The 288,358-nt window shown below is 38.3% G+C and overlaps 2 protein-coding genes across 2 annotated transcripts; one reads left to right on the plus strand and one right to left on the minus strand.

Annotated features, from left to right (window-relative positions):
- Positions 1–12,943: 12,943 nt before the first annotated feature.
- GLRB (glycine receptor beta) lies at positions 12,944–63,292 on the minus strand. Its single transcript, XM_050896174.1, has 9 exons — positions 63,171–63,292; positions 51,288–51,394; positions 47,430–47,497; positions 40,308–40,537; positions 37,276–37,358; positions 34,431–34,571; positions 30,825–30,977; positions 23,606–23,898; positions 12,944–13,240 (listed from the first exon to the last, which is right to left on the minus strand). The coding sequence occupies exons 1-9, from the start codon at positions 63,290–63,292 to the stop codon at positions 12,944–12,946; spliced, it is 1,494 nt and encodes a 497-aa protein (XP_050752131.1).
- A 44,020-nt stretch (positions 63,293–107,312) lies between these two features.
- On the plus strand, positions 107,313–242,992 carry PDGFC (platelet derived growth factor C). The gene is made up of 6 exons (XM_050895888.1): positions 107,313–107,529; positions 186,734–186,929; positions 205,025–205,205; positions 234,527–234,734; positions 240,335–240,552; positions 241,236–242,992. Exons 1-6 carry the CDS (start codon positions 107,412–107,414, stop codon positions 241,350–241,352), a joined length of 1,038 nt encoding a protein of 345 aa, XP_050751845.1. The 5' UTR covers positions 107,313–107,411; the 3' UTR covers positions 241,353–242,992.
- Positions 242,993–288,358: the final 45,366 nt, after the last annotated feature.

The following is a 288,358-nucleotide window of genomic DNA, read 5'->3' on the forward strand; positions in this document are numbered from 1 at the left end:
TCTCATAATATTCCACAGTGCAGGAGTGAATCTCTCCTACTCAGCTTCTTGTCTGAAACAACATCTGTACAATCTCGTTCACATCCTTTGCACAAGTCTTCGAGGCCAAGAGCTCTTTGAACAAGCAGGAAAGTGGCAATGCCAACGCTAGCATTAACCCTGCTTTTGGCCTGGAGACCAAACTGGTCAGGAGCCAACCCAGGGGAGGGGGAAAGGGCGGTGTGTCACCTCCGTCCCTTGGGGCTGGGATGCCCCCCAGTTCCAGGCTGCTCAGGAGAGCCCCGGCAATTTGGCTGGCTGTCAACGTCGTGAGATATATGATGGTAACGGACTGCTTTTCTGCTCCCTCCACAGTAAAGTAGAACAAAATTCACTGCGGTCACCAAGGGAGTAAATGAAACCTCCATTTTTCTTCTTCTGTAGGAGTGCTTCCCTTTTGAACCTTACAGAAGTATCAGAAGGTACACGGGCATCAGTTTCCATTTATACCAACACCACTGGTAACAGTCATAACCACTTTGCACTGAACTGGCAGCATAACATGGTTTCCTGTGTCCGCAGGTAACAGAGAATTAGGTCATAGATTCATTTATAAGCAAATTGTGTAAAGCTGCAGTTTTTATTTATTTATTTTTTATTTTTAAAAGTAAAAAAACCAAACAACTCTTCTTTTAAAAAGAGAGATGTTCATGTTATCGATTTAGTTTAAAAAAATGGTTATGTCATTACTGTGCATTTTATTTAGAACACTTTTATAGTTTTGCAATTTTGTCAGGGCTTCTGTCACTAGGAAAATAAAGGGAAATTTAAGCTGTAGTGAGTAAGAGATTAAACACCGATCAGTCAAACGTTCCCTGTTATGTTTTTCATAAAAAATAATAGAAAAATGATACGAATCATACAAAAACACTTGAGCAAATGTTAAAATAATGTATTTTGTGACACAAATAAGTAAGAGACATATTGTGCTGTTGCAGAAATTATACTATGGAGCTCAAGCACTTAGCAACGTTAAAAAAAAATTAAGTTGGAGGAATAGATAGAATTGCATGAGACAAGATAATAATTCCTTTCTTCAGGAAATATCCAAAAGATGTAAAGTTTTTGTTTTGTTTTGTTCAATTACCCACTGCAGACATTTTGCACTATTCTTTGAAAAATCCCATCAAAAATAGGATATAAGATTAAAAGGACTGTTGTGGTTTGAAACATCAGCTCTCATCCTTATCATTACGATCTTTCAGCAACAGAAATATCTTTTGGGTTCACCGTTTACTTGTTTGGCATCAATAATTTTTGTTTTGAGAAAATCATCTTGTCAAGAAACAGCTCCCTCGAGTTACCACGGAAATGTACAGAGTTGTGCTCAACAGAAGTTTATTTTTAGTTCTGAAAAACCACTTCAGTGGTTCAGTCCCAGAACTAGTTCACAGCACAGATAAGAGATATTTTTACTTTTACCTCTGCATAGGCATATCTTCCCAGAGATTAATTGTGATAGTGTGGTGTTAATGGCAAGCTTTTACAGAAGGAAAAAAAAAACAAACCAGAAATGTAAGAAAAAAAAACTCAGTTCTTATGAGGCACTTAATTACATACTTTGGACTAGAAATACATCTACATCATAGTAAATGTGCAGAAAATAACATTCTTCTAATTGCATAATTGCTTTAAATACAGGGTTTAATAGCAGAGCTTATAGTAGAAAAATTTCTGCTTATAATATTTGTGGCATTACAGACAACCTAAATGATGCTGCTTGTCTTTACTGAAACTTCATTTGTGGTACAATGGAAAGTTATCTTATACAGATTAACTGCAAGCCATTATTAGAGTCTATGTAGTTGCCAATTAACCTGAGACTTGGCATATTCCTTGCTAATTCCGTTGCCCCAATAAGACGCACGCACAGAGATGATGTGCGCGGGTAGCTGGGTTCTGAACAATTTTAAATTTACCGTTTCCTTTCACTACAGGTCAACATACACAGCACAATGAATGCATCAAGGGCTTAAAAAGAAAGAGACAAGCTGATGGGGTTTCAAGGGCAGTTCAAAGACGGTGGTTAAGAGTACACAACAACCACCTAACCTTGAACTTAGAAACATCACTGTCCTGAGTCTAAACCAGCTACAAAGAAAAACAACCTATGGACAGAGAAAGGATTTATGCTACACCTAGGAATATGTGGACCAACGACAGGCACACTCCTACAGGGATCCATCCTCTCTCCCAAATCCTGGTTGTACCCAATCTGTCAGTACCAGCTGTAGCTACTGCGAATACAGCATTTATGCCTTTCTGTTAAATCAAACAGATCTGCTAATGCGATCTAATGAACTCACTTTCTAGAACTAAAACTATAAGAAGTCTTCGCTGATGGTATCTGAAGTAAATATCAGTACTGAAAGGCATTTTCTGGAGGAGAACCCTCACCAACCTTTGTCTGTATTGTGCTGGGCTCCCTGTGGTTTTAGTAGTACTAACAAAACAGGACCTTAATTTTAGAGGTTGGTCAGTTGTAGCAAATAAATGTCACAGGCAATGAAATGAGCTTACCTAAAGCACACAAGGCCTCTTTCAGAAAAAGCAAGGGAAACATAAAGAGATCAGAAACTTCTAGCCTCAAATATGTATCCAGAATCATCCAGTTCTTACTGATGTTTTCATGACAGAATAGTAGCAATAGTTCAGATTTTCTGTACAGCGAGAAGAGTTCAGTTATTTGAGGCAGTTAGGGAAAATCACAAATCTCACCAGCACTCTGAGCGCTACTGCTGAACAAGATAGCAGAATGCAATATCACTTCTTCGCAGCTATTGCAGGCTGCACACAAAAAAATGTCTGTAGTATAAATGTGATGCTTCGGAGTGGAATTTTCTCCATTCATCATCTGATTATTTTATCATTTTATTAATTATAACTCATCTCAATACAGTGCCTCATTAGAAGAACAGACAATTTGGTGTTTTTGACAAACAATCGTGTGATACATATGGATAATCCATTACAGCAATATCCCCTGAAATGACAGTGAAGTTAAATGGATTGAAAATATCACCCTTCATGGGCTCCCGCAATCTTTTGCTTTTGAATGTCAACCATGAAAGAAAACCCTGCTTTCTGACAAGAGCAGTGCTGGGCTTCCACTCCATCCTGGAGAAGGCAGTAAGCAATCCGCAAGTCAGACAGATGTATGACATTCACTTTTAACTTCCTGTATATAAACCAGTCCCCAGGTGATTATATCTACCTGCTGTTGGATTATTGTCCTATAAATGAAAGACTGTATCACCTAATGTGAGCTTCCCACCTCAAGGATTTAGCTAACAAACCCCAGGAAACATATCCATATTTTTCAGTATCCCTTTTATTAATTTATTTACTAGTAATTAACTTAACATACTGATTAATTACTATTAATTAATAATTAACTAAAAATTAAATAATAAATGTTAACAATCTAGTAAAATACTGGTTACCAACTAATCACAGTTTTTCTTTAAAAAAGAGTACTTATTGACTACATTATATGTGACAACACTTGTTCTGAACTTGCAATTGAAGGACCTACTCCAGTTTGTGATTTAATATCCCGTGACCCACATAGCTCACTCTGTGCCATGGCAGGGGATGATTTATTTTACAGGGAACTGGAAAAGTACATGGTATGATATGGATGTACTTTGAAAATACTTGCCAAACAAAATAATAATAATGGAAAGGGAAAATACTGGTAAGTTATTAAACCCTGACAAGCTGTTGTCATGAAGGCTTAGTCCCAAGAATGCCATTATATTAAATATGGATATTTATGCATATGTACATTAAATTACAAATGAATAAATGTGCTGTTTTAAGAGATACAACTTCTTCCTTTGTTATTCTGCAGATTCTTCTGTGGAATTTGGATCTGAGGAAGGAACTGTGAGGTTATTTTAAGAATCCTTTTTAGAGATCAGAAAGGAGGAATATTAAAGGGAAGAATGTATACATGCAGTGGATTTGATCCTCCTTTTAGAGTAAATCAGAGTGTAAAGCCAATGTAAATGAGTGGGAATATCAGGCACTTGAAATCAGAGCCAGACTACTTCCAGAAATGTTAAGACCAGGAGAAGACAAATACAGATATCACTACTGTATACCACTGAATCTATTATTAATAATGACTGAAATAATTTTTATTATTATTTGTGTGCATTACAGTCATGCCTTAAGGCAGCGTACAACGTATAGCAACAGATTATTTTTTGTCCCAGCCACATCCAATCTAAACAAAAGGCCCTTGGCGCAACGGAAAGCAGCCTTGTTATCATCTATCATTTGATGCAGAGGAACGTAAGAAAATAGAGGAAATAGTCTGCCAAACTTGACAGGCGATCTGGGGAAGGGACATCTGGCTCTCTTTAGTTACTGGATCCTGTGTTTAGCTACAGACCGTCACTTACGTATGATGTTCAAACTTACGCTGTATACAGAGCCATGCCTGCAGTCATGCACCGTGCGCCAGTCAGCTAACAGCAGTCCTTTTACTGCTTGGTCAGAGAAGAAATAATTTCATCGATTGAATTCTTGCAGCATGAACTGGCAGAAAGACCATATTACAGGAAACCATGCTGCTCAGGCACAGATATGAGGTCAGTATAGACAAGACTACCTGGTCTTTTCTGTAAAGCTGTATTTTTCTTTTCAGCTGAGAAAGGAAAACTGTTGAAAGATTCAATGTTGTCCTGTCTTTAAAGGCTGGAATCTCCTTTCAGCCAAAATAATTTATTCCAATTGTCAAAGCTCATCAGACTCTCAGCGTGAGTCTTGCATAAATGGATTTATTCCTGGCTGTTTCATTTGCACACTCCATGAAATTTTTTTCCACCTATTTAATTTCATCAAGACTTTCTTCAAGAGACTAGTAAACTTGCTGCAAGAGCACTGTAATGTAAAATACACTTTGTCTTTCTTATATTCCTGTGGAAAAAAATAAGAGTAAACCACAATATGCTTTAATAATTCATATACTTAGAAAAACTCCCATTTTAAAATGCTGTTCCTGAAATGGGAACAATATGGAAGCATATGATAAATAAAGCAATAAAGCCATGCTTATGGGTAACAGATAATAAAGTGCTGCCAACTTGGATATGCATTTTCTGTTTAAAATGTCCCATGGTGAAATTCATAATATTCAGTATTCTACAGCAGTGGTGTAAAATATTCCCATGAAACTGCAGTGTCTGGGAATATTACTATGGCATCGTTGTTGTTATTTTTCTAAATAAAGTGCCTCTCTGTTGCAAGAAAACTCATCAAGTGGAGAATGTGATGAACACGTTATTGCAAAGGCACAGGGTTTGGGAAACCTAGCTGTGTTTTCCTTTGGCTAGTTGGCATTGAATGCAGCCGTATAGGGCCGGTCCTATGCAGGGAGGGGGTCTTGTCTTTCTTTGTCCATGCTTCTGCAGGGCAGCCATAATGACTTAAGCAGCAGTAGATCCTCCAAAGCCTTCTTGGCTTTAAGACCACAGCAAGGGAAGAGCTTTAAGTCCAGAGAAAACAAGCAGGGCCAAGGCGATCCTCTCCTGCTGTTATGCACATTTGTTTATTCATTTAAGAAATTTATTTATTCAAGAAGTTTTCACCTCGGGGAAACAACCAACTAGAAAACATGAAGAATTAATAAATAAAGACTAAAGTTTAATTCCACAAAGTAGATTATAGCTCACGGTGGATGCTGTATATCATTTGTATTTGCTTGAAAAACAAAGATTGTTTCTGTAACAGCCTGATCCTGAAGCACATCCAGAAGGGGAATGGAAGCAGAGCTGCCTCAGAAGCTGACACAATCAGACAGATATTTTAAAAAGCCTACGAAGATTTTACACCCTCCAGTAGGCTGAGGCTAAACAGGATTTGTCAGAAGCGGGAGCAGGTAGCAAGATAGGCTTTGTCAAAAACAGAAACTGATGCCGGAGTGGTATTGGTCAAAAACATTAGTCTTTACAGTCAGTTTCTGTCAGTATTATGCCTTTGAAATAGCCAGTCTTCAAATCAATGTTTTCCAATGAGCTGGCCTTTGGGAGTCAAGGAAACAAACAAATTAATCTGAAAGAACAAGCCTGTCTGGGACACTGATAAATCTGTTATGACAAATGTAAGGCTTATTAAACACTGAGAAATGTATTTCCCTAGCCTCTGGGACAAACGCAAGTTTTAAAGTTAATAGAGGAAATCAACATTTAAAAAAATGTCACATGGGCTACTTTTTTTTGTATTCTGCTTTTGACAAGAAATTCATGATTCAATACACTTAACTCAAAAATATAATGCATGTAGTGAGATGTTATCCAAATAATACAATATTCTGACTTACAGGGACATAACTGAAATGGGATAACATAGATGATGTTAAAATTTGAGAAACAAGGGAGTCCCACGTCTTCTCATATATTACCGTTCATCTGTTCTTGAACATCAGCACTGGCTTGCCTTCATGAACTCCGTCAGAGTCACACACACGATCTTTGCTCTGACTGTACAGAGATGAAAGGTAGGCTAGCTGAAGTGTATTGCTGAGGAAATAACAGTCTTGATAGAAGGAGTGCTTTGCAGAATGGAAAAGCTAAACAGTGCTATTGATTATCATGATGTATGCTACAGTGAAAGAAGGTGGAAGCACAGGGGCTGCCTACACACAGCTTTTCCTCTCAGCAGCAGTCGCAGTTTCAGCAGGGATTTTTCTTGCAATTTATGGCACTAGAGAAGGATTCCTCTGAGTTGAAAGGTTTTTGCAGGGAGCAATGGTGCAACAACTTGACCTGCTGTACTCAGGAGGGTTTCTTGGGCCCAAAGCCCTCTTGAGTTTGCTTCCTCAAGTGAAAAATTACTCCCACTGTGGATATTCATAGAAAGAAACAGACAGACACAGATATATATGAAAAAACCCACGCTATCCACTGCCACAGCCTGAAGAACTCATCAGGTGGAAAACAGTTATCCAAAACCTTATCCTTTCTACTCCACAGTCCCCATACTTCTTCCTTTCAAAGCACGTTACGTGGCTTAAGCAACTGCCTGGTGGGATAGAAACTCTTGGTAACCCGTGTTGTCTTACTAGTTGGTTTCCGTCACTGTAAACCATACTTTCAGGCAATAAGGGGAAAGACTGTTAATTTTCTTGTACTGAAAGACATGTGCTTGATGTGCTGTCTCTGTGTGATAGCTAATGGTGCCAGGCAGACTTCAGATTTACCTCAATACTCCAGAGTTGACAAGGCCCTTCAAATACCTTCCCTGTTTGGAGGGAGTCAGTCAATGCCGTTCTCCAGAACCCTGATAGGCACTGGCATGTTGAGAAACACCATACTGAAAAGCAATCAGTGCCCCTCAAAACCAGGGCTGACCTCCATGGACAACGTGGAAACCAAAAAAGACTATTACAGTCTTAGTCTTATTAGTCTCACTAGTTTCTTTAGTCTCATTATGCATTTAAAAGGTTACGATCTAATATGCACTATTAGAGTTAGGGACTTTAAACAGAATGGCTCTTTTTATGTGTAAAAGGGATAGTCTTATGACCTAGACTCAGGAGACAACCTCATTCATGCCCAGGTGGGCGAATCCAACTCATTCTTTTACACGTGCATTGGTTCGGGAAAATGAGTTTCATTTTTGGCACTACTGGTGAACACTCTTGTCAGTACACAAAATTAAATATGGCAGAAATCCTGTATGTCATCAAGACCCAGAGAGAGAGTATTTTACAGTGGCATCTTTCACATCACCAGTGGGAAGAAATAATTCAGTTCTAGCACACAGTGCGTCATACAGCATACATCTACATTTCGCAGGCTGATAAACACCCACACGAGCTAACTTTAAACCAACTGTTTGAGCGCAATAGCCAAGGCAGCATAAAGCTTTGTGGGGGTTAACACCAAAGTATATTTTTTCATTTCCTACGCCAGCAGGTAGGCTTCCCAGCCGGAGCTCGCCGTTACCATGGCTACGTTGCCAGCCATCCCCAAGTCAGCTAGTTTAAAGCTAATTTGGATAAGCCTGCATTAGCTGCAGACATTTTAGTGACTGCAGTGTAGACATATCCATAGCAATGAAGGGTTTTCAGAAAGATTTCAAAATAGCCGTGCGATCTTTTTTTTAAATGTCTGCTGACACTATTACCACTGATGGAATAAGGACAGGTGCTGGGAGGTAGAGGGGCAGGCGACTTTCCTGAGTAAGTCAAAATGCAAGGGAGTGCTGCAAGCAGCCCAGATTGTTTGTGATTGATTTGATCCAATGGTATAGACAAAACCACAACAATGAGAATTTTATGTCTTTAAAACTGCATTTTGTTTTCTGTATATTCCACTGTTTATTTAAGTGTAGAGCTTCGTATGAAAAGAAATAGTTTCTGTATCTTTCTGGCACCACAGATGAGCTTAGTTTTCCTTTTTTTTAATTAATTCTTTATATTTACATAATAAGAAGGTAACTGTTATATCATTATTATACAGAGCAATTAAATTTTTAGACACAATTAAATTGTAGACACGAATGAAACTATTATTCAGTCTCTCTGTATCTGAATTTCTTTTTCTTTCCACGTTATCTTCTCTAATCCCAGAATTAGTATACCAAAGCATCAAGTAACAGTGTCCTATCATTCCCTTATCTGCTACACACCGCATTTGTACTCATTTCAGCACTAAGCTATCTCTATAGCCTGAAAAATCACTTGACATTGCATATATTCAGGTTGCATTCCCTTGGAAATAAATAATTTATTGTTACCTATTCTATAAATATCCTCAGCCCAAGTCATCCAATAACCATAACGGTAAGCTGCTTTAATTGAAGAAGAGACCAATGGTCTCAACTGTATTATAACGTCTCTTAATAGATTACCTTAACAGCTATGACAGACTGCTTAAGTAAGTTATTGTCTCTCTTCAGAGTGAAACATTTTCAAATAAAGATACTTGTAAGTGCATTTCCTTCAAAATGATTATACAGCCAGATCAATCTCTGTGGTCATGCTCATTGAAACTACCCCAAAAGGCAGTGTTCCTACTTTCTCTTTGATGGGCAATAGGGCACTGAAGACGCTCTCCCTTTACCCATACATTTCCTGTTACCAAGTCCAAATTAATTTGAAGACTTTGAAGACTGAAAGCTGCTTGGGAATGTTTCCAAGTGGTCAATCTTCTGTACACTGCACTTACAGAAATAAACTCCCTTCCTCACTCAAAACAGACTGCTCACATACACCACCTCAGCTAGAATTAATGCAAGACTGAAAAAAAGAGGAGATGCCAAAACCCACTACAGAGCTGCTCCTAAAACTGGGTGTCAAACATGAGTTGAACCAGCACGAGAAAGTAAGGTGTGGATTACTCCACACAGTACATTTCACACATCCTAACAGGGAATTAACGCATAGCAGCTGATATACTTTTCAAGTCACATCCTGACTTAGTGTATAGCTTAAATTTGTGGATGCAGTTACGAAATGAATTAATTCATCTCCATGGAAATTCCTGATGCAGTGTCTGAATGTGTTCTAAAATCCTGAAATAGAAAGATATCTAAAGAGCCATAACACCATGAAAGAAAGGAATGAACTATTTGGACGCTACCCCTCGATGCTCAAGAGCCAAGAAAATACTGAGGTTTATGTTAAGGGTAAAACAAAAATTTGTTACTCTCCTACCAGTAAACAGAACAACTTAAAGTAAATGTCAGCTGAAACACAGATGGTCTCTCCCTCAGAAAAAGATTTTGCTGTCATGCAGTTTGTTCAGACATCATGACCAGTTAATCTAGTTACTAATGTGTACTTCATGACCCTCACCTTTGCTACTACCTGAATGTCTTAATTTCTGCAATTTTAAATTCATACTGCATGGCAAGTTTCTATAGCTGTCCATTGATTTTATGTCCATTCATTTTTAATTTATTAATTTTTTTTCGCTTCATATTATCAATACCAAGTAACATCCTACACTGCCTATACAGTTTTATATTTGCACCTCGTTCTGGAAATCAGTCAACAGGCAGAATTTTACAACTAGAGGGTGCTGGAGGACCACAATGTGATATGGTATGCAAAACTCTCAATGACCTTTAGTGGAAAGAAGAAAAATAAAATCAATCAATTATTACTGCTCAGTAGGACAAGTTAATATATTCCGAGGTAATACAAATACTGCAATATTATCTAGTGTAAGTAAAAAGAAAATTAATACTTTATAGTTGATACTGTTTTATTTTAAATTTTGTTTCAAATTTGGTGTTAAACTTTGCTTCTGTCCTTAGTTTTTGTGCTGTAATGAACGAAAAGCCTTTATCTTAACAATACACATTCCTTTTGCTTCCTTTTGTGTGAGCTGGAAAGCAATTACAGTGTATTATTGATTAAATGTTTTATGATAAAACACAAAAGCCATCAAGTAAGCAGGAAAGCAAGAAGGAACAAAGATTAATTTAACAATAAAATCTATAATTGAGATTATACAGATAGAATGTGGACATTAATTACAGATAAATAATTTAATAAGAGTTCTAACAAGAAAATTATCTTCCAAAATTAATACAATTTCCAACACAGGGTAATTATTTTCTTGCCTTCCAGTACTGTAAGAAAAAATACAAGTATGAGAATAATTGTCTATAAATATAGCACTCTGATTGTACGTACAAAAATTACCCCTCCCTTCCTTCCTCTCTTTGACTTATCCTTATTGCTTCTTAGAGTCTCTGATAATTCTGTAAATATCTTCAACAGACAGAAATATTGAAACTTTGAACTAGACCTTAAAGGTATCACTCCCCCCCCCCCGCCCCAGTTCAACACGGCTCAGTAACGTCTGCGATTTCCCTTTCACTTCCTCGGATCAGAAAGAAATCCGAAGGACAAACTGTGGCCAGCTGGTAAAGTGGCTCCCTGAAATCTCCACGAGAAAGTGGCCAGGAAGCTGGTGGAAGGTGCATGACCATGTTCTGAAGAGCAGATCTCTTCAACCCAAACACGAATCGTTGCAATCAGGCTGACGATCACAAAGTGTCAGTGGTCAGGAAAAACTCTGGGCAGGTGCAGATCCACCAGATGCCCAGTGAAGCCAGCGTGGCATGCTTCGCTCTCTTTATATTCCCGCTTTTGACCTTCCGGTTGTGCAGGCTCGCCACATGTGGACAACATTCCTATGGTGGGCAATACCCAAGTGATCCAACAGTCCACTTGTCGCCTGCATTGCCTCAACACATCCTGGATGAGCTAGAAATGTAGCACAACAGGTGGGATTGTGTCTGTTTCAGCACTATGGAAGATTTCACATATTTAATTCAGTCCCTTCCTAGCCTACGAGGAGCCAAAAATCCATATTTTCTTTTATGAATTGCCAGTTAGTGAGAACTGTCTTATTTTCATATTTTAATTAACTGTGGTGCCCCAGCTTTACAAGCAGAGACATGTTTCTCTACGGCACACTCTTAAGGGCTGAGGCCCAGTCCCTATGCGTTCCCAGGGAACACACGCTACTCGGATGCCTACATACATGTAAGCAGCTTTCTTTTGGCTGCGTTTCACCTCATGACTTGCCCTTATGAAGGGATGTACCCTGGCACCCACAGGAGACCAGTCCTGCCCTCCACACCCCAAGGAGATCATGTTTAGGTAGTCTCCATGTCATAGGGTTTCCTCTGGAAAATGGAGAGCAATCTCCTATCAATCAGAACTGTTTCACGCATAGGACGTTACTCTCCAAAAAGTAGCAGCTAAATCAATGAGTTGGTGAGGGCAGCCATTAATTAACACATAGGCACAAGGGCTCATGATATATTTAAGAGTCTCAGCCCCTTAGATCTCTGGACACATCTTCACCTCTACTGGTGGCTAGGCGTTAGCTTTGGTCATCTGTGCTACAACAGGCGAACAAAAAAAGTATAACTAGTGGTAAAAATGGCATTTCATCTTGACAACAACTGGTTTGTTTAAAATGAAAGCTTTCAAGGGGATAAATAAAACAAATTGAGTAAGATGTATCCGATGCCATAACAAAAAAATTGTGACTGATATACTGCAGGCTTGCCAGATGCTACAGAAGATGAGCCAGAGGACAGAGTAATGTAAAAAAGTATAACATAACCTGATACTGAACTGCATCTTGTGATGTTTCTCCAAAGCTCCTGATCCCTTTAGTCTAGAAAGGGGCCTGTTTGTTTTTGACATATTGTATCTAGTTTGTGCCTAAGGAAACAGCAGTCAAAATTTGGCCCAATGTTTTATTGTCAGCATATTCTCACACACTTAAGTGTGCCTGCTTGATGGATACAATTGTTGTTTTTTTTCCTAAATGAGCTGATTTTACAAAATTAGTAATTCTCTGATCTTTATTTTTCCACATAGACAAGATCAGCTTATTCAATGCTGCCTTCACTTACAAGGTCTAAATAATATTAATTACATCTTAGCTTTTTCTTCAACAGTGCCATCTAAAATTATACAAGAACAAGATGTTTGGTGTCTTTTTCCCTCTGGAAGTCAGCAGAAAAGCTGTTAAATACTACATATACTAGAATACTGATTTTAATAATACTCAACGTGCACATCAGTTTCATTGTCAGAAACACTTTAAATCTCTGTATGTTGCTAATAACTGAAGAGCGTTATTCAGCTTTATAATGTAGTATGCATTGTCCTTCATATATATTCCTAAAGCAGGATGTATGCTGTACATTTATATACAATGTTGGTTGGAGCACAGACATTGCAGTGTCATGCTTTCATTCAAATTTCAGATGCCATATGTTCAGTACAATCGCATGGCATCAAAATACAACATATTGCTTTGCAAATGCAAATAATTTCACACATTGGCCTTCATGACTGGGAAGGGGTAATGAAATGGGATATATTTTACACATATGAAAAAGACAAATAAAAGATTTATCATAAATATATGGACCAATATATGACATTGAAGAACAAGAAGCAAAAAGGGAACAGTGCTCTTGCATAAAGATCGATTCTTTTTGCTGCTGATGGAATGACAGGCTTGGGAGGAGGAGGCTTCTTGTTGTTCTTGGCTTGAGATTTCCCGAGCCCATTGTTGACTTCAATGGGCTTCCCATAACAGTCATAATTCGATAATTCAAAATCCCTTGGCAAGCTTCCAACGATGCTGAAATCATTGGATCTCAGATCAGATTTCGAAGTGCAAACTTTTTTGCATCTGGTCTCACCAACCTATGAAATAAAGAGTGAGGGGAATCATGATCTACTCACCATATTTCATTAACAAACTTAATGTAGCTGCTAGAGAACACTGCAAACAAACATATAGGAAATTACTTGTTGATAGGGATACATTACATCAGCCTAATTTGCTGAACGGTTGCGTTATAAAGTACTTAAGGATGATCAGTCAATCATATAAACTAATCCAAACATTCATAATTGTGTAATTTTTCATGCACAAGGTGCCTCATGCTGTGCAACCTGCTATAGTTAGACTCCTTCATTTTAAGATGATAGAAGCGGAGAGAATATTTCTGTAGAGAGTATTTTTGGAAATCGGTTCTGTGCCGATGAACCTGCAGGACAGATACTATTCAATACTTACATTTTTCTGAGGCCTGGAAGCTATAGTCAGAATTAACCCTAAAATTCAGTGTTTGATGCAACAATTAAAGTCTATTCTGGTTCTACATAGTAGCCAGCTCAAGATTCTGTATCTCATCCTAGGGTGACCACCTTGCATGGTGAGAAGGCACTTTCTTTGTACCAGCAGTCCTTGGTGCCTCTCTAAAGGTAACAAAGGTGCGACACCGTTCTCAGCATTTCCCATCTGTACACTGGAGAACTGTGTAACTGGGAAATCTAAATCCAGCAACTGAATACCTGTCTTTCCTACAGCTCCATCAGTACTCCTGGGGATCAAGTACTACTGTGCTATGGGGTAATCCCAGGGGAATCATTCTCTTTTACAGACCAGACAATCATACTGGCACAGACAATGAACATTTAAAAGAAAAAAAGTATTTGGTGCCCTTCATACTGAAGTGTTTTGGAGAAAAAAAAAAAGTTCCTATATTCCCTTCCTTGGATTTTATAAAGTTTATATTGTGGGTACAACAAATCTCTAGGAGGACCACCCCCACACTGTTCAGGGAGCTTGAAGGGATTTGGAGACTACTTGCAAGGCATTGTGCTTTGTGACTTGGGTAAATCTCTCCCAAAGTTTCATTTCAATTGGACTATACAGTAAAGCAGAAAACAAAAAAAAAAAAAGAAAAAATAAGAAAAAAGAATACAGGTTATGAAACTTAACTGCATTATTAATAATGCCATTTGTTCACATATATAGCCTGAGAGTTAGTTGGACAAAATGCTGGTTCACAAATCAAGTTACACACATGGGCAACTGACATTAACACAAGTTTCACTAGGGCTTCCTGGAGCCACCGATCCACCAAAACTTGGTTCTTCCAAAAGCTGCCTGTTCCTCCTTCCCAGTAGCCTATCTCTCCTCCACAATGCCTTCAGGCATTTTACTCTCAGCTCTCTTCACCTCTGGTTTTCTGCAGTCTTAGGCTGATAGTTCGGGATATTTGCATCATCACATTTTGTAACCAAAATAATAATAGTGAAATACAGTACCAGACTTACGGATGAATAAAAAACATTGTGGAGAATATTATTAGCTTCTTTATGACAACTGACAAGGTATCCTGGATGAAAAGAACTGAGGCAGTCAGGAAGAGACGTAAACTTTGACTGGGGCTTTTACTCCCATTATTGACAATGCTGATTCTGGCACCAGGTGGAAGAGAAGCACGGCACTATTCCCTCAGCAAAGAGTGGATACACCTCCCCAGATTTGCCAGACTTGTATTTCTCAGGAAAACAGTAAATTTTGAAACGAATGCACTAAAACTGAGGTGCAGGCTACACAACAAAATCAAGATTACAGGTTATAAAAAAGAAAAACAAGATAAGTGTTCCATGATGGTAAGATAAAACTATACATACAAATTTCCTGCAGCTGCTTCCCAGTCATCAAAGAGCTGACAGCCTGGGACAGTGTTCAATATTGGAGCAGCAGGGGCAAACTGCCTAGTAAGGTGGTGACTGAGACTCATATGAACGCGATTATGTGACCCTGGGTGACTGGGGGCTGTCACCCAGGGTCACATGGGGGCTGTCAGTCAGTGATCCGAGAGGTTCCTTCCAATCAGATCATACCCAATGATATGGATAATAAAAATATAAAGCAGACCCTTGTGCAATGAAAGGGTAACTTGCAGGACTGGGGTGCATGTTAACTGAAGAGTCACAGGAATATTACATTTTTTCCGTGATCAAAACTAGTAAGATTTAGTAAGGCCATTACAAGAAATAGAACCATGTATGAAATCATAAGCCTCCTTTTGGATTTGCAAACTTGTAGTCCATTCCTCATACTACCAGTGATATATTGTAAAATTCAGTGACACTAATTGTAGCCTAAGTGCTCTCCTTTACAATACAGAATATACCTGTTCCAACTGCAGTATCTAGAGAGTGCTCCCCTAAAGGCTGTTGCAAGTTGGTTCTCATTCACTTGCGGGACAGAGAACTGAGGGAATGGCTTGTAGGTCACCTCTGCCTTATAAGCAGAGGACTGTTCGCAGCATGTTCACACAGAGCTCTGCTTAGTTTAGTGTCAGCTGGAGTACTGATTTATCAGGGTGACACAATTTCTCTCGTAAGAGCAATCTGGCCCAAATTTTTCTTTAATAAGTATATGTTACTTTTAAAAATAATTTCTTTCATTTCCCTGGGCTTACAAATCTAATGTGCTTCTATTTTCTATATTCAGTCGCTGCCTAGACATATTTTCAAATTTCTTCTCATACACCTCTTCAACTCTCCAATATTTCTGTTGTTTTAATCTAAATTTGCTTCAGTTGACCTACAGCTTTCCCTAAACAAAGTGAGCTGATATATATTAAAAGTAGTTTATCTGCTTTCTGTTCATCCTGTCTTGGTTTGTGCTAGAAGCGTAACGATATTCCTGACACTTACCAAAGGCTACAGGAACCATTTCTGTGGAAAATGATCTGCAGGACTTGATTTTAGAGTACTATACTGTAGACTTGTAAAGAAAGTAAAATGCTGTTAAATGTTATATCCTTTTGACTTCATCCTGACACAGAACTTGGCCCTGGAAAATATTTGATATCATTTGCCTTATCCTGCCCCAGCATCATGACCTGCGGGTGAGACCCAGCCCGCAGGATGCTTCCACCAGATCTATGGCTTTTCCCCTGCAGGGGATGGGGAGCAGCTGTTTGGGAAGGGAAGGCTGCTGGAATAGTGCAGGGCCTCCCCACATCCCCGATGGAACCGGGCAGCTGCTCCTCATCCCTCTGGCACAGAGGTGGGGGGGGCTGAGGAGAGCACGAGAAGGCAACGTGGCTCTCGGGGCTTGGCCCAAAACACAGACCTAGTTCCTGTTTCTCCCAGGACTGGGCCACCTTGTCCAGGTTTGGTATGTTGGACAGGACACCCGCCTTTTGACAAACAGCTCAGAAACACCTAAAAATGACTCCTAGAAGCCAGAAGGCCCCTTGCGATGATCCTTTCTCACCTTTTACAAAATTCAGGCTGACTGGTGCTCGCTGCCAAGCTCAGCACCTGCTGAGTGTGCGTGCCACTGCAGCGGGGCCAAACCCGGCTCAGAAAGCCTTTGTTTGCAGAGTTAGGGGAATAATGTGATAAGAAAATGGGGAAAGAGGAGAAGAAAGAAGTACTGCCTGCGCATGCAGAATGGCAGGGAGGGGGAACTAACTCCCCATCGCCGCCTCTGCTGCTTCTGGTGCTCCTCATCACTCTCCACATTTACTGCCCAAACTAGTTACACTAGATTTTCCTTTAAAAACATCCAGGATGGAGAATTTTTTCCATGACCTTGTTCCCCACAAACATATGTACCTTATTTCTAACCTGAATTTATTTGGCTTCAATTTTCAGTCACGAGGCATGACTATAGTTAGTCTGATTAACTGCTGGTACTTACAGATGGTAACAAATCTAACCTTGATTTTGCATAATTCAGATGACGTAACCAGGCCGACATATGAAGCCAAGCCAAATGTTCTTAAGAGTTTCTTACCTGCACATCATTACCTCTCTCCACCTAATTGATAATATTTTAAAAAATTATATTCAGTTTGATCAAATCAATAAAACATAGATCAGCTTTAATTTCACTGACCCATTTAAATTTATTAGCTAACATGGGGCTGAATTATGAATAATATTAATGATAACTAATACTTATGAATAATAATTACTAATGAGTCCACTGTTAGCTATGCAATATTTTCCACTGATTGATGTCAGGCTTATAATTATTCATGTTATGCCACTTAGCCTTTAAAAGTACTGGCACAAAGTTAGCTTCTTGCTGTCTTTTGGAACCCTCCCAGTTTTAAAGGATTTATTAAAAAATCAACATTAATGTTCCACAGCACTCATGGACCAGCTCTTTAAAAAATCCTAGATGCAACTTAAGCTGAAATCTCGATTGTAAAATGTCTAACTTTAATAGCTACTGTTTAACATCCTCATTAGCTACTGTCATTGAAAGCTGTTTCATCATCTGATCGAGTATATCTGGCTTTTCCCCAAACACAGAGCAGAATATTTTCAACACTTTTGCCTTTTCTGCTAATTCTTGGTACTTACAGAATCTCTATCTAGTATTGGACCAATACTCTTGTTACTGGTTTTTCTATTCTTGCTATACATGCAAAGTAACTTCCTATTGCCCTCAATTATGCTAACCATATAAACTTTTTGTTACCTACACCTATTATCTACACCTATTTTCTGGATTTCAACTTACGTTAATTGCTATCAACTTCTCCATTTGCCAGTGAGATGAAAAGAGAAATGCTGGAAGCTGAGTTAGTTTTCAGTCTTTGGGGAGCTTGTTTTCAATTGTGCTCTTTGTTTTCAATTGTGCTGTTTGTTGGTTTTTTTAAAATTAGTATAGTTTCCATTCTGGTCTTTAGCTGTTTTGAACATTGTTAGATAGCTCACCAGCATCATCCATATTTTTTGTTTAAATTCTTCCACCCAGATGAGAAAAAATAGTTTTCAAATTTGTGAAATCTGTCCTTTCATAGCACCAAAAATACCAGGACTCAACTAAACTTGTTTTGTGCAAATAGAATAAAGATCCTTTTCAATTGACTGTTCATCCTGTGATCAAGTCCTCTTTATCCGTCAGGATGAAGTGTAATATAAAATGCCATCATTCCAGACTCAATAATTTTTGAGAGCAGAAATGTATTGTCCATAATTTCTAGCAAAGCTTCAAACATGCTATAGCACTGGCAGCCTCTCAAGCTCAGCATGCGTCCCTCAGGCTGAAGTGCCTCCCTACTGTAATGCAGCATTCTCTGCCCTACACAGCACATCTTCTCTGCCATAAAATCATCTCTTCTGTTGCACCCAACCTCTTTTTGACATGCAGATCTGTCACTAGTGTTGCCAGTTGTGTAAGTCTTCCATACAAGATGAAGGAGGATTTTTCTAACAAACTCTGCCATCAATCTTTCTTGCACTTGTTTTGTGCTCTTCTCTTGCTCTTGCCATAATGATAGATGTAGATCATCAATAAAATAATGATTGTTTAGCATTAGTGTGTATTCAGACCAAGTATATTTTCTGGTGCAGCTCAGCAGGAATTTGCTATCACATTCCAAATATTCCTTGCAAAGTACAGCACAAAAAATATTTATGCATAAAATATCACGGAATCACAGCATAGCTGAGGTTGACAGGGACCTCTGGAGATCATCTAGTCCATTCCCCTGCTCAAAACAGATTGCTCAGGGCCTCTACAGTCATGTTCTGAATTATCTCCAAGGATGGATACGTGAGTCACTAGAGCAGAAAGTACCTACTCTGTACCTGAAATGCTGTCAGGAACTATTAAAATAGACTGCAGCCTGTGGTTTTGTGCACAAGGTAAAATGTAAACTGGGTTTCTGGTGGCTCTACAAGAAAAATCGGAGTCTGGAGTGCCACTCGAGGGGAAAAGACAATATGGAAAGATCAGGTCACCACAGGTCACCACCAGTGGTCAGGTATATTATAAATCAGTAGAGATGAACATAACCCATATCAGGTTTCAGAGCCTAGATGTGGCTCTGACAAGATAAGGCAAGCAATAGCACAACTTCTTTTTAAAAATAACTGGGTTTAGAGCTATTACTACCACTTGCATAGCACTATTCATCATCTGCCAGAGCCATTCTTTCAGCAAATGTTCTCTCCAGTCATCAGCACATTATCTGTGGGGGACAGCTTCTATAAATGGGCTTGATGAAAATGTGAATTTTCAAATCGAGGGGTGTTGTTACAGTTAATAGTGCAATCTCTCCCTGTAATCACACCACCAGTGAAAGCAAAAAGAAACTGATTCATCTTCAAAACATTTCCATTTTTGCTTGTTTTTCTCACTGTATGATGTTGCATTGCTAGGAAACACACACAAACTCCTACTGAGGATTCCCAATAAAAAGCCAGTGCCAGCAGTTACCACCGTTGCATAATTTTCTCCTCTGCTTAGAACAGCATCCACTTGCAGCCACTAGGAGCTAAGGGAGCCAAACTGTACTTTCTCATGGCTTCTTGCCTGTAAATGCATAGCCACTGCCACTCCTAGAAAAACACATCAGAAGTGCTTATGTTGAATTGTCTCTTTTTTCCTACAGATTCAGGGTGATCTTGCCAGATGGACCACTTGACTTTAATCAGACAGTCATATCGATAAACCCCGGGGCTTAAAATGGCACTGACATTTCAAGGGGTTTTGCTGGAGGGGGCGTGAGTCATAAAGCATGGACTTGGGGGTTTGGCGTATGCTGGCAACATACAGCTTTTACGTCAGCCAGTACCCAGGATTTGGTGGAGAAGAGAAGTAGCTATGCATCCATGGAAGCCTTTCTCTGTCTTTGGGTGATTGGCAAATTGTGAGCACTGTTTTCATCCTGCCATCTTCACTGTTGCTGGTGGTGACTATCGGTCACGATCACTGACTCTACTGACACAGTGCCAGAAGTGCTTTCTGCTGAAAACTTCCAGGTGGACCTTTATAGGTTCTGTTACCGGGGATGTCTTCTCCTCACCTTCAATTATGAATGGCATCAAGCTTTTAATGGTTAGGATATACTGAAAAGTTTATCCCTTTACCTAATTTCTTGTCATAAAAAAGGAACAACAGCTGCTTGTATTTTTATGTATGCTCACGTGTTTTTGTTATGGCTTGTTTTTTACTAATATCAAACATGCCAAGTCTCCAGACCAGATGCCATTTTTATCTTTCACAAATGGAGCAAGCACATGAAAACAAGTTCTTCCATGAGGGCTGGAACCAGGAAAGCCTGACTGCCCCACTTGCTTCCCTGCACTCCCTCTGATCCTTCCCACACCTGGGACCTTCCCACCCCAGCAACCCCTCTGTACCTTACATACCGGCCCCTTCCTCAAATCTCCTGCAGAGACATCACTGCTGCAACGCTGCATGGCTGCAAGAGGCAGCAAGAGTGCAACTTGCTGCTCAGAGGACGCTGGCAAACTGGCCTGGCATTGGGATCAGGGGCATTTTAAAGTGAAATAAAGTAACTTCTCTTTTTAAACTTGATTCCTCTCTAATAACTTACAGATATGTATCAGCACCATTCGGTTAATGTCTCATAATAAATAAGTGCTTCATTTAAGCTGGAGAAACACTTAAAATGCAATTATTCATGCTCTCTGTTTTTCCCCACTTGGAGTTTTCTCCTTCCAGGTCTTTCCTGTTGGCTTTACCTTTGAGTCCCATCTGGTCTATCCACTGTTTCAAGCCTAGCTATGGTGAGATTTCCAGCTACACCCTCAGTCACTTTTGCCTTAGTATCACCTCCTATGTGGAAAGAGAACATCCTCGAACATTTCTACAGGATGCACATTCGTTTCAGGGATGCAGTTCTAAGTTGTCGTTTTCTCCTGAAGCTATACATTGGTTTGCCTAAGTCTTTCCAGACATTTAGCACAGTATTTGCTCTCTCCTCACACACAATCCTACATGACCCTGATGAGAAACAGCTCCTGAAGTTCTGGGACAGCACTCTGGCCTCTTTTTGTTTCATATTCTTTATGCCTTTCAACATACAGTTTTTTTCCATTACCTGTTTCTTTAATTTTTTCCCTCCCTCACATATTTGCCATATGACAAATGTATTCTCTACTTGATCATTACTAGGTCTGTATGGGAGCAATCCAAATTTTGTGGAGGAGGCCTGGTTTTGGATTAGGAGTCAGAGCTACTGAAAGATTTAGACCTGTTCTGATTTAGGAGTTCAGTACAAGCTTCTCCAGGGCTGAGAACTTTCAAAGTACTCCCATGCGGTAGCTGGTTCAGAGAGGGAGTTTTCAGCTAGGCAGATTTATAGCATTCAAATATATAAAATCTAGCATTACTGTCCTACCACATCCTGATATCAAATGATTCATTGGTCTGGGACCTTCTTCTATCTCAGCCTGGTGATCTTCACAGAAATTACCAGCCCAGGACTCCCTTCCTCAGGTAGGCTATATTTCAAAGCAGCCGGCTAGATACAAGCTGGGTCACTAGCCATGAGGGGAGGAGACCACTCAGCCACATGACCAGCTTTTACAGCAATGAATACGTATTTCCAGTACGTCTTGTTAAACAAATGTTTTGTAATTCTCTCTATAAAGACCATCAGAAGCTACACATGCCCAGAACTCCATATGAATCCAACACAGATTATGGTTGCAGAGATTATAGGTATTGCAATGTCAAAGGTCTCTGACAACAAATTGGGAAGACTCTGAAAAGTGCAGGTCAAACACGAGATGCTGGAGCTGACACTGCAATATCATGGAGGGGAGACACTGCAAGATCTTGGAGGGCAGACTGAGGTCTGAATCCTAAAAACCTTCAGCCTACTGCTAGACACCATTCATGGGGAATGTTGCTTAATTTTTATGGACTCCCCTTCCTCTAAGTCTTAAAATGCACTGTACACCCGAACTTGCCTTCTTGAAAAAAATTACTAAAATGTGAAAGGATAGCATAGGTGATAAAAGTTATCATTTTATTCTCCTTATGGCTATGAGAACAGCAAGCATCTTAAAGGGTGTACACACCGAGGAGAGTCAGTAATGCAGCAATTTGGTTTTGTTCACACTACTGAAAAACTGTAGTTTTTTGTTAAACTTGTCATTGATCAAGCTGAAGAGTTACACTTGTTAAGTACTTGAAATAGGAATAAACAGATTTTATGCTGCTCTGCTGGACTGTTGCAACTATTTTGTCACAAGAAACAGCTGAATTTGGGACCTGCAAATTGCTGAACACAAAAATATCACATTCAGTTCAGGGGAAGCAAAACTGTGGCGGAGCCATCTTTCTTTCTACTCAGTTCCCATGTTGCCTGGGCTTGGGGAATTACGTGTGACACAAGTCAAAGCAGTCATGGGGTTGCTCTAAGCTGAGCCTGGTTGCCTGCCAAAACAGTTCCCAGGAGACTCTTCTATCAGATGAGAATTATGGTAGTTAAGTGCACTGCTCTGCGATATCTACAGCTCCTCTGGACTGGGCACAATTAGTTATGGGGCAATGCCAGCTTGATACTAGGACAGGGTTTCCACCATTCTGGCATAAACTACTCCCTCCTTAAAGAAACGTTAAAGTCACATTGTACACTACCAATTTTATCACTTGGATCTGGCCTAATAGCTTTATTTTATACATCAAAATTGCTGAATCACTGGAAACTATAAGCCAAATTCATATTCCACATATTGTAGTGTAATGTATTTTCTTCTGTAGAGTAAATGTCAATTAAATATCACTCAGGACTGAGGGCAGTTGGCCTGGGATGTCTGATAACTCTTGGAGCACAAACGGGGGGGTTGACAACACCAGAAATTTAGCAACATGATGGAAAACTTTGGCCTGAGCGAAGATGTACATCTCATCTTTATCCACATAAGGAGATCTGACCGATCTACCCACAGCTCTATCTGGCAGCACAAGAAATGCAGGAACTGTTTGACAGACAGACAGACCTGTCTTTTGTTTACAAATGCCAAGACTTCTGGATCCCTGGCTTCAGAGATGCTTGACATGCAATGCGGTGCAGCTGTGGCCATCCCGGGGAAAGCAATGGGATGGGTGTTATTTGAGCACGCTCTCAGCAAATACTGGCTGAGAGTCCTGGCCTCTGAATAGTTACAGTTTGACAGCTGCTATTTATTATGAGAAAAATAGCAACTGTAAAGCTGCTTGCTACTTTATTTACCTGAAGCTCAGCAGCAACCATGGTGCTAGGATATTAAAAGACAAATTTTTCATTTAGTACCTCTGACCCCAAATCACTAGGGACCAATTGGTCAGATTGCTAGCCATTAATTACCAGCATGTTTTTAATGTCTTGGCCACTTCTAAGATTAAGCACTATCCAAAACTATTATGACAGTATATTCCTGGAATTGTGTTAATAGAGGATAATGCTGATTTTGCGTACACAGCTTCACAGCTCCTACCTGTAAAGTGCTGATGTGGACAGGAGTCCCTGTGCCATTCACAGTGTTCTTCTTGGCAGCATTTCCACCCTTCCCTTCCGCTTGCTCTGCCTTGGCAATCTTCGCTTTTTCGGCTTCAATTCTCTTTGGATTGTTTAGCATTACCTGAACCACCGCATACTCCACCAGGGATGCAAACCCAAAGAGAAGGCAAACAATCAGCCAGACATCTAAGGCCTTCACGTAAGACACTTTGGGAAGTTCAGCGGCAAGAGTGGTACATTCAGATGCCAAGCTGAGCACTGAGAAAATACCTATGAAAAGAAAAACAATATATTGACTAAAGAAAACTTACCCTTACTGACACTGGCTGTGCTCTTCCTCTGAAACAGACAATACTGAATGATGTTTTGTAACAGTGAATGGGACTTCACAATGTGGTCGGTGCAGCAGGTATACAAAGTGCACATGCCTTCAGTTAATGAACAAGTTAGGTAGGATACTGCAGTTAATGACGAATTATTAATAATGAGTACCTTCATTTTATAAACAGAGAAACAAATAAGTGAGGCTAAACTGGTTGCTGTGGTTTTCCTGCCCCACCACACATCACACAGTTGGGAAACAGGCTTTCCAAAGGCTTATCTTACAGTGTGCGTCTAAGTCTGGGAAGATGGAAGAGAAATATATGATACTTAAACCAAAAGACTCCAAGTGCTTTAAATTAGACTACTGTTGTCCCAGAAATCTGAACTGTGCTACAGCAGGAGCAATTCTCTGAATGACCTGTCCACAAGTGTGATACGCAAACCTTTGCTGAACAGCAAAGCTGTACCAGCACATTAAAAAGTTTGTGTTCCTGATTCACTGTGAAGATGAAAACACTGAGGTGACTGAGGGTCTACGATCATTCTCTATTTGAGCTTCCAGGATCTAGAGGAAACTTTCCAGATAAAGGGCATTTCAGGAAGCCCTTATCATGAAAAAAACCCCACATCTGCAAAGGCTGTTGAAAGGTCACACTCATCGTCAAACTGGGTTTCAACAAGCATTTCTCCTAACAAGGCTTCCAAATGTCACCATCAACACAGGGCTCACATCACAAGAGACAAAATGCAAGCCTGATCTCAAAGAAAGATTTCCCACAGGCTCCTATGAAACAGAAACAGTGGCATGAAGAGCTACATTTGGAAAAAGCTAACTTTAGAAATGGCTGTCACGTGGGGAAAACTTAGTTCAACCTCCCAGTTCAGAACGTCCCATTTTGTTTTTGTGAATGCTAATGATAAAAACCTTTAGTTATGAGTGGGCGGCTTCATGAAATGTAATTGATGTCTACAGAAAATGTTGGCCAAAAGGAGATAGTCTCAACTATGTTTCTTATATTGGTCACATGTGCTATCCAAAGCATGAAAAATTTTGTAATTCATAGAGAGATCATTTTCTTCAGATTCATTTTAAGTAACTGAGGATGTGAAAATATTAATAAAACTGAAAGTATCTGTATTGGCCTATGAAAGTATTCAATTCTAGTTGATCATAAATAACACATCATTCTTTTGCTGCTGTTCCCATTTGGATTTTAATAAGATTGATATGATACTTTATTTGGTATTAATCTCAAATGGGCAATTTACTAGCTGCTAAAACACTGAAGAGAAAGTATAAAGAAATTATTACAGTCATACGATTTTAAAATACAACATTTCATGATGTTTTATTTAGAAATGTGTAATATCAACATATCATTGCAAAGCTGGATTTTTTTGTCCACGGGGATAATACAGAATGGCCAGATGTGCTATCTCAGATCAGAATGACATGGCAAATACTGAACAGACAATCCTCAGTGTCCACTCTGGCTTATTTTCCATCTCCTGTATCTCAAGCATTCAAGTACAAACATTCCCATAAGGATAGAAAGTGAGCATAGAACAGTCCCCTTTTTAAAAAATTTATTTTCACTGACCAACACCAGCTGTCTGGGTGTCCTGGTGTCCAGCAAGCAGGTGCACAAGAAGCTGGAAGGGAGCACAGCCAGGACAGCTGACCCGAACTAGCCAAAGGGATATTCCATACCACAGAACATCATGCTCAGTATATAAACTGGGGGAAGCTGGCCAGGAGGGGCGGATCGCTGCTCGGGCATTGGTCAGTGGGTGGTGAGCAATTGCATTGTGCATCACTTGTCTTTTCTTGGGTTTTATTTCTTTCTCTTTTTGTTATATTCCTTTTTAATTATTATTATTATTATATTTTATTATTATTGTTGTTATTATTATATTTTATTTCACTTTATTTATTAAACTGCTTTTATTTCAACCCACGAGTTTTACTTTTTTTCCTATTCTCCTCCCCATCCCACTGGGAGCAGGGAGGAATGAGCAAGCGGCTGCGTGGTGCTTCGTTGCTGGCTGGGGTTAAACCACGACACTGCGGATGAACGCTAATTATGGATCATAAGGAACTGCAGTAACAAGTACAAATAAGGCTGTACTGCCTCTTAACATATGTAGGACACCTCTGCCTATGCCCAGCTTGCTGTTCGTTCTCTAACAGTGTACTGTATCAAGTACCATGCATGTCTATGCCAGACTTCTGAAAGGCAGCCTCTACCCTTACCCTGAATAACCAAATTAGCCAATGATATGGACTGGCTCAACATCTTGGATATTGTAATTTTTTTCCTACTAACTTTAAAAGTGTTTACTATGTTAATATGCGAGTATTATTATCATGCCTGGTGCTGAAAACATTTGTACCACCACTTTGTAGAGCTTAAAATACTACATCTTAGAATCTTGGATTTAATTCTACAAAACTAACTTACAAATTCTACTAGCTGAAAAGATTTTAGTGGAGCTTTCATCAATTTGTTCAGTAGAGCAACTGAGGTCACAGTGACCTGCCGCCAATTTCCATTTGTCTGGATTCCTAGGATGAAAAGTTCATTCTCAGAGTCTGAGAAACTTCTAGGTTTTCAAGGTAACAATAACATGAGATAGAAGCACAGAAATATTCCATTAAGCAACGATTTGCTGCCAGATCAGAGTTGGCATGGCCTTGGAGACCCTAGTACCAGAGTTGTAAGTTGCACCTCTGGCAGCAGCTGCACTAGGTACCTACCTAACACAGTCTGAAGCTCAAGGCTCAAACGTGAGTGAGGAGAATGAACAAATAAACTGCAAGATTACTTATTTAAAAAAAAAAAGAAACAAAAAAATCCCCCTTTTATTCTCAGGAAGCACTAAAGAGAAGGGACAGAGCTCCTTCCTCCACACTTGCAAAGTAAAGGGAAAGTTGGCCTTTCGAGGAAATACCTCTGCATTTTTGCCCCTAGTGTGGCATGCCTCTTGATGGCAAAGTTTAGCTTATTAGTAAGGTTAGTTAGCTCCCAGCCTAAAGCATGATTGTACAGAGCCACTTTTTAAAAAATACTACCTAAGGTTACATGTGGATAATATCTGAAAGTGCCAGTCCAGCAAAGCACTTCAGCACATGCTGCCAGATAAATAAATCTCCCTTTTTTGAATCCATCAAACTTACTGGCCTCAGCACTATCTCCTGGCAGTGAATTCCACAGGTTAATTATGTGCCATATAAAATAGTATTTTCTGGTTTATATTACTGCTTTAAAAATGTCTGGCTTCATCTCACTAATGTTATTGAAAAAGGTAATATTCTGTCTTGCTTTCCTTATAATTTGATATCTCTAATACATTCTCTTCTCTCATTAAACTTTGTAAACTAAAAGACATAATCTTGCCAATCCTTCTTCATGCTACAGTTTTAACATATATCTTTATGTCTTTCCTTTGAGACCCTACATTTGTTACAATTTTATCAAATGAAATGACTAGAACTAAGACAGATCTGAGGACAGGAGTGACGGGGAGGGGAATGCCTGGCTGCAGACCTAGCTGACCTTTGTATGTGGTGAATATATCATTGATCACTACTCCAAGCTTTTAGTTACCCTGTTGTACCCCTGCCTGCACTCTGGACTAATGCTCCATGCTGTCAGGCCGCTGTGGGTGGACAGAAGACCAATGTCCCTCAGATCCCTGCAGCTCCAGAGAAGATCTTACTCCCTTTGGGGATCACATGGCAGTGAAGGAAAGAAAGGAATTTTTTAAACTGATGCTGGCACACTTTCCACCTGTAAAGAACTGGAGAGTCCTCTGTCGGGCTCATTAAAAGATGAAACACCAGCATCTAATTAGACAGAACATTCAGTGATATCAGCCTTTACGTTGCTTAGCCACAGCTGTCCAGATACCAGTCCTTTGTGGACTTCCCTACCACCAGATGATCTTGTGCGGTGAAATGATACAGGTATAAATAGGGCTTGCAACTTATTTAGCTCCTACATGGACACAGGCTTTTTCTTCAAACAAACATACCTCTTTTCCCAGAACATTAATCAGTCTACAAAAACATATTCTGCTTACTGGCTTGCAAAATGTCTTGTATTCCTACATCACCTGGAAACTTCTGAGATGCCTTACCTTGGAGAGCAGTAGCCCACTATACTTAATTCTAGGGATGACTGCATTAAGATATTCGTAAGTAAATCTGAAGTAGCTTCTCATCTGATGAGATCTGTATCTAGCCATTGAGAGTGTAGTGGCTATTGGTAACGCTTTCTTGGGATTAGGTATCATTCACTTGACACAAAAATGTTAATCTTGTCAGATTTCAAGGTCAACTATCTTCCAGGATGTAGCTAGAAGAGTTAGTTTGTTGCCCTCCTGCAAACTGGAGAAACATAAATCTTACCCCCGTGACAGTGTTAACAACTTCTGTTACTAAATACTGACTCACGACTAAAGGATGGTCAGATTTAGAGTTTTTTTGCTTCTCTGGGGATTCAGGAAAAGTCACATAACCAGGCCAATGGTTAGTGTCTTTGAAAATGCATTATTTCAGAAATGCTAATACATAAAAGGAGCCAATAAACACTTATAATAAATGAAACAAATAAACAATAAATAAGCATGCATGTTTAGTCACAAAGACATCCATGTTACATAAATCAGCACTATGCCTCTTATAAATCTAATATATAATTAATAAGCCTATCTGGTTGGCTATTTGAAGTGCAGGATTATAAAAGTGGAAATCCAGCTCAGGTTTTGATTGTATTGGAGCCCACTATGTGAAAAATATTTCCAGTTCTTGTTTCTATCTTTTTAATTTAATGCATGCTACATTTTCACCACACTTTTTTTCTTAAAATGTCTTATTTTTCGCATTATGGAATGCATGCTTGCTACTTTTCAAGGTAAGAGATTGTATTTGTTACTTGCTATCAAACTAATACAGATTGTGACTCCTCCCCAAGTAACTATTAATATTTTTAAAGGTCAAAAGAAAAAAAGTTGGATTTGTATTCTGAAATAGACTCCTAGGAAAAAAGATACAATAAATATAATGAAATAGTGGGTTTGTTACATTTATTTAGAGCAAGGTAGCCAACTGTGGCTCACAAGCCAAAGTAGCACTCCAGTCACGGTTCTCCAGATTTTAGAACAGAACAGACTATTTCAGTTGGAAGGGACCTACAACAATCATCTAGTCCAACTGCCTGACCAATTCAGGGCTGACCAAAAGTTAGAGCATGTTGTCAAGGGCATTGTCCAAATGCCTCTGAAACACTGACAGGCTTGGGGCATCGACCACCTCTCTAGGAAGCCTGTTCCAGTGCTTGACCACCCTCTCGGTAAAGAAATTCTTCCTGATGTCCAGTCTAAACCTCCCCTGGAGCAGCTTTGAACCACTCCTATGCGTCCTATCACTGGATACCAGGGAGAAGAGATGAGCACCTCCTTCTCCACTTCCCCTCCTCAGGAGGCTGTAGAGAGCAATGAGGTCGCCCCTCAGCCTCCTTTTCTCCAAACTAGACAAGCCCAAAGTCCTTAGCTGCTCCTCATAGGACATGCTTTCCAGCCCTTTCACCACCCTTGTTGCCCTCCTCTGGATGCATTCAAGGACCTTCACATTCTTCTTAAATTGTGGGGTTTTTGCAGCTCCTCATATCACTGGAGGAGGAAGCGGCATGGTAGACGACCTGAGACGGGAGCAATGGGGCTCAGGCCAGGGGGTATATGTATGCTTTTCCACCTAACAAAACTCAGCACCGTTCCTGCTCCAGCTGGCTCTTAACACAGGGATTTCAGCTACCCACTCCTGCAAGACTCTGCAGATCACAGACACAGACTGGTAAGGTGATGTGGCGGGTCCTGACTCCAAGGGTCTCCAGTGCTTATCGACACACGTTCATGCAGGTGAGGCTGCAGAGGAGTCATGTCCTGTGGGGGTGTGGAGGTTCAAGTGTGGGCGAGAGGTTTCTGGGGAAGGCAGGCGGCTGGAGGGATTCTGCAACTGCACCCCTGGGGTCTTGAAAACAGGTGCACTGAACCTCCTGGGACATGGAAAAGATTTGGAAAGTATGGACTTGGGGAGGTGGGAGTGCCAGGGAAAAGGGGAGCACGGGGAGGCCAGAGGATGGGGAAGAAGAGGTCATGGCATGGGGAAGGGAATCCAAATAGGAGAAGTGTCAGGATGCAAGAGCCTGGCTCTGCATTTCATTGAGCTCCTGGGGTCAGCAGGTTTGGCCACCCCAGAGCTGGAGTCCCATGTACAATCCAATTAGTCAAGATAATATTGTTTTGATTAACTCTGTGTCCTACTATTTCATAATAAATGAAGGGCCTGCCTACTGCGTTGTGCTGAGCAGCATGAACGCACGAGCCTGAAGTACTCTCATGAATCAAATCTCTAATGAAATAAAGCCAATCAGGTAACAAGGACGCTAATGCTCTTCCAGACATCATTCTGCTTCTATTACTCTTCAGAAAAACTGCTCCAAGAGGTAGCTATTTAGAGCCTTACTCATCATCCTGCTTCTTACTGGTTATTCAAATCTTCAAATTCCTATAAACCACATATTGACACAGTGTCTGCAGCATCACCTGTACATGGATAAGATCAGATTTGTCTGGGTTGAGAGGAGCAGAGACAGTGTGCTTATCACAGAAATGCTGGAACCATTATCAAGCGAAGTCTTAATGTGGAGGTGGATTTTACAGGACTAGGAATGAGTAGGTTTCAGTGAAAATGATGAGCGGATAATGGAAGTGAAGTTGCTTTCAGTGTCCAGTGTCATGTTGTCAAAGCAACTGAGAATGGCTCAATGGCGTTAAAGTGGATTGTGACGGTATGCGTAAACGCAGGTTACCCAGTGGGACTCTTGCAGCACTTGCATCAGGATTGATCCAAAATGACAGCCAGGATAGAACAACAATTAGCAGTGTAGGAGCATAAACACCCATCATGTAAAATCCAACTTGTCTTCTTAAAGTGAAGATTACTTCTACACAAGTGTAATAACCTTTAAAGAAATAAATGCATTAATGTTTAATGTGCTTTGCAGGTCAACCTCTTCCAATCCGTATCTTCCAGGGCTTTTTCTATTTAAGTTAAGAGCAAAAGTTCAATGATTTGATTTTCTTTATAAAGGCAAAGAGTTCAATTTGAAAAAAAAATATGTTCAAACCACAGATCTATATAACCACCAAGTGTGGTCAAGCATGTGGTACTCTCTGTGCTCTATAAGGCACCCTCCATCTTTTCACAGCGCATCAGTGACAGGCAGTTAAAGTGACTCTCATCTTGATGCTGGCTTCAAGATGCAGTCCAGATAAAACCAATGGGGTCTAGCAGTCATACTAGCTTAAGCTCATCTGAAAATCCTACTTAGCATTAATTTGTGCAAAAGATGGAATTAAGAAATATTAGTGTAGAAAGTTTAGAATGGAAAGAGGTGACCTGAATGTGACTCTAAGCAGAGATTCCCCCAGTACTGAAAGCTGGTACAGGTGACTTCTAAAATCTGTACAGACTTTTTAAAAAAGACTCTAAAAACACTGTAAATTTTGAGAACAAGGAATATTGCCTCAAATCTTTTAAAATGAGGATCTAAAGCACACAAACATTTCAGAAGTTATCTGTGAGGATGAATTCAATAAAAAATAAAGCTGCAGATACTAGAGGTTTTGCTGGAGATAACAGATGGATCAGGAAGTCCAATAACCAGAAAACAAATGCTGTTCGTATTTTCACTCAATTAGCAGAACTAGCATTTCTATGTTAATATTAACACAATAGCATTGTAAAAACAACTTCATAAACTATTCTATCACAAGGAAAAGGCATTCCTATGTTATATTACAATTTCAAAATTCAGATCAGTCTATATCTATCAATCAAGTTGGTGCAAAGCTGATTTAGAAGATAGAATCTGTCAAAAATATATCTATTTATCATCTATATTTTATCAATTAAGTGCCGCAGAATGATAAGTCATCTTAAAAGTGCTGTTTGGGCATACAATAACCAAAACAACAAAACAATAAAACATTAATGAAAAATTTCCTCGTGTAAAAGACACTATACGGTATTTTATATGGTATTTTATACGGTATTTTATAGTTCATTCTATCCTCTTCAATGATCTGTTGTCTGACTAATTTCCCCTGTATAATTTCTGAATAGTTTCCAGATACTTTTAGGTTTTATTTTCAAATGAGAGATGACCTTGAAAATCATTATTTGTTTGCTTTATGCCACAAATGCATTCTGTATGCCTTTGAATCATCTTTCGTCAGACAGAGAATAGTATCTATTGCCCTCACCATTCAGCTCGTGAGGACCTATTTGGATCTGTCATACATATTGATAAACAAAGAACAGGCAATTTGCAAATTTAAATATTCAATTTATTGCCACGAAAAGTCACCCCAAATTTGTTGACCCTCTTTCTACTTAGGTAGGTATGATAAAATGTCAGTTGACGTAAATAGGCAGTAAAGATTAAGTTCTTTGCAATTGGCAAGAATCTCCTACATAAGCCATAATTTTGAAAATTTGCTTCTACATGCAACACTGCCGCTTGAGTACGTGACAAAATCCTTAATTGAATTAATTTTAACTATGTGTGCAAAATCTGCGTTTTAAAATACCTTCAATATAAGAATTTAAAGTAAATCAAGCAACTACTGATTACTGAAAACACCCTTTAAAAATACTTCAGAGTACTAAAATATTCCATTCACATTAATGAAATATTAGCTCCAGTCTTGATTATGAGATTAACATGGATGTTCTTAATTATTAAACAAAAAGGATTGGCAATAAAAGAATTAGGAAAATTTTAAAAAATGTCATGTTGTCATTCCACCCACTCTGATGGTTCTCTCATGTTCTTTCTTTAATGTTCATATTACATACACACACACACTAAAAGTGACCATTTTACTGAGCATTTTGCACAGTGTCATTTCAACTTGTGGTCACAAGGTGCTGAAACTTGAGAGAACACTACTGATTTTCTTTTCTGTTTAATAGTAAAGTGTACAATTCTCAGATTTTTTCTTTAAGGTTCCTAAAAATACCTAAAATATCTAAATATTTTTTACATGTTTAATTTTAGATTTAGGGCAAAACTCAAAACGTGCATGATAACTTCAATAACAAGATAGCAATCTTGAGTATTTCCTTTTTCCCTCAAACAGAATGTAAGTTTTCCAGTTTTCCCATTTGTATGAATTTTATTTGGGAATTGCAAGATCCATTCCTTTAATTTTTCACTACTTTATAGCCTATTTTTTTCAGTAAATTGTTTAATTAAGAATAAAATATTTTTCTCACTGCTAAGTAAGCTTCTACCATATCCCAACTTAGATTTGAATGCAATCACTGCCAGTTGTTGGTCGTGCTTTCACAAATGCAGAATTTTCCTGAGGAGAGCTAATTTCATATTATTTACAAATGCTAAATCACCTGAGATGCTGAATTATGTAGTTAGGCTAAGAACTCAGTCATTTTGCAGTTAAAAAACAAACCCCATTTCAATTTTCATTATCTTTTTCAAGTTAAATTCCTTAACTCTGAGATCTACTAAGGTTACTTGAGCTCTCTTCAGACTTGGGATCTAGCTCAGGAGCAACTGCAAGTAACAGACCCTCGACTTCAGCTGAATAGTCAATGAGAAACTTGCAGAGAATCCTTGGAAGCTGCAGCACCACAGCCATCCTCATTAAGTTTTAATGGGAAATTTACTCATACAATGCAAGAGCACTGACTAAAATACACCCTGCTGACTTCTGTTGTAGAAAGTCTTGCGGTTGCCACAGTATGTGAGTAGTTTGGATATAATTATAGGCAGGAATCAATCAAGGTAGAAAAGATAAATCATTAGAAGCCAGAGTACAGAAACCTTTGGATAAATTTGTGCCCACACTCAGAAAATAATCACAGGATTAAATAAATACAGGGCTGAGGATTGTAAGCAGCTTCCTATAATGACAGACTTTCCAGAACACTTAGAGAAAGGAAGAACCTGCAGGGCAAAGCATTTGAAGTTACACTCTAATGCTACCCACTTCTGGAACAAAAGTTGAACCAGAAAACCAAAATTATCCTACTTTGCTGCAACTAGCATAATTCTACGTGAACATCCTTTCAGAAAAGTTAGACACTTAGAAGCATAAATGGGTATCAGGACTATAGAAACAAAATGGCGACAGTAAGACCACAAGACATGTCAGCAAAACCAAGACAAACATTTAATCTCATCTTCAACCTAGATGTTTCTATATTTGAGTTAGTTTGCAGTAATCACATATGATAGTTACTATTATATGAACTACTTGTTAGTTAAAAGGAATCTATTTTATCCCATGAAATGTAAGAAGACATGAATTGGAATATTAACCATTAACTATAAACAGTAATTGAAGGAAGCTTATAGTTTTTTACCAAGGAAATCACTTATATTACCTACCTGTGCCTTTATAATACTTGGTACAGTTACCATATTCGATATCCTCCTTTTTAATATCAAACTGAGGCAGAGCAATTTTCTCTAGCTGTACAGGATCTCCAGACTGCCAGATAAACCGTAAGTCATCAGTTGTGTAACCAACTACAAGAACAAAATAATAATAATAGTTTAAAGAACCATCTCAATCAGAGTAAACTCTGCAAGAAAATCCAGCATATATGTATTGTATTTCTTTCACTCTTTTTCTTTCTATTTCCTGTTCAAAGAATTAAATACAAAACCGAAATAATCCACAACTGAATTTTTATGTAGGCCTAAATTAGGACTTGGTGGGTGGAACATTACATTATCAGCAATATTACATTGATTAAGAGGTGTTTGTTACAGTGCTTACTGTTTAAACAAAGCAAGCAAAGCTCTATTCTCCACAGCTTTGAAGTCTCCATATTCATTCATACTCTACTTCAGCAAAGCATGAAACATATACTGAACTTTAACAGCACTCACAAGTCCTAGTAACTTCAAAAGAATTTAACAACTCAATTACTGTGATGAATCCTGGTTTTTGTGCAAAACAACCTTTCTGCTTAGTTGTTCCGATTAAAGGCCCTGATTCATGAAAGCATTGCCATTCAGGAAATACTTGACCAGGAATTTAGATGCGTAGGCCTACTGAAATCAATTCAGTGCCTTCGTGATGTCCCGAGTATGGACAGACGTCAGCATACATCTGAGTGTCTAAATCATGATATATACAACACCACCAAGTGAGAGGCAGTGAAAGTTAGGCTCACAATATTCAAGCATAAAGCAATATTGATTACATATGCATTACCGTAATCTTGATTTTACATGCCATTTTTCTGCTACCTTCTGTTTATTAAGGATTAACTTAATTCAAACAGAGATAATGTGTGTTAAATGGGAACAGAGATGGGAAACATAAAAAAGAGGGAGCTGGAATGCAGCGTTTTGCAATTCAAAGCCTCTGAAAAATGTTTAAAGAACCATTCTTTTTCTGGAGGCATTAGACAGATTTTTTTTTTATCTTTGAAAAACAGCTGTGATTAAAAAAGGTAAATTGTTCATAAGCTAACTTCTCTAAGATTCACAGCTTAATAAAAATCACAATGCTTCAAAGCTCCATGATGGAAGATAATATAAAAAAAAAATAGTTGTTTTAATGCTTCATTCATAAAATCAGTCTCATCCCCTTACAACATACACCAAATCACAAAACTGCCAAGATCCTTTATGATAACAATTACTGGACAGTGAAAATTTTGTCTATAGGGAATGTGTAGAACTGGGGACCATAACTGCAGATACGAGAACAGCTTAGTAAAAACTGGTGGCCTTTTTTGTTTTGGAAATCTAGCAACTAGAAACAAAATACTGATTTCAAAATAACTTAAGTAGAATAAAACTGCCAATGGCTAACAGGGAAAGCAAGCCCACTGTTGGAACTGGAGGGACAGACAGGAGGTCATGAGTACCATTCTTACTTTTGACAACTGAATTAAAAGTTAGACGAAAGTTTAGTGCACTGTCTTTCCAAAGGAGAAAATTCCTCCTGAATTTGAATATATCAACTTAGCATGGAGAGAGGCAATAACGTTGTTTAAATAAAGTTATTGAGAATTTTTTTATGAGTAGTTCTTCCTTGAATAACTATACCTTGCAATGCTTGTAAAGCAATCCAGACTGAGAAAGCTTGAGCGAACTTCCATTAATATTACTGTCTAATTCCAGTTTAACCCCAAACTGATTTGGGTTTACCATAAGAGTTTACTTCAGCTAATCTATATACATATTAGTGATGGGCAAAACTACTACGGACATACTACAATTCTAAAGGTAAATGCTGGCAATCAAATACTAAATTGTAAAGCTCTGATATCATTATTACTATTACCCTTGTCCCCACTGGGATGCCCTGCTCAGCTTTGATTAACCTTGCTCTTTCTTCGCTTTTGTCTTCCCTTCCCTAACCTCACCTTCCCCCCCAGACCTGGGGGAGTAACAACTGAACAAAGTTTCTGTATTATAGCAGGAACAGGCTGGAGCAAGCCACCTTCCTCCTCTCTGCTTCACACTTGTCCTTACTCAGGAAAACAGAATTACCATGAAAGTGGAATCACCAGGGATCGGAGTGTTGGAAAAAGGCTGTACTTGAGTAGGCACCCTTGTACTTGGGGCACAGAGAAGAAGGTGGGTTTCAGAAACATTTTGGCTGCAACTTCCAGCATGGCATGAAGCCCTTCAGAGATGAGACCTGGCTGCCCCTTCATAAGATCAAATCACCTAGAGACCAGGGAAGGATTGGTAAGGGAGAGATGCCTGACTACATCCACAACACATCTTGAAACCACTTTCAAAAGGTTTCATACTAACTGCTCTCAATGTATTGGCATAAAATACTTTTCCTTTGGTACCGTATCAAAAGTTTCAAACAATACTGTGCATCATCAGTGCAAGGGGATAAATTGGACCCCAACAACCTACAAAGCAGCACAGGTTGTGGAAGTTAAAGCTACCTGGGGAAACCATGGATTCTTTTTTCCAAATGATATGTGTTTCTACTTTACTAAGTTTATTGTAAATGTTTTTGTAAAACTCATCAGTTGTCATTATGTTTGACAGCAAAAGCTAAAAAGAGTGCATGGTGCCATAACCATAAGAAACATTTTTGATAGGGAAATGTACATTGGTAGGAACCAGTGAATATTAATTTCAAGATTCATTAAAAATGTTGACAGGAACAATACAGAATTGATCGGGTTTTGTTTGATTCTCAGGCACGCCTAGAAGGCAACTGTTTTTATGCACAGACGGATTTACATACAGCTTTCCAATTGCATCTTGCAGCGCTGGGTATCCATAGGAAACAAAGTCAAGTCCAAAGGGCATGACAGAGTAATAGACAATCTGAAAATACAAAAATGAAATTTAAAAACACTGTGAGCTGCCATGGAAGTAGTAGACGGCAATAAGAAAAAAAAATCACAGATATTTGATTTTCAGCTTCTAAAATAGCAGAAAAATTTAGTTATAATAAGCAGCAGTTTGAAATTGAGCTCTCTCTAGTAGTCGGAGAATAAAATTCTACAGAGAATTTTAAGCATATAATAGTACACAAATTAGAGACCTACTAATACATGATGAAATACATATAAGTCATAAGAATAACCAAACCAAAGGTCCATAAAGGACAGAGTCCTGTCTCCAGCAGTGGCCAACGGCAGACTCCTGAAGAAGAATATGAGACTACAGCAATCAGGAAATGATATTTCCCCAGATATCCAGCAGCCTCCCAAAAGTTGCACCTCAAGGACTTCCTAAACCAGAAGTGATGCTTTAGTATTTAAGGGACCTTGACAGATTTTTTTCCCTCCAAGAAGCTGCTTTGCTTCCAGTTGCTTTCTGGAATCTGTGTAAACTTTAATCATGCACAGCATCCTGCAGCAAGGAATGCCATAGCTAAGCTGCACACACTCTAATCATCTCCTTTTATCTATCTGGAGCCTGTCTCATAGTTCTTTTACTGGAAAAGAAGGTGAAAAATCAATGCCCACCCATTCTCTCTGTGCCATTCATGATTTAGAGACCTCTGTGCCACCACCTCAATTATCTTGTTTTTTCCAATGTGAAAAGTTCTGCTTTGCTTAGCTGTTCTTTATAAAGGATGCTGTTCCACACCTTTGACCATCCTTGCCTGCTTTCTTGCAGTGGGAAGACCAGAACTGCACGTTGTAGTCAAGATGTGGGTATAGCATGAATTTATACAGTGGCATGACGTTCTCTTTAATCCCTAATACTTCCTAGAACTCAAGTCACTTTCTCAACCAGTACTGAGCCGTTAGCTGACATTTTCAGAGAACTAGCCATTATTACCCAAAGGTCGTTTTCCTAGCTGGTAATAACCACCTCAAAACCAATCAGTTTTTATGTAAAGTTAAAATAAGTTTTTCCCACGTGCATGATTTTCAGTTATTTACATTGAATTTTATCTCATACTTTGTTGCTTAGTCATTAGATTAATTTGTAATTCTCACTGTTGTCTCTTATCTTCACTATCCTGAATATTTTGGCATCATCAAAAGCGCCTGCCAATTCACAGCTTTCCAGATGATTTATGTTGAACAGCACAGGACCTAGAAGAGATTTTTGTGTGGGACTCCACTGCTTACTTCCCCTCATGTGAGCACTAGCTGTTTATTCCTACATTCAGTTTCCTAATTCTTAACTATTTATGCAGGCAAGAGCTTTCTCTCACATGCATTTTGTCATTCACGTATTTTGATAAATGGAGATTCTTTCATTTTTATGTGATAATATCGGTGTAAACTAAAAATGCAAGGCATAGCAATTATATATGTTAAAAAATGAAAATCTTAGTAGCATGTCACCAAACCACAGTGCCTCAAAAAATTAATCTTACCTGCATACATATAATTTATGAACATAGTGTATAATTAAAATCAACAGAATATTTTTAGAGGATGACATCAATTTCAAATTTTATTGAATTTGGTTTTGTTATTTGGAATTTTTCAGAGAAGAATTTTTCCATCAGAAACACTTCTGTTAGTATTCACTCAATATTCACTATTTGCTAACCTAACCTATTGACTGAAATAAGCTCATTTATGAATAGCTGCAATCTGGAAAAATATTTGAAAAAAGTTTCAATGTTTCATTGAACATTTGCTATTTCAAACAAGAAGTTTCTTTTATAGCTGAAAGTTATTTTCTATTTTGAAATATTGATTTCTAGACTTCAAAACCTGCTACAGAAACATCTGAAATCAGAATCAGGACCTTCAGAATGAGCCAAATGAAATGCTTTGATTGCCTAATGTATTTTCTTTTCTGATCACTGTTGGCAAAAGTCTTGAGATTGAGTTTTCCCATCCTGATTTGGAATGGGCAAAAAAGAACCCAGACTCTTCCATCTTCTTTCTTTTTCTAGCCACTTCTACTCCAGGAAGAAATAGCTCATGTGACCATAATTTCAGAAGTGGTTCCCTCTTCACGGTAAAATTGCAGTATATTTGGATAATAATTTCTTCTTCTATCAGGGCAATATGTTCCAGTTCACACCAGAAGAAAATTCACTCATTGTTAGGAAATTGAGCCTAATCTCTACAAATCATTGTGTCTATAAATTCTCCAGATGTGTAATTCACTATAAGATCCTTTTAAATCAACCAATTTGCTATTTTCAGTGGATGATTACTTTCATGGCATGGTGTATACCTTCGATAAACCAAGTCACACCACAAAAAAAAAAGCGTTAATTGCAACAAAATTAAACAATATTTTTGGGTCTTCTGAAAAAATCTATATCCAGTAAGGCATAGAACTCAACCAGGATTATGTCCCAGTACTTTTACAAAACATTTATATTCACAAATTTTGCAATTTCTGCCTTTCCTTATATCATTAGTAAGTAATCATCATCTTCTTTAGTTGATGTAGAAATTCAAGTGGTGTACAAATTACATTGTTTTGCTGAAGGCTTTACTTCAGATATCTTATCCATTTCATTATGCTTCCAGGAAACTAAGCAATTATGAAAAGGGTTTAAATTTTGTTTCCAATAATACTAGTTTACTTAATGTGTTCGCTTCACAGGACATACAAACGTACATACACTTCAAATTTCTCGTACCTGCTGTGCTATCAACTGACATGCTTTAAAACATCTTAATCTGATTTCTTTACACACATTTAATTTATTGTAGCACTGTTTACAAACTGTCATATAAATTTAAATATTAGTCCTAAACTGTATTATGTTACTAAATCTAACACAGCACATATATCTCATATCAAGTAATTTTTAAAAAGAGTAGAAATATATCAATAAAATACCTCATGCTGACTAGGACATCTCCATCCCGAAATATAAAAAGAAGTATATTTTCTTGTGTGACATCATGGAAGTTAGCATTTTTTTCATTTGCAAAGAATAAGTCCGGCTTCCAAAGACATTTAAACATGGTTGGGTCCACTGTCAGCGTATCTGAACCTCTCCAATCATTGGGCAGTTTGAGTCTGGGGTCATTCCACTTCTGTCTTAGAAAGATGTTGACTCTATAATCCTGATGGGAAGAATACATAAATATTAGAGTAGCCAAAAGTCTAGCCAAAAACCCATGGAGAAAGAAAACAATCCTATCAGACTCTGAAGAGAAGAACAATTTATGCCCTGCTTTCTCTATCACAAAGATAGTAAACACTGTTCAAATGACATTAATAAGTGTTAAGTTTAATAGACTTTACTACAAATAGGCAGATTATGTCTGTCTCATGTTTTGAATACAGTAACTTTCTTTAAAAAAAGGACTAAATTGTCCACCCCAGAATAATTTGTGCATCTCCTTGATAGTAGCCCCCTGTTACCTAGGCATAGAGAAAAGCATGCAGCAGGGCAGAGGGAGGCCATAGCTTGACTACACTACATTGCTGCAGGCAGCAGGCACGATATCACTTCTATTGGGATGTCTTGTGAGTGTAAACTCCAGCTTGTTCTCCATTTGGTTAAGTAAGTGGCACACTGATGACAAAATATCACACTATAAAAGCAGAAAACAGGCCAGGTAGATAATAGATTTTACACTACACACCCAGAATACAGCCTCAGACCTTGTAACAGTGATTTGGGACTATTTTGGTACCTGAGGAAAACTGATGCCAGCTTGCAACACAAGTACTGAGGTAGCATGTATGAAAGCAGAGACAGAATAGGTCTCAAAGAGACAAAATCAAGGCTTTACACAGAGGAAACTTCCTTCTGGATTCAGCAGGACTTTTGCTCAAGGATGGACAGTAGTAGAGCCATGCTCAATGAGAACCTAATTTTGCCTTCGGGAATTGGAGTAGCATGTGTCTCAGGGCAAAATGATACCCGCACGCGTTCTGTCCTTAGTGAAAGCTGTGTGCATCCAAACGAAAAATATGACCCAGTATGTCAGTTACAATTTTTCAGTCTTACCTCTAAGTCTTTTTGCTTTTTGTACTTACATTAAACCAGTGCCTCTTTTTTATGTATATGTAAACTAGGCAGATCACATACAGAAAAATAATAAAGGTATTGTTGAAGTAAAGTAAAAAAAAAAAACAAATAAACCAAAATTCTATATGTAAGATAACTTCTATCTCCAGTCTTCCTAGTTGTCATCTATGGTGTGTTTTGTTTTTTCACAATTGTCTATTAGGTACAAAGCATCCTGAGATAAGGGCTGTGTCTTTTAGAGCAGTGAAAACACTGCTACTGCTTTATGATTATAGCAAAATGCTAGCAATCTGTGAGTGAAGGTTCTCAACATATTTTTTGTTTGTCAATGTATTCTGCATAATAAACTAATTTTATAAAGTTGTTTATTTTATGCATTTATGCCCTCTTACATATTTTTCTGTTGATACAATGTGAGTTCTCTTCTGTTGTTCTTACTACAATGTATACATGTACAGTCCAAAGCAAGTGCCATGTTGAGACAGTCATGCCAACCCCAACAGGAAGGAGTTCACTTGGCTAAGACCTCATGCAGAATAATTTACCCTGTTAATTGGAATACGGTGCCCACTTTCCCATGTCCAGTCCACCAGTCAGATCAGCCCAGGTATTTCTTCATTACGCTATACTGTGTAATATTTTTCCTTACTGCATTGTAAGGAAAAGCAAAGCATCAAAACTAAGTAGAAAGAACTGAGGCAATATTTATTAATATGCATAGTTCTGAGAGATACGTTACTTGTTGGCAGTCCGTTTTTGAAATAATATATGTAGTCTGACTCTTATTTATACAAAGACCTATATTATGTTGTCAAAGTAAAGAAGAAGTATAAAATAATATGAAGTGACTTTGTACTGGAAGGCTCTCATAGAGAAGCTTCAGAACAGGAGGAAATTCAGGTCATTATCTCAGAAAGCATCTTTTCAATTATATGTATATAATCGAAAATTTACTTTACTTGCTTCTTGCTGAAGTTCCCATTCAATATGCACTTCTTGTCTCAGTGAAAACAATTACTTTAAACCATGAGATAAATACTGTATGCCGTTCATGCTCACAACCATTACACTATTCATTACACCAAAATTAATTTCCCCATAAACAAGTGCATTACCCTAATTTTAACAAAACAAGATGCCTTCTCAAAGCCATGGGCAAATGATAAGCAGTGTCCAACACTTGCCTTCAGCTTACTCATTCAGAAGAAGGAGATGTTTACATCACTGAAAAGCAGAATGCACTGGCAAAATAAGAATTGGAAGTAAGATCAGGTGGATGCTATTTTATTTCCTTCCTTGCTCTATTACAAATGAAATTAAATATACCAAACAACGGGATGTTGTGACATTTTAAGAACTTGATTCTGTTCCCATTTAAGTCAATGGAAGAAAAATCCCATTAATTTAAAATAGCAGGTTCAGACCTACCTAAATGACTAGAAACTTGTGACAGAGGGTACTTGGAGAGGAAGGCCACCACATACTTGAGGCAATACAGAAAATGTAAAAGGAAGCAAAGAGATGTCAGGATACAAAACTGTCGCTAGCCAGACAATGATGTGCGGAAGGGTTTCTTCTTAGAAGAATATGAACTATTACAGCATCTGGCAGCAGTATAGACTATGATCTGGTATAAATCTACTTTGAAAGAAGTCTCCAACCAGTCCTCTCAAATTTGGGCAATGAATTTTAAGATTCAGTATGTGCACTACAATTAGGTTCAACAGGGGCTGAAGAAGTGGTCTGCATGAAGCACATGGTCTTTCTCCTATACATTTTACAAACATTCTTTGAATATTGCAGAATGATCGGCATTTTATAATAAAGGAGAGTCAAACAGCAATTAAAAAGCCTGAAACTAGGGGCGGGGGGTAGAAGAGATATCCATCAGCATTAGAGCTAGGCAGACCTGGCAGGTAAAAAGAATCACGAAAGTATTCTACAGGGCTTTGTTTTCCCATGAAAGTCCAACAGAAGGCAAGTTGTTTTCAATGAGGTTGAAAGGGGAGGCATTCTAGGAAATATTTCAAATGCAACCTACTAAACAGTGGGCATGTGGCCAGAAAAACTCCTCAGGCCAGAAACCAGGCATAGCCAATACATCTCTCTCTGCAAACTGGAGCACACAGAAGATCATGAAAGGCTTTTTCTACACGAAGTGCACTCATACAAAGAAAGGAAGCATAATAGCACTGTCTTTTAATAAAGTAGAAAATGGCATTTTTAAGGTTAAAATAAGGAAACCGAATTTTCCTTTATATACATAAATATTAAAAAGACCTTTCTGCAAGGTTTTAAAGTAAAGGAGAAGGAGGAAGTGGTGTTTTGCCATTTGACTCAGTGAAGAAAGGTTACACTGCAAGTACAAACCTTGAATATAGATTCTGCAGACAGAGGGTCAGATCATCAGCACAGCTAAAATATTATAGCCCTATGGGTATTTATACCAGAAAGGATCTATCCCTAGGAATCCTTGACTGGTCATCCAGTCTATAACAGTTTCTAAATGTGACATAATCACCCTATTATCCCACAAATGTGCAGTCTAAAAAAACATCTGCAAAATCAGAAGTAGAGTTAGCATGGGGATGGGTCCTAGACAAGTAGTCTAATGAGCTAGAAGGAAACAAGTTACAGGATTCAAGATAAAGGGAGCTTACTGGAAGGCAGCAGCTCTGGCATAAGCTCTTCTCTATTTTAGCTGTACAAACTCTTATTCTCTCTGTAGTTAACTAATTTTTTGTTTAGTTTTTCCAGGTAACTTGTTTGATACGTGTGTGAAAACGTCACAATTCTCTCAAGTATTCAACAACACAAAACGAACACTACCCTTTCTAGACACAGAGCAAACATATGCCCTTCAATTTCTTCACAAGGACTTGATTAAAGCAATACAGGCTTCTGGGCATAGGATCCATACTATGGGTCCTATCTTGCTTCAAACCAATATTACTTCAAACCTGCCAATGCTTTTCTATAAAGAAATTCTCTTTTCTCTTAAAACTAAGTAGACTCTACCTCAATGGGAAGTAATCTCTACTCTTTTTTGCTGATAAGCCAACTGCATAGCTAAGAATGCAATCGTCATGGGACCAGAAGGACAGAAAGCAAAAAATAATTGAAAATAATTTTGTGGGATTCCTGAAATACATGAGGAACCATCAGAACCAGCCAACATGATGTCAAGGCGAGGGACACTGTGGGAGCCTGTTGACTAGTTAGAAGTTCCAGACATTAAGCCCAGAGCTGGAAATTTCAGAGAGGGGTCTAAGAGTGGGATACAGGACATTCTGTTGAAGATATTTCCTTCTGCATCTCTTTTAACATCCTTCTGAACAAAAGGAGATCAGCATGCCGAATGGCCTTTTCTCACTGGCACTCTACACATTTGTTTGTTGGGCCTTCTACCACCATCTCACTTCCAATCACCTGTCACCCATGGTTATTTTTCCCCACCCTTCCATCATCCAAAAGAAGGAATCGTCCCTTTAGCATGGCTAAAACAAGATGCTTTACCCCCACATAGATTTTGCGAAAACCCATAAATTCAGCTATTACAGCCAGAAGTGGCTACAGAGCCAAGAATCATCATGGTACTTCATTGACTGAAATACTTAGAAATATATTATTTCACAGATTTTGGTATAAAGTCATGATATCACTCCAACCAGTTTAGTAGCTTCTGGTAACTTTAGAGACAGTCAAGAAATCAATATTCCTCGTGATTCAGACCAACGCCTGAGACAGTACAGATGCAGACAGCCACTCTCTTCTCCAACCGTGAGGAACCTTTTTCAGCAGTTCTGTTACTGCCTGCAAATGTCTCTCCTTTCTGAATGCAAGAGGCCCCTCTGGTCCTTCACAGACTTGGTGCCTCAGCTCCAGGAAACACTTTTCCTGTCATTCTGGAGGTACAAGTTTTTTCCTAGTCTAAGGGACTTGCTTCTACTGTCTGGTGCATTACCTAGACCATCTGAAGACAAGTACCAGCCTATCCCCAAGAGAACAGTGGTTCCTGAATGTCCACAGGACACAATGCCCACTGCAGCAGGAAGAGTTTCGCAACTGACACGTGGAAGAACAGATTGACCGTTTCTTTTGTCAGTGCTTCCTGTGATACATTAAGGCAACCAAGAAGTAATCCAAACTTCACATAAACATGCTTAGCTATCATGGTGATCGGCTGGACATAGAAATCTATATAAAAGCATAAATTAAAGTAAGGATGGTGTCTGAAGTTCTGAAATATGGTGGAGAGCATGACTTATCTTACAGAACATCCTAGTACATTTGTGAGTGACCATATCAGGAATTCACAGACAGGCATACACACATTGCTGTAGAGAGCATACTTAATTTGGCGGGGTGGGGGGAGCACACCCCTTACGTTCATGTTTTGTTACTATTTGGATCTGGGTGAATTGTAAAAAAGCCTCTGTAAAAGTCACATTTTAAAGCATGCAATAAATTTCAGAAACCTGAAAGGGCCATCTGGCCTAATATACCTGCCATCTTAGACACTTATCTCACTCCTACTTTCCTGCTCTTCCTCCCTGCCCCTCTTTAAACTTCAGTCTCCTTTTCGTTTTCAGAAATAAATCTCAGGGTATCTTTGGCATACTTACATTCTTTGTTTTAATATCATTTCCCACTAATGCCATTAGTTGACTTACTATCATTTGCAATCAAATCTAAATCTTTATTCACTCCTAGTTAAAGAAACAGAAATTTCTGGCCAAGCTGTTCAAAAGCTGTTTCAGCCATCACATATGTTTAACTTTGAGCGGCTCTGCAGTCCTAGTGAAATGTCATTAGGGTATCATGTAAGCTGGTTCTGAATTTTAAGCGGGTACTTACTTCCACCGACAACAAAAGGTGTTTTATTATTTATTAGCCATATTATGGTTTATTGCTTCTGTGCCATTATGAGTAGGAACGCTGCCTTAGTCACAGCATTAAAAAAAGCAGCCTGATTTTGGGAACTGCCTCAAGGCTTTGGATGCAGCAGATCACCAAAGTTATTTCTAAATGGGATGCTCAGGGAGCGCCTCAGAACTCCCACTCTGAGTGCATGCCCTGGCTGCGGCTTCCCACGTACTGGCAAGACATGGTGTACTCCCCTCTTTTTTACACAAAAGAAAAACCCCGATCAGGTCAGAACATCTTCAACAATTAAATCTAATTTTTTTGGCAATATTTTTGACAGTATTTATTGGAAATACCATTGCAAAAAAGATCTTCAAGTCCCAAAATATTGGCAAGGGCTTTGCTGAAATGACTTCTTATTTTGAAATAGGTTTTATTTCCTAAAGAAACAAAAAAAAGTCAAAATTGTAATGAGGCTTATTTGGTGCTGTTACTGACATGTTGAAATTTTCTGACTGAACTGGAAACACATTTTTAGAAACTTCACTCCTCAGTTTATCTCTCACAGTAAATAAACAGGAGTAAGAGTATGGTCATTGATGGTCTACTCCTTTACTCCTCCTTCTATTCCTCCACAATTTACTTCTATCCTCAGATCTACATAAAAAGAGAACCTGTATGCTTCAGCCTTATGCATGTATGTTCTTTTTCTCTCATATACAGGCCTAGTATTTTCTTTAGCAATACACCAAGCAACCTATATATTAATTCTCAGGAAGATTACTTAATCTATACTACCAAATGTGTTCTTCCCTTGAACTTAATAACTTATGGAAATAAGTGTATTTCTTGCATCTTAGAAACCATGGATTTCCTTCCATGTACATCAGATTCTAAAAGCTATAACAATCTGTGGACAAATATGGAGTGAAATAGATTAATAGGTTTATGGCATAAAGCACAGTCAGTCCATCACTAACCCCATTAACTCAATTCTCAGTGTCTACATTCATAACAATCATGTCTACTTTATAGTTCATAATCCTCAGCCTGAAATTTAATTTAATAAAAAAATCTCCATGTGTGCTATATTAATTTCATTTCAGTCTTACCATAGTTGTCTCTTGAATTGACCCAAAGCTGTTAATGAAGATGTTGACTGCAACATCGACTGGAATTCCTTTAAAAAAAAAAAGATTTCTAGTGAATTGCACAATCCAGTAAAGGTACGTTATCCTCCATTTAAAGCTCCTTTATACTGGTATTACAATGTGAAATTTTTTTTTATAGGGTCATACAACTTTATCTTTTCAAGTTAGTATATACACAGTTTTCAAAAGCTGTGGTTTAATCTATTTCCATTGAAAGCCAATAGAAATCACAAAAAATCTTTTCAACCTAGTGATAAGAAAACAGGAAAAAAAAATCCTTAGTCCAGAGTGCTAAGCTTAAAGCATTTCACAGATCATAAATTTGAATAATTTTCGAATTCCATGATTTTCTGTTATCACAGAATGCACAATCCAGTATTACTTTTGCACACAGTCTAGGGGATAGAGGCAATTCACATTTCTAGCGGCGGACACTTTTAACTGTCAATGTTGTAATGATGATCTATCATCCCAAATTACCTGTTCATAATTTATGATGCGACATTTACTTATATTGTAAGAGGATACTTCTTTCTGCAAGTCAAGTACATAACTGTAAAGTATGAATACAAGCAGATAAAAATTGTTGCATGCAGCTTTCACAGCTATCTAGCCTTGGTGTAAGAGAGTTGGAAAGCTGCTCCATTTTACAATGGCTACCAATTTGCCAAGAAAAATTTCTAGAAGCCAGCAGCTGTGAAGATATTAAGATGGCCTGGATTTTTTTCCTCTTTTCCACAGCCAGGATTCCTGTAGTTGAAGAGGGATGGTGTGACAGCTGCTACATCTGCCCTCTGTCACCCTGCGGGAACTGATTGGCAGTCATTTAATCTGGTGTTAACACAGAGTTATCATGAAGCAAGAAGTGGCCTGATGGTTGTGAGAACTAATTATGGTCCACTAGTTTTATTTAGCACCTATATGTTGAGAGTGTCAGTATGTACACTAGATGCATGTATCTGATCTCATTTACACTGTTACAAATACTTAATTCAGTGGGTTTCTTCCTATTTTCAGCAACAAAAGAGATATAAGAATATATGAAGACTATTTTGACAGAGTAAGCAAATACAGTGCAAAGTAATATATGCCTCATCTAATAGTTTGCTTGTCTGCATAAAATATTTCAGTGTACATTTAATACATAAATTCAAACTCATTCTCTTGGTTCACCAGAAAATCACTAAGATAAAATTTCACTTTTTTCAGTTAAACCAGTTCATGGCGTTTTTTTTTTTAAATCAGACCAGTTAAGTGTGATGCTTTTGGTTATGCAATAAGCACAATACTTTGTTTAATGCCTGATGCGTGTGACATAGCACCCACCACATCACTAGTAGCCAAGAGTGTACTATCTCTTCCAGATTTGAATAGGAAGTGCCGTCCAAGAAAATCACTTGTGTGAGGAATGTTTTAACATGGGCAAACCACTTGTCAGAAAATGTTCTTTTTCTTCCACCTCCCTGTGAGTTAACATTACATGTCCTCCTTTTTCCTTCCATCTTGATTCTTACCAGACTGCCAGCAGGGTTATCAAAAATATACAGAAATCTGCAACATGCTTTGTGATTACAAGCTGATCATGCTGAAGAACAGGTAGAGCAGAGGCTGGACATTTATTCTTTGTGACAAGGCTCAATGCTGAAAACATATAAATATGATTCTACAGAGAATAAGAAAGAAGGAGGACACTTGCTAAGAACTGAGTCTAATACATTTATAAAACTTAGTTAAACAGAACATCTGAAAATGGTCTTTTCAAAAGCACAATAAAGATTATAGATCTCCAAATTTCTCATGCTATTGATATGCATGTTAAAATCTCTCTTAATGTACATATGATTAAATGTGAGTTTTAAAATGAAAGAACTGATTCATGTAAACTGTAGTGTCTGTAATGTAATAAATTGTCTATGTCTTTTTCCAGCAGGGAAATAATCTAATTCCTGGAACGTGTAACTTACAGCTGTATGAGTTATTAGAGGTTTTGCAGAGAATATGTATTCCAACCTTTTCTGCATATGTAAGGAAATCACATTTGCCTACATGGAAGATTCCTACAACATTTGACTACCAGGGAGATGTTTTAAAGTCAGAGAATATGTTTAAATTTTTTAACTATTTGAAATCCCAAAGTGTGTAAGCTGTATTACTAACATATCTTTAAAGGATTTAATAACTGTATGGTTTCCGGAAAGTGATACTGCTGATTCCAATTTTTATAAAGTCATCTGTGGTGGGTTAACCCTGGCTGGATGCCAGGTGCCCACCAAAGCCGCTCTATCACTCCCCTCCTCAGCTGGACAGGGGAGAGAAAATAAAACGAAAGGCTCGTGGGTCGAGATAAGGACAGGGAGATCACTCAGCAATTACCGTCACAGGCAAAACAGACTCGACTTGGGGAAAAATTAATTTAATTTATTACTAGTCAAATTGAGCAGGATAATGAGAAATAAAACCAAATCTTAAAACACCTTCCCCTCACCCCTCCCTTCTTCCCGGGCCTAACTTTACTACCAAATTTCTCTACCTCCTCCCGCCCCGAGCGGCGCAGGGGGATGGGGAAGGGGTTTTTTTGGTTCAGTTCATCACACATTGTTTCTGCCGCTCCTTACTCCTCAGGGGGAGGAGGACTCCCACTCTTCCCCTGCTCCAGCGTGGGGTCCCTCCCACAACAGACAGTCCTCCACAAACTTCTCCAACATGTGTCCTTCCCACGGGCTGCAGTTCTTCATGAACTGCTCCAGCATGGGTCCCTTCCACGGGGTGCAGTCCTTCAGGAACAGACTGCTCCAGCGTGGGTCCCCCGCGGGATCACAAGTCCTGCCAGCAAACCTGCTCCAGCGTGGGCTCCTCTCTCCACGGGGCCACAGGTCCTGCCAGGAACCTGCTCCAGCGCGGGCTTCCCACGGGGTCACAGCCTCCTTCAGGCATCTACTTGCTCCAGCGTGGGGTCCTCCACGGGCTGCAGGTGGATATCTGCTCCACCGTGGACCTCCATGGGCTGCAGGGGGACAGCCTGCCTTGCCATGGTCTTCACCACGGGCTGCAGGGGAATCTCTGCTCCGGCACCTGGAGCACCTCCTCCCCCTCCTTCTTCACTGACCTTGGTGTCTGCAGAGTTGTTCCTCTCACATCTTCTCTCTCTCGCTGCAACTGCTACTCCCCTGTAACTTCTTTTCCCTTTCTTAAATATGTTATCCCAGAGGTGCTACCACTGTTGCTGATGGGCTGGGCCTTGGCCAGCGGCGGGTCCGTCTTGGAACCCGCTGGCATTAACTTTATTGGACATAGGGAAAGCTTCTAGCAGCTTCTCACAGAAGCCACCCCTGTAGCCCCCCCGCTACCAAAACCTTGCCACGCAAACCCAATACATCATCTTAAAGGATGTCTATAGAGAATTTTGATGTTTTAAAATACTGTAAAGCGGAGATACTACTAAAGTCTAACTAAAATGTACGGATAAAAAGATATTTTAAAAACTTATTCTATAAAATCTAATTCTACTTTAAAATCTAATTCTACTTTTCTACTTTAAAAAATCTTTTATAAAATAATAGTAATAATAATAATAATATAATAATTATAATAATAAAGCATCACATACTATTATGATCATGAAATCCTAACATATTACCTTTCCGCTCAAAAGGGTAAAGATCTTCTGCAGTTTCACACTATCTAGGGAAATTTCCATTTAAAAAAAACAAAACCAGAAATTTAGGTTGTGAATATCATCTCTATATAAATTTTCTATGTGTGAAAAGAGCAAAAGTTAAATTCCAAAGATGAAAAAAAAGGCTGAAATATCTGACAAACCTTTGAAATTAGGCCTTATCCTGGGATCATAACTGAGCAATAGCCTATTCAAGATATTGCTGGTAGAATTAACAGGTACTCTTGCAAGGTCTTCAGCTGATTGCTGGCTGTAAAAAAAAGTGTATTAGTTACTATGAAGACAGAAACAACTGTGTGCTTAAACTTAAGTCATTTTAAAGTCATGCCATACATGCCATTTCATGAGCAAAATATGTTCAGTATTTTCAGGTTCCACACTGTATAGTCTTCCTTTCCTTGTGACGTTTCAGTATTTTTCAAGAAACTGTAACAAACACGAAAGCTCTCCTATCTACTCTTAACTGTAAACTTGGAATAAACCGCAATTCACTAATTGTTCCCTTCCCTCCTAACACAAATATCCAGAGGGACATGATTTCTTCATCAGTAGAAAGCAGCCACCTGAACTATTTTTAGTGACTGTCAGATTAGGAACGTACGTAAACTGACAGGCACTTCGTAGGTGCCAAACCATGCAGAGGCTTTTGGCAGTCTCCTGCTCTTGCATGCCAGCGCCAGCTATTCCACCAAGAGCTGGAGCCATTGCATAATCTCCTTGTCAAGTGCTAATAAAAGCTTTGTTATGGAAAATGAGGCCTTGGACCCTCCTGGGTTTGCAGGGGGAATTTAAACATCTCCATTTACCTTGCTGTTATTGTGCTGGGTGTTAAATTAAAACCCTCGCTAAAATTAAAAAGAACCTGTGACAGGTAAAAGTAGCTACAACAGTTACATGAAACTGAGGGTAACAGAAAGCAATAAGGGTGCATCAGTCCCCATCCCATGTACTATAAGCACCTAGCAGGCTGATAATGTAATGTAAATGAATTTGTATGTTGTGTGTAGAACCTGTTCAGTGATGTTTTCCAACTTTGAATCCTGTCTTGTAATTGCTTTTCCATCCATTTTATGATGACTACTCTGCTGACTTTCTGTCATTATAATTTAGTAACCAAGATGTCATGTAAAAATAAGACAAACAGCCTACAGAAGCATGTCATATGCATCAACACTATTACTTCTAGCAAACAAATGTATGAACATATTTTAAAAAATGATCCAGTTTATTTCCTAAATGTTTTCCATAATCAGTATCAGCTGCCGTTGCCTCCTTTACCCTGCTTGATTTCTTTTTTTTCATTATTCTTCCCCATATCAATGTCAGCTTGACAGATCTACGAGTTATTCGTTATAACATCTCGGTTCACTGCTAGTTTTCTTCTCATCCTTCAGTTTCCTTCATGTCCTCTGGGACTTCTGCATTATCCAAACATTTATTGAAGAAAATATTAACTCTCCAAAAGGCTTTTGGCCAGTTTAAAAAAAAAAGTTGTATGAATGTATCAGACCTCCTGATTTTAAGACGTCCAGTTATAGTAGCTCCTGTTCAGCATCTTCCTTATTGACTACTGGGAAATTAATTGATTAATAAATAACTGTAACAATTGCATGATATCACTATTTGATTGAAAACTAGAGATGAGACCAGATCCCAGCCCTTGCAAAGCTTTTCATGAATAACCCCACCTTTAAAATCAACTGTTCTAACTCAAACCATAAAGGAAACAACAGGAGTAAATGAACAAGATGTGCTGACTTGGTAGCACTTACTATGCCTTCACAATGAGATTTAATCTCCTCAGTTAACATTTAACAGCTAAAACGTTTATAAATAAAACTATGAAGGAGCTCCCCATTATTAAAAACATGTCAACCATTTATGATAACGTAACTGCATTTTATTCTATCATAGTCTCCTTGTTATCCTCTGAGCATTTTATGCTTCAGAAACAAAACAATCAGATTTCTGTTTTCCCTATTGTATTCAGGGTATTTCTGAAACCTAAAACTGCATACCTGTTTAACTATTTGCTTGTATTTGCTTGACGCTACACATGAGGGAGAAAAGTATGTCTAAACTCAGCTACGACAGTAAATAACCACTCAACCCTCCTTGAAATTTCAGACTACTCATCAGTCATTAGCAGGATTAGTATGAATTTTGAAGGCTACCCAAAGATGTAGCCACCAAAAAGTGTGTATCTGTGAGTATGGTTTAAACTATAACATACAGGACAAGAAAAAATTGTGGAGCAGCATTAAGTGGCTGCAGTACATAATACCCCACCCATCTCTTGCAAATGCACTAAAACCTCTGTGACATTTAATAACCACATATGTGAACTACTTGTTCTATCAGAACTTATCCAGAGATAAATGGTCCACTAATAAAACAAGGAATTTTTTACTTTTAGTAATATATGTTAACTTCCACTAGTATGTCCTTATTGTGTGTACAATAAACCTCTGCTAATTTAATATTAGAGTGATTAAATAGCAATAGGTGTTCTAGCCCCTTCGAATAATTGATAAATTCACCTTCAAACAATTCTCCCAGGGTTGTGTTCGTAGCTTTTTATATTTGACTTTGATTTGGATCATTATGCAAAAGAACTAATTTATTTCCTGAATTGGTCAGGCAGTTGGACTAGATGATCATTGTAGGTCCCTTTCAACTGAAATATTCTATTCTATTCTATTCTATCCTATTCTATTCCTGTAATTTTGACATTTGTGTTCAGTTTTCAGTGATGACCTTTACCAATGAACAGGTTGCTACAGAAATATCATAAACCAGCTTTGTAAGCTTTTTTTGCAGTTACCACTAATTGGACAATAGGAAAACATAAAGTTAAATGTTAAGATTATTTTCCATTTTGTAGCAGGAACAAGACAGAAAAGAATGTTCATTTAACTATTAAAAAGGCAGGCAAACGCTCTGTACACTGTATTATATTTGATACAAAATGTTTCATGGCATTGCTTCCTTGCAAGTCACACATCTTAACATCTAAAACATCTATATCAGATGCCTACAGAAATTATATTTATAAAAGGAGGGTCTCCTTAACACAGGCAATAGGATTTCTTTCTAAATCATATATGTCCAGTATTAATGAAATATCAAAACAAAACCAAACAACAACTAATGAACAAACTTAAATCCTATTTTTCTTTAATTTCTGCTGTGGATTATACAAAGAAATTCATTAAATAGTGATGATGGTAATCTGAACCACACGGGATAACATGGACACACAAATTAAATACAGATGCTTGTAAAATGCAATGAGGAAAAGGGGAAAAAGTCTGAGAAATTAAATGAGTGAGCATCAAACAGCAAAAGGAAGCCAAATACAGCTGACAGGTTTATTTGTCTCTTCAAGTAAGAGGAATAAGGTGGTAGTCTTGTGAGATCTGAGTTGCACTGCAGAAGTATGTTAATACAAATATCTGTTCAGGCTGTTTGCTCAAAGGTCATCCATGAATTAGGCAAAGGAGATTTACTGCACTGCGAAGACAATGATGAGAAGAATGGGTGGCAGCACTGCTTTCTGGTAAAGAACATAATGATCACATCTTCCACAAGTTGTTGGGTAGTGTTTTGAACTTATACAAGTGTAATGCGCACACATTTATCCTCATTTATATAAGAGCCAAGTGAAATACAACAGCATTGGCTGTTTTGAGTTGGCAGAAGCAGCACAGCGAGTCGGTAATTGCTACTTTTTAAAGGTGACTTTGAATGAAGTGGTTGGAATAGCTACTGGGAAAAAAGCTCTGCTGAGTATCAGTTATATTGTCACTGTGGTCTTTTACAGCATGCTGTCATTGAACTACCATCATTGAATAGCATTCATGTGACTAAACATCATCACAAGGACTGGATTTCCTTCCGAGATCCTGGCTGATCAAAATGCCTAAATTTCACCTGCAAATCAATAAATCATATGTGTAGCTTTTGGTGAGTTAAGAGGTTATGCCACTTTCGGAGTGACAGATGAGCAGAATGACTTAATGAAACAGTGAATGGGATGAGGAGTTATGTGCTTGGAGAAACAGGCTGGGACTATTCATGCCACTAAGATATTTACCTAAAGCCACTACCACCCCTGTTTAATTGGCCATTCTGGAATGAATTAATGACAGGCAAATGTGTAGACTACATAAGAGAAAAAGAATTTGAGCTGAGATCTCCCTTCCTAGAAGAAGCAGTACTTCAGTTTGCTAAAGGCTGTCTGATTCCCATATAAGACCACTCACACCAACTGAGAAGTTACCTACCACTTCTTATTCAACCTACAATTTTCACACTTGTGAAAAGCTGATAACTAGCCTAAGATTTCCCCTAGATTTCCACCAGTTGCAGCATGCGTTGTAATTTTAATACATTTATTTCAACTTGCATTGAATGTATGCAGAGCTGCTGGAAAGCATTAGGATATGGAAATGCAGCAGCATTCTTCACAGTAATTGATGAGTTCTAAGCAAGATACGGTGAATACCAAAGGCTAAGGCAACAGAAGTCTCACAGTTGCTATGAAGGGAATTTAAAAGCAAGTAATAGTAAAGCAAAAGTAATAGTAAATAGTAAAGCAATAGTAAAGAGTAAAGCAAGTAATAGTTTCTGCAAAAAAGAGAAAGCAAACTATTCTCAAAAGTGTTCTCACTTCTACAGACAGTGTTCTTAAAAGCCAGAAAGAAAACAAAGTACAGCTAGTCTTTCGGCAGGACATCTCTGTGGAATATGACTGGCCTCTCTCTGGTCTTTGGGAAGTTACTTCTGGTATCATTGATGAATAACAGCCTGACTTTAAATACTGTATTTCACAGGATATGCAGTAAGATGTCCATCTCCTCTTCCACTGCAGCTGTACACATTTTATCACTGCCTTTGAAGAACATAGTTAACATTTTAAATTGATGGCACAGATAATTATTTTCATAATTCATTAATCAAAATCAAGAAGTATAGATAAGCAGATATGCATGGCAAAAAGAAGCATATATTACACTGTTTAAAATTTATACAGCTTCCTTATGTTTGTGTTAAGCAAATGTGTCAGAAGACATTATATCTCTCTCTGGGTTATCATGACATTTAGTCTCTCAGTGCTCACTGAAGGTACAAGGAGTCCTTATCACATGCAGTGCTACACAAGGAGGATTGGAGAAAGGAATATAAACAATATTCTACAAAAGTGGGAAGGGGACACTTTGCTGTTGTTTTAATTCACCTACTGCCCTGATCCCAATTCCTCAGATCCCATTATGCTGAAGTCCTTTTAACTTACAGCATGATAATCAGGGGGAAAAAAAAAAAAAGGCATGTCACAGGGAAGTATTCACACACTATCTTACACTGCAGTCCAGACAGTCATGCAGCATACTTATTCTATTATTGGTGTTTGCTTAGAGCTCGTAGCTTGGATAATCTAGCATCAAGCTTTGCCTTTGCATAGTTCTAGATGACTGTCTGACAGATAAAATTATATATTCCAACTCACACTGTTCAGTTATCTCCAACAAAATTTCCTATATAGTGCTGAAACAATAGATTTTAGTACAGTTTATCTAATCTATGTGATGGAAACTGACATCTTAGTCATATAACATGGCAATATATATCTGAGAATGATAAAAATAAGTTTTGGGAAACACAGCATCTGTCATGTCACCACATATTGTAAGTACTATTTCCCTGATATAAACAATCAGTGTTCTGATTTGCTGGCATTTGATTTTCTGAGTGCAATAACTCAAAGCATAAAACCAGGTTAATACAAATCAAAGAGATACTATATAACTCTCCTGAGTGATGTCTATGATCTCTACTATGCTTAATAGCTACATTTTCAAACTGTACCAGGTGACATTTCTATTACTAGGGAGGATAATTACGACGCCTCCAATGCAAAGTAGTATCACTCAAATTACATTAAAACTATGGAACTCTGAATAACTGTTTATGTGTCCTCACAAATGCAGTTGACAGCTAAACGCCTAAAATTAGATACGTAACTTCAGTACCTGAATTTGGAGGTAATGCAGTGTGGTGAACAAAGAGAAAGGTTCCTTCATAGCAGAATTTGAAACAGAAACCCAGACTGGGCACCCCAAATTGTGAACCCTGAATTGTGGGGATGAAATAGCTTATCTTTCACCTCCCATTGCAGATAGACCAAAGAACACAGCCTCCTAATGTGGGCATGTAAGCAACCTTCCTGAAGTTGGGTGGTGTGAATAGCTCAGGTAGTGTCACTACTTCAAGTCCTTGCCTATCAGAAACCTCTAAGTCCAGCTTTGGTTTCACGCTCAACGTTGCCAGGGTTGGACATCTTAAGGAGTGTTTATATAGTATTATGACGTGCCTTGTTATTCCCTAAGCTTGAGAAAAGCAAGCTGATTCATCTGCCTGCCACAGAGACGACAGTCCTCAAACCAGTAGAACCAGGTTAGTATGGTACTTCATCCACCTGACTAGTACTGCTCACAGCAAGCTCACAGCAATGCTTCCATTTCTTAAAATTAGCTTTTTCCTCCTAGCTTAGGCATCTCTGCATCCTACCAAAGTCACCACCTATGTGACCCTTGTGCATAATGGGTGTCCTGTTGTGTCCTGATATCGCACGCAGACATGAAACATGATCACCATGCAGATGTTTAAGCGGAACTACAGACATTTTAAAAATAATTTATCCACATCAGTTCCTTGTCCCAGTCTTTTTTCCAAATGCATTAAGTACAGAGATGATACATGGATCTTGGTAAAATCTAACCACCTGTATGGTGGTGTAAGTGAAGATATAAGTGGAAAGTATAAGTGGAGATACATTCTATATGAGAGATCTATATTAGATTCTATATAAAGATCCATTTAGTAGAGCTGAGAACAGAATTTAGTCCTATGGTTTTCCTTGCGCTTAGGTTTAGGGGGGGTGTAATTTAACCAGCAGATCCAACTATTTCCTCAGTCTGGAGATTGTGTATGAAATACAAAGTCTGTAACTTTACAGTGCTTAGAATGGAGTAAACACTGCTCACTGAGAGGGAGAATTACTGAACAAGAACCAGCCTACCACACTTAATTACTGTTTTACAAGCAAACTTAGGTTTTGCTTATATAGCTTTATCTTTTACTCCCCAGCGCGTTTATCCACTGTGAATACAAATTCCCAAACCTCCTGGAATGTGGCCCTATCTGTCCAGGATCACGGCTTTCCATGAGAGTTACATCCTACAGAATAATTAAACCATTGACCAACTGCTGTTACTATGGGGCAAAAGAATTTTTATAGGAACCAGACCGAGGCTTTGCAATGTACTTATCTTCAGAATGACTATGAGGTGTAACTGCCTCCACAACCAAATTCAGGCTTTTCTTTCAACTTCAATCCATCTTCTCCCACAAACTGTATCAACCCTCCCATCATACCTACAAATGAAAATGTTCACAAACTCTCAACAGTGTCTTCTATAAGATGGGAATGAAGACAGAGATAATTCCACTTCCCCACCACGGACATTTTGGGGATGATCACATACTACAGATAGAGAGGCCATGTATACCCAGACGCTTGATATAATTAAAAGAAGTCCTTGTCCATGGGAAGGTGGAGAGGATCCAAGATACAAGATACTCTTTGAACTTCTTTAGTCCTTATGGGAAGAGTGTGTCAGAAGCTGACAGTTAACCAAGAGAAATTTTAGGACAGACTTTCATACAACTCTATGTTTTAAACACATCAAAGGCTTTTTTCCCCAGTTCCACTGTCTTTTGTTGTTATTTTTTAAAAGAAGCTGTTTATTGAACCTTGGCATCTGTGACCTTTCTAAGCTTCTGCCCTGGCAGATGGCACAAGCCACGTTTTCTGGAGGGCTTAGAGGGCCATTTCACAGTTTCTGAAGTAGCTGATATGCTTTATTGAATACAAGCCAAAATATGATTTCTACTCCCGCTTTGTGGGTAAAAAAGTCTCTACAGATATCATACAGTATTTAGTTAATCATCTACATGGATACAAACCTCCACATGGAAAAATGCATAAAGGTGAAGAGGGATACTATTTTAAAAGCACAGTCCTGATATCCAGACAAAAGAATGAGATTTAGTGATTGAGGTTATACTCTTAGCATTGCTGTAGCATTGGAGACGCTGTGGGATCGTCAGAAATGAACATTGTGCAAGTGAACAGCTGAGTCATACTAAAGCTATAATTAACAGGGATAGTTGTGATTATGAGCACAGTCGTAACTGATTTTGTTAGCTGCTATTTGACACTCTATGCCTTCTATAACACTGTAATAACCAAACTTCCCTTCCCTTATAATTTCATTTGTCTAGAGATCTTGCAAATAGTTTTGAGGAGAGATCTGGGCTACTAAGGATTGTGGGGATAACAGCAGCAGCTCAAACATCATAAAATAACTGAAGTATTTATTATGACTTAACAAAAGGAAAAATATTTTTCAGCAGTGCTCTTAGAAAAAGTCACAGCTAAGTGTCCAACATGTTTACCAGAAACACGTATTACGAGGAATTATGAAGAAATTAGTAAGAAGTAAGTAACCGAGGTAATACAGCTGATGGGTAGTCTACGATCAAGAAAGAGATCAAGTGACTAAATCCATCCGTAGCTGTATCGAAATCATCTGTATTCAGTATAGTGAATTTCAAAATAAGCTTTGTAAACAGAAGACTGTAACCCACAAAATTCTTAATTTTTTTCTTGAAGAGGTGGACCTGTTTCTTTTTTTTTTTAATATTTTCCACACAGACAAAAGGCAAGAGTTTTGTTACACAAAAGCTTTATATTTTAGTGCACTATGCATCTGTGGAAACCAGCTTCTCAGATTTATGCTGCAAAACTCCGTTACAGGATTTTAGGCCTAATATATCAATGTCTTTGTTAATCAATGAACATTCAGGAATCAGACACAAGTATAATTACTCTATGTTGCATTTGGAAAGCCTGAGGAAAGAAGGAAAATGATCTAACTGTAAGATGTAAAAACTTACAGCTGTTCCAAGCAAGCGTTAAATCAAAATAAGAACCAAGTGATTAAGCATCAGCTTCATGAAACCCCTCGATAAAAAAACTGGGAAAAACAGTTTCAGAAATAAATGAAAGTAAGATGGCCAATCAAGCCACTATCACACAATGCATTGAGAAGTACAGCATTATAAATAATCACATGTAAGAGGTTTTGCTTGAAGATACAAAATAGAATTTTCCTAATTGAAGGAAGCAAATATCTGCTTATGAGACAATAATGAACTTTTTATGGGGTTTCTAATCAGCTTGTTTTCAGCTTATTCTAATAGTAGTTAATTTCACGCCAGAGGGGCGCATTTGGCGAAAGGCTTGTATTCTGGAGAGCCATAAAAGGAAAAGTTCAAGTATGCTCAGTTTTCATACAAAGTCATGCTAAAGTCCCAAACCAGTCTTATAACCATCCATTTCTTAACATCAAACTAAGGAACTCAAGCAGTAACATCAGATTCAGCATATATCTTTCCTGGAAAATTATTTGCATACATTTGAATTTCATTATAAAGTTTGTAAAGAGAAGACTGTTCCTTATATAATTACTAGTGTGGTTTTTTGTTCTCTTGAGGAGGTAAAACTTAGCTTTTCACATGGTGTAAGAAAACAAAAGGCAATAATTTGTTACAATTAAGCTTTAAATTTTATTGCACCAGTAACCAATGCAAATTAAAGGTAGATTAGGATTTTAACTTATAAATGTATGTTTTCATTAAGAATTTGTACCATTCAATCTTATAAATGACACAAAATTTTCTTTAAAAAAGCTACAATGCATTCTTCTAAAAGATTTCTTTCATGCTTTACTATTAAATTTTTCATTCAACCACTTCCTTTGAGACTATTTTTGGTCTTCCCACCCCACTGCATTGTGTTTTGATTTGTTTCGGAGGAAAGATCCGTTACTTTTTTTCCACAGGAAAAAAATTATTAAGAGTAGGCAGCCTTTTTTATAATGCAGAGTGTCACCAAGTCAAGAAGGTTTGTGAAAGATTATTAAAAAAATGCTGATGATTGAAAGTTTGCCATCAGTAGCCTGAGTTAAGAGAGCATTAGATAATTTCTCTGCAAGACAGAACTGACTTTCATTGCTCCTTCACATGAGAGATCTTCTAGATGCCAGCCACAAAAACAGCAGTCCTGCAACCCTGCTATTACAAGTGGTCGTCTCTCAAGCTGTGAACTTCAGCCAAGTCAGATACAGACAACTTGTTCGTTATTCTGAAAATCCAACAGGGCTTATTGCTACGGCAATTAATTCTAGCTAGCAACACTGCACACGTGATACATCAGACAAATACTGGATTCCGCTAGTATTTTCACAGAAAGCTTCAAATTGCTGGAATGTAAAAGTATCACTTTGAAAATTATAGCATTTATTCAATGCTTTTCAAGTGTATTGGTGACAAACGACATCATATTTAATGGTTGTAACGTCAGCTGGTATCAAAAAGAACAGGGTACCAAGAAATACTGTGCTTAAGAGAAAAACGAACAAAAATCCACCCACTTATGAAGATAAAATGACATCAATGTTTTGAATTCTAGTTAAGACCAAGTCAAAAACAGGGGGAAATGCTGGCTGCTTCAACAAGACCATGGAAGATCTGGATTCAGTTCCCAGCTGTGTAACTCACTTTCTGAGGACTACCGTGCTGATGCCTGTCCTGGAAACTATGACATTCCTCTCCTTGCTACAAATCCTCACGGTAGCTCAGACCAAAAGCTCCATTCAGAGCTCAACTACTCAAAGGGGATAGAATGGGTAGGGGTCATTTCAGATGAGTCATGATCACATTTGAGACTTGTATCTTAATGTATTCAAATCCAAAGATACATCTCATTTTTTAGGCTTGATATAAAAAAAGAATGAAAACACTCACCATATGCAGAAACTTTCTAAAAATTTGGGGTTACAAATAAACATCACTGTCAATATTTAAAAGAGTGGGAACTTTAAAAAGTATGATCCAAACATTGTTTCTGTCTGGTTATTCTACTTTTTTTTTTTTTTTTTTTTTAGTTTGGAAAAAGTCTATTAACATTAAATAGCCAGTCTCATCTTCCAGTCTTCTTCTTTTACGGTCAAAGAAGAAATGTGCTTTAAATTTGTCTAAACAATTTTATAATTTCAGGCATAGTGCTTTTCTACGCTTATTGGCAAGTTATTATATTCCATCAATCTTTTCCTCAGATATTTACACCATAACACTAAAAAGATGAGCAAGGCTGGCCAAGAAAATGACAAAAAAGGCACTCACAAATAAAACTTTTGCATTGTCCTATGGATCACAACCTAAAACGTGGTAGGCATTAGAAGGAGGGAGTATTTTTAACATCAAGTAATCATAGGTGTCCAGAATACATTCTCTATTCAGCTGGGCAATCACAGATTTTAATTTCTGTATTTTTACAGAGAGATTACTCCATAAGGGCATGCTTTATAGCAACAATTAACCCACCTCCATAGAAGTTACAGTACTGTAAATCATTGATGGAAGATGCTGAAGACCCTAGTTCTATTCAACATGCAATAAGAATATGCATAGGACAAGCCTTTTCTCACAGAACTAAGCTAACCAGAAACTGAATTTCAGTACAACAGTTTTGCATTCTCCTTGCTTTTCTCAGTATACCTGCAACACAATGCTAGACAGCACAGCACTACGGGACTACATTACTGCATCCCCATAAATAGCAAGACACTGGGTTGGAATCCCCCACAACGAAAGAAACAATTTACTATGGCTTAGATTTTTCCTTTCATTAAAACAGAAGACCTGCTGCAGAAGAAACACACTCATTGACAGAACTTAGCTATGATGCTGGTCAAACCCTCTTCCTCCCTTTCCCACCCCAAACCCCATTCTTTCAGCAGAAAGCATCACCTTCTACTTCAGTTGCCACGTAATTTCCACTGTTAAAAATATGGCAGTATCGCCATCATACAAAAGCATAAAAGAAACAAGGAACATACGATGGACATAGATACTGCTTCTTTTTCCCCTTTCCTTTCTTTGAAGACTTCTCTTTGGAATAGACTTCTTCAACCCATAAGGAGAACGAGACGAAAAAGAAAACCGCTAGTAAGAACTTCATCTTGAAGATTAAGCTTCAGAGAAACCTTCAGCCTGTGGCAAAAGAAAAGAAAGAGCTTTATGTTAGTAGGGGTAGATATGGCAAATGGGAACACATACCTACAAAAAGTAAACAAATGTTTTTGGTTTTTTTTCTTTAAAGTTTGATCTTAGTTGCCTTGGGAGGGAGAGTCTGTTGAGGTATACCTCTGATACGAAACCAACTTGGGCAATTTTCTGAGAGTCAAGTAGCTTCCCAAAGTTAAGAGACTGACAGTGAGGAACAGATTTAAGTGCAAGTTTGCTCCAGTGTGTTTAAGAAATAAATGTGATGTCCTTCAAAGGCTGCCTAACTCAAAACCTGCAGAAACTTGGAAACAGAATTTCTCACCAAAAATGTCGTGTATCGACTGCATTAAACATGGTTAAATGTGACCAACCAGTCATCTAGCAAGGCAGAGAACTGCAAGCCCTCTATGACCCTGCACAGCTAAAACAGCAACCATTTCCATGCTAGTTATGAGAAAGGGTTTCAAATTTAATTTTAGGTACAGAATTTAAACACTAATTACTATTTTGCATGAAGTATTCTCACTGCGGAGCCAGCACTGAAAGGGCCTTGCAAAGATGACTAAACACAACCCGTAATACTGTGCTTTATTATTTGATCTCTCACATGCAAAAGCGCGTACCCCAAAGGCCAGGAGCTGAGCTTGTGTTCGGCCAGAGATCGCCGCACCTGCCCCTGGTCGCAGCCACACGACACCCCGGGCATTTTCCATTTCTCTCCCATCCACCAGACAATTCCCAGGCACTTCCTTGGGCCAGCGGAAACCTCGCAGATGCCTCAGCACCACCTGCATTTTCCACTTTTATTTTATTTTTTTTTTAAATTCTTTTTAAGGAGCAGTGACTGCCTCTCTCTCCCTCCCTTCACCTCCGGGAGGCACCGGGATGCTTCAGTCCCCCCCAGGGAGCCGCAGCCTCCCCCACCCCCCGGCCGGTAAGGGTGGCGGAGCTGCCCCCGCCGCCCCCTACCCCTCGCCCGGCCTCCTCGCCTCCCCGGCCCGGCCCCAGACCTCCCACCGGCCCCAGCACCGCGGAGGGAGCGGCTTCGGTGCTGCCGAGCGCTTCCGGCGCACCGGCAGGAGAGCGGGAGGAGGAAACGAGCGGGGGTCCCCGCACGGCCCGCTTCTCCCCCCCCCCCCCCGCAGCGGCGGGACGGGCCCGGCGCTGCCCTCGAGGCAGCAGCCCCGAGCCCCGCCGCCGCCCGCCCCGGCCCCACCGCCACCGGCGCTGGCCGAGGTGCTGACGGGGCCTCGGGGGCTACCGCCCGGCGGGAACGGGGCTTTCGGGCCGGACCCTTGCTCCTCCGCGGCCCCTTCCCCCCTCCCCGACCGCACCACGCACACGCAGCCCCGCCACCGCCATAGCCCGCACCGCCGATGCCCAGCGCTCACCGCCTGACGCTCCGCCGCGGGCACCCCCCCGCCCCGGGGATTAGGGGCGGTGGAGACCGGGGAACCGGCGGCGAGCCATGTCGCGGCCCGGTCGGAGGGGAAAACGCGCTTTCTCTCGGGAGCGAGCCCTTACCTCCGACGGTGCTCTTCCGCGGCCACTGAGCATGTGCGGTAAGCGCGGCGCGGCGGTCTCCCAGTGAGCATGTCCCGCCCGCCCGCACATGGGCACTGGGCGAGCGGCGTCGCCGGCGGCGGGAGGGCCGGGGGGGGGGGGGGGGAGCGGGGGAGGGAGGGGGGGTCCGCCCGACCGGGCGGACCCCCCCCTCCCTCCCCCCGCTCCCCCCCCCCCCCCCGGCCCTCCCGCCGCCGTAGACAGGGCACCGACGGCGCGGCGGGAGATGCGGAGGAGAGGCGGGGGGGAAAGCATCCTCCGGTCTGTGGCGGGAGGAGGATGCGTTCAATGGTGTCGTCGAAAGGTATCTTAATAGAGTTGGCAGGGAATATTGGCGGAGAGGGGCTGAGTAGGATGGGAGGAAGACGGGGTGCGATGCTGCATAGTCTTTACGTATATATATACACACACATATTTAGTCAATAGTTACGGTCGCTTCATTTAAAATGGGAGACTTGCCCTGTGAAAAAGCAAGAAGGTTTGTTTTGGAGATAGATGCGTGTCCTTGGGACAAAGGATGTTGGTTTTCCAATTGCTATAGGCTTTAACTGCGTTATAAATAGAGACCTAATGGAATGGAAATTTCATACGTAAAATTCTTTCTGGAGCTCCTTGTATCTCACACTTACGGAAATACAGGTACATGCTGAATTTCTTGCTTACATCAGCTATTTGGCTTAAATTTTGGAAATGGACAGACATCATTACACAGCCGAGTAGTCTCAGATGTCCACCCTCCCATTATAGTTCAAAGGCATCATCTCCCATATGTCTCGTATTCTTTTTAGTGACCAAGTCACTGAAAATCATGACCATTTCCAAGTCTTCTTTATCTTCCAGCCTTATTTCTTATCACTCCTAGTATACACTGCCAGAGCTTCAGTCTGCAGTAAGATAAAAGAGCAGTATCACCTGAAGAATACTTTTTATTCTTCAGAATGGATCCAATGATTAAGTGTAATACATCAATGGACTGTCCTGTAATCCTCATCATGCTTCTTTGTGAAGCTCTGTTGGGGTTTGGACTATAATATAATGGCAGATAAAAAGTGAAGAAAGTCACCTCTTTGGCAAATGAGAAGTAAGTGGGCACGTGACCTGGTGCATATGCCATGGCAGGCAGCAAGCAGTGTGTTGATTCCGTAATACCCAAATGTTGGGTACCCTCAGCTCCACCTTCTGAGCAACGTTCCTGTCCTAACTGAATTATAGACACACTCTGAAAATAATTCCATGCCCTTCAGAATTTGCTGCCATATGGTATATGTATACTGCCATATACATATATACATGGGGGGGGGGGGTGTGTGTACACATACATGCATGCAGATGCAAAAATCTACTGCCATGGGTCAGTTTAAGGCCACAGGTCTCCCAAGACACAGTTTTCCAGCTCAAACACAGGAACTTGCAAATTAAACAAAGTGAAGTTGTTTCCTGAAACAGAAAGCAAAGGCCAGAGGCTTCCCATAACACTGTCTCCATGAAGAAAAAAAGGTAAGCTTATTTTTTTAAAACCCTTCTGTACTTTATCTCAGGAATAGAAACCAGGATGCTGTAGTTGTTCTAGGATTGGCATAAACATGTTTGAGACCAGGTACTCACTGATTACCATTTCCGTCTTTCTGCATTTTTGTTGTGGTGTTGGGGATAGGGGCATTAAAAATAAGACAGCAATACGCTTAAGACGTGAGGACAGATGTGTGTCCTGTTTATGTTAGGAAAGCCTTAACACAGTAGAGCAAAACAAGCATCTACAACGTGCCGTAGTAGCGGCAGGAGAGGAACAAATGACTGTCAGCACCAGCAGCCTGAGCTACTGCAGCCACAGCAGGCTCCGCTTTCTGCACCCTGCTTCCTGCAGCCACCGAGCCCGGCTGCTTGTTACCTCCTCTTGTACACAGAGCACCCAGTTCCCTCCTTTGGGCTGTCTGCAAATCCACTGGCATTTGCAAGTGCTTCTTGATGCAGCTATGGTTGTAAACACCTACAGATAGATGAATATTTGTGGTAACTCAACAGGACAATGCGTAAAATAGAAATGAATACCATCCACCCCTCAGGTTCACATTAAATAAGAGCATACAGCTAATACCTTTCTATAGCTAATAAAAGTGAGATGTGTGTGACAAAGACAAGAAAAGGAAGCTGCTTCGCTAAGATATCTATGTGGTATCTTTAGGTGTCTTACACCTCACAAATAATATCAAATATTACAAGAAATATTGCAATAACCCTGGATTTTTTTTAATGCACTGAAATGGAATAGGTGTCAGCTCTCAAGCAGGTGCTGGCAGTGAAGAGTCTGTGGGAAAAGGCCTCTTCTCCCGCCTCTCACCATGTAAAAGCTGGCCAAGGTCACAGACAGCTGCTTTCTTACCTGGCAGCACCTCCTTGGCAGGCCCGCAGGGACAGAATAATCACACTGCTCACGCCACCCCCTTGCTCGGCACTTGCCAGAAGAAGCCAGAGCTGTCACGCATGCAGGACTTTGAAGGACAGCCCGCACGCCATTCAGATGTCCTATTGCAGTGCCAGCTGACCTAGCAATGCCCAAATGGGAAGGACTGGGGAAAAAAGCCTCCTGTAAAAGCCTTGTACCAGCAAGCTGGTTGATCATGAGTAATGGGCCAGGTTCTGCTGATTCGTTTTGGTGGTGTTTTGTATTTCAGAGATCCTGTTGAAGAGGAATAAGTAAATAAAATAGAAGTTTTACTAGTAAATGAGTGTATAAGGGCAGACCCTCCTCTGTCTCAGCATTCATTGTATTTCAGAGTGCAGAGTGGACTTAGCTATCTTTCCGCTGCTTGTGTCCACTGTTGGGAATATCTAACCATGTTCATTTCTCTGATTCAGGAATAATTCCCAGGAATTCCTGATTTTAGACGTTATCCTGATCACTAGAAAACAGTTGTGTAAACCATATGCAAAATATAACAAGACCTTTCCTAGTGATCAGCCCAGGGATATTAGTCCTTTATTTAGTTTGCAGTAGTGGAATATGGGGATCTGAAGATCCAGCAGTCCAGCTCTGCTGTTCAATCACACAAAAGATAACTTCGTAGCTGTATAAGATAGAATTTCTTTGGTTTTATTGCTCTTTTTAGGCTACTTTCTTAAGGTAATGAGTTTTGTGTAATAACACTCTGTATGTGTGCATGTTTCAAACAGCTTGTTGCAAACTTTTGATTTTTTCCAACTGATTGATATCACATTTAAAAAAAAAAAAAAGCAGAGAGCTCAGAGGTATTAAGTCCTGCATGTTTTGTAAAGACAGCTGGCTGGGAACACAGATGGAGCTAATGTTCCTGCAGAAGGAAAAAAAAAAAATGAGAAAGAAAGCAGACTGGCATGAGTATTTACTAGACATCAGAAAATCCACCTGGGAGAAAGCTATTATAAATTCTTTGAACACAAACATATTTAATTCATAAAGTATCTGCTTTACTAGAGGAGGAATTATGACTGAAAACCAGAACTTCTAATGTCAAATAGCTGACAAAACTTTATTAAAGACTTTACCAAGCTTTTTTCAGGAAAGCAAATATGTATTTTTAAATTTGTGTTAACAGAGGAACCCATGCCTTAGCTTTCAGATTAATTCAGTTAAAAAGCCAGGCAGTCACAAGACCCACATCGACTGGAAATCAGATTTCATTAGTTTCAATGCTCACCAAACTAGTTTTTCCTTATAAATTGAGTTGATTTAATTCATACAATTAGAAAAAATAATTTTAAAAAGGATTTCATGTTCTGCAACCTTTGTAATTACAGATGCTCTTGATTTCAGTCGCCTGTCACATCTTGATGGCTTTGGTGATCATCCAGAAGGTGTAGAGGTTTACAGGGCTCCTAAGAAAGACTGATTTCTAAAGGGTGCTGAAAGCTCTTTGTTCTTCTTTCCTTTTCTACTATAGTAAAGAGATATATATCCTCAGGTCATTGTAGGAAATAGGGACAGAATAGGTATTTGGTATAAAAGGTTTCTCCCTTCTGGGACCAATGACCAGAACTGTGGAAGGTACCTGATTTCCTTCCTTCTGAAAAGACTACTGATTTTCATTCTATTTTAAATACAGAAACTTAAAGTAGCAAACCCAGCAGCGAACAAAATAACAAACAGATGAACCATCAGATGAAGAAAATTATAGTCTGTCCTCCTTAATATTCCAGTTCCCTCATCTCTCTCTCCTTTACGGATACTGAGTGTGGCAGATGATCCTTACAAGGTCAATCTGGATGCTGGAAAATTCAAACTATTAAGCCTCTGTGGAGGCTCTAAAATGAAGACTTTTGAGAGCGCTGCATGCACAATGAAGTGTCTCATTTATTAAAATTAAATGAGAAAATGATTAGAAATATGTGCCCCTTCAAACATGGTATTGCTGGTAAGTGTAATAAGCCTGGGCTATATTAGGCTTTATGTATCTGATAGATAAATAGCTTGTCAAAACAGCAATGGCATATACTGATCGTAATAGACATAATCATATTAATAATGCCTGTACTTCATAGGAAGCAGCCACATGTCTTATCGCTGTCATGGATATACAGAAAAATGGGATAGTAAAAGATGCCCAAAACATATGTTCCTTGCAGGCTTATGCATTTTATTCCTTGCATTTTCTATGTAGCTATGCCTTTGCTGACAGATCACCACGTGCAAAGCACTGTCGAGCTGTGTGTATGACTTCAAGATTTTTTTCCCCTGCTCTTTTATTGCTAAAATGAAAGTACTCTAGCAATGACCCCAAAGCTGAGGAAAAAAAAAACATAACAGAGTACATGTCCTGTAATCCTTGAAAGGACTGATCAATATGGAAAACAGGGGTATCCATATTAGAATACAGATATCCATATGTTGTATGGAAAGACCAAAGATGGAGGTGTATGTGAATAGTAGTTGATTCTACAGTTCTCTAATACCATTGCCAAAGAGTTTAAAGTTTAATCCCAGGTCACCAAAGCCAATAAGATTTGCATTGCTGATATCAGTGGGTGAAAAACTCTTATAGAGGCTTTAACCTAAAAAACAGTCTCCAAAGTAATTAAATTCATAGTTCCTGTTGTTACGCAAATAAGCCTAGGACCTAGTATTAATAATATTGCTATATGAAGTTCTGCATGTTCCTAAAAGACAACTTAATCAGCCTGAGAAATGTATTAACTGTCAAAAAAAGTGTTCTTTCATCTGAAACACCTCTCCTTGTGTTGGAGTATTTTACTAGTGACATTGAAGTAACTTTAAACTCTTGCTGCACCTTATAACACCCACAGTCAGCGTAGTACCTTAAAAAAAAGTTTTGCACACAATCATATACTTATAATAGTGTTAAAAGACCAACTAAACCTCTCTTTAAAATTACTCAGGCTTGTTTTCTACCTGTAAAATAATCCTTTGGGAAGTTCAGAAAGATTGTCACACCAGTTTTAGCGAAGAAAAAAAAAAAATTAAAAGATGCCTATTTGTATGCATCCATATTTAACCCCTATGCTCACATTTAACATCTGTGTTTCAATAAAACTGTATGACTGTATAATTAATTGGCTGAACACATTTAGTGCCAGCATCATTGCTTTGTGGATTATACTGTCATTTAAGAATTGAGATACAAGTCGGTGAAAAGGATTAGCCTGTCAGCTTCAAAGTTCTTAGAGGCAGTGTTTGTTCATGCATAAATGGTAGATGTAAATGATTTGTGAAAAGTTAATGCACGATTAGTAATTGTTATCAACATGCTACAGGCATGAACTGCATGCCTCATGAATAACTGTACCCCAGCTATATCTATACAAATCAATAAAGAATATAGCTGTACCTTGAAAAGAACCAAGAAGGGAAGACAGTTATTATTGAATTGTCATTCAACAACACGTTCTATAGTTTCTGCAAAGTAAACACTTTCTAAAGGCACTTATTGCATGCAAAGTGCTACACAGGATTAAGTACCTGTCTTCATTTCCTCTACTTACATAATAAAAAGAAAAGAAGAGACAGATGCCTTGTTGTGCAAGTCAAGGCAATTCCGGCTAATAAGAGTTTTAAGTATGATTCGGGATTCCTCCTACCTGACTATGTTGGAAAGATACCTAGATGTTCCTGAGGACAGAAGTGAGGACGGCCTGTAGTGTCATATTCAAATTTCCTTTTTGCCCACCATAGTGTATGCATTCTGCCTAAATTACACTGCTGATGTGCTTTACTGTAGTAGCTGCTCTTTACTTAAATTCTTCGTGATTTGCACTCAGTCTGAACAGCTGTCAGCTACCTGCTAGACATATGGTGCCAAAGGCCCACAGGGCAAATTCCTTACAACCCACAAGATGCTCAGTCGCAGTCTTTGGAACACTTCTAGCACACTGTCATGGTGTTATAAGGAATTACGCCTGTCCCGGGCTCCAACTCCAAACTGGACATGAGCCCCAAAATTCATCATGCTACTTAAAGAAAACAGATCCTTTTTGCCTTTCAGACAGCTGTTTCAGCAGAATCTCGGTATAAGGGCTTAGTTTGGTTCTTAGTCTAAAAAATTGATATTCTCTACACTTGTGCTAAGTCATAACTAAGTCATAACTTTAGGATCTGTTTCCTCATCCAGATTTAGCAATTCAGAAAAGGGACACGGTCATAATAAATGCAGTTTCCAGGAGAATGTCTGGGTTTTCACACTTAACACCAGTGTGAAGGATCCATGCAGGTTAAAGGATCTGCCTTAGAATATCCTAAAAGGCACTATTAAATTTACCTTGAAATTAAAGTTCTGCTACTTTTCTTTCAGAAGAGCTGAAGAACTGGTGATGCCTGACTGCTGATTCTTTGGGTAAGGAGCGAAATGAAGACTGCAAAGTGTAGAAGAATCATTATCTATACAGCAGTGGAAGTCCTGGAGAATGAACGCACTTAGCAAGAAGAACAGGTGCCTGAGGCACAAATGCAGGTATGTGACACACTATTTAAGGAGATATTTTTCAAGAATAGGCAATGTTGGAGAAAATTAGGGGTTGGAGCAATCACTGTTATATGAACCCTCTTGACTGAACATACTTCTGAGAGGTTTGAATACAGTTAAGCATGCAAGAAAGGCCATGTCCTCCTAGTTTGAAAAACACACTTCAGAGTAATCATAATTATATACTTGATGCCTAGTTATTACACTATGTGGTTTCTCAGAAATTATAATAGCAATTAATAATTTCCAAAATAGAAACTTCCAAAAATATGTTACCCAGAAATCCCTGTAGAAATCCTATTCATCCTACAATGACAGCTTGTTATGGAAACAAGTATTTTACACATTATGCCTGAAATGTACAGTGTAAATTACGTACCTTACATCAACATTAAAAATAAATCTAGCGCTGAAAGTTCAAGAAGCTGTGGTGAAAGCTCTTGTGCTGCCAATTCTTTTTTTTATGTCTAACTGTAAACAGAGATGCCAGAGGTTTTAGCATTTGTGGTCATTCGGTATTAAAGAACATACTGACCTTTAACTGCATCCTTAGCATAATTTTCTCTCCTCTAAGACATTACTCTTCCTGTCTTGATCTAGGAGAGACTCATACATGCTAATGGATCTGACGTCAGTGCTGCGAGATAGAACTAGTTTTATGCTGGAAACAACCTGGTTGTTGAAAAAATACATTCTCCTTTTCAGGTTATATCTCATTATTGTTATATTTTTGACTTTACATAGGTTAACTATGATATCAACTTAGGCCAGAGCCATTGCCTTTAGTAGAACTATTTATGTCCTTAAGTCTGATTTGAAATACTTTGTTTGATTAAGGATCTGTATTTTATGTTAGTGCTTATCTTGAATGTAGTAGTTAAAATCATAGATCCTGCAGTCACTCTGAATGCAGAACTCAATGGAAATATTCCATTTTGAATATCTGAAGGACTAGGACTGGGGTTGCCTGCCCAGACAGATATATTGTGTCAAAGTGCCATTCTGTTGTTCTGTATGCAATATAATTCCAGTACTGTTCATATGAAGACCATGCAGTCATTAAATATTTGATGAAGATTGTCAAATGACTGCATAAAAGCAGCCATGCTACTTCAGACCACTGGACCCCATAGCACAACATTCTGTCTGCAACAGTGGCCACAGGCAGATGCCGAGGGAAGAGTACGAACAGGACCAGCAGATGTTATACTTTACCCAAATACCATTCCAAACTCCAACCATTTTCAACTCAGGGGATTTCTTAATACCGTTGTGAAAGTATATAGACGTTACTATATCAGAACAAGGCACATATCAAGGGCACTGCTGCCCTGCCCCTCCAAGATTAGAAAAAGAAGAACATGGGGCAGCCTGGGTGCACAGAGGAACTGTCAGACTGCAGAGAAATAGTCTGAGACTGGCTGTCGCAGCTGTCAAGTCTAGCATTATGGCTCAGCTCCAAGGACCAAATTCCTGCTGCTGTAGGGCAGAAGAACTGGGTAAATAAGAGCCAGAAACCCCAGGCTCTTTATGTCATTGTTTTCCTTTGGCTAGCAGTATACGTGCATAAGTATTTGCCCCAGTGTGCACAGGAGTACAGTTTTTCCATTTTTACCCCATTTTCCTTGTTTCATAAACCCAAAAATCACTCAGGCTCACAAGTAGAAGCAATTTTCCAATCCTTATCTTAATCCTTCCCTGCTTCACCGCTGGTCTGCCCAATAACAGTTTGTGAAGAATGGTCTTAGGTTTGTGTGCCAGTGTCTGGATCCAAACATATAGGCTTCCAGTGAAGATCTGTCTGAAGACAGACCAGACAGTGACTATTTCTGGTTTCCAGTCCAATGTCTAGGAGAATGTGACTGTGAAGCTGTCCTGAGTACCTCTCAGAGACCAGCCTCCAGAAGCTATTTTCTGTCTCAATAGAGTCGCTTGCTGCTGGAAGTGCAGCTGACCAGTGAAAGGCCACAGAGACTGCTGAGACTACAGTTAAAAAGAACCTGGCTAATCTCTTTGTGGCTGGCATGTGAACCAGAAGCTGAGACCAAGTCATGGTATCATATACCAACATAACGAACTGGGTAAAGGTGTCAGCAAACTGTACAGTGACATTAGGGACAGCCACCATAGTCTTTATATATATCTGCTGGCAGCAATGATGGCAGAAGTGTATCTCTAATGGGCTTTACAGCATTTATAAGTCCCATCAACTTCCCCTGACATCCAGGGAGGCCTCTTTTCTGGTGGCTCATCTAGTCTAGCTCCTTACAGTCAGTGAGAATCTGGAGGCTCTGAATTACTGACATCATTCACTGGCCACTTAATGGCCTAGATGCTGAAGGTGATGTTTCCTGCTGGAAAAGTGATAGCATAGATAAAATGCATCGGAGACAACTGGTCTCAAAATCACACGAGGAATACGTACTACCAGTGTTGCAGTTACACTCCTCGATTTATATGTCAGCTATGAAACTCAGGAAGACAGATCACAGGAGACATTTTGCTGCCATTCTGCCTCCTCTCAAATGTTTTGCCATGGTTCTTCACTGCAGCAGCATGCTGCAGTATGGTGTGACACAAATACAGCAGCTTGCTGTCCAGAGCTGTTTCCAGCCTTTACATCTCCACATCTCAGACACACATCCCTAGCTAGACCCTGGTCTGCCTGACCCCAGATTGCCTGGACCTTGTCTACTACACGAACTGTCCTTACTTTAGTCCCTGCTTCAGTCACTATGGTCTCACTATATTCCTCACTCAATTCCTATTATGGATTTTCCCAGTGCAGTCTCTCAGCACCCACTCTAATCTAATCTTAACGACTACTGTCAGCCAGTCCAATCCCACTCTCCGATTCTTGCATGAGAGCCTGGATGCTAACACAGAGCATGTGGGAGGTATCAGGGCTCTCTCACCCATTGCCAGCATGGGGGACTCGGTTCCAAACTGCCTGAGTGGGCGCATCAGTGAAGCCTCGGTTGGAATTAAGGACCTCTAGATGAAACAGTTTTAGACAACTGGCATAAAAGAGATGAGTAACACCGCTTAGGTTAGATGTTTAGGCTGGCAGTCACAAGCTAGAGACCTTCCCAGTTGAATGGTGACTGAAGTGCACTGGGCATCAGGAATGCTGCCTAAGGAGAGGGTGTTATGTTGAGCTAAAAGCTGATGATAAGGAGGTTAAATTAGCACTAATAAGGTTCAAACTAGACCACATTTCCTTTTTTGCTTATGCTGAGCTAGATAAAAAAGCCCAGCCTTACTAAAGTCGAATTATTTCACACCTACTTTATTCACTTATGGAGCAGGCTAGCTGCACTGTCAAAGAATGGTTGACTTCGTGTGTTTTGACAAGTCCATACTGTATGCTTCTTAGCACCTCATCTTTTAGGTGTATACAATTTGATGAAACAAATATGTTATGCTCTTTCCCTTTCTAGAATTTCACATTCCTCCTTTCCTCTCTTTTCATGATAGTTTAATAAAATTGAACCGGCATCAGGTTCACAGTTCCAGCATTGTATTTAGGCCTCTTCTCTCCTTTCCTGTCTCTAAATTTGTGGCTAACTTCCACAAATACTAATAATCAGGGGATTCTCTTAATTTTCAGATCAGTAGCTAGATTGGTCACTCCAAAAATGAAGTCACGTCCTTTTTTTATGGTCTTCTTAAACCTACTTCAGGTACTGGGCCTTTTGCATAAAATGGATTTAAGACCACTGTAACAATGCTTAACTCTGCTGTTTATTAAAGACATTAAAATTAACTTAACATTTCCCTTTAATAAGTACCTTGGCTTGGAGCTTTACAGAGATACAGATCACAGCAAAACAGAAATCTTGAGATGCTCATTGTGATTTACTCAGAATGAAAAAGCCACATATGACTGATATTTCTGTATGTGACATGTTACCATTATCCCTGAAATGCTCCAGTGAACTTACCTAACAAACCAAATGAAAAAAGAGACCTGCTGACTAGTTCAAAAGCATGGACAGTCCTTGCTTAGTCACAGTTAACAAAAAAATTCCCTTTTAGTTCATGTGAACCAGGATTTTGAGCTCTAGTTATGGAATATCATTAGCAGTGTAGATTAAAGGATTTTTTATTGTTGTTTTTCTTGTCTTTCAAAACAAGTTTGTTGCCAGTCAGCTATCTACAACACAAGTTCAGAGCAGCAGTTTTGTTATTAAAGTGGTGCAAAATAAACAAATGCAAACATAGAAGTGTAAAGAAGTGTAGCCAAAACCTTTTATTAGATTAACCAGAAAATAGGCCACATAAAAGATCTTTATTTTAAAAATGTATTTTTTTCCGTAAAAATAGCCACTGATGTTTACTGGTTCAGTCCAAATATGAGATGCATTTGAACTTTGATTGACAAAACACCCAAACCTAGACCACAACTTGGCCTGCTCTGACCTCATGGCAATCGTGTGGAAGGAGATCCAGCCATCCAAAGCAGCTCCAGCTCTTTCCACCCAGGCGTCTCCCATCCAGATCTGCTGGGAGACAGTGTTGCTGGCCACTGATTTTTAGCAAAAGATGATTCCTAGCTCTGAAAGCACTGCTTCCTTCCTCTGTCCCAGGGAAAGCCACACAAAGCTAAGCTGTTTGACTTTGCCTTGGGACAGAGTTGCAACACCCATATATCCCAGCAGTGAATTCAGCTCAGAGGTGAGGTCAGGTTTTGTCATCTCCTGAATGAATCTGAACCCTGGCTGGGATCTGATTTAGACAGTAAAGAAAAAAAGAAAAAAAAAAAAACCAACCCCCCAAAAAAAGAAACTACAGGGGGAAAAAAACACATTAAAAAAAAAGAACAGAAAAAAAGGAGAAAAAAGGAAAAGAAAGGAAAAAAAGAAAAGGAAAAGGAAAAGGAAAAGGAAAAGGAAAAGGAAGAGGAAGAGGAAGAGGAAGAGGAAGAGGAAAAGGAAAAAACCAGTCTTCCCAGAAAGGACGCTGGAATATAAATGGAGCCCTTATACTTGCCCTTTTTCCCCTTGACTTGACAGCTATGGCTATCCACATCAATGGGGAGAGAGGCTCGGGCCCCTGCCAAGCCTGTTTGTGGGTTTTTTTCTGAGATGAGCTTAGCAGTGAAGTTAGTATTAGCATTTTCTCTACTAAAATCTCCTCAGCACTTTCATGAGACTCACCTTGCTTTCACTGCCTCAGTGAGCATAAATTCTTCAAAAGCTATTAAACTCAGTGCGTCATAAGAACATTGTGTTGCTGGGGAAAAAAGTTAAAATCTTACCTTTCCTGTGATATATCTGCCCATAGACTCTTGCTCTCTTTAAGGAACTGAGGCATTTCCTTAAATCTGACAAAGTATAGATCTGCATTCATGGTCATGGACTGGGCTGAGATTTGGGCTTTGCTGTTAGGCTGATGCAAATTGGAGACATTCTTTAGACATGTTGTTCCTTTCTGGTGGCTGAAGAGATAATCCTATTTTAAAGGGCACTAGGGTTGCATTGACATTACTAAGTGGTGCAGAGCAAAACAGAAGGAACAAGGGTTTGATGTGTTGTAATTCTGTATGGTCCTAGGACTGTATATGCACATGGTGTCTTTACCAAAACTTATATTTGTGCAAATATCTGACTGTAGGCACGCACCACACATACATGAAGAGGTAATGTTGCAAGGGAGGTGAGTCAGGGACACTCCAGTGAGTGGCTTCAACCTTGGTTCCACCAAGAGGGAAACCATTTCCCAGCACGGCAGTCACACACTCTGGCACATCCTGCAAGACTCCAGCTGTAAGTGCAAGGCAAATTCAACCACTCTGGTACTCTAAAATCACAAATGTGCAGCTATTCCTCCCCCAGAGCAAAACAGTCATTTTGAGTTAACTTCATATTAGCCATTTAGTGTCAGTAAAAGAAAATATCAGTTCTCTATCTGTTTCTTCCTAGACTGTGGGATAGGAGTAATCTATTAGAAGTCTACCACAGCTAATGGTTTTCCGTTTAAAGTTAGTGCAGCCACAGTGACCAATATGTTGGGAATATAATCCTAGTCTTTGTGAATACTTTTCCTCTTGATGGATAACCAAGAGACACATTACACTCCTCCAGCAGTGTTGTTCAGTAAGAAAAACATGACTATGCACAGGCATTAGCTTAATTTTGAATTAATTTTCAACAAATTTGTTTGTTTGGAATTCATATTAAAGTTGTGAAAATATGTTCTTTTGGTCTACAAATGATTACATGCTTTCCAGTTTACACAGAAACTGTCACTACCCTGACACTGAACTCATTTTTCTTAATGGGCTCAATCCACTGTCAGTGAAATCAATGAAGTGCATTTTTCATCAGTCTTAATGGGATCTGGACAAGGGCCTGTGTTTCTAAATAAAGCCAAATGCTGGGCTGATTCTGTATTCAGTTATACCCATGTAAACTGGAAATCAGCCAGCTGGCAACTTCTTTTTTCTTTCCTTCTCTTTTGGGTTTTGCAGCAGAAAAAAATCCCGCTTTATTAGGGTGGAAAGGGTAGAAGAGCAAGATTACAAGGATGAAACTGCAATTCTCTTTTCAAGTAATATTACACTTGATTGGTATGCCTCAACTCAGAAGATTTGTAAATTACCCTGAGTTCAGCATCTTGAATAATTTGCAGCAACCTTAGGGTTGATATGACTTAAATTCAGCTGTCCACATACTAAAAGAGACTTTTCTATTGCTGACTATTGGCTAAGTATAACAACACTCAAACTATACCTCTTACATGGCACCTATGTATGAGGCAGAGCGAATGTGAAGGAAAGCTATCACATCTGTTCCATTCACCCCTTACCCTCGGGGGTTTCCCTTCATTTATTTGCTTTGGCAAAGTAAAGAGATTTTTGCACAGTCCCTGGCATCTTCATGTATCTAAAGATATTATAACGCAATCCCTGAATTTGACATACAGGTGGATTATGACAATGGCTTACACAGCAGACAGCTTTAAAAGCAAGAATGACAATCTGTTTAGTTTTCAAATAATGGCAGTTTTCTACACAATTCCTCACACATAAAAATGACAGAAAAAACCCTGTGGTTGAGAACATGGTGAGCATTGCCAATGACCTCACTCCAGCTACCTCAAAAAAAGGGAAAAGACAGTCCAGTGCCTCGTAAAATTTCCTTTCTCCTCTATTCTCTGCCAAAATTGCTTCTCATCTTTAGGAAATGTTTAGTTCTCATGTTTTGCATCTAGAAAGCTTGATAATAAGTTTTCCTACTTTATAAACTTTATGAGATTAAATCATTAGCAGCAGACTGATAAAGTGTAGTTTCATTCCCGCTCCTTCATTCTCTGAGTTCCTCTTTGAAAAATTATGATTGCTATAAAAAAATCTGATGTCTCACAGGAAAATAATGGCACTTATGTAGTCTGTATTGTTAAGTGTCTCCCATATATGAAGATACAGAGATCAGTTTTGACTGTCTTTTGCATAACGTGCAACTTGTAGATGAGGAATGGTAGAGAGTTTAAAGAAATGACCACTTACAGGAAAGAGGATATGATAGAAATCACATGTAAAATGGAAACTGGTGTGGCAGATGAGCAGACAGAGAAGAGGAGGCCTCTGAGGCGGGCAGGCACTGATTAATCCTGTAATCCTTTCACTTGGCAAAGAGGCACAAGCAAATACTTTCTTCCATCCTTAAGAACGTATCTCCACTGACAGATTGTATTGTTCTGCATTTATCTGTTAAAGTGTTCTCAAAACACAATGTGATAAGGGCCTGTTTTCAAGCAGGGATAAATGAAATAAGATAAAAATAAGCCCCTAACTCTTTCCTCACAGCTCTGTTCCCTGCTCCTGAGCTAACAGGCAACTCCTGTTGGTTTCCATGGGAGTTGTAAGCATTGGTAGAGCAACCAGAAAGAGTATACACAGAGGAGATGACCTTTTCTTCACCACCTTTCATGGCCTCAAAAGTCCTTTTGTGTGAACAAGAATGGATTTTGTTAAAGAAAGCCATGCCTGCTCACAACGCCGTTCACCTAACTCCACCAACGATGCCTGACACTGCCGTATGGCCAGTGCACAGTGCCCAGCCTCTGGATGGGTTCAGTTCAAACCTTCCAGGCTCCAGCGGATCCAGTCATGACATTGCGGAGACAAACACAGCCACATTTTAATAATTTTGAAAATGGGACTGCGCAAGAGGCTCTGCTGGAATGCTTACTAGTGACTTATAGGGGTCAGAGCATGTTTGACAAGGCTCCTGGAAATTTTTTTTTAGTTGTGTTTCAAAGGATTTTAATAATTAAATAAGTGACAGAAACAGCAGTATGAAATATCAGTTGTGGGATTATTTTTTTTCCCATTGGGTATTAATCACTAGTTAGATAAACCCTAAGGAATAAAGAATACATACCTTTCCCAGGAAGAGAATGAGAAACAGTTTTGACAGAAGCACAGTTTAGAAATACTTTTCAGAATACCTACCTACAGAACTGCAGGCTGAGAAATACATTTTCAGGCAGTTGTCATGATGGTGATAAGATATGTCATTGACCTCCAAAATGGGAGTTTACCAGTTCAAGTTACCAAATTGTCTGACTTCTGTCTTGAATGGAATTCAAGAGAAACTAGACCCCAATTAGAGATAAGTCCTACTCAGGCAGAAAGCATTATTGTTTGGGCTGTCATCCTCACTGATGGATTTTCTCACTTGCAAGAATTGTGTTTCATGAGCTAGTTTAATTCTTCCAGTGATAATTCACTTTTTAATGGTGTAATATTTTCTTTTGAGTCACTAACTGTTTCTCCTTGATTTCTAACCTATTATTTTTGCTTAAAATTAAAAACATTTTGCTTGCTGCTAGGACTGAGTTTGGCTGCACATGTTTAATAGACATTACATATTAAATAGACAGTACGTATTATATATGTCCCACCTCTTTCTTATTTGGGGCATTACACTTATCCTTTCCTCCTATTCAGACCAATCAGCCCTCCTTACCTCTTCTTGTTTTCCGCAGAAAAAAAGAAAGTGATGAATGATGCAAGGCCCCACCAGTGACAGAACTTTTCCATATGGAAATACTATCTCATTCCAGTGCTTTCTGAGCTACGAGGTAACATTTTCAAAGCCACACAGAGAATTTAGCCACACATTTTCCGTGTTTTATAAGCTGAAAGATTTTTTGAAAGATCATAGTGATGGACATATCACTTACGAAGTCTAATTTTTCATTTAACATGACTTGATTTTCTTTATTCAAAAGCTTACAAATTCTGAAGAACAGCTTCTACTGATATGGGAATTTAAGGTATATTTTTGTCTATATCTTCCTGATTATCCTTAGTTGAGACCACATCCACAAATAATAAAATAATTATTCAGTGCTTAAATTCTATTAGAATTAGTTCTTTTTAAACAAAAAAAACAAGGTCACTTTTACCACGCATGCATTTTAGAGATCCTCATTGGCATAAATCTTTGAATTTAAATTATTTGAAATAGCGGTGTGTACTGAGCAGTCCATCCTAGTATTCATTATTGGTCTTGGACTCGGTGCCAAGCATAATCTTTAATCTGAACTGAAATGTTGTGAGGGACTTCAGGGAAATTTTGCTTGGAGTTCTTTATGAGCAAGTCCCAAAGGTACATCATGAAAGGAAAAGGATGTGAGAAAAATGAAAAGTGTTTGCCAAATTCCCATCACTACTGACTAAAATTGCATATATACCTGATATCCATGTACACAAATACTCTGCACTTCCCTACTTTTAGTAATGAACTCCTGCGTCATTGTGCTTACACAAGTAATTATTACTTACTTTCTGGTCCCAAAAGAAGAAAGGATTTTAAAAACGAAAATAAATCTCTCAGCCAGGTTTTGCCCCTACACAAGAAACACCGGCCACATGAAGCCTCATGAAAGGTTACCATAAAAGCTAAAAACAAACAAGGATTACTCAAAAATGCAATTGCTCAATATACCCAGAACTGCCAGCAGCAGTTTCCTGTTTAGGCTATTGACTTCATAACCTTACCCAACCCTTCAGAAATTTCCTGGTCAACAAGACTTTTTGGAAGCTTTGTGGAAAAAAAAAAACCAACCCAACAAAAATTTAAAAAAACCCATTGGTTTTAATCAGTTTTCTTAAAACTGAATCACTTCATAAGAACTCAGACTAAACAATTGTAAAAGTTACTAAAAGTAAACCAGTTTATCCCTGTAGAGCAATAAAGTCAAACAAGCAGACAGGAAAGCTTGTTGGAAACAACCTCTTTAGACTACCAACTTGAAGGACTATTCAGATATCTACTGAATATCTATTTTTCTGTATTAGAAGAAAAGGTATTGCAATGCTTTTTCTTTTTTTTTTCTTTTTATTTTAAGTAAAGGTTTCAGACACACTCACCGGTATAAAGTAGGTGAAAGATTTCATGCTGAAAGGGTTAATTCTTCATGAAAGTTTGGGTCATGGTTATTCCTTTTCTAATTGAATACTATAATTACAATTGTGAATATTTAAACTTGGAAAAGTGATTCTCCATGTAAAAGCATAAAGTGCATTTTTTAAAGGAAGCTATTTTGTGAGAATACATTGGCTCTGCATTTACTGCTGCTAGCATATTCCTGTCCTCGGTGATGACCTTGGTGGGATTACTTACATGAACAAGTTCAGACACACATGTCAATATTAGTACTACTGGACTATATGTCTGTAACAAACAGAGCCCCATCTCACTCCTAGTTATAGTTAGTGATTAATATTTCAAGGAGAGACAGAAATTAACAAAGAAGTGTCCAGAGGACTGTTAAGGATGAGATGAGAAAGTTGGGCTCCCGTCTAAGTAAGGATGCTGTTTTATTTTTGTTTACATAGAAACTTGGACAGCTGGCCTGGCTGCAATTTATTTTAGAGCTTTAAGGCACATAATACAAATCCTATCCATAATTTCAGACCTAGGTCTTATGAGGTTAGTCTTATGAGGTATGATGAACAGGTCTATATGGAACAAGACACAGGAGTTACCTTCTGTTTAAAATGTTTAAGGTGCTTTTAGAAGTTTTCCCATTCTGTAATGAAAACTGGCAGCTCTCATTTAAATAACTCCCAGGTTCTTCTTTCCAGGTTTCAAAACTGTAAACTCAAACAACTGAAATTTGACTTTTAAAAAAAAGTTTATCACATAAAATTTGCCATTAGAAATGCTCGTAACCCAAAATGTCTATGAGAGCATTATTTTCTTTCAGCAGAGGCTTACAGACCTTTGGTCGTGGAAGAGGCCTCCACCGTGCTGCATAGGCATGCGATAGAAAATGCACCATCATACGGTACTTAAAGTCTAATGAAGACTAAGTTTCTTTTTTGGTCTTTTCCTATTTTAGTAGGCTTTTGGAGGGATTGCAGAAGAGCCAGTAACTCACTAGTGTGCTTCATGAAGAGCTGAGAGAGCAGATGATGCAGAACTTCGTTTTCCTCCAGAGGGTTATCTGTGAGGATGGTGATGTAGAACAGCATCAAGCCAGGCCTTGGCTCCCTGCTCAAAGTCAGATATGAGCACATGCAGAAACATTCACTTTCAACCAAGTGTTCCCAATTGGCTTTTTTTTTTTTTATTTTTCGTTTCAGTACTGGAGTTTACTACCTCCTACTTCGCTTGAGAGAAAAGTTAGGATGTTTCTAAGGAAAGAGAGTAGTAACTAAGATAAATATAAGGCAAGACCCTACCAGCAACTTTCAAACAGAACTGAAGTTAAATTTGTGCAATTCTATTAAAAGTGCATGTCCTATTCTGACTCACGCTGGGTTTAACCGTTACAAACTGTTAGGTATGCTTAGAAGACTTTAAAGTAGATCACTTAAGAGAGTCAATTCCTGTACTCACTTTTTCTAGGATTTTCATTTTAACAAGTATTTGACATTGTGGTTTGAGATCACAAAGCAATTTCTTCCTGGTATTTCATATGACAGACACAGCTGAACTCTCTTTTTCACTTCTCATTCCTCTCCCGACAGCGGGGATGGCTGCAGAGCCATCAATCCCGACAGTGCTGATTGAGCTACAATAGGTGCTGCTCCTTAAAACACACTTTGAAAAAGTTTTGTTTTTCTTGAAACTTTAAGGTCTTTTTCTTGCTGTTTCTGCTTTGATAGCCTATTGCAAACTTCCTGTCTACCTGCCACAGGCATTTGATTATAGCTTTTCCACCCATCCAAAGTATAATGAAATTCCTGCCCTGAAAGCCGGGGGTTGTGAGATGAAGGAAGAAAACAAGCTATTGTTTTCCTGCCTGGAAGTGGCTGCAGCCAAGAACAACACAGATTCCTCTGGTGCCACATCTGTCACCAGCAGTCACGCTCCTTCCTACGCCGCGCCAGCCGCCTTTGCGCTTTTATTTGGAAGAGGGGGCTCCTCAACAAATAAATGAGCAGATAAAGTCAGAGGGGCAGCACCGGCTGCAGGAGGTCGGGGAGGGCTCTCCTGGCAGACCAGACTGGACACGAACAAACAGGAGCAAGCAGATGTTACATAAGCACAATTTTTCTGCAGTCATTTTAGCAACACAGGGGAACCTTGGAAGTCCTAAGGCATTTAATCAGTCAACGTTTCTGTAAACAAATATGTAATTTAATTTTAAATGTCATTTCATTCCAGGGTTCAGTTTCAGGTTGCTATCACACGGGCCTCTTCCTCGGGGAGATTTGCTCAAGGATGATTTCTGAATACACAAGAAGCAAAAGAGGACAAAAAGTTCACTCGATCCCAAAAAGTACAGTCCTGTTTTGAATTGCAAACCATGAACGAGGGGAGAACCAGGACTTTCTTTTAACAGTGATGGATTGAATGGCAAACCTTGTTCTATAACTAGGTAAAACATTCCTTGCAAAACTTTTAATTAGCCAGGAAATTTGTTTTCTGTAGTCTTACAATTCTCCATTGCAGACCCAAGAACCTTTGAGGATTTGAATTACAAAACCTGGCAGAGTACAATAAAACACTGCAACTAGAATAAAATATCTTCAAATATGGAAGAGCAAATGCTGGTATGGAAGCTGAGGAGTCATAATCCTTCTCTCACTTATATGAAACAAACCTGTTCCTGCTGAGAGAATTTCAGCTCATAGGCCCAGTGTTAGAAATGCAAGGCTTCGTACTGATACATACCCTTCTCCTTTTTTCTTCCAGTTCAAGGGCGTCACAAAGACTGAACGGGATCGGTTTCCTCAGCCAGGAATTCCTACAACATACGCTATTATCTGCTGAGTCACGAGCATCCTTGTTTTTCCTTTACTTGCCTTTTGGAATGGAATCTCCTTTTGGGCAACTAGAAACAGGGCACTGAAGCTGAGATCTGATACCAAACCCCTTAGGGTCAGCAGGCAGTTTGTCTCCATATGTGGCACCTGGCTGCAACTGTCCCCAGAAGCATTCATTCTGCATAGGTTAAATTATCCTATAATGCAAAGTGACTTTTTGCCAGGCACAGTTAGAAAATAAGAAACAGATTACAAATACAACTAGATTAAAACAGCATGAAAAGGCATCATGGAGATCGCTTATAAATTTACACTCAAATTAGGTGAACTATCTGAAGATTGTCACATCCCAGCAAAGTTTCTCTTTCCCAGTACAACTGGTTTTCAGGCACAATTCAGGCATGTTCCAAAGAGGAGCAAATGCATTTTCTAGTCATTTGAACATCTTGATCCAAGAAGGGGAAAAAAAAATCTGACTGCCACCTCTGTTTCTGTTAGTGCTTTGTTTTTAAGTTTTGATACCATTTATATGTTATATATGACCTCATTCTTTCACCAGGGGGTCAGCACATAATTGCAATTATATTTTACAGTTTCCCTAGATATACAGCGTGACTCAATATTGCTTCATAATCAGTTCTTTTGGCAAAGTTAGCAGAGATTCAGACAGGATTTAAGGACACTATAATCAGGTCCATAGCTGTGGGTGGAAAGGAAGGAAGTCTGAAGATACTTTTAATGTATCATGCTAACTTCAAGTCGTTGTGAGTGCAATAATCCCACTGTAGTTATGTTTGACTTGGAGCGGAGCAGATTAAAAGTCATTTCCCTGGATATTGGTCAGTGCAATTAATACTCTCAAATAGGGGATCATGTAGTATTAGTTTCCAAGATATTTTTTTTCTAGGCAATTCTAAGGAGGTTTGAAGTTTAAATTTAATTTGAAAAAGTGGGCTTATTTGAAGTTTACTTGAATTAGTCAAAGGTTGTGCAAATTAATGTGGGCTAGAAACCTGTGGGAACACCCTTTCATTATCTCTCCAGCATTTATGCTACATTTCTCTGCCACAATTACAGTATGTCTTTCTTAAGGTTTTTCAGGGTAAGAAAAAATCATATTCTCAATCTAAGGATGGAAATGAAACAAGGTACAAAGAATATGTTTAAAAAAACAGATTTGAAACCCAAATTATGCCCATCCATAATCTCAAAGGGCATTTGCAGTCATATAAAATTGGCACCATCTAGTATAAAGATGTATCCCCAGGTGTAATCAGAATTAAAACATACATTTACTTTTCTGTCTGCCTGTTAATCTGGTTAGTATAACAGACCAATTTGAGAGAGTAAATTAGATTTTCCTCTGACATCTATTCCATCCACAGAATTAGTTTAACAGTATAATCATGCTTACCAACACTTTAAACTTGGAGATGTTTCTGTTTCATGCGCTAATGATGATGTCTGAGCCAAAAATAACCACTCGACTTCAGTCCTTGTAGGATTTGGTGAGAGGTTGAATGGGGAAATTCCCATATTAGCAAACAGTTTGGACGTGAAGCCACTGACATAGCACTTCACTGCCATATTTTGGAATCCATTCAGGTGTCCAGTTGTACAGAATCCCCAAAATGTCAGAGCCATTCCCCTTGAGGGTGTTGCCCTATAGTGGACGTACTAGAAACTTCCTGAGCTAGCAATATGAGCTCAGTCTGAAACGATGATTTGTTCTCAATGTAGGAAGGAACTTATAGACATTCAACAGTGCATTATAAAGTATCTCTTATATATCCTATATGTATCAGTCCAGTCTACAGTAAATCTAAGGAAGTAATTTATTTTGTGTACATAGAAAAGAATCTTTATGCATGCATTTAAAATTTCCCAGGTGTTTTCAATTTCAGAACGTCAAAGAAAGATGCATCTAAAACAAGAGCTTTTTTTTTTTTTTTTTTTGGTAAAGGAGCTGGTGGCGTCTTTTCTGTCCAAAATGAATTCCTAGTTCTTAGGAAATTCGTAGGAAACCTCTGATGGAAAAAGAAGGAGACAGATTTCTGCTACTTTGAGACAGCAGCGGGTTTGCTAAAGAATAAAGTACCAGAACGTCAGACTGAGTATGCTTTTGGAAAGGACATTTCTAGCTTAGAAAGAGGTCATGTTAAAAACAACAACAAAAAAATTTACACATTTTTTAAAGCCATTAATACTCATTTTACTCTCAGTCTTGCTCCTTTTTTTTTTTTTTTTTTAAATTCTGAATAGGCATGTACATAATTGTTGCAGATCAGGATGCAATTAATGCTAATACTTTTCTTGTTACATCTCTAAAGACTGAGTATCAGACTCCTTTTAATGCATAAATGTGAGAAGGCCCTTTTCCCTAGAGGAGCAAAAAGCAGAGCCAGTTCATATTAGTTATGAATCCATTCTGGCAAGAAGTTAGACCATTTCACTCTGGACGTCTCTTTCTAGCTCAAGTAATAAGGACAGGTCTGGAAATCCAATTACCGTCTCTTGTCTGAAATCTTTTAAAGAACTTAGAAAAGGTCTCAATGAGAGAGAGAGACCCATAAAACATATTTTAAAAGTTTTATATTTAAAGATTATGCTTGTATCCTTACTGTTTAGAGTTCAGAGTTTAAGTAAGTGATGTGATTACCAACATAAATGCACTATATGTTATGACTGTTAAGTCAATTACTGATTTATTTATTTTTTCTGGCTACAATACCAGCAAAACAACATATAGGTTTTCTGCCTTCTGTTTGCAGCTCTGGTACGGACTTGCATCGCCGTCCAAAAGGCAATGGAAACATAATTATGTTTACCAAGTGGCAGGGGGGGGAAGGTTGTTAAGAACAGGGAGAGATAAGCATTATTTCACAAAATTAGTTTTGGCCATACATATATCTCTTTTGCTTTTATTCCTTCTAAAATGAGCGTGAAGGTGTGTGGCAAGAACAGGTGTAGAAATGCAGGTTTTTAAAATGGGTATGGAAGGCCAGTTTCAAATCACAGCAGGGAAAAACATCAAGATTGAAGTGCTTGTTCAGTCAAAACAAATAGGCACATTTTAAACACAGACTATTTGCAGGAGCCATTTCATACACGACCTGGAGAAAAGGTCACTAGACAAATAAATTCAAAGAAATACGCTATACGCAGAAAATGTAGGAAGAGCAAATGAAGGAAAATTCACCGCATAAGTAAACCTCTCTGACTGATGTTTGTTAAACATCTGAAGGTGCTTTGGTAAAACATTCTGTGCTGGTGAAAATCATTTATGATTCTTTAATTTAGACTTAGATTTTGTGATGAGGAGATGCAATATGACTCAAATGCAAGTATGCAAGTTAGTTCACATAAGCTACCCACAGCCATGGCTCTAGTGGTTAGACAATTTACATGTGAATGTTACTAGCTGGCCCCACATGATCCACTGTTCAGTGCTGCCATCATCTGTGCTTTGTCAATTAAGGACTTATCACTCAGGTATTTTCTTATTAGTTTTCTTTTTAGGGGCACTGAATTTCAAACCAGAGACTTCCTAAATGACTCACATTTACTTTTCAAAATGAAACGGGAACAGTGTCAGTGCTTCTTCTCCCAAACTGTAGAAGTCATTACACCTTCATCTCAAATCAGTGATCACAGGCAGAGCCAGTTTAGACTATTCTGTCATCAAACTTTATCAGGAGAGCACCAGTTATAGCAAGATTTATGAAGAAGGAAATCTCAGAAGAGAATGTGCATTTTTGCCATGGGAAACTCCAAGTCCAGGCCACTCTGCTGGGAAGGAAGGCATACAAGTTCAAGTATCAGGTCTGTTGAGCTGCAGCAGAGGACCATGTCTCTGAGATCACAAGGAAGTGTCCAGATCCTTAGGTTATGGAATCCTGCAAAATCTGTTGTTTCATAAAGTCTCCAGAAAACCCAGGCTTAGGACAGGAGACTTGCAGATTTGTGAGACAAGAACAAAGACAAATAGAAACAGACACACCAAGAAGGACAAGTCCAACGGGTCACCTTCAACTCACTTGTATACCTAGGGTTACTCACATAGATGCTTGAGTAATAATCATAGACAGACGTTAATCAGGCAAAGGAGCCTGTACTGTGTCAGAAAGAGATAACTGTTAGTATTTGCACAAAACAGCTCAGTTTTAGAGAATTTTGGCTTTTAAGAAAAAGCTACTCTGTCAGAAGACTCCTGATGACCTATAGGCATAACAAGGTTATTTGCAGCAGTCCCTAGCGCCAGCATTCCCATAACCAGCCTTCCTCACTAGAGAGGTTCATTGCAGGATGCATTTTATACAAAGTATTTCATCTCACAATTCTTAATCTCGAGGATTCTCAAAGGGTTGAGAAGGTATTAGAAAAATACCAGAAAATGCTTGCAAAGTTGTTTAACATAAAAATTAAGAATTAAAAATAAAGAAAAACTTATTCTGATTTATTTTTAAATCATATTACACAATAGACAGGATCTTGAGCTCCTACCTATCTTTTTGGCCCATATGAAAGGAAATGAACCAAAAAGAAAATCCTCTATAAACGTATCCAAGAGTTGCCTACTTTTATGGCCCCAAGAGGCTTAGTGCTGAATCCTGCCATATGGCCACTCAACCTGTTCTCCCTGTTTTGAATGGTGTTCAGGCTGGCACACATGTAACATGGTAATATCTTCAAAGAGGTTACCTCACAACATTGTCAAACAACCTAGGGTTTTTTACTTTTATATTATTTCTAAACATTAATATTAAATTACATATTCTGTCATGTTATGTTTTCCACATTATCCTAACAACAACAAAAAAATACACTTTTGGTTTAGAGAAATAAACATTAAAAACATCAAGAGAGGGGTGTCCAGGAAAGAAGGAACGGAGATTGATCTTGTATAAGAGTGACTGAATCTGAAGGTTGACGTTATTAAATTGAACATCTTAAAAAAGAACAAAGGTGTGAGAAAGTGGCAGCAGGACTGATGTTATGTGACTACAGAACTAGAGAATAAGAGAGCCAGGACTGCTGAGAAGTAGGTGGTCTACCAGTAATCTAGTATCTGGCCATAAGGGAATGCCATTTCCAGGCTGAGCTTGGTCAAAAGACACCATGTAGATGCTAATGTGAGGCCCTAACTCTCACTAATCTTTCAGCTCCAGGTCTCTGTGTAGCATTTTTATTTATTGGCATTCTGGGGGCGGGGGAAGTCATCTTTACTAACAAATACTGCAAAAGAGGTTTCCTTCTAATTGCAAATTACTTTTGGGATCTGCTTTTGACTCATACTGTGAGTAAAACTGGGGAACTCCAATATTTTGTAACTTTAATTTTATTCCAGTGGCCTGCAACCAGAAATTCCAGGAAAGTTCCCTATTGGAAACTGTGTTTGTGGTATTTGAGAACACCGTGCATGGTGAGCCAGCTGCACTCCATCAATTTTTTGTTCTCTGACTGAGCCTGTGTGTGGGTTTGGGCTTTCAGAATGGTTGCTCACAGGCAGAGGTGACAGAGTCTCTTTCTCCTCCTGTGTCCACCTACTCCTCATTTCCACAACAAGCAGAGAGGCTGAACCTTAATGCAGAGCTACTTCTGATCTGCTGCAGATTACAACTGAAGATGAACCCAAGCTGGCACCAGTTTGCAATGTAACCTGCCTGCACTGGTGAGACACAGCTTTCCGATTCCCTCTTTGAAGCTAAGATATTAACAGCTGTGGTCAGGTTTTACGGCTCTACAGCACTTGAACACAGCCTGGCCAGATCTGCTTCAGACCTCTGGGCCATGGAAACCCAAACCCCTTGTGACAACATCAGGGATACGTATTGCTGTTGCCAATCTGCCTGCCTGGCGAGCCCTGTAGGAACTCAATTAACTCTACATACTTGATTAAAGTTCAGTAAAGTGTATATAGTTTCTTCAAGAATAAGTTAGGAAAATGGCTTCGTTTTGGTAAGAAAATATCAATCCATCTTAAATGAAAGTTCAGTATCTAAATCACGTTTGCGCCTCTCTTCAAAATAGTGGATAAAAGAAAATCTGGTCTCTCAGAAGCATTCCCTCAGCTTCTTTCAGTTCTCCCTGAAACACCTTTTCAGTAGCATAAGTAGTGAGTTGATAGGCAGATGAGTTCATTATTGGCTTGGTTTTTTATGAATGACTGTATCATGCGGTAGTTATGACACTACTTTTCCAGACTTTCATCTAACCCAGTTTTGCTTCTTATTAAATTGCGAGCACTTTAGGCCAACAATTTTTTCTTCTTCTGTATTTGTAGTTATATGTGGTTTTTACCATAATAGTAATCTGGTATATGCTGTTGTATTTGGTTTTGGTTTTTTTTTTCCCAAACAAGAAGCATTCAAATATACCCTCCTGAACAGCAGTGTGGAGCTCCTGGAATATTAATTATGTGTAGCTTATTTCAAGATTCCAAGATATGGTTGTAAGCATCCTGATTAAATCCATCCCACAAGTGGAACATAATCTGGTGAGTGGCAAGAGGTTAAAGAGATAATTATTTATCCTACACTGTCTTAAACTAACTTTGGAGATGTGCTTCAATCAGATTTTTAATTAATATTTCCCTTAAGTGATCTCTGTTTCTTTAATGACTTTGGCTATGTTAGCAAAATTTTCTGATGGTGGAGCTGGGGGGAATTATGAAGAAAGGAGAGAATAGCTTATTATACATGAAGAATGATTGTGAGGCTTAGAAAAATAATAGTGAAATGGAAAATAGTATGGAACTTAAACTCAGAGAAAAAGATATTAATAAGAATTTCTGCTATGAGCCTATTAGTATTAGGCCTGTTAGGATTTGCAACACAGAAGAGATCTGAATACATTAGTGGCATTGAGGACTAGCAGTTTATAAGGTTTCCAACTAGATTTAGTATTTCAAGCAGTGATGGAGAAGTATTAAAGCAAGTGAAAATCTCATCTGGAATACTGTGGGCAATGTTCCAGAGAAATAATTCTAAATACAGCCTTCAGGTAAGGGAGGTCTCTATGATGTAGGAAGTCTCTTCTAGGTGTGCATTTCTATGCCTCTTGGCAAACTTCACTGTATAATTTCATTATTTAATCTTCACTAAAAGCCTGTCCACAAAAGCAGGGAAAAATACATTTGGTCTTCTGACTTGAGCAGGGAACACTGATATTAAAATAACTCCTTATTTTCCTTATGCATCAGTTTCCCCATCTGAGAAACAACAAAGTTATTTTCCCAGTTTTGTAAACATAATTAAGCTAATTAAATACTCATCAGTCTGAATGGTGAATTAAGCACACTTTGCTCTGCCTCTGTCTGGTATCATGACTCATGACTCTGCCTGATACTACAGCTGAAGAAAACAAAAACTTTTAGCATTAACCTAGGCACTGGCAGCACCTAAACTTACTATTGTCTCCTTTTGTGAGCCTTGAAGTGCTTCAGATGCCCAGGGCACTGTTTCTGTCCAGAACCGCTCTGAACTGGGCAGATTGCTGGGCTCCCAGGAGAACACTCAGGAGACTATTTCTCCAGAAAAACTGGAAGGGGCCCAGTACATAGGATGGTTTCAGGGAATTCCCAGTCTACACGTACAATATGAGTCCTTTCCAATATGAAACTACAGAAATACCCAAAGCCTTTCCTGTTGAATACATGTCACTGTGCAAAGGATGCAAGATTACATGAGAGAAAAAAACAGGAACGTGATTCTACTACCTACTTGTTAGGGCACTGAAGAGAGAAAACAGAGTTGGGAAATCCTAGTTTGATGTTCGTAGTTTCCACTAAACTCTAGCAAGAAATACGCAAGTAGGAGTTTAGTATTCCCTTGTCCACACTGAGCAATGTTAACTAGACTGAGAGAGCCAATGCTTTCTTCCTCTCATCCAGTGAAACTGGGATTTGCTACTAAACACTAATATCACTTTAATAGGTCATGTAGAGAACGTCTGTTCCTCATAGCCTCTCAGAGGAGGAGATGTGATTAGGCCACCATCAGCTTGAGAAGATAATTAAACCCAGATTTTCTAAGTACTCAAACCGCTAAGCCAGCAGTGGAGAGAGCTCCCTACGGGACAGGCGGGGCAGGCAGGGCAGGCACATCCTTTATGGGTGATTCACAGGGTAGGAGGACACCTCCTGATGTACCAGGGAGGGATCTAATATATGGAGACAAAGAGCCTGAAAGTTGAATGATGCAGTGCCTGTTTCCTTCAGCCCTCAGCTAGAAAGTATGGTAGGATAATCTCCTGAATGAATGGCCAATTCATGAATCATACGACTTTTTTTGCAATTTTCCAGACATCCTTTTGGAAATTTTCCAGTCATTGGAGCGTCTTTTTATCTCCAAATACCACAAAAGATTAAGGTGATTGAGAAATCCTCTCTGCAAAGTGGGAGCTTATTTTTAGAAAAACCTTCAGATGTCAGCTTTAATAAGTACATGATGCCTGATCTCCACGGTCACATTGTGATGTAACTTAAAATGACCTGCTAATCAGACAAAGTATTGTTTTTAGGAGAAGATTCATAACAGAATTGAGTATTGCAGCACCTTATTAAATGTTCTGTCATTTGGTGGTCTTTACAGCCCTGAGTTAAGTGCAAAGGCTCCCCTGCATGATACATAAGAAGAACTGCTACATAAAATTTGGATTCTCAACAGTGCATGTTCTGAGAAATAAATTGCCATAGATAGCTAGGAGGTAAATCCAGAGAGTCACGTTAGATTTCCTCTCTGCCTGTATATAGCATGTCAGATAGGTGTGTTTACAGCTGAAAATATTTTCATAAGAAGAAAGTCTTCTTAGGGCCTAGAATCTCTTTGTTTAACTGCACATACATTTAAATGATAGATGGAAGAGCAGCTGCTCCTACTTTCTGCTCAGTAACTCAGTGACTACTGCCACCATACACTGCACAAAGACCCAGGTTCACCATGTTTCTCAGCCTTACTGAGTTTTGATCTATGCCTCCTACTACACAGCTTTAAATACTAGGCAAGGCTTTTTTGGCAAAGCAGTATTTTTTCTCATGAATGTGCTCTTGAGAAGTGGGTTCAAGTCCATATTCTGGACGAAAGGGCTTTCTAGGTATTGTGAGAAAGGGGCCACCAGGGCACCAATTTTTTAAATTGTCCACTCACTGAGTGCAAACCAGCAAGATTCACAGCACCACAGTCAGTCATACAGCCAAAGTCAGGTCTGAAGGATTTCACTGAGAGTGTAGGATAACAGAGGTGATTCATCATAATAAACCTTCTATTTGCTGGTGAGGCAGCTGTCCCTTTGGGCACTCTTTTGACGAGTAGACATTTAGTAGGAAACCTTGCTCTCCTGATTTGCAGAGAACCAATGCATTTTAATATTATCCTAATTTGGAGGGCTAATGTGATTCCAATTAATTAACATTTGCCAGCTGGTTGGATATGAGCCCTTCTCACTGCACGTTCATATTATATTCTGTTTGTAAATGTGCACTGGGACACATACTGTCCTCATTTCACAGCTGTAAATAAATCGATTCTAGCTTTTTAGTAGTGTCAGTGAAAGCAAGGTTCCTCACCTACTCTTTCAAGGGTTGGATTTTAAATGGCATCATGTAGTATTGCTCCTCTAAGTTCCTACACATCTGCTGAATCATGAAGCTGAGCACTTGCTCTAAGATGTTCTTGCCTTCAGCCCCTAAGGCTCCAAACAGCTCTACCTTCCATTCCTTGTTGATTTTACATTCCAGTCTTTTAATCAACGTGCTATGTTGTACCACATCATACACTCAAATTTCTATGAGGCGTTTTACATCAACACTATCACTTTTAGCAACTAAGTGTGTAATCTCATTAAAAAAAAAAGTAAAGTTCTATCTGCCATAAACAGTGCTGAATGATTTCAGTTAATGGATGGAAATATAATCACCTTTAGTTCTCTATTAATTTATCAAGGTCAAGCTAACGCATGTCTTCTGACCTGGATCCTTCAAATCCCCCTTTTTAAGTAACTGGGAATTTACTGACAAGAACTTCAAATTTAATTTGCCACAGGACGTGATGTGGCAATGACTATGTTATATCCCACTCCCATTAAGGTGGAGCTATAATCACTTGCTTTTCCCAGTTTTACAAAACTCCTCTACTAGTCCAAGCTTTACCAAGAATTAACACAAATATTGAAATTCCCTTGAGACAAGTTTCTTGGGTTGGGTGCAAGTCAGTAAGACCTGCTTCCTTAGATGGTTATTTTTAGTAGCTGCTGCTTACCAGCCTCCTTGGTTACTTTTGGAATAGAAAGTATATAATCTCCATAGGAGACGCTGTATTAACACAGACTTTTCCATAACTGCAGAAGCATGTCTTTTTCAGCTGATGTGAATATCAGGAGAATTTAGGAGGCTGGAATATAAGCATTTTGCACCATAATTTAGATGACGGTAAACTAAACTTACATCGAATGGACAAAATGTATGATTCTAAAATCCTGTTAACAGAGCACCATGTAGGAAAGCATAAACTAGAGCCAAACAAGTCAGCTACACAGACTAGCAGGTACAGCCCTAAGAGCACAACACTCTTCCCTGGTGAACTATCTCAGTGGATGAATGGTTTCCATCTCAAGCAAAGTGCTGGGTTGACCCAATTCTATTGTTCCCAGAATTTTAGATAATATCTTAGCATAATGCTTCAAAATCCCATATTGATCAAGTTTGTTCCAAATAAGCTGGTACCTCCCCACACAGTGCTGCCATGGACCACGTGGGACTGTGGACTGGCCCACAATGGTGCTATCGTTGTAATCTTCAAACTGAGGATCCAGAGAAATCCGTTGCAGGGAGGCACATGATTAGGTTGGATTTAAGTTGAGCTGGACCAGATGAAAAAACTCTGGCTGTCTGAGAGGACTGATACCTCCTGAAGGCAGAATGCAGCACTGCAAAGATATACAAGCTGACATCCTAAAAGTAGCATGGCCATGTTAGCACAACTTTGCATGCAAATCGGTTAGCCCTTGGTTAATCCCTACAGTGGTTTCTTTGGAGTGAAATTTTCCATTCTGCTTTCATTTTTGCAGCTGTTTCAGCAGTTCTTAGTGAATATATGTCAGATGTCACTTGGTGGTTCTTATACTTCACTCACTTCACTTTCTGTCCCTGATATACCAGGGATGAGTGATGAGTGACTACAGAAAAGGGAATGTGTTGCTGGAAGGTTTTTTGTTTTTTTCTTTTTTCCTTCTGGATGTTGCAACCTGCTATATATTAATATGAACAAGTTCACATCTGCAAAGTGAGGCGTGAATGTTTATTTTATACACTGAATACTTGACAGATTCTCAAGCTTATTAATTTCCAAAATATCATATAGTTTATTATATTGCTTATTTTATTTGTATGGTGTCATTACAAGTTAGAACCTGATTTAATAACCTTGAAAACCAAAATGGTAATATTTAGCAGCTGTAAACATTGTTCTATGAGCAGATTTACCTAAAATAACTCATAATACTGCCCTAAGCTATTAATGCACTTTGTCCTGCAAAAAAAATCCACTCAGTATTAGATAAAAAACTACAAATCAAAGCTAACAACCTTGGAAAAAGAAAGGGAACAGGTTTGCAAAAAGCATTTAGAATTTTCCACTGTTTCAACATGAAGCAGCTATTCTTAATACCATAATATTCACATAAGAATTAACTGACACAACAAATCTGACTTCAGTCTGATAACTGCATGAGCCGTTTTGAATTAGTCTGTGTAATGAATAATATTCTTCTCATCTATTCAATTAGCATTAATCTCTCTAAGTTACTTAAAGCCATATATTAGTCTCAACTAAAACTGCAGATGTTAAAAGTACATTTACAATAACTGGGTACTTATAGTACAAGGACGTTTGACTGCCCGTGGTTTGCAGGAAGAAAAAGCATGGTGACTGAATGATCTTCTTTCAGTGGCTAGAGTAGTCCTAATTTGATTGAATTGCCCTCACAAACAGCTCTCCCATAAATATGAGGATCTAATAGTGCTGGAAGAATAAATATGGTCCATGATTATAAAGCTGGTAGAAGAGATTGAGAATGACCTTAAAATAATAATTAGTCTGCACTACAAAATCAGCAGTGATTTCTCTTTCCATCAGCGGAATTCTGCTGCAGCACAGCATTTACACCGGGATAAAAAGGATAGTCTGCTGGCTGTCCTCTGCTGTCTTTACCAAAGTAAAATTCCTACTGCTTTCATAAGGTATAAGACACTCATGGAAAAGCTATTACTATAATCACTTGTTAAAACTTACCGCACACAAAACTTTTCGTCTCGAAATATACGAAACATAACAAATACGTTTATATGAGAAAATATTTTTGTAGGTAGTAATAAATACACAAGCATGCAGGTAATAAGAAGATGGGTGAAAAAGAATAGAAATGTGTGAGTCCTGAACACTGAGGAGAGAGATACAAATTGGACAACAAAAAAGGCAATAACTCAGCTTCTGTAGCTTTACCCAGCTCTCAGAATGATTCTGCTTCAGTATGACTTAGTTGGTCATCACCAGGTGTGGCACTGAAAATAGAGCTTTCATTATTTCCTTCATCAAAAAAGATCAAAATCCATTCATCAGGCTGTAAACAGGACAGTTGAATTGAATGCAGAGAACCCACTGTTGAACTATCTTTCTCATTAATTTCCAATTACATGAAGGACTGAACACTCTTTCTTAGCTTTGTTTTTGATTTTTTTAATGAATATAATGGAATTAACATTACTCAGTTCAGTGGTTCACAGGATTGAGCAGAAATGTGCTGAGCTACAGTGGATCAAGTCATATTTGCTTTATTTAGGCATGAACAGGCTTAGTCATTCTATGTGTGATAGGACTTCTCGTGCAGAAGAGTTTTTAGGCTCTCATCCAATAGTGTAGTGGGCAGGATTAGGAATCTGATCCTACAAATCCATTTAGCTTAGCACCCTTTGTGTAGATTAAGAACTATCATCTCAAAGCTGGTTTACACTTTCAAAATATGTCCTTGTAATAACATTCATATTTTGCATTGATTAAGGTCTTCTTCAGGTCCACCCCTATTCACACAATTCATTCTGGGCATTGCTGATGTGCTTTCTGAATGGGAGCCTAATCCTGTGAGGTACTGAGTTCCACTCAAAAAGATGCTGACAACTTCAGCATCTTCAGCACCTTCAGCTCCTGGTTAAATTGCAGGCTATCAACAGTAACCAGCATGCTGAGAGAGCACTAGGGAATGACAATATCTCTGTTTATGTCTACAAATCCACTCTAAACACCTAACTAGACATAGATTATTGTCTAAGGAAAAAACAGTATTTTTTATAAATTTGAGCATTAACGGAGTGGTATTCTTTTCAAAATGGATTGTGATAGGGCACAACATATAACAGTATCAGAAACATAATATGAAATAAGGACTTCAAAGACCTACTGTCAACCTGAACACATTTTATGGGATGATCTGTGATCCAGATGGTAGTGAAGCTGAAGTTCTTATTTTTTTCACAGTGCCGTGGGAATGAGATACTGTGATTTGATGCCAGCGTTTGATCAATAAAGAAAAATGTTGGCAATACTTTGGAATATTGTGCATTCTTAACTGGATGACGTGAACTCCAGTGATTAATAGTGGGATAGCTTTGAAAAATTACTGGAAAAAGCTTTAAAATTATTTTCCTTTGTAGTATATTTCCATTCAGTGGATTGGCAAGGAAATAACAATGAGAATTTGCTGGTATGAATAATGTGTCATTCGTACATTCTTTATACTCTTGTCCAACTGGCAGTTCTTGATTCCCTTAAGTTTGCTGCAGCATTACCTGGATTTCCAGATATAAAAACTGATGTATGATTTGAAATATTAATACTAAAGTAGGCTTTTGTCTATGTTCTTCTGCAGTGTATCTAAGTAAAAATTTAACTGCTCTTCAGTATCTCAGATTATCCTAATATATTTATAATCTGCAGAAATTCTACCTATGTTTATGTCGGAAGGGGTGGAAAGAATTTGGTAGAATTAAGCTCCTAAGCCCTTGGCAATAATATTTTTTTCTCATGAAAAAAAATTGCTGTAGAATCTATACCTGCTTTTAAAACTTATTAATGAATGAAGGGATTAAATGAGATCTGTTTAAGAATTCTAAAATTACATAAATTACTCAAATTTAAGAAACTTGGAAAATTACAATTTGCACATGATCAGTAAAGTCTTAAATTTTACAGATCAGTTCCTTGGAAGCTCTTCATGTCTTCTCTGGGAAAGATCCAGATGGCCTGAATAAAACTCTGGTGTGCTTCTGTAGATGATGCCAAGCCTAGATTGGGCCGAATCGTTAGCATACGTTCTCTCCAGTTGACTCCATGCAATGTGGAACAGGGAAGCTGCCTCATTCAGAGGTAGACAGATTTTGTCAATAAGGAGATGTACGTACCGTAGATTAAAATGAGAGATCTGGAAAAATGTCATAACTGATGGGGCGAACAAGATAGTGAGTGTGTTTACATTAGGGTTTTAGTTTGGATAAGAAAGACACCTTTTGAAGCACATCTCTTACCATTGATTATCATCTCCTAGTTGTCTTGCAGAATTTGAACTTTGTTATGGAAGTATACTGAAAGATCTCCTCCAACATATCCATAGTGTGGATGCTGCATCTGTAGCACCAACTTATTCACTCCTCTAACCGATGTCGAACAAATCAGTGCAATGAAAGCCTGAGAAAGTCGTGGGAAAGTCTCATTCCGTGACATGATAATGGGAAAAAAGTTTTGCCATGGTAAGCAAATCTGGACTGGAGACTGACAGGAAATAAGACAGGGCAAAGTACAAAGAGGAGACAAATCTGAGTGCTAGGGAGTATCAGAGGACCAGTTATGAAGGCAAGGAGGTGGATTAGGAAAGCTAGTACTTCAGTGTGGAGAGATAAGATTAGGAGGCCAAGACTTTAATTAAGTAATTAGTGCAGTAGAAGTGGTAACTAGTTAATTGAGAAGGGCGAAAGGGAAGCGGTGAAAGAGAGGAAGACTAGGAAAGAGAAAGGACAAGAACAAAAAAGAGGAAATGTAATGTGGTGAGTCAGGGTTAGGGAGGACAGATACTCTATACCTAGTAGAAGCACATTTGCTCCAGTGCCTCATCATTCCTGGGTGGCTGTGTCTGCTCTTCAGTTCCCGCTTGCCCCTCTACTCCTGTTAGATTTTTGACGTTCCTCTAACCTATGAACTTGCTTGCAATATCTTCTTAGTTGTATTTCATTAACCAATTAAACTGTAATCTCAGTTTAGCCTGAAGACAATACTCTTTGGAGGCTGGTGCTGTCAATACGATTCCTGTTCTCTTCTGCTGAATTTGAACTTAAACGAAGGCTCATAGCTATGTAATTGTCTCAGCATTACTCCTGCTCTGTGTGGAGAGGAGTACCAGAAGACTGAAGCTGAAGTGCCACAGGTATGTAAAAAAATCTAGTTCAATTAAACATATTAATGAGCCAAAGTTCTTAGTATCAATAATATTCTTCAGTAAACATAAAATACCTATGACATCCAAGTAAATCAAGAAATGTTATTTTTCTACTCCAATCTCAATAAATGTAAATATTCCACTCGAATAGCTAATGTGACTGATCTTAGCATCTCTATTTGATAGACAGTCTGCATTCAGACTGTTAACTGCTGGGTACTTTGCAAATATTGGTAGTGAAATTATGCTGCCGTCCCATAAATACCTTCAGCTGAGCTTCATTTCTCTGAAGAGCAGTTTCAAAGCCATAGAATATTCATATATAAATAGCTTAGAAATATTTCAGTATGAAAATTAAAAAAAAATCTTGTAATGCTATAAGTGGTTTTTATCAGTGTAGGAAATAATCTGTTTATATCTATATGTGTTTTGAATAATACAGTTTACCCTTAATTTTACTGAATCTGGATACAACTATCCAGCTTTATAACTATGTGATACATACTATTTTTTGGAATAGCAGTGGTTAGCAATGCTTGGAAATGCTAACCAAAATTTGTATTCTGATTGCAAACCTGTATCTTGCACTGCTCAGTGAAAGGGAGACAGGCAGGAAGACCAAATTCAATAGTTATTCAGAATTCAATAGTTATTTAGAGCTGACATAGAGATATGCCATCTTCAGTTGTGATCATGACAGGATTTCATGCATGCTGATAGAACCTAAGACATTATTGATCAATAATTGATGTCATCTGATTAAAAAGCATCCAGAAAGCTTATCTGGCTTCTGACATAAGCAAAGTCATTGCACACATAGTCATAAATAAGCAAACATTCACGTGTACCTGAGCAAGCCTGTCATCTGGGCACAGTTCTTCATGCACCTACTCAAGTATGTTCTTAAGAGCATATGGCGTTTGAATAGAGGGGCATCTGAATTGGGGTGTAAGTCCTAGAGATCATAGGAGCGTTCTACTCTGAAAGCATACAGAAGAAAGTGAATATCTTGAGAGAGTACCCTCGTACCCAGAACACTCCTACGTACCCCATGGGAAAACGCCGACTTCAAGACTGCCAACTGCTGCCCTTTCAGGCCACAGCGTAGTCCATGCTTAAGTTCAGCAAACATGTTAAAAGGCCTAAGTGACTTAGCTACGTTCCACTTTTTACATGTTGACTTTGGAAGCCCATCAAGACCCAAATGAGCTACCAGGTGCCAGAAGTGGGCAGCATTCATTTAAATAGTTTGAGAGACCTCTAGTGGGCCTCCTTTCTTGTCTGCTGTTGTAGCTCCCACAGCCTACGTAAAGCAAAGTTGCATTGGCATGTAGCTTGGACTATGTACGTGTATGTAGTTGATAAAATAATTGGAATTATTAAATGTGACTGCTCTAAAGCAATGCTTATAAGTGGAAATCACACAAAAGTACAATAAGGACTTTTGTTCTCAAATGTTTGAGTCAATTTGAAAAATGATTGTTTAAGCTATGCAATGTTGAGCAGAACAACATCGATATACTTAGAAGTCTGTGCTCAAATGTTTATCTTTAGGTGTATTTATAAGTCCCAAGTCTCATTTTAGGATTTGCAAAATAGAAACGGCACTTTATTTAGAGTTGTTATTCAAGTGGCCAAAGTACGTTCGGAGCTCCTTCTTGTCTGAGCAGTCCACACTGTACCAGCATCAACATAATTGAAGCCTCTTTGGACTTCACTCTTTTTCTTCATTATATTTTTAAATGTAACATAGAAATGGGACCACAAATCTTCAACTTGTTTACAAATTCAGTAGGAACGGACAATAAGGCTGAAATACTAAAATTTAGCGCTACCTCATTTACAGGAGTACTTTCTAATGCAGGAATTATTTTCTGTTCAATTCCATATGCAGCCTCTTCACCTCACATTAGTAAGATTACAAGAGTCATGTTTATTTGTACTCTTTTTCTATTGCTCAGTGATCATGAGAGCAGAATATCGTATTGTTGCTTTTCTAAAAGACAATTAGTGTTTCTACTGCAATTTCTGTTTTCATATTTATCATTCATCCATAGAAGATTTTGTACAAACATAGTATTCAATAACTGTTTAAGACTTCTTTGCAGAATTAAAAATAACTCCATAATGTGAACATAAGTATTTAAACCTCAACCGTGTTATACCAGCAGCTAATTCATATGTAACTACACCGAAATCAAGAGCACCTTGCACAAAAGCAGACATTTGCCTGTGTGCCTGGATGAGCAGATATTTATTAGTTTTAAATTACATGTTAAGCTTTGCAAAATACTTTTCTCTTCAGTATGATCTCACAAGGATTATACAGGTACATTCAGAATATATGGGAATATAAAAGTACATATGTATTAATTCCTTTTTCCCCCCCATTCATAATAGGAAGTGAAACAAGCCGTGCGGAGAGAAGGGAATCAATCTTCTTTTCCTAACAGTGGGTCCTAATCTTGGAAAGTTACGTAAATGCCTAGCTCTAACTCTTGTGAGACATGATTTTGATAGAAGTAATTGCATTTGTGGAGCTACACATCTCCAGAAGCACTTCCTTTTGGTTGTACATCATGCCTAAAAATGGGTTTATGTCTCAGCCTTTTCCTATTTTCCCCCAAAATATTGTATTCCTCACCCTATTCCTCCTCAGGAAAGAAATGCGTATCTTGTTGCATACCTTATCGGGGGGGGGGGGGGGGGGGGGGGGGGGGGAAGTCTTTCTGAAGACGGCATATAGGAAAAGGAAATAGTATGCTTCCTTGCAGAACTTGCTTGGGATATCTAGAGCCCCCTGAATTTGGTTGAGATCTCTTGGTATCAGTTCAAATCATAAAGGGCAGTCTGTGAACACCTGTGCATCTTGCCAATTCCAGCCCACTTCCACAAGTAACTGTGGGGAATCTTTGTTGTTGTAAAGTGGTGAAGGGAGAAGGGGTGGAGCATGTGTAAACCGTCCACCTCTGCCGGTGCCGCGATGATGTTATTTTGACTTCGGTGCAGGGAATTCTTTTTGTTGACATAATTGAAGTTTGTGTGATGAATGTACATTTTAATGATAACTTTTTAAGTTAATAATAATCACAGAGAAAGCCTTTTCATTTCAAGGGTATTCATAGTTCAGGAGTACAAATGCTATACACCATCACAGCAAGTCTCTGGAGTGCTAACAGGCCAAATTTCCATTGCTTTCTCTGGTGGCGAGGTCTCAATAACTTTATTTCTAGAACTGGTGCAAAATAAATTCCTGTGCGATAATCCAGATAATTCAGATTTTATTCAAGTACAAGAAAAACTGCTTCAAAAAGTTCTACATAAGGATGATTAAAAAAACAGTCATAAAACAATCTGAAAATATGTCAAATCAGCATGGCTATTCTACAGAGCAAAGTCTGCATCTCAAACTGTTTGAAGACGGCAATTAATGGAGAAATGTCTGTTGCAATATTTAAATTAAAAAATACTTTATACACAATTTTATAGACTATATTACAAAACCTTTGGAAAAAATAAGTCTTTGATACACCTTCAAAAAGACTACATAGTGTAAACTAAGTAGCTGTGAGATATGTTGTGGTGACTGATAGAAAAGACAAAGACTACAGTGCAATTCTCAGCATGGAGAAAAGGTAGGAATACAAAGCTTTGTGTAGTTTAAAGTATTCATTATGGATGTAGAAAAGAATGTGAACATTGTGGTAGCAAAATACAGATGAGTCTTAATGATATCCAGAGAAATCTGTCCTGGGCACTGGAGTCACCATAACTCTTAGATGCTTCGGCATTGTGGTCCCAAGTGAAATTCAGTATTGGCAATGCAATGTGCCCTGGCAGGAATGATCTGAACGACACACACATTAGTTTGTTGTGATTATCTAACCATTCAGAATATTTTTTTAATGTCAATACTTCTGTGGATCATTGCATGAGTAGATCCAATAAAAAGGTAAAAGGCATGCATAAGAAATACTATATACAATAAAATGTTTTATCTTCAGTATATATGTTAAGATTAGGCCTTCACTTGAAATGTCATGTTCTGGTTGTCCTACCCCAAATAAAACACAACAGAAGTAGATGGGACTCTGAAAAGCTTAGAGGTATAGAGACATTCAGATAAAAAATGCAGTAAAAATGTCTAGCTGGGAAAGGATATAATAGGGCTGTAACACAGTAAATGAACAGGGTAGAGGTTAAATAATTTATATTTACCTATTTTCATAATTCAAACACATACATATACCTGATGCAACTGGAGAGCAGTAACATTAAAAATAAACATAGATAGCTGGTGATAAATGCTTAGCATCAATTTCAGACAAGACTGGACATCTATAAGGATAGGGATTACCACACACAATATTTTGGATGAGATTAACAAAAAAAGCATTTTTGAAAAGAAGTAGAGCCTTAATGATCAAAAATATACCCTGATCTTTAATTACAGGAGGTTTAGAATGAAAGCTTCCTCCCCAGGCAGTGTTATTCCATATTCATCCACTATGCGGGTTCTTGCATTTTCCTTTGAAAAGCCAGAGCCAGGATGCCAGATGAAACAGTGGTCTGATGCAGCCTAGATTCTCAAAGCTATGGGAGACAGCGGATGCTTTACTTTTCATGTACACAGTGTGAGACACTAGGTCCGTGTTTTTCAGAGGGAACTTGTCATCAGTTCCCCAAAATACAAAGAATCCCACAAAATCCTCAGGCAATGAAGGTTAAGTTACAGTGCAATACTTCATTTATTTGATTAAAAAACCCCACTGCTTGTAATCATCAAGGTAGAAGACCTGGAAAGCAGCACATTGTATTTTTATTTGCATTTAAAAATAACAAGTGAAACCCAAAAAATAATAATTAATAATGGTAACAATAATAAAAGTAACTACGTAGTCTGCTTTGTGCAGTACATTTCTTTCTTCGTGCCCTGTAAGGGAAGGGTTGCTATTTACGGTATGCTCCAAGCCTGCCTTTCAGAAGACAGCCCAGCTTGGCTGGACAGCTTTCAGTTGCTACTAGAAATATGTCACTTATTAGGAACAGAGGGGATGTTTATCACTGTCTCAAGGGTTACTTTGGCTGAGGCGAAGAAACTGCTCAGTTATATAAGGAAAGAGCTGGGTCAAAGGATAAGAAATTTATATAGCGTGTGTTCAAGACTCCAGCAGTGCAGACTCAGTTTCTCTCTTGTGTGTCTTGCACAGACGGTGAGACCGCGGCTATACAGGTGTTCCCATCCATCCCCAAACCCACCTCAGAGCTATGGGGGCTGAAGTCACCATTAAAAAACTCCCCCAAAACTTCTCAGTCGAGAGAAAAAGATTTGTCCTTCCTACTGCTTCTTTTGCCCTCCCGGTATCTAGTTAGCGTTCAGTCTTGTTACCCAGACCCATCAAGTAGTCATGGTTCAAACCCTCTCCCAAGCAAACTAGAAACGCCAGCTCTAGCAGAGAAGTTTGAACACAGCATGATCTGAACGGGTGCTGAACATCATCAGCCCTTTTAGTCCTCACCAGTGTTAACGGGGGGATACTCCTTGCCATAAATTCAGTTCTGATTTCTGGTGGAACAGCAAAAAGAAATCCAAGCCTGTCTGCTTTACGGATACCACCTCACCGAGTACCGCACAGCGTTTCAGCAGGAGAGGGACAGTTATAAAAAGTTGAACCTGCGTTCCCATCTATTTATGTAAATGCTAGAGGTCTCATTTCAGAGTAGCCAAACCAGCAAGTTCTGTCACAAGAAAAACAATCTGCATCCGGAGCCTTTTTAAAGCCTCCTCCCCGTGTTTTAGTTCCCAGTGTCAAGGGCACGCTTCAGATGAAACGTTTAGCTAAGCATCAGATTTTCAAGCACGAACCCCATTACCGTGATAACAACCCAGTAAACAAAATACTGGTAAGTCAGCACAACGTCTACACCCCAATTACCAGAAACTGGGCCCGGGCCACGGTGACCTCGGTTCCTCACCCGGGGCAGAGGGGGGGGGGGAAGCCCCCTTCGTGAGTCAACCGGGGGCTGGGGCGGCGGGACGCGGGCTGCCTCTGCCCCACGCGGGGAGGTCCCCTCCCCGCGTGGGGCAGAGGCAGCCCGCGTCCCGCCGCCCCAGCACCTGTTGCGCCGCCATTTGGCCGCGAGAGAGGGGGCAGCGGCGGAGGCCGCCCCGCTCGCCTCCTTCTTCCCCACCGACGCTTCCCGGACGCGTAAGCGGCCGCGCCAGGTGCCGCCCTCGCCGTGAGGTGGACGGCGGGCTGGAAGCCGAGAGCCACGGCCTGAGTTGGCAGCGCGGCCGCTGAGTTGAGGGCGCGGAAGGTATTTCTGTGGGAGTGCGGCTCACCCGCCCGCCCGCCGGCCTCCTTGCCCGCCCCGCCGGCCCGCCCCCCTCCGCCCCGCCGCTGGTTGCCGGCTGACAGGTGCGCGCTCCTCCGCGGCAGCAGCGGCCCCGCTCGCCCCCGCCTCTCCCGGCCCCTCTGCGTGCCCCGCGCCCTCACCAGCCCCGGCTCCTCCGGCCCCCGCCCGGCACGGCCCTGGATTGTTTAGTCCTTGGGAAGCTGGTCTGGGTCCAGATTTTGCTTTGATCCTTTTTTTTTTTTTTTTTTTAAGAGAGGGGGAAAAAAAAAAAGCCAAAGAAAAACAAAACCTGGAGACGCAGAAAAGGGCTCTAGGAAAAAGTTTTGGATGGGATTATGTGGAAACTACCCTGCAATTCTCTGCTGCCAGAGCAGGCTCAGTGCTGCCTTCTCCCCAGCGGCGCAGCCCGCGCCGGGCGCTGCTGAGAGACGCCCGGGCCTCGGTGCCGCGCCGCCAGTGCCTGCTGTGCCGGAGCCCCTCGCCCCGCCGGCCCAATGCTCCTCCTCGGGCTGCTCCTGCTGACATCTGCCCTGGCCGGCCGGAGGCAGGGGGCCGCCGCCGAGTCCGACCTCAGCAGCAAGTTCGCCTTCTCCGGCGCCAAGGAGCAGAACGGTAAGGAGCGGCAGCTCCCGCCGCCGCCGCGCAGCCCGGGGCAGGGGCAGGGCGGGGGCGGGCGCCCGGCCGGCGCGGAACGGAGCGGAGCTCTCTCGCCTGCGGGGCTGCCCGGCGCCGCGGAGGGAGCGCGGCCCCGCGCGGGGTGGCGGCCGCCGGGGTGTGTGTGTGTGTGGGGAGGGGGGGGGAAGCTCCGTGGCCGGGCCGGGATGAGCGGGGCTCGGCAGCTGGGTGTTTGCCCGCCGCGTTCAGGGGAGCGCTGTGGGTAAAAGGGCAGCGGTTAGGCGGCCGGGAGGGAGCCCAGCGCCGGCTCGGAGACTCCCTCCTCTGCGGTCGGAGGTGCAAAATGTTGTGCCCCCCCCAAAAAAAAAAGCAACGGCCCGCGCACCTTTGTACGCTAAATGCTTAGCTCTCGGGGGGGGTGGGGGGGGTGGGGGGGGGAGTGGGTTTTTTTGTCTGCGTGAATGAGTGGTATTTTGTACGGGCTGGAAACGAGCTAATCCTGCATAGGAAATGAGAATTACTTTCAACTTTCAAGTGTACCTGAAATGTTTAGAAAACTCTCAAATGCAAGTTCCCTTGGGCTGGGGCTGCGCAGAGCTGGAGAAAGACTCCTTTCATACAGCAAGGGCAGCTTCGGGGTGTGTAATTTGCTTAGCCTCTGAACTCCATATGATTTACATTATTCAGATTTTTAAGCGCCTTTCCTCTTGATCTGCTATTATGAAGTCATTTTAAAGAATATTTTACAAACTGAAACGTTATATACTGCATGAAACCACACTTTGTGTAGAATATCTAAAATTAAGGCTGTTAGCATACATTCATGGAAACCCTGGTGCTTAATGTATGGGGGGGTGAAAAATTTAGTACTTTGCATGTCAGCTAGAACGAGCTTTCTCCCTGGGCACAAACCAACACAAAAGGCCAAGCTGGGAGCTCTCAAAACTCTCTGAACTGTAATGAAATAAAGCAGAAACGCAGATTCGAGGCTAATTCAATTCTCTCAACTTTGAACTTGGGACTCCCCAGATAAAAGTACTCTACGTCATATCTTTTAATAGAAAGCAAAGTTTCAGAGACCTCTGCAAGTGCTCTGTGAATGGGTAGAATATGCAGTGCACTAGCAAATTTAGCAGGGGGAGATTAATACTGCTGCGGCCTGCTAATGTGATGATATATGGCACCTGCAGACTGCCGGAGCTGCTGATCAAAGAGCAGCACAAGGATCAATCTCTAATCAGAGCAACTGTGAAGGGCCAGAGGAAAGTGATCAAAAGACTCAGAGACCCGGCTATTCTGACAGGAAACCAATCAGACTTTGTGCACAGTACAGGAAATTATCTGCTCTATGTGAGAAAAGAAATCACTCGCTTTCTACCCCTTCCCAGCTTACCTGGCATTTAGAGGCTTTAGGGCACCAGTTTGGGACAAATAATGGCACCAATATACTAAAGTCTCATGCTGTTATGCTGCTGTCTGTTAAATTTGCATGGTGTATATATGAAACATATTGACACACAGAGAATTACCATTGCTTTGCTTTAACTTTGTCAGGACTGGAAAGAAACCTGCTATGCTGTCAGTCTGCCCTAAGAGGTTTGTTACAGGATAATGCAGCTGAGCCCTGAAGGGCCACCAGGGTCCAACAGTGGGAGCACAACAGTGTAAAAGGTAGATCATACGGCACAGAAGCAAAACTGATGTAAATGGGTATAAGTATACATGACAACACGAACTAGATTCTGTTCACATGTATCAGAAATGTAGCTGCCTTAGGTCAGGCTTCAACTGGTTTGCAATGCAATTTGGCATGCTCTAAGATACAGTCACTACATCTTAGAACAAATGCAAAGCCAGGAGAATGTTTGGGTTTTTTCAAAAGTGGCCTGAAACTGTATTCTGTGGTAGTTTATACTTGCAACAGTCCAGGTTCTTCTTGTAGCTTATTTGAAGTTTGCTTTCTAGTTGTTCAATTGCAAAACTTATTTTAAAAATTAGCACAAGTTTAGGTACAGCTAAGTACCAACCCCTGACTTTTCTTAACTTATTTTAATTATTTGGGGGATCAGTAACACTGGTCAAACCAGTTCTTACTTGATTTAATTAGAGTGATTTTTACACTCTGCTGCAATCTAAAGATTGTATAGCTTTTAGCTAGAGGCAGGTTAAAACTCCCTGGAGTATGAGAATGAGATATTGCTGTTCGCATGCCAAATAATCTTTGGTCAGGAGAGAGGGAGATTTTTCACTCACGCACTCTACAAATAAAAATTCTGTCCTCTACTTGTAAAACTGCTAAATGGCCAAGAAGTTTTGCAGTAGAATGGATTACAGTGTTACTCAGCTGCACACGTGGTTGCTGTCGGTATTGCTTCGAGGTGATACTGAAGATGTCTCTGACCAGTTATTAAATCAGTGGGACTACTTGTGTTACAAAGGGTAAGCAAGTGCTTAAGGATTTATTTTTTCATAATTGGTATTTATTTATTTATTAGCTAAATTATTATTAACTTCAAAATTACAATTGGACTAGATTTATTTACTAAATGTAGACATAAGGAGTTCTCTTGTTTCCACTGCACAGTGAGTGTCATTTTAGGTGGCAACTTCCTAGTGTAAATATTTCTTTGTAATTGTGAATTAGATATTCTTAGATCACAGTATTTTGCTGCTACCTCTTAGGAATTCAGTGTGATGGTTGTTGTGGGGCCTATGTAGCTCCATTTGCAACCACTTAAAACTACCTCCTTGTTTTTATTGGCCCTCTGTTATAGTCAGATTTTCTTTAAGAACAGGTTTTATTTGTAACTCTGCTTGACAGTAAGGGGTTTTATGTGATTTCCTTGAAAAATTCATATTTATCTTTAATGTTTTGATTTTATTCAACTGCATAAATATTCATCAGGAGGATCAAAGAAGTTTATGCAACAATTTTCTGGAAACTGAAGTAGCAGTAAATGGTGCGTGTAGTGATGGCTCCCATTTATCTGGATGGATTTCATTTCCACAATTCCTTGTCATGTTGAAAAACAGATTATGCTTTGAGGGGTCTTTCATACTTAGGTGGCTTTATCCGTTCTCTTATGGCTGTCTGATGTATTTATTACCATTTCTCCATATTGAAGTAGAGAGTCAAGAAAAATTAATCGCTCAGTTTCTTTTGAGGAACAAAGCTGAATCTCTTGCATATTGAATTTGATTACTTGGATGGTTTACTTATTGCTTCTTTCTGTTACAGTTCTTGCTACTTTTCCATCTACTTCTGACTGGTGTTTTTATGTAGTATCTTCATCCTGTTTCTGTAGTTTCAGCAATGTCTGAGGGAGCTATTGGTGCATTGAGTAATGTGAATGACAATTCTAATGACTTAACTCTGGTGGTCTGAGTGCACCTGCTTATGTGATATTATTAGTTTAATCTAGATTTGATTACAACATGAGATGGCAGGAGAATCTAAGTTCTGTTTTCTTGGCTGTCTTAGGACAAATTGTGATAAATGTTTAAAGTAATTTTGCTAAGCTATCAGCTGTTATGATTTCTATGAGAAATATGAGAATGTCTTTATAGAAGATAATGTAAAAACTACTATTGAGTGCCATAAGCAATGAAGTGTATAGCTTATGTGGCACGTACACTTAAAATGTAGTAATGAATGACTTCAGAAGGCCAAGAAACTGATGTCAGTTAGCAACTCACCAGGACCAACTAGTTAGAAATATTAATTTTCCTGCAGTCAGTTTCAAGTGTGAATGAACAGCAGTAAATAGAGTTGCTGAAGTAAATCTGAGAAAATCAAATCACTTATTTGATTTCTGTCAATCCTGCAACACAGGTAATGTACCAGTGATGATCTATCTTTTGATAGGTCTTAATTTCTTTTAGTTTTTTTTTCTTCCCCTGAATGAATAGAAACTCTTAATAATAAGTGTCGCTAATTGGTCACTGCATAATGTATTTCTTAAATCTTCTGAAACGAGCAAGATTTGTGTCGCTTAAAAAACCCCAACCAAACAGAAGCCCTTGAGCAGGAGTTTGAGACTCACGTATCTCAGGCCATCCTTGGGAAAAGTTGGTGGATGCAGCTGGAACTGAGCGAGTAGCTGAAGTGCCAGAGGGAGCTTCTCTCATCACCTCGGCGTGTGCGTGGCCTCACACACCTCCTCACAACCACCTAGAGGATTCCCCAGTTCGTGTATCTCCAAAGGGAGCTTCCCGCTTATTCAGGGACAGGGACAGCATCACAACGTAGACTTTCTGATTAAGTTCATTTAACTTGGGCTGAACACCTGAAAGAATGTGTGGATGTCCACGTGATGCAGCGCATCGAATCCTTGCAGATAGGAATGTCAGTGCTTTTGCATGACTGCAGTCATTTGACTGCAAAATTATCTCTTATAAAACAACATACTTTAAAGCAGTGGGAATTGGTGCCACCTCCACTGACTCATGCTGAATTGATGAGTGCCAGTATAGTCTGACTACTGCTGGGTAGCAGAAATTTTCTTTATTTTGGGAAGATAAGGAAGTATAAAATATGAGCACGTGTCATCTAAAGGGAAATTTGATAGTGATGCAATCTTTCTCAAGTTTAATCTATTTCTGTTTAGTCCAAGACTCTTTCTGAAATGTTTTAAAGCCCTTTTCCTGGAGAGTGAAGAATTGCACCACATCCTCTTTTGACTTTAAGCAAAAGATTATGGCAAATTAGAGAACTTCTTCAATACTGCAACAAATTGCAGTGGAAGAAAGTTTTAAAAACTGGTTTTTGTGTTCGTAGTTGACTTCTGGCGTAGTGTCTGCCATTTCGCAGAGTGCTGCTTGGGACTTCTCCTTAGTCCTGCTGCTTCTCTCAGTTTCTCCTGTTAGGTAAGAGTTTTAAAAGCACAGACCATTTGCTACTTGTCCCAAATATGTAGGCATTCCAGCCTTCCTGTATCTTTGTTAAATATCTTGAATGGAATTTAAGGGAGAAACACATAAAATCTTATTTTTGCAGCAACTAGTTCTTATTAGGCTTTCAGATCAGACTTTAAAGCTTTATGTCATGTTGTTTGGGGGTTTTTAGTTTGTCTTTCAGTCAGATACAGAGTTTTATAATGGAGAAGAAACACAGGGCATACCTTGAGATGCTGACAGCTATACTACCAAAGGGCTTATGTTGAACTTTGTCTTCACATAAACGTGATGTCTTTTATATTTTATAACTTTATCCAAACCCTTTCAATCTAATTATTACATAGTCAACATGTAATAGCAGAGTACTGGTTTGCATCCTACAGCAGTGGTTGTGCATTATAGCAGAGTGGTTTTGGGGGTTTTTGTTACTGTTGGGTGGTTGCTGCTTTTGGTTTTTCCTGCGTCTGACAGTTCCTGATTACTAGAAAGAGGATGCGCTGTGCAAGCCCACTTCCCTTAGCTGGAAATGAGCCTCTTCAATTGCTTTATAGATAGCTCTTGGCTTTACCAGAGAGCAATGCCTTTGCCTTTTAGTCACAAAGTGTGTGCCATGGAAAATACACTTCCGGGTGTGTAAGCGTCTTAGGAATTGGCCTGTATGTAAGTAGCCTTTTAGCGGAAACCCATGGGACTTAGAAAAAGTTACGCAACAGAAAATGAATAGAGCTGACATGTAGAAATGCAGTTATTTTAGTAGCACTTAGGTATCTGTATGAGTGCTTAGTTGTTTCAGAGTTTCTGAGAAATTAATTGTACGTTAAAACTTATTCAGCCCTGTCATTCCCTTTTGAGGAAAACTTTTGCAGCTTGTGTTTGAGTGTGAAATGCTTTTATTCAGGTAGGTGAGTGAAAATTCATAATGTGCTATTGTGAAGCTAAAATATAAATTTGTGTTTTCTAGAGGCTTCGTGAAATTGTAGGATGTTATGTTAAAGTGGCAATGCCAGGAAAATTTATTCATGGCTCTACCTGTAGACATCCTAGCCTTAGGGTTCATCTGTCTTCTGATCTTCTCTTCTTGACATCCTTCTGCTGAGATTTTGTAAACATATCCCTAGTGTTACATTGGGTTATTTGTGCTTAATTTCAGGATCCTACAGCATACTAAGCAGTTTTCTTTTATGTGAGGATACCCCATCTTACAAAGCATGTGTACAATAGCACCTCTACATGTTTTCATAACCTAATCAGTTTCTACAGATGTTGGTCAGCTGGGTGAGACAAGGCAGGACTCTAGACCCTCATGGAGAAAGTCTTATACACAGGGAGTATAAGAACTATTAAAAAATTAATGTAAACGAAAGGAGAGAGCCCAGCTAATTCCTTGGTCTCCTCCAGGCCTTCTGCATTAGGGTTAGCAAGGGATGTCTTTCGTCTGAGTTTAATTAGTTCTATTCCAAATACTCCATCTTTGTTAAGCATGCCCACAATTTTGGACTTTGACATTCACCTTGCATAGGCGTGACCGTAGATTTGCACTGGGCTCGTAGGCTGCTTGGTTTATTGTTGCTGTGGATTCCTCTGAAGTCCTGCGAGTGTGTGCCACCCCTCAAAGCGTGCCAATGTGCTTTTACCTTTGCTGACTAGACCATCAGGTGAGCTGTCTGCAACTCAAGTTAAAAGAACTCATCAGCTGTTTAGTTAAGTCTCTTCGAGCTGCTGGATTATTATTTCACTGTGTGGCTGTTCTCATTCAAGCTGGGCTAATTTGAGGCTATGCAGGTTAACTCTGCAGTGAAGACGTTCACAGTGTTAGTTGCTGCTTTTTTTTTTTTTTTTTTTCTTTCTTACTGCCATTTTCATATGCAGGCGTTTGGGGCTGGGGAAAAAGAATATCAATTAGCCTCCCATGTACTGCAGTCCAACATGATACAGGCAGAAACAGCATTTGCACATGAAATAAGAAAATGTTCAAAGGTTATTTACCATGTAGTGGCACCCTTTTATAGTAGTGAGAATGGGAGAGTTGCAAGGGAGTAACCAGTAACACCTTTTTTCAGTGGCAACATGCCTTTTTGTGAATTAATCCTCATAAATTATTCATTAATCTTGCGCTTTATGGTAAATTCATTTAAGGTATCATTATAAACACAGATGTTTTAAGGAGATTCTTCTAGGGTGAAGAGCACCTCTGTTCCTCTACTCCCTGAAAGCCCAAAACACTGAAATTTCTCCTTGAGTTTGTTAAAACTGATTGTTAACTGTATTAAAATAGTATGCAGGCATGGCTCAGTTTGATCACTGTTGTACTGATTGCTTTACATGAAGTGCAAGATATACACTGGTTCTGAACAAAGCCAGGTGAAGGACCAGGCAGCGGCAGGGAGGTCAAGGCTTTCCTCTGGTCATGCACCTTGCCTGCACTATGTGGTGGAGGTAGAAATCTTTGGTTTGAATTTTTCAGTACTCTGTCTTCTAGATGAACAGTGGTGTTAGTTGAGTAGCTATCCTTTTACGTTCCATATGATACTACATTTCTACTAAAGGAAAGCGAGGGAGGTCTTCCACGCTTTCAGCAAATGTCTGGCGTAGCCGGTGATAACTTTGAGAGCTGGATTTAAGCTCCCTTATCGCCCTTATGCGGCTTTTCTTGAAATGTTGTCTGTCTGTCTCGGAAAAAGCAAAGAATGTCTTGGGAAAAGGAAACAATGCTGCTCGTGTTTCCTGTACATTTAATTCCTTTTTGTATTGCTTCTGCTGTAATATTCGTATTATGAATTGGCAATAAATTATGTAAGAAGGTGGGGGGGCAGAAGGTTAGACGCTGCAGTTAATTGGGAATTGGTCCTGTAATCTGATAAATGGGCTTCAAACTAGGTTCAGGCAGTAAAAGGTAAAGGAGTGGTGCCCTTTTTGTAGTTTTGATATTCTACATCTTTAAACCACTACTCAGTTTGGCACATATCAGCAAAGTTGTAATTTTCTGTGAAGGAAAAGTCCAGGTGTAAAATGCCAGGGAGTGTCATATTTGAAGAGTAGCTTACATTGGAAAAATGGTTTTGGAGACGCTCTTAGCACACCTTCCATGTCAAGCCGTAGCTGCTAATCTCTCTATGCCACTTTTTAAGCATCATTTGTTTAAAAGCACGTGAAGTGGGAAAATGACTTTGCTGGAGGAGGTACTGATTTGTGAAATAATGCATAATATTGCTTGGTTTAATTGTTATCTATAGCTATAGTCTTTTCCACAAAATTCAGTTGTCCAGTCTTTTATTAAACTGTTATTTGGGGAGCTTCGTTGGATGAGCCATTGCATGATAGCAACTAGAATATCTAAGAAGTTTGATTCTATTTTTTAAATTTTTTTTTTCCCCCAGTGTGCTTCACTGTGTAACCATCTGACTGCCTTCACCCTTGTTCAAAACAATCAGAGGCATGAGTCCTAGGGGCTTCACGTTCCTCCTCAGGTTGACAGGAAACCAGCACTCATTTTATACAATAGTTAAACATTAAAAAAGACATATGGCACAGGAAATTCTTTTGCTGTGTGTGAAGGTATGGCATTTCCAAACTGAAAGTGTTGTTCTGACTATTTCACCGGTAGTGGTGAGTTATACAAGGCCACTTCCATCTGCAGAGAGTCTGTTTCACTTGCTTGTGGTTCTGGGGCTCATTCAAATGCTCTAAAACAAAATAAAAGGAATGGATGTAATAACTTCTTTATGGAAAAGTCATAAAAAGCTACAGGGCCGTGTAAACAAATTGGGTCATTTACAAGATGTTTAAGTGATGGATATTCAGTCCAAATTCAAAGGTGTGGATTAGGTTTTACAGTCATCCTGACTGAATTTTGCCCTCAACAAGACTTTCTTTTTCTGCCAGGAATGCCTTTGACACTACAGATGACAAATTCTCAGAAACAGTGTTTTCAAACATTTCAGTGCATTCAGAGTAAAGCCGAGAAACAGGAGAACAATTTAATAGTATAATTTGATCTTTTTCTAGGTGAATGAGGGGCCTTTCTTGATCTGCATGGTTACACTGTAAAGCTGTAGTGGAACTTTGTAGCGTTCCTGGGGAAAATAAACTAAAAGAGTTTCCCTTCTGGATTCAAACATGCCTGAACTAATTACAAAGCAACCGTTTTGGCTCTCTGCTCTGTTCGTATAAATAGGTTTGCACAGAACAGCAGCGACCGTGATCCAAGTTAAACTGCACCAGTCACAGAAACTTATGTCGGATCTAATTGAAGCATTAAACATTATATCTATAGTGCATCAACTCACAAGACCCTTATGACTTGTTTCATCATTTGTCGGAGAGCACAGAAAAAGTGGAATGGAAAAGAGGATAACTAATACTTTTGCATGTTAAAATACATTCTGCAGGGTTATTTATATGCTTCAATGTAAATGTAAGCTTATGTATGGACAATTTTCTCAAGTCTGGGGAAGGGGCATTGGTGTTAGCTGCTATGAGGTGCTTTCCTTCTCATGAGATGTGGTTGCTCAGCTCTGCTATTACCAATGCAACTTCAACTATCTTTCATAACTCTTCATGCACTAAAATCTGCAGATCATTTCAGAATGAAAATAATTTTACTCAGCGCAAGTTTGGAGTTAATTACAACTAACTGTACATGGGTGAAGCTACCTATTTGTATGTACAGCACTAAATAACGAGCTGTTGGCTCATCTTTTAGGTGCTTGATACTGTGCCTGTGAAAATAATAGTTGTTACTTGGGAAGCGTATCTGTGTTGTTATACACTATTTGAAGAAGTCCTTCAGAAAGTGATTCAAATGAATGTTGCATTGTACAGTGTCAATTGTAAAAGGTTTGTATTTATATTATTGGTAATTTGTGTTTTAAAAATACGGTTTTGGGAAGTGGTCTATCTTAATATCTCAAGGCTTCAGCGTCTTGCTACTTAGTGTGTCTGTTGTTACACAGGGAGATCCATACCTCCAAATATTTCTGTTGCTTGTGTAACTACAGTGGACCTGAAAGTGAAGTAAAGCCTCGTAGCCGAGAGCTAACAAGTAATGGCTCCAAAACAAACATGACTTCTAGACAAGGAGATGAAACTGTTGTATATGACCTTACCTAAATGCTACTTTTTAAAATACGGCTAAGGATTCTTGTTGGGCCTGCTTTCTTTTCTTTGTGTCATTCAAAAATACCCAGCCCCCGGGATCACTCCATATCTATAGTCAGACTAGAGTCTAAAACTTGAAATACTCTAAAAACCTCTGCTAAGCACTCGCTGTATTTCTCATAGTACTTGCTGGTATAGGAATTCACAAAAGACTTATCTCTAGTGCTAATGCAGCCTCGTAGTTATTCCTTCTGAAGTGGAGATTGAATTTGTGATGAACAGTATCATTACCTCCAAGGGTCTTTGCCAGTAGAGTCTTTCAGCAATCTTTACCTATTCTTAGAAGATCCTTTATAAAGATTGGCATAAGATGTTGAGAACAGCCATCTTTTTGGTTTCTTCATTGGGGATCTTTATTTTATACCTGTTTTCAGTACCTGCAAGTAGTAGTATGTGTGGGGGGAAGTGGGTGTCCCAGGCTGAGTCCAAACAGGACTGGCAGAGAGTTTTTGAGCTCATTAACTTTCAGCTCAAGAGAGACCATTGAGATTGTCCTCGATCTTACCTAACACCTCAAGAGTGCCACACCTTGATAAAGTGAGTGTACCAGTAAAGAGAGCTCTTACTTAAATATCTGCCCGATTTTCAAAATTATCTTGCTGCTCGTGGGGGAAAAGACAGTTTTGTATAGTTGTGAAGTAGAAATATAAACATGTTTCTAAAGCATGTGCTTGCCTTATCAGCAAGAATCTTATAAAACTCCAATTGGCCTCATTAATCAAGATGCATGTGAAGATACTGTGTAGTGATAATACCTAATGAAATAGTCGTGATATGTTTCCATATTGTTACTGCTTTTAACGTAATTACATTACCAAAATTTGGACCTGGTTAGTTCTTTGCGTTAGGGAAAGAAACCAATGATGTACCTGTAGTATAGCTAACATTGTCCGTTAGTTTTACAGGATCTGTAGCTTCTCTTTGAGATTAAGTTTGAGAATCTACAATGTTATCGTTAAGAATACTGTTTCAAAGTTGGATCAATGCTCTTGCATAAAGCTGATTTTGCTTGCTCATTATTGAAAAAAACCCAAATCTTGTTAACAGTTCTGATTAATCTGAAACAGTTTAAAATATTTCGCCATAGAATGGAGGCTTCATTTTCTTATGGATAATTTTAACAGCACAACATTTATTTCTAGCAGCAGTTGCTTAATAGATGGTCTTTAATTACTCAAATTTATAGTTGTGTGCACTTGTATGTGGTTTATTCTGACATTTTTATATATGTGGATGCTTAATGTATGTTCTAATTCTGTTTATTGAGGTATATTCTTGGGCTAGATTGACTTGTCAGATTTTTTTCACTTTTGGGAAGGACTTGGTAAACATTATGTTCAGTATTTGCATTTCAGATGAGAATATGTTCTCTGTAGTTTTTTAAAAAACAAGGATGTCTTGTTTTGAGTTGGCTTGGGCAAACAATGGTGAATATTGGAGCTAAAACTATTTTGAATTAAAAGTGGGTTAGCAGTATGTTAAACAGGTACCCAAACGTTCAATAAATGAAATAATGTAAAATTAAAATAGTAATCTTGTATGTATATATGAAGATCAACTAATGCTAGGTAACATGACAAATAATATTTACATTTCACTTTCGTTTTGTCGGGTTTGGGAAGAAAGAAGTCTTCCCTGCTCTTCCACATGTCAACTGTTCTTACAGTCCTTTAGTTCCAGGCAATAGGGGCTGTTGAACATGTGGATCGTAGCCCAACATGCAGCTTGGATGTGGCCGATACGCTCCGCAGAGGTATAATGTCTCATCTGTGTGGCTGCAGCTGGTTCACGCCATCTGGTTTTGGAATGTGCATGTGCACCCAGATGTTGCTACTGAATACAGAATAGAGTAGCTATTGATTTCTGAGTCCTGTCACCCCTGCCCTTCTTCAGGATCTTAGAAGACAACTCTGGAATGTGTTTTTGGTTTTGATTTTTTTAAGTGAATGGTTTAATAAATGAGTTGCAGCACCCTTTTTGTTTTGTTTTTTTTTTTTTAAACTTATTGCCTCTACTGCATTCCCTTGGCTGGCTTAAGACTTCAGGGACAGCTGCAATATAATGATGTTAATTTTTAGTCACAAGTAGCTGTTTTTTCAGTTATATTCGCTCCTTTCCATCATCATTTTGCAGGATATTCATTGCTTTGAAGCTTGAAGTCTACCCTAAAAGACATTTTGTAAAGTACTTAATATTTGTGGTAATAGATTACATTTAGTTAACTCCTGCCCCTGCTTTAGTTGTTAACTCCTGCCCCTGCTTTAGTCAAATCCTTAATATAAAGGCAGTTCTAAACTTGCTGCTTGCTATAATGCATGCTATTCTATGTACTAGCAATTTATTGTATTTACTGTTCCCTTAAGTATGAATACTTCCTTATAAATAGTGTGTTACTAGCTGGCTAGTTCTAATCCCTAAACTTCCCCACTGACAGTACTTTGGATAGGTGTGAAAGATGCAAAGATATGAGGAGCTGTTCACTCAGGTACCCAAAAAGTTTTCACCGTGTATGAGGAATTCCACTGAAGTTGAGAAGTGATTGGATCTAGTTACTAGGAAAAAATTACATGATGCACATTTGCAAGATCAAGCCATTGTCATGAATTCAAAGCTAGGAAAAAGGAAACATCTAGCAAGATGACTTCTTTTTCAGACTTTTGATTATGTCCATAAAATGTGAAATTAAGTTCAGCAACTGTATTCATGTTTACTATGGTGGTTGTGCCTGTCTAGCTATAAAAATCATTTACTGCATGTGAATTGCTTTCTTATCTGAAAAAAAAAAAAAAGAAATCAATAATGGTTGAAGTGTAATAAAGTTTATTTATGGAAAGTAGTATTTGAAAGATAAAAGCTAATCATACTTTCATATTTCAAGCATTATTTTCTTTTATAATTCTCTTTCATTCAGTGCCTTTTCTAAGCTAGGGAATCCAAGCTGTATGTGGAACAACAGGACTTCTACCCCATTTACAGTAAAATATTGATGGACAGATATGGAAATCTGTGCTGTTGATAAGAATTTAAAAATAATTTGATAAGAACTGTAACCAAAAAAATGCTTCTGCCTTTATGCTAAGGGAGAAGTTGTCCTTTCCACAGTTCGCAGAATAGTTGAACAACGTTGGATGTATTATAACATAGAGAAGTGGTATACGTTGAGAGGTAAAGACAGAAATGTGAAAAGGAAATCAGTGTTGAAAGCCATCTATAGAAAAAAAAAAAAAAATGTTAACAGTGAACCACACTGCATAGAAACTGTCTTTCTGTGTATCGTTTTTTCTTTCTGTAGTGGAAGGCTGAATAAAAGGGCTCCAGCACAGTAACTCTTCTTTGATGACTACCAAATACGGTTAAATTTTTTTTCATACTGTTGTGCATGAGTATCTTATTTTATAAGTCTGCTAGGTGGATATCACCTGATTTTTACATCACGTAAATGTATTGAAAAGGGGGGGTTTGGAAGATTTTTCACTGTAACAATCAGGACATGAAGCTGTAAACAGCAAGGACTGCAATCTATTTTTCATAAACACTGCAATATACTGGCTTGGTTTGTCCTTCTACAGCATGACAGAGAGCTCTTTTTGAGGTGCTGTTCCTCAAAATACAGGATGTGTGTGGTGGTGGTTGTTTGAACAGGTAGGTCTTTATTGTCATTCAACTAAACTTCTGGCAGGCAAGCTTCTAATGCTTCATTAACTGTGTCCTGAGGCTAGCTTGTTACAAAGCAATATTGGTAAGTCATTGGCTTTGTATTTATGTTATTAGCCCATTATGATCAATGTGTGTGGAGGTTTACTTTTGCAGAGAAAGACATGAACACTGCTATTTTCTCTCTCACTTCATGTTAGTCAGAGTTTATATCCAGGGAGTGAAAAGAGAAACCAATGCTTTCAGCTGTGATAGTTTTTCATGCTAAAACATTCTTCAATGTCATGTGAGCATTTATATGTCTGATGAAGTACAGATAAAAGTAGCAGATTCTTAGGCTTTTTATCAGTATTGGATTCTCAAGATAAGCAATCTCTATTTTTCTCTGTTTTCTCCTTGTGCACCAAAATCTAAATGTCAGACATGGCCTTTTGAATTGCTTGTCTTTTGTGTGGCTAGTAAGTGTGGTTTTAACAGACAGCTTTGTACCAATATTTTTCATTACTTTAAACGAGAGCAGATGATAATGCTTTTAAAAATCAAGATCAAAGTATTTAAAAAATTAAACTTAATGGCAATGGAAAAATCATATGTGTCTCAAAATTCTCAATATACTTTCTTTTCTGGCACACGCTTATGTTGCCACTAGGAACTTGATCCTTAAAGCAAGAGGAGAGAACGTAACAAACTGTGCAATGGCACCTTGGTGCCAAGATAGATTCAGTGCAACCATATTTTTTTTTTGTTATTCCTGGCACTTTTGGAAAGAATGATTTCATAATGCCTGAAATGTTTCTGAGGAGAAACAAGATTGCCACCAAGACCTGTTTCTTTCTTTCCCTTAACTTTTAATTATTTGTATGGGTTGAGGAGCTCTGCTTAGAACTTGTGTTATACATCGTACTGGTAAGCAGTAAATTTCTTTTTCTGTGTGTACTTAAAAAACCCCGAAATAGGAGGAACATAATGTTATGCCCTCTTACAAGACTTGTGTTTACAGTTAAGAGTGCCTATGTTTATAAACCATGGGGAGGCATTCTTCATGGAAATAAATAATTGCTATTTGTAGGGCACAGAGAAGCTCATGAGAAGGTAAACCAAACTAATTACGTACTGAAAACATTAACAGTAGCTGTTTTGTCAAAGTGAGCATTGAATGTCCATTGCATTGGTATCTTGATAGGCAGAGTACACTAGAGTTTCTAGATACATAGGCAGCCAGTTTGTCTAACTCCCTGTATTGCATCTTAAAAGTGGCTTTTTTTAAAAGTAACAACAGTATCTAATAGAAAGTTTTAAATTATGATCTCTCAAAAGAAGGGCCAATTTGAGCCTGCCTTCATTTGTGATTGAAAACTGTCTCCTGGTTGTGATGTACCAAATGGCTATAAAAGTCAGTGGGTGGTTTGGTTAAAGTGGGAGTAGTGGAAAACAAGTGCATTCCTGTGGTAAGATGATGGGAGAAGGAAAATGAATAAAAGAAATTCAAGGGGAACCATTTTGCGCCTGTTGAAAAAACAGTGGCTTTAGCTTTAATGAATTCTGCGTTTTTGAGTTTTTTTGCATGTGGGGGTTTTGGTTTTTTTAAATAAACTGAGCCCTAAGGGAAAAGGGTGTGATCCAGACAGTGGTTACAGTGCTGATTTTTGAGTAGAAAGGTCAGCAGCTTGCACCTGCCAAAAATATTTTGGTCAGAAATGGTTAGATGTGTATTTACATATGGATGGGGAAAGCAGGAGGAAGAGGAGCTTTGGTAATTTCTCTGTCTGTGAAGAGCCCTGGAGCCCTGGAATCACCTTTTGCAGAAATAAAAGTTACAATGGTCAACATGAGGCTTTTAGTGCTCAGCTAGCATCTGCTTTCTGTCACAGTTAGAGAAGGGCTAGAGGGAATGATCTTGCATGTAGCTGGAGTGGTCTGTGATTCAGCTCCTGAAAACTGAACAAAAAAAACCCCAATCCCAACCAAAACCAAATCAGTCCTTCTCTTCAAGATCACTTGATTACAAAGAACACACGGTAAACATAATGGGATCATTTGCTCAAGGGACCAACTGTTCATGTTACTGTTACCTTTTGTAGCAAACAGTAGAGAAACTCCACAGGAAAGCTTGTTAAAAAAGAATTACAATGATGAGAGCAAAACTAGAACATAGTCTTTAAAAAAAAAAAAAAAAAGAGATGTCCAATCAAATGTTTGCCTTGTTCATTAAATAATTTTTCTCTGTATCTTTTCCATGAAAGATATTGATGCTTTTCACCTAGGTAATGTAAATAGGTACTTTCTCTGCAGTGTAGGAAGAGATGCTACTGAGATGCTGTCTTCTGCAGTTCCATAAATACTGTCTTGAAATAGAAGTGACAGAAGCAAGGCAAAAGTAATAATATTATACAAAATTTAAGAATGTCTTTAAGCAAGCAAGATCCAACTCGAAGAATCTGCTTTCGTTGTCTGACAATTATGTTTGTGTTTTGCTTTTAAGATGGGTACACTTGTCTTAAAATTCTTACTGCTCTGGAATTTCCTTCTCTTCTAGAACTGAAGTCTTCTATATGTAATTCGGCTTTCCTGAATTTTCTTCCTTTATAAAAAGAGTACCTGGTTCATTGGTTCTGGGCAGATTTTTTTTCCTTCCTTCTTCAAATGTCTATTTACAAATACCAGTTCAAATAAGCCATATTACTTTCAAAGAGATTGTGTCCAGAAAATAACTCTCTAAATAGCTTCAGATACCTCATCATCTTTCTTACAGTGAAAAAATATTTCTATGTTGTTAATTTCTCAGGCTTGGTATGATTCTGTTTTCTTTCCATAGCTTTCTCATAAACACATGAATTACTTAAAGACCTCACTTTAAAATTTTAACATCTTAATCTAACTGCAGAGGGTTACCTAATGTTGATAATGCCACCTCCAACAATGGGTTTACAACTCTTCAAGCTGTAGCTATATATTAGGCTTTAGACAGTGTTAATAACTTCCTTGAAGTACCTGCAGAAATCTTCCAGGATCATGAAGACCTTTTTATTGCTTTCTTGATGCAAAAATATTGCCAGGGACTTCACTTAATGGTAGTCTGTCAGTGTAATACTTCAGTTATATTTCTTAATATCATGGCATCATTCAGGTAGTAATAAAGCACGAGCAATTGAAGGCACAAGGTCTAGCTATTTATCCTGTTCTGTTCTTGTAATTTACTTGAAATTAGGTTTAGCCACTGCTTGAGTAGGCTTACAAAGAAATATAAAGTGTTAGATGAAGAGGGTTTGGAGACAGTGCGGTAGTCTTCCATCTGTATTGGTACTGAATGTGACATGATGGTGCTCCTGTAACTGTTTGTGGGTTTTTTTCTGTTTGTTTTGTTCTGGTTTTTTCTTCCTCTCCCCCTATTCATGCTGGAGGGTTGAGGTGGTGACCAAGATTGCCTATCACTTGCTGCAGAAATAGCACACTGCTTTGACCAAATTCAAATTGGAGAATTGCTCTTGGTCCCCATAAATTCCTTCCTTAATTTTCTTGCTCTACAATAATGCCTTCGGTTTAGAGCAGCCACTAATTAACTACTTTTTGAATTGTTTATCCCCCATTTGGATCTGTAAGAATGTAATTGCCATTCTGTTGCCCAGTCTTACACAACTTTGGATATATTTTAGTATTGTTTGGGATCTTTACATGAAAGATGTGACTAAATGTCTGTTTATCATCTTTCATTTTTAACTTGTGGAAACTGTAGGAAGAGAAGCTGTAGCAGTTGTGGCACTGGGGTTTGAAAGCACAGCTGAAATCTTTAAGAAAGAGAAGGGAAACAGAACAGAGTTATAAGCAGAACAATTACAAAGCTCACTCAGACATGACTCCTGTTTCCAACAAAAAAACAGTTCAGGATTACCAAATTACCTTCTAAATCTGGAAATTTTTAAAGATGTAAAACTTAAGGTTAATTAGCTTATTAAATATTAGGCTGAGGAGAATTCAAGAAAAATATTCTTGATTGTACTCAAAAAGAACTGCTTTGTATTTGAGATGAAACAATTTTATTAAAGGTAGGCAAGGAGAGGTAATTAAAGATATGGAATAATATGTGCATTTTGAATATCATCAATGGTAATGAGGCCAAAAGGAAGAGATAAGGTTAAGTATAATGCTATGATCTACAATACTGTAGATTAAAAGAAAGCACTAGTAATGTAGCCTGTGTGCCAAGGCAACTCCCTGAGAAATATCTAGAAGGTAATAGCAGCCATTCCAGGCCAAATGAAAGGTCTAGTTAGCTCAATGTGTTGTGTCTGACTGTACCCATTAAGGAACGTAATGATGATTCCCCGATCTATTCTACTGCTTTCTAGCATTTTAGTAGTCAGAAATTTTTTTAAGGTGCAGGCATAATTTTGGGGTTTGGTAGCCCAACAGCTTTTTGAAACCTTGTAAACTTTTGCTATCTACAGTTTCTAGTGGTGAGAAAGTTTAACCGCGTAACAGAGAAATACCTTCTTTTGGTTGCTTCACGTGCACTAATGGATCATTTTATTCAATATCATCTAGTTCTTTGGTTTTGCCTATGGTTTTTAGATTTGACCTGCTATTGTGGAGCCCCACTTGAGAGCTGCTCCAGGCTTTGGATCTGCCACGTTGTTCTCCTGTATAGCGTTTATGTCTATAGTAAATACGCACATATGTATGTGTGTGGGTATAGGAGATATGAAGAAAAATGCATGTAAAGTATGTATCTTCTGGTATTCCAAGTATCAAAAAGTATTGGCAAGCAGTATTCGAGATATGAGTACACCATGAATTTATACAGTGATAGTGTTTTCTCTGGTTCTCTGTGCTTTTGTCGCAGGTTCTTAATATCCAGGTTTTCCTCTTAGCAGTGTAATCCTGTCTCAGTAGGACACACAGCAGCTCTGCACATGGGAAAGACGCTGAGAAATTGCTTTGTGTTGTGCTCAGGTCTGTGAGTGATGGGAACCGCAGTGAGATGAAGCCATAAATTTCACAGGAGCAAGCCGTTTCCATGTTCCACTTCAAGTATATAATTGTTAATATGGGTAAAAGGTGTTGTCATTCAGGTGGTGACTGTAAAAATGGGAAGTAAACTTTCTTAAGTGTTCTTTCCTGAGCATTAGGTTGTGGTGTCAAGTGGTGTTCTGTTTGTTTTGGCCTTGGTTTTCTTCCCATAGACTTTTTTTTTTTGGTTTGTAAACCTTCAGGACCAGAATCTACTTCTCCACTAGGCCTCTGCCTAAGAGGAGTGGAGACTTTTTCTTCTACCTTACCAGCCTGCAAAAGGAACAGATCTAGTTACTGAGTTTATATGAAGAGCCCTTTTAAGTACTGTCACTGGCACATCGCAGCTTTCTGAAGGCAGCATGGAGGCTGTGAAAACTGTGATCCATTTGCCATTCATGTGAGGGAAGGACATGTACATGTAGGAAAGTTTGTTTTGCATTACATCTAGACATCTTTGAGCATCATAATAACAGTAAATTGTCCTTGCCAATTATTTTAGCTCCCCAGTGGAAGGGGAATCTGCCCTAGAAGTAAGCAGGTTCTTCAGTGAAGCCAATGATATTTAGATCTTGCAAAGGAGTTGCTAGTCTCCCATCCTTTTCCTTGCCCTCTTTCTGACTTGAATTTTATTTGTAAGAAAGTTTACCATTGAGTTTCACAGGTAACTCCGTATCTTTGTCTACCTTGTGTATGATAGTGATTGATTTCCCCTCCCCCCTCCTTTTTAAACAGAATATTTTCTAGTTTCTTGGTTATTTTTAAATGAAGAAAAACATATCCTTCAGAGTATCAGATGCTTCACCTGACTGTATCTTTCTAGTTTCTCTTGAGTTAGCATTTGGATGCCATTCCGCATTTAGGAATGTGGGGTTTGACTGCAACCAAAATAAATGTTTGTTCTTAGAAAAGTATATTAAAGAGACAACTTGTGTACATCTGACGGCCTCTGTGCTCTGAAGTTCTGGTTGTTATGCACACAATAAATAACACCTACTTAGTCGATAATCCTCATTAACCTCATCAGGTAGAGGTGACAATATAAGCACTAGGTAGTAGCAGCTACTTGTTTTCTGGTAGTATTTTTAGATTCTGCAGTTCTAGAGCTAATGTTGATGACATGGCACTATTATGTTTAAATTGTAGAATTGAAAGTCAGCTTTAAATTTACCCTGGAAAGTTCTTTGGTAAGCATTTTTGTGTTTGAGATGACTTACAAGAAATAATTTTCAAGATTGCCTTCTATGTTTAAAGATAGCCTAGCAATTGAACTATTAGTTGTCTTGTTTTGGGTTTGGTTGTTTTGTTTTTGTTTTTGTTTTTTTTTTCTTTAATGGATTCTGAGAGGAGGAATGAATTCTGCAGTCATGAACAGCCTAATGCATGCTTTGCTGAAATTTTTTCTTTGTCTTCAGTAGTATTGGATGACCCTGTTCAGTAAAGCCTGTAGTGATCCAAGCCTAATTCTTCGTGGGCAGTGTTAACAGCAGGGACTGGTGTCCCTGAGGATGGTGTCAGTGGCACGCTGCTCGCCAGCAGCTCTCATCTGCGGGAAACCCTTTCAGAGGGAAAAGGTGCTTGCTGTGAGATGTGTTTCTTGGTTGCTGCTGGATCCAATGCTGATCACCTGGGCCTTTTTCCCTAGTCTCCTGTCTCTGCCTTAGGAGGGGCTAAAGATATTGGGAGAGGAAAGAAGAGAAATGGATGTTTGGTGCACAAACTGAAAAATGCTTATAAATACGATTGGTATTTTCCTTTATTTGGAGAATATTATGTGGCTTTATTCAACAAGATAATTAGACTTTTATGAAAATATAGGCTGAAGTGATACCATGCTAGGTGAAATGTAATAGAAATCTCAGATCAAGTTGCTAGTACTTCCTTTTTTGGCTCGCTTTCAACTGTGCCTGTGAGCGCAAAGGAAAGGCATGTATTTATACATTTGTAAATAAGATCCCGCACATTTTCCGCTTGAGAACATGCACTCAGACCTTTTATGGTCAGGAAGGGGTGTTTCCCTCTGTCTGTGAGCTACCCAGAGAACTACACATTTCCAAGTATGCAGTTCAGAAACTTAGAGATAGTACTTTGTAAACTTGAGTTTAAATAAAGAAGTTTGGGGGATTAAAGGAAAAAAAAGTAATTTTTCTCTTTTTTCCAGTAGAAATATACTTTAGGATAAACAAACAGGTTTTGAAGTTGATGTTCTTGCTAAGCTGAATTGCCTCATTCTGCTTTACTTCTAAAAATAACACTTAGATCAAGCTCTCATGACTATGTTTCTTCTTTTCAAAATGTCTGTTTGTCAAGAGAGATTCAGTTGATAATGGCTTATTAGGATATCCAGAACTTATCCAGAACTCTTTCTGTATATTCAGTGTCAGCTGATCATAATGGATCAACATACTCTAGCAATAATATTCTTAGAATAATTGATTTTGTGGTTTTTTTTTTTTAAAAAAAACAAAAAAAACGAAACCAAAAACCCACGTAGGTGACGTGAAAATATTTCAAAAATAGTAGCTACTCGCAGGTCTATTTCACTTATCAAAGAAATTTCAGATTCAATTTGACTGATCTCCAACGCCATAAGATGGATGCAGAATACTTAAATTTCACTGCTATTAAAAAGTACCGTTGTATTGAGTAATATAGAAGGCACAAATGCAATAGTTTACTTATGAAGCAATTTAGCTGCAGAGAGCATAAATCTGTTATCTATCTTTTATGTGAAATGATGAACTGTTTTAGGAAAACTGTAGTGTGCAGTACAAAGTATGTGTCCAGGTGGGGTTTAATTTTCCACCGACTGTATCACTTCTGATCATCAGAGCTTTGAAGACTGCAAATAATCTGAAGTTGGGCAATTTGAAACGCTTGAAATACACTACAAGAGCTACAGCTTTTTTAGCTATTAAAAAAATGTTTTCAGTACTTATGCCATGAGGCACACAGTACTCCACTCTGGCTTTTATACTAAAAAGTTTTAAATAGCTTTTCTTTAAACTAGTTGCTTGCTGTCTTCAGATTAAGCAGAAAAAACTTTAATACTTACTGAAAAAGAAGAATGCCTACAGGAAGAAGAATAATCACTTGCTGATTACTAAAAAGGATAGGTTTCAAAATTTTCACTTAGTTTCCCAAACTTTGAGATTTGCCATTGAAATTTTTTTCAATTTCTGGACTGTTTAATTAGGTCAAAATAAAATCAGAGCAAGCTGAACATTATAATAACAGTAAGTGTCATTATAAGTGACAAGAATATATTTTGATTTATAGTGCTTTTATGTGTTTTACATATTCAGTTACAATTCAAAATAAGCTTAAAGTGTTTGGGAAGCTTGCTTTTTTCTAGTCGGAAAAGATGAATTATATGTGATAGCCAGTTCCCTTTTGCTTAGGCTGCAAAGGCAGAATTGGTGCATTCTTCAGTCTAAAGTCTAAATTTGCAGTCAGTGGAAATGTCCATAAAAGATTTGGTTTAAAATTTTATGGGGGGATGTAAGTTCTCTGAATCAGTCCATACAAGTAGGAATTCAGACGAGAATTAAGATTACCTTGCAGATGCCTTCATAATAATAGGAGGCTTTCTCTCCAAGGTCATGTTCTTGCATTACCCAGTGTTTATGTAATCTTTGAAAATATGTAGTAAAACAATTCTCCAGAGTTAGGTAATAGTTGTAGTTATTAGTTCTTGCACAGGCAAAACTCTTAAGTTTTGTGGTACTGTAGGTTTTTTTCTTAATAAAGCATAAAGAATTGGCTGTAAAATTAACTTTTTTGGGTAACGTCACTAGAGTTTTATTGAACAGGGAAAAAGAAGGTGGGGGGGCAGAGAAGTGATGATATGACACACAAGAAGAATGAATTTACCAAATCTATGCTATTGATGGTTTACTTTCAGGTGAACTTTCACCTGCCACTTGCCATATCTTGTTTATGAAGGAGTTGGTAACTCATATTCTTGCCTCACTTACAGGTGTGGAAGTCAGGAAAGTTTTATGAGTGAGAAAACAGTTATGTGATCATCTCCTGCCTTAAGATGAGCCAAGAAAGTAATTCCTGTTCCAAAGAAGTAAAAGTCAGTGGCATAATAGACTTTCTAGGGCACTTTCTCAACTTAACTCTTCATTACTTTGTGTAGGCCTGGAAATCCCAGTGCCACTAGTTAATTAGTGGAGTAATCCTGAACTTTGCTCAGCCAGAGGCAAGCAAAGCTATTACTTAAGTGGAAATAAGTAAGCAGGATTAAAACAGAGAAAATTGAGCCTCAAGGGGATCAAGTGTATTCTTAGAACTCAGTTGTTGTCACTTAATGTGTTTAATTATCTCTTGATTCACAGGGCATGCCACGTGCAATTATCTGGAGTTACAAATAACTAATCTGCAAATTTTTGAGTTAAAGCTGCCTTTTTATTGATGTTAGACTAAAATATGTCTTCTGTGAAGTCTCACTCTACAAACCAGGACACCATTTTGCTACTTTTTTCTTTAGTTTTTTTCTCCTGCCTCCTCATATCAGATTAATTACCTTTTGGACTGTTTTTCCATTTCTAACCTTTTAAAATTGTTATTGGTAGCCCATTATATGAGTTATTTTCCCTTCTGTGTGATTTTATAGTTGATGTTGGTTAATGATGTCATTGCTGAGGGCAGGAGGATGACCTAGGTGACTTCTCAAAGGTCTTATTGATCTCTCTTTCCTGTGATTGCATATTAAACTTGCTCCCCAGTTAGCCATATACAGTATCATGGAGCTAATTAATGTTTTAGGTGAGAATCACATCCATGACTTACTAGATAGGAGGTGATTCTCTTGTGTTAGGTATAGTGAGCACCTTGATCCTGACCAGGAAGCTCTTCAGAGGGACTCTGTGCTAAAAGTTCAGCTGCTGCTCAGGTGCTTTGCTAGGTCACGGTCAAAGTGTCAAGTATCTTGTAGGTTCAGATCTATTTCTTCTGACCCAGTGAGTAGTGACGTTTAAAATGTAAAGGTTTGTTACAATAAGGTGTTTTGAAATAGAAACATGTGCATTATACCTGCATAGTAAAATACATCACAAATTGAGGCTACAAAAGAGTAATTTGAACCTGACTACCTGTGCAAAGTATCGGATTGCTTATTAAACTGGAGAGCTCTGTTGTTTTTGCATCTTATCTGTGCTTTTTTTATGGTCTGTCTGCATGTAACATCAGTTGTTGCTCTGAACCACACAAAAGTGTGTTTGGTTACTTAAAGGCCACCTCTTGCTTTGAATGATAATGAAGCAGATGGCATCCTCTATTACCACTGAAGCTGAAAATGTGGTGTATAGAGAATAAAGGAACAAAACTCTGGAGTTGTGGAATCATCAATGAAAACCTCCAAAGACAAAACCTTTCTGTGATTCAAAGCCTTGTTAAAAATTCCGGTGGCTCTTTCTAACCTAAGCTGATAGGAAGGCTATATTTGTAAGCCTGGGATATTTGTGGGAGCTGTGGTTGTGGTGGCACCAAAGGGTTAAAGTTCAGCCTTTATTTTCAGATCTCTTCACCTTTAAAGCAGCAGGTCATTAGTTTTTATGTTCCATGGTTGTTGTTTTTTACCTGAAATTAGGAGAGGAATAATTCTTAGCTGTCAGAGCCTTGAAAGTGTTTGCACCATCAAAAAGCTTAATGCAATTTTTGTGATGACCATGTGTGCAATTTTATTGTTCTTTCCAACAGCAATGTGATCTGCTTTTTAGTACAGCTTAGGATAGCCTTAACAGTCTTTTTATTGTCATTGTGGTTAGTTATCAGAAGTCTTGCATTTGAGTGAGGAGAAGGTAATCCAAAACCTTCCTTAATAACAGGAAATATTTGCCATTTCACCTCCAATACAAAAGAATTCATGTTTGCTGAAAAGCTGGGTCCCTCTAAAGGTCAGAACTGTGGAGCTCTTGCATCCTTTGCTTTCACAACTCCTTTCAGTTTTGTCTGTTTAGAGTCAACCTGTCTTGCATTCCCAGCAGATAGTGATTGGGTTTGGGTTTTGTGGTGTGGGTGGGCTTTTTTGGTGTGTTTGGGTTTTTTAATAGGATACAGAAAAACGGTGTGAAAATAGGATTTCTAAGCTTTTGGACAAGAAAATTGAAGTACTGTTTTTAAACTGATGAGATGGGGAATGTGACACTGAGTTTAGGTATTAGTAAGTTAGACTCAACTAAAGTAGATTTTATTGCCAATTTTATATTTGTAATAGTATCCTCAGTTACTGCTCAAGTTGAGGGCTAAGGCTATTAATTTATTAAAATTGTAATGAAACAGAAGAATATTTTTGAACTGACATAATTCAAAGTTGAAGTAATTGATGGAGGCATTTTCTTTTGTCTTTCTTTTGTTAAAGTGCATACAGTGCACAGAATGGGCATGAGGAAAGGTGAGGTTTTGTTGTATTTAAGGCATTTGACCTTGGTTTGGAAGTCTACTGCAATCTCTAGGTTTCCCAGGGTTTTTCTCCTGTGATTCTGGGTTAGGTACTTATGGTCATTTTCGAATATCCCCTTCACCATCATAAAACCACTGTCCTACGTTTGCCTGCAGAGATATAATCTAACCTTGGAAAGAGCTAAGATCTCTTGATACTCTTCCTATTAGTAGTTGCTGACTACCTAAAAAGCTCGGCTCTTGTGTACATCCAGAAATGCTCTGCTCCTAGCAAGCTGAGGTGATGCTTTGTCACCATGTGAGCTGTCTCCAAATGCAGATGTCATTCTTCTGCTGAACGTCCCAGCTGGGCTTTAATAGGGAATCAGACTGTACTTTACGCACGTTTACATAAATAAGCTCCCCACAAAACACAGTGGCAATGCCTTTTGCTTGCGGTAAAGAAATCTGCTGTTCTTTCCTCAAGCTTAACTCGTGATGGGAGAGGCACAGGATTTTTGTTTTTTTCTGAGGGATTTCAAACCTTGTGTCTGACATTCCTGGAGAAAAACTGTAGCATGGCATTTAAGGATCCCTCCAGGAGTATGTCATTTGATGAATTTGCACACATCTCTGAGTGGAATTGAACCAAGGCTTAAATAGTCCTGGTGTTTGTTAAGTTACGAGGCTGTGGCTTAAGAAGCAGAGTAGCAGAATTGCCTGTTTCTTTTCCTTTCTGTTTGTTTTTAAAAGAAATGAGCACCTTAGGACTTTCAGAAGAAGACTGACTTACGGATCTGAGTAGATCAGCTTTGAGTGGGGCACTGAGGCCTTTGAAAGAAGAAGGACTTCTTTCAAACCCACACCCCCCCCGCCCCCCCGTCTATCGTATATTCATGTTCACTGCATATTGTGAAAATATACAGTAGGGCTTATTGTATTTAAAATTTTAGACTTCGATAATTCACATTTCAGTATCAATAGATAGATAGTAAGTATTGCTGTTGATGGGCTGCATTTTTGATCATCTTACTCCACTTGATAAATACAAACTTAAGAAAATAGCTGTACTATAGTCAGAGATGGTCAGTCAATTCAGTTTCTTGAATTCCTCATTTCGCCATTATTTCTCTTCCCCCAGCCCTCTTTTTTCTTTTTTTTTTTTTTTCCCTCTTGTTTGAATAAAGCCTACAGTGGACTGTAACCTGAGGCCCATTGACTGGGAGATTTCCAGAGATCTGTTTTACAGCTGATCCTTTATGCTTTATTAAGAACAAAGCTAAAGTACAAACTTAGAGAATTTTGTCTGTGCAACAGGTAGTAAATATAAACACTACTTAGCGCTTAAAGTTTTTTACTATCTTCAGAGACTCAGTATTTGTCTGAAGAATTCGTCAAATTTGCAAGCGAATTTGATACAGCTTTGGTTTCTAGAAACACACAAGCAAAATAAATCTATGAAGTACAGTAAGTGTATTTATAACAGTTTGGCTGCTACTATGAGAGTATGAAATAATAATTCCGTACTTAACATTAGGATGCATATGATACCTTTTTAAGAGGTATTATAAATTGGATTGTAAAATAATGAAGTTCTCCTCTTGTTTAGATATCTAGTGGAGATAAAGCAGCAAATGTAGTCTTGTTTTTCTGTTGTATGAACATATTGTAATATAATGTGTGAGTCCTGTAAACTCACAAATGTAAATGTGGATAAACAGCATTATACCTTAGCAACTTCAATATGCATACCAACTGGAGGACAGACCTATAAAAAGGATGTTCTGGAAGCTGTGTCTTGATGGCTTTTCTGGTGATCTATTTTCATTCTGCAAAAAAGCATTTTTGGCCTTGCCTAAGCGGAAGGAATGTAAACTGAGACAGTTCTGATCGGGGCTTTCGAGATTTTGATTTTGTAGTCTATGTGAAGTTAGAAACACCCAGTCAGTTGAACTCAGGGTTGGGGTTGACTGTCATAGTGTTACCCCAATTTAAAGCTGAAATTAGTTGCCAGAAATTTTGAAAGCTCAGTGTATATATAAATAAGAGAGTTGCAACTTCTGGTAAAGGTGATGTGTAACTCCGGTTTCCAGTTGTTGCTTTCAAATTGTCCAGTTCGCCTTGATGTAAATATCACTGACTTCTAAGATACTTCTACAAGTTTTTTTTTCTCCTTTTTTCCACATACAAGGCTGTACCAATATTGTTGCTTGTTTGGTCTATTTTGTAAGTAGAAAAGTGTACTGTTAGTATGGTGGTCCTATTAAGAATTGGAGTGTGGATAAACATGTAGATCTTCAGTGACCACAAAACTTTGATTGCATGACAAGTCTATGAAAAATCGGATTTTCATGTAAGCAACTTGTTATAGGCCATTATAGCCAAGTTCTCATGGAAGCCATCTATTACATAAACCAATTGTATCATACCATAAAAGGAGAGTTCTCTTGCTTTAAATTGAGGAGATATTAAACCAGAGAGATAAAGAGAGACATGTAAAATTGAAAAGCCTTTTAGTTTATCATCAAAGACGTGCTGTCAGCGCTAAAATATTGCGTTGACACGAGAGAAGGTGGAACGTTGTCCCTTGCATGTGAAGCAGTGAAGCACTGTTCCATTCAACCTTTGTTCTCCTCTATAATAAAACAGGAATGAGAACCTGATGGGCATGCATATTTAGGCAGAACCAGCCTCTGATCTTTTGCATGCAGCTTTACACAAGTAGTGGGATTGTTCACAGCCTATGAAGTCAATCCCAATGAAATGTTGGGCTAAGAGCTTATAGGATCAGTCTTAACATCTAATTGCTAAACTGGTAAATTGTGATCATGTTCTATATCCGTGTATCTAGAAGATATCTCACGTGTGCTGTGCTCTGTAAGATCATGTCTACCTACAAATTTAGGCAGTGAGTGAAGAAACAGTTCAGAACGCCTGCAGATCTTAAAAAGTCTGATGTTATGTATGAGATGAGTTTCTTTTTCTCTGCAGTAAGGTGAATACACTGAACTATTATGTTTAGTGCTTCTTGTTGACATTATTATTAACTGTTCTAAGTCAGTAGGCTTTACAGTATGACCAGGGTCCTGAAACTCTATTCTTTGCTGGTGAGAAACCATTGAATAATTAAGGCTCATTACAAATTGGACGATGTTTTTGCATCTACAAAGTTAATCGTAGGACTCTCATCTTCCCTTCTGTGTCTGTCCCGTCCCCCCTCCATGTTTCCTATCTTTCTTTCCCTGTATTATTTAATGCTAGTTTTATTACTAAAAGTTAAGCTCACACAGGTGGTCCTGTCAGGCTAGAAAAGTGGTTGCTCGAGCAATATGAGGAGACTGCCTGAATAATGCTGGTTTTTACATTTAGGGCTGATCTTGCTTAGAAACCCTCAAATAGGATGTATGCAAGAGAGCAATAAATTATATGTAACTTGTAAAACATTCTGGGATACACACGGGATACAAGATCAGTCGGCAGCACAAATTTTCCCGTGAGGGGTATTTTTCTAAGGTATCTGGCAAATTGCTTCATCAATCTTTGCTGTTTACCCTTTAATAATGGTGATAGTTTACTTTACATATTATTTCTTTGGGTAAAGCTTGTTGAATGGTCCCCAGGATCATGTAACCAGTGGCTGATGGAGTTCCATTTCCAGCCCTAGCAGCTTTCCTGGCTTAGAAGTAAAATTTGAAACTTGCAGAGACATAAATTTCTATCCCACACATTCACTTTAAAATGTTGCTTTAATTAATAACATGCTTAACTTATAACATGTATATTCTGTGGCCCATGATCTTGTGTTAAAAATCTATTTTTGTGTTCCTACATTTTTACTGTCGGTGAAGTTTATATTTTTAAAAATCAACTCATTGTGGAAGAAGCTATTGGACACGTTCTGAAAACTGTTCTTCATAAATGCTGAAAATAATGGGAAATTAAGAAACTGTGCTGATGGAGTGGTCTTGCAATGTAGAATAGCTTGGACGAATGAAAAATCAAGGATAGTAGCCTGCAGATACTGAAAGTCCATGAAACTGGTAACATTAGCAGACCTCGCTACTTTGCTTTTATGCACAGTGTCTTGTCTTGATTGTAGGTACATCAAGAGGCACTGTTGCAGTGCCTGCCTTCACCTGACTGTGGTGGAGCTTGAGAAATAGAGATTAGTTTTGAAGCTGACACCCAACAGAAAATAAAGCAAGAGACATTCTGAAGCATAACTATCCTGAAAAAATAAAAATCCATTTTTGGTTTGTTCTTAGGAAGCAGTATTTTGGTTTTGGACAAAAAGGTAATAGAACAGGGCCTGGATTTTTTTTCCTTGAGAGTGGAGTATGTGTGTATATACGTATATGTGTGTGTATAGTAAAAAAAAAAGCATATACATGTATGTATATAAAATATTTTTATGGAAAATGCTGTAACATCAAAACTTGGGGTTTAGCTGATGGTTTTGAAAGAAGACCTTTGAACATGGCTGGAACCAAGAAAAGTTTCCAGAAATAACAAATGTGGTTACATGACAGGTGATGTGTAATGTACTACAAATTTGGGGACACATAAAGTTAAGTTTATGCATATGGTTAGATCTTTAGCCCTATAAATTTGTAAACACACACAAAACTAGTAATGCTTTTGAAATTAAACATTGTAAACCATTCCATTCCAGATTGGTTACAAAATATTAATCTCTATCCCTGTAAAAGCAGGAATTTACTGAAAGAACATGGACAAATCTTTAGCGCTAGAAATCTGAGCAGTGTCCGTGTAATATTGTGCATGCTATTTAAATAATCTGTGAATTAGTCACACATTTATCAGCTTAATGTTGCTCTATTCGAAACTTCACACTGGACTGCAAACATTGAATCCCATAAATGCTTTTCCCAAAAGCTAATATGAGAAGCCTTACTGCTTTTTTTTTTTAAGGGAAAAAAGGAAAACAAAAAAACCCCGCAAAATCCAGCAAAATAGTGAAAGGTTTGTTAAGAATATTTTGAACTGGTTTTAAATTTTTATATGTCTGCATTAATCTCAGCTTTCAGTAAAGTGTTGTTGTCGCATTGTGTACTCCATTATTTGGGATTTAGATCTGATACTGATTTGACGTGGAAAATGTAGAGATAACTCTTTCCCAGGAAATAAAAGGGTAGGGGTTTTTTCCTCATCTGCTACTCTGCTTGTGTAAGATTGCTCTGGCCACAAAGCAGCAGTTTCACCATTTACCTAGCCAAATCCTGTAGCTCTCTGACCGTGTCTGGTCTGACACAAATAGTCTCATGAGCCATGGCAAGCAAAAAAGAGTTGCAGGTCTGTGCCAGGTATTCATAAAGCCAGTTCTCTCGCCAGTGGCTGCAGAGGTTAGTTCTTCTTTCACTCTGTTTAATGGCTGCGGTTGCATTCCATGTATGTTCTGCATGAGGATCTCTTTATAGCATCAATATCATCCTAATGACTTCAGAAAACTTGCTCCATCATCAGATAACCATCACGATGGACTATGTTAAGTTTCAGGCTTAACAAGGTGCCCCGAAAAATATAGATCTCATAATTAATGTCTGTGACATAAAATCTGCAAAGCATGACAGATACAATAATGGGTATTTATCTTTTTTGAGCCAGTACTATTGTACCCTGCTCTAGCTCCTGAGCAGCCCTTCCCTGAATGGTTTAAAGGACAAAGGCCAGAAGCAGTGTCAAGGACACCTGGCTTAACCTCGCTGTCTCAGCAACTCACAGTGAACAAACAGCATCCTTGTCACCTTTGCATAATAAAACATGGAATGAGTGTTTTGGTTTGATGCTTTGTTTTTTTGTCATTTTAGAGTTAAACCTGGTGTTTCAATGTAATTTCAGGCTTGTTACAAGGACAAAGTTGCAGTGTTTTGGTTTCCTTTTTTTTTTTTTTTTTTAATTTAATGATTTGACTTTCTTCTGGAAGTAACAGGCATGTTTACCTGCCTTTACATTTACATGGAAGTAACAGGCAAATTTCGGTGTCACCCACTGTCACAGTGCCTGTACTATATCTCCTGCTAATGATAAAATGCTCCGAATTGTGTATACTTGACTATTGTATTAATGACAAACTTGTGACTATTGAAACATATACCTCTCTTGATTTTAGGCTGTAGTTCACCTAGTAGTTCACATGTGCATGTGAAATTGGAGTTAGTTCTCTCTTTGGAAGACAAGGTAACACAAGATTGTGTTCTTAGTTGGCCTGCAAAACGGTATTTCACTTCACTGGGCTGTGTGTCTTTTCTTCCCTTCCTTAGCTGTATGTCTGAAAGACCACGTTTTTTAAAGCTATAAATAACCTCAGACAAGTAGTTTAAAAAACAAATAAATACAAAAGAAAAGACTGTGATCAAGCCATCAGCTGTGTACAATGATTGTGGACACAGAGAACCCATCTTGGTGCCTGCTGAAGTCATTGGGAATCTTTTCCTTGACCCCAGTGAACGAGTGATCCTGCTTGTACTACTTTGGACCTCTTCTCAGAACATGGCTCTGACCAAGGAGTCCCTGCTAGCGTATCGCTTGGGAAACAGAGACATAGAAAATGTTTCTTGAAAATATTTTCCCCTTAAAGATCCCAGGGGGTCTTTTTTATTGAACAGAGCTGGAAGGATAGAAGTTGGCATTTAATCTCTGCATGTGTTGGCTAGTCTTAGATAGATAGTGGTGCTCAACTCTTCTTGGTAGTGTGTTGGTGTTGACTTCTTTGGCCTGACTATTGTAATCAGCTGTCTGCACAGCAGAGACCCACCACGTACATCTTAATAACAGGCCTCCCGTGGAGAAACGGTGGTTGAGTGTTCTTAAGTAATGGATTTAATCTCTGCATAAATCTGAAGTTCTGTAGACAAACATTTCAGCTAAAGAGTGTGTTAAGCTCCAACTCTGTGCTCTCCTCATGCAAACAGAGGATTCTCTCACTCTGCTTCATGAGGTGTGTCTTTGTGGTGTTCCTTGTTAGTGTGGTCACAGGTCCAATGTTAAGTTGCTAAATAATTTAATTTGTTTTCTGTCTTCATAACACTGTATTCTCATCCATCCTTGTTCCTGCTCATTTCCAACAGCCAACAGCACAGGATTTGAAGGACATCTTTGTCTCGTTGTAAAGCTAGATGAAAGTTTAAAAAAAAAAATTAAAAAATTATTTTTCCCCAAAAATATATTGGGAAGTTTTGGTGTGCAATAGGGTACTTTCTTGAAGAATTTTGTGAGGTTGCTTACTAGAGATTTGGTTCTGAATCCCAAAGTGCTTAAGAAGAGCTAAGCTGAATTCACAGCAGGAAAAATTTCTAGAGAAAAGTGTATGAGCAAGGGGTACTGTGGTAGTTGAGTGTGGTTCCTATGCCTTCATACATAGAAAGATATAGACAGATAGGGAATAAGTGAGAAACTGAGATGGAAAGGAATGTAAGATCTGATCAGAGAGGATGTGGAAATAAGAGGAAAGGGAAAGTTTATCAGTTCCTCTCCTGTGGAGGAATGGAAAAATGAAAGAAATGGCAGATACAGAATAGCAGATGTAGAAGATGATAAATACATCTGCCTGGGAAAGGCAAAATACTAGATAAACTGGGATGGCTAGGATAAGACTGCAACTGATTGAAATAATTTGGTGTCATTCAGCCTAAGCCTGTGGTTAGTGTAAGCCAAAGCATTTAGTCTGGAAAAAGCAGGTATGCTGCTATACTGTGAAGCAGCCCATTGTCAGGGCCCATTTTGAGAACATAAAATAGACTGTGCTGTGCTAAAAAGGCATTTTACACATTGCTTAATACTTCAATGTCTTCGTATTGCAAATACTATTAAGCCTGCTTTTTCTCTTTTGTTTAGACCTTTTTGCAGAAACAAAAGACCAGCCAAGAACTATGACCAGTTTGACATGTACTTCAGTTATTATATTATTATTATTGTGTTATTCAGTATTTTTAAACCATATGTAATTTTCTCTGTATTGTGGTACATATGTAGAAATTTTCTGAACAACACCGATTTTTAAAAATGGAATACAGTTTATAATTTCCTCAGAATGTCAAATATAAACTGGTTATTCTCAGCAGTAAGAAAATGTTTTTTTGGCAGTGGAACATATCTGTTAAACTTTCGCTAATGCAGACCACCTGCTATTCCAATGTATCTGTATTTTTGCTAGATGCACCTGGTATGTGGAGGAAATGTGCTTGTGTAGTGTTGTGTGACATTGTAAACTTGAGCTTCCTTTCTTTCAAAACTGCTGTTTGAGATGCAGTTGTTTCTTGGCAACATTTGAATGAATCTGTATTTTTTTGACGTCTCAGGAACATGGAATACTGGGAAACACACCTTAAGTAGCAGTGGTATTTCTTGTGAGGTTAGCTGCTCTTGTCCAGTGCTCACATTATTTTAACAACAGTTTCTTTTTTCTTTTGGAAACTCTATAAATATGACTACACTGGGGGGGGATTTGTGTGGTTTAGTTTTTCTCTACCATGTTGACAATTATTTTTCTTTCTGTGGGTTAGGTCTACAGTCCAGAGATCACAAAAGTAACTACTGTAGGACAAGGACAATGAACACTACAGTAAAGTAAGAATGTGGAGACTTGACCAAATTTCTGGGGTATTCAAGATTGTATGTTCCAGTTGCAAGTCCTAATCTTGGATTATGGCAAAATGTTACCTCAGAGTGGACTCACGTTTGTTTTTAGTCTTGGAAGGGTCCAAAGTTCAACTAATGTAAACCATTCATCTGTACTAGGGCAAAACTTTTGGCTGAAGGATTTATATGCAAGAGAAGGATTTGGAAGACATAGATAGATAGATAGATTTTTCTTTTTTTTTTTTTTTTTTACATCTAAAATTCTCCTTAAAAAAAAATTATGTTTCCATAGGATGACTTTTCTTTCAAAGCACAAGTTGCTATTGAGGATGTCATGTTGTTGCTACATATTTATACTGTTTGTTTTTTTCCTATGGAGCCCACAGTATGTATGAGAAGAAATTTGATAACCTGCAAATATAAGCAATTATGATGCCTTCTGCTAGCTTTTCTGGTGAAACATTGTCAGTCACAACAGAATTTTAAATACACAGTTTTAAAACTGTGAGCATTGAAGTATTGCTCAGTCCTAATGCCATACAGTCCCACGTGAAGTCAACTGATAAATTTATATTTGCATAGTTATGGACAGATGAATGAGATAATGATGTCTTATAATACTTTTTTCTCTTTAACCCATTTTTACCCATAGGTAAGAAAAATGCATCTGTACTGGATTTTTTAGTTAATTCTTGAAAAACAACTTAGTTGCTTTAAAAGCAAGTTCAAAACAGTGACTGTATTCACCGAGTGCAGGATTAGATCTTGGGATGGTAGCAACAAAAGGCCATGTAAAAGGCCTACTTTGGTCCCATTGGATGCCATTTAGAACAGTAATGCTGATAAGGTTTCATAGTTAGAAATTTTCATGAATTAGTTCTTTTTTCCTGGAGCAAAACACTGATAGGTTCTGCATCTGCAAGGCTGTTTTTTTTTTTAACTGAAGTACAGCACTCTATTAATGATCAACTCACACTTCCCCCCCCGCCTCCCCAGGATAATCTTACATTTTTTTATTTATCTTTTAATATCTGGGGCTGGTAGATAACCTATACTTTTAAATGGAAATATATTTTCAAAATAGTTTGGGATTTTATTCCAACATGACTCATGTTCATATGACCCAGAACATTTAATAATTCCTTGTGTAACCTCCTATTTGAGATATTTATACCCATCCCTCATCTAAGTAGGAGGGTGGTGTTTGCTTCCCACGGTCATATTAAAATGATGGTCCTGAAATAAAAACCTATACCACTGTGTAAGAACTAATGCAACTTTCCACTATAAAGTGACAGTTTTCCCTCTTATTGCTGAAGATAAGAAGCAAATTCGGGGGCTGGAGGGTTAGGTGGAAGTGCGTGCACGTGTATGTGCGTGTACAAATAAACACACACCTATCTGGCAGAAGAAGGGGAGAAAGAATAGCTTTCACAGTGTGAAATCTTATGTATCCTCTGAATATTTGCCCCTGCCTAGGTCAAATTCTTAACTCTTTGTTAGAAACTGTGTATGTAGCATGGCTATGTGGAAAGATTCAAAAGATTTCTATGGCTAAGTCAGGAGTCAGAATAAGTATCTTCGGTTGTAGTTGTTTGGGGTTTGTTTCTGTGTTGATTTTGGGGTTGGTTTTTTTTTTTTGAGTACTGTCTGGGGAATTCCTGTTGTCCAGTGTAGGATGTCAACTATGTACAACTAGTATCCAGAACAGAACTCTGTGCGTGTTCACTTTATTGTGCAGTGGGTCTCTAATGGAAGGGTAACTCAAACAGCTCCACAAATCAGTACCCCTTAAAAGTTTTAATTAATTTTAGGTCAGTTGACTGGAGTAGGAAGAATACCAGTAGGGCAAAAGGGAAAAAATAAATTATTTTTCTTTGTTTGTGGATACTTGGGTTTTAAATGTGCAGTCTCCACATGTATTCTTAGAGCCTTTACCTTAAATTATAGCTTGTTTGGGGCAGGGATTGTCCGTGATGCTTTTCAGAGTGGATCCTCATTCTCATTGGGGCATAGAGCAGTAGAAGAAGTATTTCTAGTCCGACAGCTCCTTGCTGTTTCTGTGGTTGGACATTTTGTATCTCAATATTGAATGCTGTACAGCTGTAAAATTTAGTGGTTAAAAAGTAGCTTATTTATATAGAAGCAAGGAATTTGATGCCCCAGATTGTGCAGTTTAGAAGGAACAATCTGTTTCATAAATTGATCAAGCTCTATCTTTAAAGGCATCAGAGTTTTTTGTTTCTTTTGGGTTTTTTGTCCCTGAAATTCCTATTAGAAGACTAGAGGGAGATGGAAAGTATGGAGGAGGTGAGTAGGGGCATAAGGAAGTACAGTAAAAGTTTGCAGCTGAGCTGAGTTTACTTCATGCAATGTTTGGATCAGGAGGCAATTCAAATTCAGAAGTCCCGACTTTAGTTCGCTTTAATCTGAGAAGAGCAAGGCTGAAGCACAGTGGTAACATTGTATTATGGTTTCTTGATGTTGTTATCTTTATCAGAAAAAGAGGTGAAAAATGTGTGCTGCAAATTATGAAGACCACAAAAGCAAAACTTACACTAGAATCAAAAGTGAAGAATTCCTCTGAATATTTGTTCATAGGCAGATTAAAAAAAAAAGTTAATACCAAAAAGCCAAGAACTAAGAAATATGGATAGAAGACAACATCATTACTTTGATACCACTGGCACAGGAAAATTCAGTCCAAGGAAGAACTAGTGAAAATAATGGTGTCAGAGAGGACTGTGAGGAGTGAAGTGAAAACCTGTGAGGCTGTGTGGTAGCAAAGAAAGACTCTTTCAACTTATTGTATGAAAACCAGAGATGCTGGGTAGTTGTAACTTCCCTCCTCTAAAGCATAGGACTTCAATGAGCTAGTTTTTGGAGCTAGATACTGTTATGACTTGGATAAAGCTCAAAGGAAAGTTGCAGAGTTATTTATAGGGAATTATGAGCTAAATATGTGTATTTTAGCTAAGCAATACCTAAGGCAAATGTAATAAACCTTAAAACAATTGAAATTGCTTAAGTTCTAAGGAAAAAGAAAATTTATTTAGGTGGGTGTGAGAAGAAATGGTAGCTAGACAGACAGGCATTCAAAGAGGAAAAAAAATGAGAAAAATCTGATTATGAGGAATAAAGTGCAATTTGAAAAAATACGTGAAATTATATGGTAGTTTTCTGAGTGAAGTGGAAAAACTATTTACGGGAGGAATTTGAAGCTGCACATGCTTTTCATCTTCTACTTTTTCTCCTTGCTTCCATTTTGCCTGAAAAAAATATGAGGGCAACTCTGTTGTTCTGCCCTCTGAACTTGCAGAGAGACAAGTTCAGTTGTCTTTATCTCAAAATGTAATGATGTATTAATACTTGGCACTTCACTTTCCAAGTCTGCAGAATAATGCATAGCTGTTTAAAAAGGCCCAGAGAAGTTAAGAGATCTTAAACAAACGTAGTTCATGCTATCAGTGTTCAGCAGCTTGAAAAAGGACAGCTTATCCAGTTCATCTGCTGAATCCACCTGGGAAGAACTGAGATTGGTGAGTGACAGATTGAAGATACACGTCATGCATTGGGCTATCTGCATTCAGTGGCCTTGCTTGACCTTAAAACCTCATTGATTTCCCCTCCCACTCCCATTGATTTCTAAGCAGTTTTTATTCATTAAAATTCAAGCTAATTTACATGAGTGCCCTTCAAAGTTCTCTCTGTTTAGGGAAAAATTGAACTGGTGAGTACAAGCGGTTTTAACTAGTACAGTAGCTCCGTGAAAGCTTTATGTTTCCCTACTTGCATGTTTGTTCCCACAACACTGCTTTCTCCTGCTGTGTGTGCTGCTCAGAATTGGTCCTGAGTCAGCTAGTGGACCAACAGACAATTCTTGGTTTAGTTTTCTAATGTAGGCTTGTTCTAACCCTTTTGATTAGCATTGCAAGGTTTGTCTGTTGAAAGTTCCTGGTGAGCTGCAGTAGGAGAATAAGAGAGTCACAAGCAAGCAGAAAAACTTACACAAACATATTTTTAAATGGGGAAAATGATCATTTTTCTCAGGGTTGCCTCTTACTCTTTGGAGGTTAAGGAAGTCCTGCACTATTAAATTTTTTTTCAAAATAATTTTAAAGACCATTAAGCAGATGGTGAAAGTTGTGAATGCCATTTTTTTTTTTTTTTCCAAGTGATTTAAAATAAAGATTGTAATGTGACCTTACAGAGAATTTATTCCCCTTGTAAAGTAGTGGAACATACATCGGCTTTCCCTTTTTATCAACTGTTGCTTTCAGTGGAGCTGCTGATAATCATTTAATGATCTCATAGTAGGACAGGTGTTTGTCATCTCAGAGATTACTGGTTTATGTTCTTCCCTTGAGATTCCCATTAATAGTCAGAATTACCTAGCTTTCTACATTGGTATAAATTTTAGAAATGCAGAGTGTGAGACAGTCTTCATGAAAGCAAACCCATACACAACTATACTGAGTCCTTTGAATACCATATTACAGCATCTGTTCTAAGACTGATGTTTTAACCATTATCTTCCTAGAGTGGGGAAAATCTAAAATATACCATGTTTATTAAACACAATTCAGAATGGTATTTTCATGTACAATGTAGGCAGTACAGGCAGCTGAGCATCTGTTAACCCATCCCTTTCAGAGATTTGGTAAAAGATGCTGTAGAATATAAGATGGCCAAATATTAAAAAAAGAAAATCAGTAGCAACAAGACACAGTATCTGAAGAACCAACAGCTTTCTTGCAGTAAAAGTCACATCTGTTGAGGCCTTGGTCCCTAGGGCACTATGAAAGAATTATAACTTTCTGTTTGCTTTAAGCTTATGTCACTCTTAATGTTAAAATACAGTTAATTAGAAAAATGCAAAATACTGTGCTGTTGCTTTGGGTATTCATCCTTGTTTCATGATAAGTCATCAAATTTTCATGAAAGTAACATAAGATTGAGCTGTTATAGTGGTCACTGCCATTTCAGTAGTCATCAGCTGATAGTGCTGGGACTGCGCATGATCCGAGCAAGCAGGACATTGTCTTTTTCGTAGGAAAACAGCAGCAGAGAGAACTTAGTGATGTTCAACCTCTCTCCATGTGCACTGAACCAAGTGTAAGGTGCATTTGAACCACTTGTTGAACGTAGTTATGCTAAAATTCACATCACAAGAAATCTTGCCTTAGAGAAACTGGCTACTGACAATCCTATTTTCTAACCTGTAAGATGATTTCAGGAATGTTTGAAATCTCAATTCATGTACTTATTTTGTGAAAGCTCAGCAGTAGCTGAACTGATTTGTACAAACACATTTTTCAAAAGTGATAGGATAAATTGCTGCACATTTAAAATCTGGTTAAGAAGGGCTTAGCCCCTTTTCCTACTGCAAAAATATTTTAAAATTATAAATATATGCATTATATATAAAACATTATATACAGCTATTAAAAGCACAATCCTTAAAAAAAAAGTGAATTAAGTAATATAATTAGCATAAAAAGTTAAGGTAGGTGTGCATTAGAATTTAGAGTGCATTATCTGTAATATAATATTCTTTTACTGTCTGCTGAGTAAGCTGAAGCTTTCAATAAAGAAATTCGTGTCAGTATCCTAGTGAAGATTCACTGTATAGGACACTTCATTGCAAATGCTATGCTTATAATAGCAACTGTTGATATTTAGATTATCTCCCCCCGCCTTTTTTTCTCTTTTCAAGAGTAGTTGAGTTAATGGTCACTTGGAATAAATTCTCATGTGATTGTTTTATTATTTCAGCACCCGAATATGCACAGGGGATATTTGTATTTTCCTCTTTTGAGCAATGCTGCCTTTAATTGCCTCTCCAAGAACATTAAAATAAGAGTTTCTTGGATGCTGTCAAGTAATATTATTAAGTAGTAAAATGCATGTGTTGGATTAATTTAGTTGTGTGCTTTTCAGTCTTATGAGCTGTTAACTGGTGGAGAAAAGACATTTAATTTTGCCTTTAAAGCTCTGTGTAATTTAGATTATTGCTTATGCTACATGTGCAAGCACATAGGTGGATTCAAATCTATCTACAAATTAATGGTTCTCTATTTTTGAAATGTGAAGTTTTCTAAACAAGGTAGTTAATAATTAACGCTGAGATAGTTTGTGGCTAGAACTAGGAGGGTTTGGTGACTATTTTGACATTGCAGTCAGCAAAAGTATTCAGAAGGTTTTCAGTCGGAAAGCTTTTTTAATACTTTTACCAGATGTTCAGATTCTGGTAAAGCTAATTAATAATTGTAAAGATGTTATTGCAAGGGAATGTTTTGTGAAATAGGTATTTAAATCATGACACATACTTCATGTGTATAAAATACACTGTTTTATTTTCAAGACTTAAATTTTTGTGTCTTTTATACTAATTTTAAGTGGAATTATTCACTACAGTTTTTTTCCTGTTTTTAAGTTGGATCTGGTTACTGTCTCATTCTGAATCTCTTTGAGACTTAAGAAGCTTCTCAGGCTTATTTGAAGGTAGTCTTTCCATCAGCCTTCTGGAAAATACGTCCACAATCTCAAAAAGGAAGGGATTAGACATCATTCAGGGTTCAGTGGACCATTCAAATTTAATTTGAACAATTTCAGGTTATCTTACCTTTTATCAGTAAAATGCTTAGATACGCTAAGACTGACTTGAGACAAATATGACTGCTTATAGCAAAGCAGGAGTTACTGAAGTCAACATTGAAGTGACATCTACGTTCCTCAAACTTCAAAGAAAAACCTTTGTCCTCCTCTCAAGATTTAATAACTATAAATCAACTCGTCTTTCCTACATTTTTCTCACAACTGCTCACCATGTTTAATTATCATGCAGCTGAGTTCAAGAAATTTACCTTGCTTCTTACTTTTTCCATTTAGAAATATGTGATGGTTCTGTGCAGTTTGGGTAAAACCTGGATTGTTGTGAATGGCTCCTTCTGTTTTAGAATATATAGAATTTGAGAAAATATTTTGAAACATAAATGTAACAAATTTTTTTAGGCTCGCTCTCTCTAAATATATTTGTGATTCTAAGGAAAAATTTTTTAGTCTTGCAGATTTCTTTAATACAAATGTGTTAGAGGGATGAGCTGATACTTTTATGTGAAAACAGAAACACTCGGTCTTCTTGATGAGTAATTCTCCTGGTAATGCTGTAATCCTCATAATTGATAAGTCTGCAGAACAACTATATTTTTTTTTTTTTTCTGTACATGAGACTGGCAGTCATTTTTAAACTGTGTCTCAAGTTGGTGGGGTGGGGTGGGGTGTGTTTTCAGCTTCCTGAGACAGTATTTGGTTTTATAAAAGATTTTCTGTAAATTTTTGGGCTTCATGATTTTAATGTGGATTTTACAACTAATTCCTGAATATATTTATAGATACTAAGCTAAGCATAGGAGGTAACAGACTTCAGATACTGCTTGAGATACTGTGCTTCGGGTAGCACTGGGAGTTACATCAGTTTGACCAGTGAGTAGGACTGAAAGATCGGTGGCCTCAGGGAACTTGAGGCATATTGCCAGGATGAGGGTGTGTGAAACACACCTCTCCCTTGAGAAATTGCATCCTTTAAGGAGGAGCATTTCTTCAAATGTAGATGAAATAAAATGAATAAACAATGTGAACGATAATAAAATGAGTCTGGGCTATAAGCAGATCAGTCAAAAACTCAGTGTGGAAAAAAGCAGTTTAAAAGGCATTATATTAAGGACTTTATGTGATGGTATATAGTTCGAAACTGATAATCCAACTCCAAACCTTCTACTGATACTGTATTTCTGTTCTTTGATTTGTCTGTAACAACCATGTTTCAACTACTGTGCCTCACTCAAGCAGTCAGTCCAAAACTTTTTCCAGTATATTTGTTTTCCTTTCAGACTTAAATGTTTTGCAGATATGCTCTTTATTTCTTATTTTGGAAAGTTCTGCAATATAAATTCAGTTTTTTGCATAATGCTTTCTTTGTCTCATTATGTGGTAAGTGATACAGAGGCAGTGAGGCTGCAGCTCTTAATTTAAAAGTTGTATATCACAAATCATGCTGATGGGTTATATTAGGGGAATAAGCACATGTTTTAACATACACCCAAAACCAACTCTTCCTGCGACATTTGAAAACTGCCTTTCAGGTAGGTTACAAACCATCTAAAATCAGATGCAGTGATTGCCACCAATTGCATTTTTGTGACAGAATTTTTTTCTTTCTTTTTTTTCTTTCTCAAGTTGCACCAATTTTTCGCTGTAACTGAGGATAAAGGGGAGGAGGGGAGGGAAAACATAATACTCAACATTCACCATTTTCTGAATTACATGTACATATGTGGTGGCTAGAACAAGGCACACTTCTTGGGACTTCTTTCTGCAGGGATTCTTTTAGGAATTTACAGATATTTGGGGATGATGAGGAAAATTGCAAATATGTGGTCTAGTGACTTGGCTTTCTATTGCATGTCTTTTGAAGAGCTAATAAGAACAGTTTTTCTGCAGAGTGATGCCTTGCAGAAGCTTTCTGAAGCTGTGTTACCGACTTAGCTGGAGGATGCGAGAGTTGTGGCCTCTGGCTGGAGGCAGTGGACGTGACTGGAATGCCCTTGAGGCCAGAATTACAATCCCCAACTCCGGCCTTCCCTGTTAAATTTAGACAGCAGCTTAGTTTTGTCCTCTAATTAGAAGTATCTGAGATGGGCGAGTTTACTCTTTGAAGAGTGTGTGGTAATGTAGTCATTGCTTATGGTGGAAAGAAGGACTTCAGTAGTTTAGGCTAAGAATGGATGTTTGTGGTCAGGGTGCACAGGCTTGATACATTTGAAAACGGCATACTGATCCTTACTTGCTGTAAGGAAGATGTTTATATTAAATGGCATTGGATGTGTTTATACCAAATGTGAACTTGGTGCTTTTTATAACTGTTTAAATAAGAAGGTAAAATAATACATTAATATCCAAAATAACATTTTGCTTTCTTCAGACTCTGGTTTCTGTGACTTCTTAGGTACATGTAGATAATGTTTTTTAAGAGGAAAAAAATCTCCTTTTAAGGACACAAGAAAAAATGAGAAAGCACTATTTCCCATGCATGTTGGCAGAGTTAAGTCTCTTCAGTGTAGCTGGATGGCAGAAGGGTTTTTGGGGTGTTTGGGGTTTTTTGTTTTGTTTTAAAGCAATGTGACTCTATGGAGCTCTTCAGTAGGGTTACAAGGGCTTTATTTCCACCCTGTGCAGTGTTATCTGGGAGCCTTGGGACCAGAATTTTCTGCATGGGCTAGTTTGCCCTTCTGAGAAGTTAATACAGGGCTCTCTATGCTCAACTACCAGAGCAGACCTAGTCTGTTCTGTATAAAAGGAGCCCATGTATTCCTGAGAATACTTTGAACCCAGGCTCAAATATTAAGTTTGCACAGGAGACCACCACCCCTATTAGTCAAACACTTGTTGAAAGAGAAGAGTTAAGATTGTTTGTTGTCCCCCTTCCCCCATTCGGAGGAGGTTTGAAATATCCTTATCTTCAAAGCTTGGAATAGATTTGAGGCAAACTCTCTGAAGGGCTGTATTTCCATCTGCACTCTTCTTCAACACCTGCATTCCTCACATTGCTACCAAGTGCCTGGTGCTGCAGTAGTAAAACTGCAGAGGTTGCAAGCCTGTGGGATTTATTTTTAGTAGGTTTTGAATTAAATAATATATTTTAAACAACTATTGGTTAAAAATACTATAAATATTGATCCAGGGCCATCTGCCTGAAATTAATAGACTATAAATGAAGTGGTTTTTTAAACAGATGTTTCTTAGCCTACAGTATCTCTAGTTAGTTTTTAGGAACTTTTCATGTACTGGCAGCTAACTGTCAGTGAAGGAAGCCAAAGTCATGTGTATCGCATTTTGTTTGTAAATTGTATCTCAATTTCTTGTCAACGCTGGATGTACTTTTGTGGTTAAATAATGTGGGGTTTTTTTGTTTTATCATAGGCAGCAGGAAATATGTAGTTAGTTATCTGCATCAAACTGAAAAAGAATAGGCACGGTGTCTGCCCTGCCTGGGTAAAAATAGGACCAATTAATTACTTCTTTACTGTTCCTGATCTCCTTCCTCACCAGAGGAAAAGACTTAGTGCCTTGACCTTCCAAGAATGATATCCTATATAAAACTTAGCAATGGTTGGATGCCTGCTTTGGCATGTGAGGCAGTCTTATAGGCAAGTTGCCTTATTTCTTCCTGAAAGGGAGAAGGCTGGAAGAAGTGGTAGTCCTGCCTCTCAATTTTTGCCATGGTAGCCTACTATTCAGAGTATTCATCCAAGAATGAGGGAGGTAGTTCTGAGCCCTCCTCAGCTGTTTTTGCATCCCAGAAGATCCCAGACTATATACAAATGGGAGTAGGAGTACTCCTCATCCCTCTTCGTGAGAATGTGATACGGGCAATAAAGAAGGCAACATTACAGCACCTGGAGGGAGAGCAGAGAAGAAGGAGCTCTGCTGCAGGCAAGTACAGAAGGTGGTCCTGAGGAAGGGTAAAGAAAACACTCTTTGAAGGGAGTGTTTAGGGAGTTTGTATTAAAAACTTAGTAGGCTTCTAACGCTTGTGTTTAAACATCCTGTGTTCATGTTAGAAAGCTTAGATTGCAAGATATTTCTTTCAAAATACTCTTTTGGAGTCTTGGAGAGTGTCTGGTCATACAGGTTGGGTAGACTAAGCTGTAGCCTGTGTCAGAGTATCAAAATGCAAATTCTTGATTTACTACTGCTAGCAACGTAGTATTTTGTTGTGTTTTAAATATTTAAGTTACTTCACTGCATTCATTGTTTTTAAAAAAATTCATATTGTGCAGATTGGGCAAATCAGATATTTTTGATAATTCAAGACTAGATTGATTTGTGTGCCTTGGAGGAACTGCAACATGACTAGATATTTATGTCTCCACCTGTGATACAGTTTAGAAGACATTATTTAGTAACCCAATATTTATCCTTTTTCTGAATTTTCCCATGTTATTGTGTCAAATTATACTGAGTAAAGACAAGGTACTCTCTAATTACTTGATCCGAAGCAATTACTAATGTAAAAATCAATACCATTCTTATCCATTACGTTAGTCTATCATTTAGCATAATGTTTTTGGTGATGGAAACATGGAATATTGGAAGAAATTAGAAGAAAAACCTGCAAATACACACGTAACTTCCTCTTCTGTAAAACATGAGCATAGCTGTGTTCAGAGGTCTGTATAGGCCGGTGTTCCCTGTCTGAGCAGTGGCCAAAGGTAAACAGATCAGTAAATATATAAGAGAATAAGCATATACTACCCATGAATTCTCCCCTAGGCTGCAGTTGTCTGTTATTCAGAGACTTCATGAGTTAGAGGCAGTTTCTGTGCCCAGTGGACTTCTATTCTGGTAACATGTCCAGCTTCCCCTCCAATTTGTGTATATTTTCAGCATTCACAGTACTCTATTGTAAAAATGTTTACAGGTTAGCCATGTATTTTTGTAAAGAATTACTTTCTTTTCTTTTGAGCCCACTACCTGCTGGTTGCATTTGCGGTTGGACCTCTCCCCACTTGCCTTTCTCTGTGAACCCTGTGCTATGACAGAGGCCTGTGAAACTACCCCTTTGTCCTGCCTTTTCCAGGCTGAAGAATTGTAGATTATTTACTTGTTCCTTGAATGGAAGCTATCCCCTAGCTTTGTCATTCTTCCTGCCTTTTCTAAACCTTTTTGTGACATTGAAGCACATTGGTAAGACAGGAGCCATAGTGAACTCTGGCTCCCAGCTGGGGGTCTAGAGCCTCACGACAAGCCACCATGTATGCTCCTCATGTAGGCTGAATGTAGCCCTTTTACTGGTGTGGTAGGTTGACCCTGGCTGGATGCCAGGTGCCCACCAAAGCTGTTCTATCACTCCCCCTCCTCAGCTGGACAGGGGAGAGCAAATACAACGAAAGGCTCGTGGGTCGAGATAAGGACAGGGAGATCACTCAGCCATTACCATCACGGGCAAAACAGACTCGACTTGGGGAAATTAATTTAATTTATTGCCAATCAAAATCAGAGTAGGGTAATGAGAAATAAAACCAAATCTGAGAACACCTTCCCCCCCCCTTCCCTTCTTCCTGGGCTCAACTTCACTCCCAATTTCTCTACCACCTCCTCCCGAGCGGCACAGGGGCATGGGGAATGGGGGTTGTGGTCAGTTTATCACACGTTGTCTCTACCGCTCCTTCCTCCTCACACTCTTCCCCTACTCCAGCGTGGGGTCCCTCCCACAACAGACAATCCTCCATGAACTTCTCCAACGTGAGTCCTTCCCACGGGCTACAGTTCTTCACAAACTGCTCCGGCGTGGGTCCCTTCCATGAGATGCAGTCCCTCAGGAGCAGACTGCTCCAGTGTCGGTCCCCCACGGGGTCACAAGTCCCACCAGCAAACCTGCTCCAGCGTGGGCTGCTCTCTCGATGGGTTCGCAGGTCCTGCCAGGAGCCTGCTCCAGTGAGGGCTTCCCACGTGGTCACAGCCTCCTTCAGGCATCCACTTGCTCTGGCGTGGGGTCCTCCACGGGCTGCAGGTGGATATCTGCTCCACTGTGGACCTCCATGGGCTGCAGGGGGACAGCCTGCATCGCCATGGTCTTCACCACGAGCTGCAGGGGAATCTCTGCTCCAGTGCCTGGAGCACCTCCTCCCCCTCCTTCTTCACTGACCTGGGTGTCTGCAGAGTTGTTTCTCTCATATTCTCACTCCTCTCTCCTGGCTGCTGCTGCACAGTAACTTTTTGCCCTTCTTAAATATGTTATCCCGGAGGCACTACCACCGTGGCTGATGGGCTGGGCCTTGGTCAGCGGCGGGTCCGTCTTGGAGCCGGCTGGCATTGGCTTCTTTGGACATAGGGGAGGCTTCTAGCAGCTTCTCACAGAAGCCACCCCTGTAGCCCCCCTGTCACCAAAACCTTGCCATGCAAATCCAATACAACTGGTAAGGACTGTGGCTGTAGAAATGGGAGTCTTGAAGGACACAAACCCCTGTTATCCTCTTAGCTGCCAAAGTGGTGTTCCTGTGTCTGGCCCTGCTCTGCAGATTTTTGGTTACTTCTAGCTTAACCTTAGAAGTGACTGACCTAGTGTGGCCCTTGCAAATTAAAAAAAAAAAGCATTCCTAGCATTTTTTTTTTTCTACAGATTTATTTGTCAATCTGGTTGGACATGCAGATATAAGTGAATGCTTTTTGTGGCTCGTTGGGAAGGAATGTGAGGTTAGTGAAAGTATACATTAATTTAAGAGGTTTGATTTGTGGAACAGCAAATGGAGGTGCTGTGAAGAGTGAATGTAGGAGTAAATGTCCTTGAAAGCTTCCTGCTTACCTTGGGTGAGAATGGCTGAAGCACTGTGGTGGTAATATTGCAGAGGGAAATTCTTGTGTTTGCAATACACACGTATTAAAAAGTGGAGTTTGTGAATGGTTTGTGTGGACTGTTGTATGGATGTGTTGGCTGGTCCATTTCTTCAGTCATTCATAGCAGAAAATTTGGTGGAAATGCTTTTCCTGCAGTGCTGGTCCCAGGAGCAATGATCACAGCATGGGCTTTTGGAAAGCATGTTCAAAGTTAGAATCATTAACCTCATTTGGCCATCCCACTGAAGGACAGCTTGAAGAGCACTACACTTTGTAGTGCTGCGAAATTGGAGTTTCCGTCACTTTTCTCAGCCCTTTCACTAATACGGTATGAATGCATTGAATGTCTGTGGGACGACAGATGCCTTCCTGCTATAATCCTTTAAAGTTACCTCACTTTTTCTTTTTTATGACCAATTTGATTTCAAGGAAGCAGAAATTTAACAAAAGCTTATTGAACAGAATTAAACTCTTTCTGTGTTTAATGAAGCGTAGTTTACTATAGCTGCCTCCCTAAGCCAGTTTGTTTTGTCTACCTTTTGGAGTGCTACCCTGTAAAGAAATGTAACACTTTGCAGTTTCCTGTTATTCATTTAATTTAACTTTGGCTATAAATTACCTTTGGCTCTATTACAAAGCTTTCAGAAGATAATCAGAAGAAAACAAGAGTCAGGAAGACATAATACCGATTTGTTTTTATTCTATAAATCTGCTTTACTGCCAGCTAGCTGGGCATAATGTAGGAAAAGAGAGGAGTCCAAAAAGCGATACTGTTTCTGGTTGGCAGTGCACAGGAGTTGATTTAGTATGGTCAATCTAGAGGACTTCCCCAGCCACCATCGCCACCAAGTCCCCTGAATTAGCAAAGAGAATCTTTGTTACTTTATACTTTTATCGCTGTTTTTGTTTTTCTTCAGCCCTGTTTTCTGTATTTTCAGTGCCTTTGATAAGTCACATGATTACTGATTTATAGATTATTCCTAACGTTGCCTAGAGAGTCATAAAGTTTGTGGCACCTTACAATTACTTTACAATTTATCATTGTTATCTAAGGACCCGTTCTTGTAGAAATTAACCTGTGAGAATAGTGTTGTAACAATTGCTGGCAGTAAATGTTTGTGGTGGTAGGTGTTAAATTAGATATAAGTGATTGGAGGAAATAAGATAAATGGAATGAGACAGAGAAGGTAAGTTCAAGAAACTGATTGAGCTATTGAGTTTTGTAGATGTTTCACTTAGAATCTACTGGATCTGCACAGACACTTCGGTCACTGCTGGAGGCTATATGAAATAATAAGTTAATATCTGCCTGTAATGTCACTTTCCAATTTCTCAACAAAAATTTGAGCATAGAAAGATGACAGCTTATGCAAACTAAGATTTTTATTATTTTTTTCCCCCCACACACTTCAGCTCAAGAAGCTGCACGCCTAATGAGACAATAAATAGAGCTATTTGTCTCCTCTTATATGCTTTCAGATGCAACCAAAAGATCTTTTTTTGTACTCAGGCCCAGTTAAATGCAAAAGCCATGTAAAGAATGAGCAGAAAAATAAGATAACTTAAAAATAAAGAAAAAGCATAATTAGATCATGTTACATTTTTAAAAAAATTCAGTAATATATTTGTTCTTTTGAGTGGAGTTGGAGTGGTGGCAGGAAAGGCCAAGTTACATGTATTCGTTTCTTCTGCAGTCTTACTGAATACCCATTTATACAATCAGCCTTTAGGGAATGTTTTAGTATTGTTATGTAGGTAGAAATTTTTTGGCTGGTGAAACCGATACAATCGTCCTTTTGTTTCATTAAAACATTTCTATAGTATGTACATTTATGAATTCCATACGATGTGGAACTTGTCCTCTTTGTCCTAGCTGCAAATGTTTGATGAATGTGTCTATATCAGTTCTAAGCAGCATGCTCTGGGACATTGCTGGTGCAAGGAACACTTCATTTCTTGCAAGTTGCAGGAAGTCTATCATTTCCAGAGAAAGAGTTGTATTCTTAAAGGATGTCTTTTTGGCACGCTTTCAGAATAACTTTATAACTCTGATGAGTGTGTTGGTTGGCAGAATTGGTCACAATTCTGAATCAAAGCATGTTGTTTACTTAAAAATTCTGTGAGGTTTAATCATGAGGCTTCTGTTCACTTCTACATTGAACGTACATAGCAAAACCTGTGTGTGAAATTCCAGAAATGTGTTCTTGAGTTTATGAAGGAGAAATTCCATGGGTATACATTTTCTTACTCTTCTTTTTCTTCTCTGTGTGTAAATTTGCTTCTACCTAGTCAATTTGTGAAGCAGATTTCAAAGGTGTTGCATTTCAATAATAATTTTTTTTAGTAGTTTCTTTACTGTTTAGGAGAACTTTACAGACTATCTTGCAGGACATCCATGCAGGTTGCTGCATGAGATAACATCATCTTAAATGGGAATGACTATCTTGTACTTCCAGTTTTAAAAGTTTCTTTCTATGACACATCTTTTTCTAACTTTCTCAATAGTTGGTCCTATTGTAAATCCTGTTTGTGCAAAATTACAGACACCAACAATTAAGCAGAATGCTATTAATACAGGAAATACCATTCCACTGTCATTCACATAGCATAAGCAACACTTGCTTTGCTTATCAGAGGGACAGGTATATTTACTAATATATCTATTTAGTAAAAGCAACTTTCATATCCTTAGTTTATTTCCAAAAGCTGAATCAAATTTGTTGTTGTGTAGAGTTATAAAACAGAGAGGGAGAGAGAGTTTGGTTCCAGTTTTTAAAAGAAGGTGGCCTAAATTTTTTGCTTAAATTTTTAAAATTATTATTACTTTTAGGAAAAAAGCCTTTATTTTGGGAAAATTGGACTTGAGGTTTTTTGATAAGTACAGTTCTGTTAAAGATTTCAGATTTCTTTCACGAACATATAATAATTCCAGCAGATTGCCTTTAATAGGGGTGAAAGTTGTGAGATTTTGTAGGGTTGGTTTGTTTTTTTTTTTTTTTAATGTAGGTACTATTGTTGCATACTTCAGAAAATGCTTTACTTTCCATTCTGCTCAGTCTGCCTGTAGAGTGAGAAGTTGGAACACTCCAACATGTTCCTGAAAAGAAACTGCATTTGATGGTTGCTAGTGCATATCATTAATACGTAGGCATACATTTTCTATGTATGTGCAGCAATTACAACTTTTTATTGCTGATAAGGATAAAAGAATCAGTACCCATGGTACATGGTCTTTTTGGTCCCTTGACTTTTGGGGTTCAGTACTTGAATTCCCTGTATGTGGGTTTTAGATTCGTCTATTAGAAAATGTGTCTTGTTCTTTTTGTAGTAAAATTATCCTAATGTTTTAGGATAACACATAAGTTATCAACAAGTTTTATTTTTTGTTGTATTGTTTTGTGTGAAGCAATTATATATTTCGAAGTTGAAACCATTTTAAACTTTACAGGATTAATGTCAAAGATAATCTAGCTCTATATTAATCTTAAACATATTTTTCTCAGTAGTTCTGCACACACACAAAAGAACATTTCTGAATGTTTTTTTATATTCTGGATTACCCTCAGTGGTCCAGGTAGTTATCATAAAGGAGTACACAAGAAAAGCACACAAGAAAAGATCTGGTCTTACATACCATCGCTTACTTAACCACCAAATGTTGCAGATCTTTGTCCCTGTGCCTGGAGCACTGAGTTTGTTAGGAGCCAGCCTGCATCTGCACAGAGGTAATGGTAAGATGTGCTGCAGAATGCAGATCAAGAACAGACTTCAGGTGCAACCACGCTCGAGGTTCTTTGAAGTATTTGGAGTTTAAAGAAATCACGGTTTTATTAGAGTATAACAAGTCCATTTGTAGTCTTTGGACTTGCAATTCGACTGCTTTCCAGCTTCAGTGAATCATAAGGAAGCTGTTGCACATCAGTTGTCCTGGAGTTATACAATGACTTAGTCTGGAGGGGAACTCTGGAGGTCACCTTGTCCAGCCTCCTCCTCGCAGCAGGGCTAAGTTAGGTGAGGCTGCTCAGGGTCTTACCCAGCTGAATTTTGAAAGTCTCTAAGGATGGAGATTCTCAGCCTGCCTGGGAGCCTGTCCCAGTGCTTGACCACTCTGTGTGAAGACTTGCCATCCCTATATTCAGTCAGACCTTGTCTTGCTGCAGCTTGCAACCGCTGGCTTTTGTCCTGTTATTTGTGCCCCGAGTTAGATGGTCTCCTCTATGACCCACCTTTAGGTGGTAGAAGACTGCTATGAGATGCATCCTTAGCCTTCTCTTCTCCAGGCTAAACAAACCCAGGTCTTTCAGTCTTTCCTCCTGCATCATTTGCTGCAAACACTTGAGCACTTTGGGTGGCCCACAAATGAACTGCCTCCAGTTCATCCACGTCTCTCACGCTGGGCACAGGTCTCTTGATGCAGCCTCAGGAGTGATCAGTTCCATCACCTGGTGGCTTGTGCAGCCGGGTGTGTGTTTAGCCCTCATTGCCGCAAGGGTGCACTGCTGACTCGTTCATTTTGCTGCCCACCAGGACCCCCAGGACCTTCTCCGCAGAGCTGCCACCTTATCAGCGCCTGCCTCCGCCTGCTCTGGTCCCTGCCCAGGTCCCTGGGCTGACCCTCCACAGGCTCCTGAGAGGCCGCTCCTGTAGCCTGCGGAGGTCACTCTGCACAGCAGCCTTGCCCTCCAGCCTGGTCACAGTGTCCCCCTTTTTCTTCTCACTTTCAGACATTGAGTTTGCACGTCTTCCTTTTGTCTAGGTTACTGGTAAAAATATTAGACAGCATCAGCCCCAATATGAACTCCTTCAAACCATTGACCGCTACCTTTTGAGCCTGATGGTCCAGCCAGTCTTTCACCCACATTGTAGTCCACCCATCCAGTCTGTATCTCCTCAGCTGAGCTACGAGGAGAAGTGATGGGGTATTTGATGTTGGGGAGTGTTGAAAGCCTTGCTAAAGTCAAGGTAAATGAAATGGGCTGCTGTCCACTCATCCACACACAGAGCCAGCCATCTCATCATAGAAGATGGGTTACTCAAGAGCAAATAAGTGGTAGCTTCTGTATGTCACCTCCTTGCTCTTGTGCCTGGAGGTAGTTTCTGTTAGGACTTGCTCTGTTTGCTGCCTGGGAATTGAACTGAGACTGACTGCCTTTCCCTGGATCCTCCTCCTTGCCTTTTTTTTTTTCAGCATAACAGTCTTAAAGTTCTGTTTCTGATCACAGCTGAAGTTTGACCTGAGAGTTGCGAAGGGTCTCCGTAGTGATACCAATGCTTTGTTCCTGAGTGTGCCTTGGTGCTTGTTGCAGATGCAGTTTTATCAGTTGTTATTGGGAACTTCTCTCAGCTTCTCATGGGTTTTTTGAGAGAAGACCATTCTAATTAACTTTTTTGTTGTTTCACTTTTCTCCTACTTTCTAAAATCACTAATAGCCCAGCAACAGTAATCCCAGCACTGTTTCTTGAGGGACTACATTGATTGTCTCTTAATTTAAAAAAAACAAAACAAAAACAACCCAACAAAAAAGCCAAACCAAACAAAACACCCCCAAAATACATACCTGCCCTTCATTTTCTATATTTTACCAGTTATTAATCTTTAGGGAAACCACTTCTGACCTAAGGCACTCTTATAAATGTCATCTAAAAATAATGAAAAATAAAGGTTTCTACATAAATTCTATTAAAACAAAAATTTCCATTAAAAACACTTTACTCATTTATGTGCATGCTTTTGTGTAGATATAAATTTACTTGTATGATTTTATTGACCTTTGTGGTACTAACGGCAGTCTTTAACATTAAGCACATGAATAAGTGTTTTCAAAATTGAGGTTGTAAATAATAAGCTGTTTCACAAGGAAAAATGTGTCTCATTGATGTGGTTTTTTGTTTGTTTGTTTTGAGGGTTTTTGTAAATTTACAGTTCACGTAAATAACTTATTAAAGTCGCCATTAACATACCAAGGCATTGCAACATTGTTTTCTTATTTCAGAATGATCAAAATTAAGAGCACAGAATAATCTTCAAAGAACAAAAACCTGCACTGCTCTTGCTCATGCTGACTTTAGAGAAATAAGACCTGCAAATGAGGATCCCTTACTAAATACCACACTTCCCCAGCTGCCGCATGCCTCAATATTAATTTATTTTAGTACCTTTTTGTGACATTGTTGGGTATTTTTATGCAAGTGAAGCATTTCCAGTAATGTTTGATATTTTTGGTCTAACTGTTCTTTGTGTTTTGGTCTCCTCTTAATCGTTATCTTATACTGGAGACACTACATTACTGATTTAGCTCTAAAGAGTCTGATGTTGGGCTGCTGGTGGAAGTGCAATCTGCCTCATGTACTGCTGGCCGTTTTGGGAAATGGCAGTTGTGTTCATGTGCAGCCTCCTGGAGACCATATGTTAGAAGATATTTTCATGTTGTTCAGCTAACTTGCTAATTCTGATCTTGACTGTTGATCTGCGCTGTTGTGGTGGGTTGACCCTGGCTGGATGCCAGGTGCCCACCAAAGCTGCTCTATCACTCCCCCTCCTCAGCTGGACAGGGGAGAGAAAATGTAACGAAAGGCTCGTGGATCGAGACAAGGGCAGGGAGATCACTCAGCCATTACCATCACGGGCAAAACAGACTCCACTTGGGGAAAATTAATTTAATTTATTGCCAATCAAAATCAGAGTAGGGTAATGAGAAATAAAACCAAATCTGAGAACACCTTCCCCCCACCCCTCCCTTCTTCCCGGGCTCAACTTCACTCCCAATTTCTCTACCTCCTCCCCCGAGCGGTGCAGGGGGACAGGGAATGGGGGTTGTGGTCAGTTTATCACACATTGTCTCTACCGCTCCTTCCTCCTCACACTCTTCCCCTGCTCCAGCATGGGGTCCCTCCCACAACAGACAGTCCTCCATGAACTTGTCCAACGTGAGTGCTTCCCACGGGCTGCAGTTCTTCACAAACTGCTCCGGCGTGGGTCCCTTCCATGAGATGCAGTCCCTCAGGAGCAGACTGCTCCAGCGTCGGTCCCCCACGGGGTCACAAGTCCCACCAGCAAACCTGCTCCAGCGTGGGCTGCTCTCTCGATGGGTTCACAGGTCCTGCCAGGAGCCTGCTCCAGCGCAGGCTTCCCACGTGGTCACAGCCTCCTTCAGGCATCCACTTGCTCTGGCATGGGGTCCTCCACGGGCTGCAGGTGGATATCTGCTCCACTGTGGACCTCCATGGGCTGCAGGGGGACAGCCTGCCTCGCCATGGTCTTCACCACAGGCTGCAGGGGAATCTCTGCTCCGGCACCTGGAGCACCTCCTCCCCCTCCTTCTTCACTGACCTTGGTGTCTGCAGAGTTGTTTCTCTCATATTCTCACTCCTCTCTCCTGGCTGCTGCTGCACAGTAACTTTTTGCCCTTCTTAAATATGTTATCCTGGAGGCGCTACCACTGTGGCTGATGGGCTGGGCCTTGGTCAGCGGCGGGTCCGTCTTGGAGCCGGCTGGCATTGGCTTCTTTGGACATAGGGGAGGCTTCTAGCAGCTTCTCACAGAAGCCACCCCTGTAGCCCCCCTGTCACCAAAACCTTGCCATGCAAACCCAATACAGTTGTTTTATAAATGCCCACCGGAAATCTGAGCAAAGTAGAGTTAGGAATGTTGAAATAAGATCAACAGATTTTGTAGCAATGAGAATATAATTGCTGGAAGGTCAAACCAAACTTTTCCCTCAAGTGGAAGGGGAAGAATGAGGAGGGATAGGACTGGAACTCTTTCACAGCCGGAGTGTTGTCGTTAACCTTTCTTTTTGTTGCCCTCTGTTTGTGTAACAGACTCATTAAAAAATAATTGCTAATTGATGACTTTTGTAAATCAGGTGCACTCGAATTTTTATTCTGTATATTTATGTACTGATTCTCAAAGATAATATCCAGCATGACATCAGTCCTTAGGATGGGGTAATAGTAGCCAGCACCATTATTAGCTGGTAGTCTTAACTTTTTTTTGAAGCAACTGACCAGACCTCCCAAGAAAACAACCTAAAATCAAGTGCTACAGCTCTTACACCTGGCATTCATTTTGCCAGCCCAGTTCCAGCAAAGTGGATTATAGTGTTATTTCCTTTGGTACTGAGAAGAGAGAAGAACAACTTTGAAAGTGCGTCCTTTACATAGGATATTAACATCCATTCAGTTATGTGTTGAAAACTGAGATCTGTGCTGCATTTAATGCAAATTTCTATGGTGCTTAAATTCTGGCATTAGACTCTAACATTCAGGTCCTCTCTAGACAGTATTTCTGATAACCTTTGGAGAATCTTTTGTAGAGAATTGGATGTTTTTCCTTAAAGCTATGCTTACAAGTGAGACAAAAAAAAATAGATAGCATAAAGTGTTTTTATATAAAACTAGAAGCTCTGTTGGCATTAACTTGAATGATCTGAGAACTTGAATTTCTCAGAGTTGGAACTGGCAAGACAAAGTTGGGATGCATATAATCTGCAAGATCTAATTTTCAATTTTGTATCTGTTTAGAATGTTAATATTGATACAGTATTGATTTTAACTTATTCTGCCGCCTAACTACATATTAATTTCATTTGAAGGCCGGAGACTTATTAGACAAAACCCAGTCTGCCTTGTGTCACCTCTAAGCACGTAACCTTTTTGTAGTGGAAATATTACTTTGGTCAGGAGTAGGATTTTATATGGAAAATAACAATTTTTTAATGCTGTTGAGCCAGCCGGTAGGACCAGGACTATAAGAACTTCTGAATAATGCCATCTGGCGCTCCTGAAGTCTGCCTCAGAAGTATTTGGCAGTTGACTTCATCAGGTCATTATGTCATTCTCAGATCAGTAGAGTGGAAGAAAATTGGGCTTATTCCAAAATTCTGTCTTTCAATTTGGAAACAGTATTTCTGTCTGTTGCATTTTTTCCAGAACTAGTAAAGTACGATAAAACTTTGTCAAATGTGCCTGCCACTCTGGTAGAAGCTTGGCAAATATTTAAAGATGGATTTTTAATTTTTTTTTTCCCCTTGAACATGGTGACATACACAATAAATTATGGTCCTTGCAAGTGGAACACCATCTGAACATATTGTGAAAAATAATTGTAGTGTAAATCTGTTACTGGCTTTGGAAACTTAGAAGCAAGATTACAAGAAGAGATGGTAGTGGTTTCCTTCCCTTTGCCTTAACAGACTTACATGGGATTTAGGAAACTGATCAGTTCCTAGCCCAAGGAGATTTTCTCAGGATTTTCAAACATCTCCATTTTCCCATGAGGAAGGTAGCCTTTTGATGCTGACAGAAGTGCGTAATGGTTAGCTCTAGTTCAAGCAGGAGCCCACGTTTGGCGGTGTAATGGTGTGCTCGGTGCCTCCCTTCGAGAGCTTTAGGCAGTGCCCTTCCACATGGGGAAGGACCACTCTTCAAAGCAATCTGCTTTTCTCCACAGCCTTGTGCTTAGCGTGAGTGTACTGGGGCCTGTGGGCATTGCAATGCTTAAACCTACATGAGTCAAGTGGGTGATGCAAGATTGCTCGTTGCAGGTTTGCATCACAGAGTTTACTCTCGTTTTACCCCGTTTCTGATGCGCCTGGGGTCCCTGTGGGCAGGGAGCTGGTCTGCCCAGCTCACCATAGAGCTGGGGCATATGCTGCGGGAATTGCAGAATGAGTTGGCTGAGGCTGGATCCAGAGTAGAACAATACTACAGGGTTTAGAGCTAGAGTTTGTCTATCATCCATGGTCCAAGAAAGAAATCTCTCTTTTTTTTTTTTTTTTTTTTTTTTTTTTTTTTTTTTTAAAACCCTCCCCTCACATTTAGGGTACTTTTGAACTTGTGCTTTTTTGTGACTTGAAAGCTCAAAACAGATGAATTACTCCAGTATGCTTACTCTTGGAAGCTTCAGCTGCTGCGGAGCGAATGCCAGCCTGCCTGCTGATGGGCACATCTGTTATATTTTATCTGTTTTGTAATCCAAATCTTTCTGAGACCATTTCTGTCCATATACAGTCAATCCAGTTGCGCCATTAGCGTTTGAGTACAGATGGCAAGTGTGCTCATAATAACGTTCCTGACTGTAACTTGGATTCTGTGAGACGAAAGTTGACTCTTACCATTTGTGAGCCATGCAAACACAGAATTATTTTATTTTGTTAGACTTATGCTGGGCTTCAGGCAGACGTAGTCTGAAAAAATAGTTTTACTCTGAAGACGTTTTTCTTTGAAGATGCTGCTAATTCAGCCTGTCTGATATTCCTGAGGAGCACATCTCACCAGACTTAATCATTACGAATAATGTGTTATTCTGAGAGTAGTCCCCAGGGAGATGGCAGAAGCTGTCTCTTCGTGCGTCATTTAGATCTTGGTGAGAGCTGTAAGTTGCAAGAGTGATTACAGAAATCAGAGACCTCACAAATAGTAGTGAGAATAAATACTGGGGTACTATTTAGACTGGAAAAGCTCTCAGATATTTTATACAGACTTTTTAAAAAGTGTATTTACATAATACAGCTATCAAAAATTATGAATATTTACATATAGTCTGACAGAAAAAAGGAGGTAACAGCAGGATGTTAGAATCCTACTAGGTTACCCTGTCAGAGCATAGGAACAGCACCAATGCAGAACAGGACATAAGTATCCTACAATTAATCTTGGAAGTTTAGGAGTTTGGGTTTTTTTCTGCTGGGAATGATTTTTCAAAAAAAAAAAAAAAAACAAGCAATCTCTTTATCCGATAGTAAAGCAGCCAAAAGAGAAATGACATTTGCTGTACAAAGTATCTACTGAGAGTAATTTGTCACTAGCAGCAGACATTAGTTAACACTGTAAGTGCCACTATGATTCTGACTAAATAGGACTTGTTAAGTTTGGTTTAATTACTGTAGTAGTAATTATGTATATTACAAGCTTCAGCATAAAAGTGACTGATTATATGTCTTTTATAGAAGAGATGAAAAGTGAAAACTAAATAGTTAATTATGACGTAGACTTTTCATAGCTTGCACAGCTGTACTGAGAGAATGAAGACAGCTGCAAGAATAAGCTTTAAAAATAGTTTGTTTAGCTTGCCTGTTCCCTAACTACACACACATGGTAGCCTGTCCTTCTGGAAGGAGGCACCTGGTACCAAAATGTTTCATCTCTGTATCTCTCCAAAAAGCACTCACAGCACCTTCTTGGTGGCTGCAGAAGCACCCAGACAGTATTAAATTAAGAAATATTAAACACCTGCACACATGCATGTGTGTAGTAATCCTCCATTCTGATACTGTAAGACATCTATGCTAATATGTCTAATTCTTAGAAATAGTTTTGTTTCTCTACATTTTTAGACTTGTCGGTAATAGTGGTAGTTACACAGGAGGAGGAAAGAAAGTGAACTTATAGGAAAAATGTCTAAAAAAGCCTTTCTGAAACAAAGACACAGTGAATAAACTTCAGAGTGTTATTGTTTTATGAGCCATAATTTGAAGTTGTTTATGATAGGCAAAGGCTTTTTGATCTATATTCTGCTGTTGACTAGATTTTTATCTTTCTAGAAAGATGAAAGTAGCTTAAATGAATCTGCTAAAAGAATGGAAAGCAACTTGAGGGGGTTTTATTTTGGAAAATAGGGTTAATCTGCAGAAGGTAGTATAGTAGAACTCTCCCTTTGTTTGCATAAGTTTGGTTAAAGAAAAAAGGCCTCTAACCTCTGCTCTTAAATGACAGTATCTGTGATTTTCCGTGCTTTCTGCAGAAAACTTTCGATTTGTCCATGTAAGTGGAAAACAACAAATGTAATGAGATTTATACCTAAATTTTAAAGCAGTTGTCTTACAAATCAGAAATGTTTCAGGCTGTAAAAGTGATTAATTACTTATTAAAAAGTTTGTATTTATTTTCTTATTGATTCATTGCGGGAGGGAGGTCAGAAGGAAAAATGTTTGGTGAAAATCTTTTTTAAATTATTCTTTTTTTTTTTTTTTCCCAAAAAGAAAGCAGAGATTTTTTCCAGAACTGACCTTTTTTCCTCCTCATTCACTTCAACATTTTTCAAAATTGAAAGGAGGGGGAAATCATAAACATAATAAAATAACAAGAAAGGGTAAAGCTTCATCTTTGATATGTAATAAATTTAAACTCCTGCTTTTGGAAATGGAAGTGGAAAATACGAGTAATGGGATATGAAAGAGTATAATTCAGGGAGAAAAAAGGCCTTTTATTTAGGATGCATGTACTGAAAAGTTTCACCACTTCTTAGCACTACTGTCAGTGACCGACTGCAGTTGATACTGAATTATGTCATGTAAAATGGCATTTTGTTGTAAAAAATGAAGAATCAAAAAGTCTAAAATAATATGGAATGAAAATGATGTTATTTTTCCCAGTTAAAACTACTGAATAAGCATGAATACAGAATTTTATGAATGTTGAGTTACGTTTTCCCACTTCTGTTTTTTCTGGAATACAATCATCAGTAAACCATTACTCTACAAACTAAACTGGTGCCCTTTTTGATAACCTCACTTACATTTTACTGTAATATATAAATGTATAATTCAGTCTACAATCAATTATGTTAAGTGGTCAGTTAGTACTTGTTAAGCAGTGTCCTGGAAGGGCATTACCCAGTTTTGCTGCTGTGGTGGGAAAATCAAGAACCCTCAATATCTGTGGAATAGTTTTCCCGGGAGAATATCTTTGCAAGTGACTGTTGTTGCAAACCCAAACAAACCCAGTAAAATTATGATCTGACAAAAGAAAAAAGAAATAACTTGAGACAAATTACATCTGTGTTCCTTGCACAGTCCTACTGCATGGAGACCCGTGGAAATGAGAAACTGTAGGTGGTTATTACCCTGGCTGTTTCAGCACTGCACTGTCAGCCTCTTTTTGTGCTTTGTGACACACATTATTCTTCTTAATTCATTGGAAGCATTTCTTTTTTCTTACGTCCCCCGTAATCAGGAGATATATACCTATCAAAGTTTTCTTTAATGCTCTGTCTGATCTTAGTTACTCATACAGTAGTAGGATACTGCAGTACTCCATTTGTAGAAATGCTTTCAGTATTTTCTTCCTGTAATCTTACAGCAATTCTGAGTATTCAGAACTTCTCTGCAGCCTCATAGTGACAACTGGTTTACTGTTTCTTGCATTCATGCTCACACCTTTATTATTCAGCTGTGTCAGACTGCGCTCAGCTGCTTATTTATGTTAAAATTCTGCAAGACCACCCCACAGTAAAAAATGGGAACTGGTAATAGAGAGTTGGGCAGCTAGCTATCGTCGTGTTACGGAGAGTCCCTGCATTGTGTCTTGCTCAGAATTTCTCCTGGGTGCTAAGTGTGCTGCAGGCAGGTGATCCCTCCTGAGCTAGAATGTAGACAGAACCGGGTGCTTTTCCCAGGACATAGTACATCCCCACAGGCATCCTGACAAACAGGATTATTTGGAATTATGTATAGGATGTTTTTATGTGTGCGTACATATATGTATATGTGTGTATGTATATGGATATATATAAATAAAAATAATATCTTAATTTGGTCAAAGTAATTTACTGGGTTCTGCATCACGAATGGCAGAAAATGTTTACTGGTTGCTTCCCCTCCTTTCCTTGCAAAGACACCAGTCTTGGGAAAAAGTCTGGTGTGATGACTAATGATTAAAATTTGACAGCCTTGTAGGTTGTTAAGAAGAGGATTCCATAGTGCCTTTCAAGATGAAATTGCTTAATCAAAAGTGGACATTATTTCTTTTTCTTCCATCTTCTTTCACAGCAACAGAATTATGACAGTGTCATTTTGTGTGTAAGTGTGGAGAAAAAAACTGGAATAGTTTTTTTACTATCTGGATATAGACTGTCTAATATACCAGGTTTAACAGGATCATTTCATAGTTATCATCAGTTTACCTTCTAATTCAGTGTTGGACAAATATAATTTTTCATTATATAACATGTATACAAACACTGATATTTGATAGTTCATAGTCAACTTCACAAATCTGGTATCTGCATGATACTAAAATAAAACTCATCCATGTCTGTCTGGTGGTTTTTGTTCCCCCCCCTCCTTTCGAGCTTAATATGGTGGTATTCTGTGCATGTATTAGTGCTTGAATTTCGTTTTGTTTTGTTTTGTTTTTTCTACTGTGATCAATCAATATTTCCACTTAGTTTACCTAAAAACTGTGTTGTGAATAGAAATAATATGATTCTGTGTTAAAGCAACGGAATGGGAGAAAAATTAGGGCTTTCATTTTCATTAATGAACTAGGACTGCAGATTTAGATAAGACTTTGACAAACCTTGGAAGAGAACAGATAATCAGCTCTTATATAGTGCTGTTATGTATGTGTGGATCAAAATGAAAAAGTAAAATGCAATGAATAACAAATTTATACGAAAAAAAGCCACAAAAATGATACACAAAATATTACATTTTGTCATTGAATGAATAACTTGATAGCCAGCTGGCATCCAAATTTAAGTCAAGAACAGAGGTTGGCTGGGTGTTCTTTTTGACTTTTGTTAGAGGCATAGCAGCTGACTTAATTTTTTTTCAGTGAACTGATCTCAGACATTGACAGTATAAGCATTTTCTGTGTATGAGTAAAAGCACTGGAGGCTTAGATAGAAGCACATATTTGCAGCTGGTTTACATAACATCTGGATTTCATCCACGTTACCAGCTGTAATATACACAGAATAAAAGAGGGAAAGAGCAGATGAGAAGGATTCCAGTAGATTGTGTCATCAAATGACTATGGCTAATTTAAACATTCAGGTGTTAATAGGGGTACAGTACTCTGAATTTAAAGGAAAAAAAAAAAGCAAACAACTACCTGCTCTCATCCCTGAATAATAATAATAATAAACAACAATAATAATAAGGAAAGATTTAGTAAATTTGTGGTGTTCTGATGTTAAGGTAATAGTAAAATCTAGACTTTAACGGTGAACTGTTTAGTGCACTTAACCCATTAAACAGCTTTTTTTTTTTTCTTTAGCTTTGGAGGTCATTAAATGTTTTAGGTTAATTTTTTGCTTTGACTTAAGATAAATTCTGTTGTACTAAAGGTGTAAGATTTTGTTATGTTAGCAATCTAAGACTGGTCTTCTAGCCCAGACTGGTTGGTAATATGAGCCTGGTGAAAAGATAATTACATGCTCTGTTGAAAAAGGGGATGGTTCTCATCATCTTTCAGGATTTATCTCCATGAGTAGATAGACACAGCAAGTATTTATCATAAGTTGGTTTTTAAAATTTATGTTTACACAAAATGCCCTTAAACTTGTTATTTTAACTCCTGCCTTTTCACATTGAGACACAATTATTTTGGCTTATAACCAGAATTTGAATAAATATTATTAAAATGAAATTTATAACACAAATAAGGAAGTGGCTTTTTCTTTCCTCTTCTTACAGTAGCTGTAAAAGTTAAAGCTTTAGAAGACAGACTAAACAAGTCCCTGGGCTATTTGATTGGGAATTGCTGATAAGTATCGATGTTGCTCAATATTTGTGTGGCATTATTTTCCAGTAGCACTAACAGAAAAAAAAGTTGTCCTGTGAAGGGAATTATTAGAATAGGAAACCTGAACGGATATAACTAAATGCCTTCAGTTAGTCCAAGAATATTGTCTTAATGAACAACTTTGGGCTGAGCTGTGAGTAGATGTCCAGTTTTGCTGACTTCTTATCCCTAGTGATCCCGTCCTGCACCGGACATTTGAGCTTGAGGGATATGTGCTGGGGGGATGGCACGTGTGTCTGTGAGTAAGGGAGTGTTTTTGTTATCAGCTTGAATTTTAACAGCAATCGCAAGGAAAGCAAGTGATTTTGCAAATGGATAAAACAGGTTTACTGTCGTCTGCGGGATGTACCAGAAAATGGAACGAAACCGAGTTTTCCAACTGTTGGGGGTTGGAGGGAGTTGTACGTGAAAAATTGCCAAAATAAAGAAAGAAACTGTGCTTCCAGCCCCTTTATTAATCTATACTATTTTTACTTTACGAAGGTTACTTTGTTTCAATTGGGCTTTTGCCTAACATTTTCCTAGACCAGTCTCTAGAAGTAGTAAGGATAATCAGCAACACTGGACAAAGTGCAAATGCAGGCCCTTGTGGAAACTTCCAGTCCTTGTGGGAAGTCTCCCAAAGGAAGTCCTATCAGTACAGTAAACGTCTGAAATGCCCTAATATACATTCATTCTTCTGTCTGTTATCTCACGGTTAAGTACCATTCTTTTAATACATTAAATGGTTCCGATGTGGTTGAGGAAAACTGCACCAAGAATAGCCGATTCTCTCTGTGCTTGAGAGAATGAATACCTGTATAAACGGGGTGTTCTGTTTACTGCACTTCGACCAGCAAACTTTAAGAAATTGCTTTTTACCAGTGTATGAAAAGGAAGATATTGACCAGAATATCAGTGGCTTTCTGATGGTGTGCATATACAGTATCGCAAAGAGATGGGAACTACTTTAAAGCCAGAAGTCCCCTAGTGCAACTGGTGCCAGGCTTGACCCTAATAACGATGACATGAGAAAGCAGCATCAGCAGCACTGTGCCGGGGCAGACTCACCTCCCTCACCCTGGGGAAGAGCCCCCACTGTTGGGATTCTCAGAGCTGCAGTAAACCCTGGTAGAACAATGGAGCAAATGGGAAATTAAACTTGTGGGAAGCGAGGAGGACACTTTCTGTGCTCCTGATTCATGGAATCACTTGGGCTCCTGGCAGTGAGATCTTTACCCATTCTTTTTGTCACTCTTAAAGTCCATTTAACATCTCTCAAAGTCCCTGCTGAACTGGAGCATGTTTTTTATGTTTCCACACCAAGACAGTGGAATGATTAGACAGGTTAATGCTGATCTGAGGATATGCTTGGATTGTAACTTGAAAAATCTTGGGGAATGTGCCAGTCTGAATCTGGCCACATTTTGAATTTCTACCCTTAATTTTTTTTTCTGCTAGTAAAAATTCTGATGGTACGGACTCATTTCAACACGGCTGTTAGCATTGTTGATTTCATGTATGCCTCTGGTATTTAATATATTTCACATCCATTTCTTCTGAAGTGGGCACAAAGACTTTCATCTTTATTAGTTTTAGGCCTGCAGCTGGTCTTCAAAGATATCAGAAACAGTTTCTGCTCTCCTCTTCCAATTTGGGAAAACAAGAATCTTCCAGAGGCAAATCTGCATTCCCATGAGCTGAGAGTGTGTGATCACTTTAGCCTTCATCAGATTTGGCCAATTTCAAAATGAGACGATGACTTATTTTGTTGTTGTTCTCTTTAATTATTTTCTCACTTTCTCTTGTGCTGTGAACTCCCTGGATCTTACAAGTAGATTTGATGTTACTTCCAGAAGAGCACTTAGCAGTAATTAGACATGCCATAAAAATTGAAAAGATTAGGATGAGATCCTATTCCAAGAAAACTTTTTTTTTGTAAACCACAGAGTGAAATCTGAAAAGACTTTACAGACCACAGAGCTACTTCTGTTGAACTGTGAAGTAACAAATATACTTAATTGATGGAAGAGCTTAAAGATTTTTTTTCATCAGTTCTTCAATAAATGCCTGTATATGGATGCATGTGGTTTGTCTTTGCAGCAATGCAATTCATAATGCCTCCGGTTCTTCATCCAAGAATGTTTAAATTGGTTAGGTTCTGTACATAGGGATTTTTTTCCACTTTGTAGAGTCTAATAATAATGAAAAATATCAGTTCTTTGTGTATCAGCATGTGTATCCTACTGCAGCATAGTCCATAAAGACTTAGTCTAATTACTTTTAGTAAAGAGTGAGCTCCAATTCTCTCTAAAATAATGTTTTGGTGGAAATGGGATTTGAAACCAGAGTAAAGTTAGTACCATATGAAGGAAAAGTATATCTGTTAGCAAGTCTGTATTTACTAGCTTTAAGAGAAGTCCTGTTTTAAAGTGAAATGTGTTTTTTCATCCCTTATGGTCCAGCCTTTCTTCTTTTAACAGTGACACCTCAACTTAAAGGTTATTTTGAAACCTTTTCGCCCTGCAGAGGAACTATTACACTTGCAGTGAAATCAGTGAAATCAGCCGTTTCAGTAACAGTTAGTTCTATGTAAATAGGTAATGCCATGAAATACCAATCCTCCTCCTCTTTCTGCTCTTCACCCTCTCGTGCCCTAAGGCTTGCTGAAGACCTACACCTAAGTGAGGTGAACTTAAAACACCTCTGGATTTATAAAATGACTCTGAGCCTTGCTTGATTTTTTTTTTTTTTTTTGAGCATCCTCAGGAAAATTGCATGTAATGCCCATGTTTTAAAATAATCGTCTGAGAGAATAATGTTGTCAGAAGCTAACTTCATCATTCTGTCACTACACAAACAAATTGTTTTAATTTAAATTGCAACCAGCAAGAGGCAAATCAATTACTTCCCTCAAATCCAGTCAGTGAGGAAGGAGTCCTCAAACAGTAAAATTGCCAGTCATCAAGACACGTTTACCAAGGACATTATTTAATTTGTCTGCTTTTGCAGAAGACCAAGACTATTCACTGTACTTAGTTCCTGAAATATTTTTAAAATGTTAATACGCTGTACGAAAAAAAAAAAACCAAAACCAACAACAAGTCATGCACACCCCCCCCCCAATATCATGTTCTCAGTTGATTTTCACTCAGGAATCTTTGCACTCTTACTCAGCTTCAGAGTGGAGGCAGTCAACATTTGGCATCCAGCGCTTCATATTTCTTTACAGCAGGGAGGCTTTGATGTGCCGATAATACTTTACCTGTGGCATATTATAATCTTAACTTCAAGCCTTTAGTTTCAAACAGCTGCTATAGCACTTTGGACCTTTTTTTTTTTTTTTTTTTAATTGTGTAAGATTTTCATAAAATAGACTTCAGCTAAGGTGCCTAGAAATAAGAAGATAAAATTAACTTGGCTAGAAATTTCAATAAGCACTGAATTAACAAATTTCAGATTCGTCTTAAACATTCTGTGTACATAGAATTCTTTTTCATGCAATGCTATGGTGGACTAAGTAAACAAAATTATGGACCATCAAAGTTTGTAGACACTGATATTACTGAAATTCTGCAGAGGGAAACTGATTAGATATGAAAAATATTTGCTTTCTTCTTCAGCCATCGTGTGCTTGAGATATGCATGTTTAGCTATTGTAGACCGTTTATCACCAAGTGATTCAAACGCCCCATTAATTGTGGTGCTGGATTAGATTATACATATATTAATTGTTTTGTTCATTCTAATTTACACGAGAGCCTAAGCTTGAGGGCTTGATGTTCCTATCTTGTTTATTTTGCAATTGAATTACTGGCTTCACCTACTAGTGTTGAAACCATTGATAACTGCCTTGTGTTGGGAACACATTGGAATTCTTAGGCATAAAATTATAAATGAAATGTGCATCAAGATGTGGTAATTTATAAAAGCTATTATCTTCTGTATAGTAACCTGCTGCTATGCCCTGGAAAAATGCAGTGCCTTAATATAAGGCACAATTTCAATTCATTGAAATTGCTACAGTTTTCTTCTATTTTAAACTGTATAACTCTGTTACAATTATAGCATGGGGATTAACACTTAAGTAATTCTATAGTGATTCTAAGCGTAAATAGGGCAAAATCCTTTTTATTTTACTTGTTTTAGCAAATCAAGTCCTGGGATTTAATTTCTTCCTTACCTTGAGACTCATGCAATGTGATGTGAACTTTGAATTCAACTTGTCCAAACTACAGTTAACAAATGCAGTTCTGTGCCTGTGAAATTAATAGTTCCACCTTCCACCTCAAGGAGTTCAAGCGAGGATATAGATGCAGCCATAACAGGCATCCAAAACACCTTTGGAAAAGTGTGTGAAGAGACTGGAAAGTGGTTTTCATCAAATATTCTGACCTAGCATACAGTTGACCTAGGATAAATTATCAGTGAAGCAGCTCTTATTTATTGGTGGACAGATGGGCTTCCAGTATCCTTATTGGGCAAGAGAGGACTACTAAAGTGTGTCACTCTTTGTTCTACCATTGAATCTTAAACCAAAGCCATGTTGTCTAAACCTGTATGAAGCCATACCCCTCGGGGCAGTCATCAAGCTGTGCTACTAAGACTAAGGGTCTCATTTCATTTTATACTGTTTGCTTGTTCTCCAGAAGTGCAGGGGAATTGTGCAAAATGCATTTTAACCATTGACTTCCCCCAACCCTCCCATATGCCCATATGTGTTTTCCAAAGAACTTGAAGAATGCTGAAGAATGTTATGGATGATTTGGCAAGGATTACAGTTTAAAAAAAGGTAAAGTGACAGATCTGGCTGAATAGTGATCTGTTACTTAAACATGATCCTGAATAACACTGAGGATAAGACTGCTGTAGAAAGCAGCATACCTGGCATGCTGGATTTCAAACTGAACAGTAGCTTTTGATGTGATGCTGTGATTGAGCAAATTATGTTAAAGGAATACATCTCTGTACAGCATTGCCAAGACCCTTGGGAACACCACAGACAGTTCCCTTGGGTAATTTTAAAAACGTTGACAAATGAGGAACTTATCTGAAACTAGGGATATTGGAGTGACTTAAGAGTTTCAAATCTCACTTTTCATTTTACAACTGTGGAGCTTTTTCAGATGATCCCATGTAAGGCTTCTTGATCTTGGGTTAAACATAACTCTGTAAGAAGATTTTTATATTAAAGGTAGGCAGAAAAAAATGTCAGAAGATCTAGTGATAAAAGCTTGAGCTTCATGTGTGAAATAAGTAATAAATTGTATGTGAATAAATAAAATCATAAGTTAACGTGTGAAATAAGTAATAAATTGTATGTGAATAAATAAAATCATAAGTTAACATGTGAAATAAGGTGAACAAAGGCAGCACTGGGGAACAAAGCCTAAATCAGTATACCGATAGGTTTCTGAAGATCACAACACTGTAGATAATCTTTTCAGTGGTGTAAGTTGTGACTGTGGTGGTCCTCGGGGCCCTGCTGTTAGTCCTCCTCAAGGGCACCTGCTATATTAGAGTAGCAAACGGGTCTTTTGGAAGTGGTTTTACTTAAAATAGGCTACTGTATTGCACATGCCATGGGACATAGGTCTCTTATGGCTGCTCTAGTATGCCTTTATGGTCTGTCTTTGGAAAAATAGAAAGGTCAGAGTAAAGTAAGGATAAATTGTGTACAAATGTGAGAAGATTGTTCATCTGACTTCTATGGAGTCCCTGGTGTGAATAAAGGCTGAAAGATCAGGTAGGCTCATACCATTTGCAATTAACTGAAAATGACATGTATTTTACTTATCTAAAGTTAGAGAGAATGGCAAGAGTTCTCTCACTGAAGTTAGAAATTTTATCCTATCCTAAGAAACTTCTCATCAGTTATTCTAAATATTGATTGCTTGTCATTGTGGTCTGTCTATAAAAGATATCCTTGGTGTTCATGTACACGTGAGTTCAATAACCAGCAGGATCAGAGATGCATGTTAACAGAAGGAGTTGTAAAAAGTATTATTCCTCCATATGGCGATTTTATAACGTACAAAACCTTTTCGTTTTCTCCTTGCAGAAAGACAGACTGTCTTTTGTAGCTGGACTTGTGCTTCCTTTCTGAATTGCTTCTAGACATGCAAATCCTCTTCTGGAAGAGTACTTTTCTAGAGTGTTGCATGATTTAATCTTCCGTGCAAAGATACTAGAAATGAAGTGTTTCAAGTTTGGTTTTGTGCTGAGTTCTCTCTGCTTGAAGTTCTTCCAGTTCAATAACAGTTGCATAACATTCATCTCTGCAGATCAGTATTGATATTGCATGACCACTTTCTGCCAAATCATCTTCTAGGAATGAAATTTTAATGAGATGAAGGCATTATATTCTTCCAAAAGCTTTGTTTTAGCAGGCTAACACCAGCTAAAATCTTTTTTGCTTTAATGGATATTAAAGATGTAATGTTTTTTTGGTCTCTGAATTTGGAAGTATAGTGTAGTCCAGTTCAGAAAATACATAAACAGATGCCAAATAATTTCTTTATAGTACTTTCTCGGTTTCTTTTGCCTTTTTAACATAAGGATATGCTGGAGGTACATTTTCTGTGTACATAATGCAAGCCTGAGGCAGCTTTAAGCTGGCTTTTGGAGTTTCCAGTAGCAATGTTATTTCTGTACCAAGAGTTTGGCACAAACTTTGTAGTTTGCTTAGGACCCTCTGCATTTTTGACAGTGAACTGAATGCTGCTTTGGGTTCATTGTTATAGTTACTCTTGCTTTATAGTTAAAACTAACCCTACATATGCTGTAGTCACACCTTCAATTGTAGTCTACAAAACCATTAAATCTTTGGTTTTCTTTTATGTCTCCTCTTACACAACTTCATCACTGTAATTTTCTGACTAAAAATGTTAGAGTTATATTTTCATATAGCTAAGCAGTAATGCTTTTCAAAATTGTCTTGAACAACACTTCAGAACTTGAAATATGACTGACAATCTTCATAAATATTTGAATTGCTATCATTATAGTGCTCTACTGTATGAAGAATTAAAAAAATAAAATCCATACAAATAGCAAAACAATGGAAAAAGCAAAATAAAGCATTTCAGGACCGGTATTTCTAAAGATTAGGGTAGTGTTTTTATCTTTTTCTTTCCCTCCTGAAACATGATCAGGACAGGATTATATTTTTTCATTCTGAATAATACCTAAAATGAGATGTAGCTGTGTAACACATACTGGATCCATAGAGTCTATTTATTCAGACTGAATTCCACATGGACCATGGATAATCTTTTTCCCAAATGTTTACTAGTATCTGCTCTTAACAAGTGCTGCGCAATATAAACTGAAGGAACCATAAAGAAAAGGGCCATAATAAAATTAAGCCTTGCTTTTCAACAAAGTCTGACTTAAGATCAAGAAGTGAGATTTTCAAATGGGTCAGATTTTAAAGAATTTTTCTGTAAAGGACATGAATCACATGCATTTAAAAGCATACAGGGAGCCATAGCTAGTATTAGAAAATGAGATACAAGTAGGTTTTAAGAGATGTCATTGAAACTAATGCTTTTAACTGAGGTGAAAGGAGATCTAGGTTCATTTCATGGTTTTTGTTGAAGTTATCTTCTTGCACTTGTAACCACTCTGTGCCATGCATAGTCTGGAAAATCGGGGTAATACTGTTCTCTTTCCCTGTCCCTTCCTACCTCAGCTGGTATGTACAGTCTTTCAAGACAGACTTACTGATACTGTGTGGGCATGTGTGTGGTCTCTAGTACTAAGAAAGCTAATTTTGGATGTAGCTTGTAAGTGCTGTTGTAATAAAATTGAAAACAATTTGGAAGTGCTGGGTTTCAGCATTTATAAGTGATGTTTTTCACATTCAGTTGAGTTTCTGCTGTTGCCATAGATACTATTTTTAGTTATAATTTCTGTTGATGTTTGTGTACCTTTAAGAATTTAGTTAAGTTTTTTCAAAGCTTTGCTAAATCAGTTTCCTGTAGGGAAAAAAAAAAATACCTATTTTGAGTAGCAGAAGAATTGAAAAGATGACATATTTGAAAATACTCATTAACTTTTTTCCACCCAAATGTCCCAAACACATAAGGTTTTAAAAATACTTTTTTTTTTTTTTTTTTTTAATAAAGTAAATAAGTTTGTTATCTCTCAGTAGGTATAAATATCTCCAGCTGGGCAACCCTTTTCCTGGTTTACTGTTTGTTCTTGCTTCCTGGTCTCTCTCAGCATTAAATCTTACAGTATGTCTTTTCTATTGACAACATTTTTCGTGTATAGTAAGTTGTACTTTTCCAGGGAGACTTGCAGTTCCTCCTATCCCAGACCATTTTAATCATGTGTTTGTTAAAACCTGGCTAAGTAGCTTTCAAAAGCCCGTCCCTTTCTAAGGTTCATTATCATTGAGGACTACTCATTTTATCTGTTCATTATTAAATAAGACTGAACCTCATGCTGTTCTGGTCTTCCACAGGATACACCTGGAAAATGGATCCATTGCTGTATACTGTTAGGCTGTGTTTCAACTTTGACAGTTTTCAATATCTGTTTACATCATTTTGTATAGAGGGACTTGTGAGTGCAGAATATGTAAAACACTTCCCCCTTTCGCAGGGGAAGAGAAAATACAATACAGAAAATATCAAAGATATTATGTAGTGTATTGATCCTCTGGAATATAGCAGAAAAGTGTTAAGAGAGGTCTTGTTGTAGGAAAATGAAGAAGTGGAAGAAGAGATTTTGTTGTAGGAAGATGAGGAAGTCGCAATGACCTCATGCTGTTGATGGGTGAAGGTCAGGTGTTTAGGCTGATTATATCTGTTGTCTGCCCTTGATACTATTGATCATGGAGCTGTTTACTATCTGCCAATCCTTGAAAAGGCAGGGGGAGTGATTCACTCAGAATGGTGTTTTTTTCCTTTTTTCCCTTTTCCTCTCTTCTCTCTCTCTCCCCCCCTCCTTTCCACTCTTTCTCCCTCCGTCCCTCCCCCCTTAGGAACTAGTATAATAGTTCAAGTAGTTACATATTTTGTTATGGCTTTTTTTGTCATCACAGTTCCAGATACTACTTCGGCATTTAGAGACCATACTTGTAAATGTAAATGATTTGTAAATCATTTAAATTGAAGAAAAATAGGGGTATAAACAGCTGTTCTTTTGCTGTGCATACAACAGGTATTTTTAGTTCTATCTCATTCATCCTGACTGGTGAACTTTGAATGATTCTTCTACTGTATCTAATGCAGTAATGGCGTATAGATGAGAGTCAAATGCCCAGCTATTATCCAAACCATATATGACTAATGAAAAATAGAGAATAAGAATTATTCTTCTCTTGAAGAATATTTCTTCAGACAATAGCATTAAAAATTAAAAGGTTGTGCATCAGTGATAGCCTGATGTGTTTTCTTCTTGCATACAAAGTACAGATTTGGAACCAGATTAGCTTCTCAGTGTTTTATTCTGCCTGTATTTGATATCCAGTCTGTAATCTTTTAAATACGTATGCTTTTACAGTTATCAATACTTTTGCATTTCTACATAGCAGTGCACCTACAAATAATTCTGTTCTTACTGGAATTAACTATAATATAGTGCCTATAAAACTTCCACAGCACTTTCTGCTGGAAATGTTATATCCTTGCCCCTTCATTTGCACCTCCGGAACAACTCATGATTCTGGATTAATTCATTAAATATCTAAATACTTTTGCTTGGGGGAAGAGAGCAGGATTTTCTTTCCTTATGTGATGCCTTTTCTGTCTGAGATGACTCAGGTCACTCAAGCTAGCAGTTTAATGGAAGAGGACGGAGATAGGGAGCAGTCCTTGACTAGAGTCTGTATGTTATGTGATGGTTACTTACCATATAATATTGTTATTAGGAAAAAAACTAAGGCAAGAACAAATGTGAAAAAATATTATCAAAAGAACCAGCTTGTCATTTGTTTTACTGATAGGAGAAAAGAAGGATATTGCTATAATAAGTTTAACTGCTAATTGTCGTATTGCAGAGCTCTTTGTTAATATTTGAAAGACTGGAATGTATATTTATTTTATGAATATGCAACATACTAGTAATTGTATTTATTTCAGGATAATTATTGGCCCATGACTGAAAAAAGTAGATGATATTATTATCGTCCATTATAAAATAATTATTCCAACAGTTTTATGTATTTAATATAGATGGAATTCCTTTCATATCCAAGTCAGCAGGAGCTTTAATATTGATTCCAGTGCAGCCAAGACTTTACCTGTGGATGTTAGAATAAATGCTTATTGAAACACTCTAGAATAATTAGATCTTAGAGCATGTGATAACACCAAAAAGTTACCTCATCTAATATTTAGCAAAAGGAATTCTTTATCTTGGCTAAAATGTAGTATTTATCTAATTTTAAAAGATATTGAGAAGTTCAGGACCAAGACTGCCTTCCAAAAGAGTTTGGTCTGAAAACAGATCTCAATAGAGGTTCCTTTTATTGCAAGAAGATTTACCATGCACAAAAAAACCCCTGTTTAATTGCCATCCTCTTCTTTGAGCAGAAGCCAGAGTACTAGGCAAAGCACTGGCAGAATACTTGAAGATTATAAAGTATAAACTTGTAAAGTAAAAGTATAAACTCATTTTTGTTTCTTGAATCAATTTGGAATCAAAGAAGGTTTGTTAGTATATGATTAGTCATGATTATCTTCTGCAAGACATTAAGTCATGCAGCTGTTTGGAAACTTTATTAAATCTGTTACTACAGTTCCATGCTTTGTTCTCCAATGCTGTCTTCCCCCCCCTTCTTTTTTTTCCTTTTTTTTTTTCTTCCTTTTGTCCTTCCCTGTTGGGCCAACTGCCAAAACTGAGGGTTCCTGAAGATCGATTAGAAAGCTTTTGCTTCTCCACTCACTTAATCTGTGTGCAATCCTTCACATAATGTTCTTTACATAGCTTCAGCTGAAAGACCTTTAGCCAGCAGTTAAATAGTGTATGAAAATCAGTGCCTAAGGTAACAGTACAAGTTTGAACTCAAAATAGTAACTGAAGAAAAAAGGAATAGGTTAAATTGTAGGATTTAAAAAAACAAATACAATCCTGTATACATTCCTCTTGAGTTGTGTGAACTGGAATTTTTTTACATGCCTTTTCAAGTGTGTGAGGTAAGTATGTGTCAGAGGGAGGAGTAATCTAAACAAGATGTAGTATTTCTCCTACATGTTTCTACTTTGTTACTTTGCATCCATATAATACTTCATATGTTGTATTTGTTACATTTGCTAATTTAGGTAACAATACCTGTGTAAATTAACAGATTTCTAGTTAGAAGTTGAATTTATCATGCTGCGATAGTTGACAGGTTGGATGTGTATAGTGTGTGTGTGTACTATGGGTATGTGCACTTCTCTATTATTTTTTTACTAATACCTGAAGAATCACGTCAAGATTTCAAATAGGTAGCCATAGCAAAGCATAGAAGCAACTCAAAATGGAAAATCCACAGAAGGCTAGATGCGTCTCAGAGATTTAACTCAGAAAAGCCACAAATCATACCACTTAGGAAAGCTATCTTAGGAGATACAGCAAGCCTGTATGAAGTTTTCTTTTCTCACTACTTGAAAAGTTGATGATGAAAACAAATGCTGTGTGCTTCAAAAGCATTTCTTGTGGTACTTGAGGCACAATGGTTGGGAAGAACAGACTGCTTGTTTGGTAGGTTGAAAACTGTCTGGATGGCCAGGCTTGAAGGCTCAGCCTCTAGTTGGTGGCAGGCAGTGAGTGGAGGGTGAGGTGGCTGGGCTTGTTTAGTCTGGGGAAGAGAAGGCTATGGGGCAGTCTAATAGCAGGCCCCTAATTGCCTGAAGAGTAGTTGCAAGGGTGACCAAGTTAAACTCTTCCTGGTAGGGGCAGAGTGTAAAAACAAAACAAATCTTGAAAAACCCATGGCTAGAAATTGCAGCTTGAGAGGTTCAGATTGGACATTAGGAAAAACATCTTACCTAGGGAGATAGTACAGCACTGGAACAGGTTATCCCAAGGCACTGTGGAGTTTCCATCTGCGAGGGGGTTTGAGTATTGGCTAGAAAATGCCAACCCTCAAACGGGTGACCTGCTGTGGTGTGAGCAGGAATTGTAACCCAAGCAGAAGCTGGAACTGGAGGTCTCCAGAGGTCCCTTCGAAGCAGCATTTGTATGATTTTGAGTGGCTTTGGCCTGATATCCATTTTATATATGAACAATATCAAACAGTGCTATTTGTCTTCAGTATTCTGCCAATAACAGACGATTATCCGGCTTTTCCTTTGTACCCGGCAAAAGAGTTAAATTTCTTTTTGACTGTTACATTTAGCTAATAGCTAAGAAGTGCCTGGAGGCAACTGAACCAGAGACAGAGGACAGAAAGAGGTACCCCTGTATGCCTTGAGTTACTACTTTTGAAAGTAGGCTTACTGCTTTTTGAAAGCCTGGTGAAAGAGGAAGAAATGGCATGTTATGTTACATTTCAAAGAATTTCTTCTACAAAGTCTCGGTTTCTGTACATATGTGAAGTGTTGTAAAAATTATATGGGAATGTTGTCAGGAAATCCTTTCGATTACTTTAATTAAAAAACCCTGCTTCCCTCTGAAGTTCTGTGGTAATGAACAACTAGTTACTATCATATTTTGTTTCTGAGTTTTAAAGCAGAGGACTCACACATACTGCAACATTACTGTATATCTGAAAAAGCTCCAATATTAATTGGTAAATATTTAGAGTTGAAACTTTTCTTATGTTTGAATTTGGCTCTTTTTTTTTTTATAGCAGTGATAGCCACACATGAGCTAATGCTGTTTCTGAAGGCTTAAAAGTTTTGATTTTCATAGTTAAGGGCTATTGAATGAAATTAACCAAATAATATATTAACAGGGTGTGATTAGCAGTACTCTCATCTTGTCCTGTTGTGAAATTTGTGTAGGTTTAGCAAAAAGTTTTAAAAATCAATTTTACCAGTACTGTGTGACCTCTTAAGTGAATCAGCCTTTTAAGTGAATCAGTGCCGAGGTCGTTACTCCACCCGTGGTGCTCTCCTTCTTCTGCAGCTCCTTGTCTGTCTCCTGAACTGTATGTGATTTGAGTTTTACTCATGACCCTTGCTAAAATGTAGTGATTACAACGTGCTAAGAAAGAGGTATTTGCTATATTTAAAAAGTGTCAGCGCTGATCTTTGTGAAATGTGTTGTGCCCATGGGGGAAGAGACCTACTTTGAAGTAGGCAGGAATGAGCTTGTCTAGTCAGTGGGTTTAATTTCAGTTTACAGTGGCATCTGCTGATCTGTTTGGTGATACCGTTGTTTTTCATCTGCGTTACCACGTCAGTGGAAGGGTTAGGCACTGCAGTGCTTTCAGAATGCCTGGAATCTTGTAATTTTCAGGGGCAGACTTTCTACATTGATAGATATATAAATCTGGTGATAGCATCTCATACCACATCAAAGACTACTGTGGCGACTCATTCTTCAACTTCAGGCTATGTTAAGTGTGCGTTGTCCTTTCCTAATAAACGTAACCATGTCGTATCTCTGGGTCAACATAGGGATTTTTCTCATCTGGTGTGCCCCGTTTCCAGGACTTTCTCCTGCAGGTGATCTCAGTTGCCCATCTTCTGATGAAGCTTTTTACTGAAGATGCAAATGCGTTGTTTTGGTCCTTGTCTGTCCCCATTTCCCTTGCATGGTATTGTTGCCCCCTGGCTGAGATGGTGCATTGCCTACCTCAGTCCTTGCCTAAACTGATTCTTCAGGGTTGTTCAATGCTGTCTGTACAGTAATAACCTCTTTTTTTTTTTTTTTTGGGGGGGGGGGGAAGGTGGGGAGGATGGTTGTTAAGAGAAAGGCAGACAGATCATGGCAGCAATGTGTATAGCTTTGGAGTTATACAGCTGACTGCTGTAAATCTGAATGAACTTGTTACTCCCTTTTAAGTGTTACTTGGACTGATTTATCCCTAAAATAAAGCCAGGAATTGCAGTCATTCCACAAAGAATAGAGACTATAGTCTCATCTTAGCCACATTCAGGTAGCTGTGCTCTTCGCACAGTTTATTCAAAAGAAATTTTCAGAACATGCATGAACTCAGTAGGAAAAAGCTAGCTTTCTGAGGTACAATAATACAATTTATGTAGAACAGATAGAAAGGAATATTGCGGCTTATCTGAAGACAAATAACAAACTTCATTCTCCAGTGACAGCAATTGCTTGCCTTTGTAGTCATACAAAAGAATTCTTTTGTAAGAGAAGAAATTCCACTGTGCGAGAGCAAATATTTGAAATGGAGCAAGTGATGTGTGTGGGAGTTTGATATGTTCATGGAACACTGTTGTGTGCTAAAGTAAATAGATATTTTTCCTTTACAAATGGAGGAGCTGAAGGTACTGGAGATGCCGCATGTTCTGTTCACTAAATTGACACATGCCTTTTCTTTCCTTTATCCCTTTTTATTGGCTTCTCATTTGATATGCCTGGACTATTTACAGTCCTTACTTGCAATGCTGTTATCATTGTCCTGATGATACAAAAGAAAACACTTTCTTAATATGTTGTGAAATATAACATGGTTTGTAATCCTGTGTGTGCTTTTAAAGACAAAACGAACCACTGAATATAGTGTCATCAGACACCACACTTTGACATGTTTGTCTGAAATGGTGGTCCTTTGCATACTTTGGAAATAGCACTCTGGTGTACTAATCTCTGGGAAAGTCATTTTTATTATTGTTGGCTCCTGTGTTTAGCATGCAGCTCTCAGCTGACATACTATATGTTATAGAAAAATGCTTGTGACTCAGCTAACAAAAACGCAATGAAGTGTCTAAATTAGGAATCTGTTTTTTGTGCCTTTTTTTGTGCTTTTTTTCTTATTACTGCATGCTGTCCTCTCTTATTTGTACACAAGACAAGTCAGTCCTCTGCAACTGTGTGTGGATACTGGCAAGATCACACTCCATCAGTTTTATATAAGCAGCAATTCCACTTAAAAGAAAATCTACCATTTTCATATCACAAGTAGAAGGCACAAGTCCAAAAGAATAGAAGGCAAAAGTCCATCAGACTTTAAATTATATTTAAGTATAGATTAATTCTTTTAAAATAACAATGCTGTTTCTATGACCTTCTTTTCTTGCACTACATTCATTTAGCTGTCAGCCTTTACATGTAGCTATAATAAGGTACAATTGCAGTGTATATTTTCATTGTAGACTGAAGCATATATGTCTTACATAGCTTCAAATGAATGTTCATCATAATGCTTGTTATAAAACAATCAGAAAAATAAGATAAAGTATCTAACTGAAAGAGACAATGAATAGTTGAAAACAAAATAATATTAATAACTCTCCAGTACAAAACTAGAAGCTTATTTTGTTACTGAAGTTATTAATAAGTAACTCTGAGAATTCCTATTATTTACTGACTGAAATGTCAAACCTGACTGTATACAGGTTTTTAGAAAAAGTCAAAGACAGTAAAAGTCATGTGGTCTAGCATAAGGAGGGTTTTTTCATTTGATGTGCTTATGGAATTAAATTTTGTGTTTTAGAGATCTCATCATTGTATGTCACAACATCAAAATGCACCCAGATTAGGTCAGTGCCAGCTAAATACCCAATATGAGCTGACTCCAGCTGCTGAATGTGAATTCCTGTGAATATTAGGCACTTGAGAATGAGGTTTCTTGAGCTACTGTGAAGAGAGTTGTTGGGGCTCTGAAAGGCACGGCTGCTGCTCACCAAAGGAGTCCTTTCCTTTTGGTAACTCCTCATAGTTATGAATTCATAACCTGAAGAGGTCTTTTCAGTAGTTTCAGTGTTACTGTGTGCTTTAAAAATCAAATGTAGTTGGCTTATTTCTTTTGAATTCATTTGCTGCCGCATTGTAAAACATTCATTTAATTTTACATGTGTTTATTCTAACAATGCTGTGAAGGATTTTGAGGAATGCCCTCAATTGAGACTCATCAGTAAATGCCTAATTTCTTACACTTGGTGGCTTTCCCAAGTTCCCCAAGCATGTCCCAGTTTCATTCCTGTCTTGGGTTAACTTTGTTCTGATGCAGCCCTCAGGAAGAAGGCAGCCATCAAAATCCTTATCACTGGACTCAATAAATGTAGGACAGTCTCCATTAACAAAAGACAAATTTAAACCATCCCTTTTGTGGTAGGTGTGAGCAGAGCTCTCTCTGTACCCTCATGTGATCTCTGTGCAATCTCCAGTAATAAAGAACTGAAACCATCAGCAGGCTGCATGATGTAGTCCCTTGGGCTGCTGGGCTTCTGTGAGGAGTCCAGTCTTGCATTCAGGTGTTTGCAGTCACATTTCTCTTATCTCCACTTGAACTTCTGTTCTGCTTTCTGAACAGCAGTTGAAGCTTGGGTTTGAATAGCTTTTTGCCAGCAAAGTAATACTTACCACTTTTGGGTTGTTCTTACTATATAGACTTTCCAACCAGAAATTCTTGCAAGGTGAAGAAAAGCAAACAAAACAGAAGTGTCTTTATCTGTGCATATTATACAAACACTTTAGGAAAAGGAGAAGAAATGAGTATTGATGCATCTGTTTTCCATCTTTACTATAGGTGTGCAGGATCCTCAGCATGAGAAGATAATTACTGTGACTACTAATGGAAGTATTCACAGCCCCAAGTTTCCACACACATACCCACGCAATACTGTACTAGTGTGGAGATTAGTAGCAGTAGATGAAAATGTATGGATACAGCTTACTTTTGATGAAAGATTTGGGCTTGAGGACCCAGAAGATGACATTTGCAAGTAAGTTACTTTTCCTTTAACTTAGAAAAATTGGAAGGGAGGTGTGGGATGGAACAAAAGTGTTGCTCGAGTTTTGCGAAAATGTGACACCTGCATGTCAATATATTTATAAAATGCATCTTTTAAAGTATTAGTTTGTGATTTTCTTTTGCAGTGCTAGAGAAAGATTTCATACTTGAAAGCTTTGGGGTCTCCCCATTTTTCCATCTGCATTCAGTACCTGAGCCACAGATATATTATGATACAAAAATGTGAAATATTTAATCTCTCTCTCAAATAAAAGTTTTGACATCTGGGAAAATATTCTTGACAGCATGTTAGAGGAATGAATGTCTAATTTTTACAGAGAAAATTTGGGTAAGCAATTTACCTGAAGTGGAATTCAGGTTACAACACGAAGTACGACATCCCTGTTCAAAAAAAACCCCACCCTACTGCACAATATTTTAATGGCCTTTCATGGTCAAGTATTCAGTTTTCTATGAAAAACAGCATTTACAGTATTGCATTAATTGACAGTCTTCAACGGTATTGTTTTTTCCCCAACTTCAGTAAGTATTCTGCCTGCTCAATCACTGGCACAGGTTTGTGTAGGACCTGTATTTCCTTCCTGTGATTCACAGCTGAAGGCTTCATAGCTTGGGAGAGAAACAAGTGGGACATAACAGACATCAGGATGGATGTAGTTCTGAACCAAGCCATCTGATTGATCATGTTTTGGATGCTTTGTGAGGCAGTAGAGGTTGACATTATATATGCTTCCTGTGGGTGAGTGAAAGGGGAGAGATCCTAAACTCTTGTATCCTGTATCTGTCTGCCGTCACAGCAACACATCGTAAAAAACCCCAATGTGTGAATAGTGGTACATTGTCTGAACTCTTTTCAGTAAATTAAGTAACAGATAAAATATGTCATTTGAATGGCATATCTTCCTTTGATGTGTTCCTGGAGAGGTACTTCACACAAAGCTTTTCTTTCAAAGTAGTTTTTTGGTTTGTTTTGTTTTTCTGTTTGGGATTTTATTTTTTAATACCTTGTATACACATTTGACTTGATTTTTGCTTTGAGTTTTTCTAATTAGTTCATATTAGGTTGTTTTTATATCTTGTATCAACTTTTGATAACAAAATTGAATTTCTTGGAGGTTATTTTTGCACTTATCCTTAATTTGGGAGCTGAGGTTCATTAACAGATGGGCAGACGTCTTTCCTTCATAATTCTGAAGGCAGTAATTGTCAAAGCCATGTCAAATACAATTAAAATACTAAGTACTATAAACATATGTTTGCTCAGATGAGTGCACTCCCTTTGCACAATAATTCTTTTCTTTAAATGAAAACTTAGCTTGCTTTTTCTTTTCTTTGCATATGGCAGAGTGAAGTGGCAAGTGAAAGAAAATCCAGGTAGGGTGACTCATTCATCCACTTGCAAAGAAAAAAGTAAGATAAGTTAAAATATTTTTAATATTATAACTAGAATAGTATTTTAATGGGAGTACATTTATTTTAAGTAAACAATGTGCTGAATACAAAAGTACTGGTCAAATTAAGAAACAGTAATAAGTCACTCATAATCTTCACCTAGTCTTAATCTTATCATGCTCGTATTTGTGCAGGGATACCAGGAAGTTGTATGAATGCAATTCCTGATAACGTGCACTTTTGAGGACACATTGGGCTTTTTGGCTTGGAAGATATGACCCTCTGGGTCATGAAGATATGAAAAAGAGAGTTATATTGTTGTTTTTAATCAAAAGAAAAAAATATAGCTAGGGTTCCTATGAAATTTAAATTCAGTAACAAACTCAGTAAAGGAAGAGAAATTGTACGTTGTTTGACGTGAAGGGAGTATAAATAATTGACAAGTTGAGGAAATAACTACAACACAGAGAGTTTAGCTATGTAAAACAATTCTACACAGGCCAAGTAAGTTACCAGTTATCAGAGTAGTATCTCTTTATAAGTAATGTCTTGCGTTTCTTATCTCTTATAGTTCCTAATAAAATTAAAATTATTTAATCTTTTTTCTGGTACCTTCTGTAGAAAAGCTAAGGGTTTTTATTGACTGCATCCCATACTATTTATTACTACATTGTGTTTCTGCCATCTTGAAACACATAAGTCAGTATTGTTGCTGTAGAGTACTCGACAGTTTCTCCAAAGGCAAGTTTATACGACAAAGGACAGAATAAAATATGACATGAAATTTAATGTATTATAACTCTATACCTTACAGTGACCTGATCCTTTAGTTCTGACCTATGACTGAAACTAGGTAAAAACTGCAGCCCGGTAATGTTAGACTTTCTACGCAACAGTGTACAGTTTGTACTACGATATCTTTCTCTCCCTTCTATAGTGTATGAGGGGACCTCATGAGTTACCTGCAGTGGTCATTGTCACAGTTTTCAGTTCCTGTACCTGCTTCTTAAGCTGCACATTCTGTGCAATGCCAGAGCTTTCTCCATCATCACTGCAGGCTGTAACACTGTGTAGTGTCAGCTCACTGGGCCAGTGAAAGAATATGCTGGAATATATTAGTTTAAGATAATTAGCAGCTTTTAAATCTCATAGTAATTCAAATATTGCTCACACATTGGGAAAAAAATGAAATAAAAACATATCCAGCTATATAAGACTTTTTTGCTTAACATAGTTCTATAACAGGAAAACAACGGTAGTGGGGAATAAGAAATGTCCTAGAAGTATCCTGAAGCTATGGCAAGTTTTTGCCTGTATCTAGCTGACCTGACCTCCACACTTGGATTTCTCCAAAGTCAGTTCTGACACTTCAAGCTATTCTGTGAGGTCTTTTCATCTAGAACGAATATCACATTTTAAAGATACATTGAAGGTACCGGTCTAGTCTCTACTTTAAATACTTTCCTGAATCTGAATCAGAGTGATCCTGCATGGCGCTTTTTCCACTCCATTTTTACTTGCAATACAACTTACAGTATTTAATAAGGTACAGCATTTGCATTACAGCAAATTCTATGTTTATGACCAGCCATCCTGACCCAGCCTCACCTGGAAACAGCATTAACATGCATAGCCCTATTTGTTGTGCTAATTCTCACCAGTCTTAAGCATGATTGCTGTGTTCTGTATGTTTTGGAAACAAAGTTTAAATTATAGGTTTATTAGAATAAACTTCTGATATTTTGCCTGTATTTCTCCAGGTGTTTTTGTCCTGGTTTTACAATTCTGATGTGCTTGAAATTTATGCAGTTCATCTCTGCATTGCTTAAAATACAGCTAATGATTTTTTTAACAATAGTTCTTCTTCATCTGCACTGCATCCTTTCTAGGGGGAAAATGTTAAGAATCCCACTGTGTCCTTTCCGAAGTGAACACAAACTCCAATTTACATGGAAACTAGATCCATGCATCTATCTCAGAAGAGATTTAGGTTATTTGGTTGATAATACGGATATATAAATCTCCGCAATATTGCGGTAATTTCAGTCTTGTACACTTTGTTTGATTTCAGTTGTTACTTGCGAAAGAAAAAGGTTATGAACAAAAAAATCCCCCAGCAAACCAAAGAAACAAAAAAGGAGAAGGATGCAATCTCCTGGCTGTTTTTTGCAGTACTGTTCAGATGATAGAACTGGCAGTGACTTTTCCTTACATAAGGGAATTTCTAGCTAACAGAGGCATAGTGAATTTACATTCTGTATGCCCACCCTTTCTGATGAAGTAAAGAAGCAGCTTTTCTTCTTCTGATACGATAGCTGATATGACAGGTCATTATCTTCATGATGCTAGCCCCTCAATGCTGTTTTAATCGTGAGGCCATTAGACTTCTGTGCCTGACAGCTCCTATCATCAGGGAGATGCCATAACTCTTCTTGACCAGGAGGGACTGATTTTTGCTCAAGTGTTGCTTTTTGTCCAAATTTGTTGCTTTCTGTCTCTGAGAACACGCAGTGATAGCAGCTTTGTGATAAACTCCTCTGTAACAGGAAGACACAGATTTAGCTTTCTTCCAGGAAGAACATGGATGATACAGTTGCCTTTAAAAGGCAGTCTGATGTTGTGAGTAGGTTGTACATTGGACCATTACAATGCAAGGCTGCAACAGGAAAAGAAAAAAAAAATCTTTCTTGCATTAGTAGCGTGTGTCAAACTCACTCTCTCCCTGTGCACAGAATGGCTCTAGTTGTTCCTCTTAGTGGCGGTTGCAGCTGTTCTTTCTAATCATCAGATGATTACAGTCTGTTTGACTTATATATAATAAAACACAGAAATGTGTCACAAATCCAAAGTGCAATTACTGTAGATAAGATGATAAGGATAAAATACATGAGTAAAAGAATGTGGAACCAACAGATAGTTGAATAATAGATGCCATTTGACCATCTTCACATTAGGATAGCTATACTAATTTCCAACTCTCTTCAGTCCTCTAATAATTTGAACCATGCGCTATAGTCTGTTTTGTGTGGGTTTTTTTGGTTTTTTGGGGAGTGAGGAGGGGCTTTTAGCAGCTGCGTATGTGAATCTGTTCATGTAGTTGTATAAGTGAAGCATTTACCTATAATGTTTTGAAAGAAGTCCCAAAGCTTGTCTAGTTAATATGTGCAATATGCAGAACTTTTGCTTGAAGAAAATTAGTTAAGCTGAAGGCAGCTGTCAGTGCTAACATGGGGTAAAAGCTATGTGAGTAGTACTGTAACTTTTTTTCCTCTTGACATCAAATTAAATGCTTAACTCTCAATACTAGGAACGTTCTTCCTCTGAGGGTTCTTACGATGGTGCTTTACGATACAGAGCCACATGCATTAAATTCACTACCTCCCTTTTCCCCTAATGTTTCCATAAGCTACTTGCTTTCACTTCAGATCTGTTGTGACTGAACTGTGCCCAAGCTATTCCCTTCCATTCAGGGAATATCAAGGTTCTGTGGTAGAAACCACAGTCCAACTGGCTTCAACAGTCATATGTGTTCCTAACGAATGTATTGTTAGGAAATTGTTGATAAGGGTTAAAAAATTAGAAGATTTGGCTCACAAGACTGAAACAAGCGTATTAAGAGGAAACATACAGACACTGTCTTTAGTTAGTGGCTATGAAGAAGGAAAATATTTGCTTAGCTGTCTTTTTTTTTTTACATAAATTGTGTCAAATGCATACTATGCAGTGATGTTATGGTAAACACAATAAAAAGGGTAAACATTTTGTTATGTAATTTTCTAAAGAGACCTTTCTGTGTAATATAAGACACAATGAGTAACACCACATGGAGCTTCCTTTCTTGTAATTGCTACAAATATGTATATCTAGCATGTGGAGTAAAATATGGATGCATAATTGCAACTCCTAAGTGCTTCAGTAAAAAAGAGGACAGATACTTTGCTTCTGTTTGGCTCCTTGTCATGGAAGCACCTTACAGCATCAACAGAGTACATGCATGAAAGAATAACGTCAGCATCTTTTTCTTCTAGAAAGATGAAATTCCACCCCACACTCAGCCCTCTGGGGAAAAAAAAAAAATATATTTTTTTGTTTTGCCTTGAGTGCATTATAGAGGCAATATTGATGTATGTGTGAAGAACATACTAATATCAAGCATAGATTCAGGGAAAAAATGTAACTCTTCATGTAAAGTAAGTATTAATTCTGGGGCTTTTGAGGGCAGTGAGTTCCTTATCAAGGTCTAGTTGCCAAGAAAATTGTTTTCTGGACAACTGATGGGCTGTCTTTACTGTCAGACAGTTTTAAATGCTTCTCATGGACTGTGATTACAGAGGGTGAAGTTATCTCTTGGGTAAGTACAAAGTTCAAGTTGGCTTTGAGTAACTGGATAAAGACCTTTGAATGAACTCTGTATTTAAAGAGGAACTGGTGCAGACAATGGTCATGGCAACTCATGTCACTAAGTAGCTGGGCTGCTGGGATTTGAGCTTCTTCCCTGCCCCCCCCCCCCGCCCCGCTCTGAAGATGCAGGGGTTGCTGCTGCCACCTCTATTTGAAAATTCAGAAAACAGTGAGGAGTCCCCCAAAATTTCTAAGGCTTCAAACTGGAGTAAAAACCAGTCAGCACCAAAAAACACAGACTCTGAGAACAGAGATTAATGTTATAGTGAAGACCAGTCCTTGAAGTTCTTTTCTTACAGCTGTTGCCTTAGAATTTCAGTGTCTCCAATTTTAGCCACCTGTTTTTTATGAGATGCTGCACATATAGGTGGGCTGGGCTCTGTTTAGGCGACTCTACATATCAGTGATACTTAAATGTCTCTTTCATCATTGCCTATAACTTATGCAGCAAAAGTGAAATCATACTAAAATTAAAATTTATTATAGCTCTGTTCTGTGAGCCACATCCATTTCGATAGGATTGATTCCATTAATATATAGAATTATAAAAAGCATATGAACTCTCATTCCTCAATACACAATTTCTTTTTTACTTTTTTTTTCCCAACACACAAATTACTTGTTAATCTTTTTTTTTTTTTTTTCCCCAAAGTCTGAAAGGGGGTCAGATAATTTAAAAGGCTGCGATGAGTTCTAGCATTCAAGTGCCTTAGATTAATTGAAATACTGATAGGAAAGAATTATTATGAAATAGCTAATTTAAGCTGAAGTCATTGGTAGCAACATTGATGTTTTACCAGTGGCAGGGGGGTGGCATTTTAGGAACAGTGCGTAAACAATACCATAAAACGTGTGTTAAGGCAGCTGGTGGAGTAATTTTTTCTGGTGTTTGTGGGGCTGGTTTTTTTGGTTTTGATTTTTAGTTGCTCAATCCATTTGCAAGACAACTGAATAGTGATACCAGTTCAAGAGAGGTATAAATGCGGAATGGATTTAAATGGAGGACGAGAGTGCAGGATGGGGATCATCCCAACTAACTAAGAAGTTAGATTAACTTAGTACCAGAGTCCTTTGGTTATCTAAAAATTGTTCTTTTACATATTAAGGAAAAAAGATTAATACTACAAAGGTTATTTCTTTCATGTGAGTTCAGTTGTAACAATATTATTTCAATTTAATGAATGCAGAAGAGTCCAATAGACTCATGCATCCTGCTTTCTTATGTTTTGAAGAAAAAATGGTTTTTTGCCTCAAAAGAAATATCTGAATCTGTTTCTTTTCTATTCTGATTTCATTGAACAAAAATCTGGTTCCTTGTATTTTTTTTTTATTATTTTATTTTTTTAACAAGGCTCTTTCTTTTCGATTTTCCATGATTCCAGAAAAAAAATGACTCTCTGATTCCCAAATGATTCAAACACTAACTCATATTTCAGCTGGTCCCATTCTGCTGGTTTAGCTACTGTACGTAGTTCACACTGTGGCAGAGGTGTGTACTGTATCCAGAAGTATACACATTCCTTTGGGTCCTCTACTGCTTATTAAAAGTCGCTTAATACCGTTCTCACGATAACAGTTTTGTAATGTGACAAAGCAGATATCGCAGGCAGTAAAAGAAGATAAAAAAATTAGAAAACCAAAATGCAGTACAGTTATAAGTGAGACTGCTCTGTAACACACATTTCTTAAGCTTCAAAAAGAGTAAACTCAGTTCTGCAGAAAGGGTTTATAGCTGCAAAATTGTACTCTCTAAGCAAATCAGAGTGCAACATAAGAAAGGGAAAGAGAAGGAGATGCTTCTCTGAGCAGAACGGGAGGACAGCATAGCCTACATGATGTGATCAGAAGGACATGCTGCACAAACTTAGGGGCTATCACTGCATCCTTGCCCACCCACATTTCCCTCCTTCACAGTAAATCCAGCATTCATTTTTAGTATCCACTGTTGCTAGAGGACACTATAATGGATATTATTTTGCAAGTAATTTAAAATCTATTTTCACAGCCCAGATGAGTGTTAGGAGAGTGATTGCTGATGAGTGGGCAGTTGACATAATCCCTTACTCCTTTTTCACACCAGAGACTACACTCATTGACTTAAAAAACATTTTAGGCTCCTTAAAATTCCTTCCTGGTCCTCTCAATCTCAAGCAAGCTGTTTGAATAAAGTAAACTATGTCCACAGTATCAAAATATTTTTGTAAACGGTCCTAATCCTAATTTATTGCTTCTAAAATTGTTTCATGTTACCGTAGTTGGCTGTGTTTCTAATGGTGTAGACTGAAGTTATTTTCTTTGAAAATGAGTGTGGCACTGCTGGGTCTTGCTTCTGTCTAGGGTACTCTGGGAATAGATGTTATTGGTGGAGTTCCCCTGCCCCCGCCCCACAACTTATTAAAAGATAGAAGTAAATGTCTACTGTAAGGAGGCACAAAAACATGCTGTGAGCCATCACCAGCTGAGCTCAGGGATGTGGACAGACCCTGTAGCCACCTGCACTTTCTGGTGTGGCTCTTAAGTCCTGATGTCAAGAGAAATGCAAGCTGCAAAGGCAGGCCCAGCAACATAATCTAAAGTTACCCTGTGTAGTGTCTAAATATTCCAGTTTATACATAGCATGCACTCCCTCCCTGATGTTTTCTGGTTACTGGAAGTCTAAGTACAGTTAAGCCCATAGGCTCACCATCAGGTTTATAAGCAGCTTTCTCCTGTTTAATCAGCAGGAATAGCAGACATACCAACTGTCTTATTCCTAGACAGACAGTTGTGTTTCTTCACCTGTTACGCAGCTTTTCTTTTTTCTCTTCCTCCCCTTGTCCTCCTCCTTTCCTCTCTCCCTCTCACTAGATGCTGTGGTCGCTTCTTTATGTGTATCAACAGTTTCAGAAAGTATGTTGCTCACATGAAATTGTAGTTAGACAGCATTACCAGCAAATATTGTCAGTCAGACAAATCAGTTACAGTCCTGTCTTGCACTTGATGCTGATCCATTAGGATAAAGTAGAAGTGAAATGCAATGCAATTTACATTAATCTGTTCTCATCTGATCATCAAGATATCTGAGAAGATGTATGTGGATGAGAAACTGCAAAAAGGAAGATTACTTATTATAAAAAAGGTTAGATGGTCATGTGGGAGTGTCCTAGGGTCTTTATAAGGTAAAATAAATAGATCTTTTCCTTTTCTGACAGTAACATGAGAGGAGGGAGACCAGTAAACTAGCAGCAATTATTAAGACGTACTGCTTCAGACTAGCCTTTGATTCATATGCTGTGGGTGGATTAAAAATAGGTTTGCATAATTTTATGACCTTTAACTTATAACTAGCTAAACTGAAGTGAGAGGAAACTCCTTACACTCCTTAGGTGAAAAGTGATCTGCTAGGGTTGGGAACACATTTTTTTCTGCCTCATGCAGTGTTATGCGACTGCTCTGTTACATTATAGGGATTTTTCACTTTCTGTTCATGTAGCAATTACTAGCCTGTCCTGAAGCAGGATATTGGACTTCATGACAAATAGACTGTCCTGGATTGGTAAATCCTGTGTGCTAGTGTAGCAGCCAAGAGACCATATGTTATTGTATTTCTGGACTAAAGAAATAAAGGTGTCTTCGTTTAAATAAACACAGATAGAGCCCCAACCTCCATTGAGGTAGGCAGAATGGAGGGTAGAGGGGAAACTTGACCAGGCCTGTAATGCTGCTATATCATCAGAGGGTGCTTGAGGGGAAGGGGTGCTGCCTGCACTGCCCTAAGTGAATCTTCACATGCTGAAAATGCCCCTTAGGAATTTTTTTGTTTGTTTGTTTGTTTTCTGAAATATGCTTTTGAATATTGTTAGGAAATTACTTAGTAGTTTTCACATCGTTGACTGGAGCCATCACTACATTCCAGGGTATAAGGAATGTGCATAAAGAAAAAATTACCATTTGGGATACTAGAATAAATATTTAAAATGCTGCTTGAAAAACAATGGTAAAAACATGATTATAGATTCACAGAAGCTGAAACAGATACATTGACCACTGTGAAAAGCGTGAGTACAGGTAGAAATTTTATAGTGGATTAGAAAGAATGCTTTACAACCTTGGCTGTTGATGTGAATGCTGAGCTCCACTAATGTTTTTGGTTTTGTACAAAATATTGATCTCTACAGTAGGAACATGTGATTTATTATGATCGCTGTAATTCCCAAGATAAAATATACCAGACTTTACAGAGAAGTACTGGGAAAAAGTTGGTAAGCCATTTCATTCTCCAAAATCTGGAAGGTATAGTACTGTATGATGTAGGATACTTACTGAGCTAGTACGCTGTCTGGGAGCAATGGGCTGCCTCTTTATGAAGGGAAATGTGCTTTGGAGAGTATAGTGTCCAGTGCAGCAGGACCCTGAATTCTGATGGCCGTTTCCACGTGGTGTTGTACTGTGAGTACATAATAATAATAAATCATACAGGTATTCCTTTGGGGCGGGGGAGAGGACGAAGAATAGGAGTACTAGTGTGCAGCACAATAAGATTACTCTGTCTTATTACCATTTTTGTTACATGCATTATTATTTCAATTCATAACTTATGCAGGATACTAAAGAAATCTGTGGTCCACACATGCAGTCAGTAGCAGAAAGCAGACAGATTGGAGGTGAAACAGTACCAAAAAATGTTTTATGTAGATGTTGCCCATTTCCTAGTCCTTGAAAAATAACCTTTCCAAGTAACTTCTTAGTTTTGTGGAAAATCTTTTTTACTCACTGTATTTTATATGGCTACAAGAGAATCTGTAGTCAAATATGAAAAAGGTAAGCGTAGCATAGTAATCCTGAGCGATGGAAACTTACGGAGACTTACTCCCCATGGAACTTCTTCCTTTGCATTTTAAGATGAAGGCTAAGGTAAGTAAATGGACTGGGCCATCATTTGCAAGCTGATTGACATGTGTCAGTATGTTTTTCCAAGCTCTCCAATTTTCCCAGATTCATCTTTGTCTTTGATATATAGTAATAGTAATGTTGGTATGAAATTTCATGCACTTTTTTGTTTTGTATCTCTGTTCTACTCATAACGTGCCATTTTTAGACCAAACTTAATGCTTATTTAAAGAGAGATAAACATGTTTCTTATCGTGACTGGCATCGGGAATACCTGCCATTCTTTGATATAAAGAAGATAAGTATAGGTAGCTTCTAAGAAATTTGGCAATAGGTCTTTTAAAAGGAGGAATTTGGGAAACCATCTTCTTTCCTTCTTACCTCCACTTCTGATCTGCAGGACTATAGTGTCTCTTTCTATAAGATTCTTGTTCAAGTGCTTGAAATAATGTAACAATAGAAGTTATACCAGTATAAATTAGTTTGTAGCACAGGCTATCTAGGACTGAATTCTATGGTTGCTGTATTCCTGAAAATACTTATTTACATGCTTTTTCTGTATCAGTAGTTTAACATATGCTTAAATAATTACAGGGTTGCTGTCTGAATATAGAACTGATTTTAGAGCCTGAAATACATTTACCAGTGTATCTAGTTTTCAATTTCTCATTCTTGTGGAAAATTTAATGCCCCTTCCTCCCCACAAGGTAGAACTTACTTTCAGAGACTACGGGATATTCATGTGCTTAAGATGGAGATACTTCAGTGCCTACCAGTGCGCCTAGATACCAGTCATGATGATTTATTTCCTAGAGGTGTTTGTGTGCCCATTTCCTAGTCATCGAAGAAAAGATATATTTTCAGCAGTACTCAGTTTATCAATTGGCACTGAAGTAAACTTTTGATACAAAGGAGAGTTTTGGGGAGGCGGGTGAAGAGATCCATTTCTTTGGGTTTCTTATTTTTGCATGAGGAAAGATTAAATAGAGAGAACCATGGCAACCATCTAACATTTGTGAATGAATCTGTGTTTCCACAAGGCAGTTCCTAATGTATAGTACCGCATATTCTAAAATAGATGTATTCAAAGTAGGTTGGCGCAGAAACTACAATCCATATTTGGTGAATGGCAGTTAGAAATGTTCTCTGTTTATACCTTGAGTATCTTTATTTCATGGAAAATGTAGACATGGCAGGATACTTGGGGATTTTATGCTCGTTTGCTGTATTGGCTGGAAGTGATGTCTATTGCTGGAAGTGATGTTTGTGTATAATTAAACATCATTTTCTGAGTATAAAAAAACTGACCTCATCAGTTATTTATTTGGATTATATCTGGATATGCTGTTTCTTTCCAGTGACTGTTAAGACACAGTGTGTGTAAGATCAGCAGACACAGGTACTACTATGGAAATTTTTTTCATGTCAAATCATTGCTATTCCATCATCTTTTCTCTGTTTTTACCTTAAAACATCAAGCATGACAGAAAATGTAGAACGTAACTCTTTTCTCAATTGTTGGATAATCTGTAATGATATCCAAAGGAGTTTTCTCTTATAGTGGAAGGCACTGCCAAATCCTCCTAAAGAGGATGAATACTTAGGGGTGAGCCTCAGGAACTGGAGTCAAATGACTCTGGGTAACTTTTTTCAGAAATTCCTATTGGAGTGACAAAATCCAGAGGGAATATTTTAAATATTTAAGATTGTATATCGAGTAGTTTTCAAAAAACATTTTTCTTCCAATATCCTGACTTTACTGTCACTCAAAGTAGCCCCAGTCAAATATTTCTGATAATGTTGAGCAGAATCTTTTTTATTGAACTTCTACCCTGCATGGAGTATTTGCTGGTACTGCCACAGGGTCACCATTTCAGCCAAGATGCCCTCTCCCTTCTGTTGCTCCAGGAAATTTGCTTTCTGTATCATTTGAGGATTTTTCCCTGCTGCCTGGCTGGCAAGTGAAGTTATTAATAGCTAATTTTTACTGATGTGCACTGCTAGTGGTTTGTGATTTCAGGAACCTTGTATCTGCTGGGCTGAATGGAGGACTGGGCTGAATGGGCCAATCTTTCCCAGTCTGAGTTTCATATAGATATTGTTGTCTGGCAACAAATACAAAACAGCATGATGTAAATTAATGGATTTGAAAGGCAAAAGAATTAATTAAACAGCTGTTCTGAAGCTTCCAAACTTGGGTGGTTGGTGCTTGTACTACTTGGCCTGGCCATATTGGAGGGAAAAAAAATAATACCAAAAGTAAGATTTCCTTTTACATAAACTGAAAAATAGTGCATAAGTACCTGCAGTTTCATTATTACCAATTATTTAATTTTTGTGTCGTTTTGATTTTCATCTCACGATGTGTCTTCTGTCTCTGTGCCTTGGTCTTTGAGGAAAACTTACTTTAGTCTCAGTGAGAGGGGTAGTATTAGTAATAGAAAAGAAGAAATTTCTCCACCTATTGAATGAATGATGCAGTACACTTTTCTTTTTATAACTGTTTTGCTACATCTGTAGGCTTCTAGTTTGCCTGAAACCCACTTATTTCTCTAATCCAGCATGCCACACTCTCCTCTTCTGCCTTCTTGGGGTCCTTCCATTTTCCCTCTGTCCTTTGTCATAAGCTTTGCACTCCCCCTGTCCCATCATGCATTTTTGCTGGAGACTGTATGGCGCGTTGACCTGTGGGGAATAACAAGGCTCATTAAACAGATTGGGTCTGCCATTAGATACCATGGATTTGAGTGCCTCTGTCATGCTCCAGTGTTCCGTTTTCCACTCAGATAAATGTGAATCTGTCCATCAGAGCATTACTGGAAAGCTGGGTTGATTGGAGGAAGCCTCTAGAATCTATTGCAAGTGAGGCTGACAAACTTTGAAAAAAAATGTCTTCAAGCTAAATGTTTGGCCTTACTTTCCTCTGTATGTAAATATAGTGTTTATTTCAGGAAGAGCAATATGCTTACTTACAGGTGTGATTTAACAGTGATCTAAGAGGTGAAGACTATGTAAGGTGTTGCCAATACCCTTACAGTTTTGTCTATACAAATACACAGTTAAGTCAAATGATGGAAACTAAAACTTTTGTTCCATAGGAAATTTAAATATTTCAGTAGCAAAAATGAAAAGTATTTCAAATGGAGGTGGAAGAGGGAGAGGAAATTTTCCTTTAGAATGATGGTGTTAAAATTTTGCTTAGAAAAAGATCAAAATGATATTTTCATGATGACAGTTTTTAGTAATTTCCAATGTTTCCAAAATTGAAGCTGTCCAAATATAAACCATCTAAGTTCTATCCAATAGGTAGACCCCAGTTTGTCCGGTGACAAACTCACCAGTTTGTCTGGTGAACTGCCAGTGGACCTTGAATGCTTTTGGTCTGCAGCTGAGGTAGGTATTTTGGTGTGCTATGCCAGCAACAGGAAAACCTTGGAATTCCATGTGCTTTAAAAGAAGCAGGAACAGAAATATTACAGTGTCCCACAGGACACTGTCAAAAAAAATGAGAGGGATTATTATCAACTTCCTATTTCTTCATTAAAAAAAAAAATTAAATTGAAACAGGTTCTTATCAATGGGGAAGGAAAAATATATTTCACCTTTTGCAAGCTGTTTTAATGGGTGTGCTAGATTTTTGTCTAGCACGCATCTATATACAGATGGAAAGGTCCGTTACTGATATGACAAAGTGTTTTACCCCATGGGTTTCTGCTTCTTACATTCATTGATATATTTGTGGAATTCTGAAGGCAGAGGGAAGCCACAGAAAGGTCACAAAACTGCAAGCCAAGGTAAACAGCCTGTCAGAATATGTTTAGCAAACGACAGTGTAAACCACAGGAAAAATATAGAAAGGAGAGGGGAACCTATTCCCTTGGAAAATACATTTCCTGGTTGGAAAGGCATTGAAGTTTAGAGTTGCTTACGTTGCTTCCTTGCTCTTTTCCAATAAATTGTCTTTGTTCAGGTTGTTAATTCAATCCATGGTCCCAGGCACCTATGCCATAGGGAAGAGGAATACATGTTCTGCAACAGGTATAATGGAAGGCATTGTGGGCATCATGGCTAAAGGCAAAAGCATCTTTCATCCCAGGAAAGGAGATTGGACTACCTCTTTGTCATAAATTTTACTTAGTAATATTTGAATAATGTATTGAACATAGATACAGCACTAGAGCATTTCTTTAGACATTGTCAAAGAGGGTTGTGTTTTCTCCTTTGTACACTGCACAGAAAAGAAGGATTCTTTGTTTGGTTCCATGTGCATTTTAACATTTTTTACTCCATTGCAGATGGAAAATAGCTTCTCAGTTCTTGGTTATTTATCCTAGTTTTCTTGCATTTCAAGTACAAGCTTCTCTTGATGGGGAAATAATTTTAGATGGCTATGCTATTGTCCCTGCTGCTCTTTAGCCCTGTGACGTGAAGCTGCAGAATTATGTAGCACAATCTTGTAAATGCTAAAGCATCTGAACCACTTTGTTTTGTTACTTTTCACAGCAAGTTCAGACTTCAGTCCAGATGTGCAATGTGAGGAATTTTAGTTGCACAGAAGATTCTTTCGGCAGGCTCTTGCAGCACATTCAGCCTAGATAACTGACAGGAATAAAGTTATTGGCTAAAAATGTCATAATGTCCAGGAAACATGTGAGGGACTTTTTTCTGTTGATGTGGACAGAATTTCTAAAGATTCCCCTTGCTGATGGTGAAATATCTATGTTGTGCAGAGAGCTCCACCTACATCTGTGTTCAGCAATAAGAAACCAATACTCATATCTCATATATTTGCTCATGAAAACAGAATTTTTTGTCTACAGCACCAGACTTGTTTGAATATAAAAGAACAGAAATCCTCTGTAGGTCCTGAGGGAGACATTGCAGAAAGGGAGTAATCATGACAAACCATGCTGTATGTACTGTACCATGTTGCCATGAGAAAGTTACATTCCACTGCAGTACTAGTGAGAGCTATATAATGATTAGAGTGTTTGCAGATTGATCACTTGGAAACAAGTGGATTTCTGATGATCAGAATGGTATTAGGGTGGGGGAAGGGTGACTGAGAAACCTCTCAATCAAGGTAACACTGATAAAACACAGAAAAATCAGAAATTATTTTGATTACAAATGACACCTTGTTAACAAATACTACATACAAAGATCAAGGAGAAAAGAATTTAATATAGAAAAAACACCGCGACAAACAGAATTATCTGGATCTGTCACGTATATCAGAAAGCTGAATTTTATTTTGATTTTTCAGAATACTTATTTCCCCCTATTTTACTTCTCAACTAATGGAATTAATTAGCATTTATTTTAAGGGTCTAGGATTTAAGCTGTGGAATTTGAGTTTCTTTTTTACTTCAGGGGTACCAGGAGACCAAAGGGTGCAATAGAAATTACTCTGCAAGTTATGTAGAAGGTAGAAGCTCTAACACCTATACTATGCCTGACCTCCCACACATCTTAAGCCTAAGTTAATAAATGTAATGATTAACTTATTCACTCTTTACAAATCAGAAAAGTAGATAATTATTTCATATTCTTAACTAAAAAAAGAGAAAAGGTTATCTTTAGAAACTTCATAAGCTGATCTTAAAAAAAAAAAAAAATTCAGTGCTCAAAATCAATTTGATAAATGTGTTGAGCCCTGAAGTCTTAGCACAATTAATGAACACATTGCCTTTGTAATAAGTTGTATACCTGATCATAAAGTAAAAACACCGGTGGATCAGTTAAAGGAATTAGTGTTTGGGGGGAAAAAAAGATGGTGATAAAGTAATTAGTATCATAAGTTCAACAAAGATTTAAAACTGTGGTACATGGCAGTAATGGATTTTGAACACAGTTAATGAGCATATTCATTGCATTCATTTTTAATTAAGTGGAAAAAATACTGGTCCTTTAAATGGAGATAATAAATGTGCAAGTCAGTCTTGCACAAACATGCAACACAAGAATTTATTGCCTGCTGTCTAGGGAACTGGCAATCATTATAAAGATTAGCTTTACTGAAAAAAAAATCCAGAAAAATCTTTAGTAGAAAATGTTTATGAGGTAATAATTTTCACATTAAATATTGCTTGGCATATTTGGTAGAGTGCGTGTGCATGTTTTTTAAAATACGAGTATTTGCTATCATCAGAGGTAGGACTGTTTGTACCCTTGAAAAGGTTTCAATACTATTTACCAATTTAGATTTACATGAGACCTATTTAGTATATGACTGCACATGTAAGAGAACATAAAAATATCAGAAAACCTGAAACTTTCTCAGAGGTGTGTTATGCTTGTGCTTAGAATACAAGTAGTGGTTTAAAAGTAAAACGATGACTCGGAAAGCTGCAGCTGTGAACTTCCAAATGGTCGCCATGCTTTAACTGATGCACTCTCGCCTTCCCGAACCACCGGGCCACGCTGCCGCTGGGGCTCGGAGGGTTTCAAGCTGCAGCAGGGGAAATCCAGCTGAAATGCTTAGTGTTTATTCTGTCAGTGGGCAGCTGGGGAACTGACATGACACAGGTTAAAGCACTGAAACCAGACGTACCTTCTAGAGCAGTGGCTTTCAATGTTTTTATGACTTGGGAACCCCCTAAACATTTCCAGTGAAGGAGAGGACCTTTGTGTGGCATATTGAAGCTTATTGATGACAATTGACTGGCATTTCTTAGTTACCTTTCATGGATCTATTTGAAGTTGTTCACAGATCCCCAGGGATACCCTGACCACATGTTAAAAAACAATGAAACTAAATCAAACTTAATATGTTTCATTTTCTCAAAGCTCCCAATCCATGTCTCTCTTGTCAATATTACCAAAATACCAGGTTCTTTCTGACACGCAGTACGTCTAGGTCTTTGCTCAACAAATGTCTCATTGGGATATGCATAAACTCAAAACGTGCTTCCAAGTTTCCCTAAGCCACCTTAACCTTCAGGAGCTTATTTACCACTGGTATTACAAGAGGGCAAGTTTTCTGTACCAAAAAGCCCCTGGACTTTCACTGATGACATGCAATATACTGCTAGTGATATTGCAGTATGAATTACTGTGCCACACTTAGGCAATTTCAGTCTTTTTTCTCTGACTTTATTCTACTCTATCCCACATGGTGTAATTGCTTTCCATAAAAGGAGCAAACAAAACCATACTCATGGGTCTTTTCAAAATGCTAACTCTGCTTTTATTTTTTTAACCTCACTGCATGATTTTATTATGTATTTAAGCCAGTAGCAACTTGGAAGCTAAGTTTAAAATAGCTGGCTTCAGTAGCATACTTTTAGCGTTAAAAAAAAAAAAAAAAGAAATTGCAAACTGCAGAGTCAGTTTATTGATTAAAGCAGGAAGTTTATAGAAATTTTATCAGTAAATAAACATTTGATTTTCTTTTCTGTTCAGGTATGACTTTGTAGAAGTTGAAGAGCCTAGTGATGGCACTGTTTTAGGGCGCTGGTGTGGTTCCAGTAGTGTGCCAAGCAGACAAATCTCCAAAGGAAACCAGATCAGAATAAGATTTGTGTCTGATGAATATTTTCCTTCTGAACCTGGATTCTGCATCCATTATACACTTCTTATGCCAGTAAGTAACATGTTTCAGATTGGAACATTTCAGGAAAACAAATTCTTTGAAGTGGTAGCTCAAAAGAATCTTTTAATAGCTTAGGATTAATTACTGTTTATTTCTTAATAATAATAATAATGAGCAATCTGTCTTCTAGAACTGTACATTTTGTTTCTGTTTTTTAACTAAGTGAGTGTTCTTGTGGTTCTTCTTGGATGACTTTGGACTGAAGTTGTGGGCTCAGTTGTTTGTGTGGAAACTTCAATAAAATGTTTGTATTCCTAATACAGTACTGTGAAAAAAAAAAAATGTCTAGCTTTGAGAAAAATCATCATAAGAATCAGCTGTGTGACATTGAAAGAGCATTGGGAAGTTACAGAGAAGATTGAAGAAATTAATGTTTTTATTAGTCAGCTGCTATTAGACATACACAGCCAAATGATTATACCCAGTTCAAAACCAGAAAAGTTCTTATGCTTCTGAATAGTTTTATTATAGTGACAAAGCAGACAATGCATAATACTCATTTTCCCCTGCATTTTCCCTGGAAACTCAACTTTAGACTTCTCTTGAATGTTGCTTAACACTTGTAAATCGCACGTATTAAACAATAGTCATTGTCTAAAATATGACTATTTTCACTGTCAACAGATTTCTGTTACCTTTTTTCACCAAATGAAAGATCTGTGATAGCAAAACAATGTTTATAGATTTTTAAGGATGAGGTAATGTTCTGAAACATTAGAGTGGAGCAGAACAGGGGTTGACTTCTTTTAGAATAGGTATTCCATATTTAAAGAGAGTAAGGAGTATTTTTGTTAAATTCCTCATAACTCACTTTGTGAATCTCCTAAGTAGTCTTGTGGTCTGTGGTATTTGGTTGGTGGAAAATATCTGCAAGCTCAATAAAAAATTGATCAAAAGAATCCATGTTGTAACCCCACTGACATGCACTTCACTCAAAATGCATTTGGCTTGATTATTGCTTTTGCCTTTTTTGCCTCTTCTCCCCATTTGCAAAACTTCAGTTACTGAGAAGAAGCAAAGAACAGTTCCGCGTATCTTTTCAACAATACAAATTCTTCTACTTAATATATTTAGCATACTGATGCTGATGTCAGTGAAGTGTAGTGTGTGTGTACATATATATATGTATGTTATTTTCTGTTGTTTTCCTGTAAGTATTTTTAAATATTTATGCCTAACTAAAAACTATTCCTAAAGTGATTAAAGGTTTAATCTGCATATTTGACTCTTTTGTGAGTTAGACTGTTTTGTTAGTAGAATAGTATGACCTGATAATGATGAATTTTGAAATGAAATAAAATGTCAATCAGTCTCCAAACCCACTTGAAATATGGCCAGGTTTAAACTTTCCTACACCCGAGGGCAGAATGTAATAAGTATGTTTACTTTTAGAAAACGGTAAAAGAAAATCCCTAAATACATCTATTTGTGGGCTGATGCCAAATTTTGTTGTTGCATCTCTAGTATTACATCCTACCTGCTACATAACTGACTTGTGTATGATCCAACCGCTGCGGAATGGATTAAACAAAGGCACCTAAAAATACCAGCATGTATGTATAATTATCTTTATGCCATGCTGTACGAATAGACTGAGTTTATCCCTTGACATTTGGTGGGGAAAACTGGTTATAACATTTAAATTATCAACACTTGCAAAACAATTCTTTAATCTTCAAAATATTTACATCACTTATTCAACAGACAAAAACAGAGCTGACATTGTAGGATGCATTTTTAGTTTCCCATTTTTCTCCATTAACAAAGCTCATATAGCATAAGAAGTATACATACAAACTGTTTTAGAAACCAAGTATGTTATCTCTCACGTGTAAAAGGCAAGAGCAGCCCCCTTCATGTCATGGGAATTCAGAACTAGGCCCAAAATGTGTAGTATAACAACTGCTTATTGGTTTGTGAGGTTTAATTTCCAAATCTCTCTTTAAAAGGGCTGTGATCTTTTTCATCAAAAATTGTGTCTTAATAAGCCATGCAAAATACCATTTCACATTTCAGACTGCAGATTGTAAATGAAATCTATATTGCTGAGTTTCAGGATTAGGCCTGCTTCTTGTAGCTAAAGCAATTGAAAACTGATGCCAAAAAAACGTGTTTTTCTTTAAAACTATAATGCTATCTCATCCAACATTTCAGGAGAAACTAAAATTTACAGCCCCCCCTCCCTTCCCACCTCCCTGCAAAAAAGATTTCAGCTATAGGAAGGAGTGTAAATTTTAAATAATTCTTTCAAAACCATAACTGATTCACTCAGTGATTCACTTCAATGAATTGGTCCTAAACAGTTAAATTTCCCCCCCCCTCGTTTTTTGACAAGAGGGGGAGGGGGGAGATGCCTGGTAGACTAGCAATGAGAGATTGTTTGGGGAGAAATGAAGCAAAACTGAAATAAAACAGTGCAAGCTTGTTTCTGTATTTGGAGGCCACACACAGAGAGGGGCACCGGACACATTTTCAGGTCTTTTAAAGAGCAAGAGAAATGGCTTTGTTTAAATCTGCTGTAATTTGTCGTATATATATATATTTTTACTTTGTATATTATATTTCAAACCAACTTTTCACATGATGAATAAGTAGGGGGAGAATAGCTATTGATCTAATTACTTTACTTCTAAGATTTAGTCACTCAAAAGGACTCGCAGCAGTTCCATTGTCAATAGATGCAACATCATTTTCTAGAAAGTTTTACCGTGGGATTGTAAGGCAGTGCATAAAAGCAGTGCACATACTGTATACAAGCAGAATGCTCTGTGAGAAAAACATGAAGCTTTTCTTCAGATTCTAGCTAATTACAGTTTAATAATTTGCATTTCTTCCATTTTAAATTGTGTTCCCTGGGTACGTCTAGAACTTTCTATAATTCTGGTCTAACTCCACTTTCCTTTTGTCTGTTCTATAGCTGCAAGTTAATTTTGTCTGGAATACATAAAGTGGAAGGAAGTGTTGAAAAAGCTTATTCTTACTAAGAAAATGTAGTTTGTGTTATTTCAAAACTATTATGCTACTTTCAGCACAGCTGTTATTCTTAGTTACTCTTTTCATGCTCTGCCCTGTCACTTAGTCTGTGCTTACTGGTGAGCTGCTGTATTCACTAAGGGCTGCTTAGTGGTTGTTCTGCATTTTGACTGTTCAGCTATGCATTTATTAAAAATCATGTTTTTGGCAGCGCTATACCACCTAAGCCCTCCTAGAACTTTATTGCAAAAACAATCCATATTTCATTTCTTTTCCCCTTCTTCTCACTTGCCCCCAGTTACAGCTGTAATCCATATAGTAGCCACATGCAATTGAGGGAAACCTTATAAGCTCTTATCTTCAGTCTTCCTAGTGACTTGTTCAGTTTAAATTATGTCAGTTACAAGTTTGGCAGAGAAAATTTGATGTAATAAAGTCCATTGTTAGTTGGGGGAGTGGGTGAATGGGATACTTGATGCCTGAGGTGCCATTAAGGAATGCATGACTGATTGCCAAAGTAGTTATTAATTATTCAGGGCACTCAGAACAAAGCAGCTCCAGTTAAAGTTGAAGCTGGGGGTGACTGTATTCCCCTTCTTTTTTGGCATATGGTAGCATGTCATTTGTCATCAAAGATCATGCCAAAGATCTTTGCAAAGAACAGACTTAACCCTCTTCTATGCAAGTGAAGATGAAGAGGAAAATGCAAGAAGCTGCTTGAAGGCTGACCTGGTTTAAAAGTGACTTGGCAGGTGTTTTGTGATTTTGGTGCAGTACCTGTATGGCTACCTGGATTTCAATCCAAGAGAGATTTTTTTTGTTTTGATACAGAGAAGCTGTTAGTCGTGCTCTTGCTATTAACAGTAATGAAGATCAAATTTAATGCTCTGCAGATAATCTGTTTAGGGCTATCTAATAAATGTTCCTTTATTTCATCCAAATTGGCTAAACTTTGCTCTTTTAGGGTTGAGCATGTTAATTTTGTTTGTGGAACCTTTTTAATTGAGCTTGTTTAACGAAAAAGGTGAATAAAATTTAAATACTAATGGAAAAAGTGCATGCTAATAGAGCAGAGAAAGGAAAGCTCTTACCTAGCATTCCCTTCGTTTCAAAAGTCCACAGATTTCAGAGATATCAGGTGTGTATCTCACATGTCAGTACCAAAGCCCAAGAGAGGCTTAACTTTGGCTGCAATAACTGAAAATCCATCCAGAAATATCATGAAGGACATTGTTGATCTCCTAAACAAAGGTTTTTCTACAGTCTCTTAAGAAGTAATCAAAAGATTTTGGAAATAACATGATTTCAGAGTTGTTTAAGCCAAGGTGGTACAAAGCAGCAGGAGAGTATACAAGTGTTATTTAGCGCTTTGCAATGCTACATGAAGTGAAAAAGGGCTGTGAAAATCCTTCATATGATGGGAAGGACTCTTAAGCAAAACCTCTGTGTTCTGAGTTTCCACTGATTAGGGATAGTGAAACCTAAGCCTGGATAAATCAACAGACTCCTAAAGATGCTAAGCCTGGATAAATCAACAAACTCCTAAAGATGCTCTAGCATGCAAATTCAACCATTCAAATTTTTTTTGTGTGGCAAAAGTTAATTGTAAATCAGAAAGTTTTTGGACTAATTCTTTCCTTGGAGATTTCATTTTGCATTACATTTGTGCTTGAGGACTAAAAAGAAATTCCTTTTACATTTCTTAAGTGAGACATTAAGAATTATCCCAAAATACATAGATAGGAGTGACATGCTTCAGGTTAATCAAAAAAGTACAAAACCGAGGATGGCTATTATCCATGGGACTACAATGAGAGGGGAAAAAACCCCTTTGAAGCAGAAAGAACCTCTGAAGGATTTCAAATCATAACATCTTGTTTTCCTGTGACCATATCACATTCTGTCACGTGGACATCATAAAAAATTAAAAAAATCTGTGTAGGTGAAGCAGCCTTGCAGAGAGACAGGGTTAGAAATGAATCTAGCAAAATTGTTCTAGCAAAATAGTGGGCCTGCACAGAAGTCCATGGAAGTGTGTCCTTGACCTGCACAGCCTGAGATGTCAGTGTGGATTTTATGAGACTCCAAAAGGATGAGACATTTTGAACCAAATTGGTTGTCATTTAGTTCTTAAAAGGAATGAATATGCTTATATGATAACAAGTTTTGTACTCTGAAGGACTAGGTTCCTTTACCTCTGGCCAAAATTTGAATGTAGTTTCTCATGTAGTATATGTAGGACATGCCATTTCTTTTGTATTTTTTTCTGTGATGTTAGTTTTACAGTGGTTCAGGCTGAAAAGAATCAGCAATTGTTTCGTTGATTATTTGTAGGAAAAAGTAATTTTCTTGGGCAGATTTTTTTTTTTTTTTACAAATTCGTTGTATATTTGACTAAGATTTAAATTCACTGATTTTTCGAAGTTTATTGTATATCCCACCCAGTTCCACTGTGGCAAAAGATATAAAAAAGTCAGCTGATTTTCTTATTTCTAAATAAGTAACAATAATTTCAAAATTAAATGCAATTATGTTACCACACCTCAAATGTCATGCTTTGTTTTTTTCTATTCAACAGCTTCAGTAGCATTTTTTCCTGAAAATTTCAGGAGTGTTTAACAAGTAACATAATTGATTCTGGTTATGGAGCATTCAAATAACTCTTAAAATTCTATTTTTGAAAGACAGTATTGAGGGGAAGTCAAAACAAGTGAGGTGGAGAAGAGCCTGTGACAACTGCTTTCCTTTTAGTCGTCATTAGCATTATGCACAAGTTAGATCACTCTGGCAACCTGTTTCAAGCAGAAATCAGTGCCGTAAGCAAGAGATGGGGTACTGCAACTGTCAAGAAAAAGCAGGCAGCCCTTTTTGCTCCTTTCCCCAAATTATGTCTTTGATCACACATTAACCCTCTCCTCCCACATGAAAGCAGATAGTGGGATTATTCAGTGCAAACAATGTTTAACCTCTTTAAATGCCCTAAAATGTGAAAAAGTGTAGAAAACATACTAGGAAAAGTATTTCAAATACATGAGACAATCTGTTTTCTTTAATTTCTGTAAGTTACTAAAGGCTTTTATTAGGTTTCCATTTAGTAATAAATATTTATATTGTCAGGGACTCTTTTATTATTTGGAAATTTTATTATGTGTCTCATAGCATTATGAGACATCATATTTATTTAATTTGAAAATGGGTATTACTTTTAATTGGTCTATCATTTATTTTATTGTAGTGTTCTGCAACAAATCTTGCATATATAAGTTTTAATGTTGTGTGCTCTGCTGTTTTCAAAAAGTCTACAAGAGAAGTTAAACATAGAAAGAAGAGTGTTTTTGTCTTGTCTTGAACAATTTCAAAAGTCTCCTGGAATGTCATAACTCTTGGAGTGGTCTGGCTGGTGTATGTGGGATCTTAAGTAACATTATTTCTGTTTGGGAACAATCTGAAAGAACTATGTTTTGCCAACTGATGAGAAAATAGAAAAAAAAAAAAAATTGTGTACAAATCCAGGAAAGATAGTAATGTGGAAAATCCAATCTGCATTGGTGATGCAAGGAAGAGAATACATGGTACATGGGAAAGGTGGACTGGGGTGAATTAACCAGCCTTGTGGATTAGCACAGCAGTTATCTTTGGTGTTCCTTTTGTCACTCAATTTGACATAATAGACATTGAAGTTTACACCTGCTAATACGCAGGGAACACATTACTAATGAAAGTAACTTTCAACCATTACATTTTAGTATTGTAGTCCTGAGTATATTCTGGGAGTCCTCATTATGAGAGTGTACCCTTATAGTAAAACACAGTTAAACATCGAAACTCAAGATTTGAAAATAAGTAAATGTCTTTTATTGCATTTTGACATCAGAGTGTGAAGGACTTTTCAGATTGTGAGTTTTTTACTTAATGAAATGGCTACCATTATACTAACTGATAAACTTTTTTTCAAGTAGTATTTGAGTCTTTTTGTTGGTTTTTTTCTCATTAATTCACTCAAGAAAGACTAAATTAGGTCTAATCAGAGCAATTACACAGAAGAAATTAACAAAAGAATAATACTGCCACTCTGTAGCAACTATAAATATTAGCCTAAAATATGTTATTCTATACTTATACCAACTTTCCTTTAGCTGATGTTCAAAGAGATTCTCTCTTCCTTCTCAAAATCTCACTTCTAAAATGGTTCTTTACAAATGAATGAGGATCAGATCAAGCTGGTTAGTCTTTATCATCAGCAGTAATACATTGAAGCATTTAATATGTGTTATGTATATTGGCACGTGAATTTGAAAATTTATTATTCAACAGATTTAGCAGTAATGTCAAGTTTCTAAGCCTTCCCAATTGCCTTCCCCGTTTCCCAAACGTGAGGCTGCCTTAAATCAAACCAAAGGTTGTCTAGCCCAGGAGCCTGCAACCAGTGGTGGTCATAAATGGATGGCAGGGAGCACTAGGAGGAGGTCAAGCAGATGTGATTCTTCACCCCTCCTGTACTCCCCCACTTCCCAGCTATTTTCTGCAGAAGAGGAGGATTCCCTGAGCCTGTGTGCTTTGTCTGTTTAGTAATCTGTAACAGACGTTCCTTGCAAATAATTATCCATGTACCCCTTGAACCCAGGTAAAATTTTTGCCTTCACAACATCCTTTGGCAAAATCAGATTGTATAGGCACCTCATAGAAAAGAAACTTCAAACAACTCCTTTACTTGACAGGGCTATATATGTATACAAAAACATGTCACTCTTAAACTGTAAACTCACTGATCCCATGTAATTGGAGCTGTTGGATGCTACCTCAACATAAATGTTCCACAATGATGTCCAAATGTTCCTTTAGTCTTTTAAAATAATTCTGTAGTCATGGTTCAAATTTATTTGTTCAATCTTATTGATCATATCTATTCTAAAGAGTGCAGTGTCTCAGTTATTTGTGTGTGATTTTTTTTTTTTTATTTAATCCTTTACTAAATGTTGTATAAGCTACTTTTCACTTCATATGTTTGGTTAAAAAGACCCCAAACCACCCCCTCAACCCTCCAAAACAAACAAACAGAAAACAAACAAACAAAAAAACTCCCAACACCACCTTCCTGTTCTCTCAGGTCCCTTTAGCTCTGCTGGTTTGGTTTTTTTTGTTGTTTTGGGGTTTTTTTTTTTTGGCTACCTTTATTTTTTATGTTTTAAGTATTACATAATTGTCTAGTTGACTATCCCTTTTCCAATTTCCAGGATCAACATGTTATTCACAGCTTTTTGAGAAAGCACGCTGATGGCTTCTCTACAAATTCCAAAGCAAAGTGACTCTGTCCCATTCTCAAAGTAATCCCCTGTGTAACTGGCACAGTCCTAGATTTTTTGTGCTTTCAAATACTGAGACGTTGTGTCTGACATGCTTGCTAGTGGAAAAAAAGGTAAGCAAATGTACATTTGATACTAGGTTTCAGGCAGCACTGTAATTTTCAGTTATGCTATTTTAGCTGCATTCATGTCATGTCCCTATCCATTATTAATACCTTAGTCATGCCTCAGTCCTATCCATTGCCTCACTCCAACAAAACAGGCAGTAACTAATTAGAGTGGCGTGTACTGTGCTAGTTTTTCTTACCGTAATTCTGGTAGGAAAAGATGAAAACAGGAATGAAAGGAAAGAATTTGGGACAGAACTCAGTGCAACTTCTCTATTTTTTTTACATATGGTCCAGATCTGAAAGGCTCTTAGGAACAGCAGAATTGTGTGAAAAAAATGGAATGATGGGTGCAGCTCTAGACATTTGAGATCAAATCAGCTGTGGAGCAGCTTCTGTAGATGACTGACTGCACAGTCTAACTCCACAGACTGGTGGAAGCACCTCTTCAAATTCAGGAGAAAAATTCTTGACAGAGTAATAACACTGTATAGTAGCTTCAGGGTAAGAGTTTGCTTGTGGAAAGATTAATGTGGGCTATTGGTAGTGGTGTTAAGAGAAATCCTTTTGTTTCTGAAAAAGGATAGATAATAAGCACTATGGGAATACCAAAATTTGCACCTGTCTTGCCTTTGCAGTACCTGGCCTCTGGTGTTACAGATGGGGATTATGAGCTGTCATTTGTTAGCTGCTCATAAGTACTCAAAACTTGTTTAATGATGACGATGAAAGGTTTGACTGAAGAAGCCAGGATTTTTGTTGAAAAGCTTTTGGTTTTGTTTTCATGGGAAAGTCTAGATAATGACAAAGCTGTTGCATCTGTTCTTTCAATTATCTCTGGCTAGAGTGATGGAGAAGGAATTCAGGAGTGTTGCTTCCATGTTCACTCCTGATAGCTAGTGTATGTTGTTGAAGAACTGTAATTCTTTAAAAAACAAAATGAAATAAACAAAACCTTGCATGTGAAAACGGAGGGCAATTTGTTTGGCAAAAGACATTTCCAGAGGCAGAATGCTCAGGCTGCTTGAGTATTCATTTCACACTGCTTTTGACTAGGCAATAAATCGTAGGAAGAAAAATAGTAAGAATCATTTATGAGGAGAAATAGAATGCTGGGCTTCAAGTTGAAGGGAGTGATTTAGTGCATGAAAGACCAGGTTCAAAGGTACTTGAAAAGTGGAGGTGTGAAAGCAGATGGCACAGTCTTTGGAAGAAATTTTGCATGTAATCCTACAGACATTGTGAAGTTGGTGGTTCCTAATAGCCCTTCTCTTTCAGGTCTCATCTGAGTAAGTTTGTTAGGTGGTTAGGGGAATTTCAGTGTAGTAGTGTAGATAATTAAATCAATCTGACGCTTTATTGTCCAGTATGTTGCCCTGGTGTCTTTTGGTAGCACTTGGTTAACTTAAGAGTTTCTCAGTAGACATCTCTTGTTCTAAATGTTCTTCTAACAGTGTGACAAATACCCTTTAAACAGCAAGACCGTCTTTAGTCTTTAACAAGACAGATACTGTGCTAAGGTAATTTTGTTAGAAATCAGTATTCTTATGGTTTTGTGAATAGTAAACACAATTTCTTAAATTTGAATTTTCAAATGTTTTATTTTCAGTATTTTTCTTTTACTTATTGTGCCTGCATGTGAGTGTAAAAAGGTCACTATTTTTGAAACTTCAAAACATCTAAAATCTAAAATTGTTTTGTAGACAAATTTTGCTAACTGTGCAACTGACCCTGAACTTCCCTGCTGGCTGACATGACCAAAATGATTAGGTAGCCAAGGAGAGTAAGATAACTGAGTTGAGCTAAATTATTAAAGTCACTTGGTCAGCATCTGTATTTCTTGGGGGAAAGGGCCAAATGCCAAATCATTTTTAACTTGCTAACTGGCAGGTCAGTTAGCCACATATATGTAGGCTTTTAATATGTAAGCTGTTAATAGGGTTGCCCTTGCTTATCTTCTGAAAATCACTCTGATCTTCTGAACTCTTCTGACTTGTGTGTGCATATTTGTCTTCGGGCTTTTCAGTGTGAGGTGTTCTGGGTAATCAAAAGTTAATACTAAAATACTTCCCGTTCTTGAGCCATCTCTGTAATGCCTTTTTGGCTTGGAATTCTTGTCTTGTAGTCAAAGTAAATTCTGTCATTGGTCTCTTCTTGTTTGCAGTCTGTCAATATATATAACTTTAAATACTGTATTTACTTTTTTAAATTGCCTTTCTGCTTAAGAAATTCATAGGCACCTTTCATGTAGAAAAAAAACTTGTGATTAGGTGCCTAAAATAGCAGTACATCTTTTGATGCAACATAAATGTAGAATTAAGTGTCATAAGAGTGTTTTGAAACTGTTTGCTGGTACAAAACACTACAGAGTACAGCCCAGCTTTTCACCAAAAATCAAAGATAGATGGTCAAGTCAACAGTACAAAGACAAATGAAAAATTGTCAGAGGGATTTTCAATTATGTTCCCAATCATCATTAAGAATAAAAAATTGAGTTACTTTTACAGCTAGGTATTTACATGGATGAAAGACAATATAAAATTTGGAAGTAATTTACTACTTTGCTAACAAAATGTATCTAAAAATATTAGAACTTAAGGAACAAACCTGCACATCTTTGATGTGATAGAGGTGATTGGATTGAATACCTGATATTTGGCAAATGTGAGACAGGTGAACCTGAACCTTGTGCAAAGTCCCCTGTAAGGAGGCGAAGCGCAAATGCAGGTCTTCGGGAAACTGTCAACCCCACAGCAGCCTTCTGCTCTGCCGTAGTAAACCAAACTGTTCTGGTTATGTACTGCAAAGCAGCGCTATATTCCTACTTAATTTAAAGCCTGAGAACACCTTTGAGGTGATGTCATGACAGAAGAAGAGCAAAGTAAAATCAACTTACTTTTGCAAGCTACTAGCACATATCTCTATGTAGTTAAGGATTTATTTATAAATTTTCTTAGAATTAAGACTAAACAGAAGTAAAGAAATTAACACCTAATGTTTGTATGTAACAGTGCTAGTAAGTAGTGAGGGGGTTTTGCAGATTTTCATTTAGATAATAGGTACACTTACAGGGATTTTTGTGATTATTTTCCGAGGCTGTGGTTGCACTCCATTGTTCTAAGTAGGCACTCTTTACATTTTGTCATTTGCCTCCTTTTCTAGGAACTACCTATCTCTTACTAGTGTATCTAATATTTTTAAAAACTACATTGGGAAGGTGCTTCTTGAAATTGGAAGAGAGTTGCCATGCTATTAAAGATGAAAAAAAAATCATAGAATTTCCATGACAAGGTTTGATATTTCATTACCTAAAACGGCTTACAAATTATAGGGGAATTTGGAAAATCAATAAATTAAAAGCTGCCCAAGTGTGAACAGAACCAACTTTTCTCTACAGATTGTTTAAAAAAAGTTAACGATAATTTTAAGAACAATTATGCGAGCCTAAGGAGCATCATTAAGCAAGCCATACAAAGCTGTAATTTACAAAGCTAGTGCTATACAAAAATGCCAGTGGATAATTTATAGATAGGGGTTGGCCTAAATTTTGTGGTTAATACTTGGAAGAGTGGCAAAATACTAAGGTGATGTCATCATAAAAATCTGAAACCAGAGGAAAATCATCTTAACAACACAGTTTTAAGAAAAAAAAATTACTTTCCATTCTTAATTTTTCTTTAAATCTAATTCCCTAATAAAGCATGAGAGTATACTTATGAAAGACTCCACACTGTCCTCTCTTTAATTAAATACTTACAAAAAGTAATCTCCTAATCAAGCAATTAGAGAATGCCCAAAGAGAATCAGGAGGAAACACATCTTGCACAGGGCACAGCATGTGAACTTTTCAGTATGGATATTTTATATCCTGCTCTGACTCTGTCACGTACAGTGTTCTGTCTCCAATAACAGTCTGTCATAGGCCATGGCTTCCGTGCAGTAAGGCACTTGTACCTTCCACTGATATTTTCTGCTGCAGGAAAAGGATGGCAGCTCTTTCCTGTTTTCTGCTGTGTATTGAGGTTTCGAGGAGAACGAGAAAATAGTAGTCAGGTTACCTGAGGGGGATAACTGGCAATAGTTATAGTGCCAAATTGTCATGGTTGGATCATTCTGTTTACAAATGGTATTCCTGTGATTTTTGTCCGGAGAATAATTGTATTTTAAAGTTATTCTAATAATGCGTCAACTTGGATTTATTATTGCATGCAATTTTAATGTTCATTATTTCTATTCATATAGTGATAAGCACACTACTGAAATTGCAATAACAGATAGTGTTATACTTTCCAATTTATAGGCTTTTGAAATCTTTGGATGTTTTGAGTCTAGTTCTTCTTTGTCACACAGAGAGTGTGACTGGTGACAGACAGATTTTTAAACAAACAGTTCCCTTTGCCTTCAACAGGAAATGTTAGATATTGAAGTCTGAAAAACAATGACCACATCATTAAAATAATGGCCACATTGTCCAATTTTAAATAGCTTATTGTTTTTTTTAAATATATTGATAAATTAATTAGCAAATAATTGTTTCTATATATGCATTCATTACACTAAGAATAATGTTGTGCCCAGTGAGATCTTATTTCACAGTTGCTACCTATTCCTCCAATTTCCTAACTGAGTGAATTATACACCATGGACCAGTTTCAGCAATGAAGTAAAGATTGCCTGGAAGAATTTAACTTTGATGGTAATTGGGTTAAAACCAGTGTTGATGTTGTTATTCTGAGATCACAATCAGTGTTTATCTCAAAAAATTGGTTTAATTTTCTGTGGGAGAAGTGGAATAGTGGCAGAAAAAAAGAAAAGTCATCAGTGTTTTAGTTGCTTACTAAAACATCCTTGTTTCTCAGAATTCTCTTTTACAACACATAATAGTTGCTAAGGTAACCCGTATCTAATACTAGTATATTGTTTGAGGAGAGAATATAACCGTAATTGTTAAATAGCAAAACGTCATCTTCTGACTTTTTAACTGGAATACAAACTTACAAAGGGAATTTTTACTCATCTAAATTCAGTCAAATTATATTAAGTTTATGGTGATGTACTTGAAATGACAATTTTTCTCCCCTCCCATTTCACAAGTGGTTTGTGCTCCCACATCCTAATTTGTTCATTCAAATCCTCATGTTTGTCCAGTGGGACTGCACAGATATTTTGCAAGATGCAAACCAGCTTCAAATTAGTAAATAGTGGAAGAAGTCTAAGAACACGATAATACTATCTTCTTGGCAATTGGGTATCTTAAATGTATAATTGTTTACAAAAACAGAAAAGATTTTCTCCAAATACTAGATTGACTCTTTCTTCGGCAAAGCATGGCAGTCATCACAGTCCATTTACCCGACTTGTTTGACATTGCTTCATAAGTGTAATTTATGCAGTACATCTCAATTACGTTTCATTTTTGGTATTGAGAACCTTCAGGCCGTGTTGGATGGGGCTTTGAGCAACCTGGTCTAGAGGAAGGTGTCCCTGCCCATGGCAGGGGGGTTGGAACTAGATGATCTTTAAGGTCCCTTCCAACCCAAACCATTCTATGATTCTATGATTCAGAATGGGTTTCTATTCTTATTTAAACAAACAGATCATCTCATGGGGCTTCACTGTGCAGGGCAGGTGGAAGAAATCCCACCAGAAGGAGCCACGCAGATCTCTTCAGTGAGTGTTCTTGACCAGTGTTTCCTTGCAAAGTTGCTTTTTTTTTTTTTTTCCCCCTTCTTTTTTTCCCTCTTCTGCAGCAGATTGTGATGTCTGTCCCTCATGCCCAGGAAAAAAACATACTAAGATATATACTCAGTGATCAATGCTTGTAAATAATGCCTTTTAATATCATCTTAATTTATCTTCTTATTTGGCTGATTTGTGAAACAGTCAAGCATTCAAATGAGCATTTTCAATCATACTGTTTTGAAGCAAACTTTCTGTCTTGATCAAAGGATAAACTTGTGGTTAGCCAGTATCTTTCAGTCTAGCAGGCTAATGCAGCAAATAACTTTGTGTAATGTTGGGTTCAACAGAATGAAAACAACGTCTGCAGTTCACAGAAAATCGTATTTTTTTATGGGCTGGAAAATTCAGGTGGAACCAATGCCTCACACTTTGGCTCTTTATTTAAACTGATAATAAACCTCACATCTAACCACTTCCTAGATTGCAGTGAATAGCAGCCTGTGAAACCACAACTAATTAAAGCTTAGAAAACCAGTTTTTGATGTCTGTGTTCTGTAATTAGTTCCATATATTCTACATGAAATCATCAGAAACACCCAGTATTCCTGAATCAGTGAACGGGAAAATAAGAGACTGAGGGAGAAAATATTTTAAGTGTAAATACAAGCAGAGAAGTATGTTTCAGTGTGTAAATACTCATTTTCAAATGAGTGTTAAAAAGCCTTTTATAAAAAGGGTACATGTGAGAAACAGAATGAGCAATGCCTCTGTAGAAGGCTTTACAACTCTTAAAATTATGCTTTTAAAACAAACAAAAAAACCCCCTCACCTTCTTTAAATGTAATAGTGAGGTAGAACAGTAGTTTGTATATGGTTAAGATTAGTGCAGCGTTAGCGTGTGGCACTTCCTTTCTTGTGCAGATAAGTGTTTTGACTTTGTAGCTTTACAGCATGGTGAATGTGCAAGAACAGAGAAGTAATGTGAAAGGAGATGCAGCTGTGTGCACGTAGAGGGAGATCCTTTTAAGTCAGTGTGATAGTGCTAGCAGTTCTGGTTGCAGGATTGGGGCCGTAATCAATGCCTGAATAGACTTGTTTAAAACATTACAAGGAAAATTAACGGCCTGGTTGAGAACATAAATCACCACAATTTTTCCATCATTGCTGTTACAGAGTGTGCCGCCCTTACTCATATTATGTTAGCAAGCCCAAATTAATGTAATTAAATATATATGTATCTCAAAAGACTTGATCTAGTTGACCAGATTAGTTAGAGATAATTTGGCCACATCTGTGGACAGTGACACTGTTATAACTGAAGCTCTTTCAGGCTTAATGGAAGTTGATTGATTTACTAGCAGTCTTCAGGAGAATGAGATTTGCTCTATAACATATTGGATTTTTTCATACTATGGGTTTATTACTCGGCAGATTTCATCTTTCCTTCTTTTTCTTTTTACATATGTCAAGGAAAGGGCTGAGAAGGAATTGCATGTACAAAGGAAAACATATATTTATTCATTACAATAAAAGTAATTAGACTGTTTCGAAGATTTTTTTTTTTTTTTTTTTTAAATAACACCAAGAATCAGGCTGAGGCAGTTACTTGTAGTGGTGCCTTAAAATTCAACCTGTTCTATTGTAATAGATTTATTCATGCTGTAAGCAGCACAAAATTTCATGGGAGCCTACTAGAAATAGAATGAAGTAGTCTGCTTTCAAACCATCTTTGAAGGTTCGATATTAAATAGCGGCCATAGAGATTGAAAAAGTAGAGCATGGCAGAAATGCGTCTACTTTTATTTTATAGCTGATGCTAAAACCATCTTCTTAAATGGGTTATATTACATACTATTTTGAGGCTTCAAAGAAATTGTAAATGATACTGCCAAAGGGACTTCTGCTGCTCCCAAGAGACCAACTTTTATTAAAAATCTGTGACTCCCTACTTTTCTTCAAGAGAAAGTAGCTAAATTAAAGTCCAAAATTGGAGTAGTTTCATTAATTTTCATATTCTCATGTGAGTTAAGGGCTTGTGGCTTGACTTGCAACAAAAAAACCCAAAACATTTTTCTAGCAAATATTCTATATTTAGGTATACAGGCATGCAATTACTGATTTTTATTACAGCATTAATAGAATAAATCTAAAGGGTTAAAATGTACAAATAAGAAATAATCACTGAGGAAAAAGGTATATTAGACTTTGGTTATGTACACAGAAGAGTTTGGGGCATAGCTAGTCAATAGTTAAAATGATTTAGAATTAATTTGTTTCTAGAATTCAGGATTTCCCTCAGCATAATTTTACATGTTTTTTAGAAACAGCGAGGTTACCAGATATATGCTGTGTAATGCAATCACAGAAATGCAAGGTTGGAAGGAAACTCAGTGGGATCTCTTCTGAGCCATTGTCCTGCTCTAAGCAGGGAGTAGATAGACCAAGCTCATTCTTGCTAGATATTTGTACTGTTCCTGAAGTTCAGGGACGAAGACTTCAGAGATTTCCCTGATCATCTATTGCACCGCTTTACATAGTATGAAATTTTCTTCTAATACATGACATAAATCTTTCCTGTCATTGATGGACTAGGGAACAGCTGATCATCTGATGCTCTTACATGTTTGTTATCACATGTCCTGTCAGCCTAGTCTTGTCGAGATTAAAGAAATCAAAGAAACTTGTATCACTCAATCTTTTATCATAGTTCATGTTTTGTTTTTCTTCGTGCTCTTTCCTCTGAATATTCTCTTTCTCTCTGCCTATATCTTACAAGTGCTGGAGATAAATCTGAACACTGTATTTCAGCTGAGACCTCTCTGGCAGCTCAGTAGTCTGGCTTTATGGTGCTGTTCTGAATATATCTGAATGAGGTTTGCCTTTTTCATAACAGGATCACATTGTCTCCTATTCAGGTTTTGATCCCTGTAACACTGTTTATTCTACTTCAGGACTTCTGTACTTATGATTTTGCATTTATGCTTTTAATGTTTTAGTCCTAAATGCAAGGGGTTTTAAAATGTTTTTCTTAGATTTCTCTTATTAAGCATACTTTCTCAATTAATTTTGCCTTTCAGTTGTTGTGTAATCACATATACTATACTTGTGTGCATAATATATATATGAAAATATAATGAGGTAACATGAGATGGGAATTAAGAGATATAGATAGTGGAAAATATGTAGGTAGAAGTGATACAGCTGAACGTTAAGAGTATGTCAGGACAACATTATGGTTAGCAGTATAGGGCTGCAAAAGCTAGCTTACAAATTATAAATCTGGCTTGTTCAAACGGTGCGAGAATCTTTACGTGGGCAATGTAGCCATAGTCTCTACCATGCTGTTTGGGTTGTGACGTGTATGCTACATACAAAGCAAATTTAAATATGACAAGTAAACAATACAAAATATTTTTCTTCACAAATCTTAAAATATGGTACATCTCTGACATGTTTAATGACACTAAGAACAGACACATGAGGACAGAGCTGAGGTTCCTTCCCCGTAAAGTAATGTTTTGTTCAAGGACTTTCTACCTTCAAGGCAGGACAAGCTCTGATTTGCAATGTCTGCTGTACAGGAATGTTGGGTGTGTTCCTTTTATTGTGATACGAAATGAACAGAAACCTGTTGTGGAATGCAATTTAACATGTATACTGAAGGATCAAATTAAAATTGCATGCACTGTAGAAGTAATTTTCATCATCCTTGCCAAATACACTTTCCAGTTGTAATAAACAGTCATTCTTAGTGTTTAACGTTTGATGAACCTCCTGTGAACCTGCTGGGATAAGTAAACATTTTATTAACAACAACTACCCATTTCTAATACCTAGAGGGAACTTAAAGAGCAGTTCATTCCCTGACTCCAAACACTTGCTGTTGTTCCATTTGGTTAAGCTTTTTATAAGTATTCATGTATTTTGAGTAAAATGAGTAATTTTTAAAAAGGTCTGCAAACATGGTGTCCTTTAATTATGGCTGACCACATCCCCTGTCATAGAAGAATGTACAAAAACTTTTTTCTGTTCAGAACAGCTGCACTTACGTTGACTGTTTATTCCTTATAAACTACTGTCTGTCAAGTAAGAACTAGAGCTTTGTGTACAGAACAAAAAAAAAATTCTTCTGTAAATCATAAGTGTAACAGATGCAGGTGTGTTTCCTGTATGAATTTTGAGTGTGTCTATAAATGCAGTGATTAATAATCATGGTGACTCCATTTGCAATTAAGATCTGAGCAAACATTCATTGGACTATATCTATGTGCTCGCTGCAGTCTGATTGTGGGAATCTCTTCGCATTGACTCGTTTGTGCGCTGAGGCTCTTACATTACTGCTTGTTCAATTACAATGATATTCCTCCTTTTAGATGATAATTTCACATTCTAAGCATAATTCAGATTGTTCTGTTGCTAATCCTTCTCCTAACTGAAGTAAAAGCTATTCCATGTTTCAGCCTACAACGGGTGTGTATACAGGACTTGCATAGTATCAAAGTTTCAGTGAAAGAAGTTAATCTCTGGTGGGATTCTTTTGTTTCTCCCTTTCTGCTAAAGTTCAGCTAAATCTTGGAGCCAGGGGTCTTTGTACACTAAACATGACTTCTGATCTGAACTGTAAAAAAGTTTATTAGGATCTCATTATAAATACTGAGAAGAGAGATTCTCTTTCTTGCTGTCCGTATTTGACGTATAATTCTTTATAAAGTTTCCCTTCTAGAAAGGAATTGCAGGTGTAACACAACATTCATCAAAATAGGACGTTCTAGAAAATATCATTTAATGGACAAAAATATATCAATTGCAATGCTACTGTACTATATATAAAGAAGAAATAATTAGATTCATCCAATAGAATTAAGTGTTGGATAGGGTGTATAATATTTATACATCCTTATTATTGACCCTACACATTTTTGCCTTTAAGTTTATATTCACAAAATGAAGGTAAAGGGTTTATTTATACTAGTGTTTGAAAAACACTTCTTATTCAGCTGTCTACTCATACATGCATTCAAGTATCATGGACGTCCATGAAAGAATATTTTAGTGCAAAGTGTTGTTATTACTGTTAAAAACAGTCATGAAGTACCCTACTGCCTTAATCACAAGCACAATTCAAGCACAAAACAAAAAACAAGTTACCTCAAGAGCTTATAGTTGAAATATAAAAAGGTGATAGTGGATATATTCAGAAAGCCATGAAGCAATGAAATAACAAAGAAGTAGTTTTAGAAGGGTCTCTGTAGAGTTCTACTTTAGCTCCTCAGTGAGAGCAGTATGAGGAGAAAACATCACATATTGGAAAATACAGCAAGTAATCAATATAGAGTTCTGCCCTGGAAACAGGTATGAGACTGCAGATGACCTTTTAACAATGAGAGACGATAGATAAGCAGAGGATAAACTTTAAATGTCCTTAAATACTATGATGAGTAGTTTGTATAGTAAGGAAGAGTTGATAGGAAGGTGCTAAGATAGGGAGGACAGAGTTACTATTTAGGAAAATAGTTTGTGTTTTCAAAACTTAACATCCAGGAATCAAAAGCAGTCCCATGTGATGTGGATAGTTAACCAACTGTCCCGAACACAGGTTTGCCAAGGCAGAAGACTGCTGCCGACATCCGCTACAAGTGATTCAACCAAACTTTTAGCAAACGCTTATAAAAGACGCGCATTCCCTCACACTTTCCATACATTGAAATGATTCATTGCAGCTGTTAATTTGTTTAGAAAAGTTCTGTGGATATATATAAAAAAAAGCTATCAGACTTGGAGACGATGATTTCTTAGACGTCGTGGTTTTTGCTGGTTTTAGCACCATACTGCAAGCACAAGACACATTGCAGGACTTTCTCCAATCAAAGATTTTATGAGATTGGGGTGAGAGAAACTGTACTTCAGCAAATTGTTTTGGGACTTCATTTTGCCTATACACAGTCTATTTTCAGTCATTTTCAGCAGGTACTTTGTCTGTTAAACATACAAACACACACTTCATACTCTTTAAAATGTGTATATAGATATTAGTATTGCCCATGGTCTGAATTAGACTAAATATTTTTATTAAGCTTTCAAATAATACAAGAAAGAAAATTATCTACTGGGTTTTAACTTTTTTTAAGTTGCAGTTATAGTCCTTCTACGTGCATATGCATGAGGTAAATAAATATCTAGTTAGTTTTAAACGTATTGCATATGTTTTGTTTGAGAACGTTATAACACAAGTTTCTCTGAAGTTCAGAAATCAAAATATTTTGCAGTTGTTACTAGGATACAAAAGGTAGACTTACTTTTTCTTATGGCATATATATATATACACACTTGTATGGAGTGGGGAGAGCTCACTGTAAATTTTGTTTAAAGTCTCCTTTAGAAGAAGGAGATGTATAAACAAGAAGATAGTGCTCACTAAAAATTGAGACTTTGGAAGCAGTTATGGTTTAGATATTACTCTATCACAAGTATACTTTATGGGAACCAAAACTCAGGGCTTATATACCTAAAATTAGTTTGCATATCTACAGTAATCTGAAAACAACAAAAAAGGCAAATTATTTGAGGAAGGGACTCTAAATGAAAACTGAAATACTGATTTCACTTTGAAACTTTTTGTCATGGAGATAGTCTATGCCGTAACTTGTTCTATACTGTTAGACCTGATTCATTACAGACTAAGTGTTTGCTTTTAAATGTTCCCTGTTCAACTCAGTACATCAGGACATGCTTTCAGAATAAGGCTGAGTGTTTGGCTACTGAGCCGAAACGTGTCTGAGTCATGAGAGGTCTTGCATTTCTTTGAGTCTTCTATCTAGAATCTTATCATTCAGTACTATGGCCACAAATTCCTAATGTAAGCAAATATAATAAAAACCTATGGCAAAGGTAGAAAAGCATCAAAACTTGACTTCTCTTGCAACTAGCAGGCTGAATCTGCAAGCTTTATGGATTCTAGGGGTTGCAACAACTGTATACTTCATGGTTTGAGACCTCTGCAGTTGCCAGAGATGCTGGCAACATAGCTTTCAAGCAGAATTGTTTATACCTCTTTTCTCCTTAATTAACCAAAAGAATAAATCAGTGAATGAAAGTTCTTGCCCAAAAGAATACAAGAATCACTGGATCATTTTGTAGAATAACAAATACTTTCAGTAGAGGAGAGACAGGAGAGAGAAACTTGGTAATTTTGTAGTGCTTATGAAATCCTCATGAAGTAGTGTGCACTGCTTTGATGAGACTTACCAGATGCACTGAAAAAATCAATAATTCCATGCAACTGCATCCAAGAAAGATAGTTCTCTGTGTTTATATTTCCTAGGGATAGAAAACACTACAACTATCATGATGATGAAGTGTATTGACAATAAGATCTTCCATACAATACAGTACTGTGAGCATTAGTTTTCTTCTTTTTGCCTTTGAAATGAATTAGTGTGGATTATTAGTGATACATGTGATCACAGGAAAAAGCAAAATGTATTTTTATACATCTATAAACACACACATATATGTGTACAGATATGTGACTATAGATATTTATGACAAGAACTAACCAAATCACTAAAGTTTTTTGAAAATGGCTTCCAGAGATTATTGCTATTGATGGCATCCTCTGAGAGTTTATGAACTTGCTCTAGGTATGTGTCATCTTTGTCTTCACAAGAGTGGCTCTCACACCTATGCCGTGTATTTCAAAGGGTGTCAGGGTGCACAGGCTTCAGGCAAAAAGCTGCAATTTGCCAGAAGAAAGGTGATGATTAGTGACATCCTGTGCTATTTCCATGCTGCTAATTTCCTTGAGAGCATCTCCCAGTTGTTCCTAGCACCATTAGAATTCCAGGCCTTCTCTGTGAACTGCACAGAAACTGTTTGGGGGAATATTTAAAATTTTTCAAAAAATATATTTTACCTCAAAACTTTAACCTGAGAAAACGTTAGGCTTCTCCCAACACTATTTTTACATATCTTTATTCTTTTATTCACACCTGTGACAGGCAAAGACAGAAAGGCATGAATGCATTCACTTTCCCTTGTGACCTTTCTCCTGTTGGCAGTTATGGAAAGGAGAGTAGAAATGATGCACAGTTTGGGAAGCAATCCTCAAAGTGCCATAACAAAAATACGGACGTAGAGTTTGGAAAGCCATCTCTGGATTTAAGATGTAAATTGGTGCAAGCACATGGATTCTCAGCAAATAAGATCCTCAGTGAGATAAAAGGAAAGCCCTGCATGCATATGAAGAGAGGCTGGACAAGCTTTTGATAAGCGGTTGTAGCACAATATAAGAACAGAAAATTTAAGGAGCTTGTGAAAGGCAGAGTGCTGGAGACCCAGTAAGGAAAGAGGGGGCTGTCATCCTGCGTTCTGGATCTCGTGTGCAGTAGCTGATTAAATTGAGGAGGGTTGGTACCCCTACCTGTATGTCATTTGACTGGCAGAAGTTACGTCCCTGAAGTGAGGCTAGCTGAACGAGATGCATGTTTACTTCAGTGCCACCAGAGCTTGATTTACCAGACCTACCTACTTAGCAGCCCTGGAGCTGCTGTCTCTCTCATGCAACCATCCTTGCTGCTGTGACAGTAACTTCAGCTAAAGAAGTACGAAGTGCTGCAATGGATGGGAACTGCACCGCCCTTCCTGGCTTCCATCTCTGTCACATGCAAAGTAAACATCCTTGCCTTATTCCCCGGCCTTGGCAGTCTAAATTGATTATCTGCCTTTTCTCCTTCTCTTTTTCATTCCTTTGCTGGAGGCACAAGAGGAGGATCCTGGAACTTGATTTCTCTGCTTAGGTGGTTGCACACAGGCCCAGCTACGGATCACCTACACTTCGTTCTACATTGCTACTTGAACAGGACTAACATTTTGCATAGCAGTGGTGCAGGTTAATGTTGCACAGAGAAGATGTCTTTACAAGTGACAGACTTTCACAAACGGATTAGCTTTTTTGTACTGCATACATGCAAACAAGTAAAAGTTTGTGCTTTTTCAGGTAGGTCAGGATTTCTAGAGGCTTTTCACAGTTATAACTGCATGTACTTATGGGAGAAAAGAAAGAGCTATTGTTATGCCAAGAAGCTTCTATGTCCTCAGGGAAAACTCGGAAAAAGTTGGATATCTGCTCTCCTTCATAACTTCTAATGATGCTAATAGGAGGGCTACCTGTGATTATAAAGGAAGAAAATAGGCTTGCTTTATTGTGTTACAAGAATGTGCATGTACTATTAGTTTCAAGAGCATATCTCTAAATCTAAGCAGGACTTGGAGTGTTCCTGTATAATAATAATTAAAAAAAAGCTGTAAGGATATTTCATTAGAAGAAATATGTTATTTCTTTCAAAGTACTGATCCTAGTTGGGTTTTGGAGGAGGGGAGGTTTCTCTGAGATTTTCTTTGTTATAGAGTCCTTTCTAGTCTGATTAAACCATACTGATGTTTAATAGTTTCTCCAAACTGCCAACTAATGAATGAGTTTTCACTCAGAAACTGCTTGACAATGTTTTCTTCAAGACAAGAAATGAAAAAAAGTGGGGATTTCTTTTGTGGGGAGGGAATTATTTTAGACGTATTATTCACTACTTGTAAGTGTCCTCTCATGCCAAGTATTTGACTCACTTGTTTTTGTTGTTCCAGTCTTAACCCAGTGATTGCGTTATTAAACATGAAATTCCGCACTCCTGGCTGCAGCAAACTAACAAAATTACTTCTTGCCTCTCCTTTAACTGGAAGAGGGTAGTGTCAGTACCTTGACAGTCCTATCCTATGAGACAGGAGCAAAAGGAAGGTTTTGCTTAGATCGTGGTGGTGCTTAAGAGCTGATCTTGTGTAGGTTGTAGGTGAGTGCTGTTTTGTTCTGAATTGTTTATACTTGGAGCAGGTTCAGTGCAAGGAAGGAACAAATGGATAGGGGCAGAACAGGAAAGGTTATAACATACCATCTCATATCCAAAGTTTTACCCTTTATCTATCTAAAATACTTCTGGATTCTTCAGATAAACCAATAATGAGCATCTAATAAATGTTTATTGTATTCATTCTCTCACAGAACTTGTGAGATCAAGGAATTGCCTTTATGCTCATTTTACAGATTTGATAAGGCTGCGTTACAAACCTGCATGCTATGAAATTCCCGGTGCCAGAGTGAATCTAAAAACGTTTGTGTTAGCGGCCACTGTGCTTTTGGTTGTGATGGCTTAGCTGTTGGAGGTCTGTGCTGTGAATAAGATTGCAGTTAAAGGAAAAAGGAAATGAGAAATATTCTTTTTCAGAAAGATTACTTCTTGTTTATGATGCAGCCACATACACAGTCATGCTGGTGTAGCAAGGAGATGCTACTGCCAGATGCTTTACACTATGAAGCTGTGACCTAAATACTATGCTCAGGATCACACAGGAAATATGTGTCAGAACAAGAAATTAATCACAGGTCTTCAAGTTAGGCTACATACTAAATCATCCTTTAGGTTTGAGCTTCAACTAGGTAATTTCAAATGCATTTGTTGCAGTTTTTATTCAGATTTCCTGCTTCACTGATGGTCACCTTCTTATTCTACTTATAAGAGTGTCCTACCCTTTCCCCTTTGAGAAAGCGGCTAGATGGACTAGCTTTGATTCCTTTAATAAGGTACAACTAACATTGTGATCACCCTAAAATGCATTTTACTCCCTAAGTTTCTTCTGGGGTACTGTTGTTATGTATAACTGTCAGGGCTGGATAGTTTTTTGAGGTTAGTCTTTATATTATTTCCTTCCCTTTTTCCAAGCCCATGTCTTAAAATGTTGCCTAAATTTGGTCTGTTTGCCTGTCTTTTACGTTTGTAAACACCTTAGGGGATTTTTATAAGGTATTTGTTTTGATAGAGTGAAGTACACATACAGAAATACAATATAAACAGACCTAATGAAAATTCTGTTTGATCCAACACTAATTGTCATTCTTGGCTGTTCTACAGAGCATCAGAAGCCCTGTGTTTTCTGCTCTGGTTTTCATCCTGAATCATTTTAACTAACAGTAAAGATGCAACTATTTGGCTCTATCTTGGTTTTAAACATGTTTATTCATACTAAAGTAAATTGAAATTGTTTCCTGGGCACAAAAACAAAAACCATAGAGTCTTTTGTTTACTAGAGGAATCACATTAAAATACAGAACCTGTTGATGTATTTTTCAAATCTATCTTGACAGAAATTATTCGTGCTCAGGCAAAAAAACCAAAAAAGGTGATCTCAAGCCTAAAACTTTGGTATTAATAGAGGATGTGCTGCTATGACAGAAAAACTGTTTACTGTTGATTAGTATGTATTGTGGAAAAGCTTGGAGAACATCACTTCCCAGTAAGTGGTCTCCATCAGGAAAGCTGTTTTGGATAGCTGCTATACCTAAGCAAGTGTCTGCTGTCTTGGGTTATGTCTCCTCTGTCAGATAGAGATGTCTGTTATATCAAAGGTTGATTATGTGCTAGCTGACCTGTTAGGAGAGACATGATATAGTTCTGTGGAGTAAGTTAGGTGATGCCAGCTATAGAATAGATGTACAGTTGAGAGATAGCTACTTCATTGTAAGATCATCTTCATTATCTCCATCAACATTGTGCAGCAAAACAGCTAGAGTTTATTGGTGGTCCTCCTGTGAGGCTTTCACACCACCATTCTGCAGTGAAATTGCATCTCTCAGACCTACTGAGTACTGATGTTCGTAGCACTGCATAGAGTGGCTTGACAACATCAGTTTGTGTCAGGCATGCAGGTGGAGGCAAGGGTCAGAGTAGGAGTGTCAAGAGAGATGTAGATTAAATTCTAGGCACGTGGATTTTAATCTGAGATTATTTAATTGGAAGGAATTATAATAGAAGTGATGGACATGCTATAAAGTGAGAGAAAGCTCCATTTAAGGAGCATTTCAGCATTTTGAAGTTGCAACTATGATGCTACGTTTCAGAGTTATGCTGAAGTTTTGTATTTGCTTGTTCTAAAAGGTATGTCCTGTCAATGAAGTTGAGTTTTAATTTCTTTCATTAAGTCATTTCTCCTTATCTTCTCTGAGAGTAAAGCCTTACTGCAGGTGTAAACATTGCCCATAGAACACAAAAAAACCTTTGCAAAAGCCAAGGGTAATTATAAATTGTATAAAATTTCAAGATATAATTTTAGTCAAAGGAAGGAGTACCATTTATGCTGCCCTGGATGTTCTGTCCAAAAGGTTTAAATTGTAAAATTAGTAGTATATACTAGCAAGTAAAAGCAATGTAGGGTATAATTTGAATTACCATTTATATTAAAGAATTTATTGAATTGAGATTTCATAAAGATTATTATGTTATAAATATAAATTACAGTATTTATAGCTTTATGATGTCAATTATCTTTAATCTGTGGTACATTTTAACTGTCATTTAAATTGATTAAATTAAGAGATTATTGGGAAAAACATTCTTAATCTTGAGATTTTAACTACTTTATTCTAAAACGTTCATCTTTGAAGTAGTGCAATTTTGCTGTTTCAATTACTTTTTATGTTTTTGTTTGCTGTGAGAATGATTAGACAGTGATGACAAATTTAATTGTGTTACGATTAAGCGCAATGATTCACCGTATCCTCATAACATTTTTAAGTCAGGCAAATGCCTACTGAATCCAGAATAACATAAATTGATGGGTTAGTTCCTATATATGTATTGCTAAGTGTGTATGTTCTAAGTTGTAAATGTGGAAGTAGAATCTAGACCAATGGATTTTCATCTGGAATCCATCTATTTCATTGGCAACAAAAAATCCCAGTAGAAGTGAGACACCTTAGAAGCAAATTCTTCAGCTGGAAACAAAATAGAAGATTTTTTTTTTTTTTTTTCTTCAGGTACTAGTTCTACCATTTGATCCTTATTTTCTTTTTCAACTTAGCGAAACCCTACACCTTTAAACCAGGAAATGTGACTGTTACAAATACATCATCGTGGAGAAAAACAGGAAGAAAAATTTTGGAATATTTATTTTTTTGACCGTCTGAATTATAGTGTCACAGCACTATTTTGAAACTTGCTGAGTAGCATGTTTTGCTAAGAGCAAATATTTAAATTATAGACCAGAATCTGTTGCTTTATTATCATAACCTAATAGATGGATCACCATGTTATTATTTTTAATGTGGGCAGTGGAGAGAAGAGGAAAAGAAATATTTTAACTTTTTGAAATCCACATTCATCCAGAATGGGAAGCAACTACTTCATTCACTCTATTGGAAATGATGCTAGATTAGCAAGATGAAAATATGGTAAAGTTAATAGTAGCAGCACACTAGATCTATGTTTTGTATTATCTTTGCAAGACTCCCAGTTAAAAAGCAGTACAAATCATTTTAGTGACTGCATTTCTTGAAGATAGAGAGAGAAAAACCCTTGAAGCAAAAAATAGGAAGAGCATGGTGGTTACTTCCATTTGCTGCCCTTTCAACCACACGTTTAGCTGAAACCAAAAATGCATATTTAATAGAATTGAGAGCACAGAAAGGAAAATATAATTATTGGTAAGAAATACAGCTATCACAGGCATATGTATTTTAGAAAACTGCTGTTTAGTAGGTAGTGTTGCAAGGATTATTTTATTAAATAATTTTTTCTTGCATAACTGTTACATTTCTCATCAATTTCTCTGATCATTTTGAAAGGGTAAATGAATACAATTGATCTGACATAGATGGAAAAAATTACTGTATGTATACACTTCACATTAGAGTACTGAGAGTGCCATTTTGTCACTAAGTGGTATGAGGATTTTTAAATATATATAAATACATATTAATAAATATAAACAAATATATAAATATATATATATGTAAATGTTGTGCAGTAGTAACAGGCACTGCACAGGGAAGCGACAAGAAGCATGTTAGTTCACTTATTGGGGGAACATTCAGTCCTTCATTCTTAATATTATGTTGTAGGATTGTGGTAGGAAAATTCAGCAAGGGACCTCAGGAGGTCTCTAGTTTAACCTCCTGCTCAGGGTAGGGTCAGTTCTGAGGTCAGACCATTGATCAGGGCTTTATCCAGTCAGGTATTGAAAGCCTGCAATGATGGATACTGTGCAGCCTCTCTGGGCAACCTTTTCCAAAAATCTGACTGTACTTACAGTGAATAAATTTTCCCTAAATCTTATATGGACTACACTTGAGAGCAGTGATGCAGGTAGCACGACACATTTAAATTCGGGATTTCTTGTCCTTCCCATCCCCTAAACCAGCAGTATGTTCAAATCTTTCTTCATCCTTCTTACATGATCCAGATGAATTGCTCTACTGTAGTACTGTGGACATAATGTCTGTAGTGAAGTCTGCCTGTATAAAAGCCTAAAGAAACTTATGTTGGTGCAGCAGCAGCTTCCTGCTTAGGCTTCCCTTCCTGCCTTTTTTTATTCTTTTGAAAATACAAATCAATGCATAATTTTTAAACAGATTGTACAGTGAGCAAAACCAGAAGTCTCACTTTGCTTGAATTGCCTGTGACTGAGTACCCCTGATCCAGTGAGTTTGTCAGTGAGATTTGTGCTGTGGGAAAGTACATAGACTTTTTCAGTACTCAATTTCAGCATTTAAGTACTTTTGATATCCTTGGGAACATGGTTTTTTCTTCTTAAGGGAGAAATAATTATAGTAATGCCAGACGTTGTTATTACTCTGTTCATTATTGTTTAACCAGAAACATAATTGTTAGTACTGTATGAAACACAACTGGTGCTTTTTTTTCATCTATAGATGAGAGCGGGAATATTTGCTATCTTTGTACTAGGGTATGTTCATATTTTACATTGAAACACAAGACGACAAAGATTGCAGCTAAGTTTCAGAAGAAAGGCAGCATGTGAAATGTGTGTTTCCTCAGATTTCTAGAGGGTTACAGTAATGGCCTGTAATGGGGCCATATTTTCAAATCACTTTTTGTTCTATTTCTAAAATCTTGTCCGTCACTCAGTGAACGTCTTCAAAGAACAGGTATAGTGGCTTGCTATCTTCAAGGCTAGGAATGTAAGAAGTAGGAAAGCTGTCTAGTGGAAGTTTGTTTACAATTATTGCTGAAGAATAATTAGGTACTTTTTGACTCTTGTCATTTGTCTTTTTAGGTAAACGGTACATTGGAAACAAGCTAGCCACTTATAAACTTTCCCAGCTGTGTAGCTTCATAAAGTACAGCACTTCATCAAAGCAGATCCATTAACCCTCTGACTGGTACTATTCTCTTGGCTTTGATTGCAGCACCACACAGAAGCACCTAGCCCATCATTGCTACCTCCATCAGCTTTACCGTTAGATGTATTGAACAACGCCGTTGCTGGATTTAGTACTGTGGAAGAACTTATCCGGTACCTTGAACCAGATCGGTGGCAACTGGATTTGGAAGATTTGTACAGGCCAACGTGGCAACTTCTTGGAAAGGCATATATTCATGGGAGGAAATCAAGAGGTAAATTACTCTTCTGTCTGGCCTTGCAGCTTTCTACGGGTATGTTTTCTTAACAAAGAAACAGTAATTAAGAGCATTCTTCATCTTGAATTTTGGTTCCAAGAAAGGAATATGTTAGAAATACAGCAGAGATCATTGCTGTTAGCTATTCTCACCATTATATTATCTGAAAAAGGACAATAACTAAACTCGAAACTTAAAGGAATTTAGCAGGATAAAGTAACAAAGGGGAAAAAAATAGAAGCAGACAGGGTAGTTTTCTGTAGGGAACTAGGGAGATCTTTATTTCCACAAAGTAGCAGGGCATCTTGGCTGGATGACATAATCTAACTTTGTGGGTTTCTTTTTTTATGGAGGGCAAAAACTTTATTTTTTGTTTGGGGTGGGTAATTTCTTATACTTACTGTATCATGTGAACGATTGCTTTATTTCCTTAGAATTGTTCCAGTCTCTACACTATAAGAATTGAGAGCAATTAGCTAAATGTTTCTCTTCCATGATACCTCATGAAATCCCTGTGTCCATGTCCACTTTGATCATGCAGTTGTCAACTTAATCAGATGTAAAGTAGATTATGTATTTCAAGACCTGTGGAGCTATTTCTTGTTCAGCAAGTAATTTTCTTCCCTCTACATTTGACATTCATGAATTTTCTACCACATATCATCCAGATGTTGCCCACTATTTCATGTTTATGGATTCCATGTGGATGGATAGCATGCAGGCAATACCTCCTTCCTTGCCCACCATACAGCATGAAAATAAAAACATATGAGGATAACTGAACAGACTCCTCTGCTGACAAACGTAAACTAGATTATCATCTGATCAGCAAGAAAGGGGAGGAAGTAAAACCTTTCATAACTCAAATTTAAGTTTTTGACAGCTAATTCTTGGATCAGAGCCTAAAAATCAACCCTTCTACCCTACCTGTTTTGCTACAGCTATGCACACAGCAACTAAATCAAGAGTCAAAGAGGAGGAAATCTCTTTAAAAGCTTTCAGCAATGGACCATGCCTTTCAGACAGTCATTTAACACTTTCCTAATTAAAGAGAGTCAGTATTTGCCAAATGTATGCCATAAGCATACAGTCAGTGGGAGAAAAACAAAATGTAATTTGTGAAATCTTACATAAACTAAAATGCAGGTGTTGGATAACATCTATATAGACAAAAGCAACTCCCTGCAAGACATATCTTAGAAAGAAACTATCAGAGTAAATCTTTTAAAGACTTCTAATTAGATGCTGAAATAGATTTTTCCGCTGAATAAACATATCACAGTATTGCCACTTTTATCTTTAAGAGACCACCCTCAGACTGCATTACCGAGTGTGTAATGTAATAGCCTGAGGTGGAAAATATGTCCAGTTGAGATGACATAGTATTAACTGTTAGGTCTATTCAATAGATAGGGAAAGCAAACCTTTTTTTTTTTCTTCTTTTTTTTTTTCTTCTTTTTTTTAATGTTAGTCCTTGTAGTAGCATGTTTGCTGTATTTAAAAATCTTTTTAAGAAATGTTTGGGAGAAGTGCATGCCCTAAAATGTTTGGTTTTTTCAAACTCTTTGGTTCTATACTTAGATCAGTTTTATTTTTGCAATATTTCAGTGTAAAAGCTGAATTACTGTCCTGCTTTCATAGACAAACATCAGTTTACATCTAGATTAAATGAAAATGTAATTAAAAGTGTATGTGACTTTATGTAGGGAAGAGAAGGGTATTGTCCTCCTACTTAATAATTCTTATGAAAAAGACTATATTTAGACAACCTAAATTCCACAGAACTTCCGTGTCTGATGTTTTCTCTGGATAAAATGCTTCCAAAAACTTCTAGCCAGGAAAGAAGAAACACCAAGTTCAGAGGCTTTGATGTCTAAATATAGTCCTAAATTCTTTTATAATATTAGACATACTTAAAAATAAAATACATTTTGCTGTGCAAAAAAAATGATCCCATTGCTTCCCACAGAAATCTATGCATAATCATTAGACGATATTCTGAAGTCTGCTTAAGAAGAAGAAAAGAGTCACAATCCAACCATAGTCCTTAGTAGATGCTTTTGTCATATAGTTATGTGCTTTTTTTTTTTTTTCCATTCTTCATTTGGAGTTTTGTAACAGCCCTGTCCTATTGTAGGAGCCAGTAAGAAACTTACACTCCCAGGAACATCTCCAAGGTGCTTAGGAGTGAAAACCATCCTGCTGCTATCTGTGCCCCCACACAAGTGCCCCAACCAGAATTTAATTTGTTTCACTCACTTTGAGAGCAGCTTCCAGCTGGAAAAATGTTTTGGGAAAGAGGGTTCCCCATGGTACTCAATACACGTCCCAGAGCATGCCAGACAGTTGCATTGCCAACTGCAGAACACACTTACTTTCAGACTGGTGTGAACATGGATTACTTCACTTATATGTGCCAGTGAAGGCACACTTTTGAAATAGACTTTACTGTAGACCTACCTGCATCTACATTTTTTTCTCCCTTTTTTCCCTTCTCCCCTTATTTTTATTTTAGTGTTTCCTATTCATGTGCTACTGCAGAGCCTTACATTCCTCCTGAGCTAGTGCTAGACAAAAGAACTTTGACTGTTGTGTCAAACATGATACATGAGTGGAAGCCAAGTTGAAGGAGTGTTTAAATGTTCACATTATAACAGGTACTGTAACTCAGTGCACTTGGGAAATCCACATAACCTTTTATTGTGGTTAAGTAAACACTTTTAAGGGAATATATACATTCTCTCATCTAGCTTCGTGCCCACAGTGTGTTAAAATAAATTTTGGACAGACAGATACTCTTTGAAAAAATAACAGCTTCATTCACACACTTCAAAGAAGTGATTATATAAGCACGAGATAAATTTGCCACAGACCTTTTAATGAAATTGAATTACATAAGGTAGGGCAAGGGTTCATTGTGAGGTATAATAGCGATATGCCTTAGTACATTGTAAAGCATGGAAACCAAACATGACATTTTTCATCTCTCCTGAAGCCTGTTGTAACAGTAAGGCACAACAAAAAATATCTGCTAAGAGCTGACTGCATGTTCTTCCGCAGAACCTTTTTAAAATTTGGGTCTGCAGGTCTCAGGGTTTCAGTTCAAATTCATTCTAATTTTGTGACAAAATGTGTAATACACTTGCTGCTCATTTTAGTGCATTGCCCTTTTCTCTATGTTATAACTACAGCCAGGACTGGGAAATGGATGCATTCCTCTGCTGCTGCCAGTGGGCAGGAGGTAACAGAGCAGCACAACTCCATGCGGGCATCTCTCCTCCACTGGTTGGTGGGCTTGCTGGAAGAGGCATCAGTGCCCAGCTTCTATTTTCAATTTCTCATGGTGAAGGGCTGAACAGCAATCGTGTTAGGACACATAAGCTTAGCTTCTTGAAATTCACTGTACCAAGCATGTCAGTCTCTGTAGAAATCTACTGGTAGAAAGTATTAGCAGAACTAGCATTTCTTTCATTGTGCTTTAGGCATTTTATCCTCATTCAGACAGTTCACTTATTATATGTTTGAAAACATAACAGGAGAAAGAAGTACTCCATTCCTATCCACAGTCCTTGATTAATGGAGGTAGACGTCCACCCTCTAAAGGACTCAGCCTAGAGATATTAGCTGATCAGAAGAGCTTAAATCGTTTCTGATTTCTCACAGTGAATCTCTCCCCCGGAAGTTTTGTCTTTCTTCTCCTCTGCTCCCTTCTCAGCTTTCTCCAAGGAATGCTCTTGCAGTGTGGGAGGCAGGCTGGCGTCCTATCAGTAACTTTATTGGAGTTATTACACACTCCTCGCTTTTAAAAATCAGATTGTTTATTTAGGAGCCTATGTTAACCTGATAGTGATGGAATGAAGTGCCCCAGCTTGGCATTCACTGTAAGTGCAAGCAGAGAAAAGGCTTCAGTGTGTTTAACTGACCTTTCACAACAAGAAACTCTTACTTATGGATGCCAGTTTGCAAAAGAAATGTTTGAAGAAACATGGAATTAAATTGCTGCCCAAAGATCTGCTCCTGGGACGGTAGTAGTGAGGACTCTACTAGAGAAATGCAGCTTCTAAATTCTCTTTATTTCTTCCGTGTTTAAATAGAATTGAGAGGTATTATCTTGCCTTGATAGGCTGAAGTTCTCCTTGGTGAGCTCTAGAGGCTCTTTACATAGTCAGTAGAGGGGAAAAAAGGTATTTCTCTAGAGGGTGATTCAGATCAGGAACATATTTTAGCTTTATTTTATATCTTTTTATTTACAAACTGCTAGCAATAACTATAAAGTATTTGTCGAGTAATATCAATGCACTGGGATTTTTTTCCCTAGTTTCTTCTTGATTTAGCTCGAAAAAGGTTGGTTTAAAGCTCTTGGCTGCTTTGTTCGAGACCTGTATTTCAGTCATCTCGGTAGCCATATTATCATAGGGTTTTCTTTTTCTTTTTTTCTTTTTTTTACCAGTTAGAGTGCCCCTATGAATTAGACATTACTTCTGTTCCTTAATGGTGGTAGGTTTGGAGAGAAACAGTTCAGACAAAAGATCCCAGATCATGATCATTATAGTCTGGCTTTTCTGAAATAAATGAAATTACATTGCTTTTCACCAAAGTAAAAAATGTATCAATTTTTTCACTAAACCAATCCCATTGTTTTCAGTCTTAACTGTCTCTTTCAAGGCGTGCTATTTCTTGGCTATGCAGCTAAGGTGAACCTAAAGGACCTTGCCCTGTTTCAGATCTTTTCATGAGCTTGATGTTCAACCATCGGCATAGTGAAACTTTAGTGTGATACAGTGGAACCCGTTTATAGGGAAACTGGTGCCAAATATTAATATCTTTAACTTGCACTTCAAGTTACATGCTTAAAAGGAGGAACTGTGTTTTATTTAAGACACATCAGGTGAACATGAAACCTAGAGAAGCAACAGAAATTCATATATATGCTGCTATGAAGGAGGAGGGGAAAAACGGAGCCTACTAATAGTTATATAGATACACGTACTTGTGCACTTATTTGTTGTCTGTAGAGTATTCACTGATGATGACATAACTTCTTGAAGTTCTTAGTCCATAGAAGCGAGTTCCTCTTAGATATAAATGGTTTGGTTCTTTCTTATACCTACATCGCCCTTGCGAAGAAGCAATAATTGAAATTTTAGCAGGGAAGAAGTTTGAATGCTCCATGCAAATTAATTAAAAATGTGTTTGGAGGTTTGCAGGATTCTTAATTGCTGTGTGTATTTCTCCAATCCAAAGTTAATACAGAATAGCAACACTAGAGCTCAGAGTACGAGCATGAACAAAGGGAACTCCGTTAAGACTGATTTGATAAAACATTTATTGGAACATAGTAGCCAAAGCTTGCTTTGTTTAATTTGAACCAACTCTGCCAGACTTACGAAATAATTGGTGAATATTCCTATACAACGATCATTCCATTCAGGTTTTATGGTATTCATATAATTGCAGTATTATACTTGTGTGCTGAACCTGTACCACCTGCACAAAAATGAACTTTTCTCAAGGGCTCTGCACTGCTGAAGTTGGTTTACCACCAATGAAGTTGGATTACGAGTCAGAAAAGCACCAGTTTGTTTGTGTTTTTGCAGTGGTCGATCTCAACCTCCTAAAGGAGGAGGTGCGGCTGTATAGTTGTACTCCTCGCAACTTCTCAGTGTCACTGAGGGAGGAGCTGAAGCGAACTGACACCATCTTCTGGCCATTGTGTCTTCTGGTTAAACGTTGTGGTGGAAACTGTGCCTGTTGTCATCAGAGTTGCAATGAGTGCCAATGTGTACCAACAAAAGTCACCAAAAAATACCATGAGGTATGCGCTTTTTTTGCATTTGCATGTTTGGAAATACTGAAAGCCAATTAAGGAATTTATTTTTACTATAGGAATGCACCAATATTAATATGTTAAAATTTTATGTATTGCACATGTAGTAAATATTTTTTTACCATTTTAATGAGGTGTTACATAAAAAAAGTAATATCTTCCTTGTTAAAATACTTCTCTATGGAACTATTAAGTCATTACTGAGGTATTTGTTTACTCGTGCAGTTCAGACACATATCAACCACACCTCCTTGTTCAGCTTTCTCTAGTGGTAGATGTGAACTTTATGAAGGAACAGATATCTGTCCATTTCCATTGTTATAAATCCATAGCTAAAATTATTTATTATAGAATTATCTAATAATTCCATTGGGTTAACTATACTATTAGCCCTTAAATAAAATTATGGAGAAATATAAAACTGCAAGACTCTCTTTGATAAAAGGAAGTATCTCTTCAACATGTTTTAATCAGTTTTTTAAAGGGCTTGAGGTAAAAACAAAAATAATAATTAGTGGGTGGAATAAATGAAGACATTCAGCTGAGGAAAGCTTATTTATTTTAATATGCTTTCTTGTCATCCAGTGTGTTTCCAGTACAATCTAGCTCATAGTCTAGGTGTGTGATGAAGCACTTGCTGTTTTCTTGATGCTTGGCTTCTTCTCCTTCAGGTTCTTCAGCTGAAGCCAAGGATTGGCGTCCGGGGATTGCATAAATCATTGACAGATGTACCCTTGGAACACCACGAAGAGTGTGACTGTGTGTGCAAAGGGAATACTGAAGGATAAACATGATTTAATTGTGCTGTTTTCTTTCAAAGCACATTCAATCAATGGCTGATTCTATTATGGGGCTTGTGCATTATCTCCTTCTCTAATCTCAGTTGTTTGCTTTGGGGATCTTCCATCTTCAAGATTTACAGTGAGCTCTAAAAAGAGGAGAAGCCAAACTGGGATTATATGTTGTGTGACAGCTCTGTTTGGAGGCCCAGTGAAAGGATGGGAGAAAGGCATCAATGAGGGATTTAAAATATATGTATTGTTTTTGTCCCCCACAATTTTCTTGACAATACATGGATTTATGATTTAGGAGTAAAAATAAAGTTAGAAGGCTCACATCATGGAGACTTGATCCTGCTGGCTGTCTCATTTCTACAGCTCCAGTACATCTGGCCTCTGGTTGAAAACACCTGAAATCTTTCTTTCTGTGTTCAACTACTCCTATGTACTCTAAATCGAAGCGTTCTCTGTTGTATAAACTTGGGTTAAAACAGACTGTCTTGTTCCGAATTAAACTTAGTTTGTCTAATGCTGGTAGGAAGGACTGGATTTTTGCATATGCTCTAGTAAAGCTCCTGCCTTTTAGAAAGAAGACTGGACAATAATGTGAGCTAAGGAAGCAAACATTGAAAAGAACAGCGCCTTTATACTTACTACTATGGCTGATGATTTTTTGTTTGTTTGTTATTTTTTATTGTGTACATTTTTATACTCTCCTTTTGACAATATAACTATTTGCTTTTCTAAACTTGTTAAATATATCTATTTTTACCAAAGGTATTTAATATTCTTTTTTTATTACAACCTAGATCAACTATTTTTTAGTTTTGTGAGACTTTAAAGCCAGATTTATACAGTTGGAGAAACAGAGATGTGGTTACAATGGGAAAGGAACGTGATCTCTTTGCAGTTTGTTGCTAAACAGTGAAAAAAACCAGTTTTTTACCTGGATGCACAGTAATAATAAATAGAGATGTGTGGATGAAGCTCTAAGCTTGCTAGCTCCATGACACTGAAAATAAAAGAGACAGATGTTACTATAAGTGGTTTCAGAAGCTGACTTTAAAAATTCCCTCTCTCCATACTGGCCTTTGTTCAGGTAGAAAAGAAATGAGCATAGATAGATGCATTCTGGCTTGTTTAACTCTTTAATTTCTTTAAAGTAGGATGATCTACAATGTAAGAAAAGAAGCCCAGTGTCTTGCAGCCTTTATGATGCATCATGGTCATGGGAAGGCAGCCTTGTTAATGTTGAAGTGTATGGTTTTCCATTGACGGTTATAGCTGTTTAAGTGCTGTTCACTCACAGGATCGTAACACTCTTCAGTACAGTTTGATGAACTATGGTTTTGTTCTTCTGTACGTTATATTCTTTAACCAGTACACTTATCCCACCCTATGCAAATTGAAAAGGAAACAGTAAAGTATTTGCTTGTAAAATGCTTTAACATTATGCCTAGTTTATTTTTTTGACTCTTGGATTTGCAGATTGTAATGAATCACCAAATAAAGTAATAATGCTAATTTTGGGAGAATAAATGTTTCTGTGTGATTGCATATTTGTATCTGTTCACTATACAATAACAGGAAAAGTTAGAGGGTGATTTTCTTCTTACCATTTTGAAAGTCAGCTATGAAAACAAGAGTCTTCTGTTACCAGGACTTCCACTTGCTTTATTAATTCTGCTTTACTGTAAATCCAGAAGAAGAAAAAGGGGAAATAAGGAATGTGATGCTATTTGTATAAACATTCAGTGTTCAAAATTGTGTGGATTTTGAGCCATCAAATTGAAATAACATCTTCTGTCATTGTTTCCATTGTGAGAATGAGTTCTGAAAATGTGGAGGGTTTTGCAAGTTGGTATGACTTTCTGGTATCTGTTCTGGAAAATTCTCAGGTGGCTTCTGATTCTGCCTTAGCTGGTCTGTTTTGCCCCACCCTCCACCTCCTACTGAATAAGAAAAATATCTGGTGTAAATGTGGCATATAATTATCCAGTCTGAATATTAACCCTGTATCAGAATGCAGAATTATGGTCACACAAGAAACCTGGTTTACTTGAATTTTGAGTCTTTGACCAGAATAAAGAGTGTTTTGCAGGGATGCTGGGGATTTTTTTTCATTAATATTGTCCTTTTTTTGTGATTTAAAGAGCTTTTGAAAAGCAAGTCAAGATAAAAGCAGAAATCATAATTCTGGCATCATAATTCAGCAGAAGAATTGAAAAATATAATTCCGTTACAGAAATTTCTGCTGTAGGAAATGCAGGAGGTCTCATCCTCTCTGTAGACTTGCTAGTGGAAGAAGGCACAACATGCATTTTGGGGTAGGTATTTGGTGGCAGCAGAGGAATGGGGAGTTTCTGGAACCATACAGGGTATGGAGGGTAATGTTTTCCAAAAGTCACAAGTAGTTCTTCTATTGCCTCCCTCTGGCTGTGGCTCACTTTCTTCCTTGCCAATTTCTTGCACCGGTTTCCTTCCCAATTGGTTGCTATAGACCTGCAACTGAACTCTTTACCCCTTTTGATCTTCGCATCCCCCTTCACAGTGCTGTGTCTCTCATCTGATCCAAAATCACCGTCCCTCCTGTTTGCCATCCTCTTGCCGAGCATTGTTAAGCTCTTTCCCTCCTCCTCGGCTCCATGCTGAAGCTGTGTCTTCTCACTGCCACTGCCTGGACTTTGTTTTTCCACCTCCTTCCAGATATTCGGGGGATTTAGCACTCTGCCTCTTCCCTAGTTTAAAGAGTACGGACAGGCTCCGTTGGTTTAAAGGACAGGATTTGGGAAAGATACCAACCAAGAGAAGCAATGAAGGGTGCAGTTGTCCTGCTTTGTGCTACGTCCTCTGTCCTGCTGGGTAGAGCCGCTGCCCCCCAGCAGTGGGTAACTTCTGCGGGTGATCTGATGGGACGCACCCATACTGCACCCTGCCTGGGTGCGGTAGGCTTGGTCTAGAGATCCTGCCGTGTTTTCTGTGGTCTTTGCATCCAGAAGAGTCTTAAAATGTTTTGAAGATGCCCTTCGGACAGCGCAGGGGTGCTGCGGTCACAACAATAAATCACGTTGGTGACCTCCCGTTGGCGGGAAAGGGTGAGGTGAGGTAAAATATGCGGGATGAGGCAAAGAAGGGTGAGGGGGCGCGGGTGGGCTGGGCCAGGCCGGTGCCACGGGGGGCAAATACAGCAGAAAAGGACAAGAGAGAAATGGTGTTCATGACCATGGTCTCCTAATTTGCTGACAGCTCGCCCACAGGGAGGCTTGTAGCTCCCTGACACCTTCCTCCCTTGGGAGGTTTTGTCAGCCCCAGGTGCAAGGCTGTCCTCAGCAGGCGGTGTGGGGACGGTGCCAGCTGGTGGAAGGGATGAAACAGGGAGACACACAGCTCTGGGTTTAACTGGGATGCCTTGAACATTGCCAGTATTTGGTCTTGAACTTTGAAAAATATACTTGATATAGAACTTCAGAATTGCACGTAATATATGTAGTAATTACGGTACGTACAGTTTTAGCATAAAGGGATTATTTCACACTATACTTACAGAAACAATTGCCTAACTCTACCTCTCCTAATTTGCTTAAAATCCCACCATTGAGAGGTTTTAATTTCTCCCTCTGAGGATTTTCTTACCCAAAGATGAAATTTTTCAGTCAGGTGTTTCTGAGGAGCGTTAACTTCTTGTGGCCTCGAGGTAAGCCAAGGCTTGTTATATCTACAGTTACACACAGCACTCAGGAAACGCTCCTCTGAGGGTTTTGTTTCATTATTATTATTTATGTTTTGTTGTTTCTAAGCAAGAAGTGTGGTAAAAACTAACTGAAGATATTAATCATGAATTACTAACAAGCAAACAACGGTGCCTTTCACAGTTACAGGTCATCGCAGCTGAATGCCAAGGATGCCGTATATGTAGAAAAAGATTGACAAAAGTGGGTAGAAAGCCTCTGATTTTCAATGTGGAATAGAAGTTGCGAGCTTTGATCTTACATCTTTGTGGAGATTTTTTTAAATTGTTGCTATTTTAAGCCATGAGTTGCTGAACTGCATTAATGTAAGCATCAGTGTTTGGGAATAAAGAGGGAAATGACTGTTGGAAACAGTGGAAACAGCTGAGTGGAATAAAATAGCTCCTGTAAGCAGGCAAAATCCAAATAGCATAGGCTGCATTTTGTAGGTTTTATCATAGTCCCAATAAATGGCTTCGGCTAAAAGTAATTATTCCCCCCTGAGGAATAGGTGGGGAGCTGCCGACTGATGGTGAGCCTTGTTTTTATGGATTCTGTAGATATTCACATTCCTGGAACCCTCCTGTCAGCCGTGACCAGCATGGGAGTGATGTGGAGCAGCACCAAAACTTTAGTCACCAAGGGCGTTAACTGCAGATCTATTGGCTCTTAAACTCTTTTAAGTTTCTTTGCTCTTTGTCTACCCAGTTGCACAGGCTCAAAGCTCCTTTTCAGCAGGAGAGGAGAAAAAAAAAATTGTGGATGATACAACAGAGTGTGTGGAGAGGAAAGACAGACAGAAGCACAAAGCTACCTTATTTAGTAGCTACTGCATCAGCTAATGTAAGCTGTTACCCGATTTGCTTTCTAATGGAGGACTGTTGAAACTCTTATAAATTCGCAGTTCAGATACTAGCTGCTTAAGTAGTCTCATTTTGATTGCACCAAACTCTGGAAATAAAGATTGGAAACATTTACTTTCTGTTTGACTTCTGAAGATACAGTAGTAGTGCTACTGTTAATAGCTCTCTCATAAAACCTCATGCAGAGATGCTAAAAGAATCATGTTTGCAAGATTCTCATTCAAACCAAGCTCTGAAGCTAAGTAGATGGACTTACTTTTCTGATGCTGCTTGTGATATGATATGATATTTAAATTAGTTTGAGTAAGTTGCTCTTCATATCTTTTTTTGCATGGGATGCTTTATCAGGCAACTGGCCTTTCAAAGTCCTTTCATGCACCTTTTAAACCCAGGGACAGTGTTTTTGTTTGTTTGTCTGCCAAAATCACAGAGTAAAAATATGGCTACTTTTTTCAGCATAAATTGGACAAAGCTTTTCAGAGAAGACAGTTTGCCTATTGCCTTACTGGAACTCCCCTAGATTGTTGAAAGAAAAATAAGTTTACAGCTCAGTCATGGGAGAAAGATGACAGCTTTTTAAAAAGTGTGATTCAGAGCATGTAAGCTAGATTCCTGCTCTGAATCATGCTCTCTGTTAGTCTTCGTTGAGCTCATCTATCTTCATCTAGTATAGAGTCAAAGTCTGGCCCTCCCAGTTGAGGTAGCTCTGTTAGATGCATGAGGTTAATCAACGGGAATACCCTGTTTACAGGCCTGTTCTCTGAACAAAACATGTCTTTCTCAAAGAAGAGTCTCAAGAATTTCTGCAGCCTGGAATAGTTTTCCGTATAGCCTATTTGGCAAGCTTTTATTTTGCCTAGTGAAGTAAAGATGGAAATGCCAGTTCGACTCAAGCCCAGGCTGCCTTCCTCAGATTCTGCAGTGCTGACGACAGATCCAAGCCAGCTTGGTTCTGGTGTCTTTCCTGTTCAGAGTGAGTGACAAACCACATCTCTCTTAGTAAACTTGCTTTTCTTTCATTGTGCAGAATCTCGATAAGTTAACAAGGTTGGCAAGAAAACTTGTTTATCTGTCTCACTTTACCCTGCTTCAGTTGTATCTGTGGGGTGTGCCTTGGGATCTCAGACAGCACCTACCTGAAACTCATTTAAGAGAGAAGGCTAGTGAAGGCCATGATGTTTAGGGTTCTTTTTTAAAGAACAGCATCACACAGTGATCAGTACAATTAGCAACTTTGTGAATCAAAAGGTAGTAAAATTAACTGCCCCACTTTGTTTAAAAGGCTTCATTTAGAGACTGATGAGAAGAAAATAATGTTTAAGCTTTGATTTCACTCTTTTCAAGGTTTTCCACAATTTCAGAAGAGGCACTGCTTTTCACCCTCACTAATTGCTTTTTATTCTGTATCCTTTTGTCATAAATTGAGTAATTTCCCTCAAAAGCAGTAAAATAAACATGTAAAACTCTGTTCCTCAGGTGTTAAAAGGCTGGACCCCCCCTGCCCCCGATTCTTTCTGCCTTCAGGGTGACATCTCTTTTATTGTGATTAATATACTCTTCAGTGAGGAAAAGTAGGTGACCTGTCTACCATATAGCATCTTTATGCTTGCGTGGCTAAGCAGACTTTTGGTATACTTACAGAGAGGAGGTACTAGGCAGAAATTGGCTTTTTTGGGGGCTTCACATAATTGTGAGTCATAGCAGGCTTGATATTGCTGAAGGGTGTATGGAATTCAAATGAACAAAATTCCACCACTGTTCTCCAGAAAGGATATGCCGCACATGCAAAGCCTCAAAAATAAGTCTGTTTACCTGTGGCCCACTTAGTTACTTTTCATGTCTCATGTTGAAGATAAGTGTTGAAAGACAATGTGTATCTGAGCTATAAGAAAGCTTTTTCCTCCAGAGGCTTAAGCAACTAGAGCTCTGATTCATTCAGTAAACCATAACAACAGTCTTATTCCATGTTATGTTGTGTAATTAAATCTCAGAGCTTAAGCACAAATTTCTGATATAGGCAGAAACAATCACCTCTTGGTTGTGGGGGTAGAGTGAGAGGGCATCCTTTCTTGACTGTTTTGTGGCATCTGGCTCTTTGGGGAGCAGTCTGTATGTGTTGCTGAGAGATATGATCTGCATGTGGTCCTTGGCCACAGGCTGGCTTCCACTTAGAAAACTGGTTATCGATTATGAAGAATTAGGCGTCTGTTTGTGAATAAGAAAACATGCGAAAGGTCTGTGTTGCTTTAGACCAGATGCTCATGTAGTTCAGCATTCTTGTCTCTATTCATGGTGATGGTCAATGAAAGTGTACACGTACACTACACTTTCCAAATTCCACAAATCAGTAGTTTGGGACTCCTTTAGCCAGAATTTGAATTACAGGCCATAACATCCTCATCAGTGGCTGTAAAACACAGCCCATTTAAATAAATGAATGTGTCTTCTGTATGATGTGATAAGAGAGAGCTGAAATTCAGCACAGGCCCTGCCTAACAGAGAGACGGTTATCCTAAGTGTCATAAGCTTGGTTTCCTTTGCCACACCTGAGCTTAATGTGTTCAAAAGGGGCAGATTAGCTGTTTCACTACCAAAAAGGCAGGGGAATAATGAAGTACAGATGATTTACACAGGAAAAGCAACACACTTCTTGCATGCACTATGAAGTGTTCAGTAAAAGCAGTAGTGTCATACAGACTATTTACTTGCTGGAAGGATAAAAAATAAGTTACTAATTGTTCTTTTACAAAGCATTGTTAATGCGCTATATATGCTTTCCTTCTATACATTTCATTATCCCTAAGGCATTGGTCAGGTTGGACAATCTTTTCTCATACATTTGGCATACTCTCCTCTTCTTTCATCAGTTTCAGATAAACTAAAATTTTAGCCATTTTTTGAAGCTGAAGTTTTTACTGTTGGTAACAATAATTCAAGAAGTATTAAAGGCAAACTTTAAAACATAGCCATCTGTAAACAGAGATGAGTTGTTAACACCTCAAATAAAAGAGACAAAATTATGGCCTAAACCACAATGGAAATCTGTGGCTGTGAGGAATTCCTTTCAGTCACCTTGGCAATTTTACATTTCCAGTAGTTTAGCAGTGTGGCACATAAATGCCAAGGTAATATAGCTCTTTTTCTACTTGTAAAAATAAGGATTTATTCCATGCAGTTCGTGAAACTAAACTAGACAGCTACCTTAGAGAAGCTGATGAAGTGTGGGCTGGATGAGCAGGCAGTGAGGTGGATTGAAAACTGGGTGAACAGTCAGGCCCAGAGGGTGGTGGTCAGTGGAAGAAACTCTAGCTGGAAACCAGTAATTAGCAGTGTACCCCCAGGATCGATAGTGGGTCCAATCCTGTTCAACATCTTCATTAATGATCTGGATGTTGGGGCAGAGTGAGTGCACCCTCAGCAAGTTTGCAGATGACACAAAACTGGGAGGAGTGGCTGATACACCAGAGGGTTGTGCTGCCACCCAGAGGAACCTTGACATGCTGGAGAAATGGGCTGGCAGGAACCTCATGAAGTTCAACAAGGGGAAGTGCAAAGTCCTGCATCTGGGGAGGAACAACTCTAAGCACCGCTACATGCTGCGGACCACCCAGCTGGAAAGCGGCTTTGAAGAAAAGGACCAGGGGGTCCTGGTGGACACCAAGTTGAACATGAGCCAGCCATGTGCGCTTGTGGCAAAGAAGGCTAATGGTGTCCTGGGCTGCATTAGGAGGAGTGTTGCCAGCAGGTCAAGGGAGGTGAGCCTTTCTCTCCACTCAGCACTGGTGGGGCCACACCTGGAGTACTGTGTCCAGTTCTGGGCTCCCCACTACAATAGAGACATGGACATACTGGAGAGAGTGCAGCAAAAGTCCACTAAGTTGATTAAGGGACTGGAGAATCTCTCGTATGAGAAAAGGCTGAGAGACGTGGGACTGTTCAGCCTGGAGAAGAGAAGGCTCAGGGGGGATCTCATCAGTGTGTACAAATACCTGAAGGGAAAGTGCAAAGAGGATGGAGCCAGGCTCTTTTCAGTGTTGCCCAGTGACAGGACCAGAGGCAACGGGCACAAACTGAAACACAGGAGGTTCCCTCTGAACATGAAGAAACAGTTTCTACTGTGAGGGTGACTGAGCACTGGCAGAGTTTGCCCAGAGAGATTGTGGGGTCTCCCTCCTTGTAGATATTCAAAAGCTGTCTGAACATGGCCCTGGGCAACTGGCTTTAGGTGGCCCAGCTTGAGCAGGGGGGTTGGACCAGATGATTTCCAGAGGTCCCTTCCAACCTCAGCCATTCTGTGATTAGCACACATACAATTTCCACCAACATAATCTACATCTTAACACTGAGATATTCAAATCGTCATAGAACTAAGAATTAATAAGCACAGAGTCAAGTATTTCTTTACACCATAAAGGATATACCTAGGCGTCAAATTGCCACGTAATGTCTACGATCTGATAGATGACAAATTCTTTTACTTCAGTTTCTCCCAGAATAGGCTTCTAAGGGTTCATATCTGCTTTGTTAATCATTACTTTCAAGTTAAAAACTGAAGATAAGGATGTGAAATAATCATATGTTATGTGATAGGAAGAGACCTATATCTAGGCCAATATCCTGTGTGAAATCACACCTTTATTTTTCAAGTAAGATCAAGTTTCTTGTACAAGTGATAGCCTTTGAACTCTTACCAAATAGCTTACCTAATAGTCTTTCTGCATTTTAGTTTTGCTTTACATAGCGCATAAGAACATAGCCATTTTCCTCTCGAACTTGTTAACGGTACTTTGCCCTGACAAAAGGTACCTCATAAGTGCAAACAGAGATCAGGAGTTGCTAGTCATTTAGGAAATGACATCAGAGCAATTTTATGGCATATTGTCCAGAGGCAGCAATGCCAGGAACGGTGCCACACAAGACGATGATAACCACCAGCTCACAGATAGGCCAGTACGTAAATACCCACAGGATGCAGGGTTGGGGACCAGTACCCCTGGGAGTCAACTGTGGAAAGGATCCACTTCTTCAAAGACTAACTTGGCCTTGTTATCCTGTTTGAAAGAATATGTAAAGGCAAATGACATCATCCTAGTCTCTTCCTGGAAAAAAAGGAATAAAAAGCTAGTTAAACTATCCCAATACTTATAAATTCTTTTTGCCCCATGGGAATGTGAAACAACAAATAGAGTATTTATTTAAGCAGTGCTGCAGTTCCCCTTACCCATGCTCCAGGGTGGCATTTAAATCAGTAAGGGCAGCATTCTTTCCAGTGTGAAAACGGTGAACAAGATCCTCTATATAAATAATTTACTCTATAAAGTACCTGCATTAACATATCACTGCTATACTAACCACACTCAATCCTGTCAAGCTACTTTGTGTGGTGGGGTAAAATTGTTGCCTTAAATATGGTAGTTTAGTTTTCAACTATTTTAAGCAGTCTTAATGGATTTTAGAATTTTGGCTGCCCTCATAGTCTCCTTGAAGGTCGCTCTGAGTGATGGCTGCAGTGAAAAATTTCTTCTCTGTGATCTGTGGGACAGTTTTAAGCAGTGAGGTCATGAAAGCACTCTTATTTAAATGCAAGAGAAGAGGCCAGGCACAGATTTATTTTTAAGTTTCAGGAAAACAGCTAGAGAAATAATTCCCAATTGGCAGAAAGGGGACTCCCATTCCTCAGCTAGGATTCTTTTGTCTCTTAAAACTTAAATTTCCTTCCCTCTCATAGGAAAATGTAAGAAGATTAAAATAAGGATCCTATAATCTAATATTTAGCTTTATTCATTTTCATATATTCTTTTCATACATGTCCTTCTGCAATACAAGTAGTGAATCTAGACTGCCTGAGCCTATGCATTTTCTCCCTGCCTTCAAGCTGTGCTAATGGGCCCCAGAAAGTAGAAACACTCAGTCTTTTTGGATGTTTCAGATCAGTGTGAGCATAGTTAAGCAATAGAATTAGTAAGCAGAGAAGAGCAGTTAGTCCATGCAAATAAAAAAGCTTAGGATCTCTACAGATGAAAAACAAAAGAGCCAGAGGAACTCTTTTTACGGACACAAATTTAAGGTAAGCACCTAGCACCTCTTGGGAGCGAGTGGGCTGTAGGGTCTGACTTTATTACTGCTTTTGAAAATCTCCCCTTTGAGCAACAGGAAAATGAGGGCAGGAACATATCTTTGAAAAGAGACCCAGGTGTGGGAAGACTGAAGAAACTAAGCACAAGGCTAAGGGTGATGTTTACAAAGGAAGATAGCCATGTTTGGGAACTGATGGTGTTCATTGTTTGAGGAGCTCTGAAGGGCTAGGGTGTGCCTCTCAATTGCAGGCAGATCAGTTGAGTTTTACGCTGCTCTGGGTCTGGTAAGATGCTAAAAACAAGCGTGGCAGAGACTTACCTGTTAATGGGCACCTTGACTCTGGCAGGCTGAAGGGGGTCACCTGCGCCTATGTAAAAGTCTTGACAAAGGCCACTAAGGCAGGAGCACTCCTGACTGGCTTTGCGAGAGTATGCCCTCAGGGACAGAGAGGATCTTGGCAGGGGATGTGCTGTACTGTGAGAGATCTGCCATGCCTGCACACCTGGGTACCAAATGTGCTGTCTTTTGTGATGGTTTTTTCGATGTGTTTTGAGATATGGCTTCTCTCAGGCTGTACAAGGAAACTCAGCTCCCGCAGTTCTCTCTGGTCATCATTACTTTGTCAAGTCATAAAAGAAGTGGAAGGTTTTGTTAGAATATTTTCCTGTCCTTTTCTTCTTTTCATTGTATGTTTTACTGTGTTTGCCATCAGAAAGAGTACATCATTGGTCTAAGCTGCAGTTACTAGTGGTATGCCTCAGCTGTAACGGTGGCTCGAGCTAGTGCATTTCATTTTGCATCAGTGCTAGCTACAAGTGCATCCAGGGTCCGTTATAACTCAGTTGATGGATATTAACTTGTCCATTGGTAATCTGCTCAGTTGCCAAAACCTGATTGTTTTCAAAGGCAGCATAAAGAGAGTGCCTGTCAACCACTACCCGCTGTTGGCAATTGCAAGCTTGGATACGGAGGGACTGAACTACTGAGACAGTGAAACAAAGGGGAGCTTTGGTGGGACTGAGCTGTGGTGATCTTCTTGGGGGTGGGTACGTTCAGAGACCTGTCAGGAAGACAACTGCTTTTGGAGTTGAATGGCACAGTTTGTAGCTCAGAGACATCAGTCAGTGAGTTTGGACTGTGGAGAAAGAGTGTGGAGGGAAAGACTACAGCCTTGAAGTGCCACCGCATCCATGAAGAAGTGGATGGTTACTTCCATCTTAAAGAAATGCAACAGTGGGAGTTACTACCACCTGGATACTTGAAAATACTTAATTTTGTCATGTTACACAAGCTTCTGACTCTGGGATTATATAGTGGGATTATAGACAAAATTTATTGTTTGATTTTTGGTTGCTGCACCTGGCTTTTGACCAAGGAAATTAAAAAGTGAACTTTTCTATAGTTATAGCAATTTTGTTTGACCCATGGGTCTTATCACTGATGCTGTTATGGAGGAGGAGGTAGAGAGGGTTCATGATGTCTATAGGCATAAAATTTTCACAGCCTCTGAGCAGAAACATTTTGTCCTGTGCGAGCAGATTTACTTTGGAGAGGGTAAGCTGTAATTCTTGGAGGCCTGGCCAACGTATTGTTTCTTTGGCTTGAAAAGCTGTATACTGGCTACCTGAACTGCAGCAAGGAAAAAATGAACAGCTTTTGTAGCAGATTCAAGTTGACTGTGGAATGTGGATTTAATAGATTAAAGGGAGACATGCATTGTGTTTAAATTCAATGAACCAAATACTCCAACTGTTCCCGTTTCGTGTTGTGTTTTGCCTATTATCTGCAAAGCATAGAGGAAAACATTGCAAGGTGGAGCAGGGATTTGGAGAGGCTGTCTGCTGCTTTCTGAAAAGCCATTCAAGAGTGTAATGACAAGAGCTGGTTGTGGTTGCACATGGCTGAGGAAGTCTTCAAAAGACCGAGCATTTGCTTAAAACATACAATATGCATAAAAACTTGGGATCAGGCCTGTGATATAAGTTGACTGTGACTTGAGCAAGTGGCTAATATTTAGCTTTAAACAAAAAAATGTTTGAATATATTGGCTATTTCTTGTAGCATGTCTTCTTCAGCTCCAGTCTCTTACTATTTAATTCAGCAAATTCTAAACCTCTGCAGCTGGAGTGAGCTGCTGCAATTGCCATTTCTGTGACATGAGTACTTTGAGACTCAAATCTATCAAGTGGGAAATTAATTTTAAAAAAAAACTAGCTTGGGTACATCTCTTAGCAATCTTCTTCCACTGTGCAATCAAGAATATCTTTACTTTGAAAGTTTAGTCTTCTGTTTGCCGTGTTAAGTTCCTTGGTGTTCCTTTAGCCTATTGTGCTTGATTTTGTTTTTACTGTAGGTGTAGTATTTTCGGTTATCGGACACATTATATTTAATTTTCTACTGTTTTAAACTTTTTCTTTTTATTGGAGCTCCAGCAAAGTTGTTTACCAGAGGTACATACTGTGAAGTACATTTTCCTGAGCTTTCCATGGGTGAAATAAATTGCTTCATGTGGGAAGAACAGGAAAATAATGTGATGCATTCATTCTGCAAGAGATCTTTGAAGATTTTTTTTTTATTTATTGTGGAATATTCAGCTTTTTAACTAAAGTTAGAAAACTTTTTGACATATGCATCGATTTTTTTCGCCTAATACCTTTGTCCTTTTAGGAGACACTAAAAGAGAACTTAAGACCATTTCCAAGTATGTTGACTGTCAGTTTAGTTGTATCAGCCATATGAATATGGATTCATTCACCCAACAGCAAACACAAACAGATCCTCTTAACTGCTGGGTAGGCATAAAGGCACACTGGGGAACCACTGAGGGAAGGGCTGTGTGTTATGCCGTGCTGCCTGACCCATGCACCTCTTCACCTCTGGTGCATGACACCAGTGAAGCAAAGTGAAATTTTAGTGCTATTACCATGCGCTCCTTCAGTCTGGGAGAGCTGGGCTGGAGACCTCTTACCTCCATTTTTAATGCTTTTGCTGTCCATTTATATTGACATTTTCCCTACCAGTATGAATATTTGTTACAAAGAGCTCCTTTTAATGGTAATCTTTTCTTACTAGTATGAAAAAGGAAGAATTGTCCAAATTAATACTGATCTTTGCTTAATGTACTGTCTGCGAAGGTTGCAGTTAGATTATTATGAGCTCCAAGTGATTTTAAAATCAAATTTTCTTTGATGATAGAGGCATATTCTAAACTAAAATGTGTGCATATTTTGTATCTTGTGATATTCCAGAAACACCTTTAATGAACCGACAGATAAATAGATTACACAGTAATTAATTTCCCTTTCAGTTTACATGGGAAATCTTCTCCTTTTTTCAGACCAGAACACTAAGGATTTCATGCATTACAAGAAAACAGAGAAATTGAGACTGCGATTCTGAACTACAGATTCTGTGCTGTTATAAGCAAAGACTATGATTCCAGGCTTAACATAATAACATCATCTCCTCCTCCCCTTCCTTCAAGTTGGTAAGCTATTGGACTGGAAATCAGCATTATACTCCTGGTGCTGCCACTGATGCCCGATGTAATGCTAAGCAAGTCATTCTCCCTTTCTTAATTTACCTTGTGGGATGTAGGTGATGGTACCTTCTTTTTACAAGGCACTTTGAATTCTGAATATGGAACACAAAATGCAATTTTAAATACAACTGTATTTGTTATAAGATGGTTTGGAATAATACCATGTAGATGAACCCAGGGGTATACGGAATGAAAAAGAAATGGAATTGCAGAAGTTTTTTGGCATGTAATTGCACTTCCACATAAGGAGAGGACTGTGGTTCACCCAGGTAATTATTCCACAAAGTGCTGGGATGATGCATGCAGCATTCATAATGTTGAAACTTCTGCTTTCTTACAGTAACCCAGGCATGCATTAAAACAGAAATGTAATACTTTGTTGGTTTGGTTGGGTTTTTTTTAATACACCTTCATTAGTACAACTTCCTTCCCAAATCAGCAGGACTAGTGTTGTGCCATTTGAAGATTACAAAGGATTCCACAATTTGTGTTTTCGTCTGTGCCTCCACTGCTTTACAGACGCTATAGCCCAGCAAAGATTGGGTTTTACAGCATGAATTACCTGAAAAGCCAGGACTTCAGGAATAATTGTTCTTTCAGTGGTTGTGTCTTCCTTGCAGTTGTTTCTTGCCACCTGTAGCTTGAAGGATAATAAGGAAATATTTTACTGTCTATGGATTATTTGGACATGTGAGGATTAATGGGACTGAAATGAGTTGTTTTTCTCATCTGGTCATCACTCATAATCCTGAAAGAAGTGAGGTCAGATGTCTTTCCTCCACTTTACTATGTATTTGATATATTAGAAATCCATGTTCAATATTTCACTAGCAGTCATTTTAATTTTTGGCTGAATTTGCTAATGGTATTTATTTCTGTTTTTGAGGACTGTTTCTGAAGTAACTGGGAGAATTTTATACTTCTTAGCCCTCTTTACAGACATGACAAATGCTTCTTTCTAACCTAAAACATCTTATAGTATTAAAATGCTTTTCTGAATATCTTTTTCTTCTTTCTCACTCCTCATATTGCAAGAAATCCCAATTTATACTCCTTTTGGCAGCTACAAATGTAAAAACTTATCAGTAAGAATATAAAATCTGAGGCTGATTATCTAAATTGGTGTAATTCAAAAAAGACCTAAAATTACACTGAGTTTAAATATAACATGAAATTAGTAACATGGCTCCAGATTGGCACTGGGTTATTGAAAATATCTGGGGTCTAGTATTGATGTTTCAAAATTAAAATTGATACTTCTTTATACGTATATGTGCATTTCCTTATTTGTGCGTTCACAGACTAAACTTTGTTCATTTAATGTAAAAACATCCCTGGTTGCATGTGTGTCTGTTTCAGCTGTTACCTTTTATATGAAATTAGCTCTGTCTTCCTACTATATATTCTTGTGTGTCATACACATATTTTTATTAATCTGCTATGCTGTCATTCCTATTGTGTTTGTAGTTTCACGAAAAAAAAGCATATAAATACTAACAAAAGAATGAGTGGTAAAGAGTGCAAATTACACGGAAAATAATGTCTTAAACATAGAAGCCTTCCATGCTGTATATTTTACACTTACACTCAGCGACAACAGGAAAGCTGCTCCCTACCCCGAGTCTAATTACCATGGGCTTTATAGCTCTTATAGCACCTGGTTTCTTCTCTCCTTTCAAAGTTAGGATTTCTGAAGTAAATCCATAAATACAGCAAGTATTAACTCAAAAGCTTTGAACATTGCTTTGTTCCTGTGCAACATCAGATTTACTGTTGTCGCAGTGAATAGAAGGCACGTAAGGTAGAACAGAGAAAGGATGGTACATCTGCTCTCATACCATTTATGCCATTTAATCTGCTTCTGCAGATGTATGAGGACTTTTTCCTCCTTCTTCTCCCACACTAATTGTAGAGTCTTATTTTTCAAATTGGGACCAAAACATAATTTTGTAACAGACATGGTTTTGGAAGAAAAAACCCAAACAACAAAAACCCATCCTAGTCTTCTTCACAGAAACAATCTGAGTGGTGGTGCATTAAATTATAAAAGGAAATAAAACAAACAAAAAAAACCCCAAACCAGTGTTATACATTTTAAAATTCAAATGCATTGTTGCAAAAATAAACAGTTTAGTGATAAAGCAATAAGGTTATTTTCCCTCTTTCATCTTTATTAATCAAGACCTTTGTTCATTTAAAATCAGTAATATCACTGCAACAATGTTATGCTGTGAGACTATTTTGACTTATTCAGAAATAAAGTGGGGCATGCAGTATTTATAGAGACAAGTTATGAACTCTTAAAAACAAGATTTTATAATGGAAGTGTTGACACAAGCTTAATTCTGCTGGCATAGTAAATTCCATTATAGTATTCATTATAGGAATTTCCAGTCCTTTTATAGACTATGGAGTCTCTGGAAAGCAAATGATGTAAAGAATAACTAGACTATCACGCAAACTCCTTACAGTAATTACTTCTTAAAAGTGGCATATATTTTGAGAGTGTTGCTTTTGTTTCCAGGAATCTTCTCCTTCTCTCAGGAGACATTCTTCCCCCCCCCCCCCCCCCCCCCCCCCGCTTTGTTTTGCCTTGAAATCATTGTCAAACAGACATATATAAAGAAATTTTCTAGGTGATTTCACTAAGTTGCAAGAAAAGTAGAAACTTCAAGAACATTCAAGTGAGTCTGCTAAGTTAATATGGTACCAGTCATGTACTTTTTATCCCTTGTTTGACTGATGAGGCTCACATTTGTACTAGGAAACTGATGAAAGGTAAATTCCAAAGACTGAAGTGAACCAGACCACTTTCAGAAGTTGTATAAAGCCACATCCACAACAGGATTCAGCGTCAGATCCCCAGTGTTAGTTACCTGACGTTATCCATCCATTTTGTGATGCGGCATGGTGGAAAAAGGCCAGTTAGGTCTGATTTAGCACCTAACTGGCCATATGATGTCAGCGCAGTCACTGGTTTGGGTCTTGAAATAGTATAACTACATTAATGTGACACTACATCTGAGCTTATATGGCCAAAAGTAGGGCTTATTAACTAGGAATAGGGCCATGCTGATATGGCTATATTATTGTTGGCTAAAGGCAGGTCATTCAACCAAATCATAAGAGTCTAGATCCCACGTCTTCCTAAATATGAATGATTTCAGCTTCCTTATCTACCTGCTTCTCTGATGCTGCCCTAAATCCCCAGGCTAATGGCAAAAGCAGGGTGAAGTTGCACTCTGCTATGTCAGCTGAATCTATATTCCCATTCAATTAAAGAAAAAACTCATGGGCTACAGGGTAAAACCAAACACAAGAGCAATGCTGGTGACATTTATCTAGGAAGATGGGAGTCCTGGATTTGGACCTTTGCCTTTAGCCTTTTGTGAAATCACTCTTGCCTCAAAGCTGGCTGTGCACCTCACAGCCCTGCTAGGCTGAGCCTCCTGAAAAGCAGAGGAGCCAGAGCCCCTGTTTGTGACTCTAGCGTGGCCTGTGTGAGAGAGGCTCCTGAGGCTCTGCCACTGTGCATGTCCCACGGACTGCTGTGTAGGCTGAGCCTAGGGTCTTTGTACCAAGTGGGGATGCCGGAAAATTCAGGTTCTCCAGGCTCTCCCCTGCCCAAGTAGGAGGCAAGTTTCTTTTGTGCATCTTGCTCTCTTGTAATTAGGTACTGAAATTCTGCCTAGCCCATGCATTTAGGAACCCAAATGCTTTTGTACACCTGAGTCTTCAGTATGTCAAAGTCTAAGGACATGCCTGAGTCAGCAGGGGTAGAAAGTTTTGAGCTGATCCCATCGAGCCACTTTAAACCTGGAAATGAAAGTGCTAGGGAAAGCTGTGAGAAGACACCGTAGCAGATGGGAGATGTAGTTTGAGCACATTTGCATAGTGCTACATGAGAGGTAATGAGTGCCATCTCTCAACTGGTTGGCTCAGAAACAAGATGGTGCGGCCTTGGTTATATTGCATACAAGTCTCAGCTAGTAAATCTGTATGGTGCTGTACAGATTTGTGTAAGTCTCTGGAAGCTTTGAAATCTTAGGCATGTCTTAAAGTCTATTGACTTTACATCAAATTAAGGGTGGGACTTCAGTATAACTTGGTTTGTTTGAAGTTGTCTTTGTTTTGGAAAAGAAAATAAATTTGATATAATCCTATTGTTAGTTTTTTGGAAAAAAGATACAAAAGCCTTCTCTGAATGGCACCTTTTGATCTGTCTCACAAATATGTGAGACCTGAACCATGTTTCTAATATTTTATTATTTTCTGATTCCAATAAGTACAATCTGTGAGCCCTCTTTCTTGTGTAAATCACAGTGTACCACTTTCTTGAAGGGGTTATATGCATTTTCACCCACAAAGAATTCCACTGTGTGTAAACACAACTCCCACATATTAGCCTTGTGTACAGCTTTAACCCCTTGTGTTTCGAATCAGTCACTTGCTAGAAGTAACTGTTTCTTATCTTGTCTGAAAACAGTTGCAGAAAATCATAGAAGACATTCATTAACACGTCTTTTACTTGGTGTTACAGGAAAGAGGCTGAACTGAATAATTTGATTATCCCATATTTTTCTGTAGGTTCTTTTCAGTTGCCGGACCTGAGCAGACTAGAGGAGAAGCTATATTGTAAGGAATAGAAAGCCTGAATCCTCACAGAAAATGTGAAAAAAAACCTCAGGCGTCTCACAAATACTAGCAGGAAGATCAAGGTGGACAGGTTTTATTGTTCTCGTATGGGTATATAGTTATGTATGAAATTACTGTTAAGAAACTGTGCATTTAAGATGTATACTTCACAAAAACTCTAGCTCTAACTCTTCCTCTGCAAGTATTGGGTGTTCTTGAAGTAATTCAAGCACCCACCTGGAATCAGGTGGATGAGGTGGACAAGGCAAGATATTAGGACAGGGAAACTCTTTGGATGCTCTTTAATGGACCTAAAAATATGTTGTGCCTGTGGCGACAACCCTACCAGAAGACAAGGGAAAGGTACTGATGCTAAACACCACATCTGGTGACTGTGCAACAAGTTGCTGTCCTAAGGAAGTCCATGGCAAGCTTCTCTCTTCAGTGGGAATTCTGCTTTTTATGGCTGTTAAACAAGTGGGGGGGTTGAGTTTGTACAAAGAGGGGAGATGGGTGAAGTGTTTTTTCCTGCTGCTTTTAATTCCCAGAGTCCCCTTTTTAGCAGTTATTCCAAGAAATGACTCATGGAGTACTGGGCTATATATAATGTTCTTTTACACTTAGGATATGAGAAGCGGGAAGAGGGACTAGATGTTTAGATGACTGGCCTGACACTGGAGCTGTTCTAGCCTTCGTTTCCAAGCTGTGAGAGTTAGCTGAATTTAATTAGGGACAGACAGCTGACAATTTGTGAGTAGTACATGCAGGCCATCTTTAACTCACTGAATAGCACTCATATTTGTTCGGTTTGGCAAATACAGTATTCGTTTCACCCTTCCATAATACACATCCCTTGCCCATTTATGTGTGCAGACACATTAACTGAACAACGAAAGTACACCATAAGTAATATGCATGATATAATTGCACTGTAAAGAAATTATAACCAGCAGAACATCCAGCAAGTATATTTCCATGGACATTTCTGCATGTTCCTTTTTTATCAACTGCTAATATTATAGTCCTGAATTCTCAGGGAACAGTACTTAAATATGTAGATTCTTGGTTTAACATGTGCTAAAGCTTCAAGGTCACACAGTATTTTCAATCAATGTATTGAGTTTATTAATAAATACAGGGATATTATAATGGTACCCTTCAAGCTACTTAAGACCAAGACTCTTCGGAGACTGAGTTATTGATGTATTGTGTCATTGCTGTGTCTCAATGTTATACTGTCAGATTTCTTAAGACTGATTGGTGATCTGCCTATATTTTAGGAAATTTAATGGTAATCAGATTAAAAACATAAAATCTAGAAATGTAAACCATTTCAGGTGAAGAAAGATCTCAGTGGAAAGTTCGGGAAAGAAATGGTAGTTCTTAAGAAATGTATTTTCTTTGACTAGGTGCTATAACCTTGATATGCGCTGCGGTGCACATTTCAGTGAACCACTTAAAGGGAACAATAACACAGGAAGCTGACTGAATAATGCATATGTCTGATTTTCTTTCTGTTTACTTGTTTGCCTTTTTTGAAGAGAAAATCATGAGTTTAGAGGGACAAGAGAGATTGATTGATACCTTAAGGCAACTGAGAGAAAGCCTAAATGACAGTAAAATATATAGGACAAATTTTATGCATGTATATTATATATTAATAATTGATATGATCCGTGAACACTTAGGAATTTTTAAGAGGAATTCAGTAAGTTAATAGCTGAATAGATTATTTAGGTACGTATGCATGTGAATGTGGTTTGCAGAAGTTTTTATCAGTCATAACTTTATGTCCAAAGAAGTGAAATTCCTTTTGTAAGGAATCAGAATAGGTCAGTACTGAAAATCATGCACATAATTTATGTTGTAACTGTGATCATGAAATAAAGGGTTTAGTATTTGTATTTGATTTATTTACATTTAACATTTATTTACCTATTAATATATCTAATACGTTTTTCTCTATTTAAAATGGAAAAGTTACTCAGAAATAAGATATGGGACAAGTCTTAAGAGAAATGGAGGATTTTTTTTTTTTTTAAATGAGTCAATACTCATTCAATTATGTTGTGAAGAGACTGGAATTATTATAGACTTTGATCTGAAAACTCTCTTTGCAAACAAGAATTTGATAAGAATTTATGATGGATTTTTTCATTTCTTCTTGCACTTATTTTTATCACTCCTTAGGAGAAATTACATTTAGAGAAGAGAAAAACCTAATTATAAGAGCTTCTAACTTCAGGAGTGAAAAATGCTTTAACTGTTCTGAGTTATGATTAGATTCTGCTGCGCTTACATGATATATCAGTGCCATGCCAATGCCTTTTTCCTATCAAAGCGATTATACCAGAGACAATTGATTTCTTCTGACTGCAGTATTTCAATATGCAATCTAGACATTGAAAATCCCACCTAGACTAAAGACTTAATAGAATATCTGACTCATTCATAATCACGAACAGCAGGCATTAGATGTGAATACTTCCCCCACAGTTCTATTTACAGATTTACATGGGTTTGAGGAAATTGGAAGGAAAACACAGGATCTGTACTGCAGTTTCTTGAATTTCTTTTCTAAAGAATATCAATATGTGATATAAGTAATTAGTGCCACATAACAATTATCATGTTTGTGTTTGTGTGCCATTTCATGCCCAACAATAGCAGCAAATTAAGACTGAATATTTGATTGTTGAAGTAACAGTTTTTCACATCCCTTTAAGATATGATGTTTCATCGGGTGAGTCATAAAATCCTTGTGTTTTTACATCTATTTTCTACATTGAAATTTATTAGAATTATTTGTGTCAGGGTGGTAGTGGTATTGTTATTTTGTAAGTCACTGAAATGAAGTTTATCTGCAACTGTTTGTTAAGTTTTTTATTGTGGCTCATCCCTGTAACACCTGAGCATCTTGCACACAAAATTAATAGGAAAGTCTTACTTGGACCTTAAAATAATTCAAATACTCTTGACAGTTCCAGAACTCTACTTGTTATTATTTGCTTTGTTTTCATAGGGCAGGCAGACAGGGTTGTCACATGGTGGTAATAAATGTAGTACTTGAATTGTGAGTGTCACTGATGTTGGCAAGGCTTTTTCAAAGAAGGCTATGCAATGTTTTCTAAAGATGGCCAGGTCTAGATCTGCCTGCTGTCCTCTGACAGAGGCTTTGCTTTGTTCCCTGCACACAAGAGTATTGATAATGGTGCTAACAACAATGAATCCACCTTGATTTGTTATACAGTCTCCCTAAGGATCACAGTTCTAGTGCTTTACTGATATATTTATTGGTTTTCTTCAAAGATTCTGTAGCTGCTTATCCTGAGGTGGAGGAGATTCAAAGTAGCCACTGACACTAAACTTCCCAGGTCAGTTTTAAGTTCCTTGTAAGGATTATGTATGGGTTTTGGTGAACCTCTTTATATTGCAGAATACTTGCAGTTCTGTTAGCTCTATAAAGCCATTGTTAATGGAAGAATATATTTTCAAGGTTGTCTACTCTGTGTCCTTCTCTTCTGATACTTCAGTCTGCATGCCAGTTGATTGACACTACAGCAGTAGCCACCAAATACCTGTCTTTTGTACCAAGTGTTGGCTTTTTCTGTGTTTGTTAGTTACTAGCAAATTGTGAAGGAATGAAAAACACCTTTCATATGATGTCATTGCTGTTTATGCAAAAATTCATAGCAACTTCCCCTGCCACTTTGCTTCCATGTTTTTGCTACCTGTGTTCCCTTTCCTGCCCCTAGTTCTCACTGTAGCATTGTGAAAGCTGCTCGGTGTGCTAGGACTGCTACCCATCTGTTGGCAGCAGCTGGGTAGCATGGCATTTGATCACCAGTCCTTTCCCCAGTGAATTTCTCCTAATGCTCAGTTCTGATCTGAGTTTCTTAAAGAACTTCACTGTCAGCAGCTCATTGTCACTGGCACGTTTCACGTATGTGCCAAGACCTTTCTTCTGCAAAGGCTTACAGATGGGCTCAGTTTAACATACGTGAGTAGTCCTGCTATAGTCAATGAGACCTCTTATTGTACATGAAGTGCCTGTATAAGCTTTTGAAGAAAGTTACTTTAAAAATTATCTGAATATACATTTTTTTATACACAGCATTTGTCTTTGTAAGGACCACTGCTGTGAGGGAGTTTGTCTGGCTCATGTTGCTTACTGGAAGATACCCAGACCCCTGCGTTATCTGTCTGCTCTTTCACACAGATCTTTGTCTTGTCCACCCATGCAGATAATTGAGGTGTGCCTCTCTGCTGTTCAGATATTTCAGTGAGCTCTGCGAGGTGGATGAGTATTGTTAAGAACTATTCTCAGGTCACACATACTATGGACCTCCATGGCCACAGGTCTGGGGCATTTCTAGGCAATTGCACCTCTCCACCCTGTGTTAAAAAGCTAGCATTCTGCTAACACACATGATCAGTAACACTGTCCTACCTCATGCCTGGTGTCCCCAGACAGTTTACAAAAGGAGAAATATGAGTATCTTCTGTCCCATTATTTCTTGGGAACCAGTGGCGTTTTGTTCAGATTTAAATCTTTTCCAATTCTTTCCCCTACAGAAGTTTTGTAACCCTTAATTTATTCAAAGATAGTTTGGCCCTTCTTCCAGTCAAATCCTCAATTGTTCCTTTTGCTTTGGAAAAAAATGTTAATGTCACCTAGGCACAGCCAAATACAATTATTGTCTGCTCAAATAGTAAGCAGAATGGATTTAATAAACATGTCCAATCTACCATTTCTGGAGCAGAATATTCTTTCCAGACCATACATAACAGCAAACAAATCACTTCTTTGTGATGAAAATGTGGCCAAGCATTAGTGACCCTGAGTTCCATCTTTGGGTCAGTAAGGTTTTCAAGGAAGCTTCATAGTAATGATGAAGAGCGAGAGTATAACTGTCCTCCAGTCTTTTCAAATATTTATCATACTCTTACACATCTGCTGAAACACATTCCCAGAAACCTTTAATTTTAACACATTATTGGCAGAAATCCATTTTTTGCCTCATTTTGCTGCCTCTAACATCATTCCTTTAGTGCTTTTATGCATTTGGTCTTTATGTATAGCTAATAAGTGTCCACAAATATTTTCAGGCCTAACCTAAGATGGCTCACTGCTAAAAAAACCAAAAGCTACATGTAACAAATTAGGATAAGCAAGGAGGAAAGAAAGAGGGAACCAACACTACGCTGAAGGCAGAGAAACTGAAGCTGCTGTCCCATGCAGTGTATCTAAGTCTCACTTAGGGCTGTTGCCGTTCATGGTTGTCTTTGCTGGCAAACCAGCAATCCTCTCTTCACACTAGCTCTAATGTTTGTCCAGCCTTGCTTTGGGCTGTTTCAGTGCCTTAAAGCTGTAGAAAACTAACCTGAAAAGCAGAGAGGGGAGAACAAAAACCTTTCATATAGCTTTTCATACTGAAATGGCTCAGCCAGGGTCAGAGCTGAGACAGGGAGCATGGCAGGACTGATGCAGCCAGCAGGCAGATCAGCTTTAGGAACTACCGCCTCAGGCAGAAAGGAGATTAGATAGCTTGTCCTTTATCAAGTCTGCAACAGAGCCAAGAATGAATCAAAATCTGAGTCCAAGCTCAGTGCCTAACACATAGAAATAACTCACCTCTTGATTTTTCCATTTAGTGTTCTTTTTCATTAACTAGTTTGACATTTGAATATATAACTGTGCCCAAGAAAAGTATTTTATTTCTGTCCCTCTTTTGTTTTATTTGTAAACAGCTTTGCATGCTTTTGTTTTTGTGTGTGTGTGTTCATCTTGCAAACTCAGATTACAAAATAAGACAGGAATATAGGTGTTCACATGAAAAATGCAGTGTGTCAGTTTTCAAGCACACAACAGACAGCTTGGCTTTAAAGATATTATTATAATGTTAGAAAAATACGATAAAAATATGTAATTAAAATGGTATAAAAACTGGATGTGTTTCAGTTTAAAAGGGCTATTTTTTGGATAGAGAAAGCTTATGTTCAAATACACATACAGTTTTGTGTGGCCAAAAGTGTAGAGGCACCACATAAATGGTTATATATCAAAGGAAACATACTGTATAATATACTTATGCAAAAGAAAATACTATCACTAGAAAGCTGATAATAAATGGCTGTCTGGAGTGTTTAAAAAATGGCAAAGTCTAGACTTCAAAAATATGTTAATTGAAACAGGTCTTTTTTTTTAAATACAGACAAACGTGTAAGAAATAGAGTTGGCATTTACTTGCAAAACAATGCTAAAAAGTATTCCAAGTTAAGTGATTTAGAAGAAATGGCTCTGGATTATGTGGCTATCAGAGTAATAAAAGGAGAATACTAATTAGCATGCCAAATCTTTAATACCGTACCAATCCAATTCTCTCCTTTGGTAATTCTTTATTGTAGCCATAGTAACAAAAGAAGGAAACTTAAGTCACCCAGGCATTTGCAGTTCCTTTTATTTTTCTTAAATAAGTCTCAATTTCTCTATCTAAGAAGCTGTTTTCTACTTGTAGCACTTGTAATTATACTTCCCTACATTTAAATATGACAGAATATCCTTAGGCATTAATTCATTCCTACATAGCTCATCTAGATTTCATTTTAAAAGGCTTGCTTTTGCTTTCATTATTTTATGAAGAGGCCTTCAAAATAAGCTGCAGTATTCAGAATTTAAATATATATATATATAATGAAAGTACTTACCTAGAATAGAATAGTTATTTTGAGGGATGTACTTTTAGAAATAGTTTAAAAGATTTTCATGCTAAAGCAAAAGAAAGTTAAAGAAGGTAGTGATTAGAAAGCTCCAGGAAAGGTCTTAAAACATATAATGAATCAGATTAATTCAGGTTGGAAATGGCCCCAGAGGGTCTCTAGTCTAACCTGCTGCTCAAAGCAGAATCGGTCCTGAGGTCAGCCCAGGCCGCTCAGGGCTTGATCCTGTTGGTTCTTGAAAGCCTCCAAGGCTGGAGACTGCACAGCTTCTTTCGGCAGCTTGTTCCACGGCTTGACTGCCATCATAGTAGAAGAGTATTTTCCTATTGCCAGTGGGACCTCCCCTGTTTCAGTTTATGTCTGTTGTCTCTCACCCTCCTGCCATGGACTGTTGTGGCTGTGTCTTCTTGCTAAACTTACCATAGGCACTGGGGGGCTGCTGTGGGGTCCCCTGAAGCCATCACTTCTCCCAGCTGAACAAGCCTCAGCCTCCCCTCACAGGACACCTGCACACCTGCTCCTGTCCCAACCATCTTGGCAGCCCTCCACTGAACTTGCTCCAGTTTATCAATGTCTTCCCTTCCTGTTCAAGAGACCCAAAACTGGACACAGTATCCTAGATATGGTCTAACAAGTGCTGAGTAAAGGGAATAGACAGCTCCCTTGCCACTGTGTATGTTTCTGATGATACAGCCCCAAACACTGCTACCCTTCATTACTGCCAGAGCATGTTCTTCTTTAGCTTATGGTCCACTAGGGTCTTTTCTACAGAGCTGCTCCACAGCCAGTCAGTCCCCAGCCTGTACCAGTGCAAGGGTTTCATTCATTCAAGGTGCACAAATTTGCATTTGTCCTTGCTGTGTTTCTTATGGTTCTTGTCAGCCCATCCCTCCAGCCTGCCTAGGTGCTTCTCGATGGCAGCCATGCCTTCAAGCAAATTGGCTGCATGCACCAATTAGGTGTCATCTGAAAGTTCAATGAAGGTGAACTCTGACCTCTCCTTTAGGTCACTGAAAAAGATATTAGACAAGGGAGGTCCTAGGGTAAACCCCTGAAAAAATAACAACTGGCCTCCAGGTAGAGCATGCACCATTAAGCACCCACCCTTTGGGCTTCATGGCCCAGACAGGTTTTCACTCATCCAGTAGACCACCCATCCAGACCCACCACCCATAATGTTCCAACTCGGATACCAGGATGCTGTGGGAAAGGAAAGAGCACTTCTAGATATTTTTTTGACCAGAATCCATATTTCTGAACTACAGAAAAAACTCTTTACTAAACAATACTGCAATATTTTGAAGTCACAGATCTATAAATACTTACTCTGACAAAAGTAATTTCAGTTTTTTGCACATTTTATATAATGCAATTTGTTAATTTCTATATAGTAAATAGCATAATGTTTCTTCTCTTTCTATCTAGTATAGCAACAAGAGTGAGAAATAGCAGAACTGTACTCAAAGAACATGTCATTATCATAGTTTAAAGCCACCATAACAAACACATCATCCTGTCATTGATCACAGTTGTTTTGAGAACGATTTCCGTTAAAACCTATTTATTTTGTTCCTATCATAGTCTGCAAAACTGTATAGGTGTGTAGAACAGAAGGGGTTAGGGAATGAGAGTTTTGGGTTGGGAGATAACCTGAGCAGTTTTTGAGGTGGGAGCCCTAGAGTATTTGATATAAGAGGCAGGATGGGTTTTCGAAGTTAAAAACAGACATCTCTCCTCCTTGTCTTTTTGATGGGTGGCATCCCTCACAGATTTGGTGTCAAGGATGCACAGAAGTGTGTTCCTATTAGATTTCAGGAAGCATCTCCATCCTTATACAGTTTTCTTCACCACCACAGTTAAAGGCACTTGCAGTTGTGACCCGGAGCCAGGCTGCAGTGAGTGGCCCAAGAGCCAGCTTTGTCAGTGCAGACAAACAGATTTGGGGCACTGGAGGCTGTCATACATTCATACTGAGCCCCTTGTGCAATGTGCTTGTTTTAGAGCAAGTGACTGGAAACTTGGAAAATATCCTCTCTTCCCCACTCTCCCCCTCCAAAAAGAGCTGGTACCTGCATAGCTGAGTCATGAAGATTCAGCAGCATCCCACAAACAATTGAGAAGCACAAGAAGTGCGGCTGCCCACTCATCAGAGGTCCAAGCTCACCAGTCTCAGATTTCAATCACCCCAAATATTTGGCTGCAGCAAGCCACAGTGAAATCCCCAGGAGAGGGATTTCTGAACATTGGGCACGCTTTCCTTAATATGTCTCTTATTCTCCTTTTTTCAGGAGTATTTTTTTACATTCACACCACTGTTTCCCTCTTAAAGCTTTTCTTTCTTTTCGTGTGATATATCTTGCTACCTGAAATGGCTTTTCTTTCCTAACCAAACACTTCAATTGGGGGAGCATAGCATATCGAACCTGGCACAGATTATGTCAAATGAAGGAATGCAAAATTACATGAGAAATATAGGTATATCAATTTAAAAAATCCTCAGTTTGACTTAAAAATTTCTTTATATGAAAAGCCCTAAACAAAATGTCTCACTGGCAGCTTAAGAATTCTATCAAAAGAAAAATCTCAATATACCATTTACATACCACACAAATACTTATGTGTGCGTTTGTTTCTTTTTTAATGTAGAGAATCACTTCATCATTCTTCCTTAACACCACTACCAATCTTATATTATACTTTCTTAAAAAGCTTTCCAAATGTTAGGACTGACCCAACACAGTGGGTTTTCACAGTGAAGTCCGCATAAATACATTCACTGAGCCATCTGTAGTGTTTCAGGCCTTCTTCTGTAAATTGTTAGATGGAGTCTGTTTAGACTTTAGACTGTCTCTTCATTGCAGAAGCATGTATTTCTCCTTCTTTTCCATTCTTTGCTCACTTCTGACAGGTTGTTCTCTTCTGCACCACCATCTTTTGCAGTGTGATTGTGTAATTCTTTCCTCTGAGTCCTTTGAAGTCATGTGAAATTTTCCTCCCTAAAATTTTGAATTTCTTTTACCAGGATTTTCCAACATGTAAATAATCTGAAGAAAGTCAAGAGAGGACAAATCTGAAAGAACAAAAGGTACCTAATACTTGCTTTAAGGCTCTGTGTCCCAAACTGCAGCCTTTATAACTCCCGTAAGTGCCTGCGTAACTTTGGAGCCACCTGAATTCTTTAGCTGTTGTGCATTTTTCTGAGCCTTCAGCATGTTGCCACGCTGGCATGGCTGTCCAGCTTCTCAAATGGAGCAAGCTTAGGTGGAGCTGAGTTGGAGAGAGTGCAGACTGAACCTGCAGCTGTCTTTAGCCACCCGTCCGTGTAAAAACCCCAGTATTTCCTGAAGGCTTTAAATTCTTTTTTCCTGGGCATCCCAGAACTAGCTTAGTGTGGAGTGGCCCAGCCGTAATTTACATTTAAGACTAATTTGGATTCATAAGCAAGGCATTCCTCAGTCTGTTTCACCTGAGGGGCTCTATCCAGCTGGCATGCTCTTAGCATGACTAATGGTGCAGGCTGTGTGTGAAGTACCGTCAGCAGCAGGAGGTGATGGGAGTCCTCATTCATTCCTCCAACAAGAGTATAAGTAGGTGATGTGGGCAGCCTGGGTTCAATCTCTGCCTGGCAGAAGGGGTTTATGCCCACCTTTCACCCCAATCTTCCACTTAAAAGCTATTCTAATATGCCTTTCCTCTGTGAAACGGCTCTGCATTTTAAAGGAATATGTACTTATTTCTGTAAGTAAATGGGAGGAGGTGGGGAGGAGTGTGCACAGAATTTGTGCCAGAATAGTCATGTTGTGCTGGTGTCCTGGGGCAGTTAGAGCTCTTGCCTGGGAAAAGAAGAGGGCTGACTTCTAGGCCTTGCTAGTGGTTATTTAAAAGCTTTACCTGATGACTGATTAACAAAAAATTTGTGAACGTTAGCCTCCTGGCTGTTGTAAATCTCAACTGGATGCCTAATGCTACTCACAGGTTGAAAAGGAAAGGGATGTACCTGCCTTGGTAGGAAGTGTACTCGCCTGCTTGTCTTTCTCTCTCCCACTCTCCCTCTAACAGGTCTTTTATGTCTTTTTCTGGATTTGGACCCTGAATTTAGGCTTCATTCCTTGCATTCACAAACTATACTGATACCAAAGAGCATGAGATGAGATTTGCCCTGAGGCACAGAACCCAGCATATGCATTTAAAAAGCTTTGTGTGCACACAACTGGCTATTACAGTGGTATTTGAAAATGAGCAAAAATGGATGTCATTTTGCACATTTGACAGCAGTGTGTACAGAGCATGCAAAGAAGAACAGGTCTTGCGGCTTGTGTGTCTCATTCAGAATGCAAAGCAGTGAATAGGAGAGGCTAAATCAAGATAATTTGGACACTTCAGAGTGTTTGCATGCCATTTGTTAGAATCACTTTTCTTAAGACATTTTAATATAAGTGTTCTTGAAAGGCAAAAGGCACTTAAATTACTGATATATGTATAATTGTAAATTTTTGCTTAACAATGCGTGTGCTGTTTGGTTTTTTAAAAGTTGTTTAATAAATATTCTTACTAAAGATGTACACTCAGTACATGGAAGATAAAAGAAGTGCCTAATCTTTATAACTTTTCCAGTATAAAACTTGAACAAGTAAGATATTATTGCAAAGCAACTACATCAGAATAAAATTGTAGAGGCTGGAGTAGCATTAATCTAGCTCTCTGAATAAGGGCTAGCTCAAGTTATTCTTTACACTGCTCAGAGCATTATCTAATCTTTATACCATTGACTTCAGGTATAGTTGGGATGCGTATGTGGTGGTTGACAGGCTACATAGCATGGTGGCAAGCTAAGGGCAGACTTTATGCTGTTTGTGCACAGCAAAGTCAGTATATGATCTAGAATTTTAGTGTTGTGATGAGACAACCATCAGGGACAGAGATAACATTTTAAAAAGAGACTTTTTTTCATTAAAGTAGGACTACATATGTGAAAAACTCAAACATACAGGATATCTGTAGGTTGTAACAGAGTAGTTTAGCCAACAGGTTGTTTCTAATCAGGTTAAAGCAGAAAAGCTGTGAATTGTGAGGCAACTGAGGGGAGGATCAAGATGTTGAGAGATTAAGATTTATCACCAAAGTATATTTTCCCAGATTTGAAAGAAACAGAGAGGTCCTTTTTTTCACTTGTAACACCACTGTAAAAGTATCTAAGACAGTCCATTTACTAGATTATCTTGAAACTTCAGAAACTTGAAAGCGTGTTATATGGGAAGTGTAGTACTGCATAAGCCCTCAGACTTCAGCCAGCAAAATAAAAGGGAAATTTAATACCCCAATAGTATTAACATTGTATTTACAGCTGCTGCTGCTGCCCACATGAAAAAATGTTTCCCAGGGGCTGAGATCAAAGGTACTGCCACAGTGTGACATACTATGGGACTACACTATAATAATTTTACAGATTTAACAGATTGTTTCCAATGAAAATGTGTGTGATATAAACTGCAGGTGTTCATAAACAGAGAATGAAGTTGGTTTTGGTTTTTTTTTTAAATACAGGTTAAATTTTAAATTAGCTACTTGCTTCAGCTGTGCAACAGCCTTGTGTTTGTTCCTAGAAAAGTACCTCCTTTATCTATAATTTTCAAGGAGCACATATAATCCAAATATCCTAGAATTTTGGTGGGACCATGAATCCTGTGTAACTGCTAGCCTACTCTTTCACATTAAACCAATAGTTTGCTAGCAGTTTGTTGTCTGTGTTTGCTATGGGGTTTTTTAATTAGTTTTTGTAATGCTGTTAGATACCTTATACGTAAGGAAGTTTATATGCAAGTAGAAGGTTCTTTACTAAAACTGAGGCAAAACCCCCACAGTTATTGTACTTGCAGAATGTCTTAGCTGAAGGAAACTAGTCTGTCCCTCTTTGTTTTACTTTGCCACTCTGATATGGATGAGGGAAGCATCGTATCCAAAAGGACTTAGAAATGGCAGTAGGCTACGTGCCAGACGCTGTGGGTACGTCATCAGAATGGTGCGCAGGCATTTAGCCTCCTGACTCTATTAATGTTAACGGGAGTCAGGCAGTTCAACCTCCATATACCATGCTCCAAACATATCCATTGAAGTCTGGCAAACAAGCCCTGAGGCTTCCTTGTAAAAGTCTTTGAAACTGCTGCTCTTCTCCTATAAGATTTGTGATGAAAAACAAGCCAGAAAGCTGCCCACTATACAGAGATTTCCATGCAAAAGCTGTACCTGAATATGGATAGGTCTGATGTTTTGGCATACTACTAAAATCAAAGCACTGTGAGGGGAAGAAGGGTGATATGAGAGGTGTCTGCTTCCCATGGGCAATGAACTGGCTGGCTTTGTAGATGCATCTTCAGGCAGGCATTTTCTTTAGATGTTATATCGAAAGCTGCTGAGAAACGCCTGAACCAGGCACCACAGTTCACATCCCCAGCCCTGACAAAGCATTGCTGATTTATTGTGTTGTTCTGGTCTGGTGCAAAGTGGCTGTACAGCCAGTTTATCTCTCTTCTGGGAGTGTGGAAGGATATTCATGTATTACAGAAGGCTCACCATAAAAATCTCCCTTTCAGCTCCTCTCTCAGTAGGGAGAATGACTGCATCCCTGCTGCCCCCAGTTATGTGGGGAGCAGGAATTGGGAGAGCTGCCCTTACAGCAGCTGATCAGCTGGTTACCTGTGAAAGGAGGAGAAGACTCAGCCACATGTGGGAATACGGCCCCAGGGAGCTCGTTCTTCATGCCTTCTGCCATGTGTGGTCTTATCTATGATAAAGTCTGAAGGTAATATTTATTCCCACATAGATATTGCATCAGGATCACAGATGGTGCAAAAAATGGTTTCTGGAATGCAAATAAAAAGGGGCAGGAAGCCAGCCTCCATTGCTTTCTTACTTGCACCACCATAAGGTTGAAGTAATATTGCTCCCATCATCAGAGCTACTGACTATGAAGGCCCTGGGAGAAAAGAGTCAAGTTCTTTCTTACTTCCAAAGATGCCTTAAATTCCTTGACTCTTCAAATGGGTAAGTGAAGATAGATGGTTCCAGGTTAAGCCAGTTTGCAGTTACTCTCATACATACTCAAAATCACCAAGATTTTAAGAGTGGCCTATTTTTTCACTTCCTGTATTCCTGCAGCTGTGTGGTCCCCTGCAGACTGGGCTGCCTTCCACAAGCCATAAAACAACTTGAGGACTGCCCTGATTTAGGCTTTGTTTAAAATTCGCCTTGACTGCAGTCATTGGCCAGAAGTGCAGCGGTGCAGGGTGGCAAAGAGCAGACATATCACAGCTAAGAATCTGCCCCCAAATTGCTTGATTTTAATCAGATGCAGTGCAAGATATGTCAGGCAACAGATTTCCTGTTAGGACAACTTGTTCAAATTTTTCGTGGTAGCACGGAGGAATGTTTCACTGTTTACTTCTTTGTTCTCTTTAATACAAAGTATCTTGCAGAGAAAATATGTGGCTGGATAAGAGAAACAACTTCATGCTTTAGGCTAAAATGTGATCCCTGCAGAGAAAGAGGTCTCTCCTCACATGCTGCCTGTGCCATTGCACAAGCAATCGTGTTGTGCACAAGCAGTGTTGTGTGTGTGCTGAGACAGGAGCCAGCAAGAGTGAGTTTACTTAGTCCTTTCACATCACTCACTGACCACAACAGGGAGCTGGAGGATAGATGAGAGCAAATGTGTAAAGGTCCACGTGACACACTGTGTCCCTTGCCACCATGGCAGGCCACGTTTCTACCTCTGCTACCCTAACCTGCAGGATTTGTGTTTCTGTCTGTCTCTCAAAACAATCTTTATTTGCTTCACCAGCAGTTTTACTCTCCAGAGAGGTACCATCCGCTGCCACTCACTGTCTCCAGGAGTAAGATACTGCCATTCTTTTACATGTAAATAGTCATTCTATTTTTAACTTTTTCATTTTTTTCTTGAATCAACACATAAATTGTAGTTTACATTTTTCTGCTGCTTCATGTTTTTTTTCTGGCTCCTACAAGAAATGTCATGAACTAATATTTCAATGAATAATATTTTTAATTCTTCAGGAAAGAAGTTAAGCATTTTCAGAGGCCTCTAAGCTTTACATGTGGCTTTCAAGGATGGTGCATAGCTTTCTGTGAATGTTTTAGAAGTGTAAGCTTTCTCTTCCAGGATAAAATGCAATTCAAAAAAACCCAGACAAACACTTTATCAGCAAGAACAACCGCAATGAAACTTTTTACCTGACTTCCTAATGTTTAGATGATTGAAATTAAAATGGAACATCACACAAACTTAAAAATGAAAAATTACAAAGCTAAGAATAGACTTGGTTTGTTTATGCTGTTTTTTAGCAAACTGTGATTATTCATCTGAGAGGTAGTAGTACGATTTTAAGATTGCTTTTAAAATAAATTTGCATTCTTTTTGCTAAGGATACTGGTTGGCAAGGTGTACAGACTCAAAATAATACTAATATCTTGTTCTTGCAGCAGAGAATGCAATAAAAAGCCACCTGTGGTCATATGATGCGTGTTGGTCCACTTCCTATTCAGAGATGGCACATATTACAATCTGACCCCAACTAGTAAGACTCATTTTTAATTCAATGGCTCACAGAGAGGTATGATGACAACAGAGGCTTTTAAAATAATATTTTCCTCAAAATATAGCATTCCCTAGGCTGTGGATCATGTGTCGATCTCAGCATTTCTTCTTGATAAAGCTTGTCACTGCCATCGCCGTGCCTTACAGGCTACTCAGATCTTCTATTTGGTTCTGCAAGATTCTGTATTGTTTTCAGAAGGCTTCCAGCTGTCTTTTTTTATTTGGTTACTGGCATATTGAAAAGGTGAAGGAATTTCCACTGGCTCAGTGACCCCAGATTTTTTCCCATCATTTTTGAAAACAGGTATTCTGCTGGATGGGTGTATTCCACTTGATTATAGGAGAAGGGTTTCAGAAATGCATAAGTGTGTTCTGTGCATGGTTTTCTGTATGTCCAGTTTGGCTTATCGACTGAGTTGAGAAAAGGTCAAGATCCTGTCATCAAAATGAAATCCTACTGCTTATTTGTGCTAAGCAGAAATTCATTGCTAGAATAAGATTAAAAAAATAATTGAAAATCTGAAGTAAAAGTTAAAAGATTCCTATGTTCTTAAAATCATAGCAATGATTGTAAGAAAAACCCCCCGAACTATCTGCTTGTTCTTTCTGGCAACAGAGAGTAACAATGTGAAATACAGTTACAGTATGCAATAACAGTTCTGGTTTTTAATTTTGTTTCTTGCATCAGTTCTTTTTTAAGTAATTACAACTGATGTTTATACAAACTAATTTTTTTTTCTTGAAAATCAGCTTTATTGTTTTGTTTTACTGTTTTATCCTGACGAAGCAGAAATTTTCCTGTATCAGATGTTTCACTTTGCAAAATTGTATAACCTTACAGCTTTCATAAGAATAACAAAGCAGGTTAATTTACCAAAGTTGGAAGATGCAGAATAATGTCATTTTAACTATATTTCAGCAACTATATTTTTCAAACAGAAAACTGAACCGTCAGTCATTGCCAAAGATTTGTCACAAAAATATGCATCTTCTGCACTTCTTAGCACCTATGAAACTAATAGTTATTCATTCCACCACTTCTAAGCTGAAAACCCACCTATCTGCATTACAATTACTGGTTAATATATGGTATAAGAGTTAATGGATCTAAAAGTCATCTCTATTTTAAGTACTGGAATATTAAGCCATAGATACACTAATTTAATGAAAAGTTGGCAGGTTGGCATTGGGATTTTCTAATATGTAAATAGCTCAAGATTGCATTAAACTCTTAAAACAGGCATACCTAGTAGCCGTACACAAAGACATCAGGAACATGTAAGTGAACTGCAAATGGAGAAGGGATATAGCAATACTGTTTGCTAAAACAGTTTACAAAATGTAATGTAACAGCATTATATGAAATATTTGTCTTTCTGTCAATAATTTATTTGTGAAACAAATCCCCCTTCCCCAATTCTTATTTTAAGACTTGCTTGTTACATATTTTCAGGATTTGCAAGATATAAAAAAGCATAACTATTATGTTAATCATTTCATTGTCTGTGTAGTAAAAAAAAGGTCATGGATAAATCTTATCACATCTTTAATAGGTAAGAATGTTTGTATATCTATTTTCTGCAGTTCATATTTCCCCTTACCCATATTAATTGGAAAACAAATTAAGTAACACCAAGTTTTCTAACTGTGGCCCACTCCAGAGGAGACCTTAGAAGGATTTAAGATGTTCAAAGTATTTACCAAAAAGTAAAAGATCTTCTTTCTGTGGCACCTAAACTTGAATTTGCAACACCTGCTTGCTCCCTCAGGTGTTTCTTAGGGCCCTGCAGGTCTGTTTCCATGCTGGGCTCGGCTGTCCTTGTCTGGAGGATTCCAGCAGTCAGCCTTTTCAGCTTCTCTGGAATCTGGGCATTGGCTACACAGCTTCTGGCAGTCCTGCTGACCTGTTGCACGCACATGGGGAGTGCCTGCAGGCACTGACAAAATCTCAAAAGGGCTAAGTTTCTTATGAAAATATTCATATCACTGCAGGGGGACGGGTGTGTAATTTTTTGTGGTTTGGGATTCTTTTAAAACAAAGGCGGTGCCAGAACTGGTGCCCACCCGATATAATAGTAATTAATACACTAATCTAGAAAGAAAAGGCATTGATACTCACTCCCTATGCTATCCTCTCCCCCAGTTCTTTGCAGGAGTATATTTTTTGGAGGCCTGCTCTTTTAAAGGCAGCCGGACAGAGGCAGGTGGGAATTCTGGAGCAGTTATTCAGCAGTTGGGTGCAATTACATTTTGCTGCTGCTCTTCAGCTGATAACAATTGCAAACACCTGTTGTGCTTTCTGCTCATGCAATTTCTGCAAGCTGAGCCCTCGGCATCCATTTTAGTGTGCTTGCACTGTAGTGTGCTTGGATTGGCACAGAGGTCTTCCAGTGTGTGCAGAGTTGTGAACTTCGTATTCCTCTTTTCCTTTGTGTTCCTGTGGCAGTAAGGTGTTCTTGTTTTAAAGAAGCAAGTTGCTGAACGATGATCTTCGTTGTCACAAAGGGTAAGAGTATACTTTAAGAAAATCTACAGTGTGTAGAAGGCTAGGAAAAACCACAGTAGACTACAAATGTTTTAAAGTATTTATGTAGCTCTAAGAAAATTAAGAGATGATTTAATGGTTTTGTAGTTTTTATGTCTAATGGGGGCTGAGGGGCAAAGAATAGTATTGCTAGACCTATGGGCAGTCCACTTGTGACCTTTATTAAAGTCAGCAACTGCTTGTGTGCAGCTATGTGTTTCTCTGGCTTTTTGTTTTGTCTCTGTGTCCCATATCCGAGTGATCTGTGTCTATGGCAATTTTGAAAAGAATGTTCTGTGGCCAAGATCCAGAAAGTTTTGAAATGGCAATTTTGAAACTGCAGCAGCCTCCGGTTGCCCTTAAGGAAGAAGCACTGTAAGACAGAGACAGGTACTGTTTTCTGGCACCCCTTTTCCAACCTCCTTTATTTGGTTTAATCAAATTTATCATATTCACTGACATTGGATTTATTAATCTGGCAAGTACAGCTAATCAGATGCTTAATGGGATACTGAGCTGTGTTTAAATTCAGTTCTGTTCCCAAGACACAAACCACAGATGCTTATTTCAAAAGAACAAACTAATTGTTCCCACAAAATGTGGCTGCAGTATATCCATCCCATCAGTAGCTTGTACCCCTCATAAGCTTCTCAGAAAGAAAACATTGTTGGAACAATAACCTCTTAAAAGGAAAATAAAAAACTAGTTAAAGGTTAGATTATTTGCTCAGGTTTTGGAAAAACTAAGGCTGAAGTCCCTTCTCTAATGGAAAGGTTTGAAACCTACTTAACTATCTCCAGTGGAATGCTTTAAGCCATGGAGTGGAAAAGTATTCTATGATGGAGTGCTCTCAGTTTTGCTTGTGGAATTGTTTAATTAGCCATTTAAATGATGGCATGTTTAATGTAAAATACAAAGCATGGTTGGCTAGTTGTCCCTATCCTGAATAAATGCTCTAACTCTTAGGTTATGCAGTTACATTTGCACTCTCTGGACCCAATTTTCTAACATTGACTATAAGATGGCTTATGATCTCTTTCTCCCTCTTACTGACCTGGGAAGTAATTTTTCCACACAAGCGGAGTTACTTCTGTGGGGAAAGATGCTATAGAGCCCTGTAAACCTGTAGAGTTTACTTTTCATGTCCTATCACCTTCAGCAGAGATGGGAGTTTAAAGCCATGTTTTGTTCCTTGGCTAGGTGCTCCAGTAATGGTGCTGCTGGGGTAGAGGAGACCCCTCCCTTCTCTCCCAGATAGATGGGGATTGGTGGGGTTTTTTTGAAGAACACAAATAAGAATGGTAAAGAAAAAAAGAACACTTCGTAGTCTGAGAAAGCCTGGCAAGGAAGGTGATCATCTCCTTCGCAGATCCTGGCAGGGCTTGGGTCTATGCTCTTTGTTTAGCTCTGCCAAGGTTTGGGCAGTTACGAGTAAGCCCAGAAGCAAATCTTTCCCTTTGTGCAGAAAGAGTCTCAGCCACCTGCTTAACCCCTTCAAGAAATATAGGTACCTCAGAAGGTAGGTGGGAGCTAAACGAGATTTCTGAGAATGAAACTTTCAGACTGGTGTGTTCAAGTTGCCTGAATACCTTTATGCTAACTCTACTGTCATCTCTAACTGTGGTTTTCTAAAATGAGGCAAATATATAAGAGCAGATGAGTAAAACACTGTTTCTGCAAACATTTACTCCTTTGCTATTGCCAGGAGCCTTTTACAGCTCAATAGGGATTTTCCCTGTTAGTTACTGGTTAAGCATAGGAACAAGCGTAGTGGTTTGAAGCCTATAAAAGTATGGCTATTTCTAAGCTGCTCCTGTTCTACAAGCAAAGTACTTCTATCCCCACAGATTTGATGTGCCATGTTGTGTACAGCATTGAGTACTCGGAATGTTTTGTCTGACAGTATTTCAGAAGAAAGTAATCAATCACCAGTTGAAACTGCAAATGGGTGCTTGTTCAAGTTTAGTCATTTCAATCCCTGTCTTCAGATTTATCTACAGATTCATACGTTATATTAGGCACAATAAAACCCCATCTTTTAAATGTGCAAAGTGTCATTGCATTTTGGCCACGGTAGCAATATTACAAGGATGCAAAGAAAAACTATTTACAAGCATTACTTTAATACTATTTAAATGAGACAAAATAACTTGGCAAAAATTATTTTTCTAAAGAAGAAAATGTTTTGATTTCCTAATATCAAAATCTGGAAAAATATTTAAATATTTAAAGGCAGCACTTCAAATCTAAGACTCAAATTACTAAAAGTAAATTCATAAGGCATGATTTTTTTTTAATGGAGGGTAATTAGGATAATACCTATTTCCAAGTAAATGGAAAGAAAAATTAGTTTTGCTGAATTAGTACTTCTCGCAATCGTTTCAACCCACCTGTATGTTAGTATGATTGTAATTGCCTGGGGTATTATTCCCTTTTAATATGGTCAAATTAGGTGCACAACTATTAATTTTTTTTTTCCTGTTTTTAACATCAGCTGCAAAGTAGGTGCATACATCTGTATTTTACTAAAAAGAATATAAGGACTGTGCTTGTTCAAGCTGCTTCCTAAACAAGCATCTCTCCTCTGTTACATAGATGCTATTATATTTGCCTTCTATTGCTTTTCCAACCAAAGGGGTTTGAAAAAAAAAAAAAAAATCTGTTTAACTCCTTGAAACAGCAGGGTGATGAAGTGGGGTGTGATTTGCCCTCCACCTCCATGCTCTAGTAAACCATAATGATATGGCTATGTACTGTTTGGAGCCAACATCAACATTACAATAATATGTATGAAAAGTTGTCTGCGATCTTATGTGACACTTACAATTTTTATTAGGATGGAAAAGAAATTTATTGCCGCCTTGTACAAAATCTTGCGTGAGTACAGTGTATCCATTCAGTGATGTACATTATTTACAATCAAACTTCAGATGCTTTTGCAACAGTAGAATAACAGTTTGAAAACTACTGGAAGTAGTTTCAATTCCTTTTTACTTATTTTCACCTTGCTTTAATTAGAAAGTGTCAAAATGCATAAGAAGAGAGAAAGCATTACTAATCTTCTAACTTTTAAAATAGTGTTGGGGTCAACCGATATATTTAATGCTGTCCTTTCTTGAATACAAGCATTTGGCAGTGCCAAAGGCCTGGACAACTCAAGACAATGGATAAACAGTGGATGAACTTGGGTAAAAATACAAATAAGATTTATTTATTTATTTAATTTTTTGGTGACCAACTCACAAAAAGACCTAAGGTCACCCATAAAGCTCTAGGCCAACCAGGACATTAGGTGGGAAAAGAACCTGTGCTCTGGCAGGACAGAGGCTAAAAGTCCTGAAATAGTCAACAGCCAAGAGAAGGTACTTGCAGGACTGGGGCAACCTTGACATTTCTGTCACCTTGCTCTCAGGCTTCTCCTGTGTCAGCAACTGCTGAACCTCTTGCTGTCTAACCCCAAAGTTATGCTGGCAGTGGAAACTGCAACATATCTTCTCCTGACTGTTTAGAAACAATTGGGAGCTTTGCCTGCCTCCTTCCCCCTCCTCCTTCTTTTCTCACACCACCCCTGCTGCCATGTATGTTACATCCACATTTTGTAAGAACTAAGATGCACCTTTTTTGAATGAAACTCGCTGAAGAATCTGTCTGTGCATGGTAACAATATAAAGGTACAAAAGTGATGTTGAAATATATTTGCAGCAAACGTGATTAGATTTTAGTGAGTTGAATTATTTGTCCCTGGCTTATTTCACTTTCTTATTGTTTAGTATTTCTTCCCTGCCTACAATATTTTGTTAATTCGATGCTTGCTTTTTAATAATAAACTGCATGATATTAGTTAATAGCTGACTAGTTTCCATGGCCATGTTTCCCTTGGACTTTTAAGTACAGAATTCCTGTTCTTTACCTATGTGAATGGAGGAAAAAATCCCCTATGTTTCCATACAAAGCTACCAGTGTGGGAAAGTAGGTGGGGAGCGCAGTGCTGGCACATTGGGCTGCTGGTTCTGTGGTCCCCTGTTCCAGGATTGTGTGCCGTGTATAGTATCATCTCCAGTATGTGGCTTCAAGTAGCCAAAACTCCATGTAAATATACTGATCAAAACCAGGTGTGAGTGGAAATGGAGGACCTCTCTGGCTTTTGCAGCGAGTATAATTTTGTGGTCTATTGTGAACTTCAACGCTGGCTATATTTGATAACTGTGGTATTTATAATGAAGGGCTAGGATGGTGGTTTCCATGCTCTGGACTGTCAGGCTGTGGTACGTGGCCTTCACAACTATGTTAAACAAAATAACAGTTATGGATTCACAAGGACTGAGCTTAGTGTGACCATGTGTTTTCCCTGACTTGCTCATGTGCCTGCTGGTCTATACGAGATGCTGAACAATTAAGCTAAACAAGGAAAATGTGGTTAGTCTGTTGGTAGCTTCAAGAACATGAGACACAAGAATAATGATCCCAATGAATTTCAGTCCCGTTGAAGTGAAAAGGGAACTTGCTGCACCTTGTTGTTTTTATAGAGCCTAAATGTCACCTATTTTCTTTCCTTGACTTCTCTTTCTTCCTGTCAAGATATGTAGGCCCTATATTAGCAGTCAGGATGGGGAATATGGGTGATGATTTCCACAAAAACACAATGAGATGTCTTTAGTTTGGCACAAGATATGCTTCTCTTTTTTTCCCCAGGCTGCTGCAAAGCTAAACATGTATGAAGACTTATCTTCACTTGTGTAAATATTAATTTTGAGAATTTCATTAACATAAGCATATGTTTTAACCTCTTTCCTTCCAGAGAAGATTTTGCATGTTGAAACAGAATCTCTATTTTGCAACACATACAGTCCTCTAAACTGCCAGATAACTTTTGTGACAGAATAATCAGAGGTTACTACTGATCTGTTAACAGGGAAGGAAAAAAGAGGAGGGAGTCCTGTTTTTCTGGGAAGTTTTAATTCTGTTGCAATGTGCTCTGAACACACTTCTCATGCTTTACTCAAGCTTTTTTTTTTTCCACTTCTGGGGAGAAAAACAGGATATGAAGTGTTTGTAGTGGCACTAAAATGGCTTGTATGCATATTAAAAAAAAAAAAAAAAATCCTGAATTGATAACGGTGTGATTCTTGCACCTAAGTGCTAAGATGACACCAATCCTAGAGGCTTTGCCAGGAACTGGGAATGGGACTTTCCTGATGTAGGTGCCTGCCCCTGAGCTGCTCGTCAAGTTCCTTTTAAAATCTTTGGAGAGAAAGAGAAAACTTCAGGGTGTGATTCTTCTGATCTGTTTCAGATGCCTTCTTCATGGCAAAATGAATGATTACCTAGAAATATTTCTTCCTATTGTCTATAAAGGGAGTTTATTTCAAATCTAGACAGGTACATTTAGTGACATAATTGTAGCCACCAAGAGTCCTTCACTGCCACTTTAACACTTCATTTAAAAAAAAAAAAAATTGATTAAACCCCTGTTGCAGACTAACTCCATGTTAATGCAGTACAGTGGTAGTCAAAGCAACAGTATCATTATGCTCTCTTAGCTGCAAGCGGAGATCTAAGATGCAGAAAGATTAAGACCAAAACCTTTGCTGATTTTTAAGGTGTTTCAGTGTCTGAAGATGTCATCAAATACAGCTACAAATGTTGAGGGACTACTGAAAGAAATGGGGTTTCTGTTTTCAAGTCATTTCTAAAGATGCTACTCATGCATATCATTGGTAATGGGGAACATTGTTAATGTGAATCTAGTAAGTTCCTTACACAGCCAATCAGGTTTAAAAAAAAAAAGTTTGTCTTGATATGTTAGCTGCTACCACTGGAAGTAGGGTGCTTACATATATAGTTTAATTAGAAGTTTCAGTCTTCTAAGCGACTGGAGAGTTTTTGTTGTTTCCTCACCCCACTCTCCATAAAAATGTTAGAAATGGTTAGGATGATCCGGGCAATTAAGTAGTTTGTTAAATCATTCTAGGTATTGGGTTGGTTTTTTGTTTGTTTTTTTTTTATTTTTCTTCATTCTTTATCTTATACATATGCACAGGCTGTTACAGACTGGATTTTAATGTCTGTTGGTTTTTTTTTTTTAAATGGGAATAACAAGAGATTTAACCCAAAGTTTACCTCATCTACAAAGCTCTGAAGAAATCATTAGTCAACAAAACAGTTCAACACATTCTTGAAACCCTTAAAAATTAATAGAATTTCACTTAAATGTGTTTTGTTTGTTTGTCTTTTCTTTTGGGAAGTTTATTCAAGAACTTGCTTGAAATCTTAGATTTTTTTGTGGAGGACATCTTTGTTGCAACATCTTCATGAACATTATGACTTGAACTTCATCTATGCTCTAGCTGCTCTTCCTGAAATGTCCTGTATCTTAGCTGAGTTGTGAACGTCTTCCTAAACCTGGTGCCAGTATTTTGGGTTCATTCCTACCCTGCCCCCAGTCACACTTCAGTGTGCTGTTACAGCCATTCTGTACCAAAATAGATGTCAGTCAGTGTCTGTCTTCCCAGAAGAGCTCCTCTCATTGCTAATTCATGAACCTGGTGGGTGATAGAGATTAAAGCCTCACTGTAGTTTATAGTTTCCTGATCACCTCGGGGAAGTTTCAGTAGGACCTATTCCAGGGGCTTTTAAGTTTTGTGCCATGTATGCTACCTCTTTACAGAGGAATCCAGATGTATTTCAGGCTTTGCAGCAACACGTGATTAATTCCAATACTACAAGTCGGATGTGGGCAAACGCTGTCACAGCTTGTATGGATCTGCAGCATTTGGCAATAAATTATGCGTTGTAAAATAAATGCCCATTGCAAGTGTGTTCACTTAAGCAGTATCTGAAGACCAGCATTTCTGACTAACTTCTATTTGGTGCATAATGCAGGTGCACAAAGAGCATATACCGTTTGTCTATAAAGACTCAGTTAACTGGAGCCGTAAGATTCTTCATTGTATGGCTCATTAATTTTTTCCAACTGATGGAGTCTTTGAAGTCAGGTGTTACACATAAGATTGGCATCAGCCTGACAGGTTGTGTTAATTATTTGCACTGTATTGTCAGTATGCTGGAGTTTAGAAGACTTTACAGACATCACACTGGACTGTCCACTATAGGGATGAGAATTGTGCAATTATTGTTACCAGTAAGGCTTTCAATTTACACCTGTGACGTCTGTGTTAAGGTAATGGCAAGGAGACTAAAGCAGAAAGAGGCAAGGCCAGAGCATTCCCTGTGTGCTTCTGTTACTAGATCTGTCTGGGTCCTGCAGTTGAATAAATTCCATTTTATTCTAAGCCCACTCAAAAGCATGCAGTCCTGTTGCAAAATTATTAGAGCTCTTGAAGCAAGACAAAACACAGTATTTTTTCAAGTATAATTGTTTTTATGCTGCTGTTGAATTTGCATAGGTTGTGCAACATGACGGTTGTCCGTGCCAGAGAAGCACTGGTCATTAGTTAGGGAAATCAAGGAAAACTGGTATGTGATTTTTATAGCTGTTTACGTCTCCTTTTTTTTTCTGTTGCACAGGAATACTTGTCATTTCACCTGATGCTTCTGAGAGTAGTGGTATTAATGCTCTGTTGTAATGTTGGCCTAAGTGTCTGTGCTGATGGCTGATTTAAACCTCTGACTCTGCTTGGTGTATGTCCAAAAGCCTGAGCTGGTCTAGAGGAGCAGGGTGCTTTTGCAGCTTGTCACCTCGGTGGAGTCGTGCTGGGCCTGTGGTGAGACAGCTCTCTTCTCTCCAGATGCTCGGCTCCTCCGTATTCATAAACACTCCTGGGAGCAGAATTGGGAATTTTATGAACTCAGAGATAGTGGTTTTGATCCAAGTAAGTGCATAGGGTTTAAAAGAAAAAAAAAAAAATTATTTTGGGTAGTTGCAATATGCCTTGCACTCGAAACTTCAGTTACTCCCCCATTAAAAAGAAAAGCAGAATCATTCTCATATAGTACTGAAAATAACTACAAACAAATTATTGTAACTTTATTGACAAATGACATGTATTACCGAAGAACAGAATTTCATGCGACTTGGTAGGAAACCTAACTTGCCATTCTAACACTTCATTATTTACTTATATCATTATTATACTTACATACTCATTGGATTATAATGTTCTTCTGATTTGTTTGGCCATTGGATAACTTCATGTGACTTCATGTTAAGCACCAAAATGTGAAAAAATGTTAAACCGTGTCCTCCACCCTGAAGAGTAATGGAAGAAGGCTGCTGTATTTCTGAGTTCTTTACTTCTGGATTAAATCAATTATTTCAGCACTATAAAGAAAAAGCTTGTGTCTCGGACAATAATTACCAAGTAGACACTCTTTAACACCCAGAACAAACATCTGGATCGTGTTGACTTTTTTTCACCATGGCAAAAAGAGTGAATGAAATATAATTCCTGCTTTCTGATGTCATGAGGATTCCTTCATTCTCACAGCAGCTGGAGCTCCCAATCCCTAAGCATTTATATATTTTTTTTTAAGTGTTGCAGATGTTATGTGTTTTTAAAAATAATTGATACAGCTTACTATGAAGTGACTTCTGTGTCAAATGGAGTAGATAAATGAATTGGTCTTTTTGTGCAGTCTTTGTTAGTCATTATTTTGAGCAAAATATAAAACATTGATGTCCTTGTAGGATATGTTAGTAGTATCAGAATAAAGTAATAATTGCTAATTGCTTATGAATAGATTAAGCTGTTCCATTTTCATCTTCTGCATATGTTTGGGGGGGGGTTGTATTCATAACATTTTCTTGGATCTGTATGTATGTTTGATTTTTCCTAAGTATTTCTAATGCTTTATTATTTCTAGAATAATATTCTTAATACAACATAATCTTCCATGATAAACTGTAGCAGACTGGCTCTGGGACAGAAAAAAGCTACGCTAAATTTTGGTCTGAATTTTAGGCCCCTTGTTAGGTTTTAAAAGAAAGAACCTGCATTAAAAATAGTTTGACTCTTTTATGTGGTGGATTAGCCTGGGTTTAGCTGCTTTGAAATCTGGTAATCAGATAAAGTTCTGCACAAAGCAACTGCAGCTCTTTGCACTAGTGCTTACACTATGGACCAGCTTGAGGTCAGTGATCAAGATGAAGGTACATTTCAAAGAAATTCCCTTGGGAATGTGCGCCGAGCACCGCTGATGGATCAAAAGCGCTGGTCTGTGGCAATGAAAAGGAGCAGAGAAGCACTTACTGTCATGGAAGTACAAACTGTGTTTGCAATAGCACTTGGCATCTTTCGTAAAGTGCATGGCTATCAGGACAACGGAAAGCATGACAGCCTGCGTTACATACTTAATCTTCTGAGCAGAATTATTTAACCAGCTGTGGCACTTCTCTTTCATGTCTGGACAAGGAGGCCTAGGCACTGGTGTAGGTTTTCTGAGAGTGAAACCAGTCCATTTTCCCTGACAGTGGAACTGATTCAGTCTTGCTGAAGTGAATGTCTTCATCAACAGGGCTGTCCCTGGCTGCCGGGCTGACCCTGGCCGCCCTGCTGTTGGGTGCAGGTAGGACTGTGACACACATGGGCAGAGGGAGAGAGGGGAGTCCTCTAAAATAGCAAAAATGGGGTTTCTGCTGCCACTCTGGAGGAAGAGGGGAGATTTTCCTACTCGCTTCCTATGTTTTCCCAAAACTGCAGGCATTCCTGTTGGCTGGACTCTATATCTCAGTAGAGGTGAACATGAATAATACCATCACACTTTCTTTGTGATAAAATCATACACATTCCAGCCAAGGATCCATTGAAACTTGCAGACAGGCACACACAAGCAAAAGGCAATAAAGCCGTTTAATTTGAGTTTTTCCTTCTTTACATCAATTTAAGAGAGGGGAGAATTGGCTTACCGTTTCTTGTAGTTCAAAACAACCGTATGAGCTCGCTGGCATATATATATATGCCTAGAGAATGCAGCAAGTCTTGTTCAGTGGGGTTGATGCAGACCCATAAAATGAAAGTCTTGGGTAGCTTTTGTTATTGCAGCTGCTAGTTGTAGAAAGAGAGAGTCTGAATGCCCTCTCCCCGCTGCCTCTCTGAAATTTTGAGCGAGCATGACATGCCAGCAGAGCTCTTACCCAGAACTCCTGGAACTGTTACGAAGTGTGTGAAGAAGTAACTGCTGGTTTTTGGCAATTGCATAGGAGAGTTAGGAATTGTACAATACAGGATTGTATTCTGTCTTCCCACTTATTCCAAGAACTGTTCCTGGGTGCTGTATAAAAGGGTTGTTTGGGTGTTTTCCCCTCTAAAGACTAAAGTGATCACGCTTTCATGTTGATGATGAACTTCTAGCGTTC

The sequence above is a fragment of the Gymnogyps californianus genome, chromosome 4, assembly GCF_018139145.2.
Source record: "Gymnogyps californianus isolate 813 chromosome 4, ASM1813914v2, whole genome shotgun sequence".
NCBI lineage: Eukaryota > Metazoa > Chordata > Aves > Accipitriformes > Cathartidae > Gymnogyps > Gymnogyps californianus.

What these genes read in the sequence shown, in the direction of transcription:
- GLRB (XM_050896174.1), bottom strand. Translation starts at nt 63,292, where the DNA reads ATGAAGTTCTTACTAGCGGTTTTCTTTTTCGTCTCGTTCTCCTTATGG. An exon ending in GATGTCCTAGTCAGCATGAG is followed by an intron (nt 37,359 to 40,307) that starts GTATTTTATTGA and finishes TTGTATTTTCAG; the next exon opens with ATTGTCTATTACTCTGTCAT. An exon ending in CAAGTATTATAAAGGCACAG is followed by an intron (nt 30,978 to 34,430) that starts GTAGGTAATATA and finishes ATTTCTTTAAAG; the next exon opens with GTTATTACACTTGTGTAGAA.
- PDGFC (XM_050895888.1), top strand. Translation starts at nt 107,412, where the DNA reads ATGCTCCTCCTCGGGCTGCTCCTGCTGACATCTGCCCTGGCCGGCCGG. An exon ending in CGGCGCCAAGGAGCAGAACG is followed by an intron (nt 107,530 to 186,733) that starts GTAAGGAGCGGC and finishes TCTTTACTATAG; the next exon opens with GTGTGCAGGATCCTCAGCAT. An exon ending in TCACCAAAAAATACCATGAG is followed by an intron (nt 240,553 to 241,235) that starts GTATGCGCTTTT and finishes CTTCTCCTTCAG; the next exon opens with GTTCTTCAGCTGAAGCCAAG.